The sequence below is a fragment of the Rhinolophus hipposideros genome (genome assembly GCF_964194185.1).
Source record: "Rhinolophus hipposideros genome assembly, chromosome: 8".
In the NCBI taxonomy this organism is placed as follows: domain Eukaryota; kingdom Metazoa; phylum Chordata; class Mammalia; order Chiroptera; family Rhinolophidae; genus Rhinolophus; species Rhinolophus hipposideros.
The window spans coordinates 76,927,926-77,212,930 of record NC_138054.1 but is presented as its reverse complement, the minus strand read 5'-3'; the positions used below and the strand labels follow the sequence as shown (position 1 = coordinate 77,212,930).

Sequence of the window (285,005 nt, the reverse complement as noted above, 5' to 3'; positions counted from 1 at the left end):
TGAGAACTCAGCGGCCTGGTTCCTGGCTCTGCCTTCAGCTAGCTGTGTCTCCTAGGCACATACTCATCCTCTGAGTCTCAGTTTCTTCATCTGAAAAGCGGGCTCATAATCATTTCTATCTCAAAAGGCTGTTCTGAGGATCTGATAAGATTATGTACTTAAAGCAAAGGGCTGGCAAAGCGCTCAACTACAGGCACAGATCTATCTCTGTATCGCTGGTCCCCAGGCCCAAACAGGGCCTGCTGGCACCAGAGCACAGTTGCCAGGAAAGCAGCCAGAGTCAGGAGACTGGGCCACACTCTGAGGCAGCCCTCCGAAGCAGAGCTGGGCACCCTGCCCCTGCTATCGTTGGTTCTAGGCTCAGCCCTCACTGGCAGGAGTCTCTCGAGGTGCTGAGGGAGGCTGAAGGAGGCTAAGGGGAGGCTGAGAGGTAGCAGAAGCCTCTGGAGCCCCACGGAACCTGCTTCTTCTCCCCTATAAAATCTGTACAACTCCCTTTCAGGGTACCTGAGTACAGGTCACAACAGCTGTGGATGTGGCTGGCCACGAGGAAGCAGGTTCCCTGAAACCTGAGCAGCAGGTCTCTCAGACCGCCTGGCAGGGTATGCAAGGCCAGAGCTTTCCCCTAAGCAGGTACCCGAGGCATCCATCCCCAGGGGATGCCCTGAAAGTCTCCCTCACACGTCTCCTGGAAACAGTCCAGCTGGCTGAGCATCACGAAGAAAGGGGACACAGGGCATACTGGAGGGCCTCTCTCTGCCTCCCTTCTCTACCCATTGGAGACGGTCTGTCACCTCAGGTTTCTAGGAGCCAGGAGATCTACTAAGTGGATGGGAGAGCTGAGCATGCTCAGAGGAGGCTGCCCTTTAGAGGACACTGCAGAAAAAAGATGAGGACACGGCCAGTTGCAGGCTTTGGTACCAGTGCCAGGAGGGCCCAGGGCTCCAGGAACAGCAGAGGGTGATCAGGCCTATGTTGGCAGAGGAGAATGACACCAAGAAGCCACAGGAGGTTAGAGGAGGCAGGGCCTTCTGAGACCATTCCAATTCCACCCCTCCATTTCACAGATACAAAGAATGAAGGCCAGAGAGGGGCAGAAACTTGGCCGAGGTCATACAGCGAGGTGGTAGCAGAGCCGGGATTTACACCCAAGATTCACATTCTAAAGCAGGGGTGTCCAAAATGCGGCCCGCGGGCCATTGGTAATTGGGCCCATGATCCATTGGTAATTGGCCCACAGCAAATTCCAAAAATGTATTTAGTTTACTTAAATAAATCAGGTGAGGCAATATGTATTTCACCTCGAGTGAGTGGCCCGGCTGTTTGTGTATTTTACCGCACATGGCCCTTGGTGAAAAACGCTGATAAAAGTTGGGACACCCCTGCTCTAAAGTCAGTCCTCGTCTAAAACACAGTGCCACCCCTCACCTATTCCCACCTTCGTTTAGACGACCTTTCATCAAGCACATCGTGATGCTTTGAACTGCATGATTCTCCTAGTTCTCTGATGTAGATATCACCATCATCATTCTGCAGCTGACCAAACTAAGGCAGCGAGAGGTGAAGGGACTTACCCAAGGACCTACAGCTGGTGTGACTCCAGAACCATAACCCAACCAAGCTTCCTCCAGCTTTAAGCCATGGCTTTATGACTTTCTGTCCTGCTGTGCTGGGAGCAGGAGCCCCGGTTCACTTCAGGCTGTCACACACGTGCTCTGTGACCTTGGGGGTGAGCCACTCACTCACTCTAAACCTTTGGTTTTCTCAAAGACCCCTAGCAGAGCCAATATGCCCTGGTTCTGTGTGTGCTCTCCAGCAGGAGAACCAGGAACAATCTGGTACCCTAGTGAGGAGGAATGGAACTCTTCCAGGAATACCTCCCAGGCCTGGGTCTGGCCCGCAGGGCCCTTGCTTACTGCTATGTGCACTGCCTTGAGGGACACAGTGCAGCCCTCCAGCTATACACCAGCATGGGAAGGGAGAATTATCACCAAGCCCTATGTTTCTCATTTAGCTTCAGCAATGCCATGAGGTAGGCATTATTTCCATTTTCCAGAGAAGAAACTGAGGCGCAGAGCTTAAAGAATTTGCCCAGGGCCAGGCCGGTGGCTCAGGTGGTTGGAGAACTGTGCTCCTAAAGCCGAGGTCGCTGGTTCGATTCCCACATGGGCCAGTGAGTTGTGCCCTCTACAGCTAAGATTGTGAACAATGGCTCTCCCTGGAGCTGGGCTGCCATGAGCAGCCGGAGGTCGGTGTGAGCTGCCGTTGGTTGCCGCGGGCTGCTGTGCTGCTGTGGGCTACCGTGTGCTGCCATGAGCAGCTGGTGGCCAGCATGAGTGGCCGGCAGCCAGCGTGAGCGGCCGGCAGCCAGTGAGAGCTGCTGTGAGTGGCTGACCGATGACTGACGACCGACGGCCTCAGCCGGGGGGAGCGCAAGGCTCATAATACCAGCATGGGCCAGGGAGCTGTGTCCTACACAACTAGACTGAGAAACAACAGCTTGAACTGGAGTGTGGGGGGGAGGCGGGAGAAGAGGGGGGGGCAAGAAACTTTCCCAAATGGCACACAGCCAGCATGCAACAAAACTGGTACTTGATCCCAGGCCTGCCTGATCCCAGAGGATAAGCTCTGCCCTCACGCCAGGCTGCTCGATAGGAAACAGCCTGTAACTGCTTCCTGATACCGCTCTCGCTCTCAGAGCACAGGTTCCGGAATCTGGCTCCGATGTGCTGTGTGTAACAGCCTGGCGGGAGGCTCGGAGACCACCAGTGACGAGCTGAGTGAGCGTGCCTTGCCTGCTGCTGACCCACGCATAGAAGTCCCTGCCCCATGCCCAGTAAGAAGTAAAGAATGTCTCCAGCGGCACCTGCTTCCCCTTGGGCAGGGCCCTGCGCAGATGCCTGTGGCTGGAGAAACTGCGGAAGTGGCCACGCACGGCAGGACAAGAATGGCCTGGGACTCAGGCCGGAGCCCTGGTTCTCATCAGCTCCGTCAGCCAGCTCCCTCACGAAAGGGGGATGTTGATGACGACAGCACTCACTGAGGGCTCCTTAGTCCTCACAGCTACCTAGTGAGGGAGGCGCTACCACACCCACATCACAGATGAGGAACCTCGGGCTCAGAGAGGGAGGTCACTTGCCCAAGGCCATCTAGCTGGCAGTGGCCAGGCCAAGCAGGGTTCAGCCCAGGAAGCTGACAGAGAGGTGACAGGTTCTCATCCTCTAGGGCATTTCTCAACCACCTGAACCACAAAGGAAATGAAATGGATAGCTATTTTCTCAATTCTCCAGAGGATGGACCGAACTACAATGGTCTCAGAATGTTCACAGGAGCAAGCTGGGGACCTCAGTATGGTAACACCTACGGTTGCTACCAATGGAATGGGATAAACACTGTCCCTGAGTGCCAGTCCCCACACTAGCTCTCACTCTGGCTTCCTAGGATTCAAGGTCGTTCAGTTCACACACACTCTCTGGTGTATGTGGCACTGGGTTAGCAAGTTAACATCCCCAGATCCTTGGGGTCTTCATTATAAAATGAGGATACCTCCATCCACATCACAGGGTCAGGTGAGGCCCACCGAGGTGACGCAGGCAGAGGACCCACAACAGTGTCGTGCCAGCCAGTGCTGCAGCGGTTCCTCCCACTCTGTGCAGGACTTCCGTGACACCACGCTCACGGACACTTGAACGTGGATCACTCCACAACCTCGCCTGAAAGCAGATACCAGGGCTCGGAGCCTCTCCCCAAACCCCACCCTGGACCAACAGGGCACTCCCAGGCGGGCCCTGCCCGGCTCCCTGGTATCACTGCCACGGGCGCTTTCATAATGAGCTGCGGCTCCAAGAGAGGCAGGAACCAGAGCAGGAGGAGCCACTTCCGCCACTGTGTGCCTGGTACTACCTGCAGTAGCTAAACACTGCGGAGAGTGGGGCCCACCTGCGCCAGTGCTGTGCACACCTTATCACACCAAATTCTTCCTGGGGAGGAGCTGGGTGAGTGAGGCACAAGCCCGAGCCCGCACCAGTCAGGGTGTGGTTTCCAGACTGTTGACTTGAGCCTAGGCCATGCTATACTCACAGGCCTGGAGGACCCCTCTCTGGACCCTCTTACAGAAGCGGTGAGAACAACGGCTCAGGACGTCTGAACACTGAGCTAGAAGAAGTCTAAGAGAATGCTCAGATCCAGGCTGTCATTTGCCAGAGAGGACAGGGAGCAGGGGTGCTGGTCTGCCTTCTTAGGGAGAGGGAGTGAGCCTGCGTGGCGCGGGGGGATCGATAGAGGCCGAGGTGTGGTGTCTAGTTAAGACAGGGAAGGCAGACTGAGGAAGCACGTCCCTCCCCATCCAAAACCTGCCCCTCTGCCCCACCTTCCTGCTTCCCCCCCTTTTTGGGCCAGAGGATGGTGGGCACAGATCACTGCCTGGAAGTTCTACATAGCCACCCCTGTGGCCTCGGCCAGGGACTGGGGCTGGGACATTTTCTGGAGTGTCCTTCCTCCCTAGCAGGGAGTCCCTGAAGATAAAAAGTGGGCAAGTGAGAGCCAAGCTCTGGCCCAGAGAGACTGGGAACGGGGGTGCGGGTGGGGCTGGAATGCCCTCCTTGGTTTGGTTCTGGCTCCCCCACTTGCTGGCTCTGTAGCCTTCCCTGGGGCCACGGTTTCTTGATGTGTAAGAGAACGAGTTGGGTTAGCTTCTCAGAGGCCTCCTCTAGCTCTGATGTCCCATGACTTGACATAATAACCAGCATATATGCATCAATTTCCATTTTGCTCTGAGAGACTTTCTCTCATGTAAACCTCATGGCATCCCTCTGAGGTGGATATGGGTTCTCCTATAATAAATAGGAGAAAACCAAAGCTCAGGGCCTTTAAGCCCAAGAACACACCCAGACAGAGTGCAACAGAGCCAGGTCTTGCACCCAGGGCTCCAGAAGCCACACCCTGGTTCCACAGAGAAGGAAGCCTGAGAGCAGCCCTGCCAGGCCAGGGAGGAGGGCCCCGAGGGACAGGTTCAGGAGCTCATTCCAGCCTGTCTCTCTCCAAGCTGCTCCTTCCATGCAGATAATGGGATTCTGAAAAGATCAGACTTACTGAAGAAAGTAAGTTGCAAAAGAGAATGGATAGCATGGTTTTATGATAATACTATTTTTATGAAAAAGAACTTCACACAACTGCAGGGAAACGTCCACGCAGATACACTGAATTGTGAAGAGTGATCAGCTTGAGGAGCAGGGGAGTGAAAGGAACATGGCCTGTGTTTTTCTCTTTGTAGACTTACCATGTTTCCCTGAAGATAAAACCTAGCAGGACCATCAGCTCTAATGCATCTTTTGGAGCAAAAATTCACATAAGACCCAGTCTTGTTTTACTATAAGACCTGGTCTTATACAATATGATATAAGACCAGGTTTTATATGAATTTTTGCTCTAAAAGACGCATTAGAGCTGATGGTCCGGCCAGGTCTTTTTTTCGGGGAAACAGGGCATGTAGTGTTTGGATTTTTTTTTCCTTTTTACAAACAAACAAGAAATCTAAGGGGAAAATTTTCTGAGCACCTGCTCTAAGTAAAAACTCAGCATTAAACACTTTCTTGGAATAGATTATCTCATTTAATTTTCACAAAAACCCTATGCAGTATAAGAATGTTCACAGTAGCTTTATTCATAATTGCCCAAAAAGGGAACCAGCCCAAATGCCCATCAGGAGAATGACCCAACTGCGGCACATTCACATAAGGCAATGCCACACAGCAGTAGAAAGACCATACCTCGGGCACACGCGCCCACAACGAGGAACCTCACGGAGACGTTTAGCAAAAGAAGCCAGACCTATTGTCTGATTCCAGTTATGTGAAGTTCAAGAAGAGATACAACCAACTGATAATGACGAAAGTCAGAATAGTGGTTTCCTCAGGGGAGTATGGGGGTACAGACTGGAAAGGGCAGGAAGGACTTTATGGGGGTACACGGATGTCCTCTATCTGGATCTGGGGGTTGTTAACATGGGTGCCAATGTTCATAAACAATCAATGAGCTGCACAGCTTAAGGTTAGTGCACTCCACTGTATGTACACGTATGTATGTATGTATGCTATTTCTCAATCAGAAATAGAGGGGGCAAAAGGTTTTAAACAAAACATGCAGGGGAGAATTGTCTCCAGAAAAACAACACTCACGGGTCAGGTACTCAGCCTAAGGTCATACAGCTGGCTGGTAATGAAACTGTGATTCAAAGCCAGGTCTGTTGGACTCTGATGACCTTAAGCCACCAGGTTATACTGACCCGACTGTGCCAAAGGATGCCTTGAATCTCCACCCTCTGGGTGCCTGCACCCATTCAAATGTGGAGACCTTCTTGCTCCTCACTGCTAATCACTGGTCACTGTGGTTAGTCGTGTGGGGCCTGGCTCCCCGGAAGCCTCAGCACACTGACAGCTGCCGTTTAACCGGCAAAGCCAAATGGGAACAGAGGCCACGCCCACAACTAAAGCTGTGGGCCCAATGGGAGCTAAGATGGAGGAGTGCTCTGTTCCAGGAGAGGGTGCCCCTGGTACACCGACTTGCCATAACAGGCCCTGGCCCACAATTAATGGAATTTCAGAAGTAGCAGGACAGATGAGCAGCAGAACTGGGCCTGGGTGTGGCTGTGACACCTGGCCCAGTACTCAGGCCGCTGGGTCACACTGCCTCACACTTTCCCATTGGAACCCTAACCCGTTGACTCAGGAAAGTCTGACTGTGGCAGTCAATCTTACCCCTCGTACCCACCAAGGACTAGGAGTAGAGGAGCGTTGAGGAACTTGGCTCTCCTAGAGCTACCCACACTCTGCTTTAAATTCCCAGCCTGCCCAAGCTCCCCTCCCTCCCCCTCCAAAGGGAGCCACCTCCCCCTACTTGGCATGTGTCCCCCTCTAATGCTACACCCTCCCCCCTCTCCTTCCAACTCCTACACAATCCCTGTCCCAAACCGTTTCCTGCAGTTTCCCATCTGATCAGTTTCTTAAGAGGGATAATTACCCACAGAGAGAGGAGGCGGAAAATGCCCAGAGCCAAGAACACCGGGAGAAACTTCATCTAGTCCAGTCTCCACCTGCCAGGACAGGCTTCGTCCTCAACACAGGCCAGTGATGGTTACGCCTCCCCCAAACCTCTGTAGTTCCCATGACTACAGGAGAGTCCATGCTCACGTGCATTGAATCAGAGGCCTTCCTGATCTGTCCCTAAGTGGGTTGGGGCCTGTCGCCACCACAGTTTAAGTGGCAGTGCCAGACCGAGAGCCGTCTGCTGCCAGGACCCACACTGCATTGAGCTGCCTGCCTCCCTGTGTCACTTCAGCCTGCCTTGTATTTCAGCTGTTTACCCGTCTATCTCCCACATAAAACTGACAGCGCCGCAAGGGTGGGAACCTTCTCCCACACAGCTGTGCCAACACATAGTAGGTGCTCACAGGCAAGCTGAAGAGAAAATGGGACAACCAGGAGCAGCCACCTCACCTGTGCAGAAGGAACAGAGGGAAATGGCGGGGAAAGAAAGACCCACTTACACCATCATAGAAGAGCTCTGAACTAAGGGTTGGGAGACCTCAGCAAAACCCCAGCTCTGCCACCACCCACCATGGCCTATGGGCAAGTCATTTCCGCTCTGGCATTCTGCTTCCTCCTCTGTGACATGAGGGCGTTGGGCCAGGCTCCGTCATTGTTCACCAAACCTTTACGAGCCCTTCCTGTGAGGTGCTCTCCACAGCGCTGTGCTGAACCTCCACAACTCTGCACAGCAGGTGCAAGAGCCAGGATTCAAGGCCAGGCCTCTGATCCCCAAGCCCGTCATTTCCATTATGATTCCTGGACTCCTAGCTCTGTCTCTAGGATCCCTCCCAACAATAACGTCTGATTCTCTGCTGCTAAGCCTGCCCTTTCCAGGCCTGCCAACTCCCGAGGCTACATAGGACCATAGGTTTCAGCCGGAACAGGCATCTCAGAGCCCTAGTGCTCAGCGGTGCCACACCTCCCACATGACAGGTCTGGTGACTGCCTGCCTGCGGGCTTTGGGGCTGGGCAGAGGGGACAGGAGTCCAGAAGAGGCTGGCACCCACTCAGCCCCTCCCTCCGCCACGTGCCCTCATCCACTCCTGCTCCCTGTTCACCCCTCCCTGGGAACAGCTCCCAGGCCAGAGCTTCCGTCCCACTTGGGCCTCGCCAGAGATGCAGGTTTGGAAGCTTCGCTCTTCATGCTCTCACAGACTCAGGCGAGTAGTTGTGAGCCAGGGACCTGCTTTGCTGTGGCCAGCCCAAAGCCAGACTCTGACTCCCAAGCTGCTCTGCACACCCCTCCCAGGTCAGACCACGTCATCCTGCTTCAAGTCTGCGACGGCACCACACAGCACCTAGAATCCAATCCAACGTCAACTCAAGGTCCACAGGCCCAGCACGATCTGGCCTTGGCCTTCCTTTCCGTCTCCTATCATGCCTTCCTCTCTACTCTAGTCCAGGTTCCCTCCTCAGGTCCCCTGGTCTTTGAAAGGCAGCTCCTTGGCATTTACTCAGCTCAAAAGCCATCTCCTTAGAGAGGCCTTCGCTGACCACCCCAAGTAGCGTGTCTCTCACAGTAATTTTCTTCAGGGCCCTCAATGCTGCCCGACGTCGTGTTCATTCTTCAACACCCCACACTGGCGTGTGTGCCCCTGACACGAGTCTCCTCGTCTTGCTCCTGGCTGTGTCCTGGGCACCCAGATAGTGTCTGACATGGCGGGGGTGAGGGGTTGGGGATGGGTGTGCTCCACATTAGACTGGGTGGCCAGGGAGGCCTCTCTGGAGATCCAGGGCCTGAATGAGGGAGCCGGTGGCATACGGGCAGTCTTCTTGGCGAGGCTAGGGAAGCAAGTGTGGTGACCTCACGGAAGCACAGGCCTCGCAAGGCTCAGTGCGTTGGAGGAACCCAGGGGGGCTGGTGTGAGTGGAGTAAGAGAAAGCAGCACGGAGTGGAGTCGAGAGAAGTGTAGGCCACGGCTCCCCTGGATTTCTACCCAAGTTCATCAGGAAGCAATGGAAATGTTTTTAGCAGGGGAGCACCGAGCCCTGGCTTGCTTGTCTAAATGATCCCTCTGGCTGCTCTGTAGCGCTGATCACTGGCAGAGCGGAGTGGAGCCGGGCGACCACTCAGGAGGCCACTGGAGTCACCCCGGTGAGGCTACGACAGGGAGAGCAGGAGTGGAAATGAAATGAAGGGGCGAGCATTCAATCTGGGGAGCCACCCGCCGACCTGAGAAGCCCTGGCTAATCTGCATTCCTCTGCTGGAGTTCTAGATGCTCAGGAATCCAGCCCGGCCCACCTACCCAGTCTTCTTTCTCACTGAGCCCCAGCCCAGACCCACACCCCAGCTGGCTGGGCCCCCTCTCAGGCGCCCACTCCCCCCCACTGCTCAGAGCATCAGCTGCTGCTGTGACCCTCACGTGATCTGCCACCCCCTCCTCTTCTGAGGGCCTGGCGACCACACCTACACAAAGGCTCTGCTCCCTGCTCGTTCCAACCACAGTTTCTCCCCTCCCTGAAGTCCTTCTGGACTTTGAGACAGTGGCACAGCAATCATCACGCACTTAAATTATTCCGTTTTCCCTTCCGGAGGTAGCGGTAAGCTGGATAAAGGCAGATACCACGACTCACACCCTTCGGGGTTGTCATGACACTCAGACAATGTGCTATGTGGAGCACTCAGCACGAGGCCAGGCTCTCAGTGGGTCTCAATCCAGGATTGCTCCCTCCTTGCCACCTACGTCCGGCAACACCCACCTGGGGCTCACTGCCCCACAGACGCTCAGCTTCTAGGCCCAGCCAAGCAGGTGGGTGAAGTATGCCCGGGGGTGAGGTGCAGGGGGTGAAGAATGCCCCAATGGGTGTCCAGAGCAAAGGGCAGTGGCTGTCTCTGCATTATCTATGGCCTTGCATTATTCATGTTACCGCACCTTTCTCCAGGCAAGCCCAGCAAACTCCTGCTTCACCTTCAGGCTCAGCTTAAAGCTCTGGGAAGCCTTCCCTGATCTGCCCCACACCCAATGCCTCCCATGCACCCACAACTCTGTGGGCCCCTGCGGTGGCACTTCACAGCACATCTCAAGTGCCCGTTGACGTGTCAGCCTTTCCCATGAGGCTGGGATTATATTTATTCATCATTCCACCTTTAGCACAGCATTTCTCAGTGTTTGCTGAGTGTGTGTCTCCCCTTCTCCCAACTAGCAACCACCTCATACACTTTAGCTCAAGGTCTCAGCAGCCCTGATGACATTCAACCCTACCCCACTGTCCTCCAGCCCACACACCTCAAATCATCTTCCACTGCTAGACTCCACTTTCATCTTCTCTTCCTTTTAACGCTACTGGGACAGTGGCAACTCCCATTTTTGAGCGCTTCCAATGTGCGTGGGGCTTCAAAGACATTACCCCATTTGACTGGGGAAACTGAGGCTGACAGGGTGACGCGGTTATGAAGTGGCAGGACCTCCTGCCCTTAACATTGGCGCAGTTCACTTCGCACCTCATCCTAGCTGGGTCTATTTTAAAAACCATCATTTATTCTGCAAAATTTCGTGCTTTTACAGCTGCACATCAGGTTGTCATACAAAATCATGCTTTGCTCATTAAGTGCTCGAAGTGATAAGTCTTGTTACTCCAGCGAGGTGCTGAAATGACTGTTAAGTGGGAGAAATGGCACAGGACTTGGGATGGGAAGCCCTGGATCTAGCTTTAGCTGTGCCACTGTCAGCCCATTATGACCCTACACCAGTCACCTGACCTCTCTGGGCCTCAGTTTCCTCATTTGTAAAAAGAGAATAACAGCACCTCCCCACAAGGTTTCCCGATGGATGCTGGAAAGTGCTCTGCCCACCTTAGGGGTGCACTCATTAAAAAGAGAAATAGCTATCCCCCGCCACCTCAGCCCTGCACTTGGCACAGCACAGGACACGCACCAGGCCGTCAGTCGGTCTTGCTGAGTGATTATTCACAATTGCTGGAAGATTTGGGAGTCAGAGAAAACAAGCCAGTGTTTCTCTTCCTCCTGAATCCTAGAGGAACTCCTAAATGCCACCATTTATTGTGTTCAGAATGTGCCAAACTCTGTGCTACTCATCTTACAAGGGCACTCTCCCTGCCACGTTGCAGATGATCAAATTGAGACTCAGAGGAGAAGTGATTTGCCCAAAGTTATGGTGCTACAAAGTGGCAGAGCTGAGATTTGAACCCAGGTCTGTCGAGCTGCAAAGCCTATGTTCCTAACCACCCTGTTTCCCAAGGGAACTAACTACTCTGGGACACTCCTCTGTAATCCAAAGGTCCTGCCCCAAGGAGAAGCTCCTGGCTGTACCCAGGGAGACCTGTTTCACTCAAGCCTCTCATCTAGTCCAACCTATCCTTCAAGGCCTCGTTCAATGGTCACCTCCACAAGGCCTCACCCCTTCCTGATCCTCCCAGGTGAGGTCTTTCTGCCTCCTCTAAACCCTTACAGCATTCCATCTGCACGTCAAATCACACCCACTTTCTACTGCCGGACTGTTCTGCCTCTTTATCGCATTTCTCAGACCAGTCCCTGAGCTCCTTAAGAGAGCAGTTCTCACACAGGTCTGCTAGTTCCCACCAGCCAGACAGGCCCGGAAGGATGGGGAAGGGTGCTTGCTCCCCTCCCCCACGGAGCTGTAACTTGAGTCTGGGGCTGCGCTCAGCTAGGTGAGCTGGCTCCGCCTCATGCTGGCAGCCTGCCTACCTGGTACAGCATCCAGATTCCTGTGGGCCTTGGCCAAGGACCCGGGAGAAGATCTCATTCCCTGTTTTTATGGCAGAGATGCTATAAAAAGCACAGCACCCAGGCTCAACATTGGCTGTGATGGAGTACAAAGGCCTGAGGAACTTAGTGGGTGAGCGCAGAAGCCTCTAGGTTAGCTCAGAGGTCCCGAGCCTTGAACCTGGTTCTCCTGTAAGGACCCGTGTGGCCAACACCAGATGGCTTCCATTCCAGGAACAGCTCTCTGATAGACACTCCAGCAGGAAGCTGCCCTTCCTTAGGCTTAAAGGGCCCTCTAGAGAGTTACCAATGCTTAAATACCAACGTCTACGCCAAAGAGCACAGCCTCTCCTCTTGGTCTAGCTCTTATTGCCTAGAGACCCCTGGGTTAGTTAACAGAACAGAGAAAGCTGTCTCTCTGCCATTGATTCATGTGTGGCTATGAGCACATCCTTGCTGGGCCTCCACAGGAGAAGGAGAGGACTGGATCAAAGTATCTCTGGGGCCACAGGCTATGATAAGGTTCTTTCTACATCTAATATTCTAGAGGTAAACTAATATTCTCTACTTTCACTCCCAGAAGCAAAGTGGGAGCAGGAGATGTGAGCCCTCAGTCCAGGAAACAGCACTGGTCCATCAGGGCTGTCTGGCAATGTGCCCTCAAAGCCTGTCCCCTTCAGAGGCAATCCCTTACTCCTGTTGTCTCAAAGGCAGCTACTCTCCTACAGGACCTCAGAGGTGTGTTTGGGCCCTAGCCACTTTAGGAAAAAGGACAGGGGCCTGAGTTATCCCTGAGGGTATAAGCTGGGCTTACCATGGAAACCCAGCAGAGCCAGGGGGCAGAAGGAACCCAGTACTTTCCCAGCCTGCACAGGGCAGGAGGAGCCTGCTGCAGCTGCTTTGATCCCCAATCCAGAAAAGCATTGCTCTACTTTACAGAGTCCTTTTCCCTTCTCTTCTCCCAGGACACAGCTTACGTATTCTAACTGTGTCCACTCCCCTTGCCTAGGAGTTCTGTAGTTGCTCAGGCAAACCCCACTCATCCCGTAAAGTACCTTTTCCCCTCAGCATCCCAGCTCGAGCCATACAATTTCCTACCTGTGCTGTCTCCCTTGCTTGTTGTCTTAGTTCCCCAGGGAGACAGCGGGCTCTCTGAGGACCCATTCGTTTCACCCCCTAACCCTGGTCTGGAGGTGGAACTGACCATGATTCTGTACTTGAGGATTCTGTGCTTTGAAGCCAGGGCTCATGACAGCAGTGGCCCATCCCCTAAAGGCTGTGGCAAACCCCTCTGAGGGCCTCATAGTCCTCAGTCTGCCCAGGTCTCAGCAGAAAAGCTCCCGTGCCCCCCCGCCTTTCCTGCTGGAAAGGCCTGGAGTGGCAAAATGACCTACCATACATTAGCAGTACGTAAGGAGGCAGAGCTAGGACTGGGACCCAGGTCCCTGATTCCCAGCTTAGAGCAATTTCCCTTCACACAAACGGCTTCATGAAAACTAAATCTCCCCTCACACTCCCACACTCATATATGCGTAAAGAATGTCTGAAAAGATCCACAGGAAAGTTAAAGTGGTAACCTCTGGAGAGTGTGGCAGTGAGGGTGGTCAGAGAGGTGAGACAGTATTCTTTTACTTTGTACCTTCATACCCCTCTGTATTGCTGGGTTTTATTTGTGTTTGCTTTTTTTTTTTCTTTTTACCAGGAACATGTTTTATTTATTCATATTATAAAAATAAATCTGCCACAAAAAGGAGATTCTGGCCCCAGCCCACTCCCAACACACACATAAAAACAAAAAGAAGCCATAACTCAGCCTGTCCAGGTACAACTATAAATTAAGGAGATTGCTTTCTTGTGTGGTTTATGGCTACTAGTCTCATTAATTCACAGTCACAGTGTGGTTGATGGCTTGAGGAATCTTCCCGGGAAAAGCTTAATTCAATTAGGGCTCTCAGCAGCTCCCTGAGGCAGCTCTGGTATCTTGCTTTTACTTACACAAATCAAGGGCAGGCCAAACAGACCCAGACTGTCCCGGGGAGACCCCACCCCACCAAGAGAGGATGTCCTGGCAAGACCCTCCATTAGAGCCAAGCTGAGGGAGGCCGAGGGAAGGGAGGCAGGCGCTAGGACGGCACCACTTACGCGTGAGCTGATGCCTAGAGCCTCACTGTGTCACTTTCTGAGCTCAGTCAAACTCCCTGGCCTGGCATTCAGTCTGGCAACTAACCTCTCCAACCCTTGCTCTCCCTCCTCTCTGAGCAGTCAAACTGGTTTCTGTGTGCCCAAAGGCTTCACGTGGACCCTATCTCTACCTGGAAGTCAGTCAAGCACTCATTCATTCCCCCAAATATTGAGGAGCCCTTCCTCTGTGCCAGGCACAGAGAAGAAAACAAAGGCTCTGTCCTCAAGGGGCTTACATTCTTGTGGGAATCTGTACTAAGAATATCTCTCTCTGCCCTGCCTGCTTATCTAATTCCTCTCCATCCTTCAAGATTGGTTCAAGTTCCACCCCCTCTGAGAAGCCGTCCCTAACCCCAGGGACTGATTATTCCCTCAGAACTTTGCTTCTGCCAGGAATCCAGCGCTCCACACGGATCAACCATTTTTCTCCAGGGCCAGGGTTTCACTCTTCTTGGTTCCTGCATGGACCACAAGTTAAATGCTGATGGCTGATTTCAGCTGACCTGCCTCTTCGACCCCAGCTCGAACAGACGAATTAATTAGCTGCTCTCAGTCCTGGCTGGCCAGCTCAAAGATACAGCTTTTGTGAATTTTGCCTGGCACGAGGCGAGTGCTATGTAAGTGTTAGCTATTATTATTTTGGTGAACTTGTGGGCTCTGCCTGACACACAGCTGTGATGTCACTTCTCCACCTTTAGTGGCCTGGTCTCAAACAGGCTGAGCACTGTGGAAGGGCAATCTGGGCTTAGAGGTCAGTGTCCCCCAAGGGACCAGGAAGGGGGCCTGGAAAGGCACAGCATTTCTCATTCTGAGCCTCATTCAGAGCTGCTTAAGGACACATCTTTTCAGGAAAGAGCTTGCTAGGGTAATTTGGGAAACTCCAGATTTTCAGCAAGTCAGAATCAGAAATCAGGGGTCAGGTCTGGCCTCACAGACCCCTAAACTGGCCCTGCATGTTGGATGAGCTTTAGGGGGAAGAAAATGAAGTCAGCATGATCCCAGGGAAGGGGGGCACCCCTCTGATCCAGGCCCGATCCAATACTTAGTTCAGTTAAAATTAGATTAGCCCATAAGATTAAAAATACCCACATATAATCACAGGCTGCCTTAAAGTATCAGTTGATGTTTATCAGCATCTAAAGAGACGGTTTGGCCCAGTGCGGTATGTGCAGACAACCTTGGGGAGACATGTCTGACTCAGACATTTGCAGGGGGAGTGAGTGCTGCAAAACGAGGCCCACACAGGCGATAGATGACTCAGGAATAACCCAGGTCCCGGGTTTGCTGAGTGAGCCTTCTTTCCCACCAACCAAGGGAAGGAGGCAGGTGGGGGGGGGGAAGGAGGGAAGGAGGGAGGCAGGCACCAGCTGTATACAGGCTGGCATTCCCAAAGGGAGCCTGTGGCCCCTCAGCTATAGTTCCCAGCCCCTCCTGTATTTCTAAATACCAGGCACTTCTGAGAAGGGCTATTTGCTTCACAGTGGGACTTGGAGGGGGATCAGTTTTCCCCCTACACCCAAGAAATGATCCAGAGAGAGCAGCCAAGACTTGAAATACTAAAACCTTCCAACCTTCCCTGTTCAAAATGACTATGGAAAAAATAAAACTTCCAAACTGAAAGGAAGTCAGGGCATGATGATAAAAAGAACATGGGCTCCTAAGCCGGACAGATCTGGGCTTCAACCCCAATGTTTTATAGCTGTGTAAGTACCTGACACAGTCTCAGAAACAGGAGCTCAGTAAGTGGCAGCTAACATAACGAACAAATATTTAACACAAATATTATCAATTAGGAAACGGGCTCAGAGAGATTGTGCTTTGCCTAAGGTCACACAACTAGGCAGCAAAGAACTAAAACCAGATCTCGGGTCTCTTGACCTGCCCCCTCCCACCCATCCAGCATGCTTTCTGTTATAACTCACTTCTCTGCCTCCCCTTTCTCTTCCCAGAGGACCTACAACACTTGGAAGTTTTGCTGCTTCACAGAGGCTCTGAGAATGAGAGGTCCCAATGCTGAGTTCATCCCTCACGCTCCTCCTTCATGCAACTACACGTGTTGTTGGAGGGGTTGGTAAGAACTCCAATCTGAATTGACCTGGACTCTAGCTCACCCTGCTCCGTCAGCCCCTCCCTCCGGCAGGAAGAACCGGGGTTCCTCCTCCTGACAACCATTCAGGTTACCAACGTGGAAGTGTCTGGTCATTTACTCTACTCAGGGCCCCTTTGGTTCTCTGGTTCCCCTTGATCTTCGCAGTGACCCAGAATGCCAGCCAGGCAAGAAAGAGGATGGGGCCTTGGGTGAGAAGTCCAGGGATGTGTCCTTTGCCACTTACTTGCTAAGTGACCTCAGGCAGGTCACACGCTGAGACTCAGTTTCCTTAGATGTAAAATGACTATATCAATACCACCTGCTACTCTAACCCACAGGACCACTGAGACCATCAGAATTAAATACTGTATATGCAAGTGCTTTGGAAACAAATTACAGTACCAATGAGAATGATTACTGAACTTTGCCTGCCTTTTAGAGCTAAAGAAAGTTGGGCCACCTGCTCCCAACACACAGGCTGTCTCTCAGGGGACCCTGTTAGGCCCCTGAGGGTAACCAAAAGGAGCCCAGCACCCTTCATGCCCAGAAGCAGGGGATCACAATCAGGTTAGCTACCCCCTGAAGGTTAAAAGAAACCACCCTTTACCTGTCACCCCTCCTGCCCAAGCAGGGAAAAGCAAGCTCTGCTCAGACCACCGAGAGGGTGCCAGCAAAGGGAGGGCAGGCAGGGTCACTATCAGAAGCAAGGGATAGGCCCAGCCGACTGTGGGATTCAGGTGCACCCACATGGACTCACAGGGACAGAGGAGGGGCCCAGAGCTGGCACAGAACCCCTCTGGCTTTCTCAGGGCAGGGAGAGTGCTCCACCAGCCCCTAGAGGGAGTCCTACAATTCCCCAGCACAGGTGCAGTGAGTGAGGTGCCTGCTCAGTGCAGGGCCGTGCGCATCTGCTGAGGGGAATGCGAGGGACCGAAGATGTCGCTACACCCCTCGAGGAGGCTATGCCACGATTCAAACAGAAAATAAATAGCAATTCAGCATCACAGCAGATAATCTCTTTGAGCTGTTTCCTCATCTGCCCAACAGAGGTAGCCTTTTTCTCATGCTTTTAGGAGGGATTAAATGAGATCACTTTTATAAAGTGCCTGACACTACTCTGTAGATACTCAATAAATGGTAATTCTTATTAAAACACACACCCAACAGAAGAGATGTCACAGGACAGGCTAGGCCTCATGCCAAAGTTGTGGATAAACAGTAAGGGAGACGGATTCAGGGGGAGAAGTGAAAGCAACTGTTGTGGGCTGGGAAGACCGCCCAAAGAGGGTGGAATCTGAACAGGCCCTGAAAGCTGCACAGTAAGCTGGGTACTATGCTGGGCATTCCCGTGTTCAATCTGTACATTGGTCCTGGAAGGCGGAGCCAGCACTCACCTTACCGATGAGGCATGTCAGGTTCAGAGGAACGAGATCCCCGGCCCATGCTCACACAGGGGTGGAGGGGCAGACCCCAGGCTTTCTGACCAGGCCTTTCCTTCGTACCAGAGCTGGAGGGGCAGGGCAGGGCCGAGAGGGAGGGTGTGCCTCGTGGGTGCTCAGCTAAATGAAGTCTAGGCAAAAAGACCAACCGAGGCCCTCTACGTGTCCTGGCACTTCTGGAGACACACGTCCTACCTGAAGGCTTTCTCCCAGTCCCCAGCTGACCTCTCTGTCTATTGTCCGGTAGTCAGTCAGCTGTTTTCCCAAAGAGAAAAAAGTCACTTCTGTCTTTTTAGAGAGTCCCATCTGGGCTTCTCGAGACAGTTTCAAGGTGACCTTTAAGTTAGTTGTTCCTCTCTCCTTCTGAGAAGTGGGAAAGGCGGGTTCTAGTCTTATTTTCACAGGAAACCAGTTGCTGGGTCTCATATCCATGCAAGCGAAGTGAGCAGTAATGACCCCCATTCTTCCCTACTCAGACTTCTTCTAGGAGGAAATGGCAGGATACACCTTGCAAAGACGAAAACAAGCTGTAAGATGCAAAGGGACAAAGGAAGGCTTTTTTTTTTTTTTGTCTCTGGTCAGGAAACAAGATGAATACCTGCTTTATGGGCTCCCAGGCCTCTGCCAGGAGTTCCAGGTCAGGGATATGGGCAAACAAACACAGTGGGTGCCAGTGGTGAGCTGGGTTACAGCGAGGCTCTCCCCGGGAACGAGCCCTGGAATGGCAGCCAGGTGAACTGGGGACAAAGTAGAATTTAGGCAGGGTCCAAATCACAGTGTGTGTGTGTGGGGGGGGCGGGGACAGACCTAACCTAAGGCTTAGTTGGGGTCATTCTCCGTTCTGCTAGTGGTTTAACTCCCCCTCACACCACAAGCTCCTCCCCACCAAGGAAAAAGCAGGAATGCCTGACTGTCAGAGAGAGAAAAAAAGGCCCAGAGAAGGGAAGTGACTTGCCTAATGTCACCCACTGAATCAGTCAGAAGAGAAGCATCTACTCTAAAACCTCAGCTCCAGCTCCACCCCTCCCACACCCACCTCTGACACTGAGGCTCAGCTCAGTGATTAGGGTGGGAATGAGAGCTGCACACAGCACTTTCTAGTCTGGAAGGACGAGTATCTTGCAAGGGAAGCAGCTGCCACAGGTGACAGAATGAGGGCTCCACCATAGCTCCCACCCACGTACGGCACTGAGAGAATCGACTAGACCCCCAAATCAACGCCTGGGTTCTTGAACAGAGGAAGCACGGCCTCAGCCCCCCACCCCGTCCCCTAAGTCAACTGGTGCCATCTCTCCTCCCACCAGGACCAGCTCCAGGGCAGCTTAAGTGAAAGGAAGAACACAGTCAGTAGGACAATCCCAAAACCCTGAAACCTTAAGGAAAGACACCTGGTGGCAGCGTACGGTTGAGAGATGACTTGTAATCCTCCAGCCTCAGAGGAAGAAGTTGGAGGCTAAGCGATGTGCCTTAGGTGGTTACAATGCCAACAGAGGCAGTTGCCACTCATTGAGTGCTTCCTGTGGGTACGAAGGCAGCTTTATGTGCATTAATTTATGTCATCGTCACGTCAGTAGCACTATGGCGAGATACTCTTATTTCCCCCATTTTATACATAAGGAAACTGAGGCTCACAGAGGATAAGTGGCAGAGTGGTGAACCCTCATCTAACTTCAATTCTACACCACAAAGGTAAAGAAAAAAATGGGCTTTCACTTTTGCCACCTTAACAGGGACCCTTGAGATCTTTCTGTCACCTTTCTCTCGACTTTCTTCCCTGAGATCGCCAGACGCTAGGACTCCTCTGTTTTCAGAGGCAGAAAAATGTCCTTCTGAGGCAGAGACATGGACTTTTGGAACTGGAAAGGCCTTCAGAGATCATATCCAGCCTCCTTTTACAACGGGGAAACTGAGGCCCAAAGCTGAGTAATTTGCCAGGGTTACCCAAGTCAATGAAATGGCAGAAATGGCAGACATGGAAGGGACACAAAGACCAACAGACAGGTGGAAATGAGTAACTAGCCCAAGGTCACAGATAGAGGTGGATGGGAAGCCAAGTTTCCTCACTTCTGGACTGATACCCTCGCCATGGCACCATCTCTGTTCTCCAGCTGCCCAGGGTCCCTGTTACAGGTTCTGGTAGGGACAAAGCCTGATCCCATTAGAACTGGAGATATCAGGCCTGCAGGGACAAACTCCTGATTGTCAAAGTAGGATTTTTGTGGTCATGCTATTGCCCCCCAGGAATCACTGAGACCTGCAGTGCGTGTACTGGCCCCCAGCGCTCTAACACAATGCCAGGTGTGGTTGGGAGGAGGGTGATTTAGAGACAATGCGTGTGAGGTCTCTTCCTGGTCTCACACAAGCAAATGACACATCATGGTCACTTCAATTTCTTACCACAAATTAAGACACAGGTTTAATGACTCAAGTGATATGGTCAAATTTAGACATTCTTGCCAGTTTCACAGGTGGGCGAGACCTGCAGAAAAAGGCCCCAGCTTGTTCAAGGTCATGTATTTATCAGAATCGGTACAAATGGTTCCCCTTGCCCAGTCCTTGATGCCCCGAAGCTGGCTGCCATCAGGGTACAGTGGCCCAGGTCCATCTATAGGCCCTGCTACTGTCACAGCACCCAAGCACCACACCAAGAAGCCAGATCCTGGCTCTGTCAAAACAGGGTGCCCTCCTGCAGCATGTCCCAGAGCCTGCCTCCTACCAGCCGGGCATCATCAATCAGCTCCTTCATGTCCTTGGGTAAGCTGCAAGGCTTCCTGCCAAGAGTCACAAACTCCCCAAACCCAAACCAGCAGAGTCTCATGCCTTCTACAGATTAGCTGGGGCTAAAAAAGCAAAGGCAGCTTTCAAAGCCCCCCCCCACACACACACACACTTCCAGGGACTTGTGGGTTATGCAGGTCCCCGTGAGCTCCATCAATCACCCAGCAGAACACAGTGCTCAGGCCGAGCAGGGAGACAACTTTTCAGAAGGGAACAACTTTTCTATCTCCTTCTCCCAAAAAGATCATTTCAAAGTCTCTTCAGACCAGAGCACCCCAAGCCCCTCCACCTGTCCCTCTTCCACTTGGTCGAGCAGCAGGCCAACATGACTGGCCAACCCAGGCAGTACCTTGAGACACAGATGGGTAGCTGCTAACCTGGAGGTGAGCTGGGGCCAGACCAAGCTTAAACCCCCTCCACCCCCAAAACAGACTTCAGAAATTTCCAGGGCCCTCTGTCCCATAAACTGCCTAAGGAATGGCATTGCTGGGCCGGAAACTGACTCAGGGGCTCCTGACCAGCCTGGGCAGGCAAAGCTGACAGATAATATTCCAGGGATAAAGGAAGGTAAAAAGGTAGGGATCCCGTGTGTTCCACCACACTGCTAGGTCTCCAGCACGCAGGTAACTCTGCGAACTAAAACTCCTTAAACAGGCCAAGTAGAAATATACTCCATCCTGGAACACCCTCCCATGAAGCGTGTAATTGCACTGGTTGCTGTCGACAGAGCAGAATGTGCCACTTGCTGGAAGACACTCCTCTCTGCCTTCCACACAGCTGGGTGCCTGGCTCCCCTAGAGGTCTGGCCCAACCAGAGGAGACCTGCCGGGCCCGGAAGCCTTGCTGAAAGTAGCCAGGATCAGAAGCATCCCATGCTCTAATCCCCCTCTTTTCCATGCATGATGCTGGCTTCAATCTTGGGAGGCCTCAAACCACAGAGCTCAAGTCTGAGAAGGACCAAGATGGCAGGATGGAGGCTGCCGACATTATAGGAGTCCAGACCCTTACTCCTGGGCAGTCTCAAGTGGTAAGGATGGGGCAAGAAGCTCACCAGGCTGGTGGCGACAGAAGCAGTGAAGCAAACTGGACTTACCTATCTTCATGAGGCAGGCAAGCAGGATCCAGAGGGAGATCTCGAAGGGTCTGCGCACATGTAAGTAGTCGATGTCCAGGACTGGAAAGGCCTTTCGCTGTGTGCTGTGTTCAGTCCCCGAATGGTTAACAGGGTGGCTCTGGGGGGTGGTCTCCGGTGGGGCGGTGGTGACATCCCCAATTGAGCGTTCCCGTGGTGGCTCTGAGCCTCGGATGGTGCTGGCAGTAGGACTGAGCTGGAGGCCATGGCTCCTGAGAACAGGTAGCAGCCCCACCAAGGCTACCATCACCAGCAACGAAGGGAAGATTCGAGGTGGAGAGAGGCCACTGATGCCAGACCACAGAAGCATCCTGCCGCTCCCTTGGCCGAGGAGGCCTGGACTCTTAGCAAAGTGAGAGTCAGACCTGGGACATAGGCAGCAAGGGGTCAGCAGGCGGGAAGAGAGCCTGGAGTGGTCAGTCTCTAGGAAAAGTTCATGTTTTAGAGAGATCGTTTTGTGGAAGCAGTCCTCTGGGGGTGGACAGAATCTGGGTCCTTAATCTAGAACTCCAAACTGGGGAAGAGGGAGAAGGACCCAGGAAGGACCACAGGAGACCTGAAGGTCTGGAACTCCAGGCCAGGGAAAGGAGAGAGAGGAAGGGACTGCACCTTAGGACAGAGGAAGGGACGGGACAAGTTGGACCCCAGGCAAGGAAAAGGAAGAGGGGAGGCTGGGACCCTCGGCTGAGCAAAGTGACTGAGGAGAGAGAGAGGAATCGACTAAGGGCAGGGGCAGGAAGCCGGAGCTCAAGGAAGGGGACAGAAGGCGGTGGGACCCAGTCCAGGCAAAGAGGAGAGGGGTCTGGGAGCCCAAGCTGCGAGGAAGGAGTGCAGCCGGAAAGCGGTGGGGAGCTTCCCCACCCAGAGAAGCGTCGGGGTGCAGGCGCACCTGGCTGAGATTCCGGGGAAATGGAGGGAGGAGGAAGGCGGAGGCAGGCGGCCTAGCGGGAGAACGCTTCGGCGAGGGCTGGGAGCGGCTCGCGGTGGGCCAGCAGCTGCACGCCCCTCCTTGCGGCCCCGGCCCAGCTTCGGCTTCTCCGCGTCTACTCCCAGTCCTACTTCCAGCGCCGGGCTCAGCGCCGGCGGCGGGGGACTGATGCCTGGCTGAGCCGGTCGCTGCCATTTATAGGTACCAACGAGCAGCCAGCGCAGCGGGCTAGAAGGAACGTCAGCGCCCACGCGGCGCAGCGACCCCTTGCCGCCGAGGGAAGGAAGTAGCCCGTAGCAAGAGAAAGGACAGAGATGGGGGCGGACAAAAAGTCCTGAATCCACAGAGATTCTAACACGGGTAAAACGCTTTACTACTTACAAAGCGCTATCACATCCACACCCACAGTCTCATGAAGGCTTCCCAATAGTCTTGTGAAGGATGTATTAGTATCTTATGTATTTAGTTACCCTGTGACCTTGAGCAAGTTACTCCCTGTTCCATAGCTTTCTCATCTATAACATGGAAATGGTAGTGGTACCTGTATCAGAGAGATACTGGAATGTCTCAATGAGATACTCTGTGTTAAGTGTTTAGAACGGAGCCCCGCACGTAGAACTATTATTATAGTTCCAGTTTTGCAGATGAGGAAATGATTGGAGAGAGTAGCTTAGCTAATATGTAAACTAGTTTGCCAGGGCTGCTGTAACAAAGTACCACAAACTGGGTGGCTTAAAAAACCAGAAATTTATTGTCTCATGTTCTGGAGGCTAGAAGTCTCAAATCAAGGTTCTGGCAGAGTTGTTTCCTTCTGCGGGCTGTGAGGGAACATCTGCTCCATGCTTCTCTCCTAGCTTCTGGTGGTTTGTTGACAATCTTGGGTGTTTCTTAACTGTTGGCAGTACAACTCCAATCTTCACATGGTGATCTCCCTGTGCCTCTGTCTCTGGGTCCAAAACTCCCCTGGATTAAGGGTCCACCCTAATGACCTCATCTTAAATTGATCATCTTCAATAACACTATTTCCATTTCCAAATAAGGCCACATTCATAGGTACTGGGGGTCAGAACTTTAATATTCTTTTTTTATATATTTTTTTTATTGGGGAATATTGGGGAACAGTGTGTTTCTCCAGGGCCCATCAGCTCCAAGTCATTGTCCTTCAATCTAGTTGTGGAGGGCACAGCTCAGCTCCAAGCCCAGTCACTGTTTTCAATCTTAGAGGGGGGGGGTGCAGCCCACCATCCCATGGGGGTATTGAACCGGCAACCTTGTTGTTGAGAGCTCACGCTCTAACCACCTGAGCCATCCGGCCACCCAGAACTTCAATATCTTTTAGGAAGACACAATTCAACCCACAGCAGTAGTGGAATTGAGATTGGTAAGATTCGAGAGGTCATGGCTATACACTGGAATCATTGGAAAGCTTTTAACATTTTTTAAATTAGTTTCAGGTGCACAAAACAATGTAATAGACATTTATCATTTATATCCCCCTTCCCCCATCCACTAGCCCTCTGACATCTCACAGAGCCATTACATTTCCACTGTCTCTATTCCTAATGCTGTACTCCGCTTCTTGTAACTATATATATGGAAAGCTTTTAAAAACTACGTTGCCTGGGACCTATCTTCAGAGATTCGGATTCAGCACCTCCAGGGAAGTGCCCAAACACGATGGGTATTTTTTTTTCAGAAGCTCGCCCAGGTGATTCTAATGTACACTCAGGGTTGACAACTACGGAAAATACTGAAATGCCATCCCTATTTTGCAAAAGAGCAAATCAAGGCCAAGAAAGTCAAAGTGACTAGCTTGGGATCACAAAATGATTTTAAAGGGGTTCATTTCGGTTTAGCAAATATTTACTGGACCTCTTGACAAGGCTTTGGCTGGACTCTGGCATCACAGAGATAAGATGTGGGCAGGAGGGAAGTGGAAGTGATTTTGGGAGGGGTCACGAAGTGGGCACAACTAAGGCTTCTCGGTTACTGATAATATTCTATTTCTTTACTGGGTGGTATTAACAAAGGTTACACAGATGTACTTGTTTTGTACACTCATGATTTGTGTACTTTTCTTAAGATATGCTATCCTTTCATTAAAAGTTATTTTAAAATAATAAAGTGATGTGATGGTGACTGAAGGCGCTGACATTAAACTGAATTCTCTGTGCCTCACATTCTCCTGGCACAGGCCCGGCCACTTGGGAGATGACAGAAATGCCTAGAAGAGCCTTCAGAGAAGGCCAAGAGCCTTGTGTCACCTGGGAGCAGGTGAAAAAGATAACATCAGCTCTACTGGAAATAACCAAAGAGAGGGGGCAGCATTTAGGGCAAGGATCAGAATAATGACAATACTTTACAATGGTTCAGTCCTTTATAGTTCACAACCAAATGCTCCAGGTATATCAGTGATCCAAATCCCGGTGCATAGTGAGGGCTCAATAGATAGTAGCTATTATTCATTTTCATTTTATGATGGAAAAACTAGGACTCAGAGACACGAAGCCATTTGGCCAGGGTCACACAGCTATCAGGTAGCAGATCCAGAACTTAAGTCAACTTTCGAAGGTCTGAATCCAGAGTTCTTTCAAAACACCACAGGTTCAGTTTAGAAAAAAGAAGAGAGAGAAGGGGTGGAGCTAGTGGAGGGACTTTCCACAGATGACATTGGGGCCAGAACCCTGAGATCTATAGTGTTTTCCAGTCTCAAGGGCGGCATTCACTGCTGTGCTCCCATCCTCCCTACTCTCCAGCTCTCCCTCACTCATCCTCAGTGAGTGCTTGGGAGGGAGCAGATCCTACAAGAGCCAGCCCTGAGATCCTCCACAGCCGGGAGAAGGTTACAGCATCATGACAGAACTGGGAAAGAGCCCTTGAGAAAAGCTATCTGGGACAGTCCACGGCCAAGGCCCAGCCCCGGCCAGGCAGTATAATATAAGAATTAAGTACGTGCACTGTCTAATGTGGATAGCTAGATTTTCTAGGTTCAAATCCCACAATCACCACTCACTAGTTGTAAGACCTTAGTTAAGTCCATCAATCTCCCTGTTCCACAGTTTCTCCCTCCATAATGTGGGGACAATAATAGTGGCAATCTCATGGGGCTGTTATGAATATATTCACCAATGCACTTAGAGCAGCACTTAGTAAGTACCACGTATATTTACCTGATTATTTACATGCACTGAGGGCCTCCAAAGTAGATTTTTGGTGGTAGGACCACCTGAAGTTACACATTCAGTCACAGAGACACGTTGATAGGATAGAAAGAAGGTCCTCACATCTGTGAAATTGGTCCTATCATCAGACCACATCACCTGTAGCATGCTATGGATTTAATAATTTTAGATAAATTATATCATAGTGTATTGTGCATGCTAAAAGCATGATTTTGTTATAGATAATCAGTTAAAATGTACCGCAATGTTTGTGCCTTTATTTGAGCAAGTTCTCATTTTGTAACCATTCCAGGCCCACAGTGCTTTTGACTCAGGGAGGCCATGTCTCTGCAGGTCCTTCCCCCTACAGATCTAAAAGAGTCTCAGGATCCTGGGCCCCGATTGGCATCTGCTCCTGCATAGGCCATATCTGTTTCCCTATCCCCTCACTGAATTCTTTCACTAAAAGTGATGGGAATTTTATGAACTTGCTGTAGCGGTGACATCAACAGATACGTGGCAAATAACTTATGTGTGGTACTAGGAAAGGATTCACTGGGCCACTTACTAGTTGTACATGATGGGCAAATCACATTTGGTTTCTGTCATTCAGTTTTTCATGTGTATACAAGGTGGGGGGGGTCATAATACCTGACTTGTAAGGTTATTCCGAGGATTAAAGGGCTGATGCTTGTCAAGCTCAGTTTACAGCCCTGCAAGTCTCTCTTCTTTCAGTCTCCCCTTCACTCATTCCACTCCAACCACCCTGCTTCCTTGCTATTTCTCCAACACTGCCAGCCACATCTCTGCCTCAGGGCCTTAGCACTTGCTGTTCCTTTTGCCTGGAACATTCTTCCCCAGATCCACTTGGCTCACTCCCTCATATCACTCAAGCCTTTCCACAAATCTCCCTTCTCGATGTGGCTTACTTGCTACATGATAACTCTAATCAATAGTGAAGCTTCCCCTGCTCAACCGGCACCACTACCACCCAGTCCCCAGCCGTTATATGGCTTCCTTTTTCTTTTTTCCATAACTCTTTTCACCTTCTCACATATGACATAATATTAACCTATTTCTATATTTTATTGTTTACGGCCATTTCCCCTCACAGGATGTGAACTCCAAGAGGACAGGAGAGCCCTCATGAATGAATGAATGAATGAATGAATGAATGAATGAATGAATGAATGAATGAATGAATGACAGGATATATATTTGCACATAAGAAAACCAAGGCTCCAAAAGGAGAGTCGCTTATGGCCACAGAGCTTGTGGCCACAGAGCTGGGGCGCCAGGTGTGGATTCAAGCCTGTCTGACTCTGAAGTCCAAGCTTTTCCCACTTCTTTAGGCTAATAGCCACCATGAAAAAACATGTACACCTGGGCAACTAGAAGAAAGTTGGGAGGATGGTAAGGAGTTAGAATTTGTGATTCAGCAAGTGGCTTTTAATTAAGTTGAGTTCATGATTCACTCAATAAACATTTAGTACCTGCTATGTACAAGTCCCCATGCTTCCTGCATAGGAGACTCAATGATAACTCTGATACACACCTATCAGGGAACTTGATATTCGTATGTCCACTCACCAGCTGAACATCCCATGGACACCTCCATCTCCATAGGTACAAAGCACAGCCCCCAGCTTCCCCTGAACTTGCTGCCACGCCATGCTGTCTCGTACAGATTGCCTGGCCTTGCTGGAGAGGTTAGGATTTAGTAGACTGGAGGGGAAGTTCCCAGGATTTGAATTTTTGTTAAGTGCCCTTGAGAGATTTTGATGCAGATGTTCCTGTTCATACTTTGGAATACTCTGGCCTGGACTATTAAACTTTTTTTGAGAGGAGGCCACGGGGAAAAAAAATAAACTTTTTATTGCTCTCAACTCCAGTCTGCCTTATACACAGCTTTGAGGGAAAACTTTCTAAGCCATGATCATCTCGTTTAGACAGCTGCATTCCCCCTTCCCACCGTGGTTCTCAATGTCCTTCATACATTCAGACCCACAAACTTTCCCCCCCTAATTCTTTATAAGAAAATTTTACAGTATAAAGATAACATAACAAACACCAAATTTTCCACCTGTCTGAATTACCTGCTGTCACAGTTTGTTACATTTGATTTCAATACTTTTTGCTTTTGCTTTTTTTTTTTTTGCAGGTATCTATATACTGTTTTATCAAATTTTAAAGTCTCTTTGAACCTTCAGTGACATCAGCCTCTATCATGAATATAATGTACGTCAACCTGCATTAATGACAGGCAACCTCTATCACGAGTGTAATGTATGATTTTGAGACTTGCACACGTATGTCGTCACCCCACACACCCTTCCAGTTACTGCCCCAAACTTGAGATTGTCTGTAATGTCTGCCTCATTTCTCATCGCCCAGTCTCTCACATTGGGTCCAGTTAGATTTTCACCCCCATAGGGTGAACCTAAATTGCTCTTGTGAATGTCGTTAATGATGTTTATGGGGAGGAAATGTCTCTTCCTCCACTCATCTTAGGTTCTCCAGCTGGGAGCCCTATAAATTAGACTGGCCAAGGACAGATCAACAATAGAAAATCAAACAGAAGTTCATAAACATGCACATGGTATACCCACAGATGAGTGACTCAAAGGTTCAGTAAGAACTCAGGCTTATATACCATCTAAGCAAAGGAACAATACGTGTTGTTTTTGTTTTTGTTTTTTATTTTTTTAAAGATTTTATTGGGGAAGGGGAACAGGACTTTATTGGGGAACAATGTGTATTTCCAGGCCTTTTTACTGGGGAACAGTAATGTGTTTTTCCCAGGACTCATCAGCTCCATCCAAGTTGTTGTCCTTTCAGTCTTAGCTGTGGAGGGCGCAGCTCAGCTCCAGGTCCAGTTGCCATTGCTAGTTGCAGGGGGCGCAGCCCACCATTCCTTGCGGGAGTGGAACCAGCAACCTTGTGGTTGAGAGGATGTGCTCCAACCTACTGAGCGATCTGGCCACCTAGGAATTGAGCGGCAGCTCATTGACTTCATTCTAGTTGCGAAGGGTGCAGCTCGCCGGCCCATGTGGGAATTGAACTGGCAGCCCTGTTGCCCAGAGCTCACGCTCTAACCAACTGAGCTACCCGACCGCCCCAACAATACGTTTTTAGAGAAGTAACAAGACAAAGGAAAAGGACATGTCTCCAGAGGTGGTAAATTATGGGAAAGCAAATATGTGGGAAACTATTGGTAGATAAAAACTAGTTAGTAGTTTATTCTGTAGATTCCTCTGGTGCTGTCCTCTAGGTTGATAAGGGTCTAAAGTTGTCTCTGGTGATTAAGTTGTGTTTTAGCTAGTGGAGAGGAGAGGAGGACACTTGTAAATTTGTATTCTGTGTTTATGCAAATGGGGAGGCAGAGAGCTTTTCTTTTATCTGCTTCTTAATTGTCTTCAGTTCAAAATAATCCTTATGCCAAAGTGACATGTTTTGGGGTGGCATACTCTGCCACCCTCCACCTCCATGCTGCTCAATCAAATGGTCCTTTCTCAGTCTTCATCTTTCTTTACCTATCAGCAGCCTTCAATACATTTGATCACTTTCTCCTTCTTGAAACACTTTCCTCAGCTGATGAGACCCACTCTCACCAGGTTTTACTCCTGCTTTTCCTCCTGCCTCACTGGCTGTTCCTTTTCAGTTTCCTGTTGCTGAATCCTCCCTTCTCCTCTTTCTCCTCAGCCACACCCTCTGAATATTGGGGACCAGAGTTCAGTTCTCATGTTTTCACTGCTCTATATCTATATTCATTTCTCTGATGAGCTCATGCTTTCTTGTGGTTTCAAATAACATCTATATGCAGACCATGCACAGATTTTTATCTTCTCTGCTCTAAACTCCAGACTACCATATCCAGCTGATCACTAGACATATCTACCCGGTTGTCCAACAGAAATCTCACATTCGGGATGTCCAAAACAAAATTCCAGGCCTTCCCATCCCCTCCCCAAACCTGTTTCTCTCACTGTCTTCCCCATCCAGTAAACAGTCACTCTATCTTCTCACTTAGGCTAAAAACCTGAGTCATCCTTCTCCCCTTTCTTTTTCTTTCTTTCCTTCTTTCCTTCCTTCCTTCCTTCTGTTTTCCTTTCCTCCCTCCCTCCCTACCTCCCTCCTTTATTTTTTTATATAAGTTTCAGATGTATGACATTATAATTCGACATCTGTATACACTACAAAGTGATAACTCCCAAAAGTCTAGTTACTATCCATCACCATACAATAACCCCCTTCACCCCTTTCGCACACCCCCAACCCCCTTCTCCTCTGGTAACCCCCATCTGTCCTCTGTATCTATGCATTTGTGTTTTGTTTGTTTGTTTGCTTGTTTATTTGTTTCAGATTCCACATATGAATGAAATCATATGGTATTTGTTTTTCTCTTTCTGACTTATTTCACTTAACATTATACCCTTAATTTCCATTCATGTTGTCACACATGGCAAGATTTTGTTCACTTTTATGGCTGCGTGGTAGTCCATTGTATTTATGTACCACAGCTTTATCCATTAGTTTCTCGATGGACACTTAGGTTGCTTCCATATCTTGGCTATTGTAAAGAATGCTGATATGAACATCAGGGTGCATGTATTTTTTCAAATTAGTGTTTCGTATTCTTCGGATAAATATGCAGAAGAGGATCATACGGTAATTCTATTCTTTGTTGAGGAACCTCCATATTGCTTTCCATAGTAGCTACACAAATTTACAATCCCACCAACAGTGTACGAGTGTTCATTTTTCTCCACATCCTCTCCAACACTTGTTGTTTCTTGTTTTTTTGATAATAGCCATTCGAATAGGGGTGAGATGCTGTCTCCTCATTTTGATTTGCATTTTCCTAATAATTAGTAATGTTAAACACATCTTTTCTGGTGCCTGTTGGCCATGTGTATGTCTTCTTCGGAAAAAATGGCTATTGAGGTCTTTTGCCCATTTTTTAATCAGATTGTTTTTTTGTTGTTGAGTTATATGAGTTCTTCATATATTTTGAATATTAATCCCTTATTGGATGTATGATTTACAAACATCTTCTCCCATTCATTAGGTTGCCTTTTTTTTTAATGATGGTTTCCTTCACTGTGCAGAAGCTTTTCAGTTTGATGTAGCCTCACTTGTTTATTTTTGCTTTTGTTTCCCTTGCCTTTGCATGACCTCCCTTTCTTTCTTTCTTTCTTTCTTTCTTTCTTTCTTTCTTTCTTTCTTTCTTTCTTTCTCTCTCTCTCTCTCTCTCTCTCTCTCTCTCTCTCTCTCTCTCTCTCTCTCCCCCTCCCTCCCTTCCTCCCTCCCTTCTTTCTTTCTTTCTTCATTTCTCTCTCTCTCCCTCCCTCTCCCTCTCCCTCTCCCTCTCCCTCTCCCTCCCACTCCCACTCCCTCTCCCTCTCCCTCTCCCTCTCCCTTTCCGTCTCCCTCTCCCTCTCCCTCACCCTCTCCCTCTCTCGTCAATCCTCAGCAAATGCTGTCAATTTGTCAATTTGATCATTGAAATATATCCGGACTGCAATCACTCACTCCTTACGACCCCCACCGCTACCACTCCGGTCCAAGCCACACTTCTTGACCAGATTTTTACAGGAGACTCCGAGCAGTTTCGTCTCAACAAAGCAGCCAGAGGGATTCCTTTAAAGCCTAAGTCAGATGTTGTCACCCCCTGCAAAGTCCCCTCCGAGGTCCTTATTATAACTTATAAGGCCCCACCAAATTAGCCCCCACATCTCTCTGGCCTTATCTCTGACTCTTTCCCCCTTATTCCCTCTGCTTTAGCCACCCTGGCTTCCATTCTATTTATTTTTCAAACACTCCAGGTTTACTGCTTCTGCAGAGCCTTTGACCTTGCTGTTCCCTCTGCCTGGAATGCAGTTACCCCCAGATATCTGCATGGTTTCCTTCTTGGAAACTTCCTTGGAGGGTTTGCTCAGATGTTGTCTCTCAGTGAGGCCTTCCCTGATCCCCACATCCCCCTTTCAAATGTAATGCCCCCACCCCACACTTCCTTTTTTCTGTTCCTTCTTTTTCTCACAGCTCTTTCACTGACATAATACATATTTTTATGGCCTGACTTGCCCTCACTAGAATATAAGCTCTACCCTGCAGGGATTGGAGACAGAGAGCATAACAGTTGGTAGGACAGAGTTGGAGCCAGGCTGCAGTAGATTTGAATGCTGTCTCCATCACTATCTAGCAATGTGACCCTAGGCAAGTTACTTAACTTCACTGTACCTCAGTGTCTTCACCTATAAAATGGAGGTAATAATAGAACATATGTCATAAGGTTGCCATAAGGATCACATGAGTTAATGCATGGAAAGTGCTTAGAATTACACCTGCTATAGAGTAAATGTGTTTCCTGCTGTTATTATTATTATTATTATTATTATTATTATTATTTCAGAATGCTTGGCTCATAGTAAGTCCTATACAATTGTTAGCTTTTATTGTTCACTGCTGTGTCCACAGAACTGAGAATAGCACTTGGCACATAAGAATGAGCTGTTAAATGAATGAATTAAGATACATATATACATAAACAATACAGAGTATTTTGAATGTCTTTTAAATTTACATCAATGGCATCATATCAGATATATCCTTCTTCATTTTTACTTTTTCACTCAATATTTTATTTTTATATCTAGCCATATTGATACATACAGATCTCGTTCTTTCCTTTTAACTGCTGTATAGTAAATATTCCATCATATTAATGTTTCTCAATTTTTAAATCTGTTCCTCTATTGATAAGCATTTGAGTTGTTCCAATTTTATGTTATTGTGAATAATACTGCATCCAACACCTGTATACATGTGTCTTGGTGTACGTGTGTAAAAATTTCTCTCCCTCTATCCTTGAAAATGGAATTTCTGGATTGTAGGGTTTATACGTTCTCTGTTTTCCTAAAGTACCTTTTTCCCCTTACCTGCAAGCATGAGAGAACCATTTTCCCTAGATCCTCTATACTTGTTTGAATCAGACTTTATTCTTTGTTGCTTTGATGGGTAGAACATAGTATCCTATTTTTGAAAACAAACGTTTTACTATGGAATCTCTTCAGATCTACAGAAAAATTACAATAGTCAGGAGAGTTCTCATATACCCCTCACTCAATTTTCCCTAATGTCAAAATTTTATGTTACCGTGGTAGATTTGTCAAAATGAAGAAGACAACATTGGCTTATTACTATTAATTAAACCCTAGACTTGATTCAGATTTCACTAATTTCCTTTTTCCAGGATCCCATCCAGGATAATACATTGCATTTAGGCCTCATAACTCCTTAGTCACCTTTGGTCTGTGACAGCTCCTTAGTATGTCCTCGTTCCTATGACCTTGATAGTCTTGAGGAGCACTGGTCTGGTCTTTTGCAGGATGCCCCTCAATTTGAACTTATCTGATGTCTTCCTCATGACTAGACTGGAGTTATGGGTTTAGGGAAAGAACGGCACAGAAAGTACCCTTCTCATCACATCCTATCAGGGGGTACATGCTACCCACGTGACTTACTACTGCGGATGTTATCACCCCCAATCACTTGGTTATTGTGTGGTTTCCAGGTTTCTTCATGTAAAGTTACTATTTTTCCCCTTTCCATACTCTATTCTTTGCAAGTGCTATCTAAATATTTTAATTTGCATGTCCCTGTTGTTGGGAGTTCCTCTTATGAAAATTGCCTGTTTGCGTCCTCTGCCTATGTTTCAACTTGTTTGCTTGTCTTCAGTTCTTACGGATTTCTAGGTTTTATTTGTATATAAATTACAACGATCTTTTCACAGCAAGCCAGTATTGTAATTTTGTTTTTAAAATTTAATTGGGGAACAGTGTGTTTCTCCAGGGCCCATCAGCTCCAAGTCACCGGCCTTCATTCAATCTAGTTGTGGAGGGCACAGCTCACCGGCCCGTGCGGGAATTGAACCAGCAACCTTGTTCAGAGCTCACGCTCTAACCAACTGAGCCATCCTGCCGCTCTTTAACTTTTTTTTATGATGCTTTTTGCCTTGTATAAGTTTTTTCCATACTTACATATTATTTCCTTTATTCTTTGTGCGTTTTGAACCACCTTTGAACACCCAGCCATGATTCAGCAATCCCCTAATATCCATTGGCTCTAGTGACTATTCACATTACCCCTTTGCCTGGAATGCCTTTCCTCCCTTTCACTTCCAGGCAAGCTCCTACCTACCTTTAATGTCCTAAACCACATGAAACCTCCTCTGCAAAGCCCTCTTCCATTCACTAGGTAGAATTAGGTTGTTGCTCTCTCCACAGTGCTCCCACACAGATTGTCCCTATCTTTGGTACATCACATATTGCATTCTGTTATATGAGTATTGCCCTTTGCTTCATTGTTGGTGTGTCTTCTGTCCCACTAGATTGTTATTACTCAAGGAGAGGGACACCATGCACTTCATCTTTGTAACCAAATATTGGACATGATGCTGTCAATACTTATTAGATAAATGCGTGAGGCCATAGTCTGGTTCAGTCTTCAGGCTTTGCTCTTGTGGCCCTTCTAAGATTTTTTTTTTGAAACTCTGCACCTACCCTGTATTTGTGAGGATTCCTGCAGAGACAAATGGCACACTCAAATTAAGACAATTCAAGAAGTTTATGTACACATATATATATATGTATAATATGTACATAAACTTCTTGAATTGTCTTAATTTGAGTGTGTATATATATATTATATATATTATATATATATATATATAATTTGAGTGTATATATATATACACACACATACATACACAAAGGGACTAATTTAGAAGGTGTGCTCAAGGTGTAGGCAAATTAAAGGGACCAAGGTGTAGGAAAATTAAAGGGACCAGGAAAATTAAAGTTCCCAAGCTGGGACAGGCTGTAGCCACCGATTTCTCTGCCTTAAGAGGAGCACTATCTTTCTGTCCAGGGACGGAGCCAGATTGACTAGACCTCCAGAGTTGGGAACCAAGGGAATCGAAACTCTGACCTCACTCTCTCCTCCTTCCCACCACGTCCTGCCAAGACTCCCTCCCCATTGGCTAAGCCCAAGCCAAGGGCAGAAGACACAGAGCCATTGATGTCCTCCATCCAAGTCAGCCAACCAAGAGAGAAAAGGAAGGCGGCGACTGGAGCTGCAGGTCCACATGCAGGATATCTGGCATATTTTTAAATTGATAACTGAAATGTACATCATTGCAAAGGATATACTTCCTAGCATATTGTGATTACTAATATTTTAAATAAAACTGTTCCATCATCAACTAAATGTAAGTACCATCATGATTTCATACTCACTATCATTCATTTCAAGAAAATACCAGAACAAGCTCTACTGTGACAGAAATGCTACATTATTATTTTCTTGTTGAATATATAGTTAGATTTTGCTTCCTCTCACAAAATGTTATCCTAGGGTGACATATTTTATGCCTGAAAGTCTGTTACTGATTACCTGATTCATACTTCAACAGAATTTTATACATAGAATTGCAATTTGAAAAAATTTGAAATTTAAATAATTTTAGATTTCAATGGACTCTATGACTTTAAAATTTCTTCTGGATCAGTATTATTATATTAGTACACAATTGATCAAAGCACCATAACATATCTTTTAAAATTAATTTTATTAGGGTAACATTGGTTAATAGTATTATATAAGTTTCAGGTGTACAGCTTTGTAATACAACATTTGTACACTCCACTGTGTGCTTACCACCCAAAGTCTCGTCTCCTTCTGTCACCATACATGTGACCTCCTTTACTCTCTTCATCCTCTCCCCACCCCGTTTTCCCTCTGGTAAGCACTGTTCTGTTATCTGTATCTATAAGTCTGTTTGTTTGTTTGTTTGTTTGTTTTGCTTGTTCATTTGTTGCTTTTTGTTTTATGTCCCACATTGTAGTGAAATCATATGGCTCTTGTCCTTTTCTATCGGACTTATTTCACTTAGTATGATATTCTCAAACATATATCTTTTGATAAATAATTATTAAACAAAGAGTAAAATGATATTGGAAATGCATTTCTTACTGAAATAGGTATTTTGCTATTAGCTCATATACTTACAGGTAAATATTACTTATTGTTGGAATGAGGCTGGATTTAGCATCAATTTTATGTCTATATGTTTATAAATAGAATCACTGAGAAACCATGTTCACATAAATAATTCGATGAGAATGGAGGAAGTTTTGTTACAATAAAATCATATAGTGACCTATCATTAAAAGTTATTTTTAATAACAACAAAATTAGAAACTTCTTTGACATTACTGAAAGCAAAGAACTAGCAATTGCCAACTTGCAAAATGACTTATTGTCCAGTCATTAGGGTCCTTCCCCTTTGATTGGTGCCCTGGAGGTTTTTACTTCCCGGGTAATGCTGTGAATAAAAACCTGAATTAGAGAAGCTTTTGTAAAGTGTGAGCAGGGGAAGTGGGAAAGGAGAAAATGGACCTGGACATCAGCATATGTTTCTCAGGAAAGAGCACACATAAAGACTCAAGATCTGGACGTCAGTTCTTGGAAGTATCTGTGCCATGTACCCCTGCCTGCAAGGTGCTTCTAAATCTGGCAGGGGAGTGAAGGAAGCAAATTGCCAAAGTACAAATTGTACTGAGGGGTTGGTGAATAGCGCTGGAGGCATTCAGAGAGTTTACTTCCAGCTGTGGGGTTCCAGGAAAGGCTTCAAGGATAAAGTGGCATGTGTACTGCTTTTCAGGTTCTGTAGGATTTTAACCAGAGATAGCAGAGAGCACTCCAGGTAGATGAAGTGGGTGAATAGAGGCTCAGAGACAAGAAACCAAAGGGCACGTTTGGGGAATAACATTTTGGTAGAACCAAAGTGGAAGTGTAGGCAAAAAGTGGGAGAAAGGGCTGGAGACATAGAATCATAAACTCTCAAAGCTAAAATCGACCTTACAGATCACCTAATCCAGCCTCTACTGCTACCATCACCACTCCCTCAAAATCTACTCAGTGCTGAAATACATCTGGTCATGGGAATCTCACTCTTTATAGAATACCCCTGTACAATAAAAATATAATGTGAGCCACATGTATAATTTAAAATTTTCTCATAACTACAAAAAAAGTATAAAGGAACAGGTGAAAATAATTTTAAGAATGTTTAAGTCAACATATCCAAAATACTATTCTTTTGACATGTAATCAATATAAAAAAAACTGTTGAGGTAGTATTACATTCTTTTTTTTGTACTAAATCATCCATGTCATACCAGCCACATTTCATGTGTGCTCCAATGGCCCATGTGGCTAGTGAATGAAGCACAGATCTAGAGGGAACCCATTACATCCTCAGACCACTCTGGTAGTTTGAAAGTTTTCCCTTGGATGGTAAAATAATGCTGGCTTGATTTCTCATTTAAATACCTGTATCTTTCAACTTACCGCCCATTGGCATATATTAATATAGAATCGGGATAGGAATAAGTGCTAGGTAATATGGGTACTCATATGAGGGGCACCCAATCCTGGCCTTGTAGGTTTCAGGAAGGTTTCAGGAGGAAGATACAAAGGAATGAACATGATCAATGCTAAAAACAAATTTGATTATGTTTAGTTTATAATTATTCTTTAGACTGTATTTATATGCTTGATGTATTCTTCTATACATATGCTATATTTCACAATTTTAAAACATAGGTCTACTCTCCAGGAACAATAAGCAGTAATCGAACATCCAGATTTTGGCTTCTAAAAGCCAATATCCAACAAAAAGAACCAGAGATCTTTGGAGAAGCAGCTGATCCTTCAGCTGGGGCAGAGAAAAGACAGGATGAGCCCAGAGTGTCTTGTAGGGCCAAAAAGTAAGGAAGTGCTCAAAAAACAAAAGGGTGGAGGCATGGCAAAGGAACACAGGAGTCAACCTGAAAGACCTCCCAATGGCCAAAGCTTGGAAAATTTGAGCAAAAAAATAAATAATATAGTATTGAATTATAACCCAAAGTATAAAATAAATGTGTGTTGAGTCCATATTGATATACATAAATGATTGAATAAATAAATAAATGGAGGTGAAGAGACAAATCTTTGAAAAATTCCAAATAATTTATGTCGATGCTATCCCTTCCAGAGGGTGGAGCTTAATCCCCTCCCTACCCTGTGAGTGTGGGCTAGATGAGACTTAGTGACTTGATTAAGAATAGAGTCTGGAAAGGGCAGAGGAAGTAGGGAGGGGGAGTGGGTGGAAATGACTTTACAGTGGAGAAAGCTGGCAAATATCACCAAGCGACGGAGGTTAACGTTACCAGTAATAAGTCATGTGGGCAGCATGTGACCCCTGATAGGATGTGATGAGAAGGGTACTTTCTGTGACGCTCTTCCCCTAAACCTGTAACCCAGTCTAGTCACGAGGAAAACATCAGATAAATCCAAATTAGGAACATTCTGCAAAATACCGGACCAGTGCCCCTTAAGACTATCAAGGTCATAGGAACAAGGAAAGAAACTCACACACCAGAGGCGACCAAGGGGACATGAGGACTAAATGCAATGTAGTGTCCTAGATGGAATGCTGGAACAGAAAAAGGACATTAGTGAGAAACAGTGAAATCTGAAATTTAGCTAACGATAATGTATCAACGTGGATTTCTTAGTTTTGACAAATGCACCTTGGTAATATAAGATGTTAAAATCAGGGGAAACTGGGTGAGGGCTACACAGGAACTCTCTTGATTATCTGTGCAACTTTTCTGTAAATCTAAAATTATTCCAAAGGAAAAGTTAATTTTTTATATATTTTATATATATATATATATATATATATATATATATATATATATATATATATATATATGATGTGTGTGTGTGTGTGTGTGTGTGTGTGTGAGAGAGAGAGAGAGAGAGACAGACAGACAGACAGACAGACAGACAGACACCTAGGAGAGAAAGGGATCAAAAAAGAAAGGAGGTCTTGCTTATTCCAAGCCCAGGCCTCTGAGGAGACTCCATTGCAGGGAGCTTTGGGAAGGGGTAGGGTAGCGTAGCTGGCCCAACAGAAATTATAAGTTGAGTCCAGGTTAAGCCTCTGGGACTTTATCCTGTGGCGGTGGGGAACCTTTGAAGGCTATTGAGTAAAGGTGTGGCTGATTTACACAGTGACTCAGCCAAGGTCACACAGTTCAGCTTCTCAAGACTCCCTACAACCCTCCCCTCCCCAGTGCCCCTTCCTTCCCGGTAATTTTCCTTCTTTGCCTGCAGAGGCCGAGCTCTGGCAAGAAGCTAAGTCACTAGCACAGAGATGATCACCTCCGCTGCCCACCCTGCCCGCCCCCCTCCCCATCCCGCGCCCTATCCTGGTCAGCGGTCTTCAGAGGCTCATCATTTAGAATCTCAAATTGCCACACCTCGTAAGGCCTGGATCTGCCCACCCAGCACAGATACAAGGAGGGCAAGGAGTTGCAGGGTGGAGCTTATATAAAAATGGACAGGCTCTTGGTTGAGTCATTTCTTCCACCACACCTCCTCTGCTCATTCTTTCCTTCCACAGTAAAATGAAACCAGTCCATTGGCGGGGGAAGGGGGCTTGGGAGCAGAAGAGGAGGCTTCATGACTGAACCTAGGATATTGTGCCACCAGGAAAACTGTCCATTATCAATCTCTCTTTAATGGGCCTACTTGGAAACAACTATGTCCAGGTCAGAACTGGGGGCGGGGGGCAGGAAAAGAGGGGAGTGAAAAAGGAAGTATGGATAAAAAAGGGGGTTCTACGGAAAGTAACCTCATAGGGTGATCTGACCATAAATTCCTAACTGGGCAGGTCATGGTGGGTAGTTATGCCCAGGCCTGTAACTTCTTTAGCGGAAGGTTTTTAAGCCAGCCCTGTCCGTTTTCTCGTGTATCTAGGTTAGCACACCTTTGAAATGCCAGAAGTAATACCCCTCGAAGGGCGTATTAACCCTGAAGATTACTATTTTGTAATCCAATCTCTGCCTTGCTTTCTCCAATCTTCCTTCGTGCCCTCGTTATAAGCAGCAAACTATTATTTTCCAGAGTATTTGAGATCTTGCTCCCTGTCATATGTTGTCAGTTTGGCTCAAATAAACACTTATAAAAATTCTCTACAGGTCTGGATGTTCTCAGAGGTGAAGGAATGTATCAGTGTATGCTTTTCCTGTCAGCAGTAGTAACAATGAGAGATCAATGCTAGAATGTATCAGATTCTCACACTTCAATTCAACAAGTTGTATCCATCCTACATCTTTTATCCCTCCATAGGAGAAAAATAGAAAGGCTAACACTATTGGGTAATCTGTTCTGTGCCAGGCACTATGCATAATTTCGTTTGGTCCTCAAAAGCAAGTCTGTATTAATATACCCATTTTATAAATGAGAAAGCTGAGGCTCAGGGAAAGTAAGTGACATGCCAGAGCTTATGCAGCTGGTAAGTGGCAGAGCTAGGAGAGAACAAAGCTAGTGTAAGTCTTTAGAAGCATGGGTTTGAAAATGATCTCAGGGAATTTCACCTTTCTGGGGAGGAGGAAATGTTTTTATGGTAAAATCCAAAATTTTTACTGGGTATCTAGCTCCCATTTCCCACCTCATCCCCTTCCATGGCTAGAGTGTCCACAGCATGCAGAGAACTTCTCCCCTCAAAGCCTAGAAGGGTATCTCCAGAAAGGTATCCCCCCATATCACTCCCTCACTTCATTTGGGTCTTTGACTAAAAATCAGAGAAGCCTTCCCTGATCAACCCATCTAAACAACAGCCTATTTCACACATATCCCTTTACTCTGTCTCATTTGTCTTCGTAGCACCTACTACAACTTAACATATTTATATACAGTTGACCTTTGAACAATTCAGGGGTTTGGGTGGCCATCCACCACACAGATGAAAATCTGCATATAAGTTAAACTGACCCTCTGCAAAATCAGATTCCCAAGAACCAATGGAAACTCCAGTTGACCCTTGAACAACACTGACTTGAACTGCACAGGTGCACTTACACGTGGATTTAAACTGTACTTATTTCTCTTATTGTCTGTCTCCACCCACTAGAATATAAACTCCAGGAGGGCAAGGACCTGGTCAATTTGGTTCACTGCTGTAAGCCTAGTGTCTGATACATAGTAGGCCCCTAACGTGTTGAATGAATACAAAGGGAAATTCCATTTTCTTTCACTAAGAGCACTTCACCCCCTAGTCCCCATCAACTGCTAAATCCCCTCTTACCCTTTGCTCTCCCTTCAGAGACTGCTTCCTCCTCATCTTCTGCAGCCCAGGGATTGACATAGCCACCCATGCAGCTGCTCTAGCCAGAAACCAGAAGTCATCCTCAACTCTTTCTGCCTGCCCCTCCAGCCCCAGTTTCCAATCAATCACCAGCTCCAGTCCGTTCTGCTTCTCACAATGTCTCCCAATCTTCCATGTTTTCCAAGCTGTGCTATGCCCCCTCCACCAGGCAGCGCTCCTTTTTTGCTTGGGTTGCTGCATCAGGTTCCTCACCAGTCTCTGCCTCCAGTTTGGCCCCCACCATTCAGTCTCCACATTACAATCAGAGTGATTGGTCTAAAGGTCAAATCACCTGGGTAAACACCCCATTGAGTCCTCAGTGGCCTGATATAAAGTCCAAGATCTTAATGTGACTTACAAGGCCCTGCCCTATCTGGCCACGGCCTCACTTTTAACCACACTTCTGCTCCTGCCTGGTTGAACTGTGCTCATTTCTCCAAATGTGCTCGTGACATTTCTTTCTCCTGGGAGCTCTGGCCAATCCTTGCTCATCATTCGGGTCTTGGCCTGGATGCCACTTTCTCCAGGAAGCCCTCCGGCCTTTATCTGCCCCACCAGGCTGGGTTAGGAACCTTTGGTGTATAGAATCAGGACATCCTACCCACTCAGAGGGATCCCAGTGGTCACCTGGTCCAATTTCCCACCCTTTCGCATTGCATCCCTGATAGACGTCACTGCTTAACCACCCTCCATTGCTTCTCCAATGCCTCTCACCCTTCAAGACCCACCTTAAGTCCAGACTTCTCTAGAAAACCTTCTGGAGAGTAAAAAGAAGGCCGCCACTGATTCAGGGCCCTTCTAGCTCAAGTCCCACCTTTGTCCTTTCCTAGTGCAACGTTGAGCGTGTCACTTTGCCTGTGAGCGTCTCAGTTCCCTCTGTAAAATGGAGATGACAACATTAATATTCACCTCACGGTTGTTATAAGTAAAATTATAGATGTTAAAGGACAGTGCAAACACTGAAGTACTATGAGAATGGTCATTATCTCTCCTGGCACTGTGCTCCTGCAGTACTCACAGGCCACGACCCACCATTTTGCACTTAATTATATCCTACCTTCAATTACCTGCTGTTGTCCTGTGTGGTAGCCTGCTGTTTACAACCAGTACAGAAGCCAGTCTTCTACAGCTCATTTACATCCCCTAGAGTTCAGAGATTGCTGACGAGCAAATAGTCGTGGTATGTTGTTACTGCGATTGTAACCAACTACCATTTATTGATTACCTATTATGCACCAAGTATTTTACTTATTATTTCTAGTTCTCAAAACTACCCACGAGATAGGTATTTTTATCTCCACTATGGAAACTGAGGCTCAGAAAAATTAAATAACTTGTCCAAGGTCACAGAACTGTTATGACCTTGGGGTCAGGGACCTTGACAATCTTTCTGGTACTGTCTCCAATCAATGTTAAGGAGCTCGTGGCTTTCTCCCTACTGGCTCTTCTCTCAGTCATCAACTGAGCTGTGTCTAGACAAAAAATAAAAATTCAAACTGGGGGCTTGGCAGAGGAAGTAGCTGCCATGCCGTGGACCAGACACAGGGACAGGAGACATGTAACATGTAAATTAGATGGTTCCACCAAGAGCACAGTCCCAAAGCCTTGGTCCTGTGGATGCAGAGGGTGAGAGATGGTCAGGAAAAGCCCTGACATCTAGCAGTGTCAGCACTGAACTGCTGCCCAAGACTCTGTGTGAGGAAAGCATATGGCAGTGGGATCTGATGGCCGGAGTTTCCATCCTCCTCTGCCAAAAATTTGATCCAGGAGGAGGAGATGCAGGGTTTATAGGGCACCACTAGGTGGCGATATGCAAGGAGGACACACAAATTACCCGCGTAGAACCATTCAACAAGAATGATTAGAAGGGATTTCAGAGCAAGCAACTGTAAAGTAAATGTCTCCTTTTACAGAAAAGATGTGAGGCCCACAGAAGTTATCCAAGTTTCCAAGTTTTATGATTGAGCCAGTAGCAGAGACCCAGGTCTATTTTTTTTTCAATTAAAGTTTATTGGGGTGACAATTGTTAGTAAAGTTACATAGCTTTTAGGTGTACAATTCTGTATTACATCATCTATAAATCCCATTGTGTCTTCACCACCCAGAGTCAGTTCTCCTTCCATCACCGTATATTTAATCCCCTTTACCCTCATCTACCACCCCTCGTCCCCCTTACCCTCTGGTAACCACTGAACTATTGTCTGTGTCTATGAGTTTTTGTTTCTCATTTGTTTGTCTTGTTCTTTTGTTGTTTTTGGTTTATATACCACATATCAGTGAAATCACATGGTTCTCTGCTTTTTCTGTCTGACTTATTTCGCTTAGCATTATATTCTCAAGATCCATCTGTATTGTCACAAATGGTCCTATTTCATCTTTTCTTACCACCGAATAGTATTCCATTGTGTACATATACCACAACTTCTTTATCCATTCATCTATCGAAGGACATTTTGGTTGTTTCCATGTCTTGGTCACCGTAAACAAAGCTGCAATGAACATTGGAGTACCCGTGTCTTTACGGATAAATGTTTTCAGATTTTTTTGGGTAGATACCCAGGAGAGGGATTGCTGGATCATACGGTAATTCTACTTTTAGTTTTTTGAGGAAACTTCACACTGCCTTCCATAGCGGCTGCACCAGTCTGCATTCCCACCAACAGTGGATGAGGGTTCCTTTTTCTCCACAACCTCTCCAACACTTGTTACTATTTGTCTTGTTGATGAAAGCCATTCTGACTGTGGTGAGGTGATATCTCATTGTGGTTTTCATTTGCATTTCTCTGATGATTAGTGATGTTGAGCATTTTTTCATATGTTTATTTGCCATTTGTATGTCCTCTTTGGAGAAATGTCTCTTCAGGTCCTCTGCCCATTTTTCAATTGGGTTGTTTTTTTTGTTATTGAGTTGCATGAGTTCCTTGTATATTTTGGATATTAGACCCTTATCGGAGGAACTGTTTGCAAAAATCTTCTCCCATTCAGTCGGTTGCCTCTTTATTTTGTTGATGGTTTCTTTTGCTGTGCAGAAGCTTTTAAGTTTCATATAGTCCCATTCATTTATTTTAGCTTTTACTTCCATTGCCTTTGGAGTCAAATTCATAAAATGCTCTTTGAACCCGAGGTCCATAAGTTTAGTACCTATGTTTTCTTCTATGCAGTTTATTGTGTCAGGTCTTATGCTTAAGTCTTTGATCCATTTTGAATTAATTTTGGTACATGATGACAGATAGCAGTCCAGTTTCATTCTTTTGCACATGGCTTTCCAATTCTCTCAGCACCATTTATTGAAGAGGCTGTCTTTTCTCCATTGTATGTTTTTTGCTTCTTTGTCAAAAATTATCTGTCCATATTTGTGTGGTTTTATTTCTGAGTTCTCAATTCTATTCCATTGGTCTACGTGTCTCTTTTTCTGCCAATACCATGCTGTTTTGATTATTGTAGCCCTGTAGTACAAGCTAAAGTCAGGGAGTGTGATACCTCCAGTATTATTCTTTTTTCTTAAGATTGCTTTGGTTATTCGGGGTCTTTTGTGGTTCCAAACAAATCTGATGATTTTTTGTTCTATTTCTTTACAAAATGCCAATGGAATTTTGATGGGGATTGCATTAAATCTGTATATTGCTTTGGGTAATATGGCCATTTTAACTATGTTGATTCTTCCAATCCATGAGCACGGAATGTCTTTCCATTTCTTTGTGTCTTCTTCAATTTCTTTTAAAATGTCTCGTAGTTTTCAGCATATAGGTCTTTCACATCCTTGGTTAACTAAGTTCAGCACGTTTCACCTCTAATGCTCATCAGACCACACCTAGATGTCCATCTACTCATGGTGTGATCTTAGTCAAGTCGGTGACATTTTTCTGAGCCTCAATCTTCCTGTTCATAAAGGATTAGTCTAGATCTGTCATGTCAATATGGTAACCACTAGCCCCACATGGCTATTTAAATTTAAATTAGTTAAACCTAACTAAAATTTAAGATTCAGTTCTCAGTCACATTAGCTACATTTCCTGTGCTCAGCAGAGAGTTGTGGATAGTGGTTATCGTATTGGACAGCACAGATATAGAACATTTCCTTAACTGCCGGTGGTTCTAAGAGTGTTGACTGCTATTTAAGGTCCTTCCAGCTTTAGTATCCTAAAGATCCTCTGTGAGAGCATTGGAGGGTATAGGATTAAATGCGTAAGGTTTCCCAGCTCTCAGCCTGAGTTTTTAACTACATACAAGCACGGGGGCATACAGAAGAAAATAAGATGGGGAAAAAAGCCCTCCTTTCATGGAGCTGACATTCTAATGGGCCTAAGGTACTGAATGCAAAAAGCACAGTTTCTTCAATCAATATACCGTAGAACAGTGCGTCTTAAACTTTAACGGGTATACATCTCTAGTTGAAACACAATTTCTCATTCAGTAGATCTGGGGTGAAGTCTATGAACCTGCATTTCTGACAAGCTCCTTGATGATGCCAGTGTTATTGGTCCAAGAACACATTTTAAACAGCAAGGATTTGGAGAATTTTGTGAAAAGACAAAATTGGTATGTGTGAGTCAACTAAAATAATGTGTTTATATTGTGGATCTTCCTGGGAGGCCTGCATTCAAATCTCATTCCTGGGTAGCCCTTTCTTCATGATCCTCAAAACTAACTAGGTTACGAAGGCTCTTGTGAGCAGCAATCATTCCTCACACTTCCCCTAGCCTGGGGCTATTCATGTTACATTGCCTTTCCTTTTCAAATCTTTGTCTCAGTCTCCCCCATGGAGCTATAACCTGTGTCAGTCTCCTGTTATACTCCCAGCACTTAGCCCAATAGCAATACCAGTTTAAGTTGTGAGAGTTATATAGGTATCTTCTTTATATATTCTCAATTTAAGTCCTTTATCAGATATGTGATTAGCAAGTATTTTTTCCATCTGTGATTTGTTTGTTCATTTCACAGTAACTTTGTAAGAACAGAAGTTCTTAATTTTGACGAAGTCCAATTTATCAACGGTTTTCATGCTTTTGTTGTCATATCTAAGAAACCTTTGCTTAACTCAGTTATAAAACTTTTCTCTTCCATTTTCTCCTAGAAGTTTATAGTTGAGATGTTACATTTAATAGTGAGATCATACAATCCACTTTGAGTTATTTCTTATATATGATACAAGGTATGGATCAGGAATTATATTTTTGGATGTGGACATTTAATAGTTCCAGTGCCATTCGTTGAAAAAAAGCTATCTTTTTTCCATTCAATTGCCTTTGCAACACTGTTGAAAATCAATTGGCCATATGTATATGGGTCTCTATTCTGTTATGTTGATTTTAATATCTATCCCTTCACCTATATCACACCAGGTAATGTGACTCCTCCATCTTCGTTCTTTTTCAATAGTGTTTTGGCTATTCTGGCAAAGGATTGCCTTTCAATATAAATTTTAGAATCAGCTTATCAAATTCTATTTTAAAAATCCTGCTGAGATTTTGGTTGAAATTGCTTTGAATGTATTGATGGTAGAATGGATCTTTGGTGGAAAGAATGTAGTTGGGTTTTGCTTTCTTAATCCAATCTGATAATTTCTGCCTTTCAGTTATTTAAATAATTTTTAATGTAATTTTTGATATGGTTCAATTTAAACTGTCTTGCCACTTGTTTTCTATTTGTCCCATCTGTTCTTTGTTCCTATCTTCCTCTTTTCCTGCCTTCTTTTGTATCAACTGAGTATTTTCTAATGCTTCCATTTTATCTCTATTATTGATTTATTAGTTATTAGGTATACTACTTAACATTTTAGTGGTGACCCTAGGATTTATAATATTTTATATTTATTTATTTATTTGCCTCATCACAGTCTACTTTCAAAGAATATTTTACCATTTCTCATGTACTGTAAAAACCTTACAATAGTATATTTCGAGTTCCTTCCTACATCTTTTGTACCATTATTGTCATGCACTTTATGTTTAAATATGTTATAAACACCACACAAGACATTGTTGACTATTTTCGCTTCAGTCAGTCAATTATTTTTTTAAAGAGACTGAAAATAAGAAAAATGCCTTTTATATTTACTTGTTTTTACCCTTTTCAATAACTCTTCATTTCTTTGTGTAGCTCCAAGTTCCCTCTGGTATCATACTCCTGCCTAAAGAATGTCCATTCCCTTTTCTCATTGTAGGTCTGCCGCCAGTGGATTGTTCCCAGCTTTTATTTGTTGCCCTCTCAGCTTTCAGCAATCCTGCATACCTGCACCACAGAGGAGGCCCTTGTCTACACTCTTGCCCCTCTCCTGTGGTAGCCTGCTGTTGCTCGTCACCTGGTACTGTGCTGGTCATGGTGGCAAGGAGTAGGGTGGGTTTCTCTGTTATCCTGATCCAGCCTCGGTCTTAGGCAGGCTCTCTGCATCTGGCCCTCAGGCTGGAGCCTTCTCAGCATCCCTGCCCCTCTTCCTTGTGGCAACCAAATTCCGCCCATGTTTGTGGATCTTCCGCAGTATTCACTGACCTCAGCTTGGTACTGCCATGGGATCCTGGACACAAGAAGGTTTCCTGCCCCTCCTGGGAGGGTAGCAGGTTTTTGCTTTTGCCCTTCCTCCAGCTGCAGTGGGGCCTCATTTTTGTCTTGAGATGAGTTTTCTATACACCCACCACCCCAGGCAGAGTTTGCTCCTGCTCCTGCCCCAGAAGAAACAGATCTTTGCTGAGAAAGACCTGGGATGAGAGGGTCTGCTTCCTTCTTATCACCTTTGCTTTGTTGAAAAAAAAAGGCAGGATCTGGAGAAGCCTGAGGAACTTTATGCTCATCCCTCAGCAGCAGCCAGTTATCCCCTGCACGCCTATACCACTGAGGGCGCTCTCTCTGGTCTCCCGCTACGTCTCCAATCTTTCTTGTGAGCATCCACTAGAGGCCCGTGGAAAAGAACCTGGAGGAAGCGAAAACTCCCCTTGCCTGGACCCCCAATCTACACTAAACTGACATGCTAGCTCACGCTTGGTCTTTAAAAAATTGTTAAAATTTCAGCTACTTCCTTCTTACCTGCTTGTCTGACAGCCATCTCTTTCTCCTGTGCTTTGACAAAGGGTCCCATCTCACCTTTGAGAGGTTTCTCCCTCTTTGATATTCATTCTACTGACTGGGTTGCTTTGCAACTCAGCTCTCCGATGCGCTCAGGAATAATTAACTTTGTAGATGATCTGCCCTTTTCTCGTTGTTAGGGTGGGAGTGATTTTCTTTGCCACTTCCTTCATCTGACATGGAAGTGAAAGCCTATAAACTTTCTTGAAACTTGCTTTTTTGTTACTGATCAATGTGTGTTGGACATCTTCTTATGATAACAATAAAGGATTTACATGGTAAGTCAAGACCACTCTGGCCACAATACACAGGAATGTTGCCAAAAATAATTCCTGGGTCCAACTTTGCTTCACTTGTGCTAGATACTGTGGGGCAAAATACCCATTCATTCACTCAATAAGTATTTACTGAGAGCATCTTGTGGGCAGGTATCCACTAGGCTAGCTGCTGTAGATTCTGCAGGCAGACATGGTCCTGGTTTTCATAGGGCTCACAGTGTAGCAAAAGTGGATAGTGAAAAACATCATCACAGGTGTGGTGTCACAAAAGAGGATGTAGAGGATGCTATGGGAGATTATGACCCGGGATCTAACCTAATCTTGGTCAGGGAGCCATTTCAGACGAGAGCTGAAGGGTAAGCAGGAGTCAGCCAAACAAAGAGAAGAGGAATCCTAGTTACTATGGGTGCATATCAAATTCCCCCAAACCTTATTGGCATAAAACAACCATTTATAATGATCACAAGTTCTCTGGGTCAAGAATTTAGGATGGCCTGTCTCTGCACCAATGTTTGGAGCCTCAGCTGGAAGACCTGAAGGCTAAAGCCTGGAATCATCTACAGGCTCATTCACTCACTTATCTATTGATTGATGCAGGCTGTTGGCTCCGGGCTCAGCCCTACTCCACCTGGGCCAATTTGGGCTTCCTCAGGTTCCAAAAGCAAACATACCAAGAGCCAGGCAAGTTAGTATTTAGCCTCCCTGTGCCTCAGTTTTCTCATTTAAAAAATGAAAATAACACACAATGGGATTTATAGATGATGTAATACATAATTGTACACCTGAAATCTATGTAATTTTACTAACAATTGTCACCTCAATAAATTTTTAAAAAATGAAAATATTATATTACCTCCCTTCATAAGGTTGTCAGGAAGAGTAAATTAGTTAATATTTGTAAAGTGTTTAGAATAGTGCCTGGCACTGCTGTATAAATGTTTGTTAAATAACTAAATTGACTTAAGCATAAAAGGGAATGAATTAGCTCTTATAACTGAAAATTCCTGGGTATCTGTCTTCAGGCTGGATCCTGGGGCTCAAAGTGTATCATTAGTGTTCTCTCTCTCTCTCTCTGTCTCTGTCTCTCTGTCTCTCTCTGTCTCTCTCTGTCTCTCTCTGTCTCTCTCTCTCTCTCTCTCTCTCCCCCTCCACCCCCCTGCCCCCACCTCAGCTCTACTCTGCTCTGTGTTCATCTATCCTCAGGCAACTGCTCACCTACTGTTGGCAATGTGGCCACTGCAGCTCTAGGGTTGGAGGAACTAGAAATAGCTACCAGTCCAGAGGACAGAAATACCTCCTTGCGACTGTAAGAAAAGCCCTTCTATTAGCTCTGATTGGTCCTATTTGAGTCACATGACCATACCTCAACCAATCACTGTGGCCTTTAGGAAGGAGTATGCTGCTTGGCCAACCTACTTACATATGCAGACCTGAATTCAAGATGTGGAGATAGTCACCCCAAACCACATGACTAAATGTGGGGGAGGGGTGGTTCCCGAAGGAAATTCCAGGTTTTCCTCAAAAAATAAAGGGATTAGATACTAGATAGGCAAACAAGCAAACAAAAAAGTCTTCTATACTAAACAAACTTGTAAATATCTAAGCTCTCCAAGCCTCAGTTTCCATGTAGACAAAAAAATGTATACTCATTCCATGAGTACAGTGCCCACAGAATCAAGTCATGGAAATGATTAAATGAGATAAACATGGAATAAAGCTTAGCACCATACCAGCCATACAGTACACCCTCAATAAATATTAATTATTATTGATAATATCCATGATGTTAGTAGTAATGGCGGAGCTTGGGTTTAAAATTCAGTTTTCTGATTTTCAGGCTAGTGATCTTTATATGTTTCAATCAGCTTTTTATAAACCCTCTTATCTCTATAGCATTTTATAGTATACAAAGAGACTTCACCTACATTTTTCTTACTTAATCCTTACAGTAACCATTACTCTATTCAAATGTTACATATTTGGAGAATTGGAAGCTCTGTTCACTTTCTCAACAAAGACTGAGTATACATCACCTGCTATGGAGAGTGGCTTCTCCTAATGCTTCAGCTTCCTTCTCTATTCCCAATTATCTAGACTCTAAAGCAGTGTTTTTCAAGTTGCAAGTCATTATCCATTAGTGGGGTCATGAAATCAATTTAGTAAACTTTTACCAGCATTTGAATTTTTAACACGAAAGAAAAAACGCTGAGTGCATCCCAAATAGGGAGCCTGCATACTAGTTTGTGAAACTCTCCTTCAATTACACATCTGTGTATATATGTGGATATTTGGTCAGAGGGTAAAATAGAATTGGCTCCCTCTGTGAGGCCTTGTTAGAAAAGCTGAAAGTCATTGACTAGTAGAGGATCTCAAACTTTTATGTCCCAGGACTCCTTTATAATTTTAAAAATTATTAAGAACCTCAAAAATTTTGTTTCTGTGGGCTATAGCTATTGATATTTACCATATTAGAAATTATAACAGAAAAATTTTACTCCCAGGAGTACACAAGCATACATGCCATTAGCCATCAGATTGTCATTGTCATATGTCAGGTAGCCTCTGGAGAACACTGTACACTCATGAGAAAATGACAGTGGAAAAGGCAAGTGATTTTTTAGCACTATTATGGATATTGTTTTGAACTTGCAGACCCCCTGAAAGGGACTTGGAGAATGGTCTACAGGATATTTCTGGTTAAATGTTTCTGCCACATTTCTAACTCACCCTTCCCAAAATAAATTCATCATTTTCTACCCCAAATCAATAGACTTTCCCAGGGTGCCCTTTTTGGTCATTGGCACTACTCTTCTTCAGTAGCCAAGACTCAAACTAAGGATTCTGTTTGAGCCGTTTCCTTCATCCATCAGAGTCAGTGCCACCAAATCTCATCTACTTCTCTTCTGTCTTCCAAGTGGACAAGGCCTGGAATTATTATTTGGGAGGCAGCCTTGTGTAACGGTTAAGAGCATAGGTTGCAGCTACACAGAACTTGCTGTAGAACTTTGGGCAAGTAACTAACATGTGGGCAAAATTCAAAAGTACTAAAATATATAGTATAAAAAGTAAACCTTCCCACCTTTGTCCCAGGGCCACTTTGTTCCTCACCTAAGATGTAGCCATTTCTTGAATATACGCTTTCAAAGTCTCTCTTAACTTTCTGCATGTCAAACTCCAGGCACACCTGGAGCCCCTCCCTGGCTCTCCCCCAACAAAATACAATTTGTTGCTCCTTCCTGTTGGGAAACTCTACAGAAACCTTACAAAACTTACCAAATTGATTGCTTTGAACATAGGTGCCTTTATCTTTCTCTGTATTATGAGTGAATAGAACAGTGCCTTTTGCCTTTGTAAGCCCGATGTCTACCCATTCTGTGATTAATGCAGTGTGTGTGTTTAGTAAATCTCTGACGACTGAATGTAATTCCCCTGATCAAGAATTTTCAGAGGGGTGGTCGGATGGCTCAGTTGGTTAGAACGCGAGCTCTCAACAATAAGGTTGCTGGTCAATTCCCACATGGGATGGTGGGCTGCGCCCCCTGCAACTAAAGATTGAAAATGGCGTCTGGACTTGGAGCTGAGCTGCTCCCTCCACAACTAGATTGAAGGACAACTACTTGGAGCTGATAGGCCCTGGAGAAATACACAGTTCCCCAATAGTCCTCAATAAAAATTATTTTTAAAAAAAGAGAATTTTCAAAGACTCTCCAGTACCTGCGGGGATATAGTCTACGTTCCTTATATGAGCTTTCCAAGGCTCTCCATTAAACATTAACTCCCCTATCCCAACTGATCCCCTGGGAAAGTTGGCTCCCCTGGGAAAGTTGGCTGTAGCCAAGATGGTGTCCTAATTAGAGCATGTCCACCACACTCTGTCCTCCTGCCAGGTGTTTGCCTGTGCTGTTGACCATCGGTTGAAATTCTGAAATCAAATATTACGTGATGTCATGTGCTGTTTCCTAAGAACAAGAAATGTATCTATTTATTTATCCAATATGTGAATTTGAAATATTTCCTGCAAGAAATTGTCTGGTTTGGAAACTTGAATGAACTCAATCCCATTGGGGCATTGTTTAGAGCAGCAAAATGGAAGTACCCTAAATGTTTACCAATATAGGAATGGTTAAACAACATTATAGTATCTTTACTCAGTCGTATACTATACAACTGTTAAATGAGACGGACCTAGATATGTTGATCTGAATATACTTTAGATGGAATCATGCTGCGTACCTGGCTTCTTTCTAGCGCTATGTTTGTGAGGTTGTCTGCTCCTTCTCAATGCTACACAGTATCAAACTGTATGAATATGTCCATTTATTTATCCATTCTACTACTGATGACTATTTGGGTTGTTTCCAGTTTTTGGTTGTTATGATTTTGTTGGTTGTTATGAATATTTTTATGCCTAACTTGGTGTATATATATATATATATATATGAACATAACTTACGTTCAAAGTCCATCTAGAGTGCAGAATATGCATGTGTGTTCAGCTTTACGTAATACCGTCAAATGGATTTCCAAAGTGGTTGTACCATTTTACATTCCTACCAACAGTGAATAAAAGTTCCAGTTGCCTCATATCTTCACCAAAACTTGGTAGTATCAATCTTTTTAATGTTAAATAGTTTTTGTGGGTGAGTAGTGAGAGCTCATGTCATTTTATTTTGTATTTCCCTGATGACAGGTTGAGCAACTTTTCATATGTTTAATGGACCATATGAATTTCCTCTTTCAGTATGTCCCTCCCTTGTTCAAGCATCTTATACATTTTTACCTTGCCCTTTATTTTAAAGGTCATCTGTCCTTTTCTTATTGATTTATAGTAATTATACATTGTGAACACAAGCACTTTTCATTTACATGTGTTGCAAATATCTTCTTCCCTTTGTCGTTTGTCTTTTTATTGGAGCAGTAAATGAGGTTGCCCATTCTTCCCCATCTTTGTCAGCAGTGAAATGCAATTTGATTAAAAACAAAAAAACAAGGGCCAGCCCGCTGTCTCAGGTGGTTAGAACTCCATGCTCCTAACTCCAAAGGCTGCCGGTTCGATTCCCACATGGGCCAGTGGGCTCTCAACCACAAGGTTGCCAATTCAACTCCTCGACTCCCCCAAGGGATGACGGGCTCTGCCCCCTGCAGCTAAGATTGAACAGGGCACCTTGAGCTGAGCTGCTGCTGAGCTCCTGGATGGCTCAGTTGGTTGGAGCATGTCCTCTCAACCACAAGGTTGCCAGTTCGACTCCCACCAAGGGATGGTGGGCTGCGCCCCCTGCAACTAGAAAACGGCAACTGGAGCTGGAGCTGAGCTGCGCCCTCCACAACTAAGATTGAAAGGACAACAACTTGACTTGGAAAAAAAGTCCTGGAAGTACACACTATCCCCCAATAAAGTCCTGTTCCCCTTCCCCAATAAAATCTTTAAAAAAAAAAAAGAAAAGAAACTTCTGCCCAAAAGTATTTCATTGTCATTTTTAAAATTAATACACTTTATTTTTTAGAGTAGTCTTAGGTTTATGGAAAATTGAGCAGACAGTACAGAGATGCCCATACACCCATCTCCTAAGTTCCCCTATGACTAACATCTTGAAGCATTGTAGCACATTTGTTATAACTGAAGCAACATTGATACATTAACTAAAGTCCCTAGTTTACATAAGGCTTCACTCTTTGTGTTGTACAGCAATAGGGGTTTTAATAAATACATAATGTGGGCAGCCGATTGGCTCAGTGGTTAGAGCGCAGTGCTCATAACACAAGGTCACCGATTCGATTCCTACATGGGCCTAGTGAGCTCCACAACTAGATTGAAGACAACGACTTGACATGGAGCTGCTGGGTCCTGGAAAAACACACTGTTCCTCAATAATCCCCAATTAAAAAATAAACAAATAAACAACAAAACAAAATAAATATAGAATGTCATATATTCACCATTACAGTATCATATAGCACAGTTTCACTGCCCTAAAATTCCTCTTTTCATTCCTCCCTTCTTCCTTCCTCCCCAAACTCCTGTTTTATCCACTGATCTTTTTATTGTCTCTATAGTTCTGCTTTTTCCAGCATATCATTTAGTTGAAATCAGCTAATATGTAGTCTTTTCAGATTGGCTTGTTTCACTAAGTAATATGCATTTGAGTTTCCTGCGTATCTTTTTGTGGCTTGATAGATCTTTTTTATCACTAATTAATATTCCATTATATGGATGTACCATGGCTTGTTTATCCAACTCACTGTTCAAAAGACATTTGGGTTGCTTCCAGTTTGGGGCAGTTATGAATAAAACGGCTATAAATATCTGTGTGCAGGTTTTTGTGTGAACATAAGTTTTCAACTCACTTTGGTGACTACTTAGTATTGCAATCGCAGGATCAAGTGGGAAAACTATGTGTAGCTTCATAAGAAACCACCAGACTATCTTTCAAAGTGGCTGTGCCATATTACATTCCCACCAGCAATGGAGGAGACTTACCATTGCTCCATATCCTTGTCAGCATTTGGTGTTGTCAGTTTTCTGGATTTTAGCCATTCTAGTAATACGTGTGTGGTGGTCTCACTGTTTTAAGTTGTGATTCTCTAATGACATCTGATGTTGAGCAACTTTTCATATGACTATTTGATACCTGTATGTCTTCTGTGGTGAGTTGTCCACATCTTTTGTATATGTTTTAATTGGGGTTGTTTGTTTTCGTATTATTGATTTTTAAGGACTCTTTGTATATTTTAAATACAAGTCTAATACGTCGTATGTGTTTTGCAAATATTTTTTTACCAGTTTGTGGCTTGTCTTTTTATCCTCTTAACAGTATCCTTTTGTAAAGCAGAAATTTTTAATTTTAATGAAGTCCAGATTATCAATTTTCTTTCATGGCTTTAAAAACTCATCACACGACTGAGGGTCACCTAAATTTTCTCTTTTGTTATCTTCTAGAAGTTTTATAGCTTTATATTTTAGATGTAGGTCTATGATCCATTATGAGTTAATTTGTGTGAAAGATGTAAAGGCAGTGTCTAGATTCTTTTTTTTGTATGTGGATGTCCAGTTATTCCAGCACCATTTGTTGAAAAGACTTCCCTTTCTCTATTGAATAGTCTTTGCTTCTTTGTCAACTGACTATTTGTGTGGGTCAATTTCTGGGTTCTCTATTCATCATCTATTTGTCTATTCTTTTAGCAGTACCATAGTGTATCGATTATTGTAGCTTTACAGTGAGACTCAAAGTTTGGTAGTGTTAGTCCTCTGATTCACTGGTGTTTTAAAATTTGAATTTCATAATTTCAATGTGTGCTACACGCATACTGCTAATTTTTTGCCAAGTAGATGTTGGTATATGGTATACTCTATTTACAGAGGCATAAGGAGGCTAAATAACCTGCTTATCCAACTCGTCACAGAATATTGGCTTTTCAATGTTATTTCAAGAATAACTGGCTCTCTGGGGAAGGAACACTGCTCTATTGCCTGCAACTAGTCCCCATTACACATGAAAACACTGGGACTCTATTTGATCTGTCTTTTGTGAGTTTGATTAGCATAAGTCTTCTCCCTGGTTTTGATTGATACTGGGAACTCTAGCACCACTTAGAATCTAACCATATGGAACTAGGCGTGGTCCCCAGACTCTGAGTTTTGCCCAAAACTCTCACCTTAAAAAGTTCTATGGCAGATTACTCCTGATTGGGTAACCCAATATCCATTCATTGATCTTTCCTTTGTCTCCTCTTGCAATACAGAGGTTGGATGTGCTAAAAAATCGCTTTTCAGACTTTCTCAGATCTACCTTATAGATGGTTACAAAATGTAGTTCTGGTCAGTGAGATATGACCAGAAATCTGTCGGGGGCTCCTAAAAAGGTTTTGCTTTCTTTGTAAAGTCAGCTAGAATGTCTCCTTATTCTTCTTCCCTTGAACATACTAGATATAATGTTTGGCGCTGCAGCAGCCATTGTTACTACAGTGAAAAACTAAAATTAAGGAAGCTGGAGCAGAAAAAATAGAAATGAATTATGTTGAACAGCTGAACTAATTACATCACCTACTTCAGGACTTCTTGTTATGTGAGAAAACTCAAACTCATGTGTTAAAGCCACCAGTGGTCAGGTTAAGTATTACTTGTGACTGAAAACAGTCTCAACCAATCTGCCAACTGTTCTAGTGGGGCCATCATTGCATAGACATTTTTGGAATGCTTCTTTTGGGAATGCCATGGAATTCCTCAACATAGTCTCTGGAATATTCCCATTAGTGGCAATCTTTGCCCCGTTTTTGGCTGGATTGGAAGGAAATGGAGACATTTCATTTAGGAAAGCGAAGACACAGTAGGGATAGGAGAGCTGTATTCATTATCTGAAGCTTTAAGAGCAAAAGGGATCATTATGACAACCACGACTGCTAACTCTCACCAAATTGGCTCCGGGCCTTTACAGTTTACAGAAATATCACCTCATTTAATACACAAATCTACGTTGCTACATAGAGCAGAGCTGAGACAAATAAGTGGAAGTAAGAACTTTGGTATTAATAAGAACTGCCTAATGATCAGAGGAGTGCCAACAAGGAAATGTGTTGCCCTCTGAGACAGAGAACTTGCTTTTCTGGTAAGGGCTGAGCAGAGGAATGAAAGTGCTGAATAAGGAACAGATTAGGGCCCACCTGACTCTAAGATTCAGACCCATGTTTGACGAGGTTAGTTAATTCTTTCTTAGTCTAGCTAAGTCGAGTTTTAGAGAAGGAACAGAATATCAGTAAGATAATTGGGAGTAGGAGAGTGATTCCGAGGGGAAGGGAACAGCTTGCACACAAGTGCAGTGTGCTCAGATGAGTTTGGATATTCTCGATGGACCAGTTCGACTGGAGTGGACAGTGTGGGCCCCTGGTGACTTGTGACCTTAGACAAGTCACCAAACTGTTCTAGGTCAGTTTTCTCCTTGGTAACATGAAGGGACCAGCTGAAATCAGTGGATCTCAACCTTTTCTCACAGTGATCTAGCCGGTACTCCCAAAGGCTTTACAACCACAAATCCTAAAGGAGGTGAAAGGAAGTAGTACCTGTTTTTTGTTTATTTGTTTGTTTTAACAATGAGATTCTTTTTGTTTTTATTAGTTTCAGGTGTACAAAGCAACATAATAGTTAGACATTTACACCCCTCACAAAGTAACCCCCTTCCCCTAAACAATGAGATTCTTGTAGGATAATAATTACCACAGTACAGGTATAAACCTTTGACTTTTAGACAGGCCTGTGAAAAGATGGATTTTTTCCCCCCTCATTTAATCTTTAATTTTTTTAAGACTTTATTGGGGAAGGGGAACAGGACTTTATTGGGGAACAGTGTGTACTTCCAGGACTTTTCCAAGTCAAGTTTTGTCCTTTCGATCTTAGTTGGGCACAGCTCAGCTCCAGGTCCAGTTGCTGTTGTTAGTTGCCGGGGGCACAGCCCACCATCCCTTGAGGGAGTAACCGACAACCTTGTGGTTGAGAGTCCGCACTCCAACCAACTGAGCCATCTGGACACCCGGGAGCTGAGCGGCAACTCATTGCCTTTATTCTAGTTGGGGAGAGCGCAGCTTGCTGGCCCATGTGAGAATCAAATCAACAGCCCCGTTGCCCAGAGCTCGCGTTCTAACCAACCGAGCCACCCGTCTGACCATGAGCATCTTCAATTTTAGATTAAATATGCCCTCTTTTGCCCTGAAGTCCACTCAGGAGATGAAAACGGTGGTATCAGGGACTACCTCTGCAGAGCTGATCAGTTGGGGTAACATCTGATGCTCTTAGGAGAGAAAAAGGAGCTGCGTTCACTGCCACAAGCCTTATTTGAATAATCTTTGTCTGCTTCCAAAAGCCAAATCAAAGAATATTAGAACTGGTAACTGAATTAAATATCTACACAATATAATAATTGCTTCTAGAGTGTCCTAGACAGATGATTACACATCTTATACCTGAATACTATCGAAGACAGAGAGCTGAAAACATCCCAAAGTAGCCCAGCTCTATTGGTTAGAAAGTTCTCCTTAGATTAATCTGAAAACACCTATGGCTGGGAGGGGTGTCTGATTCTAAACTTAACCCTCCTGTGAGTCTCTGTTTCTTCTACGGAAAAGGGGAGTGAGAATAATACCTGACTCATAAGGTGGTTGTGAGGATCAAATGAGTTAGTGTGTGTGTGAATGTATATATGTGTGTGTATATAAATACATATATACATATATACACATATATCATATATGCATACATACTCTTATTACCGTGTTTCCCTGACAATAAGACCGGGTCTTATATTAATTTTTGCTCCAAAAGAAGCATTAGGGCATATTTTCAGGGGATGTCTTATTTTTTCATGTATAACAATCAACGTTTATTCAAATACAGTCATGTCATCTTCTTCTGCAACATCGTCATAACGTACTAAATGCATCCGTCTGGCTGACGACCTTAACTGGGGCTTATTTTGGGGGTAGGTCTTATTTTCAGGGAAACACGTGTAGCAGAAAAGAGAAAGAGTGCATGAGAGAACAAGTGAGCTCCTGGTAGAAAATAATCAATAAATAATAACTGCAGCTATTATTAATATTCTTCTTCCTGTCATCCACTCCCAACAAAAAAGTTCATTCTGACAACAAATATTTACTGAGTGTCTGCTCTATGCCAAAGACTGGGCTAGGAGTCACAGAAACCTCACCCACACTTCTCTGTTGGTAGTTCCAAGATCCTCTGTGACAATGCCAGCATAGAACAAGGGTTTAAAATGGGGGTTGTGGATTCAAATAATCCAAGATTTTATCCCAACTATACCACTTCCTAGCTTTGTGATTTGTGAGAGTATTGCTTCTTTAACTGATAAACATTAACTCCCATAGTAAGTATTCAATAAATTTTAGCTAATTCAGTTTAATTGACCCAGTAACCCTAACCAGGGTTTCAGCCTGAACCGAAGGAGCTATGGATAGATAATCTCAAAGTTTCTTCTCATCCCCAAGTTTATGATTTTGTATATTCAGTGGAACATATGAGGGGAGAAATCAGGAAGCACGACCCACAACATTTTTAGGAGAAAGGCATTTCACAAAGCTAACTTCACAAGGGTAGGTTCTAAGTCCTCCATATGGGGAGAAATCACCCTTCGGGAGCTCACAGCCTAACCCATACTCTTGATGTGAGCAAGCAGGAATAAACAAGCAACCCATGGAGTGATAAACATGAGACAAACACTATAAATTCTAAGTATGTACAGTCATTAGCCACGTAACGATGTTTTGGTCAACAATGGACCCCATACATGACAGTGCTCCCTTAAGATTATAATGGAGCTGAAAAATTCCTACGGCTTAGTGAGGTCATCAGTAACGTTGCAGTGCAAAGTATTACTCACGAGTTTGCGGTGCTGCTGGTGTAAACAAACCTGCTGCACTGCCAGTCATATAAAAGTATAGCACACAATAACTGATCACGATAATAAACAACTATGTTGCAGGTTTATATATTTACTATATTATATTCTTTATTATTATTCAAGACTGTACTCTTTCTATTTATAAAAAAAAGTTTGCTATAAAACAGTATGTCGTGTTGGCACTGGTAGACTTGTGTTTAACAAGCCTCTTGATTGGCTTGCACTGTTTTCTCTTGTGCTTGATTTAATCTTGTGTTGTTTTGTACAGTAACACGCAGTATAGGCTTGTAGCCCAGGTGTGTAGTAGGCTATGCCATCTAGATTTGTGTAAGTACATTCTATGATGTTCGCACAACAAAATCACCTAAGGCTGCATTTCTCAATGCTGCATATCCCTATTATTAAGTAGCACATTACTGTATTTTCAATCTTTCTTGAGGGTTGGTGCTTTCTTGATTCTCACTGGAGGGAAAGATAGTGTTCAAAAACTCAGACTCTGGAGTCAGGAAAATCTGGGTTTGAATCTGGACTTGGATGTTATCAGCTATGTGACCCTGGGCAAGTTGCTTGTAACCTCTTTAGGCATCAGCTTCCTCTGCTGCAAAACACAGATACCAACAGTACCTATCTAAGGAACTGGACGCATTACAGTGCTGACATAGTAAATGCTCAATAAAAGCAAGTTATTATTACCCAACAAATTTCACCCTATAGGTGAGTACCAATTTTCCAATCTCAGAAGATGGCACTCACTGTCTTCCTTTTCTGACTTGACACTCCTCATGGGTGGGGCCTGGTCTCTGCCTTCAGAAGTTAAGCATGATGCTTCCCTTGTCATCTCAGGAACTTCCTTAGAAAGGAGGTTAAAAGGTTGGAACAGCCTCTTCCTCAGCAGTGCCTCTACCAGTTTCAGATGTATCTTGTCTCTCCCATCAGCCTGAGGGTTCCCAGAGCTGTGTGGCTGGCTCCCCTCCAGGCTACTCCGTGTACAACTGATTCCCTTTTATTCTCTTCCTTCAAGCCTAGGAGACAAGAGTTTGGAAAGTGCAGCCTCCCAGAGCAGGAAGGAGTAAGCTGAGCCTAGCTGTGGGAAGCCCTGGGGCCCCAGCCTGAGGGTCCCACAATTCTGGGGCTCTCAGGAAGTCATGAGGAGGCTCTTAGGAGACTATGTCGGGCTCTGGGGGACAATGGGTGAGTGTGAGGCTTCTCCCAGAAGAGACGTGAGGGAGCATCTTACGTGGATGTAGGGTGGGAGATGCGTCTTTGTAACTAATGGCAACTGGGTGGGGTGGGCCCACTCTGCCGCAGCTCTTCGACGGAGAAAAACTACGACTCCCAGGATGCCCCAGGGCTTAGCCCGGCTCTCCCGCCTGCCCACTGGCTGCGGGTTCGGCGAGAGGCGAAGCGGATTGGTCGCGGTGGTGCGGGTCTCCCCCACTAGCAGGTTAGTAGGCGACGCCGGTAGCAGACGTTGACCGGGCGCGAGGGAGAGCGGGGCGGGGGGGCCGGCTCGCCATTCTGGAAACGGCCAGGCGCTCTCTCCGTAGCGTTCCCGCGGGCTGTGAAGCGCGGGGCGGGGGCGGAGACTGCGTGGCGCAGGCGCGGAGCTGGGCTTCTCCTGGGTCCCCAGACAGCTGGAGGAGATAAACAGTGCTGGAGGAGGGAGGGGAGTGCGTGTATGAGAGCGCGCGAGGGAGTGTGAGTGTGTGTGAGCGCGGGTGTAAGGCGGTACGCAGGGGCGGGCGGAGGCGCTGTCCGGCCCCGGCCAGGCGCCGGGCGGAGAGCATGGGAAGAGGCTAGAGCTGCCCGGGCCCCCCAGCCCCCTCCCCGGGATCCGTGCCCCCCCTCCCGGGAGAGGGGCCGGGCCCCCAGACGGACATGGGCTCCTGAAGTTGCGCCGCCGCGGGTCCTGGGAAGAGGCCTGACAGGTACGAGTAGCCGCCACCCCCTGCCTTCCGCGGGCGCGGAGGCGAGGACTGGCTCCCGCAGCTCCGGCACACGGCCCGCTTGCTCTGGGCCGGCCCCAGCCCTGCCGGTCCGGGGGCCTGAGCTTGCCCGCCTCGGGGCTTCGGGGTGTCCCGAAAGGGGTTCAGGCCTTACTGGGGCGGGGGGCAGAGTGGGCCTGGGTGGAGGGCTGACCGGGACGTGGGGAGAAAGCTCTGGGAGTCCGGGGAGGCTCTGCCGTGGGAGAGATGGAAATCGTCCCATCCCGGGACTTCGCGGAGTTTTTGTTTGACATCTGATGTGGCGCGGGTCTCAGGAAGAAGGGGGCACGCAGGTGGAAGTGCCGGGAGGGCAACGTTTGACCTGATCTGTTCTGTTCTCTTAGTCTCTCTCTCTCTCTCTCTCTCTCTCTCTCTCTCTCTCTCTCTCTCTCTCTCTTTCTCTCTCTGTGTGTGTTCGTGTTCAGGCTTCTGGCAGCCGCAGATGCCTTCAGTGACCCATCCTGGCACCAAACTGAACTCTGCCAAGGTGTTTCCACCAGGCGACTGTAGCGCCCGTACAAAGGGCCTTTACTTGGGACCGGGCTATTCAGCACCCACTTCAAAGGGTAAATAGGAAGTGTGGAGTAGAAGAGAGACTGCGAACCGGCAGGATCCAATTCTTTTTACTGAAAGCTGTAGTGGGACGCCCCCTTGCCAGCCAAGTTGAATTTGCTTAGTGCCCTCTGGCTCTCTTCCGCAGGTGTACTACCAGGGTCTCCAGAAAGGAGGTATCGGTACTTATGACTAATGTCTAATAGCTTCATTTGACTGTTTCCCCCAAAGTCTTTTTCTTTTGTGACTTTCTGTAACTTATCTCTTGAGGTAGTGGAGGAGTTTTCCTAAAGTTTGTGAGTTTAGAAGCCGGGTAGGATGGCTGTAGCTTCCCCATTCTTCCCAAGGATAAAGTGACAGTGCTTAAGTGTTCCCTTTTAACAAAGCCTGAAACAGTTTTGAGAAGAAAACTCTTCTGAGGGCACATCTTGACTCAGAGACATTATGAAATCCCCACCTAGGGCACAGGTATGCCCAGTGGCCTGTCCTAAGCTTTTCTGTACCTTACCGTCCTTCTTGAGTGGCTAGTCTCGGTTCACTAAGGTGAGGAACTACTTAAGGCTATTTCTGGTTTTAGTTCTTATTCTTCTTTGTAATTTCTTATATTTTTAAAGGGATTGAATTGAATCTTGGCTGTTGCTAGATCAACTGTGACAGACCAAGGAATAACTAGCAGGGCTGCTTTGAGCTGAGTCTGAAACTAACAATGGATTTCTTTATCGTAGATTGTTGTATTTCATTGGCAGGTGGGAAACATCCTTTTTTGCCACAACTTGTGAACATGCTGCTTTAATTCTGGGGTCCTGCGAGTCCTTCCTCCTTTTGACCTATTTTGGGGGCACTTATTTTCAAGTCACATTTCAATTTCTAGAAGCAGTGCTTTGGGTCAACTCTGCAGAATAATTGAACAACAGTCTGTATTTCTGCCTGGGACCCCTTCTTTTGGAGTTGCTGAAGGAAAGAGAATATGTGTAATGATTATGGTGATGGTGTTAACATTTACAATTTGCCAGTTTTGAGTTTGAGTTGTCACACAGCTGACAATTTTTCTAGCTGGAAGGAACTCAGTATTGACTTATGGAACATCCTATATAGGGTATTTTCACACACCTGGACTTAAGGATCTGGAAAGATGCAACTGAAGATCTTGAAGCCCACCCCCCCCCCCCACTAAACATTTGTGGATCTTGAGGGACCAACTGCTGGGAAGACCCAGAACTGTGACTTTAATTATTTTTATTTTCTTCTCTTCTTTTTGAATTAGGAAAATGTGGCCCACATGTGGAGTCCTGGGTCTTAGAGAGGGCACCATAGACAACATGTAATATGGTGATACTTAGATTTTCTTTTGGGTCACTGGTTTAATGATATGTCCTGTTTTCTTTCTTCTTTCATCCTTACCTTTCCAGATTCTCCACTGCATCTTTGGGCTGCCATTGCAGATGGCCCACATAATTCCTTTTTAGACAACTAAGAAGAAAGCTCTTCAAAACCCCACGCCCTAGAAGTTGCCGTCAGAAACCAACCCCTTGGTATTGTGTTTAATTCTGACTAATATACTTTGAGATATGTACTAATTGGCTTACATCCTATAAAGTGACTGATGTTCATTGGAAGCCTGGTATATGCTGGGCTATGTCCTATGTAGTGTTCTTACTATATCTGATTTAACCCTCATGACTGCCCTGTGAGGTTAAAATCATTTTTCCTGTTATACATATGAAGATACAGGTTCAGAGATGTTAAGTAACTTACTTAAGGTCATACAGCTAGTAAGGGAAAGGATCAAAATTCAAACCCATGTCTGTCTCCTCTGGGACTGTGGCACATGAGGAAGAGCTTAAAGGACTAAAGTTCACAGCCTGGGGGAACATGATACCTGCTTTCACATACTTGAAGAACTATCCTGCAGAAAGGGAACTGGACTTTTTCTGTGAGGTTCTGGAAAGCAGCATTAGCATCAAAGGATGGAAATTCCAAGAGGGTAGACAGCTTGATAGGAGAGTATTTGGCTTCCTAAAAACGAAATGGGCTGTCTTGTAAGGGAGTGAGTTACCCATTATGGGAGGTATTCAAGCAGAGGCTTTGCCACTTTTTATCAAGGATGTGATAGAGGAGTTCATACTTAAGTAGGTAATTGGACTAAGTGATCTGTTAGTATTTTAAATTCTGTTATTATGTGGAAATTATATCAAACTACTATCATTTTGATCTGTGAAAAACTAAAATGTATGTAATATTAGTTTGTGTCAGACTTCCTAGACACTTTTCCTATAATATCTCATTTAATCCTCTGAAATCCCCTATGAGGTAGGTACTATTATTTTCCCCACTTTACAAATGAGGGAACAGAGGTTCCAGAAAGCTTTAAAATATGCTGGACGTTACACAGCTAGTAGTAGTAGGGCTGGTATCTGAACCTATGGTCTGTACTTCCTTAGCTGTGTGACCTAGGGTAAATCATATATCCTCTCTGACTACAGTTTCCTCTGTGAAATGAGACTTAGGACAGCACCTACCTTACAATGGGTTTATGAGGACGCAATGAGGTAGTATACACTTTCCACTAGACCTCACTGATTGTTCAGGTTTAGAGGTAAAAGGGGACCACTTTGGTTTCTTCAGGGTGAATTCAGACCTGACTGAAACCCTAAGAGTTCTAGGGTTCATTCTTTGTGCTATTAAAAATAGCTGCTGACTCCTCAAAGGGCTTTGTGACATTAGTGACTAATACTTTAAAAGCTTGAGGACTGAATAAGAGGAAGATTCAGCCAACAGGTTGGAGTATAGGAGGCAGTGCCAGAGGCTTTGTGGAAAGAAAATTCTCACCCTACTGTAGAGTTAGATTCAGAGATCACTGTTTGCATTTTTGTATTTAATGTCTTACTTTAGGGTGAACAAGCTCACAACTGCTAGAGTTTTGACAGAGCTGGATGCCAAGAATAATAACCTTTAATCCTCCCTGTAACCATCTGGGGAGGTATTAACCCCATTTTCTTGGGGGGTAGGGCAGAAGGTATACAGGAGCTCTCTAGAGGCAGTGTTAGGATCAGGACCTTGGTAAAATTTTGTCCTTGTTCATAACCCCCAGGTTCTATTTTCAGAAAGCCTGAAACTATGCTTATCTCTGAACGTTTTAGGGAGGATTTCTCAGAATGGGAGTCAGGCATTTCTGGTCAGGTAACTTCATCAGTTGATGTCTGAGTGTTTGGGTGCCGTTGGCTTACCTGTTCCCTCTTGAGTCAGACATCTGTATGTAACACAGCTGCAACTAAATTAGAAGGAAGCATTTCCAAATTGATTGGCTTAGTTTTCCTTGACCTTTCTGCTAGGAGTAAAGTTAGAGGGTGAAATTTCAAAGGCTTCCTAATGAGGCGTACTTTGAATTGTGGCAGGATTCAGAAAGATAGAAGTTAAAGACAAAATCCAAGACTGGATGCTCCTTTCTTTTTTTTTTTAAATTTATTGGGGTGACAATTGTTAGTGAAATTACATAGATTTCAGGTGTACAATTCTGTATTACATCATCTATAAATCCCATTGTGTGTTCACCACCCAGAGTCAGTTCTCCTTCCATCACCATATATTTGATCCCCTTTACCCTCATCTCCCACTCCCTTAGATGCTCTTAAATAACGGTGAGAGAGGCCAGTATTATCAAAATATGCTCCTTTTTCTCTTTCTGTTCTCTTCCACTACCATAAGGTAGTTATGGTCCTAAGAGAAGGAATGGAAATTAGCTATGATCACTGAAAAGCAAAGTTCTGAAAACATCAAGGAAATTTTCGCAAAACTCAAATAGCAAAACAGAACTCATTCAGACAGAGAAGACATCAAGGTGAATTTTCATCCAGAGCCTCTCACAAAGTGCAGGATTTCTTAGGATGGACTTCCACAGAGATAGCTCCAGTCAGCCCCATATAAGCCTCAAAGATGGCAAAGAACGTTTCCTACCTCTCCTACCAACCCCAACCCCAACTTTTGCAGATATTGTCCTTGTACCAACTTAGTCTACGTCCCTAAATGTGCTCTTTAAGTTTGTGTTTGAGGCCAGCAGAGTCAAGGTGATTGTGATTCCTTAGCTTAACTTGTAAGGAATGGTCAGAGACAAAATTTCTTTTAGATAAGACTACTTGGACATCATCTAATTAAATATAGTAATAGTAACTATTTTTAATGGCCCACAGCCTGGGTCCTGGAATTAAACTATCTAGTTTGACTTTCCATTTAATAACTCTAACTTTGGGCAAATGAACTTCTCTATGCCTCAGATCCTTCATCTGTAAAATGAGGATAATAATAGTACTTGTCTCAGGTTTGTTATGAGGAGTCTTGTCAGAGAACACTTGTAAAATGCTTAGATGTTCAATAAATATTATTTACCAGGCTCCATGTCAGGCATTTGACATGAGTGGCTCTTCCATTCCTCATCGCTCTGCAAAGGTAGGCATTATTATTCTCATTTTACAGATTAGGAAACCCAGGTAGACATGCTGTTACACAGAAAGTAAGTGGCAGAACTGGGATTTGAACCTTAGATCTGTCGGACTCCACAGCCCAATGCTTTTTATTTTATTTTATTATGCTAGTTCCAATGACCTTTATGCATTGGAAATGCAATTCTTTTTCTTTTCTATAGGATTGCTCCAATAGAAAAATCACCACAAATAGAGTGAAAGGAAACTTGCATACATATTTTGCATAGTTCAGAATGTTGAGAAGGGGTCAGCTGTCACTCCTGCCGGCGGGTGCTCGCTGCAGTGGAAAGCAGCATGTCCAGAGGAAAGAGAATACAGATGACTTGGGATCCATCTCCTGCCACCTAGCAGTGTGTCCTTAGAATCATAGCATAGTGGCATTAGAAGGGGGTTTGTAGCTCATCTCAGAGTCTGCCTCTCATTTTATAGATGGGGAAATAGGCTGAGAGAGGGCATGCCTCACTCAGGACCACACAGCCAGTTGGAGACAGAGCCTGGCCTGAAGCACAAGACCCTAGACCCCCGTCCAGTACTTTGTCCTCAGTACCACAGAGCATCATGCTTCAGCTCTCCCTTGTTACATGGGGATGCTAATAGCTTTCAAGCTTCCTCACAAAACGGTGTGAAGTTCAAATTAAAAGCATGTACGAAAGCACTCTAATAGGTATAAAACACTGTATGTGTGTAAAATAGTCATTCAGCAAGTATTTACTGGCACCTATTAAGCCCATGTCACCCCTTGGAGACCTAGGAGGATCCATACATGAATCAGATGAAGAGCTGGCTCTCAGGATGCTTTCCGTCTTTTAAGAAAGAGAAGCCACATAAATAACTACAGTTCAAGGTAGAGGACAGACAAAGAAAAGGGTGACAAATTTTCAGAAGTGATTTTGAGGAAGAGAAAAGGAAAAAGTTTGGGGACTTCTTTTTTTGTTGAGAGCCCACTGGCCCATATGGGAATCGAACCGGCAGCCTTTGGAGTTAGGTGCATGGAGCTCTAACCGCCTGAGCCACCGGGCCGGCCCTGGGGACTTCTTTATATTGAGATATAATTCACAAAAATCTAGCCTTTTAACATATACAATTCTGCAGTCTTTAATATATTCACTAAGTGGTGCAACCATCACCATTTTCTAACTCCAGAACATTTCATCACCACGCCCCCAAAAGAAACCCATATCCTTTAGCTGTCACCACCCATCCCAATCACTCCTATCTTGTCCCTCAATCCTAGGCAACCACTGGTCTACTTTCTGTCTCTACAGCTTTTCCTGTTCTTGACACTTCATATAAATTGATTCTTACAGTGTCCTTTTGTGACTGGCTTCTTTCACTTAACATAATGTTTTCAAGTGTGATCCATGTTGTAGCATGAAGCAGTACTTCATTCCTTTTTATGGCTGAATAATACTTCATTATATGGATATACCACAGTTTATTTATCCATTGATGGACAATTTGGGTTGTTTCTACTTTAGAACTATTACGAGCAATGCTGTTATGAACATTCATGTACAAGTTTTCGTGTGGACAACTGTTTTCACTTCTCTTGGATATATACCTACGAGTGGAATTTCTGGATCATATGGTAACTCTATGCTTAACTTTTTGAGAGGAGGCTTTTCTTAAACAATTTCTTTCTTATTGGAAATAATACTGTCACTCACACTTAGTAAGTATTTACAGCGTGCCAGTTGTCCCATGTAAATCTCACAGTAGCCCTAAGGTAGGTGCTGTTATCTCTATATAACAGATGAAGAAATAGCCAGTGTTTCTTGAGCACTTACCACATGCCAGGTATTGTGCTAAGTGTTTTACAATGCATTATCTCATAAATAGGGTTCCCAGTAACCCCATGAGATATATGTAGGTATATTATATATACCTACATAGCAGGTTAAAAAAAAAAAAGAAAGAAATCCAGTACCTTAAAGGTAAATAGTTTTGCCCAAGATCACAAAACCTAGTATGTAATAGAGCCAGATTCAAACTCAAATTTCCTTCAGTCCAAAGCTAATTCCTAACAGCTATTTCTATATTATTATAAAAGAATTAAATGCTTACAATAGAATACTTAGAAAGTACAGAGGAACAGAAAGAAGAAAAATCACCCATTGTCCTAACAAAGAGATGACCACTGGTTAATGATTTTGGCGCATATCCTTTTTACAGCATTACAGATATGTACACTTTTTGGTTTGTCCTTTTTTCCCCCCAAGGCTGAGATGGTCATATGTATGTCTTGAACCTGATTTTTAAACTATATATGATTAATGGTTTTCCATTTCATTAATCAGTCTTCCATGTTTTGAATGACTATAATAAGAAAGATTTTCAAAAGGACTTTATTAGAGAGAATGGCAAATATACACAAAGTAAACAGAATAGAGCAGAATAATGAACCCCCATGCACCCATCATCCTATTTCAATAACTGTTAACATTCTGCCATTCTTGTTTTATCTATACTCCCCTGCTTTCCACCCACCCCATTCCATTTGTTTGGTAAAATTTATAAACATTAAAATGCACTAATCTCGATTGTACAATTTTGACGTGGATATACCCATGTAACCCATACCTTCAGTACCCATGTAACCATACTCCCATCAATATATAGAACCTTCCTATTACTCTAGAAAGTTTTCAGGTGTCCTTTCCTTGTCAATCTCCATGCCTCAGGCCACACTTTTTTTTTTTTAATTAAATTTATTGGGGTGACAATTGTTAGTAAATTTACATAGATTTCAGGTGTACAATTCTGTATTACATCGTCTATAAATCCCATTGTGTGTTCACCACCCAGAGTCAGTTCTCCTTCCATCACCATATATTTAATCCCCTCACACTTTTTTAAACTATAGTTTTGCCTGGTCTAGAACTTCATATAAATGGACTCATACAGTATATACTTTGTTATGTCTGACAGCTGTTGCTAGAGTCATCCATATTTTTGCCTGTATTAGTAGTTCCTTTGTATTTTTTCATATAATAACTTTATTGGGATATAATTCATTTATCATACAATTCACCCATTGAAAGTGTACAAGTCAATGGTTTTTAGTATACGCAGATATGCACAGATATGTGCAACAGTCAGCACAGTCAGTTTTAGAATGTAGTCATTACCTCTAAAAGCAACCCCGAACCACAGTGAAATACCGCTTCATACTCGCTAGGATGGCTATGATTTTTTTTAAAAAAAGCAAGTGTGGGTGAGGATGTGGAGAAATTGGAACCCTTGTACAGTGCTGGTGAGATTGTAAAATGGTGCAGCTGCTGTGGAAACCAGTTTGGCCATTCCTCAGAAAGTTAAACGTAGAATTGTCACGTGACCCAGCAATTCCACTCATAGGTCTAGACCCAAAAGAATTGAAAACAGGTACACAAACAGATACTTGACCATGAATGTTCATAGCAGCGTTGTTCACAACAGCCGTGGATGAATGATGGATAAACACAATGTGGCAGAGCAGTACTAACTCAACCATAAAACGGAATGGAGTGCTGACACCTGCTCTAATGTGGATGGACCTCAAAGCATGCTAAGTGAAAGACGTCAGACACAAAAAGGTCACAGATTGTAGAATTCCATTATGTGAAAAATTGAGAATAGATCCAGAAAATCCATAGATGCAGAAAATAAATTGGTGGTTGCTAGGTGCTGGGGGGGAGGAGGGAATAGAAACTGACTACTTAATGGGTATGGGGTTTTCTTTTAGGGTGATGGAAATCTTTTGGAATTAGCTAGAGGTGGTAGTTGCACAACATTGTGAATGTACTAAATACCGCTGAATTGTACACTTTAAAGTGATTAATTTTGTGTTCTGTGGATTTCACTTCAAGTTTTTTAAAAAAGGAAACACATATCCTTTAGCTATGACCCCTCTATCCCCCATCCCTTCCAGCTCCAAGAAACCAGAAATCTACTTTCTATTTCTATAGATTTTCCTATTCTGGACATTTCATATAAATGGAGTTATATAATAATGTGGGCTTCTTTCACTTAGCATGTCTTCCAGGTTCATCCGTGTTGTAGCATTTATCTGTACTTCCTTCCTTTTCATGGCCAAATACCATTCCATTGTATGGATAGACCACATTTTATCTGTTCATTAGTTGATGGACATTTAGGTTATTTTCACCTTGTAGCTATTATGAATAATTCTGCTATAAATATTATTTACATATTTTTGTGTGGAGTTCCTTTGTTCTCAACAAAGTCACTTTTTTCCCCTTCTGATTTTGCATTTCACAGCTAACAGAGATGATAAAGACATCCAACTCTCTGTGCCCCACCGTCCGACAGTGGAATCCCAGAGTCAGCTTTGTCTCTCTGGTAGGGTAGGAAGTAAGGAAGAAATGTTGTAACCATGCCGCTGAGCATAGGTATCAGGGGTTGTCCGGTCTTAGCAGAATTCAGATTTCTTTGAGCACCTACTATGATCTAGGTACTATTTTGTACTTTCATATACATTTCATCTTTTTTTTTTTTTTTTTATCAAAACAACCCATTGAAATAGGTTAGCACCCCTCATTTTACAAATGAGGAAATTGAAACTCAGAAAGGTTAAGTAACTTGTCTGAGTACCAGGTACTAACTGGCACAATCAGCTGGCTGGAATTCAGGCCCAAGTATTTTAAGTCTGTGTCTCTTTCTGCCACATTATCTGGAGCCCAAACAAGGCCTGTGGCACACCTGACATGAGTGGTTCCTGATATTTGTTTGGATATTAGCAGTCAATCCTTAGTTCCAAATGAGTGATCTTCCCTGGGTATACTTTGTTCTAAGGCTGGTTGACCTCAGGCTATCATGTTACTGGTACCCTTTGCATTATGAAGTAGATTAATTCCTCCAAATTGAGCTGTTAATTGAATTTTATTTTCTTATTAGCTTCCTTTATAACAGCAGAGTCCATTGAAGAAAGTATCCCAGTAGCCTAAGTTCAAAGTTTGTGGAAGAGATGGGGTTAAGTGATGACATGCTAGGCCTTTTAGAGCTCCAGGAATAGAGTACCTTTTGGGAGGTGTAATATCTGCATAGCAGCTCATATTTTCTTTATAACATTGTATCATATGTTTTCCTCAATGCCTTAGGCATTTTTATATTTTTCATATTCCCACCTCCCTGAAACTGGCTTTCTTCTTTTCACTGAGTATCAACTAGAGCTGGCCTGCGATATTCTAAATTACAGTAGATGCCATTCTTAAACCTTTGTACGCTAACTAGCGAAAGTTTTTATGGAGCCCTCATGTTCTGCAAACAAATTAGCCCTCAATGTTATCAGCGCTTTAAGTGTGAGAATAAGGGTATGTTCAGTTAACTGAGCTGTCTTAGAATGAAGACTATACATTAAAAGTTGCTTGTGGTTTGTTAAAGTCCTCATTTTTCATTAGTGATTTCCAAGTTGTTTTTCTTGATCTACTGTCATAAGGTTAGTTTGTTTTCCCCACTGTTGTTTTTATGCTTTCTTCTAAGATGTAGGAATAAATGAGTATAAACAGTATTTAATTTATTATTCTATGTTGTTCTTTCTAAATTTATTGTCCTAGCTATTAATGTTGGTCATTCAGTTAAATTAGCCATTTTCAGTCCCTCTGTGGAGCTCTGATTACAGTAACCTTGGGGCCATTGATAGCCGATCATTGACAACTCTATTGTGTGCTCTTGAAGAGAAGGGTCTGTGATTGGCTTGTTCTTTGCCGTATTTTCAAACTCTAGCTCAGTACCTGTCATAATAGGCTTTGAAAATTTTATCTTATAGATTCTTGAAGTCACTTACTTTAAGTCTTTGCCTTTCGGCAGGACTGAACATTACTGTGTACTTCGCTGCACCAGAGATTGAAATCTCCTGGATGTGGTCTTTTTTAGTGTTTAATCATATAGTAACTTCCTTTTGTCGATTCCAAATCGTTCATTCATATCATTCCATATCTATGAGTTCTTTACTCTGTAGAACTATTTTAGAGCCCTCCCTAAAATAATGCTTTTAAAATTTGACCATGGTTAAATCTTCTCATATTCAAATAACCATGTATTGACCTGATTATTTATATTTGAGAGACTTTTGGACTGAAGTATGAAAATTACGAGTAGTTATACCTCTTCATAGATTTGAGGGTATTTCTCTCCTAGTGTTAACGTTTTAAATAATCTCTAGTTAGAAATATTTCCAATTATGCTTGTCTCCCTATAGAAGTTTGTGGAAAGCCACTGATTACTGTTTCCTTGAGAGGGGAGAAGGTGGGCCATGCTCCAGAATGAGCTATCTGCCAGTATGCTGTCACTTCTCAGGATGGCAACAGAAATGTTCACCAAAATACTCACTGAGATATATTAAATTTGTTGTTTGGTTTTTTTAAACCTCTGTTTACTAGTCTGATATTGTTTTAAATCCCAGTTTCCATTTTACCATTTACCTACATTATAATGGTTTTACTGCTTGTTTGATTTCTCCGCTTTTTCCTTCTCTTGTTTCTTTTAGTGTTTCCAACCCCCACACCAATCTTAGCTGAAGTGTCTTACTTTCGAGTCTGTGTTCTCTTAGTGTGGCTACCATGTCTTTCATCTCAGTATTCCCCCCTGGTAAATTCTCTGTTAATGTTTTGAGAAAATTAATGAATGTGCAGTGACAACTTAGTTGGCTCTTGTGGATTCTCATAGTGATCATTACTCTAGGAAATTACATACCATAGTGGTTAAGAGTGTGCATACTGCTCTGGGTTTGAGTTCTTGCTCTGGCTCCAGCTAATAAGCTATGTGACATTGTGATACTTGTTTCATGTCTATAACTATTTCCTTGTCTGTAAAATGATAATTGCGGCTGCCATACAAGCTTTTTGAGCCAGTCTTCCTCTGTGGCCTTAGCATAAGTTGTTCTCTCTCCTCAGAAGGGCCCTCCTCTGGTTCTTTGAGACTTCTTGTCATTCATGTTTCAGCTTAAGTGTCACCTTCTCAGAGAGCTCCTCTATATTGGGCAAGATTTGTAGTTGTAAGCAACGAAAACCAACGCCAACTGATTCTTCAAAGGATATTAGGGAAATTCACAAAGTATGGAAGGCCACAAAGCCAGGCTTGAGGAGTGGGCTGAGACAAGGGAAGCTGGGTAGCAGCCAGGAGCCCCAGCCAAAGTCACTTACAGAACCTGTCCATGAGGTCTGTGCTGTCACTTACACAGCTTACACCACTACCACCAGCGACTGGACCTTCAGGGCCACTATAGCTTCCCCTTGCCACCAGCATAGGCTTTGTTCCCTCGGATTCTTTAATACCAGATCCCAGTTAAGGTCTGGGCCTGATGTGTCAGGTTGGCTTAGCCAACCCTTTAGCATCAAGGGAGGCTCAGAAAGAGAATCTTGGTCTCCACCATTCTTACTTCATAGTGAGAGGGCACTCTGCCTCCCTCCAGACTCATTAGATGGGGAATTCCCAAAATATAGGAAGGGGTTCAGATGCTGAGCAGCCAGAAAATTCCACAAATGTGCACTACATCTTCTTTAACCTCAGGTCTAAAAGTAGCCCATCAGTCACTCTCATATCAACTTCTTTTGTTTTCATCATCGCACTTTTCATTACTGGATATATTCTTATTTGTATTATTGTTTATTATCTATTCCCTCCTGCTAGAATGTAAGTACTGTGAGAGTCAGGAACTTGCCTGTTTTGTTCACTTCTGTATTCCCTGGGCCTGGAATAGTTCCTGGCATGTAACAGAAGCTTCATGTGCTCATTTCTGGAATGGATAAATGAATGAATAAATGTAAAGCCCTTAGCACAATTCCTGGTATGTAGTAAGTGCATAATAATATTTGCCAACTTACTATTTCCTAACAAATAAATTATTAATATTTATATTCCTTTTTAAAAAATTAAAGATTTTGTACTTAATATTATTTCATTTGACCTTCCCAGCTGTCTTCCAAGGAAAAGGGTGTTGGGGGTAATGAATGAGGCTTTTTCTGGTGAAGTGTGCATGGCCCCTTCGGTGTTTGTTCTAATGCGTCCTGTGCCTGTGAGTCACAGGAATGAGTGCTTACCTGGAGAGGTTGAGAGCCTTGGTCGGGGCCACATTAAGTCGTCTTACTTAATACCAGATGTACTTGCTGAGTTTGGTGTTCTTTCCATTATAATTAGCCTCCCCTCATATTCTTGGTAATTGTGGGGGAAATCGCTGGGGGTTTTTTTGGCTCTGATCATTATATCACAAGCTAGAGCCATAAACACAGTTGCAGGCCGGTGTTTAGTTTATATCAATTTGTTCAAATTCACATTTTTAATTTGCTGGCCAGAGGCCTCTGGAAAAGGCATCGTGAAATTGTCATTGTTTTCAGTTGGCCTCCCTAGATATTCTTCGTGCTCGCAGGTTTGGTGATCTTAACCAGTGCCAGTGACTTCCATATCCTTAGTAATGCTCACTAAGGGGCAATGCTGGATGGCTTCCACATCTTCAGGAAAGGTTCTCGACCATTCAAGAGCTTTTGATTCCAAAATAGATTATGGGGGCATAAGCCCCAAAGAACTCCACATGGGAACATCTAATCAGACAGCAAGTTTTTTCATTGCCCTACTGTGTGCCTTGCATTAAGAAAAAAAATACCTGTAGTAACATAGTATTTATATAGTTTCCTTTTGTGGTTAGATGCCAAAGGAAAGAAAAAAGTCTGCCCACAGATCAGTTGGAGAAGGTGTGATTTCAGGAAGAGTGTGCAAGGAATCTTCAGAAGGCCAGCTGATGGAAAGCCAGGGCCAAGAGATTCCAGACATGGCCTCAGGAGGTCCTGCTGGCTTGGAAGGGTTGGCAGCGAGGACTGGTGAGCCCTGAGAGCCATCGTCACAGCACAAAGGCCATCAAGGGGGGGAAGAAAGACTAGACTTCCTGTGTAGCTCCAGAGGTGGAACCAGGACCAAAAGTAGAAATAACAGGAGTCAGAACTTGCTTTTAAAATCTAGTGATTTCGTGTTTTTCTCTAGTGTTTTATTTTTATTTTTTAATTTTTTTCCCCTTTTTCCGCCTCCCCCCCACCCCTTCTCCAGTTCAAGCCATTGCTTCTCAGTCTAGTTGTGTAGGACACAGCTCCCTGGCCGATGCTGGTATTATGAGCCTTTCGCTCCTCCCCCAGCTGAGGCAGTTGGTCACTGGTCCTCGGTCGGCTGCTCACAGGAGCTCATGGCAGCTCTTGCCGGCCGCCAGCAACTCATGCTGGTCACTGGCCACTCACACTGGCCACCGGCCGCTCATGGCAGCACACAGTAGCCCACAGCAGCCCAAGCCAACCTCCGGCTGGCTGCTCACAGCAGCCCAGCTCCAGGGAGAGCCGTTGTTCACAATCTTACCTGTAGAGGGCTCAGCTCACTGGCCCATGTGGGAATCGAACCAGCAACCTCGGCGTTAGGAGCATGGCACTGCAACCACCTGAACCACTAGGCTGGCCCATCTATTGTTTTATTTTTAATTGCAAAAATTAATGTACTTTTATAGAAAAAATGTGAAAACCTCAGAAAGTAGATGGAAAAATCAGTCATACTATTATACAAAAGTGGCTATTATTATTTTTAATATTTCCATTTTAAACATAACTGTGATAACATTGTTTATTGAAAGGACATCATATTATTAAATAAACATTTGATGTGATACAAGCATTTTTCCTTCAAAAGTAACATTTCTAATTCTGCATAATGTCATATGGCTATACATTATTTAACCCTCCCTGTATCACTAGAAATTAGGTGGTTTTAATTTTTTTGCTTTTACAAAATCTGCAATGAATATGCTTGGGTATGAAGTTTTTTATTTCTTATATTTTGTGTTTTCTTAGGGTAAATTATCAGAAATTAGATTACCAGGATTTCTAGCTGTCAGAGTTGTAGAACAGGAATAGGTTGTGTCAAGAGGTCGTGAAATTGAAAGCCTAACTATCGGGATATGGAAGAGGGATTTCTTACTGGATTGGATCTTGGTCATGGTCACCATTACATCTCCTGTCCACTCTTTGATTCTGTGATTCTGTTAGAGGGTTGCATGTTCTGTCTGTGATGTTGATGTGGTTTTGGGGAGAGCCAAGCTGACGGTCAAGGACTTGAAGCAAAATTAAAAGTTTGCCGCAGATGCATACTGAGCAAGTGAAATGACATCTTTCTTGCTGTGTGCCTTGTTCTTATTTTCAGGATATGCTTCCATCTTCGTACTCATAGCCAACCTCCCCATTTTCTGGTGAAGCATAAAGGACTCCTTCAGTGTTTATCCCAATACTTCCTGTGGCGGTGACTCATTGTCTCCTCCCGCCCCCCCCCCTTCACCATCCAGAGGTTCTTCAACACTGTGGAGCAGGGCCAGCCCACCATGTCATAAATCACAGGCAATAGCCAGCTCACTGGGGAGCCCAGTGGGCTGTTTTAGGGGTAGAATCGGGTCTCCGAAGCCACCTTATTCCATCCCACAAGATTTGATGATGTTTTCCCTCCCAGGTAATTAAATGTGTGTCGTGTGGACCTGGGCTTGGCTGGAATGCTCAAGGGTCCTGACGATCCTTCTATAGCTTCCTGCTGTTGAATCCATTAAGAGAAGATGGCAAAAGTCAACATAACTAGAGACCTCATCTGTAGGCAGATCAAGGTAAGCAACCCAGACCTCTGAACCAGGGCATGAAATCCTTTCTTCCCCACAGGTTCATTTTACACTGAAGAAACTGAGGTCTAGAGTCAGTGACTTGCCTAAAGTCACATAGCTAATTCGTGGCAGACTCCAGACTAGAATCAAGGTCTCTTGATTCCTGTATTCCTTTACCCAAGAACATGGAATTCATGGCGATTCCTCTGTCCAAGTGATTGTACCTGGGCTGCGGAGATTACTGGCGGCGGGTGAAAGAGGGAGTCATCAATGTGTTGTGTGTGTGCGTGCACATTTGTGTGTGTGGGGCGGGGGTGCAGCAGGAGTAGCTGTAGCTTCTTAGCGTTGCTCCAGCTGCTAAGTTGAACATATAACAGAACCTGGGAGAGTCGTAGTCCCAGTTCAGTTTAGATTCTCTTCTCTTCTTTGAGGGTCTCCTACCAAAGCCTGCACTTGACCTCTGCAGGATATACATAGAAGACACTCCAATACTGTGAGATGTGTGGATGATTGGTCAGTCAAGTTCATTTAACGAGGTAGCCCAGGCTTTGTCAGGGAAACCCTCAATAAAGGAGCATAGGGGTTTAATGGAAGAGCTTCAACCAAGACAATATACGCTTGTCTAGTGAGAACCCTGAGCTGGGGTCAGTAGCTTTATCTCACCACTGTCCTAATTAACTACCTATAAGACTTTAGTCATTTTACCTTCCTGTGTCTCCATGTTCTGTTAAATGATAACAATGTCTGTCAGCCTGCAGGCTGATCTTGAGAATGAAATCCTAAAGAACACGAGAAAATTCTCTGAAAAGGTTAAGTGCTAAAAAAAACTTTAATTAAAAATCTTTTAAAAATTAAGTGGCGTATGCAGCCTCAGCTGTGGTCTCCACCAGAACAATTGAGTGTATGCCTCTATAATCTGTGTTCCGTATGTTTTTCTCTGCATCCCTGAATCTTTTTGAAACTTTGTCCATTTGTGGGGTTTTTTGTGATTTCATTAGACAGGACCATTTCCCAGAGGCACAGAATCATAGAGTTGGAGGGACTGTGCAAGTTAATTTTTTCCTTCTTATATCCCGTACAGTATGGGTCCTAAATATCACACCCACCCTCTCCAACCTAAAGGTGGAAACATTGCCTATTTGTTGTTTACAATTCTTTCCTTTTTTTCAGTTTGCTTTTTTTTTTTTTGGTAACCCGACAGACACAACTTAGTGTTTAAGTATATACTCTCCTATTCTCTAATCCCTGACCAAATATAGCATGCTCCTGCAGGCCAGTCTCTTATTATCTTTTTTGGCTCCTGTGGTGCCTGGCACAGTGCTGGATATATACCGTAATAGGCACATAGTAAATCATGTTGAATTAAATCAATGAAACTATGCATTTGTTTCTGTCCCCCAGGAGCGGGGTGCCCTGAGTTTTGAACGGCGCTACCATGTTACTGACCCCTTTATCAGACGGCTGGGCCTAGAAGCAGAGTTGCAGGTAAGAAATCCAGTTTGCTGCCCTAGATACAGGTGGCCAGCTCTCCATCCTCTGCCTACACAGACTCCGCTTGGCATTTTTCAAGTCATAAACAAGTCTTTCTCTGGAGGTCATACCTAAAGGTTATGTCTCCTTTCCGACAGTTTTGTTGAGCAGGTAAACCTGAATCAAGATTAGTCATTGATATGGTCACACCGAAATTCTTTCTGGGTTATATTACTTGCTCTGTGCTTGGAAAAAGTCTATTGAATTGCATACAACCATTTTTCCTATTGGCTTGGGCAATAATGTCTTTCCTTTGTATAGGAATTTAGAGTTTACAACGCGTTTTCACACACACACACACACACACACACACACACTCTTTCTCATTTTAGCTTCAAAGAAATGCTGTGGGAAGGTAGATAGGGAATAGGTATGACAAAAACCAAAACAAAACAAAAACAAAAAACAGGTTTAGAAAGACCAAGCACCTTGTCCAGTATTGTCCTGTCCAGTCCGTAGAGAGCTAGGCCTTCAGTCTGGAAGTCTGCTTTTTCACTATATCTGACACATAGGCACTCTGTAATGTTAGTTCCATTCCCTTTTCTTCCTCAATATCATGTTTTGAGTCCAACTTTTAGCTGTCTTTTCCGCTTAGCGTTATCTGCAGGTTGAGTAAGAATTCTCTTTGGTTCCTTCAGGTTAGTGTTTGTAAGTAATCGTGTAGGTCTCAGAAAAACACTAGAAAGAAATTTATTGAATGTTAACCATGTTATCTCAATGTAGTGAGATTATAGATGATTGTTATTGCTTTCTTTTAATTATAAACCTTTATCCATTATAAAATATAACTACATTAATAATAATATGGAAAAGATAAGTAAAAATTACTTCTTAGTGCCACCTTCTAATACAATTACTATTATCATTTTGTATGTTTCCTTTTATCTTCTGTGTATTTTTACATAATTGTAATCATACTTTACATTGAATTTTGTATCTTTTTTAAGTTAACATATAATAATCCTTTTCTCCATGTTACCAAGTAGCCTTCCCAATTTTTATTTAAAATTTTTTCTGATTATAGAAGTAATAAATATAGTAGAAAATATGGAATAGACACAAAAATATAGAGAAGAAAACAAAATCACTTTTGATTCAACCATCTAGAGATAAACACTGTTAATACTTGATATACTACGTTTGTGTATTATGAAGCAGAATACTGGTTAAGAGATGGGCGTTGGAACTTGGTAAATTTAGTTTCAAGACCTATCTTCTCCACAGATATATAGCCTTGTGCAAGTTACCCCTGGTTTCCTGATCAGTAAAAGAGAGCAATAACAGAATTGTTGCGATGATTAAGTGAGAAGATTTGTGAGAAGCACTTAATGCAGTGCCTGGCTCATAGCAAGCTAATTCAATAAAATAGCAATCATGATTCTTAAATCTTCCAGGTTTTTTTCATGCTTATGTAAATTTTTCCCTACCAAATGGGGCTCATACCATTTACATAGTTTGGTAAACCCTTTTATGCTTTTATATCATGATTATTTTCCTGTATCTCTAAAAAGTCTGAAAACATATTTTTTTGATACATTTTATTATTTATCCTTTGCATTTTTGAATTTCCATGTTTTCTTCAGAACATAAATCAGAGTATATCCCTGTAGTACAGTTGAGTGGTGGAGCATGGAAGATTTTACCTCCAAGGGGACATTTGGCAATGTCCAGAAACAGTTTGGTTGTCAAAGCTAGAAGGGTGCTATTGGCACATAGTGGGTAGAGACTAGGGAAGCTGCTAACCGTCCTACAATGCCCAGGACCACAAAGAATGTGCCACAAAGAAGTTTGCAGCCCCAAATGCCAATAGTGCCGAGGCTGAGAAACCCTGCTCTAGAGATGCTGATTAGATGGTGACCCCTGGCTGGCTAGCTTCTCCTTTTAGCTGCGCCTCCACCTAACCCATATTATCTTTGCCATCTCTTCTTGGTTTGATAACTTTGTCCAGAATAGACTTGGAAACTTTCATGACTACAAACTGCATCCCATGTATTGTTTCCCAAAGTCTGGAACTCAGAACCAATTACATTAAGGTGAACCGTTTCGATTTGCACTTGCCTAAGGCCCACTTGCCCAGGACCTGTGGGAGCAGTGCACTGTATGAAGGAATGTACACAGGTTTAGGTGTTGGAAAAAAAAAAAAGACCTAGTTTAAATCCCAGCTTTGTCTCCTATGAGACTTAGAGAAGTGAGAGCAGATGGAAAGAAGAGAGAGATGAAAAATAGGTTTGGGAGACAAATATGTTAAGGTTGGAAGCCTGTTGGATAGCTTTGTGGAGGTGTTGGGTAGGATGGTGCTAATAAGGAGAGAGCTCTGAACTATAGGGAGAAACTGGAGACCTCAGATGTCCATGGAGCCTTAGAAAATAGGGTCCAAGACATACTTCTGAGGCACTCCAGCTTTCAGAAGTTGATTACAAGCTAAGGAGATTTTTTAAAAAGGTAATCAAGAAAGAGTAGTCAGTGAAGTAGAAAGGAAACAAAACCAGGAGATTGTAAAGGCCAAGCAATGATAGTATTTCAAGAAAGAATGGAATGGTCAGTTGTACGCAATGCTTCTGGGTAAGATGAGGACAAAACAATGACTGTGGTCTTGACTAGAGCAGTTTTATTGGAGTGGTGGGAATAGATGCTAGGTTGGAGGGTTGAGGAGTGGATTGGAGGTAAAGAAACAGCAACTACAAGTATAGACAACTCTCTTTTCTCTTTTTTTTTTCTTAGGAAGGTGATGGAAATTAATTAATTAATTTATTTATTACAAACTTTTTCCCCAGATGAAAGGAAAGATTAGATGTAAGCGGTTAAAAAGAGTAAACTGTAAAAGTTCTCTTGCCCCTCCTCATCTGCTCTTTACCTTTCTTTCTTCAGCTAACTACCAGGGCACCTGACTTGCACAGATATATCAACGTTTTCTCTTGTCCTTTGTCTTCTGATTGGCATTAACCAATGGCGAGTCATTTCAGGAGATTAGAGGAAGAATGGCATCTTTTTTTATTCCCCTGGTTTCCTCCTTATAAAATCTTTTTTTCGTTTTTTCCCCAGCTTTATTGAGTTACATAGACAACTCTTGAACAATTTTGTTTACAAAAGGAAGCATAGAAATGAGACAGTAGCTGGAGTTATCTGTGGGATCAAAGGAGGGATTTGTAAGAATGGGAAGAAATGCTACAGCATGTTTGTATGTTAATGAGAGAGAAAGGGATTGCTGATATAGGAGAAGGACAGAATAACTGAAGGAGCACACAGTCCTGGGGAAAGCTGGCTGAGATAAGATCCAGAGTCCAAGCAGCGGGCTTGGCCTTTGATGAAAGCAAAGACAGCTGTCATTGTTACAGGGTTCAGGAGGTCTGAGATTAGGAGAGAGGCATAGACTGGGATAAAACCTGGAGAGTCATTGATATAGAGATAGTCTATAATAGCAGTTCTCAAAGTGTGGTCTGCAGATTCCCGGGGATTCCCATGACTTTTTCAAAGAAATCCGTGGGGTCAAACTACTTTCATAGTAATACTGAGGTATTATTTGGAGAAAAAAAAAAAAACCACAAAAATTAATTCATTAAAAAACTTGCCTCAAAAAAGTGTTGATTAAAACTACTGTCACCTTAACATGAATCAAGGCAAGTAGCATCAAACTGTCATTGAATTATTCACCCCAATCACATGAAATGACTTCCCCAAAACTAGTTGTACTTAAAATGACCTTGATGTAAAGCAGTAAAATTATTAGTTTTATTAAACTTCAACCCTTAAGTACACATCTCTTTAGTATTCTGTATTATGGGGTGGGAAGTACCCATAAAGTGCTGCTGCTGCATGTTGAACTATGATGGTTGTCTTGAGGAAAAGTACTTGTGCAATTATTTGAGTTGCAAGCTCAACTAGCCACTTTTTTCACGAACACTGTCTGAAAGAATGACTAGCAATGAAAACTATGGTTATTCAAGTGTGGGTATTTGGCAGACAGTTTCATAAAAATAAATAAAATGAGTTACCCCTTCAAGAAAAACAATTGACAGTATTTGTTGCTAAGGACAAAATTTGAGCTTTTAAGTTAAAAAAAAGAATATAGGAAAATGTGTATCTGCTACCATAAACTTGATAGGTTCTCAATACTTAACAGACTTTCTTTGGTGTTATTAACAAATGTCAACAATTTTGTATAATGAACATTAATATTTGAAGATCTTCAAATTCAGAGTCGCTGTTTTGAAAAATGACCAATGTACAATGTAACAAAATCATACATGTAAAAGACCCATATGTAATATAAAATAGACCAATGCGTTTTAATGTAGCAAGGTAACAATAGTTCATTTATGTGGTTTCAGATTCTACATTGTAACTTTAAGAAACCATTATTTCTCCAAGGTTTAGTGTAGTATCAAAGAAAGATATCTACAATTACCTGAAAAGACTATTGAAATACTCTTTCCTATTTCAACTACTTATCTCTGTGAAGCTGGATTTTTTTTATATGCTTCAATCAAAATAATGCATTGCAACAGACTGAATACAAAAGTAGATATGAGAACCCAATAGTCTTCCATTAAGCTAGACATTAAAGAAGTTTGCAAAAATGTTAAGCAATGCCACTCTTCTCATTAAATCCTTTTGTCTTGGAAAATGTGTTAACTTATCATTCTATTGATATTTTAAATGAAATTAATAATATGAAATATTTCAGTTTTAATTTCTAATATATCGATAGATATAGCCCATGTAAATAAAAGTTCTTTGGGGATCCTCAATAATTTTTACTAGTGTAAAGGGATGTTGAGACTAAAAAGTTTGAGAGCCAGTGGTCTATAGAGCCATGTGAAATTAGATGACTGGATAATATTACTTAGAGAGAAAGTAGGAGGAGAGAGAAGCGGGCCCAAGACCAAGAGCCAAGGTGTCTGAGCATTTAGAGATTACCTATTTCTTCTCTGCTTCTACCCACAGGAAACAGAAAGAATAGGCATAGAGGTGGGAGAACCTGAGGAGAACATGGTATCATGGAAGCCAAGGAGGAGGGAAAGCTCAACTGTACTGATTTTTATAATCTTAACCCCCAAAAGGCTATCTTATTTTCCTCTTTTCTAGTTTGAGGGTGGAGGGGAGACTTCTTTGTGACCCCACACACACACAATGTAGTAATGAAAATGTTGTTAGAAGCCATATGACCTTGGATAAGTCCTTTAACTTCTAGCTCTCATTTCCTCATCTGTAAAATTATATATACACATACATATATATGTATATGTATGTGTATGTATAATTTTATATATATATATATATATATCTTTTTTGGCTCTTAGGTTTTATGAAGAGGAATAAAAAAGTTAATTTATGTAAATCACTTGGCATAGTGCCCAGCATATTGTAAAATTCATGGTATATAGCACTCAAATATTAGCTATTATTATTGTTATTTATTGAAAGCTTTTAAAGTTTCCTAAGATGCCGGTTCTCCGATGCTTATTTGACGGCAACTAACTTTTAAAAACACTTTAGGGTCATTTCTTTCCCTTGTTTTATTTCCTACCCATTGTCACATAACCCCATATTGGTTAACAACGGTTGATTTTTGGCATTAAGAAGAGGTAACTAATGAGGGTTGGAGGTATCATAAAAAAAGTAAAGTCAACAGTAAAAGCTCCTACCTGTTTGTGGTTATTGAGTATAATGTTTTCTTCTTTATTATCTGGGGGAAACGTTTTTCCTGGATTTCCTAATTTACTACTTTGTGTGATTTTTAAAAATGCAAAAGGAAGCAGAGAACTTAAAGAATGGAGTACTAAACATTTAGTAGATGCTCACTAAAAACCTGTTGGCTTGATTGGCTTTTTTTATTTTCTGTATTAGAGTTAGCTTTCTTAACCTTATTCAACCATACTATTTCTCTACCTTCCATCTTAATAATTTGGCCTGATTTTTACTTTTTGACTCCTAGTTTCCATTGTGAGTTACTTTAAAATTCAGAGCTTAGCCAGTCTGGTATCATGTTACCTTTTCTGCATATTGGTAGAATTTGTACTCACACAGATGCCTATTTAAAAAGCATCCAAATTAATTGGGATAACTTTATTTTTTATCTATTCTTTCCATTGTTTTCATCCTACAGTTCCCCAAGCTTCTGAAAAATCTACTTTTCTGAGCTAATGTTCTTTAATTTTCATATTTCTTTCCTGATAGTTGCTGTCTTCCTGTTTTCTATGACCAGTTTGCATACACCTTTAGGTCTTTAATTATTTTGTCCCTAGTTCTTTCTTTGTAAGGAAGATCTGAATCAAGAAACATATCAATCCCATTGCATTCTTCCCTTTTTATATTAAGAAATTGTCCTTGGCACTCTCAAATCTTGGCACTTTAGGTTTTTAAACTAAATCATGATCTAAAACCACTCAATAAAAAAAGACTCCACTCGCATCTCTTCTTTGACTGGAGGTTTGGATGAGTGACATGAATGATACCTCTTAAACATTTTTTCTTTAACCTAGCATATGACTGTTAGGCCCTTTCCTTTTTTATTATTTTTGATTAGGTAAACATTGATGTGGTTCTAATTTTGAAAGCTTAAAAGATCGTCGTCTCCCTCCCACTCTTTTCCCCAGCCACCTACACATAACTTTTCTCCCTGGAATCAACTAATCAACTTTAATATCCTTCCAGAGAAATGTTCTGCATAAAATTCTCACCTTTTCTCACAAATGTTAGCTTAACATGTTTACTCTTTTGTATCTTACTTTTTGGATTTAGAAATACGCTTTTTTGATTTTACCATATCAGTGCATAAATATATTTCTAATTTCTAATTTTTTCATGGCTTCAGAGTATTCTGTTGTGTGAATGTACCATAATTTATTTAAACTGCCTCCGTGATGGACACGAAGATTACTTACAATCTTTTCAATGTACGACATTATCCTTTGCAACATCATTTGGCACATGTGGGTGTGTATCTATAGGATAAATACCTATGAGTGGAATTAGTAGGTCACAGGGTATATGTATCTGAAATTTTGATAATTAGTACCAAAATGCCTTTCATAGAGTTTGTACCAATTTATACCCCATCACACTCCTTCACTCTTATTTCAAACATAATGCTCAGCAACTTTTGTTCTTTCCCTAATCCCAGTCTCTTCTCCCTCATGTATCCATCATGATTCTGAGCAATTTCACAAGTGAATGAAACATCATGGGCTGGAGAGATCTTTGTTCGGCTTCCTAAGAGAAATGTAGTCTAGGTTGATACTTGAACGATGGATGGAAGGAACTAGCTAGATATGTTGGGGGCGGGGGCGGTATACAGAGAGAAGTTGTAGGCTGAGGGGACAGCATATGAATGATGCGAGAGAATATAGAGGGCACTCAGTTCAAGAGAACACAGAACACAAGTGGAAGAAAGATGACAGATGAGGTTGATGAGGTGAGTGTGGGTAGGATGTTCATAATCAAGGACATTGTGAGCTACGAGTCTGTTGAAGACTGTGGACTTTATTATCCTTAAGGGCAGTGGAGAGCCATTGAATGGTTTTTACTAGGGAGAAATATAATCACAGTTAAGCTTTTTAAAAAAATTAGTCTCAGGGAGCGGCGGGTTAGCTCTGTTGGTTAGAGTGCAGTGCTCTTAACAATAAGGTTGCCGATTTGATCCCCACGTGGGCCACTGTGAGCTGTGCCCTCCACAACTAGATTGAAACAACTACTTGACTTGGAGCTGATGGGTCCTGGAAAAACATATTTAAATACATTTTTTAAAAAGTTAAAAAAAGAAAATTAGGCCTGGCCCCGTGGCTCAGGTGGTTGGAGCACTGTGCACCTAACGCCGAGGTCGCTGGTTTGATTCCCACGTGAGCCAGTGAGCTGCACCCTCTACAGCTAAGATTGTGAACAACAGCTCTCCCTGGAGCTGGGCTGCCGTGAGCAGCTGGAGGTCAGCGTGAGCTGCCATGGGCTGATGTGCTGCTGTGCTGCCATGGGCTACCGTGTGCTGCCAGGAGCTGCCGGTGGCCAGCATGAGCGGCTGACGGCCGGTGAGAGCTGCCGTGAGCTGCTGTGAGCAGCCGACCAACAACCGGCAACCGACTGCCTCAGCCGAGGGGAGCGCAAGGCTCATAATACCAGCGTGGGCCAGGGAGCTGTGTCCTACACAACTAGACTGAGAAACAATGGCTTGAACCGGAGTGGGGAGGGGGGAGGCGGAAGAAAGGGGGGGGAAATTTAATCTTGGCTTCAAAATGAAGACTGCTGAGGTTTCAACTGGGACAACCAGACCAGTTAAGAGGCTATGACAGTGATTTCAGCAGAAGTGATGGGTTGCCTGAACTAAAAAACAAACAAAAAAAGTAATTTGGATGGAGAGAAGTCAGTATTTTGAAAGACATTGAAAAGGTAGAATTAACAGCATTCTTAGTGACTGGAAAGTTAGGAAAAGAGGAAGTAGTCAAGTATGAAGGTCAAATTTCTGGGCTCGAGTGGCAGGGTAAATGGTAGTATTGTTCACTGAATTAGGGAGCATTGCAGACAGACTAGGGTTAAGGGGGAACATGATGAGCTTGATTATGGCTGTTCTGGAGCTGTAGGCGTTGTGTTGTCTGGCACTTTCTGGATAGATAGTTTGAATATTTGGGTCTGAGCTTAGGATAGAGGTACACATTGGAGACGTCGATTTGGGAGCAGTGAGTGGCGTATAGATTGGAACAATGAAAGTGCATTGTGATTACCTTTGGGAAATATGTAGAGTGAGTGGGAGAAAGCCTAGGATAGAGAAATAAAGAAGACCAATGTAAGGGCTGGATGGACAAAGAAGTATATGCAAAGGGTGTCATGAAAGCAACTAGAGGAATATGAAGGAAAACAGCAGGTAATGTTACAGAACCCAGATGAAGAAAGTTTCATTGAGGAGGAAGTGCTCAGCACTAACAAATACTGTTGGAGCAAAGTAAGATAAGGACTAAGAAGTATCCATTGATTTATGGCAAGGGAGTGACAACAGTAACCTTGGCAAGAGGTTACTTTTGTGCTGTGGGTTGAGGAATTACAGTCATAGGCCACATAATGATGTTTCAGTCAACGACGGACCGCATATATGACAGTGGTATACCATATAGCCTAGGCTGTACCATCTAGGTTTGTGTAAGCACACTCTATGACGTTGCACGACAAAAATCACCTAATGACATATTTCTCAGGATGTGTCCCCATCATTAAGCAGTGCATGACTGTATTGGGAAGTGAGGAACGGAAAATATCAAGTACAGGCTTCTCTTTTAGTCTGGCTACAAAGGGGAAGAGAAATGGAAGACTATAGCTAGATGTGGACTTGGCATTCAAGGAAGGACTTTCTTAGATTAGAGAAACTTGAGTATGTTTAATCCCAAGAGGAAAAAAATCAGTAGAGAAAAAGGAAAGCTGAAGATACAGGAAAGCTGGAAGACTATCTGGGGTTGGGGTTTTGTCAGATGAATGTTGCAAGAGAATGGTTGTAGTAATGAATTGTGGATCGTTAGGGGGGGACAGGGAAGGAAGTAAAGACATGAGGTAGCATGTAAGGAGAGAATAGACAGATTGAATGGACTTGAAGAATCATTGAGGCATGATGAATATATATATTCATATATATATTCTCTTTTTTCACTTACCAATATATCTTGGAAATCACTCATATCAGTTCATAGAGTTATTTTTCACTGTGTAGTACTTTATTATTTAGATGAATCAAGATGTGTTCAGTGAATTTCCCATGTATGGGCTCTCAGTTTTTTCTAATAGTTCGTACTTACAACCGTACCATAATGAATAACCTTGTGCATATGTATTTTAGTAGTGCTAGAGATGTATCTTCTAGGATAAAAACCTGGAAGCGGGAGTGCTGGCCAAAGGGTGAAATGAATGTGTGGTTTTGTTAGATATTGCCAAATTTCCCTTCATGGGAGTTGTACCATTTTACCTTCACAGTAGCAATGTATGAGCGTGAGAGTGCCAGTTTCTCCACAACTCTACAACAGACTGTGTGGTTAAGCTTTTGAATTTTTTACCATTCTGACTGATGAAAAATGGTATCTGAACATTGTTTTTAATTGGGGAATATTGGGGAACAGTGTGTTTTTCCAGGGCCCAGCAGCTCCAAGTCGTTGACCTTCAATCTAGTTGTGGAGGGTGCAGCTCAGCTCCAAGTCCAGTCGCCATTTTCAGTCTTTAGTTGCAGGGGGCACAGCCCACCATCCCATGAGAGAATTGAACCAGCAACCCTGTTGTTAAGGGCTCGCGCTCTAAATGAGCCATGCAGCCGCTTCTCTCAACATAGTTTTAAGTTACATTTCTCTTATGAGTGAAATTGAATATCTTTTCCTTATGTTTAAGAGCTATTTTAATATAATTTTGCCAATTTTGGTGTAACAAAGAAAGGAATAAATTTATATATGTACCTGCATATTTTTGCAAACACAGACACAGAATGGATAAACCGAAACTAATGAGGTTGGTCACCTCCAGGGGGCTGGAAGGTAGAGGAAGGGGAGTAACTCTTCTCTGGACCTTTTTGTAGAGTTTTTGCTTTTAGAGCCATGTTGAGGTTTTGTATATTCAAAAAGTAAAATGAAATCAACAAAGATAGAGGGGATGCCAACTAACCCAAGTAATTTTTAACATAATACTTTGACTATATGTATTTTCTTCAACCATATATATTTTAAAGATAAAATAAACTTTAAGAAAATCTTGATTGAACTGTAGTTAGTAGGTTTGACATTTGTGGTGGTATTGCTCTAGCAATTTCATAACTATTTGGTGTGTATTATAAAATTGAGCAAAAGAGTAATTGTCTCAGTGTTGTTGGGATCAATAATATCAATATTAATATACAACAAATATAATACTTATAATATTGATATAATAGATATATCAATGTTGTTCCCTGCTCACTATGGAAGAATAGAAATTCAAATATGGAATAGGGAAAGGCAAAGAAGAACTCTGAGGTATTGGATTGGAATTAGCACTATCAGTATGAATTTATGGTTTAAAAAATATATAAATATTAATGTTTATATGTTATTTCCAGCTCTGTTTTCTGAAAAGTTTCAGAGCAATGATACCTCCACAGCTATGATTTACTGGTTTCTAAATACCACTCCCCACTAAAAAGAACCAGGGGTGCGTGGAGAAGTAACTGGTTCCAGGTCTGGGACAAGGAGTGTCCAAGATGAGCCTACAACATCCTGTGGTAGAAGATAAACAAAAAGTAAAGAAATAATACGGAAGATGATAGGAATATATCATAAGGACACAGGAGCCAGCTCGAAGGGCATACTACTGGCCAAATCCACGATAATTTGAGCATTAGGATGAATAATGACAGTAATGAATTAAAACCTACTAAATAAAAAATATCTGAGATTGCACTAATAGGAGATAAGGGGAGGGAGAAAAGAACGTGGGGGGGGGGGCGTGGAGAGGAAAAAAATACTTCATTTTAGTAGATTGCCAGTCACTAAAAATGAAAAAATGATAGAGCTAGAAAATCAACATTTTGTAACCATTATACCACACTATACCAATAATTGATGAAGGCAAGAATAATCAGTGAGTGATTAAAACCACTGGGTGGAAGTTTGATAAAGGATAGGATATTTGCACGGTGGGGAAGTATTTTCCTCACAGATAACTAAGGGAGAAATAGTAACATTATAGTGGAGAAACCTGGTGATACCACCTTAACCAAGACAAATAAACATCATATGCCACCTGATAATGTGCACCGAGGAGGACACATGATCACTTAGGTAGGTAGTATTTCTGTCACAATGCCTCACCTAACACTAATCGCGAGGAAATAATCAGACAAATCCAAACCAAGAGACATTTCTCCAGAACAGCTGATATATTCTTAAAAAATGTCAATGTCATAAAAAACACAGGGTTAAGGAACTGTTCCAGATGAAAGGAGACTAAAAAGAAACTGACAACTAAATGCACTGTGTGGTCCTGGATTGGATACAAGATCAGGAAAATCAAAGGGATATTGTTGGGACAGTTGATGAAATTTGAATATGGACTATATATTAAAATAGTATTGTGTCAGTGTCAGAGTTTCTGATTTTAATAAATGTATTCTGGTTAAACAAAAGAATGACCTTGTTCTTAGAAATATATGAAGTAGTTAAGTATGTGCAGGGTCCTAAAGTCTGCAACTTACTCTCAAATGGTTCAGGAAAAACATTGTGTGTGTGTGTGTGTGTGTGTGTGTGTGTGTGTGTGTAGAAAGAGAAGGAGAGGGAGGAAGAGAAAGAAAGCAAATGTGGCAATGTTAACAATTAATGAATTAGGGGAAAGATATACTGGGGGTGCCCAAAAAATTTATACACATGACTTGTATTCATCTTTTGTTATCGGTATATATTGAGTATTACAGTTTTAATACAATTTTTTCCTTTCTTAAAATGTGTATACTTTTCTTGGCACCCTCTGTATATGGGTGTTTTTGTATCATTTTATATGTATGAAATTGGTTCAACATAGAAAGTTACAAATGTCCATTAAGAAAATACAGAGAACTGTGGAAGTGACAGCAACTGCCAAGAGACAGAGGGAGGTCAAGATTAGAGGATTTAGATTTAATACTTATTAGGATTAATTCTAAGATGTTCTGGTATATAGACCAAACCACTTCTCTATATTCCTTGGACATTGTTGCTGTGTGTTCCATATCCCCCTTTAGTTATATGCGCCAGCTCGGCTTGTCTCAGTGAATTTTATTGTCATAACTGAACAAGAGCCAAATATCCTGGGATTCCAGTTTGTGGCTTACAGCTAACCTTGGGGGTGGGGGGCACTTGCTTTCATTTTGGGTTGCATCGCCAGGATTTTCCAAGTCTGCCTTAAAGAGCTGATCACAGTTTGATTCTACTTCTTTCACTTGTGGGATTTCTTGGCACAGTATTAGACACATGGGAGAGAGGGAGAGAGGAAAAGAACCTGACTTTACAAATGAGAAGAGTAAAACCGAGCATTCCTAAGGTCATATAGTGGTAAAAATAAGATTAATAAGATTTATATTAGGCCTGTCTGGCTCCATAGTTCATATTCTTTCCTCCTCAACCATGTGTCTACTGTTTTTAAGGACTTAGCAAGTATTCTTGTCTTGGTGGATTTATTCTCTTGCCTTATTGGTTTTCTTAATATTTTCCTTAAACAAGTAGCAAGCATTATATATCTCACCTTCACAATCTGGCTTGATGCGTTTTGTTTCTTGTTTAAGTTGAACATAAATTCACTGGAAACAAGTCAGGTCAAACTAGATTGGTTTTCTTTTTTAATGTAGTTTGTAGACCAGGGCAGTCTCGTAGTGTAACCTGATTCTAACAGGTATAGCATAACCTAATTCTAACAAAGACTTGTCAAGAGTTTTTTTGCAATATCAGTTTAGAGAAGTAAATTAGATACCAAGTCACCCTCAAAGAAAAAGATGGAGGGGCGATCTGACTTTGTGAGAGATTTCAAGGACTATCCTTTAGATTAGCAAATTATGGCTGTTTGTTGGTTTGGTTTTCTAGTTTATTTTTTATTTTAAGTGTACAATTCAGTAGTATATTTTAGTATATTCACAAAGTTGTACAGCCATCATCACAATCTAATTCCAGACATTTTCATGACCACAAAAAGAAATCCTTTATCCATCTTAGCAGTTACTCCCTCCCTATCCCTTAGCAACCACTAATCTTTTTGTCTCTGTGGATGTTGCTCTTCTGGACATCTCATATAAATGGAATCATACAATATATGGCTTTTTTGTTCTGGCTTCATTTACTTGGCATGATGGTTTCAAGATTCATTTGTGATGTAGCATGAATCAGTACTGTGTTCCTTTTTATGGCCAAGTACCATTACATTATATGGATAGACCACATTTTATTTATCCGCTCATCAGTTGGTAGACATTTTGGTTATTACCACTTTTTGGCTATTGTGAATAATGCTGCTATCAGCATTTGTGTACAGGTATTTATTTATTTATTTTCTCTCTGGAAATATTTATGCTTTATATTTTATTATAATTTGCATTTTTCTAAGATTGCTAAAATCATAACATCTATTTGTATCTAACATATAAAGAATACCAGATTTTCATGCACTCCACACATTTTCTCATTGAGGTCTACCAACTCCAATGGCTTAGAGGATTAGAGAGGTTAAGTAACTAGCACATAATTACACAGCTGTTTGAAATTGTAATCCAATCCATATTTTCACAGTTCTCAGAAAAAAAATATATGTCAGGATTCCTTTGGAAATGACAACTTGAATATGAGGACTAAAGTCCTGTAGAGTTGCCCCTTTTTCAGTGGGAACAAGGTTCAACCTCAAAGTTTTATGTGGTTTGTTATATCATTTATCATTCAGGGTTCACCTAGAGAAGGCAAATCAATAGGATGTGTATATGTGTGAGTATATATGTATATACATATATATATGTATATATATACACACACACATGCATATATGTATATATACCGACATACGTTTTATATACATATCATATATATATACATAATATATATGTTTATGTATATATGTATACCTATATACATATATATACATACATATAGAGAGAGAGATCTTTTTTTTAGTTCCAGGTGTACAAAACAATGTAATAGACATTTATCATTTATATCCCTTGTCTACAGGTTTTTATATGAACATGTATTTTCAGTTCTCTTAGTGTATACCTAAGAATGGAATTGCTGGGTCATATGGTAACTCTCTGTTTAATTTTTTGAGGAACCGCCAAACTGTTTTTCAATTTTGCATTCCCACTAGAAATGCATGAGCTACCCAATTTCTCCATATCCTCACCAATAATTATTATGTCTTTTTTATTATAGCCGCCCTAGTGGGTATGATGTGGTATTTTATTGTGGTTTTGATTGCATTTCCCTAATGACTAATGATGTTGAATATCTTTTTGTGTGCTTATTGGTCATTTGTATATCATCTTTGGAGAAATATCTATTTGGATCCTTTGCCCATTTTTTAGTTGAGTTATTTATCTTTTTATTGTTGAGTTATAAGTGTTCTGTATGTATCCTGGATACTAGACCCTTATCAGATATGTTTTGAAATTTTTTTCTCCCATTCTTGTGGGTTGTTTTTTCACTTTATTAATAGTGCCTTTGATATACAAAAGTTTTTAATTTCAGTGAAGTCCAAATTATCTCTTTTTTTCTTTTGTCACTTATGCTTTTGGTGTCATATTTAAGAAACCATTGCCTATCCAAGATCACGGAGATTTACACCTATGTTTTCTTCTAAAAGTCTTATAGTTTTACATCTTATATATAGGTTTTTGATCCATTTTGAGTTAATTTTTATATATGATGTGAGGTAAGGGTCCAACTTCATTCTTTTGCATGTGGATATCCAATTGTCCCAGCACCTTTTGTTGAAAAGACTATTCTTTCCCCCATTGAATTGTCTTGGCAATCTTGTTGGAAAGCAGTTGACCTTAATGTAACGATTTATTTATGAACTCTCAACTCTATTCCATTTATCAAAGTGTCTGCCTTTATGTCAGTACCATGCTGTTTTGATTACTGTGGCTTTGTAGTAAGTTTTAAAATTGGGAAGTGTGAGTCTTCCAACTTTGTTTTTCTTTTTCAAGATTGTTTTGGCTATTCTTGCCCCTTGCATTTACATATGAGTTTTGGGGTCACTTTGTGAATTTCTGCAGAGAAGTGAGGTGGGATTTTGACAGGGAATATGTTGAATCTATTACCACCTATTTCTATAAATAAAATTTTATTGGAACACAGCCACACTCATTCATTTATTGTCTATGGCTGTCTTAGTGATTAAACAACAGAATTGAGTAGTTGTACCAGTCTGTATAGCCTGCTCAGCCTAAAATATTGGCACTTTTTCTGTAAAGAGCCAACCTCTGCTTTAGATGATGAAGTAAATTCATGTTCCAAAGCACCAAAGGGAAGATCTAGGAGTCATTTATTAATTCAGTCATATGTTCAAGCAAATAGTGCCTACAATATGCCAGGAATGTTCTAGCCTCTGGGAGATGAATACAGCAGTGAATGAGACCAACACAGTTCCTGGCCTCATGAAGCTTCTTGCTATGGCCTATAAGACACCCTGAGAATCTGGCCTCCACTCACCTCCCTGAGCTCATCATGCCTTACTCTACTCCCTTCATCACTGTGCTCTAGCCACATAGGCCTTCATTCTGTTTCTTCAGCTCACCAAGCCTATTGCTACCTTTGTACTTGTTCTTCCCTATGCCTGGCAAGCTTTTTCTCCTGATCTTTGTTACTTGCTCCTTCTCAAACATCACTTCGTCAAAGAGGCTTTCCTTGACCACTATAGCTTAAGGAGTATGCCATTACCATGTTTTATTTTCTTTCTGAACTCATCTTACTAATTTATGTGTTTATTTTTTCTTTCCTACCACCACTAGAGTTCTCTGTCTTATTTACCACAGTAGCCTTTGCATGTATGAGTACGTAGCATATCGTAGGTGCTCAAATAAAAAGACTGAATGAAAAAAGATTGAATGAATAAAGAGAATTTTCAGGATATATAGCAGATACAGGCTCACTATAAGAGAAAACTTTCTAATATGAATTATGGTTGTTGACTTGCCCCACTATACTTATACTTAGATTTTTAGGCAAAACATATAGAAGTTTAAATATGTATTAAGTTGCTCCTTTTCATGACTTCTAGGAGGATTTTTCCTCCCCCAGTAATCATAGTTCGCATCAGGCTATACTGTAAGTCTGGAATTATCACAGTGCAATGGAAAGAACATATTTGGATTTGATTTCCAATTCCTCCACTCAACAGTCAAAGTGGCCAAAGTGTTTTACAAATACTGACTTGTTTCCCACAATATCCCTATGAGGTTATGTATAATTATTATCTCCTTTTTCACAGATGTAGAACCTGAGACACAGAAAAGTTAAAGAACTTGCTCAAGGAAACACAGCTTGTACACATGAAACCATAGTTACTGTACTTTATGGACAATTTAACATATTTTCAAGGGTAATTATGTGAAGCATTTAGGACAGGGCTGACACATAATACTCTAAGTTTTAGTTATTCTTATTACTATTGCTATTCCGTATAGTAATTCTTAGGCACACTAAAATTTGAGAAACTATTGAACTAAATTAAAGAAGCAACAAAAGGAAAGATTTTATGGAGATTTCTGGATGTTCAGATCATTCTGCCTTGAAGATAACTATCAAATCATTAAGTGAATGGAGGGTGAGTAAAGAGTTTTGTTTGCCTTCAGGACTCGCTCCATTCTGTTATATTACATTTATGTGAGTTTAATACATGCTAATGAACACGTGTTCTAAAGTTTGAGTGAATTGATACATGTGAAAGCTTAGCACTTACCCTGACGTTTAGTAGGTGCTCAATTAATGTTTGCTGGATTTTAATCTAAATCTTGCTTTTCAGACTCATATTTACACTGTTAAGGAGTTATAGAGAAGCACTGGCCATCTGCTTCCCATCTTTCCTAGTTGGTATTTCTTGCGCAGGCTCCACTGAACATCTCTAACTTCCATGCTTTTTGGCATCGACCTTTTAAGTGGAACTTCTCTACACAAGGGTTTAAGTCTGGAGTCAGTGGGTAAGGTAAATGTGTACAAGATGGGGTTGCAGTTAAGAGCGGGTCCTTATCTGCAGTTGTGCAAACTGGGCCACAGGTTTGGTCGGCAAGCCAGGCAACTTCCTACAACATCCTTTAAGCTTGTTCCTAAAGCCTGATGTTCCTATCTTCTTCTAGGCTACCTCTCTCCTTCCCCTGTGATGGTAGAACTTTGTCTCTTGTTGCCATAGCCATGTCCTTGTCCTATGATTCATTCCCTTTTCTCCCAGGACCTTGTACATAACGGGTGTTGAATAAGTGAATTGTCTGTTTGGGCAGAACTTCGGGTAGCGATTTAATAGCTGCAGAAATAACTCTTTTTAAAAAGTAAATAAATAGGAAAGAATCCAGTTGTTCAAGATGTGTACCCTTTTGTGAGTATCCTGGCCATGTGGAAGGGTCTTTGAGAGCAGGGTCTGGAAAGAACACATACAGGTTGGCAGAAGAAGATAGTTCCAGAAAGCCAGCGTTTACCAAAGTGTGGTAGGCACCCTGCATGTATTACATCATTTTATCTTCACAGGGATCTTGTCAGGATGACATTATCATCATCCCCATTCCCAAATGAAAAAATCTGAGGCTTTGGGAATCTTAAGAGACTGCCCACACACCCCGGAAGAGGCCAAGACAGAATTGAACCCAGACAGCTCTTTCACTTTACAAGTCTGCCTCTCGCTGACCAGCCTTGTATCCTCAGCTTAGTCTTGTAAAAAGTAAATTTAGAAAAGAGGATCTCTACTCTTTTTGGTTATACCAGGATACACATTGATTTGCAGACTTCCTAGCTGTTTGCTTCTCTTTTTGTATTCCCTTGATGCAGTGGGTTCCGCCTTTTTCCCCTAGCAAGAATGACTTTTATTATTTTACCCCTGCGATTTCCACATTTTTGGTAGATTGTTAGCTAGTAAATTGTATTTATTAATAATGTTTCCCATTTTAATACACTTTTCCACGCCATGACTGCTTATCTGAACTCCAGATTTTATATATTTCCAGTCAAAGGCAAAAAACCATGACATGGCGCCTAGTCTGGGCTGCCCAGTCACCTACCTGTAAAGGTTTCCCACACCCACACTGGAGTTTTACATCAACTCACCAAAATTGGAATGAACCTAAATGTACAACACTAAGGTAGAGATGAATATGGTTTAACCTTTGGAGGAATATTCTATAGCCATTTCAAGTGATGTTTATGAGGAGATCATAATAACATGGGGAAGGGCTAATGTTACAGGTTTGGAGAAGAGAAAATAAAACCCCATCAGCTCTGTGAGCACGGGAGATATGTCTGTCTGCCTCACTCTCCAAACCCAGTACAGTACTGGCAGGCACACAGCAGGAACTGAAGTTTTAAGAGAGATAACCCAGAATTTAAAGGGCAGTGTGGCATCATAGTTAAGAGCCAAGTTCTAGAGTCTGTCAGACCTGGGCTCAAGTTCTGGCCGTACTGTTTACACAATATGGGATGTTAACCTTTTCCTCACCTGAAAAATGAGAATGGTAATGGTGCTTCCATCACAAGGTAGTTGCAAAGGTGACCTAAAAGCATAGGTGAAGGGCACCATTTTGTCGCTAGTACATGGTGAAAAAGTCCTTAATATATATTAATACTACTATTGCTGCTATTATTACCTTTTTTTCCTCTTTATTGAGGCATGATTTACATACAAATAAAGTGCGTAGGTCTCAGGTATTGAGTTCGTCCAGTTGACACTTGTGTAACTATAGAAACTATAGAATCTTGTGTCACGAGACAGAAAATCCTTCCATCACACTACAAAGTTCCCGTGGTGCCCTTTATGGCCAACCCTGCGACCTCAAGCAACAAACCACTTTTTGGCTTCTGTCTCAATGGATTAGTTGTGCTTGTTCTTATACTTTATGTAAACAGAATTACATACTGTATATTTTTGTGTGTTTGGCTTCTTTCGCTTAGCATGTTTTTTGAGTTTCATCCATGTTGTCGCACATATCTATAGTTCTTTTCCTTTTTATTGCTGTGTAGTGGTACACGTAGATGGATGGACTACATTTTGTTTATCCATTCCCCTCTTGATGACCATTTGGGTTATTTCCAGTTGGGGGCTTTTAAAAATACAGCATCTATGGATATTCTTATACCACTTTTTATGTGACAAATGTTTTCATTTCCCTCAAATGGAATTACTGTGTCATAAGGTAGATTAAAGCTCAACTTTATATGAAACTGCCAAACAGTTCTCTAAGGTGATGGTAGCAATGAAATCTCTTCTTAATCCAGGTGGAAATAGGGGGGCATTTGAGGTAATCCCGCACAGCCAAAGACTTTGGAGTCATATTAACCTGGGTTCCCAGCTGGGCTCTGGTGTTTGCCATTTGTGTGACCCTGGGTAAGTTATTTAATATCTGGGACTTGGTCTTACCTGTAAAAAGGAGTGGTAATCAGATCGTGTATATGAATATCTAGTATCCTACCCAGCAGTGGAACACTAAGGTGGGGACCGTAGTGCAGGCTCTAAAGGGGTCCACAGTCTGTAAAGAATTTTTTTTATTAGTCTCAGGTGTACAAAACAATGTGCACCCCTCACAAAATGATAACCCCCTGTAAAGAATTGAAAAGCAGTAACAACGACTAAAAGTCTATTTGCTTTTTATCACAAGCACCTATGATTCTACACAGTATCAGTGATAAAAAGCTTCTATTTGCCTCTTTCTCCATGCTGCCTAGAATACATAGTAATTATGAATCTTTAATAAAGTTAAGCAGGAACTAAGAATTAGGTTGTAATTTGGAACTTAAGTGAGATTTGGAGCTTTTATTTCAGAGTCTTTCCCTGTATACTTTGTTTTCTCCAGGTTCCTCGTATACAAAGCTCACTCTAGAAACATTTCCAGGATTCCAGGGAGACACCAGAGAGTTATTCCTCTTTAGGAACCCTCCTTTCAGTTCCTGAAAAGTTTGAGGTTTAGGGGTGGCCGGTAAGCTCAGTGGGTTAGAGCATGGTGCTAATAACACCAAAGTTGCTGTTCTATCCCCACACGGGCCACTGAGCTGTGCCCTCCTTAAAAAAATAAAAAAAATAAAATTAAAAAAAAAAAAGTTTGAGGTTTTTCTCCCCTTCTTTTTATCCACTTTTTAATTCTGATATGTCATATGCATGTTTTCTTCCATTATATTTTTCAACATAATTATAAATCGTGCACCTATATCTAAACCAGCCTAACCTATCAAGGCCAAAATAACTCGTCTTAAGCACTCTGTTCCTTATAGAGTAGCTTCCCAAACACGTATTCTAACTTATAAAGCCTTTTATTAATATTTTTTGACAATACAGTTGATCCTTGAACAACACAGAGGGTTAAGGGCGTCAGCCTCCACACAGTTGAATATCTGTGTATAACTTTTGACTCCCTAAAAACTTAACTACCCTCAGTATCTGTGGGGTATGGGTTCTAGGACCCCCAACAGATACCAAAATCCGCAGATACTCAAGTCCCCTGTATAAAATGGCGTAGATCGGTGCATACAGTCAGCCCTCCCCATCCATAGACTCCCAACCACTATTTACTGATTTTACCTACTCGATTACCAGTCTATTTTAAAAAGATATAATTCAGGAACAGCCACACAGGAGAGGTGCATAGGGCAAGGTATGTAGGCAGGGGCACAGAGAGCCTCCATACCCTCTCTGAGCATGCCTCTGTCCCCAAATCTCCATGTTATTACCAACCCAGAAGCTCTTTGAACCCTGTCCTTTTGGGGTTTTATGGAGGCTTCATTACATAGGTACAATTGATTAAATCATTAGCCGTTGGTGATCTGTTCAACTTCCCCAGAGGTCAGGGGTTTGGAACTAAAAGTTTCAACCCTCCAATTATGTGGTTGGTCCCCCTGGCAACCAGCCTCCATCCTTAGGAGCTTTACAAAAATCACTTCATTAATAAACTCAGGTATGGTTGAAAGGGGTTTGTTATAAATATCAAGTCATCTTTATCACCCCTATCACTTAGGAAATTCCAAGGATTTTAGGAGGTCTGTGCCAGAAACGGGAATGAGGACCAAATATGTATTTCTTACTATAAATCACAGTATCGCAGCAGGTTACCTAACCTCTCTGGGCACTGTTTCTCTTATCTTTGAAATGAGTAATGATACCTGTTTCTTAAACAAGATAATGGATGTAGAGTGCTGTATTAGTTCCTGTTGCTGCCATAACAAATTACCACAAACTTAGTGGTTTAAAATAACACAAATGTATTATCCTACAGTTCTGTAGATCAAAAATCTAACAGGTGTCTCACCAGGCGGAAAGCAAGGTCTTGACAGGGCTATGTTGCCGTTCCTCACTTCTCGAAGCTGCTGCATTTCTTGGCTCCTGCCCCCCTTCTTCCATCGTCAAAGCTAGCAGATCAAGTCCCTTTTACACCTACTCTCTCTGTTCTCTGCCACTAAGAAAGCTCTGACTTTAAGGACTTGTGTGATTATCTTGGGCCCACTGAATAATCTGGGATAATCTTCACATCTCAAGGACCTTAACCTTAGTCACATCTACAAAGTCCCTTTGGCCACCTAACAACATATTCATAGGTTCTGGAGGATGAGGACATGTATGTCTACAGGGGCCACTTTTCTGCCTCCCACAAGCGCTTAGCACTGTGCCTAGGTCTGTAAGCCCTCAGTGGGCGGCAGTCATTCAAGACCCTGGTACTCTGGGAAATTGCCAACTGCAGATGTGCCCCCAGGCACAAGTAACTTACAGCCTGGTGAGAAAATGAGAGGGTTGAGGACAGAAATGATTCTAACCCAGGAAGTGACCAAAGCAGCCGGTGAGGTGTCAGCCAGCAGCCATAGGAAAGCGAGAGTCCTCAGGTCAGCAAGTGATCTGACAAGTTTGAACAGTAAATGTGTCAGGAACGTATATAAGTGCAGAACCTGGAAGGAAATGCGTTTCAACCAAGATGAGAATGGTTATAAAGCAAAGGGTAAGAGGGAAGAAGGCAGAGGAAAGGCCTTTTCTGACTAGACAGTCGGGGAATTAGATTTGTCTATATCTCTCGCTGCTTCCTGTTAGTTCCACTGAACTCATTTGTTCATTTGTGCAACAGATACATGTGCCAGGGACTGTACCTGGCCTTAGGAATGCCATGAACACAATACACAAAAGCCTGCTTTCTCAGGGCCCAGTCTGGTGAAGCAAATAACCATGTCGCCTCAGAGCCATAATACAGTGTGACAGTCCTTCCTTGCCCACAGGAAGGGTATGCTTTCCTCCCAAATTGACATGACAGGGAAGGCATCTTGAAGGCAGTGCCTATAAGCTGAGACCTGAAGAATGAGTTGGAGTTTATCAGTGAGGAGGTTTTGGGCCACAAGTAACAGCCCAACACAAATAATGAACTGATTGGCTCACTAAAGTGGAAGTCCAGGAGTAGAGGAGGCATCTGGGTTGGTTACTGGTCACTCTGGCTTCATTTTTCTCTGATTCCCTTCGCTGGGCTTCCCCCCCATGACACTCTCAGGTTGGCTTCCCTCATGGTGACACTTCCAGGTGTCACATCAGTACACCCAGCATCCAGAGGAAGAAAGACATCTCTTTTATAGACTCCCTCCTGAGAATGAGAAAACTCCTTTTCCAGAAGCTCCCAGCAATTGTCCCCCTTGCATCTGACTGGGGTCACTGGCTCATTTTTGAGCCAATCCCTATGCCCAAGTGAATGCTGTGTCCACTTTAGCTTAGGCTAAGTTTTTCAGCGTATCACTGTTGAAAAAACAATGGATTTACATTTTCTGAAACACATGGTCTGACTTGGGGCAGGGGGATAATTAAATGAAAATCAAGGTACCATTAGGAATGAGGGACCGGGAGAGAACAGAAAGAAGAGTATGCAGGGAATGCCTTCTGACCTGTTTTCTCCTTCTCCCATGTAAGACTTGTTTCTTCAGACCTTCTGCTTTTCGTGGATTCTATTTCCTCATAACTCTAGCTTTGCCATGATTTCTCTCTGTGCTGGCTTTCAACTTCAGTATCTGTTAACTGCCTTTCTCCATGTTTCTCAAGTCAAATCTCCAAGCTCAAGACTCTGGCCCAATCTGCCTTACTATACCAGACTCCACATACTGGAAGTAAATTCCAGAAGGTCAGGGACTTTGCTTTGTGCACTGCTGTACCCCCAGCATCTGAACAGTACCTAGCACACAGTGAGTGCTCGATAAATTAAATATATGCCTAATGAATGAAAGATCAGCCTTCTAGTTAATTGGCTGCCCTTGGTTCAGATGCTCCTCTAGGCAAATTTTCTGTGACTGAGGTGATGACCCTTGAAGGGACTGTTGACATGTCCCTTCTAGTGGTAGGAACAGATTTGTTGGATTTCACTTCTATTACTTACTATTATCTGAACTTCAGTTTACTTTTCTGTAAAATAGGATCAATGACACCTGCCCTTTATGACTCGGGTGTTCAATATCAAGTGAGATCATGAATATGAAAGTACTTTATAAGATACTAGGCAGTTTAATTCAGTTCCGGTCACTCACATGCACCTGGAAAACATTGATGATGGAAAGGTTAGTTTACCTGTTCATTTCCACTTCTTAGTGTTGAGTTCCCCAGGAGAACCTCTAACTGGCTCTTTTCTTGTCCCTTTCTGTTTTTTTCCCCAGGGTCACTCAGGATGTGTCAACTGTCTGGAGTGGAATGAGAAAGGAGAGTAAGTATTAGCTAGAGCACCTAGGGGGTGCTGGAGAAGGGAGCGGGGAGGCTGAGAGAAGGGGGCTTTCCTTCCTCTTTCTAGATCTAAGGAAAAGAGTGGACCTAAGTGAAAAGAGACTGCTGCTCTCTGCTACCGTGTTTCCCTGAAAATAAGACCGGGTCTTATTTTTGCTCCAAAAGACGCATTAGGGCTTATGTTTAGGGGATGTCATCCTGAAAAATCATGGCAGGGCTTATTGTCTGGTTAGGTCTTATTTTCAGGGAAACACGGTAGTACTTAAACAGTGAAGCTCAGATAGATGGAAGGTTGAATGACCATCCAAACCCTGTTTTTTGTTTGTTTGTTTGTTTGTTTATCAGCTAATGCAAAGTTTAGGAATAATGGAAAACTCTCCAGATAAAATAGAAGAGAATCAACTAATGTTTACAAGATAACCTTAAATTCTGTGACATCTGCTGTTTTTCAAGTTCTGTGTGGCCTAACTCCTTATCATCTGGGAATGTGGGGTGGGGGAAAGGGACCCACACACTTGAGGAGAGGTCAGAACCCCTCACTCTGCTTGCAGCTTGCTGGCCTCTGGTTCCGATGACCAGCACACGATTGTGTGGGACCCACTGCACCACAAGAAGCTGCTCTCCATGCACACAGGACACACTGCAAATATCTTCTCTGTCAAGGTGAGCAGGATAAGCCACAGAGCAAGTGAACAGGGTGACAGGGCTGTGCACGTGGTTGTATTTGCATGTTTGTGTATCATGTACTCCCTGGGGTCACAGACACCTTTGTAATCTGATTTCTCTGATGGTGATTCCTGAAACCCCATCTCTTGTCCATGTTCGACTTCCTCTCTTAGAGCCAACAGGCCAGCTCTCGATGAATTTATATTTATGTGAGTGGTGATGGTGGGAGGTATGGTTCTGAGCATGAATTTAGATAGCAGGCAGACCTGTGGTTCCCTCACCTGCCTCTTGAAAGCTGTGTGAACTAGGCAAATCAACTGATCTCTCTGAGCCTTTTGCTCATCTGTAAAAAGGAAGTAACTAAGGAAAATCCCCTGGATTCATGAATAAATAAGCAAATAAATCATTTAATTTTTAAAAAGGAAGTAGCAGTCCACAGGGTTGATGTTACAGTTCAATGAGATGATTGATTTAAAAAAGCGTCTGGCGCAGTTGCTTTTAGCTGTAGTACCTTTCGTAGGAAACGGGTCTGATTTGTTGGTGGAGGGGAGTTGAGCTAAGGAGAGTTGGGAAGGGACTTACAAGTGTCTCAGACCTCTGAAGACTTATTATGTGGGAATGACATGAAACGTATCCCCTTTGGTCCCAAAGAACAGACGTAGGTCCACAGAAGCAACTGTGGGCCTGATGAAGGAAAGTATTGTCTGACGCTTAGAGCAATTTGCAAAAGGTAGAACGGACCCTCTGAGGATGTAGCACATGCCCTAGCTCTGAGGTATTCTGCCTGCTGGGAACTCAATTTGCCAGGTTTAAGATTAAGGTTGGAGGAAATGACCACTAAGGACATTTCTAGCTCTGAAATGCTATAATAGATACATGAACATAAGAGTGAGGCTGTCCTTTGGAAAGCCTCACTAACTTAAGAAATATCTCCCTAATCAATATCAAGAGGAATTACAAGATACCTGAAGAAGAAGGCAGATTCAAGAGCTCAAAACCTACTTATTTCCCTAAACCCAAGCTCTGATTCTCGTCTCCTGTCCCAGGGACCAATCATAGGTGAACTTCTGTGATTTTAGAAACAGAACAATGCTGATTCGCCTCTTTCGTGGCAAACAGAGACTGCTTTCTGCCCCTAAGAAGTGATAGGTCCAGTTTGAGTATGTGGGGTCACATCTGGGGAAGGGACCTAAGCCATCAGTTTGGCATCGTAGAGCACAAACCGTTGAGTTCAGAGACCAGAATTTGATGATAGCTTTGATACTCCCTAATAGTAAGACCTTAAGCAAGGCGCTTATATTCACAGACCCTCAACCTCCTCTTCTGTTAAAAAAAAAAAAAAAAAAAAGCGTGGAAAGGATTCCTAGTCTCCTGGTAGTAAAACACTATACTTCCTTAACCCACGAGCTCCCCCTGGTGGCAGCTACAGTGTGTGGTGAGTGTGGCGCAGCCACAGGTTCTTCCCAAGGGCTCACCTGTTTTATTTCTTTTGTGCATGGAATACATGCTGTCTCCAGACAGGATTAAAGACTACTAATTGCCTCTAAAATGTATTAAATTCCATCAACTCCATCTAGCCCTTGTCCCAGTGAGCCATTAGTGTGGGAAGAGTGAATTGTTGCTCTTCCATGAACATTTAAGTCAAGTGGGACTATAGTTGTTTAAATGCAGAAATATAGCCCCCCGCACCCCATTCAACCTTGCTGTGGGTTGGGAGAAACTTTTCAATTCAGAAAGAAAGATAATTCAATCTTTTGAACTGAGAAAGAAGAGAACTCAACACCACACCCAAATAAATATTTTTCTTCCCTCAAAACAAGGTGATAGAACAGCATACTTTTTAAAAAATATTATTAAAAGCTGTTTATGGCTGTTTTGTTCTTACCATGTATCATCTGGAGTATTTCGCTCTCGACCTCATCAGAAGGTGGGGTTCTTGTTCTTTTTAATAGCCACATAGGGATGTATCTTTTAGACACTCAGCCCTTCCCCAAGGTCTAGCATTTGAGCCAGTTCCAACATTTGTCATTATAACGAGTGCTGCTCTGAGCACTTATGCACAGGTCCCTTTTTTCTTTCAGAATTATTTCTCAGAAATGGAAGTTTTGGGTCAAAAGACAGAAATAGTTTTTACCTTTGCTACTTATTGCCAGATCGTTCTCCAGAAATACTTAAATCAGTTTAAAACACCCACTCCCTTAAAATACTGAAAGTCCTTTTCATTTTAAGACTAATTTGTTTCCTAACCCCCAGGTTATTAAAAGTGGTCATGAGGCAGTAGGGCGCATGGGGGTCACACAGAGTTTGAACACCATTCTGCTGAATGTTAGTGCTGAACCTCAATTTTTAATGAGGTTAGAAATTATTTTAAGTACCAATAAGATAATGCACCTACCCTGGTAAATGCTTAATAAATGGTAACAGCTATGATTATTAGCCACTCAGCTCTTACCTGGGGAAGAATCAGAGGGAAAGTTTTCCTTAGGTAGTCCAACTTGACATAAGTCAGGCCCAAAGTAAAGGTACGTGTCCCAATTTTGACCTTTAGGCCTGGAGACTGATGCTCAAGATCCAAAGTTTTCTTGGCGGGTTGTCTTGGGTGGGCTTATTTTCTTACCTGATGTGGAGAAGGAAAGAGGGTGCTAATGTCCAGGCCAGTCTCCTTTGGGGCCCAGCCCTACCCCCACTGCCTGCCAACCTCGTCTTCAATCTCTCTGGAGCAGTTCCTGCCTCATGCTGGGGACCGGATCTTGATCACGGGGGCAGCCGACTCCAAGGTGCATGTCCACGACCTGACGGTAAAAGAGACGATCCACATGTTTGGCGACCACACAAACCGGGTGAAACGCATCGCCACGGCGCCCATGTGGCCCAACACGTTCTGGAGTGCTGCTGAGGATGGGCTTATCCGGTAAGGGCTGACGCATGATATTGCGTGCTGACTGCCCATGCCCACCTGCCCACAGGCCCCGCACCTTCCCTCCAGCAGAGGTCCGGCCTTGTTAGACTGCCCAGGGCAGCGGTCTGTGGACAAGCACAGCTGGGAACGTTTGCTTACCCTCCGCTCACCTTCCCCACTCTACCCTCTCCTGCACTACGTCCCGGCCCACCAACCTTCTCTCCCACCTCAGATGCAGTCTGCCTCCTCTGGGCTTTCGCACTGCTGTTCTCTCTACCTGCTTTTCTCTGTCCCCAATTCTTTCTGTGGCTGACTCTTTCTCACCCGAAGGAGATCTGCTTAAGAGTCACCTCCTCAGAAGCACCTTCTCTGACCCCCCTGTCTAAAGTAGACATTATTCTTTGTCTCAGCACCCTGTTGGGTCCTCTGTAGCTTTAATCTTCATCCAGTTATTTTATTTTAGTTACTTGTTGGTTTACTTTCGTGTCTGTGCTCCCTCACTGAATAGTAAACTCTCTCGGAGCAGCTCCATGTCTGTCTTGTCCTGGGGTTGGGTGCCTAGAGCCCAGCACAGTGCCTGGCACGTGGAGGCACTTGATATATTTCTCTTGAACGACTGGTCAGTGAGCGTATGCCTGTGAGGGGGAGAGCCAGCCAGAAATGGGCAAGTGGACCGTCCCCTTTCCAACGGCCCGTTTTGTCACACCTTTGCCTCTACTTCCCCTCATTCTAAAATGGTCTCATGCCCTTCTTTAATGCCTCTGTTCAGATGTGACCTTAGAAATTTTTCTTTGTCTTCCCAACCTGCTTTAACTGCGTCCCTTAAGGTCCTACAGGATGTTGTGCCCGCTTCCCTGTTACACAGGAGGGGAGGTATCTAAGTCAGGTATGAACTGGAACACAGCTGCTTCTAAAGCAGGGCACTGAGGCCAGGCAGACCTGAGGTCAAGTCCTACCTCTGTCACTCAGTGTTTGACTGGGGCAAGTCACTTCACGCCTGCACCTCAGTTTCCTTGCCTATAAAATGGGAACTATCATAGTATCTCCCTTGTTGGTCTAAGCTTTGAAATTGAGATAGTGCCTGTAAAACCTTAGCACAGTACAATACATCCTCCCGTAACGTCATCATCCTCACATAACGTTCCGCGACTTGAAGCGAAACGACGTATCATGAAAACAGTTTTACCGTAGGCTGTTATAAACAAAAGTTGAGTTCCTACAGCATCTTATCAACATAATAAGGAAACAACGTTGAATGGAGGAAAAGACACCATTTAAGCACCTGTACTTAGAAGAGTAGAAGATGGAAAGCGCTTGGTCAGGGACGAGTCCAACTGTGTTGTACTTGTTGGCCTAACTGACCAGGCTGTGTCAGGGCAGCATCTTGGGCACTGGGTCGGAGCCTAAGCACTGAGGTGCGGTCACAGTCAGAGAAGGTGTCTTGGTAGAAGGTGAACATAAAGTGGCCTTCCAGAATGGACAGGATTTGGATGGGCCAGGAAAAGCAGAGTGGACTCCAGCTTGAGCAGAACTTGTGAAAGCAGGGGTAGACGTGGCACATTCAGAATAAAGACTTCTGTGTTTTTATTGACCCACGTTTAGAAAACTGAAGAACAAAATTGGAGAGGGATATGAAATCAGGTCTTGAAATCCAGACTGAGTTTGGTTTTAAAAATACACTCATTAAAATTGCACTCATGCTAAAAATATTGAAGAATCCCTGCAGCTTTGAGCTGCAGAGTTAGCTTAGAAAGATAAGGTGAACAGTGAAGAGGTCGTTGCAGATGTCTGGGTGCAGTAGGTAGGTGAGCACACTGAATTCCCTCCCACTCTCTGCATGTGCTGGTGTGATCGGCCCCGGAAAAGCTCCCCCCGCTACAGCAGTGGGCGTCTACTGCTGCCAGGTGGACGTTTGGCATGACCTTTGCCACCCGCATGGGAATCTTGGGCTCCTCTTGGCTCTTGGTGTTTCTAGGTAGCTTTCAGATGATCTCCAGATCCTCTTTTCTGTCACCTTCATACTTCTTTTGTTTCCTGCAAGGAACTAGATTTACAATGAAGAATTAGAATTAAGGAGCAGAGCAGCCTTAGGAAGCCATCCCAGCTCTGCATTTACTAGCAGTGTCGTCCCAGGCAGGTTATTTAACTTCTTTGAACCTCAGTGTTCTCATGGTACCTAGGGATGGTGTGAGGATTTAATTAGATGATACGTGTGCAACACTTAGGGACAGTACTGGATACAAAGCAATTTCTCACCAAGCGTTAGTAATCAGTAGTAATAGTACTCAGTAGCAGTGATACTGACATCTGGTTTTGTGTGTGTGTGTGTTTTCTTAAAAGGATACAGTAGTGTCTATCTTAAGGAGTAATGTTAGAATAAAACAGTGTGTGAGAAACCTCCTAGAGGAGCCTGGCACCGAGTGGGCACTCAAGAAATAGGTGTGGTTTTTGACATTCTTATTATTTACAGACAGGTCCAAAGCCCCTCCCAGTGCCCCCCTCCCCTCCACGCATAATGAGGCCGTGGCTTCTCTTCTGCGTTCCACCCTGGGCCCCCAGCCCCCTAACTCTGTCCTCTCTCACAGCCAGTATGACCTTCGGGAGAACAGCAAACACTCGGAGGTGCTGATTGACCTGACGGAGTACTGTGGCCAGCTGGTGGAGGCCAAGTGCCTGACCGTCAACCCCCAGGACAACAACTGCCTGGCCGTAGGAGCCAGTGGGCCCTTCGTGAGGCTCTACGACATTCGCATGATCCATAACCACAGGTAGGAACAGCTCAGCCTCCTGCCGACAAGTCCCTGGGAACCTGCGGCCTCTTTCCCTCATTGCCATGCCCTCTTCCTTTTGAGGTGGGTTTTTTAAAAACAACTTTATTTCATGCTTATTTTGGAAATATGAAACTTGTAATTTAAAAGTTACCCATAATCCACCACCTGAAAGAATCACTGTGTATAATATTTTCTGCTTGTTCTTTTACTATGAGTATTTGTACAGAGTTATAACCTTGTATGTGTAATTTCTTTTTTGCACATGTAATTTTATTTATTTATTTATTTATTTTTTCATCAAAAGTAGAATACACTTAGAACCTCCACAGAATTCCCAGCCCTGAGCGGCTCTGCCAGCCGGGGTTTCAAATGGAGTCCTGGGACAGGTCTAAGAATGTCTGGCCTGCTTTACTATCATTCATGGGTTTGGGTGACCCCTGTTGCTCTTCACACACGACACGAGTTAGATTAGGCCTTGAGCCTTATCTTCCTCATTTGTAAAATGAGGGTAATAGTATGGTAGTGAGGCCCAAGACAGCTGGTAGGACCTCCGTGTAAAGCACTATAATGTATGTGTCTAGCTGTCTTGGTGGTGGACATTTGGGGTTGCTAAGGTAAAGAAGAAACGTACCTCCTGTATCTCTCAAGAATACAGACTTGGGTGTTCCCCTAGGGAGTGTGGTCTGGTCTAGCCGTTGTAACCTATGTGGTTTGCCTTCCCACCAGAAAGAGCATGAAGCAGAGCCCTCCAGCAGGTGTGCACACCTTCTGTGACCGGCAGAAGCCCCTTCCGGATGGTGCAGCCCAGTATTACGTAGCAGGTAGGGCTCAGCCTAACTTTGGCCCCAAACTCTTGGCGGGGTGCTGGCTCTCTCTGGGGCAGTGCAGGGAAGCAGTGCGGCACAGTGGTCAGGAGCAAGGGTTTTAGAGTCGGACAGACCTAGGCTTTAACCCTGCCTGACTGCCATTAACCAGCCATCACGTGACCTTTGGCAGATTATTTATCTTTGCTGAGTCTTAATTTATTTTCTATAAAATGGGGTTGTAATGACTAAATGAGATAAAGCATAGAAAGCAGTTGGTCCTGCACATACAGTAAGAGCTCAGCACGTGTCGCTGTTTCTATGAGGAAGGTGATTGCTGTCATTGATACAGCTGACCTCACACGACTCCCTTTGGGGGTACTGGTAGCCTCACTCCAGGGTGACTGGGCCATTCCCTGCAGGTCACCTGCCTGTGAAACTGCCTGACTACAACAACCGCCTAAGAGTGCTGGTTGCCACCTATGTGACCTTCAGTCCCAATGGCACAGAGCTGCTGGTCAACATGGGAGGCGAGCAGGTACGTATGGCTGCCCAAGCTGGCTCTGCCCCAGCACCACCTCATACCCAGCAGCCAGGTACGTCGTGTCCACTGCTATGAAGCAGACAAGACGCCTTACTGTAATACATGACATTAGAGTGAATTGTGGGAGTGACATGGCATCATTGCAATTCCCAGAGAGGTGCCCTGGCCTGATGGTTTTCTTGAGCATAAGTTTTAGAACCGAAAGACCTGTCTTCAAAGACTGACCTTCTGTTTACTAGCTCTGTGACGTTGAACAGGTCTCTTCATTTTTCTAAGCTTTGGTTTCCTCATCCTCTATATTCCTAGGAGGAGATCCTGGGGTTCAGAGCATGCGACCAGGTTGTGGTTTAAGGGCCAGCTTTGGGAAGTGTTCTTTGATAATGGCAGGTTGCTAAACCTTCTGTTTGCATATTCTCAGTCAGGAGATTTATTAAGCCTTGCATAAATTAATTTATCCTACAAACACTCACTGAGCACGTATTCTGGGACTAGCATTATCATAAGCATGAAGACAAATGTAAAATATAACCCATCCCAGACTAACAGGGAAGACACGGTAAGTGAAACAGTTGAGGACATTACAAGGTAAGGTGTGGTTTTGTACAAAAGAAGTGGGATGGGGAATAGGTGAGCTCCTCTGTTCAAAGCAGAGCTCTGGCTTCAGATTGCTAAGCCATCCCGTGGCCTAAAGGTAGCATAGGGATGAGTGGAGAAGCCGTTGAGCAGAGTGGTTTGGAGCCAGACAGACTCAGTTTGGGGTCCTGGCTGTGCCACATGCTGCTTTTATGGCCCTGGGTAAATTAGACTCTGAGCGTACATCTCTTCATCTGCAAAGAGGGTGATGATAATAGTACCTCTTCATGGGGTGGTTTCTAAGATGAAATGAGATAAGTCATATAAAACCTAAGGAGAGTTCCTGGAGCAAAGTAAGAATTCAGTAAATGTTATGTAATAATAGATACTATTTACCAAGGGAAGTAACTAGAAGTGTTATTTTAGGCAAATTGTTTCTCTTCTTTGAGGCTTCAGTTTTCCCATCTGGAAAATGAGACTACTCGCTTTGTGACCTCTGAGGACCTTTTCAACTTAAACATGTGATTCTAATTAATGACTATTTCAGGCAGCCCACCCTAGGGGCCAGGAACCGGGAAGATTTTCCTGCCTGAGGTGTGCTCCATAGAAAGCTCTCCTGGCCTCGCTCGATGGTTCCCTGTGTTCCTGAGAGCCTCCCCAGTCTTGCTCAGTCACGTTCCTATCTCACAGCCTCCATCTATTTTCTTGACCCCTCCACTCTAGGTCTATTTGTTTGACCTGACTTACAAGCAGCGGCCGTACACCTTCCTCTTGCCTAGAAAATGCCACTCCTCAGGGGGTAAGTTCGCCCTTAGAGTCTCCATTAGGGTATCTCTTCTGGGAACCTTGAGTGTGTGCCACCTCTCCTGAGAAACCTGCCCCTTACCTTGGGCTGTGGCTGCGAGCCTCCAAAAGGAGTAGATTCTCTGAAATACACTGTACAGTAAGAAGGAGAATAACAATAGGTCACAGAGATCTGTCAGGGGTTTGCATCATAACCCTTTTCTCTTCCCTCTGAAAAAGCAGGTTCTTTCCATGGCTTGGCTCTTGAGGACCTGAAGTAGTTGCCCTTCCCTTATCATCCTGGATCAGTCTCCTCACTGACTTCCTCCTGGGGCCTAAAGTTGATTTAGGCACCTCCTCACCCCCCACTCCCATCCCCAACCCCAACCCCAGCTAAGAGTAAAGCCAAGTTGAAGCTGTGTCCCTCTTCGGCCAGCAGAGGGCGCACAGACTTTTCTTTATGCCCTTGCGTGCTTGTCTGCCAGAACTTGCTTTCTGGGAATGGATCTTACCCTGGGAGGATGGCCCCACAATGCAAACGCCCCACAATGCAAACGTCAGACCCTGTGAAGGAAGCTAGAGGGCTGCCGAGTAGAAATGAGGACCTCTTCCTGAGATATTGCTGTTCCTTTCTCCCCATTCCCTGCCAGAAGTTCAGAATGGCAAGATGTCCACCAATGGTGTGTCCAACGGTGTGTCCAATGGCCTGCACCTTCACAGCAACGGCTTCCGGCTGCCGGAGAGTAGGGGACATGTCAGGTGAGGCCAGCCTCACTTGTCCAGCCCTCCCAAAACCAATTACATCTTAAGGATTGGAGAGAGGGGCATGTCTTACAAACCTTCCTCCTGACTCCAACCCAGGCACACACCCCGGAGTCAGGGAGCTGGGGCAGAGTGGTTTCTGGAGTGGCAAGTAGTCCCAGTGCCACTCCTACCCGGTAGTTCTCTAGTCATGCTCAGACTGAAGTTCTGGTTCCTTGGACCGGGAATCCTGGTCAGGACCCAGAAGCTAACTGCCTCTCGTCACCAAGCTCCCTCCTAAAGCGGTTCCACACAGATGGGTCCCTCCCATTATATTTTTCTCCATCCTGTGGCATCTTTGGGCCTCTATTCTCTGCCAGGCCCTGTGCTGGCCTTTGAACACAAAGCTGCTCAAATCCTGTAGCCCTTGAGAAAAACAGCATTCTCTCTGGAGGGCTCCATGGGAGGGACTTGGGCGGTCACAGGTTCAGCTCAGCATGAAGGCAGATGGTATCAGCTAGTATGATGCCCAGAAGCTTGGGTAAGGACTGCCCTAAATCTGTCCAGGACAACTTCCTTTCTGCCTCTGGTTTTTCACTGGCTCGGAGTATCAGTAATTGTATCCATGACCTCCCACAGCAACCCAGGCCAAGGATGGGAGTGGTCCCCTCTTCTAGGCGACAGTGCAGATACCAAGGGCCAAGAAAACCTGGATGACCCTCAGGCAGTGCTGCACACTTCCTGAGGGGCTGCTCTCATCTTCTTTGGCTGGCCTGACTTGGCTCTGCTTGTCACTTAGCCCCCAGGTAGAGCTGCCCCCCTACCTGGAGCGTGTGAAACAGCAAGCCAATGAGGCTTTTGCCTGCCAGCAGTGGACCCAGGCCATTCAGCTGTACAGCAAGGCCGTGCAGAGGGCCCCTCACAACGCCATGCTCTATGGGAATCGAGCTGCTGCCTACATGAAACGCAAGTGGTGAGTGGGCCTGGGTCAGGGTGAGGGATGAAGGCAGTGGGCCTGGTGGAGCCAAGTTGCTGAGGCGTCCAGGGAAGGTGGCAGTGACATCCTTAGGGCTTCTTAGGCTCAAGCCTCTCCTGCCCACCCCCAGGCTGGTGGTGAGCAGGCACCTGACCCACTCGTCAGGAAGTCTCAAGCACCAAGGAAGCTTACAGTGAAGTGGAACATGTTCACAAGTAGCTACCACAGAGTGCTTTGTTATAAAGTGCTGTGGCCAGTGGCGAAGTAGGGAATTGAGAGAATGGTTAATCCCATGTTGGAGAATCATGCCTTGAATTAGACTTTGAAGGAGCAGCAGAATCTTGCTAGATGGAAATGAGGCATTTGGCGAATACAGTTTGTATTTGTCTGAAATGATTCTGTGGCTCCTTGACCTTGGGGAGTGCTTTCCTTTCATCTTAGACCCTTTGGACCAAGCACAAACAAGACCCTAGAGATCTGAAGCTGGCTGTGTGTCATGTGGGGTTGTAGTGGCTAGTGGTAAAGGAGTGGGTCCATATCCTGAAGAACCCTTTATCTTTGGGCCCCCAGCCCTTCTGCCTGCAGCAGCAGCAGGCAAGCAGACAGGCAGACCCCATCCCCCAGCCCGGGCCAGGACTAGAGATGGATAGAGCTGGGCCCACAGCCATTCCTGCTCCGTCTGGCATCCGTCGGCTCTGCCCAGACAGACAGGCCAGCTGGTGTGCCATCGTCTGGCTGCAACTAGGCAGGCCAGAGAGAGAATCTTAAGAAACCCACCCAAGTCAGCAGGATGGTAGATGGGGGTTTGGGAAGATGCTTCCCCCACAGGCCTTAGCTCAGGCACCAGGAGTTTGCCAAGGGCTCAGATGGCAGCCAAACTCAGGAGATGACGGTTTGGTTTTCTGAGGTGTTTTGCCTCTCTGTCCCAGCAGTTGGGTGGGTCCTCATCCAGACTGAGAGCTGTATCACTCCTGCATTCTTGCTAAGAGAGGCTGATGAATTCCCAATCTGTGGGTGGCCTCGACATGTTCTCTGAGCTCCTACTATGTGCTAGGTACTAGGGACACAAAGTTCTGTCGCTGTGAGTTCCTGTGCTCCGGAGCGCCCAGCCTCTGGACGGGATAAAAACATGGGCGTGGGTCATCACTGAAGAGGCAGGAAGCAGTAGGTCTTGGAATGGTCAGGTGAAGTGCTGACGATTCAGAGAAAAGTTGGGTCGCTTTAGCTCAAGATCAGTCGGGGAAGCTTCAGAAAGGTGTGGTGCTAGATGGGCTCGAAGTGTGGGCAGGCTTAGACAAGGAGATGAAAAGAGGAGGAGACTGTGGGGGAAGGACATTCCCAGGGAGATGAAATGGTATGAACAAAGGCGTGGGGGTGGGGGACTGACTGAAGAGCTTGTTTGCAGAACAACAAATCCATTTGGCTGGAGCAGAGGGTTCTGGAAAGGACTGGCAGGAGATGAGTCTGTGAGGTAGCCTGGGGCTGGCCTGGGAAGAACTTGGAATGCAGAGCGGTGGCGGCGTTTTTGGCCTCGATTTAGTGGATGATGGGCAGCTACTGAAGAGTTTTGAGCAGGAGAGGGATATGCTGAGGGCTGTCCTTTCAGGGAGATTGATCTGGCAGTGAATCTGGATGGGTGAGCCCTGGGGCCAGCCTGCTCTCTCCTCATCCCCACATGCCTGCCAGTGACCCCTAGAATGTCACATTCTGTCCCAGGCGAGTCTCCCCAGGGCTGCCATCTGCTCCTGCAGGCAGTGGGAGGTGTCACCCTCTGGCTCCTGGCTGGTCTCTGGTCTGGCTCTCCCCAGGAGCTCTGAGGGGCACCTTGCAGGCGGTAATTGTGTGTCCAAACAGCGCCTGCTCCCTCGTCACAGCCACTCATCTGACACAGGCCACGCCGTGGAAGCACTCAGTCTCCTGCCTGCCCCCACACTGGCTGAGCTGCTTGTTCCTGGTCTGAGCATGGCTGCTCCAAGGGCTGGATGCTCCCTCTGAGTGCTGTAGGAGAGGAGGGTTGGTAGGATAGTTCCCATGTCGGCCCTGCTTTACCCTGTGCAGGAGGGTTTGGAGCTGTGCCCTGGTGGAGGGGCCACGAGCTCTGGGGAGTGCTGCTTGGCACAGTTGGGTCGTAGCCCAGCAGGAAAAAAAAAAACAGCTCCCAAAGGAGAAGTGGCTCCTGTGACCTGTCTGGCTCTCCAGCTGAAAGGTGGGAAGCAGTCCCTGGGTGCTGGGAGAGTGTGTGTGCTATATATTCTAGCACAGGTGGGAGAAGGAGGGTCTCTTCCTTTTCCCTCTCCCCACTTACTCCCCCACAAAAAACCATTCCCACTTCCCTTCATGCATGCTTCAGGAGGTTGGAGAAGTGAGTGGGGGACGATTTGGAGCTCCTGGCGTGCACACCCCCCTCGCCCGCCCTCCCCCGCCGGCCATCAGCTTCCAGAGAGCTGACTCTGCCAGTCTGTCAGGCCCCATCCTCCAGCCCCGGGAGGTAGAGGCCACAGCTGCTGTGGATCAGTCAGCCAGGACAGAGGGGGGTCTGGCTGAGAGCTTGCTGCCTGCTGGTCAGACCCTGAATCCCCAGCCTGGCACTTCTGGCTTCCCCAGACCACAGAACTGTCCTTGAGGGCCCCCTGCCTCGGACATGGCTTTGAAGGCCAGTCAGGGGGATTTGAGGAGGTGGATGGAGGAAGAGAGAAGGAGGGCTTGGGGAGCCTGAGGCGGGCAAGATGCCAGGCCTTCTGCTGCAGAGCTGCGGGTACCTGGGGTGAGTGGGTATGCAGTTGCATGCTCTATCCAGCAGAGGGCAGCCAGACACTGGTTTTTGCCACACACCCACCTCCCACCCCACCCCCAAGACCTCAGGGTTCCTAGTTTGCCTCCTTAACATACTCTTTCTCCAGGGGAGCAAGGCCTGGGCTGAACCAGGATTCTCTTCATCCCCAAGGATCCTGTCTTTGAGATCTGTCAGAGGTGGGCTGGGGTGGCCACAGGAAGCAGAGACTGAGTGGGGACTCCTTGCTTGCTATGTAGCCACACTGTCCTATCTTCCCAGGGATGGTGACCACTACGACGCCCTGAGGGACTGCCTCAAGGCCATCTCCCTAAACCCGTGCCATCTGAAGGCACACTTCCGCTTGGCCCGCTGCCTCTTTGAGCTCAAGTACGTGGCTGAGGCCCTGGAGTGCCTAGATGACTTCAAAGGGAAATTCCCGGAGCAGGCCCACAGCAGTGCGTGTGACGCATTGGGCCGTGACATCACAGCCGCCCTCTTCTCCAAAAACGATGGTGGTGAGTGGGCACTAATGAGGGGCTGCTGTCACTCTTTCTGTTTGAGGGGCTGCATGACATTCTGGAGAGGATATGGTTCTGGGATTGGAGAGGCCTGGGTTCGGATGCTGATTCAGAAACCATGTGACCCTGAGGTAGTCACTTGGTCTCTTTGAGACTCTTCTTGATCTGAAAAGGAGTGATAGCACCTTCCATTCAGAGTTTCTATTGAGGATTAGCAGTAGCCTGTTTAAAACACCTGGTGTAGTGCCCAGGACTCAGGATACGAGTAAGTCAAACCCAGTCAGGCCATGTGGCTCGCAGGGTATGACCCCCAGTCGGGCGCTCAATGAGGAGCAGCAGCAAGGGTTGTACATGTTCCCGTTGGCACATTTGCAGCACAGGGCCGTAGAAATGCTCAGGTTCGGGGTGTGGGGCCTCAGGTTCCAATCTCAGCTCGGCCATCTGGTGACCACGTGACTTTGAGCAAAGCACTGCATCTCTGAACCCGCTGCCTTACTTACCTGCTCAGAGAGCATTCAAAGCCCTGCTCAGCTCACCTCCGTAGCTTTGGAGAGCAAGCTGGGTGCTTGTAGTGTGGTCTGTGGACGAGCGGTGAACTCACTGGAGGCAGGCATGGACCCCTACCTCTCTCCTTTGCAGTTTACCAACCATGCTATTGAGTCATTTGTTGGAAGTTATGAAGCACCTACCATGTGCCAGGCACTGTGCTGTGTCCTGGGAATACAGCCGTGAACAAGTCAGACGGGATTTCTGTATTCATGGAGTGTATAACCTAGTTAAGGGACCAAGTGATGGAGGAGAAACAAAGGGTGTGATGTGACAGGTGGCATGAGGACCTGATAAGGTGTAGGTGTATGGGAAAGGGCTTGACGGCAGTCTGGGGTTCTTGAGCAAGAGACATTTAAGCTGAGATCTCAAGGATGAGGAGGAAGAGGTAACTAGATACAGAGAGTAGCTGTGGGAGCTGAAGAGTTCCTGGCACAGGGACCAGCACATGCAAAGGCCCTGAAGCAGGCAGGGAAAAGGGCACTTCTAAGGCACTGAGAAAACGGGTGTGATTTTACCCAAGGCCAGTAGACCATCAGTGCCTCAGTTGGGATCCATGATAACTTGTCTTCCAGAGAGGAAGGGCTTGGACCTTACTGCCTTCAGAGCTGTGGATCTATTTAGAAAAGTCACCCCCTCAAGTCTCTCCTGGTTGTGCTTTCCACTCCCCTCCCTTTTTCTCCCCTCCACAGAAACAGACCTTAGATCTGTGCATCCTTGGGGCTTCCAGTCATTGTTCAGAGACCTGGCATCAGAGGTCTCCTCTTTAATATCCTGATGGGCTAGTTCCAGAGGTGCTTCTCCCCCACAGTCATTCCCAGTTTTTCAGAGTAGGGGTAGAGGCAGGTATCCCTACATTGCTAGTACTTGGGCTGAAAACAGGGCCGACGGTGGATGACAGATGGGGGAGGAGAGAGACCGGACTCACCTTTCCTTGCTCTCTGCCCCCAGAGGAGAAGAAGGGAGTTGGTGGTGGCGGCGGCGCAGTCCGCCTCCGCAGCACGAGCCGCAAGGACTCCATCTCAGAGGATGAGATGGTGCTGCGGGAACGAAGCTACGACTATCAGTTCCGCTACTGTGGCCACTGCAACACCACTACGGACATCAAGGAGGCCAATTTCTTTGGCAGGTCTGAGGCCCTGAAAAGGAGGAGGGCACAGCCTGGTTGGCAGCAGGAGGTTGGGGGGCGTGGGGGCAAAATGCTTTTAGAAAGGTCTCAAATCCCAGCTCTGCCTCTGTACCCTTGGGCAAATGGCTTCACCTCTGTGGGCCTCAGTTTCTTCATCTATAAAATGAAAGCAGCCACCCCCACTCATGGAGCCATAACGAGGACCAATGCCGTAATCCATTAAAACATCCACCGCAGTCCCTGGACTGTTCGTTCAGCTCCCCACCTCCTCTGACCCTCTGTCTCCATATTCTGGAGCTTGATTTCTTTATCTGGGTGCTTGGAGCCTCCCTCTGCTGGGGGTATGAGGCAAAGGCCCTCAGAGGCCGGCAATCTTGGCACATCGATTGTTTGCCCAGAACTGTGCCCCAGGTACTGACGGAAAAAGCTGTGTCTCAGACACCATCACCCTCAACCCTCCTTTGCAAATGTTGCATTTTCTTTGGGTGGGTAAGACGCATGAACGTGGATCGAGAATCTATCCACCAAGATCCCCCTAATTGTCAGCGGTGTGTAGGGCAGGTGCTCTGTAGGAGTTAGGGATCTGGAGGCAGGAAGGCTAGGACTCCTGAGGGATGGCTTAGACACCAGTGTTCCCAGAGATGTAAGAGACACAAGACTCCATCCTGGCACCCAAGGAGCTTAGGATGTACTTTGGCAGAAAGTATCTTGGAAAGATCCAGGCAGTCCCTGACCTTGACTTTAAGAGACCGGTAGAACAGTGACCAGGGCTCTGCAGTATGGAGAGCAATACCATGTGCTGAGTCATTTGAAGACCCTGGAGTTTGGGGAGCTGGCGGCTCCAGAATTCCCTGCTCCCCTTTGCCCTAAGCCACACTGCCTCTACCTGAGGCTGTAGGGCAGTACCCCACCTGACCTCCCTGCCCTTTGCCCCCCCGCCAGCAACGCTCAATACATCGTCAGTGGCTCTGACGATGGCTCCTTCTTCATCTGGGAAAAGGAGACCACCAACCTGGTCCGCGTGCTCCAGGGGGATGAGTCAATCGTCAACTGCCTGCAGCCGCACCCCAGCTACTGCTTCCTAGCCACCAGCGGCATCGACCCCGTTGTACGGCTCTGGAATCCCCGGCCAGAGGTAAAGGCGCAGACAAGGTGGCCAGAGCCAGACGGGGAGGAGGTAGGCATGGGCCCTACACAAGGCCTCCTCTGGCTGAGCCTGGGAGGGCCGGGAAGGGAAACGAGTCACAAGGAGGGTAGAAGCAGCTAGGGGAAGTGAGCTCTCACTCGAGGGCCCAAGGCTGTGTCAAGATGGGGACCATCGAGTTCTGAAAGTTCCAAATGCAGTGAGCAGTTCTGGGGACAAGAGTTGGCTTCTGCCTCCAAGGGGCATGTCTTTGAGCAGACGGGTCACATACAGGACACAGTGACCAAGGACGGGTGCAGGAAGGGAACCAGACCGCTCCAGCACGTGGTGAGAACGGGACCTCAGGTCCCCTAGGCACCCTGCCCCTCCTGCACCACCGTGGTGTGACCCAGAGGCCGGCCCCTCAGGCACATGGCAGGCATTCAGACTTTGGAGTCTGGTGGGCCCGTTTCAATCCTGGTCCCTTCAGTCACTGCCTGAGGTGTGTAGCGTCTCTGCACTGGATGATAAAAGGTTGCTTTGAGGATTAAAGAAGTGATGCCTGTGCAGTGTCCGGCCACAGGGACACTTAGGACAGTGTGGTCCCTCTCACTCCCAGGGTGGGTAGCCAGGTGGGCCAGCCTGACACCTCCTGTGCCCTCTGCCCCACCTCCTCCCTCTTCCCAGCTGGCAAAACAGAAGGCAAGTGGTGTATCTAATTCCAAAGGCAATTGGCTGCGAATTTTAAAGAGAGATCCTACTCAGCCCTCCCTGAGGGGGAAGGAAAGAAGGATAAGGGAAGGGGTGTTGGGAATGGCAACAGCAAAGAGTGGGGTGGGGGAGTTGTGTCTGCAGCCCCCCACCCACCCCAGTTATCCAGTACGTGTGCCCAACATATGCTGGTGTGTGTCCTCCCTCACATAGGCCATGTCTGGGTCCCCGTGTATGGGTCCTGGTGTGGTGTGCCCCCAGCATTTCCCGGTGCGGCTCCCCACCCCACGTGTAACCCAGTGTGCGTGTTCCCCCCAGTATCTATCCCAGCATATGTATCCCTGACATATGTCCCCGTGTGTTGTGTCCCCTCCCAGTGTGCATTACTCTGGGCCCCTGTGTGGTATGTGGTCTCCCCGACATATGTCCTGGGGTGGAGGGGGTGTCCCGTGCGTATCCCAGTATGTGTTTTCCCTCTACCCGTGTACACATATGGATAAACCGATGTAAACCCACCTACAGCTGGTGTTCACGGCCCCCTCCATGTGTGCAGTTCCGTCTGTGTGTCCCCGCACGTGTATCCCACCGGTCTGTGCCTCCCCGCAGAGTGAAGACCTCACAGGCCGCGTGGTGGAGGACATGGAGGGCGCTTCCCAGGCCAACCAGCGGCGCATGAACGCGGACCCGCTGGAGGTGATGCTGCTGAACATGGGCTACCGGATCACGGGCCTGAGCAGCGGGGGCGCGGGGGCCTCCGACGACGAGGACAGCTCTGAGGGCCAGGTGCAGTGCCGGCCCAGCTAGGCCCTCCCAGCCCTCGTCCCCAGCCCCTGCTACTGGCTGGACCCTCCACTCTGGGCAGGAGGTCAGGGGGCTCTGTTTTGGTTTGTCTCCCCCCCACCCCATTTTTTTCATTTCCCCTGTTTTGTTTGTTAGTTTGGCATTGGGGTGGGGGTTGCTAAAACTTGCTGGCTTTCAGACTTTTAGGCAGATTGCCCCTTGACTGAGCCCAGCCCTGAGCAGAAGAACAGGAGGGGAAAGCCCTCCTGCTGCCGCGCACCTCCTGCCTCCCTGCCTCCCGTCCCTGGAGGGCTGTGGCCTGCCTCAGGTGGGGAGGCAAGGGCTGAAGCTATCCTCAAGGACTGCCCTACCTTTCAGTGGGCAGCAGGAAGGGGAGGGGAATTCCCAGGCTGTAAGGGCTAGCCTTGATCTATTGCCACTCTTGCTCCCGGACTGGCAAGGCTAACTGCCTTGTGGTCTTCAGGGAAGGTTCTGAAAAAGGATGGGGTCCCACCCTCCCTCCAGAGCCACTGTGTCAGGGTGGAGGAGAAGGAAGGATGGGAGCCCCGGAGTGGGCAAGTCCAGGCCACTGCCTGGTTGCAGTGGGGCACGCTCCCCCTGAGCCGCCTCTGGGGGCTCAGCTTTTCCTGGGCCTTGGCAGAGGGTGGGGCCCCACACCATACCCCACTGCACCCCTCCCCTGCCAGCCAGCCCCTACAGCCACTCTCCTTTCTCAGGCGCTCCTGGCCTCACTGTGACCTTTCTGCCAGAACGCCCAGCCAGGCCTACTCTTGCTGAGGTGGCGCTCCCTGCTGAGGGCCCTTCTCGTCCTTTCTGCCCTCCCTCCCACCCCACAAGCAGAGCCGCCACAAAGACCAAAGAAGTGATGGCTTTTCTCTGTCCCCTGCTGCTCTGGGGGGAGGAGGGTGAGTCTCCTGAGCCACGTAGATGGGAAAGTCCCCAACTCAGCCCCCTCCCTCCTCAGCTTTACACTGGATGCAGCCCCACCACTCACCAGGCCTCCCTCTCTGCCCCCTTGGCTCTCAGCTCAGGAGCTGCTCCTGGTAGATGGTTCCTCCTTCCTCCCCTCTCCCTCCCCTCAGTGCTTACTTGGCTCCAGCCCTCCAGCTGCAGCCTCTGGGGAGAAGCAGCCTCCCTTCTTCTTTTTCTCCCTCCCTCCTCCCTCCCTCCTTCCTTCCGCCCTGTCTCTGCCAGGTGCCTCCTCTCAGTCAGGCTTCAGAGCAGCCCTGGAGACAGGAGGGCCATGTTAAAAGCTTTTTCACAGTTTTGAGAAGACAGAGGGGTGAGGATAGTGGTGGGGGGTCTGGCACCATCTCCTCATTGCTTTAATCCCAGCAACACAGGTGGCAGCTTCTCCCCTTTTCCCCCCACCCCAGTCCCTCTTCCTACCCCTCTTTTCTCGCTTGGTAATGAAGTATATTTATTGGTGAAGGAAACAGCTGCTGCTGCTTCTCCTGCTGCTGGGACTTGCTCCCCTGTCTCTTCTCCATGACCTTTCTCTAGCCAGGGAGGGGAGAGCTGGAGTATTGGGGCTGGGCCCTGGGGCCCAAGGACCAGCAGGGGCCCCTTTGCTTTCCTGTGTTCGAGCTGCCCGCCATTTCCTCTCTCCCTGCCTCCCATCTCCCTCCCCTCCTCCCGCCCCCTGCCTGTCCAGCCCGAGCCCTGCAGTGTGGAGAGACACATAAGCCTTACTGTTCTCTGGGGGCAGGAGCCGAGCCTTTTTGTTGCTCCGCTCCCAGGAGAGTGAGGGTGACGCAATTGATTAAAACCGTTTTGTTCTAGGTGTGGCTGGTGGCATTTGTGGGGTACAAATGGGTCTTGGGACCGAAGTGAGGGTACCTGATACCTCACCTGTGTGGTTCTGTGACTTTGAGTAACCATATCTCTACCAGGCAGAACGAGGCCTGCCTTAGAAGCGTCCCTGTGAGCGGTGGCCCCCCAGCCTAGTAGGTCTGAGTCCAGATCTGGCACTGGTGGCTGTGACTTATAATAATCAGCTTTCACTCTCCAGGCTCTTTTCTCATCTATATAATAAGGAGGTTGGGGTCGTAGTGGCTTTTTCAAACTTTTACATCAGAACCCGAATAAGAAATGTACGCTTTACATTGTGACCCAAGATACCTATACTTATTTGTATGTATATAATGAACATAAGTTTTCTACAATAATACTCTTGCTACATGCAATGTGTTCTAGTTACCATTCTATTAAGGAGAAAAAATGCTGGTCATGACCCACTAAACTGATTTCACAACCTGTAGTTTTCTTATATGTCCTGGATTAGAGGATTTCTTAAACCAAAGGTTCCCAGATTTTCTCAGCTCACAGTGCTCACCCCACTCTTAGTGTCATCAGTAATTTTTTCATGGTGCCCCTAAGCCAAAAGAAATACCTCACAGTTCAATTTAGTAAGTAGTTAAACCCAAATCTTTTAATAAGAATGTACGTCCTGTTAAGTCAGTCATCACTTAAATTAGAAGAAACAATATTTTTATTTCTTAAATAACTACAGTAACGAATGGGATCTGTGTGTTTGTGGGGCATTGAAACACTTGTCAAACTTTCTAATCAGATTGGAAACCAACACCCTCATTTCCTGTTCCACGCTGACTCCTTTGCTTTTTGTCATAGAAACCACTAAAAACCCAGCTTCTTTGAGATGATGTAATCGAATGAATGTAGTGCATCCTAATGATGAAACTGTGAAGTACCTTGAGCTAGTAGTTCTCTCAGTAGCCAACAGATGCTGAATCTCTCTCAAATTTAAAATATCCTACTGTGCCCCCTGTGCATTTGCTGTGGCACCCTAAGGTGCCTTGATGCACCGTTTGGGAATTGTGTTTCAGTATTGTGGGAACAATAGCTTCACTACTGAAACTTTGTGATTCTTCTGTTTGTACATTTGGAAAGAACCAGACTGGGGCCAGCAGGATATGCTCGGTTTAGTGCAGGGGACAGACAGGAAAGAGGTCCTGCCAGAAGCACAATAGGTGGTGGTATGATGCAGGTGCTGTGGGCTGGTGTCATTCCTCTGTTCCTAAATTGAAGTCTGCAGAAGGTTTTTCAAAACATTTGCAGATTAGGCAAGGGAGGGACAATGTTCCAGGCCGAGAGTAGTGTAAAGTCCCAGATCCCTCACGGAGCCTTCAGTTCATCTGCTTTGCAGAGGGTGGGGTGGCCCATGGATTGAGGGGGCCCCCAAGCTGTGGAGGACTCCATGTGCTTGGTCAGAGACTGTAGGATTGATCCTGTAAGCAAGGAGGAGCCATCGGAAGACTTCATCAAGGGCTCCTTTTCATTTGGAGTCAGTACCCCCTTTTTTTGCTTTTTAAGTAATAGACTTTTTTAAAAAAAAAAAAGTTTTAAGCTTACAGAAAATTGAGCAGATAGAACTGAGAGTCCCAGATACCTCCTCTCTCCCTGGTTCATTTCCCCCTATGATTAATGTTTGCATTCGTAGGGTACATGTTACAATTAATGAACTAATATTGATGCATTAATATTAACTAAAGTTCATAGTCTACATTAGGGTTCACTCTTTGTATTGTACAGTTCTGTGGGTTTTGACAGATGCATAATGTCATGTATCCACCACTACAGTATCATACAGAAGAGTTCACTGCCCTAAAAGTCCCGTGCGCCACCTATTCAGCCTTCATAAGCACCACCGCTCCCAAAAATGTATTTAGGATTAAATCTGACAAAATATGTACAAGATCTATATGAGGAAAACTACAAAACTCTAATGAAAGAAATCAAAATCAAAACAAATGAAGAGATAGTCTATGTTCATGGATAGGAAGACACAGTATTATTAAGAAGTCATTTCTTCCCAACTTGATCTATAGCTTCAGTGAAATCCCAAAATCCCAGCAAGTTATTTTGTGAATATCGACAAATGGATGTTTAAGTTTATACAGAGAAGCAAAAGACCCAGAATAACCAACACAAATAACAGAGTCAAAGAAGAACAAAGTTGAAGGATTAATGTTATCCAACCTCAAGACTTACCATAAAGCTACAGTAATCAAGGCTGTGTGGTCTTGACAAAGGAATAGACAAATAAATCAATGGAATGAATAGAGAACCTGGAAGTAGATCCACACAAATATAGTCAACTGATGTTTGACAAAGGAGCAAAGTCAATTCAATGTAGAAAGGATAATCTTTTCAACAAGTAGTGCTGGAACAACTGGACATCTACATGCAAAAAAAAAATGGATCTAAACACACTTTACACCAGTCACAAAAATTAACTCAAAATGGATCATAGACCTAAATGTAAAACACAAAGGGATAAAACTTCTAGAAGATAAACAGGAGAAAACCTAGGTGACCCTGGGTTTGGCAATGAGTTTTTAGATACAATGTAAACAGTACAATCTATGGGGGAAAAGATTGTTAAGGTGGACTTCATTAAAAACTTCGGCTCTATGATCTAAAAATTAAAAAGCACATCATCTAGAAAATAAAAATCTTCTAGAAAATCACTGTTAAGAGAATGAAAAAGACAAGGACTGAGAAGATATTTGCAAAATATACCAAATAAAAAACTTGTATCCAAAATAATACAAAGAACTTAACAATATGAAAACAGCCCAATTTAAAAGACAAAAGATCTGAATGGGCACCTCACAAAGAGGATATACAGGTAACTAATAAACATGAAAAGATGCTCAGCCATTATGTCATTAGGGAATTGCAAATTAAATCAAAATGGTATACTACTACACACCTAGTAGGATGGCTGGAATCCAGAAAACTGACACCACCAAATGCTGGTGAGGATATGGAGCAACCGGAACTCTCATTGCTGGTGGGATGAAAAATGGTACAGCCACTTTGGAAGACAGTTTGGCCGTTTCTTACAAAGTGAAATATAGTCTTACCATAGGATCCAGTCATCGCTCTCCTTAGTATTTACCTAAATGAGTTGAAAATTTGAAGTCCACTTAAAAACCTATGTGAATGTTTACAGCAGCTTTATTCATAATTGCCAAAATCTGGAAGTAACCAAGAAGTCCTTCAAAAGGTACAGCCGTACAATGGAATATTATTTAATGATAAAAAAGAAATGAGCTCTCAAGCCACAGAGACATGGAGAAACCTTAAATGCATAGTACTTAGTGAAAGAAGTTAGTCTGAAAGCCACACTATATGATTCCCACAACATGACATTCTGGAAAAGGCAAAACTGTAGGGACTGAAAAGATCCGTGGTACTCCATTTTTAATGTGCTTCCGCATGTGTGACTCATCCAAAGCTCTCATCAGCCAGGCTGATAGGGAGCCTGGGGCTCTGATAAACCTACACAGTGAGTGTAGAGCAAAATAGACATTAGAATTGGGACCCCTGTGTTTGTGATGGGCAGGTGTGACCCCAGAGGCCTGCGGCTGGCAGTCTTTATGCTTAGGAATGTGTGTGCAGAACTTAAAAGGCATTTAGAAATCACCTAGCTCAGAGGTTCTTAGCCCTGGCTGTACATCAGAATCTCCCAGAATACTTTAAAAACTACCCATGTGCCACCCCAGAGAGTCTGTTTCAATTGTTCTTAGGTGGGGCCCAGGCATCCATCCCTTGTTTTAAGCATCTCATTCTAATTACCACCACAGCCTGAGAACCACTCATCTAGTCCTATCCTGTATTGTACAAATAGGGGCAGGAAAAAGGGATGGGCTGCCTAAGGACCCCAGTGAACGAGAAGCAAAACCAGGACTGGATCCCTAATCTGAGTCCTGGTCCAATTCCTTAAAAATCACTTTATTTAATGTCATGATACTTTTTGAGCTCCTCCTACATGTCTGGCTCTGGCTTAATGAAACTGCACATAACAGACCTACCCTCCTGGACCATGCACCATATCTGGAAGATGGGGAATAGAAAATATGGGGGTTGTGCATGGTCCCTGCACATTGGATTTCACGGGGAACTGTGAGTCCTCCCCTGTACATTCTGCCATCTAGTGCCCTGCTGTGTGCCAGGCTCTGTCTCGCAGGGGAGGCAAGTGGGAGGAAGGCATTCTGATGGACACAATGGCAGGCATGAGACTTTCTATTGTTTGGCCTCGTTCTTCTGCCTCCTGCTCCCAAGCCATTCCTGTTTTTATATACAAAATAGGTCCTGGTCCTAATGAGGCCATAGTTTGCACCTATTTTATGGTGATTTACAGAATCTCAGGCTGACCTCCTCACTCTTTAATGGCCCTAAAAGAGGTCACCAGCGGAGGAAACCGGGGTGAAGTTTCAGAACTCCAGGTCTGCCTAATCCGTGCTTAGACCTCGGAAAAGTTTCTGAACCTCTCCGGACTCATTTTCCTCATCGGTAAAATAGGTGTTACAATACCTGCTCTAGTTACTTTACCACATTGTAAGGAGGCTCCAAATCACAGTGAGATTATGCACATCAAAGTGCTTTTTGAGTCCTACAATGGAGATGTGTGGTTTTAACTGCTATAATAGCTAACACCGACTCTTTATTTTGGGCCAGGAACTGTTATTCACAAGACGTGAATTACCATTTCCCATTTTAGAGATGAAGAAACTGATGCCCCGACAGGTTCAATTACTTTCCTAATGCATGACAACCACTGACAGAGGTTCAAACCCTGGGCTTGCTGGCTCACTCATGAGTTCACCTATTTAACCTTGGTCCTTTACTGCCCATCTGGGAGTAAGACACTTAGATTCTGGGCTTCACTGTGTTTTCGATAATCTTGGGTAAGTTTACCCATCTATAAAATGGAATGGAAAAGGAAGTCATTTTGTAAACTCTGATGTCTAAGGGGTCAGAGGGTCTGTTCTCAAATGGTCCCCTCCTCATCACAGAAAGTTTGGAGCCATGCTGGAAGACAGTTTAGGGTTTCATGGGGTGACCTCCAGTCTCCAGGAGCCAGAGAAGGCAATGAATGGAACAGAAGCAGGAAGGCTGCAAGAGAGAGGACACTGTCCTCCCACACACCACACACACAACATCACGCCCAGCAGTTCCGCCAATCTGCAGCGGTGATTGCCCTGACTCAGCCCTGCTTCCCGGGTTATTGATTGAGGTGATTCTTCCCCAGAGCCTTGAAGGAGACAATCTATGGCCAACAAATAGCTCCAGTGACATTCCCTAAGCACTTCCTATCTTCCGAGTGCTGTGCTGAATACAGGGACCTATAGGTCCAGTCCCCTTCTCAAGGAGTTCACAGTCTCCTGGGGGAAACAGACATGTAAACAGCTAATGCTAATGCAAGTACACATGAATATTCAATAGGTAGAAACACAGGCTCCGTGCTCTGGGAGCAAAGAGGGAGCATTTGCCAGAAACCTTGAAAGTGGTGTAGGAGAGTAGGGGAAGGGCATTCTGCTGAAGGAACAGTGTGAGCAAAGACATGAAGTATGTAGCGTGGGGCTCCATTCTCTCAAGGGCAGACATCACAGTGAGGTGAAGTCCTGAGAAAGACAGTGAGAGATGAGGCTGGAAAAGAAGGTTGGGATTTTGGGCCAGACCATGGGGGCCTTGAATGCCAGGATGAGGAGTAAGATGGCCTGAAGAAGGTGATATATGAGCCCTGGGGATTCATATATGGGGCCAATGGAGGGGGTGCCCTGAGTTCACCCTTCAGACAAGCAACATCTTACCCTCGAAGCTTTCCCAGTTTGACAGTTCCAGCTCTGCCCTCCTTCCCTCCCCCAGCCAGCCCTGTGAGTGGATCCAGATGGTCATTCCTATTTTAGGTCTCAGTGGTGTATGTGTGTGTTGGGGGGAGGGGTAGCTATGAGCCCTATCAATCCTATCCTGAGCTCTCTGTTAGAGGAACTTCTTCCAGGACCCCGCTGTGATCCTGAGCCTGGAAGGAAGTGTTAATCTTTGATGGAGATTTCCCATCTGTCTGTGGGTGATAGGGGTGGCGGCAGCGGAGGAGGCAAGGGCACAGGCCAGGAAGGTTTTTACGTTGGGTGAGAGAACCAAGGTGATGTGTATGTGGTGGGGAACAAGCCTGGGGGAGGGGCCCCAGAGGAGCAAGAGGAGGAACTGGCTTCTCCCTCTAGGTACCTGGCCCTCCTCATGTGCCTGCATCTGCACCCGCCTAGGCCAAGGGTAGGATGGTGCAGCTCATCGGGAAGAAAGCTAGGGTTCTCTGGTCAGACCCGACTCCTGAGCACTGTGCCCAGCAACCTCCATGGGCCCTTTAAAAAAGCTGAGGCACTGAGAGACAGATGACAAAGCTAGGTTCCTGCCCTTAGAATTTCTGTAGCCAGCAAGTGACACCGAGGTAGTAAGTATTTGCCATTCATTCAGTTTAGCAAATATTTATTAAGTAAATGCTATGTGCTAGAGACTACTAGGCACTGGGTTTACAGAAGTGAACAAGGAGTTTCCAGCCTAGTGGGGGAGTCTAACAATACACAGCTACAAATGTGCTGTGAAGGAAAAGAACAGGGTGTTCCAAGGGAGATTAACAGGGACTTTCTAGTTTAGATTGGCAGCCAGGGAGGGGCGCTCTGAGAAGGCAACATTTAATATGAGACTTGAAGGATAAATGGAAGCTAGCCAGTTAGGTGTTGGGGGCAGAAGGGAGGGGGGATTTCAATCAGAGGAGAACAGTGTGTGCCAAGTTCCTGGGGTATGAAAGAGCATGGCACACAGGAAGAACTGAAAAAAGGCCAGGATGGCTGTAACATAGTGAACAAATAAGAAAAGGGCATGGTCCAGAAGCAGGGACTTGTAAAACAATGTAAGATATTTGTGTATTTTATTTGAAGTGCAATGGGAAGCCACTGAAGGTTGTCAGATTAAATGCGATACTTGTGTTAGTACTACCAAACTTGTGGGAGGCCCTAAGAAAGACTTCGGTTGTTTCTTCATCCATACACACAGTAAGTGTTTAAAGGGCACCCAATAGCCTGTTAGAACTATGGTTTGATGGTGATGGCAGAGGAATGTCTAAGGCATAGACCTTCCCAGAGTCTGTGATTCAGGAGATTGGACAGCTATAATGATTGAATAGGTAAATAATATAATTTATTCATTCGACAAACATATACTGCACACCTAATGTATTCCAAACACTGTGTTAGGTGCTGGTTGCTGCCCTGCAAGGATCATACATTACGCATGGGTCACAGAAGAGGCACAAACATACTCAAAGAATTTTGAATGGGTTAGAATCATTTTCAGCTGTGATATCTATGAGGTCTTTATAAAACATCCGTTCAGTCCTTCAATAAATCAATAAACATCTAGTGGGCATCTGCTCTGTACTAGGAACTATGCTAGCTACTGAAATCAAGTTCTATAACAGAGACAGACATGCCCCCCCCCCAATGCATTAAAGTATTAGGTGCTAAAAACAGGACAGCAGCCTTTCTGTAGATTGGCATTGAGAGAGGGTATTTCAGTGGAAGAAAGACCTTCCCAACAAGGCATAGCTCTCACCTTCCTGAATGGATTTGTCCATAACTCCCCCTGGCCTGATTTTTAGCTGCTGCCTTCCTATTTGTGCCCCCATTTTCACTTTCTACCCCAGCAGATTCTATTTTCTTTGTCTATCTTAGCATCCTTTAAAGAGCCCAAAGAATCCAAGATTTGAGACTGGCTTCTTTATATGGTTGTGTGTGATCTCAGACAATTACTTAACTCCCCTGAGCCTCAGTTTCCCCATTTGTATAACGAAGGGACCGAATCACCGGTAAGACCTCGTGATTTACTCCAGCCACGGTGATATTCACACACTGCGCTGGGCAAGGCCTTTCTTTGCAAGGCTGCACGCAGCCCTCCACTCCCACCACCTTGCCACCTGGCAAACGTTAAGACAGCTCAGATACCTTAGGGCAATTCTCCCCTACTTCTATACACACACCACACACGACATTTTAGTCTGTCCTTACTGTATGCTACCACTATCTCGTGAGAGATCACAAAATGAAAGGACAAGGAAGACAGACTTGGGTTTGTGTCGTGGCCACTCACGTCACCCGGAGCCTTAATCGCTTACTTATAACCTGGGGGAAATCCCTAAATTTGCATGTCTAGCCAATTTATGGGCATTAAAAACACCGAAGAAGTGCTCAATAAAGAGACTGTACCACACCTTTTAGGACCCCTCAGCGTACTGAATTACAGAGTTCTTGGTGGGTCTCCGCGCTAGATTGTGCGCTGCCTGAGGGCATCCCTTCAGCAGCCACGCAGTGTAGGCGCAAACCCGCGCGGTGCTGGCAGGCGGCGACAGGGCGGCGGGGGAAGCCTGGCGGGGGGGCGCAGAACGACAAGCAGGCCGGGCCCAGAGGCCCACGGCTCCAATTCCCGGGGGGAAGGCCAAGCCAGGCGGACTCCTCCTCCGGGAAGTGACGCCACGGATCCAGTGGCGCCGGAGTAGGTGCCCCCGGAGCGGGACGCGCGCGGGATGGCGGAAGCGGAAGGGAATTCGCCGCTCCTGTTGCCGCCGCCGCCACCCCCGCCCGGAATGGCGGAAGTGGAGGCACCAACGGCGGCCGAGACGGACAAGAAGCAGTTTAACTGCTCCGGCGTCGGCACCATGGACGTGGAACGGAGCCGCTTCCCCTACTGCGTGGTGTGGACGCCTATCCCGGTGCTCACGTGAGTCTCCTCCGGCGTCTGCCCGGGAATTGGGAGAGCCCGGGCCCGCGCGGCGTCCCCGGACCGCCTCGGGCCAGCCTCCGGCCCCGACGCGCCACAAGCCCTTCCCTCATTCCGACTCGTAGGCCTCGCCCAGTCACTATCACCCCGCCACCCGCGCGGTGCCAGTTTCTCCTGACGATGGGACACGCTCCCCGCTCTCATTGCACCGGGCTAGTCAGGGAGAAAGACAGTTGTAGACTTGCGGAAAAGGCTCTGCGGCGGGGAAGTTCCTACCGAAGAGGGGCCCTTATCCCGGTCCGAGGAGACATCTTCATTCATTCACTGGTTTCATTCATTCATTGAGCAAATGCTTGCTGATCACTTTCTAAACGCAAGTGAACGCAAGTAAGGAATAAGACGTCCTGCCGGGTCTGGAGGAGTTTAGTTGGGACCACACCGGCTCCTGGGATGTCAACATTGACAGGGCCCCCAGAGATCTGCGCGTCCACCCCCTTTGTCTCACAGATGAGACTGGAGACTACACACATCTCAGTTGCAAAGCATGTTTAGGTCCTAGGATGTTTGCCTCCCAGACCAAGGTTCTTTCTGTGTGTCACAAGCGACTGCTAGGCTCAGTCCGTGCTGCAAGTCAGGGGGACTAACCCCCAAGAGACTCCCAGACCCTCAGGATCTACTTGGCACTGACTGAGGCCTCCGCGGTAGCTGTGGCACGAGCGAAGAACAGAGCACACAAGATCTTAAATGCCTTTCAGTATGTTCTTTACTCAAACGTTAATCATCAACACACCAAACAGTAAAAGCACACAGAGGAATACAATAATTGGGTCAAATAGAGTAACGAACCAGTCCCAAAGTCAATCAGAGTCCTGGTGGAGCGAGGAAGAGTGGCTGGTCCTGGAGGTCAGTCCAGCAGAGGTTCTGTACAAGCAGAGCAGAGCAGAGTGGAGGGTTCTCGGAGCAGAGTGACAGCGTGGTCACCTCTCAGTCCAGACCAGCTCTCGGAGCTGCAAACCGCCTCAGTTCTAAATGCAGTTCTGAGTGCCTTTCTGACATCGCCTTATCAGGGCAGCCAGCCTGAGACCCTGACTGTCCTCTTATCTTCAGAGCAGACCTTTTGAGTGTAGCTGGTTACATCCAGTTACCAGGGCAACCAAGCAGCTCCCTGGGCATTGTCTGCTAAGTTCTCTGCACATGTCCAAAATGGAGTTACTCTTGCTCATTCAATACGGAGTCAGTCTTGCTCACACAAAACTCATTCTAACAGCTTCCAGGGGTGCTCTACACACAGTGCATTAGCCTTTGTCAGGAGACAAAGCAGATGCTCAGGTAGTGCTGCTGCCTTTTAGCGAGGAGCTTCTGGGCAGGGGAGCTGGGGTGCCCTCCTGCTTCAGCCTTGACAGCTGATAATAACCGCTCATAGTGCTGGACAGTTGGCCAATCTCTTTCACACCCATTTTCGCTGAATTTCACAGCCACTTTCTAAGGTAGGAATTATCTTAGATGAAGAAGCTGAGCTGCTTCTATCATTAACTGTTTTGATCAGGTTCACACACCAATAAGCAAAGGCATGGCAAGCTCAGTCTTCTGACTCCATAACTTGCACTCTTTTGACTCCATCCTGTCCCCTCTCACCTGATGGAATAGATTTGTTTTCTCTACGAAAAGCAGCCAATTGGTATGGGATGGGATTATTTTTGGCCTTATATGCTGCCAGTCCTAAAATGGCCTTAATTTTAGTCTTATATAAAAATACTTCAGTTGTTTTGCGTTTTCAAATGCTTATGCATTTGTTTAAGAACATCCAAGTCTGACTCCTTTAAAAATAATTTTTTTAAGAAAGTGTGTTCATTAATTCATTCAATGTTCTCTTAACGAATTAGCTAAATTACTTCTATGTGTCCAGAGTAGTTCTCGGTGATAAGAATATACAGTGGTGAATAAAGAAGATATGATTCCTGCTGTCATAGAGTTTAAATCATGGTGGAAAGAGATAGTAAACAAGCAAACTAATAAGAGAACTTCTGATAGTGGTTTGTGCTGTGAAGAAAATAAAATGTTAATGGAAGAATGAATAACGGAGGGATAGAGAATGTATTGGTTTTGCTAACACCTGTCTTTTTAGCCTAAGATCTCTTTGGTTTTTTTCTATTCTCAAAAAAACATTTGTGGAGCCCTCTGCTCTTTAGAGAGCTGGTAGCATCCCCATTCATCTGGGTTTGAAGCAGTTCACACCCCATTTCTATTCAGATCTATGTACAGATATTCATAGTAGTACCCCGTCAAAGGGCTCATGTTCCTGTCAAAAGACTTGCCCTCCAGCAGGAGGGAGAGAGACAAGTAAACTAACCATCATCGCATTGTGATGATTGCTGACCTAGAGTGCAATACGAAGGAAAGATGTGGTACAAGCAACTGCCTTCTGTCTTTGGAGGGGGAATCAGAGAAGAGAGCCGAATCCAAAGACCTGTCCACCCCCTCAGAGATACCAATAATTCTGCATGAAAAGCCAGATAATAGCTGCTGTTGCTAATCAAAACAGCTAAGATTGGATACTTATTCTGTTCTGGGCCAAACATGTTATATGCACTATCACATTCAGTCCTTACATCAACCTAATGAAAATAGATACTGTCACCCCCACTTTATAGATGAGGAAATAAAGACTTAGAAGCCAGCATGGGGCTTTTTCTATTGAGATACTCTACCTTTCCAGATAGAAGTTCCAGGATCGGTAATTCCATTCATTCGTTCAGTCAGTAGTTTTTGAGGACCTGTTATGTCCTAGGTGTGCATAGACAGTGGTCCACAAAGCAGCTTGCCTTCATGAAGCTTCCGGACTGATGCATACTTTGAGAGTTTCTTCTCTGGGGCTTCCCCGGGCACAGGAGGCTTCCCCTGCTATTGTCTCCAGTCTTTACTCTTACTTTCCATCAGCAGCTGCCAACACAGCTGTGAGATGTGGAAGACTGGTCAAACCCAGACCTCCCCAACTAGATGAAAGGCATTGGGGTGGGGGAGGGGTCCTGAGGTCAGGGTCAGAGAAGCTTCTTTTCGGTAATTCTGAGAGCCCATCCTGTGGCCACTGTGGGTCTTCATCAACTTACTTTCTGCCAGTTCAGCCAATCAGATAACAAGTATTTGTTGAACATCTCATAACAACATTGAACAACTACCAAGTACAAGGAAGTGTGCAAAGCACTTTGCAAGCATATCCTATTTAATCCTCACAGTAGCCCCCCATTGAGGTAATTAATTATTATCCACCTCTTACTGACAGATGGGAATGGGTAACTCATTTAAAACAAAGTCAGGACTCAGGTCTGACTTCAGAGCCTTACTCTACTCTTAAATGCAGGGCATTCATTCGTTCATTCATCCATTCATAATCTAGTCAGTGAATACTTAGCTCCAGCTGTGGGCCAGGCACTGCCCTGGGACATACTCTAATAAGAGAAAAATCCTGCTCTCTTGGAGCTTACATACCAGCGGGGAAAGAAAGACAGTAACCATGTAAGTAAACAAGATCATTGTAGGAAGTAGTAGATACTCTGAAGAAATTAAAGCAGAGGCTTGTTTGTGGCTACTCTAGAAGGCACGGTCAGGAAAGACCTCCGAAGTTACAGTAGAGCTGAGGTCTGAACAATGAGACAGCCAGCACTGGGAAGCTCTGGGGGAGGAGTGTTCTGGGCTGAGGCAAATGCAAAATAAGCATTGAAATGGGATGAGCATTTGGTGTGTCTGGGGAACCAGAAGCAGGCAGTGTAGCTAAAGAGAGGCATGAGGTGATTTCAAGGTCAAACTGTTAGGAGTATAATAGGACGCCATTAATGGATGTTAAGCAAAGGAATGAAGGAATCTGAATTATGTTCTCAAAAGACCACTCTGGCCCCACCATCCTGTCAAGGGCTTAAGCTGCCGACCCGGAAGACCTGTCCTATAGAGAGTCATACAACTGCCCAGTCTTTCTTTTAAAGACCTTTTGAATCATGTGCTTCTCACCACCCCATCACCAATACTCTAGTCAGGACCACCATCATCTTTTACCAGTATTCCAGAATAGCCTCTGAACTGGCTGCCCTCCTTCCCGCCATTCCTGTCCCCCCTCCCATGCTCCAAACACGTGCAGCACTTGGCTGCTTCGGAGTTTTGCTTTCTGCCTGTTGACATCCTGTTTTTTCACAGGTGGAGGTTAAAAGTCAGCTCCTCTGTGAAGTCTTGGCTGACTGCCCTAGCCCCCCGTAATAGCTTTCTTGAGCTGCATCTCTCTGGGTTTTGCCTCCACCTCCCTAGCAGGGTGTAGGCTGGAGACCAGACCAGCACTTGGCCACTGGCCCTGTCAATCCTTCAGTGGATCCGCCTCTCCAGCACCGAGGCCTTTCGAGCCATGGTTCTCAGACGACAGACAGATCTGGGGTTCCTGGGTGTTTCGTATATTGGCATCCATCTGAGATTTGGGTTTTAAAAAATCCCCATGCCTTTTAAGGATTTGAACTTTTAGTTCCTGGAATGCACCATGTTTTTGTCCTGATCTCTACCCTTGCACGTGTTGTATCTTCATCGTTTCCGCAGGGAAACCTCTGAACTCGCCCCTAACCACCAACCTCCTACGCAGAGATTGGTTTAAATGCCTTCCGCACCTTAAAAAAAAATTTTTTTACTGATACATAACACATACCATAAAGCATATAAATCTTAAGTATAGGGCGCAATGGATTTTTGCATATGTGTGCACTTACGTCACACAGCTCAAGATAGAGAACATTTCTGTTACCCAAAGGGCTCCCTTGTGCCAGTCAATTCTACCACACAGGTCACCCCTCTTGCATTCCAGCACCATAGATTACTTTTGCCTTTCCTTGAACTTCATGTAAATAGAATAATATGTATGTACCTTTGTGTAAGGTTTCTTTCACTGCCTTATATCTGTGAGAATCTGTGTTGTGTGTAGCAGACGTTTGTTCTTTTTCATTATTACTTGATACTTCATTATATGGCTGTACCCCCAATTTACTTACTCGTTTTACTATTGTTGGACATTTGGATTATTTCCAGCTATTTTTTAAATCAACTTTACTGAGATACAACTTACATATAATAAAGTGCACGTATTTGAAGTGTGCAGTTCAATGAGTTTTGACAAACATTTCCAGCTATTTTAGACAAAGGTGCTATGAACACGCTCGTGCTGGCCTTTGGTGAGCATTCGTTTCTGTTGGGTGTGTACTCTGAGGTGGATTGCTGAGGCGTAGAGTACATGGCTGGTTTTCAAAAGTGGCAGAAACAATTTACTCTCCCACCAGCAGTGAATGAGAGGTCCAGCTGCTCCTCGGTGTTTCTGTCCTTTCAGTTACAGCATTCTCGTGGGGGGTGGGAGGGACTGAAGGGGGCATCGCACTGCGCTATTCATTTGCTTCCCCAGCCCCTCCGGCCACCCTAATGGCATTCGTCACACGATGTTACAGTCACGGCCCTCACACTGGACGGAGTATCCCAGTGTTATCTAACTGACTGAAAGACCCCCGTAAGCTCTGGTCCTTCCCTGTCCTTTTTTCCTCACAGGTGGTTTTTCCCCATCATCGGCCACATGGGCATCTGCACATCCACGGGAGTCATTCGGGACTTCGCTGGCCCCTACTATGTCTCGGTGAGTCCCCATTCCACACCCTCTGGAGGGTTCCAAGTCTTACGTGGAAGGTTGGCCTTATCTCCCCCAAAGCCAAGAGAATGCAGATAGCACGCAGCCCTGGCCCTGGCCCTCTGCTCCTCACCAGTGTTTGACCCCTTTACCCCTTCTCTTGCCTCTAGGACAGGCCAGGAGGGCAGTGTGGCCAGAAGGATTCTTAAGTAACTGACCCAGCCCTTTGCCCACCCCTTGGGTACCGAGACATGGGTAGGGATTAGAGGCAAGAGTGGAGAGTCAGACCATCCACGAACCACATCTCTGGACCTTCAGAAGGTGGGAGTCACAAGGTGGGGGCACAGGGGAGGCTAACATGCTTCCCTGGGGGATGGGTGGGCCTTCTAGACTGGATCAGCTGTGTCCTCAGGTCTGTTCCTGGGGTTGTGCCCAAGATGGGATCAGTGGGCTTGCTCCAGATGCGCAGGCAGTATCATCAAAGGCTGGAATGAAGGTGTGGTGGCACCAGCCTGTCATATTCACAGTCGTCATGATCCTCTTAGCATGACAAATGTCTTTTCATATCCATTGCTTTCACTGGCATACACATTTATGATAATTTGTCTTTGACCAACTCTGTCAGCATACCCCACATCCTGTGTGGCAGGTCTAGGACTCAGGAGGCATCTCGAGCCCCCCTCCCTTTCCTGTCCTGCTCTAAATGCAGTCGGACTGCCACAGGCAGAGAAGGGCTCTCCGTGTGGACAGCACTGTCGGGTCAGGAGGTCAGAGGCTGTCCTCATTGATACCACAGAGGAAATTGCCTCCCTGGGGTCAAAGATGAGCGATTGACCAGAGAACATGAAGAAAATAAGGCCCAGAGAGAGTGAGAGAATTACCTGGGAGCCACACCAAGGGGCACTCCTCGCTGGCATCTGGAGTCTTTGGTCTCAGGGTTTGTTGCTCTGTGCATTCCTGCCACACTGCCTCTGCCCACAGAAAAGCTGCTGCTGGCACTTCGGCTACCAAGCCAACCCCAGAGCAGGGCCCGGGGCCATTTCTGCCCATGCGACATACCTCCTCCTAAGTCAGTGCACTTCCACCACCAACCCAGCTCTGTCTTCTGGGCGACATGCAGGTTCCCCACTGACCTCTGCTCTTGTCCCTCAACAGGAAGACAACATGGCCTTTGGGAAGCCTGCCAAGTAAGTGATGAACACCCATGTGACCGGCCTGACGGCCAGGTTCCTCCTGGCGGGGTCCTTTATCCACAGGCCATCTAGGCCTTGCCTTAGCTCTGCAAGGTCGTGTTTTCAGCTCCATTGGCAGGGTGAGGCAAGGGAGGAGACTTGGTCAAGATCACATAGGAAATGGCAGAGCTAGGACTCACACCCACGTCTGTCTCCCTCCAAAACCTAGACTCTTTCTCCTGCCCCCCCCCCAGGAATAAACAGTGCCATTTAAGGTGTAAGGCAGGCATTGTTTGGAACTCTGCTGCAAAGTTCAAGCCCTCTGGGAGCTATGGCTGGTGTGCTTGGGATTTGTAGACTTTATTTTTTCTGTCTTGGGGGACCCACCTCAGCTGTGGTTCTGGTGACAGTGCCAGAACAACAGCAGGTGCTCTGTTATCAGAGACTACGCCCAGGAGGATGGGACCCAAGGAGTTGGTGTCCCACACAGCAGAGGCAGCCTGCTGGCTTCTTTGGACAAGTGGAAATGTGGGCAAAGGGCCTCTGGGCTGGGTGTCCGCTGCTAGGCTGCTTTTTGAGGCCAGTTTTAAGGGTACCTGTTTCCAGGCAGGAACCCCTGAGCAGCTTCAGCTCAGGCCACTTTGGTTTCTCACAGGTCCCCCGTCTCTAGGCTCCACTACCAAGTCATTCGTCTCACAGCAGCCAGAGGGCGCTCTGACCTCCCAGCTCTCCCTGGCCTGAGAACCTTTGGGGTCTCTCCCAGCTTGAGGTTTCTGAGCGTTAGCTCCGCGGGCTGCTCTCCCACTCAGCCTAGTCTCCCATGTGGAGAATGCTTTCTGATGGATAAACTCCTCAGGGTGACATTCCAGTCCGCTACGATATGGCCCCACCTGCATCTCCAGCTTCACCTTCCCGCATCCCATCACCGTGTTCCTCCCTCCAGCAGTTCGCGGTTACATGCGCTGCAGTTTTGTGCCTCTTCCTCTGTTCAAGCTATTCCCTCTGCCTAGAATGCCTACTCCCTGCCCTGTTCCTGCTAACCCCTCTTCCTTCAGACTAGACTCAGGTGTCACCCCCAAGAAGCATCTCACCCCCCAGCTGAGTTAGTTCCTGTCCTTCCCAGGATCCACACGGCATTGGACATGTCACACTGTGTTGTCTGCTCTGTGGCTCTTTCCCTGCACCTGGCTCACCCCTGCATGCCCAGCACCCAGCTCAGGGCCCAGCACAGAGCAGGCATCAGGGAACATTCGTGGGGCTGAGCCAGTGCCCAGAACCACCCTTTCCCTTCAGGTACTGGAAGTTGGACCCTGCTCACGTATACGCTAGCGGGCCCAATGCGTGGGACACAGCTGTGCACGACGCCTCTGAGGAGTACAAGCACCGCATGGTGGGTGAGCCGCTCCTGAGGGGCACCAGGGCGGAAACCAGCGTGGGAGCCCAGCCTGACCCCGCCCTTCCTGCATTTCCAGCATAATCTCTGCTGTGACAACTGCCACTCGCACGTGGCGTTGGCTCTGAACCTGATGCGCTACAACAACAGCACCAACTGGAACATGGTGACGCTCTGCTTCTTCTGCCTGCTCTACGGGAAGTACGTCAGGTGAGCCTCCCGCCCACCACCCTCCCCTGGGGCTGCTCTCCCAAGGATCCGAGCAGGGCCGTTTCTGGAGTCCTTCAGCCAGCAGGGACAAAACAGATGCTGGTTGGAGCTGTGAAGGTTCTAGAACAATTAGCTGAATTCCTGGTGGAGAGGGAGGTAGCTGTGCCGAAGTCCAACTCCACCTGGGTCCCCCCCAGCCCTCTCACTGGCTCACCCTGAGATCTAAGGTAACTGCCTTGGCCTCTCTAAGCTGAAGCTGTTCTTGGTTATGTCCTTACTAATGATTCTGGCTCCTCGGGGAGACTGAATGCAGAGCCCTGTGCTCGGGTCAGAGGAACAAGTAGACTGCCCCACAGGGTCCCTTCCCATCATACCTTGTGTGAGGTGGGGTTCCGGTCAGGTGGGCCCCACTTGTGACCTGGGAGGACCTTTGAAGCCACAGCCTCACAACCTGTGAGATCAAAGGCATTAGTCCCAATTCATAGGTAAAGGCAGCTCAGCGGTGGAGTGACCCGCCCGCTTGGGAGCCAGCACACCTGGGCAGCCCAGCCATCTCACCAAGTGTTCCTCTAGCTGCGCTCATCATTAGAGCTTCTGACAAGAATACTCTCAGGGGTCTTTGCTTAGTCCAGGGCTATTAAAGTTCCCCTGAGGAGACTGTAATGTGGCCACACAGCCTGAGGAGAAGCAGGATTGAACCCAGAGCCCTGACTCCAGCCATAACACTGTGCTGACTCTCGCTTACTCCTCCCGTCCCCGTGGGCCCACAGGAGGGCTGTGGGCAGACGGTGCTCCTGGCTTCCATGCCCAGACAAATTCCCGGTCCTCTCACTGGAGACCGCTCCCCAGAGAGAGGGGTGATTGTGGATGGAGCCAATAAAGCCTAGAGAAGGTGGGCATGTCTTCCGTACCCACCCAGGAGGGGTGTCATATCTCCACTAGGAGCCTGGACTAGCCCCTGCCCAGGATCATGGTGGGCGCCAGGCCTGGCCCAGTCCATTGGTTGACCAAGTTTGGGGGTGAGGGAGTGGTTCCAGGCGCTTCCTCAGGGGCAGGAGCCCCTTCCAGGTTTGGACGGCTGGGGCTCTGGGTGGCATGCCCACCGACGGGGCCTTCCCGCCATTCTCCGCTGACAGTGTCGGGGCCTTCGTGAAGACCTGGCTGCCCTTCATGCTCCTCCTGGGCGTCATCTTAACTGTCAGCCTGGTCTTTAACCTGCGGTGACGGCGGCCATGGCCCTGGACCCACCAGCCTCCTGAGGAGGCACCTGCCGCCTGTCTTGGTTCCAGATCCTTTCTCCCTACCCCGAAAGGCAGGGCTGCACCTGCTGGTTTTGACGCAGGGTGTGGGCTAGGTGGGCCGGAGTAGGACTGAGGACGAGCGTGGGGCGGGGGCGTTGGTGTGGGGTGTCTCCCTGGTCACTCAGAAGTTCCCTGTCCCTCCGTCCCAGGCTTGTGACCCCAGCCCTGAGGGCACGCTCCTTGTTCATCTGGTGGAAAGGCCTTAGCTTCCCTTTGTACAGCTGCTCCTGCCACTGTGCTGGGCTCCCTCTGCCTCAGCCCAGTGCCTTGTGCGGGGCGGGAGGACATTTGGACCCACCAGCCAAGGCAACACAGGGGCCAGAGCTGGATTTGGAGCCTGTCCTGCCAGGGCTCTGGTCCTGGGGTGGGTGGGGTACACTAAGGAGTCCCCATAAGCTGAGCTGCCCTGGGGCTTTTACCACTGGCCTCTAGAATGGTTCACAGGGCTGGAAGGGCCCCCCATTTCTGATGTTTGCCAGAAGCTGCACTACGGGTAGTTTGTGCCCCACCTCCTGGGGTCCTCCAGCCCACGCAGCCCCCTCTGTCCACCCGGCCAGGCTCTCCGAGTACTTGGGCCCATTTCTCCCCATAGTGGGGGCCTAGGCTTCCCCAGCCCGGCTGGAGAGATGAGTGACACTCATGTGTCCAGAGTAAACCCCTGTAGATCAGAGCTATGTAAACAAAGCTGGGTCCCAGCCCCCGGTGTGGGCCTTACACTGGTGATGGCACCCCATGGGTCCAAGATGTTGGGCGCCGTCAGAGCAGCCAGCGCCACCAGGGAGTTGAAGGGGAGCTGTTTCCTCCCACCCACCACGTCTCCCTTCTCTTCAAGTTGTGGGAAGGGCCTGTGCTGCCCCCTCACCCTGCTCCATGGATCCCTTTGTGCGGGGCTTCCTGGGCAGGACAATAAAGTTTTAACTCCAGTCAGTGCCTTGTCTTTGTTTTCTTCCTTCAGTGGTCCCCTCACTTCTTCAGTTTGTATCTCCTTGGGTACCTCTGCCTCTGGCAAGGGATCTGGTTGAGTCCTCGTTCAGTACCTGGCGCTTACAGGGATGTCAGCATCCTTCAGATATATCCTGCCCTGGGCCCAGGCTCCAGGAGTTCCCCACCATTCCTCGTCCACTGTCCCAAAGCTTTCTCCTCTCCTTGAGGCAAGTGAGTATTGAAACCCCTTCCGTAGTCCCTGTTGGGAGGAACTTGGCGGTAGGATTGGGAGTTGGGGCTGGGCAGACCAGAGCCCCGGACCTCCCCTCAAGCAGGAGTGCACAGTGTGGGATAAGTCAAGAGACTTGCCCCAGCCCCTGGCCCCCACCATATCTGTCAGTCATATCGCCAAGTTCTTTTTGCTGAGCCCCAGTGATCGGGTCACTGTCCTGGGTCCACGGCACCTCCACTTCTCTGGCTTTCTCCTCTCGTTACACCCAGCTCTCCAATGAGACGCTGTAGCACCTCCCACTTCTGGTCCTTTGCTTTCCACCTGTTAACATCGTGGCCTTTCTTCCCAAGGCCCAGCTTAAAAGTCACTGCCTTGGTCAAGTCTTTCCTCACCCTGCCCTATGCCAGGTGTCACAGTTGAACTAGCAAAGGATTTGGTCTGTGAACCCAGAGGGCCCTTTGTGTTTCTCCTGAGTATGCCATGAGGACAGCTCCAGCTGCTAGCCCTCAGAGCCCTGGGCAGGTGTCTGTCAGCCCATCACAGTACAGACACTGCAGTACTGTGGTTCCCAGGCCTGGGGGTTCTCTAGACAGAAGTGTGCCCTCCCCACGTCAGCAATTCCATTTTTAAAAATCTGTTTTGCATATTGGGGTCTGTCTGAGAGTTGGTTGGGGGAAAGAAAATGTTCCACTACAGAGGACAACCACAGCAAAATGGATAGAAAAGTTTTAAGGACTGCTTCTACCTAGCAGAAACTTTGTCAGTTAGCCTTGCAGAGACAGGGCATAAATAAGTGCCATGAAAATCACCCAACAATTAGAGTGCTTACTATGTCCCAGGCCTTGTCATAATGTATCGATCATTTATCCTCACCACAGCCCTGTGAGGTAGGTGTACCATCCCCATTTTACCAAGGAAGAAATAAACACAGGGAGGTAACCTGATTTGCTCAAGGTCACAGAGGTAGAAAGAGTGGAACCGTGTTCAAACCCAGCAGCTTGGCTCTGGAGCCCACACTCGGAACCACCCTGTGAAATGGCCTCACTGGAGCACAAGGAGGGAAAGGGGAAGGGCTGTTTCTCCAAAGGACTGGGACCCTGGGACCAACAAAAAGAGAAGGGATGCTGGAGGCCAGGAAAAGGAAACACACCTGACAACAGCCCTGTGAGATGGCCGCTATTGTCCCTGCTCTATAAAGGGAGAGAGTGAGGCTTCAAGAGATTGTCATTGATCCAAGGCCACAGGGGGCCATGTTGCAGAGCCCCAGTTTTAACCCAGATCTGGGGCCTCTTGACTGTGGAGTTGCCTAGAGACTGGCCACAGTGCAGAGGCACTGCGGCCCCCCGCAGCGGGTGGCAACATGTGGGGAAAGCATTCTGCAGTGGTGGAGTAGAGAGCACAGATGGCTTGGGGTGTTGAAGGGACAGGCAGCAGTATGGTAAAGCTCCAAGGATGTAGGCAACATAAGTGTTCTGAGCCAGGTGGGGTCCTGAGAGTCAGGCTGAGGGGTGGGTCAGCCCAAAAGGAGGATAGATTGTCTTGGGAAACGATGAGACTTCTGTCAGTGGAAGTATCTAATGAAGGCTGGACTGGTTTGGAGCAGATTTGTACCCTGCTTGCCTGCTGACACCTTCTGGAGCTGAGGAATGACAAAGTGGGGTGCTAACAGGGTCTTCTGACAGCTGTGCAATAAAGGGATGGAGGGGCTGAATGTGGCGTCCAGGAGACAGGGAGGAGGCGGCTTCCAGGGACTGAGACCCAGGCAGGGGAAGGGCAAGGGAGTTGGGGGACGATGGGAAAGTGCCCCCCCCAGGGAAGTGGGGGAAGTCTGCTGACTGGCAGGAAGTAGCAGGAGGCCTAGGGACCGGGACATGGGGGCTGTTCACAGAAGTGGAAACTTGAAAATAAGGTTTCAGATGTGGAAGGGCCAGTTGTGAGGTTGAGTTGACAGCAGGAGAGTTGGACAGAAATATCAGAGTCAAGGAGAGTCAGAGCTATAAAGATAGAAGATCAGAGAGAGGAAGGGAAATTCAGACACTGGAAGAAAGGAAGAAAATTTCATGCCTTCCAGGTGTGAGGGCTGCTGAGAGGTGCAGGGCTGGGGGTTAGAGATACATCCTTGGGAGGAGCCGGGACCGGGATGGGAAGGGGTGCGGATGATGTTGGCCATCCTTCCATTCTGGGAGACGATGGAGGAGGCAGGCATCACAGGATCCCCTCCTGCATGGGCAAGCCACTGATACTGTGTATGCAAATGCATATGTATGTTAATGAAGGGCCTGCGGGGATCTCATGGAATTGTAGTGAAAACCATCTGAGGAGGGATTATTACCCCCATTTAACAGATGAGGAAAATGAGGCTCAGAAAATAAGATTGACTTACAAAAAAACTAAATGGGGAAAGCTGGACCTTGGGTCCGGGAAAGAGGAGGGACCCTCGGGTGCTCAGAGTGGTGGAAACATTCAGGAGCCAGTTCCAATGTGGGGGGAGGGGAAGAGAGGGGCTTCATTTAGAGGCCACTACTTGACCCACCTCCTCTGGGAGCGACTCTGATCTTTAATCCATGGCTGGAAGAGTGACCAGCAGGACAGGCAGAGTGGAATGAAGCAGACTTGGGGGAATCAGATTTGGTATGGCTTCAATTCATGTTCCAAAGCAAATATAATCTAAAGCCCAAACCCATTCTTAGGATGGGGCAGGATCTGGGAGCAGAATGGGGTGCTCAGAGGGGCTCCCTAGGGTATGGGAGCCTCACTTTGGCCCTGGAAGTGTCCAGGCCTCCTCAAACAGACGGGGCCCCGGGTTGCACAGAGAGCAGCTCTGCTGTGACCAGCACTTCCCAGGAGGCGAATATGGACATGGAGGGGCAGTGGTTGTCAAAAAGGACCATGTTGGAGAGGCAACACCTGGTACCCACTCTATTCCAGCTTGTGCAGGGCACTTTCATTTCCCTTATAATAGGCTCTTCCTGCTCTGCTGCCTACAGTTTGTATAGGAGGAAATTGCCGCTCAGGATGGCAAAGACACCTGCTCAAGGTCACACAGCAGCAAAGCAGGAACTCACTCTGGGTTGTCTGCCTGCAGTCTGCAATCCTTCCATTACCCTGGTTCTTAGAAAGGTTCCTGACTTTGCTTTCAAAGCAAGTTCCTATCAGCTCCTCAGCAGGCAGGGTGGGGCTGCTCCCCATTCTAGAAATGGGGCAGCCATGGCCTTGAGGGGTGACAGGAGCTACAGAGTAAGTCTGCAGTGGAGCTGGGGCCAGGCCTCAGGCATCTCCCACCTAGCAAATCAGCTCTAGATTTTCTGAAAGCAGAGACTGAGGTGCACCCCTGGGCAATGAAAATCCAGGCCTGGTTTTGCATCAGGCCCTGCTGAGTAGGTGTTTCCTCCTCCTGGTGGGGCAGCTACTCTGCCCCGCTGCCCTGGGGGTTGAGTCAGCCTTAGTCCCTCACTGCTCTTCTGGTCCCTGAAACTCAACTGCCTGGGGAGCCAGGACCAGCCTACGAAGGTGTTCCCTCCATATTGGACCCCTACAGGTAACACACCGTGGGATGGGGTCCCCTGCCAGTGTCCCGAGGGGCAGGCACTGCCACCTGGTATCCTGAACACCCTCTGGGACCTTTGGGTGGGGGAGGCGGGAGTGTCTAGGACTGGAACAGCCAGACAGATGGACAGACCCTTATGTTGACCAATGAGTCTATCCCACAGTGTTGAATCGGGTCAGGACGAACCAGACACTTGATTCTGCTTCTGGAAGAGAGGTGACTTCAGGAAGGTGGGTGCTGCTGGGGACTCTGGGCTCAGATGCCCACAGCCCAGCCCCAGGCAGACCTGCAGGACAAGAGCAGGGTCAGTTTTGCAGAATGTCCCCCCACATCCACACTCACACACACACCTAGAGGCCCTTGGGCACCAGAGGACACACCACAACACACAGTGCAGTCACACATCAGCACAGGAGGAAATACACACAGAGCACATAGCACACAATGCTGTCGCCCAGAAAGTCACTGAACACACCACACATCACATTGTGACATGACACACACAGACACATGCAGTGCTATGATAGTCACACCCCTAAAATATACAGACTCAGATCCACAACACAAAGGCATGCCTGCAAGACCGGCTCTGAAAACAGCACAACTCCAGGGATATCACCCTGGGCTGACACAGCAGCCACAGAAGAGCCCCAAACCTTGCATTTGCAACACTCAGCAGGTGTGCAGGAACTAATGTTAGTGTTAAGCATGCAGGCATTCGCACAGCACTATACACGATGGAAACCTGCAGGAACCCCAGGCTCCCCGGTGAGTGTGGGGCAGCAGGGGAGAGGGTTCGCTTGGGCTTGGACACTGCCTCAGCTGGGAGGGCACAGAGCGCAGGCAGCAGGCACAAGCCAGGACCTGCCTTCCTATCGCAGCCCTGCCTGGTGCCCTGGCATGGGAGGGGACAGGAGGGGTAGGGAGGAGAGGAGACACCTCTCAGTGGGCTAAGGCCACAGTTCTGTCCATGGCTCAGTCATGGGCCCTTTGCCACGTCCACACACCCACACGCCCCTCAGGGCTGGGCAAATGTTTTGCTTCCGGAGTCACCTTGGTACCTTAGCAGCCGGAGCTGTTTTGCCAGCACTGGGTGGACCGGGACTCCAGCCAGGTCCTGGGTCGGGGGTGGGGGACCCATGTGGCCAGAGCAAAGGGCCCAGGGGTTCGGATAAGAGGGCATCCCTAGGCTTGAGGCCCGTGGGAGTGGGTGTAGCGGTTACCTCGGGGAGGGGGAGAGGAAGTTGGGGGTATGGGCTGGGGAGGAGGTTGCCTCAGACAGGAAGGCCAAATGGGCCAGGGCAGGGTGGAGGTGAAGGGTGGAGGGAGGGGGACCCAGCTTGGGAGGTTCCAGGGCAAGGGTGGTGAGCAGCTATGTGTGTGTGCTTGTGAGTCTGGGTGAACGTTTGCGTGTGTGCATTCCCCAGGTGTGTGCAGATGTATTTCTGTCTTTAATCAAACTTTACCAACCATTTGTTGTGTGCAATGTACTGGCTTTGGGGGTGAGGACCCGTCCCTGCTTTCAGGGAGCTCACAGTCCGGTTGGCAAGGGGCAGTGTGCATGTGCAAAGTCTGTGATTTGTGGATATCTAGGGACAGGTCTTTGTTCCAGGATTTACCTTGTACAGGTGAACCCACCTGCTGTGTCCTGCCTTCATTTGTGTGTACAGGCCTGTGTGCAGGTTTAAGAATACGTTAGGTCCTTCTCTTGGTTTGGGCCGGGACCTGGGCCTATGACTGCATGGGGCCCTTCATGGAGGAGCAGGTGTGTGTGTACCTGTGTTTATACAGGTATCAGTATGTATATGTGACCAAGTGTACTTCTCACTGTGGGGAGATGTGTCTGTGTGTACATGCATGGCTCTGTACACGTCTTCGAGTGTGACCCTGAGTGTGTTTCTGGACTAGGATATGCATGTGTCCACGGGTGCGTCTTATGCCAACTTGACCTCAGCCTTCCAGGGGATATACCTGGCTCATCACCGGGTATTTATTTGGGCTGAAAGGGCAGTTGGCTCCAGGATGTGCCCTGCTTTGGGGCAGGGCTTGACTTGACCCCTGGTTTGCCCCCAGGGATCCATGTGTGCCCAGTGGGGGCACTGCCCCAACTGATGCCCCAGCGGGGCTACCCATCTCAAGAGGGGGTCTGGGCCCCACCTCGCCTCCGAATGGCACATGAGCCAGAGCCTGACAGGTTGTTGGACCTCAGCTTCCTAACAGAGGAGGAGCAGGAAGCCATTGCTGAAGTCCTGAAGCGAGATGCCCACCTGCGCCAGCTGGAAGAGGGGCGGGTCAGGTGAGGCAGGGCAGGGAGCCCAGGAGGAGGGGGTCTCAGGCACTGGGGGGGCTGAGGTGGCCCTCACCCTGCTCCCACAACATGTGGCCTGTCAGATATCTGGGTAGTTCATGTGTTGCCCTTTGGTACCCTCCACCCCTGGCCAACTCCGCTCATCACCTCTCCCAGGGAGGCTGCATCAGCTCCCTGCCAGCCTCCTCCCCTCTCCAGTCCACCCGCCATGCCGCAGCTGGAGCTCCTCAGATCTGTCCTTACTATCCCTTGCTGGCTCCCCCAACCATGGCTCCCCAGCACCTCGTGTTAGGGGCGAGCTCTTAAGTGAGGTCCACACGGCCTCTCTGACTGGTCCCTGTCAGCCTCCCCCATCTCATCTTCCCACAGTAACCCCCACTCCTGACACACGTACACAGTGTCCAGCACAGCCACCTGGCTCTGTCCCTGAACACACCCACCCTTCACTTCTAGGTCATTTCTTCTCCCTGGAAGAGCACAGTGACAGAGGAGTATGGGACTTACAAGTAGTGCTGGGAGACAGACAGACACCTCCTAGCTATGTAACCTTGGGCAATGCACTGAACTCCCCAGCACCACTCTCCTCATCTATAAAATGGAGCCCTACCTTATAGAACTAGGAGGGATTGTGCACAGCAGTCACTTTAATGAATGACTTTTCTCCTCTACCTGGAGAACTCCAATTTGTCCTTTAAGAAGCAATTTAAATGCTGCATCTTCTGGGAAGCCCTCCTGGATTCCCACAGCCAAAGCTGGCCCTTCTCACATTTATCATGGCACCTACCGCACTATAGTGTACTTGTCTATTCTGGACTCAGTCTCCTCACCAGCCTGAGCTCCTCCAGAGCAGGGTTCAAGTCTGATTTGCTGTTGTGTCCCTGGCCCCAGGTACAGGGCCTGGCATAAAGTGGGTGGCAGGAATGTTGGTTGGGTGAGTGGTGACAGCCACGGCCTCCCCTATCCTCCAGCAAGCTCCGGGCCTCACTGGCAGACCCTGGGCAGCTGAAAATCTTGACGGGGGACTGGTTCCAGGAAGCACTCGCCCAACGGCACCGCCATGCCCACCTTGGCTCTGACCTTGTTCGAGCTTCTATCCGTAGGAAGAAGAGTTCCAGAGGTGAGAGGAAATCCTCAGAATGGGGCAGGCCTCACATCCCTGGGGTACTGACCGGGTGTATGTGGATAGAGAAAGAGCCCATGGGTTCCAGTCCTGGCTGCCCCTGGTACTGTGTGCCTTTGGGTGGGACCACACCTTTGTGGGTTACAAGAGGTGAGTAGCATCTCCCAGGGTCACACTTCCTGTGAAGGGGCTTCACAGAGCTTCTCACCTGCATGCAGGAGACCAGGCTCTAGATAGCGATAAGGAGCCTGAGACTGCTGGAAAAGAGACCGAAGAGAAGCTGGAGCCCAGGTGAGGAGGTGTGGCTGGGAGGGGTGCGTACCTACCAGTCACCTGGGTCCCATCCCTGACAACTACCTCTCCCTACTCCTAGGCTCCCCATAGACGAGGCCCCGCAGGAGACGCTCAGCAAGGCTCAGGTGAGTAATGAGTGACTGAATGAACTAATGAACATACAGTGCCCCTGGAGTAGAGGTGGGATGTGCTGGGGAAAGAGCCTCAGCCTGAGAACCAAGAATCAGGAGACCCTGGTCTGGGCCTCTGTCATCTTCTTCTGTCACATGGGAATATGGGTCTCTAAGGGAATCTCTGCATCCAGCTATTACTCATGGAGTGGAGACTGAGCTGGGTGAGGACAGGACTCACATACTACTGTCCCCAACCTGGGAGTCAGGCAAGGCAGGCGCTGAAGTGTGAAAGGGTGTGAAGTACAAGCCCAACTGGTCCTGCAGCTGGTTGTCAGCCCTGCCCTGAGAGCTGTACTAAATCTGAAGCTGGAGCAGCCAGCTGGAACCGATGACCTCTGACCCCATCATTACTTTTGACCCCTTCATCTCTAGTCCCCACTGTGACCTCTACCCCATGCTTCTTTCAGGGACCTGATTTCCCCTCACCATATGTCCCCCCAAAGTCTTCAGATTATGAGGAGTTCCAGGCCCAGGAAGGTAAGTGGGAGGACGTGTGTTGGGGAGTACAGACAGGTTGTGAGGATCAGAGGCAACTTTAAGTGACCCAATCACCTGTGGTGACCTTCCTCCTTCCCTGCGTTGGGGGTCAGCAGAGGTATGTGGATGACCCCAGGGCAGCACTGGGGCCCCAATCTGCAGGCCATAGGGGTTGTAAACCAGTCCCTCCAAATTTGCTCAGGGCAGGAGAGAAGGGGCTGGCTCAACCAATTTTGACCCACCCCAGCCCCTGGCCCAAGGGGTGAACAGGTCTACGAGGAGGCGGACCCGGAGCCCGAGCCACGGTCTGGGGAAGAGGTGGAGCCGCAGCCCCCCCCAGCCCAGGTAGGCGGTAGCGGCCTGCGGCTGCTCTCAAGACCCGGAGCGGATTCTGGGCAGGGATGGAGCCGTCCGGGATCGAGCGCCGTCGGGGAACGGGCTGGGAAAAGGGGGTGCCCCTGTCACTTCCCCTCCCCCCAGATCCAGGCGGCGTCCGAGATCCTGGAGAACGGGGAGGACGCCCTGGGGCCTGGCCCCTCGCTCGACCGCATGCTTAGCAGCAGCTCCTCCGTGTCCAGCCTCAACTCTTCCACGGTGAGGGGGAGAGGGACAGCGTGGGGGACAGGGCGTCACCTCCCCGTATCCCGACACGTAGACCCTGCCTGACCCCTTCCCCGCCCCGGGACCTGACACTCCAGCTCCCAGGCAAGCTACTTCGCAGTGCCTTTAACCTCGTCACCTCGCTTTGCGCCGCATACCCCGCGACGTGAGCCTGCACCCAGCCCTGACCTCCCTGCCCTCCCGCCACGCCCGCAGCTGAGCGGCAGCCAGATGAGCCTGTCCGGGGAGGCGGAGGCGGGCGCGCTGCAGGTGCGCGGCTCCGTGCACTTCGCTCTACGCTACGAGCCGGACGCAGCGGAGCTGTGCGTGCACGTGATCCAGTGTCAGGGCCTGGCTGCCACGCGGCGCCGCCGCTCAGACCCGTGAGTGCCCCACCCGGGCGGGCGCGGGCTCCGGGGAGCCGTTCTCACCGGCCTGCCCCACCACTTGTCTTGGCCTCAGTTTCCCCATCTTCAAAATGGGAGTCACAGCGGGCTTGGGAGGCGTGGGGTTGAGTAAGATGACTCCTGTAAAGCGTTGTACGAGGCCCAGCACGGGAAGCTATGACCGGGCAGTGTTGGGGAAGCCCCTGGGCAAGAGAGGAGGCTCCAGAAGAGGCTCCTCCTGTATCTTCGGTCCTTACCTCTCCTGCCCCAGCTACGTCAAAAGCTACCTCCTCCCGGATAAGCAGACCAAGCGCAAGACGGCAGTGAAGAAACGGAATCTGAACCCGGTCTTCAACGAGATTCTCCGGGTGAGGCTGCGACGACGGGCCGGACTTCCACTCATGAACCGGACGTCCCTTCCTGCGGGGGCCCGGGGGGCAGGGGCAGTCACAGTCTGTCTTTACTCGTCGCTCCGCTCCTCCATTCTGCCCAAGGAACGACAGGGAGTCTAGTCGGCACGGCGCTAGTGCAGACCCCCATTAATGCCCTTCGGGGCTTCCCAGGATTCCTTCCTGCAAGGAGCGTAGTAGGACAAGCCCCCGTCAACACTGCGCAGCACCGAAACCGGGGCCATCAGCGGTGCTCCATTAAAGCGCACTTCCTGTCCCCAGTACTCCGTCCCGCAGGCCGAGCTCCGGGGTCGCGTGCTGAGCCTGTCCGTGTGGCACCGCGAAAGCCTGGGTCGCAACATCTTTCTGGGCGAAGTCGAAGTGCCCCTGGATACCTGGGACTGGGACTCCGAGGCCATCTGGCTCCCCCTGCAGCCCCGGGTGAGGCAGCTGGCCCGCGTGGAAGAACACGCGGCACAGATCTCCCTCCTTTACCCCATCGGGCTTTCCCCCCACGCCCCTCGCACTTTGCCTTCGGCAGAGTCTCCCCTCGGCCTCACAACCTTACCACCCGGTGAAAAGCCTTGGCTGGCCTGGGACAGCGGGTTTCGTGGGAGCATTCAGATCCCCCAGGCCGTTCTCTCGAGGCCCCGCCCACAGACGCCGTTCTCTGGCCCACCTGTGTCTGTAGACTCCACTCCCTCGTGGCTCTTTTCCCTTGGGCTCTGCCTCCGCCCCCTGACAAGACCGCCTCTCACAGGTCCCGCCCTCACCCGACGATCTTCCCAGCCGTGGTCGGCTCTCTCTGTCCCTCAAGTACATCCCAGCTGGCTCCGAGGGTGAGTGACCGCCCACGAGAGGCCAACCTGGACAGGCCCTGGGACGCGGGGGACTCTTGTCCCACAAGGATGGGGGGACTCTGTCTGGGGCAGGGCCTGGAGCCGAGCTTTTTCCGCAGGCACCGGACTGCCCCAGAGCGGGGAGCTGCACTTCTGGGTGAAGGACGCTCAGAACCTTGTTCCTCTTCGTTCAGGATCCCTGGATACTTACGTACAATGGTGAGGGGCACTGGGACCTCCCCGCTTCCCTTCCTTACGCCTGTAGTGGAGCTTCCCACCTCTGACAAACCCTTTCTAGTCCCTCACCCTTGATCCCCCAGTCTGGGCTTTGACCACAGAGCAGGGGTGAGGCAGATGGCTTGAGCAAAGGCCTGGAGTCTGGAGAGTTGAGGACACTTTTGAGGAGCTGCATTTCAGAGTGACTGGCACCTATAGGACTTGTTGCAGAGCTGAGACTGAGACATGGGAGGTCACAGGGGCCCTTCCATGGAAGACCTGGAAGGCCAGGCTGTGGGGGATGCAGTTCTGTGGTTTTCAAAGTAAGAGCCAGGGGACCTCTCATGGTGCCTCACCCTGAGATCAGATTCTGAGTTCCCAGCCCTGATTCAACCAGACATTGTTTTTCTCTTAGATTTTGTACTTCTGAGCAGTATTTATCTTGCAGAAAGGGCTGCAAGGCTTTAAAAATTTTGGAAACTACTTCTGGGGGACAACAGGGTGCCCATGAAGATCACGGAGCTGGGGAGTAGCAGAATTGCATTTCAGAGACATTCCTCTGGGGTCCTGTGAATAGGAGTTGTAACTTTTAAAGGCAGGAGATCTGAGAGAAGGCTGATGTAAAGGTCCCAGGGTAGTGAGGGTGTGAGGCCAGATCTCAGGCAGCAGCCAGAGGACACGGACATTGTGAGGGAGTATAGGTAGGACCCAATGACTGGATGGTTCTGGGGAATGTGAAGCTGTGGCCACTTGATGCCAGCCCACTCCCCCCACAGCTCGGTGCTGCCTGATGACAGCCGTGCCAGCCGCCAACGGACAAGGGTGGTACGAAAGAGCCTCAGCCCTGTATTCAACCACACCATGGTTTATGATGGCTTTGGGCCTGCTGACCTGCGCCAGGCCTGTGCTGAGATCTCCCTTTGGGAACATGGAGCCTTGGCCAACCGCCAGCTGGGGGGTACACGCCTCAGCCTAGGAACTGGTGAGTAGGGCAGGGCCCTGGGGTGAGCCAATGCCGGGAGGCAGGGGTTCAATGTGTGGCCTTGGGCATTTCTCTGCCCTTTTGTGAGCTTTGGTGTCCACTGAGAACTGGGGGTGTCAGTGCATAATCTGGGACTAGTCAGGTGTTCCTTGGGACCTGGGGTATCCAACGTGACCACACCCTTCACCCCTCCCCAGGCAGCAGCTATGGGCTCCAGGTGCCCTGGATGGATTCCACACCTGAGGAGAAGCAGCTGTGGCAGACACTCCTGGAGCGACCGTGTGAATGGGTAGATGGCTTTCTGCCCCTCAGAACCAACCTGGCGCCCAGGGCATAGCTGCCTGACAAGCCTTACCAAACCCTTCTCTGGAACCCCATCTCAGGGCCTGCCCTTGGCAAAAGTCAGTAAAGTCTATTCTAAGGGCAATAATGGGCTGATGTCTGCTTAGGGTGGGGGGGTGAGGTGATGGAAAGAAAGAACCAGGGACGTTAAAGAAACCAGGTGAAGGCACTTTAGACTCAGACATAAAAACTTTAAAGAGCTGGTCCCAGGACCACCCTCTCCTAATACCTCAGAAGTTGCCAAGACCCAAGGGTACAATAGTGTTCAGTTTAATAGTCTTTGATGGTGCTCAATGAGCCTGAGGCATCTCTGTTATTGGTTCGCCCCACTGGGGCTAGGTCTGGGCCCTAGCCCCCAACCACCAGGCCTTCTCTAGTAACCTCTGGGTTCTGGGGCAGGTATAACATAAGTTGCTTGTGTCTTCTCCATTCATCCATCTTTGGGTGTGGCCTCCTGCCTCTGATGCTCTCATTCAGCCTCTTGGAGGCCAGGGATAATGGCCGTGGATCCTGCTCGCTGTGCCAAGATGGCTCTCCAGATTCGGCATATCATCCCTCCCCTGGGGGTAGCAAGGCTCAAAGTGGCTCAGCCAGAAGAAGGCCTTGGGCTCTCTCTGGTATCCACTGTCTGCCTGATGCCCCCTCTGTCCCCAAGGGACCCTGGTGTCCCTATAGTTTCCAAAGAGAAACCTAGGCAGGCTTGTAGCTAGGGGTCAGGATCTGGCATGAGGCCATATGAATGGGTCATCCCAGAAGGGCCCAGGACATACCTGATGTGGGTGTAGATGAGGTCATCTTTAGTGGCACAGGTCAGTAGGACATGGAGGGTGAAGCTGTGGTTCAGCAGCTAGTTGTGGACAAAGACCCATACAGAGAAACAGGGAGAAATAAAATCAGAAAAGATGTGTCCAGAGACCCAGGAGCTAGTACTGTTCTACTACCAACATGCTAGGGCAGATCACACTCCTTTCTGGGCCTCCGTTTTTCTCATCTGTACAATGGGAGGCATATACTAAACTCCTATGTTAAGATTCTCTGCATCAGAGGGAAAAAGAAGAGCTGAAAGATGGGCAGAGGTGGCCTTTGGTTGGTGGGGGGCAGGGATAAGCCAGCACTCTCCTCCTCACCGTCTGGATGGTGCCTGAATCCACATTCAGTTCCTGTAGCCACTGCACCAGGCCCTGGTCCACTGCACCAGCTATCAAGGATAAACCAGGTAAATCCAGGGGTGCCTTCTGCCCAAAGCTGTCTCACACCACCATTAGTGTTCCCCAGCCAGGTGACAGTCCTGCTCACCTGGGGGTTCTGAGGCCAGGGCACAAGTCCTGGCCCCTTCATTCACCAGCTGTAGAGTTTGTTGCACCAGGACCTGGCACTCCCGTTCCTTTTCAGCCAGGACATCTCGCAGCCTGTTGAAGGGCAGAAAGCAAGTAGAATGAAAAGTGGGGTTTGGGGATGAAGCTCACCAGAGGCTATGGGTGGGTTCCAGGGGGCTTACCTATCAGTCTCTGCTCGCAAGAGGCCCAGCTGCACCATCAGAGGTGGGGAGCCCTGCTCAGATTCCCTGGGGAGCAGGTTCTCCTGGACCTGGGTCTCCTGCTTTGGTTGGGACTCCTCTTTCCTCACCTCCTCCGGCGTTGGTAGAACAATATCCTTCTCCACCTCTACCAAACAAGTAGGGTGAGCTTAGACAGGACGACAATACCCATTTGGGACCCCCAGACACCGGCAGAGGGCACAGAGCTCTGTGCACTGGCTAGGCAGTGTCAGCCTGGAAGACGTTCATTTAGTCACGCCCCCACCCTCTCCTTCCAGCCCTCATCAAGCCTGGTGACCACGCCCCTTGCTGGTTTCATTTGTGTTCGCCACGCCCCCAAGGGCCACACCCTGGCCCATAGGCACACTCCACTCCCCAGCCTACCTGGGCCCAGCACTGCCAGGGCTGCCCGTACAGCACGGCTGAGTAACGAGTCCAGCACGAACATCCAGTGTGGGCGGATCTGGCGCCTGCGGAGGACCTGCTTCACCTGGAGAAGAACAACGGGAGATTGCTAAGCCTCAAACAGATGTGGGGCTTGAAAAGAAAGGCCTAAAAAGTCTTCTGTCTGAAGCAAGTTGGGCCGGCTTGGGGTCAAAGGAGGGGCTCGGAAGCTGGGACTAAGCAGATGTCCCTTCCCTGATGGCTCTATGTTCATGGAGAAGACATGGAATCTTTCAGTATCAAGTCTTTGCACATTCCCAAGCACAGGGAGCTCATTACCTCTTCTTGGGCAGCCCTGTGAGAAAGCTCTCTTACCGCATCAGGGAAGGAGAAGAGTGGTCCGTGCAGAAGCAGAGGCCCAAGGCCCTGGGCCTGCAGCTGCCCTTGCAGGGCCCGCAGCTCCTGGGCCAACTGCCTGCGGTTGGGAGTGTGGATGTACTCCCCGAGGCAGCGCAGTAGCTGTTCCACATGATTTCTGCCCAGACGAGGACCCTGAGAAGGAAGAGGGGTCGTTAGCTTGTATTCCCACCTGAGCCAAAAGATACTGGTTGGGATTGCAGGGGAGGCCAGGAGGAGTCCTGTCCATACTCGACCACCAGGGGGCGCTGGGGCGGGTCGCCCACCTGTTCTTGTTCCAGGCGCAGATTCTCCACCAGTGTGGGCAGCTCCTGCTTGAGCACTTCGGCCAGCATGGCCCGGCGCTTGCTCTCTTGATGAAGCAGGCTCAACCCTGAACTCTCCTCAGGGGACGCGGGCTCCTCGGCCCCGGGCTCCTCAGGCACCCTGGGTGTAGTGGGGAACAGCCAATAAAGGGCGGGCAACAACGCTGTCCAGCCCCAAGGTTTGAATCCTGGCTCTTTGACTTTTATGCCTACCTCATAGAGATAAAAGAAATAAAGCCGACACGGGGTGGGAGACACCCTAAATACAAGTGACAGTATTTAGGAGGTAGGCACCAAATGTCATCCTTGCAAGTGGTCAAGATGCCCAGGTCTCTAAGGAGAGCTTTTTCAGAAGGGAGTACAAGGGCAAAACAGATGAAGCGAACCTACCCCACTACCCTGGGCTCTCACCGGAGCTGGCTGGGGTCCCCGTAACTGAGGCAGCGCTTCGGGGGACTGGGCAGGTACTGAGAAGGTGCCTGAGGGTGCGAGAATGTCTGGGACTGGGTGGTTGAGTCAGCTGAAGGAGTAGGGCTGGCTGACGGGGCGTCTGAGGGAGAGACAAGGCTGTCAGTCAGGTGGCCTCTTCAGGCCTCTCATCTCCACAGCTCCTCTGCCCTCACCTCCGTGTGCTCATTCCCTCTACCCACACAGTACCTGAGTGCCGTGGAGCATGTCGGGGGGAGCCAGGGCTTCGGCTTCTCTTTCCAGGCTGTAGGAAGGGATCCCCCAGCAGTGCTTGAGCACTGGCTCGGAGGCGGGGGTCTGGCTCAAAAGTTCGTAGGAGGAAGGCTTGGGCCTCAGCTGACAGAGAACTGGGCATTGGTGGATGCACCTTGTACATGCCCACCTGGGAAGGGGGGCAGGACAATAAGGGTCAAGTATAGAGGTTTATCCAGGGCCCAGTCTGTCCCCAGCTCACCTCAGGAGCCAGGCCCTGAGGGGGTCTCACCTGAAACATGGCAGCCTGTGGGCTCCCTAGCTCATGGAAGGGTGGGCAACCTGTGGCCATCTCAATGACAGTGCAGCCCAAGGACCAGATATCAGCCGCCTTCCCATACCCTCGTGGGCCTTGGTCAATGATTTCTGGAGCCATATACTGCAGGGTTCCTAGGACAGGAGCAATAGCAATAATGTTCATTTAGGCTTTATCAATGTGGGGGTAGCAGGGGCTTTATCACCCTTTGGCTGTACCCACCCTGAACTCTGTTATCCAAAACACTTCCCATCACCTACCCTGCTCATCAAACATCCATCTGAGTTTCCTCACTTACCTTAGGTTCTATCACATTCATGGACTCCCTCACCCACAGTGGGTTCCATCACGTATCCTGGATTACATCATCCACTCTGAACTCTATCACCCACTTTGGTCGGCATCAACACTTCTGTGCTCCATTTCAGGTACTAAACTCAAGGTGTCATCAGCTCTCCAAGCTCCAATTCTAGATTCCATCCCCTCACCCCTGGCTCAATCACCTGCCCTGGGTTTTATCCCCTATTAGGACTTTAACTCCATGCCCAGGAGAAGCACCATTCCCCTGGAAGGCCCCAAAAGTTCTTCTGTCCCAAGTCCGCATCCCCACTCACCACCCCACCCCGTTACCTGTGAAGGTCTCAGTGCAAGGTGTGATGCCCGCCAGCCGCTTGGAGGTGCCAAAGTCAGAAATCTTGAGCAGCCCGCTGAAGGTGTTGATCAGCACGTTGTCCCCCTGAGTAGAGAAGACTTCAGGTTGGGCTCCTGATGCCAGAACTGTGCCCTATCCTGGGATCCCATCTCCTGGGAATCCCAGCCTGACCCTGCCTCCCCCTGCCATCCCACTATGCCCCTCTGGGAGCTGGCACATGGTTTGGCTTCAGATCTGAACTTCTTTCCTCTAGGGAACCTTCTTGATGAATCCCCCACCATTTGCAAAGGGTCTGCCCACTAAGTCTAAACTGCCAGCCTTTGTCTGGGGCCATAGCTCTTTCTTTCCCCCTACCAGCAAGCCAGAGTGGGCCAGCTACAGGGCTTACCTTGATGTCGCGATGCACAATTCGGTTATCATGCAGGTAGCTGAGTCCCTGCAGGATCTGGCGGGTATAGAAACTGATGGTGCTCTCATTGTCCTGCAGGGGTCCCCACACTGACCGCAGCAAGGAGGACAGGCTGCCTGGGCAGGTGCAGTCCAAAGTTATCGTTGCTGCCCACAGCTCTCTCCCCAAGCACACCCATGCCATGGCGCAGACTCCATCACCCAACTGCACTGTCAGTTAATTCTGGGCTACACCACCCACACACGCTAGGGTTCATTTTCCCCAAGGGTTCTCCACGCCTGCCTGGCTCCATCCCTACATCCCACACCTCTAGTTCCATTCCCAGCTGGGCAAGTACCTCCAGGCACTTCCTCCATGAAGATCTTGAGGTAGCCGCCCTGGCTAGCTGAGCCCAGATAGCGCACGATGTTCTTGTGGCGCAGGCGCTTGTGCAGAGCAATCTCTTCATGCAGGGGCTGAGAGAACCTATGACCAGGAATAGGCCAATTTGGGCAGAGATGCTTACTCAACTTTGGCACAAGCCAGGCTAAGCCCCAGGATCTGCCCCGCCCACAAGCTTCTCTCCGACCTTCCTCATCTTATTACCCAACCCACAGGCCCCTCCAGACCGTAATCCGCCGGTCTGGTCCCTGACGTTCTGCCCATAGGCCTGGGCCCACTGAGCTGGGACTCTCGCGTCCATGAGCCCGCCCACTTGGGCCCAACCACTAGGGCATCAGCCTTTCCGACTATCGCCCCGCCCACACAACGCTCCCAACTCGTGGTCCCGCCCACCTGGACCCTCGCCAGCCCTCCGCCTGGCTCCCGCGCACTGCACCTGCTGTCCCGTTCCGGGATCTCCTTGATGGCGATGCGTACCCGCGTGTGCCGCTCGCGGCCCGCGTACACGACCCCGTAGGTGCCCTTGCCCAGCACCAGCCGCTCGCCTGTCTCCGTGTACTCGTAATCAAACTGCGGGGGTGGGTGAGATGGGGGTTTAGCAGGGCCCGCAGCCCTTCTTCCTCCCCGAGCTCCCAGCCCCCATTCCTCACCTCTGGCACCTCCCCCACGCCCTCCGCCTCTTCCGCAGGCGCCGTGGAATCCGGATTGGTCACCAAGGCCTGGATCAAGCCACAGAACCTGCGGGTGAGGGAGGTCAGGCCAGCGGGAGGGGTACCTTGGTCGCAAAATGTCCCTTCCTGTGCCGAGAGCACCTAAGGTACAAGTCCCTTCCTTTCCTCACTCCCCTGGGCACCTGGCCCTCAGAGTACCCCCACCCCGAGAGGCTGCGCGTACCACTGGCAGTGCCCTACGCTGGGGAAGCACAGCTGGAAGTCCTGAGCCGGGGGAAGCACGTAGAGGAAGCAGCAGCGCTCGTCCCTCTTGGAGGCGCTGGGAAGGTGAGAACCTAAGTGAGCGCCAGGTCGGCAAGCAGCAGAGCCGCCCCTCCCGGAACCACCTTAGGCCTCGCCCCTCACCTAACACCACAGATGGAGGCGACTGAGAAGGTCCAGCTGGAAGGAACGTCCTGTGAGAAGAAAGAGAGTTAGGGGGGATGCCAGGGAGCAGAAGAGGGGTTTGGGGATGGAAGAAAGGCCTGAGAGAAGGGGTGCCTAGCAGTGAGTGGGCGGACTCAGCGGTGACTTCACCTGGGTCTCCGCAGGCTCCAGCAGGCTCAGGGTCACTGAGCTCACGGGATTCGTGCCCTGAACTGCGAGCCTTGCCGGCAGCAGCACTTGGTTCATCTCTAGGACCAGGACCTGCAGATGAAAAGGAGGTGTGGGGACGTACAGAGGTCAGAAGGGGCCTGCCCCTCTCCCAGATCCCGTACCCCACTGCCACCCCCTGTCCTCACGGAGCACTGGTTCTCTTGGGGACTGGCAGTCCCGAGCAGCTGGCAGGACTGTAGCAAGAAGTGAAGCCAGAAGTGGGCACGGCGTGGGGGTCCTCCAAGGGGCTCTGGCGTGGGTCTGAAGTGCTGGTATAGCAGGAAGGTTTCCATCATGGACACCAGGTACCTGTAGGCACAGCCTTGTCCTCAACTCAGCCCAGGCGCCAGCTAGCACAGCAGGGAGAGTAGACTGAACATGGGCAGTGGGTGTCATAGGCACAGGCACTGGTTTGGAAGGGGCCAGGTCATTGGCTCAGGCCTCAGTCTAACGTGCCAGAATAGGTATAGAAGCTGACTCCCAAACCAGGCCAAGACTGCAGAGGGGGCCACCTACCATATGGGGGCGTTGAGCTTGTACAGCTGCTCTGAAGCCAGTGCTACCTGGGTGGGGTCATTAGCAAGGATCTGAGCTCCCAGGTAGAAGCCCACATCCCAGTAATACTGCATCTTCTCCACACAGCCTTTTCGGGCCAGCAGGCAGCCCAGCTTCATGCCTGGGAGAGAGGGGCATGGGCCCTAATGAGTGTGGTTGCAGGTGTGGACAGAGCCCAGGTGTGGGCCACACTATACGTGTGGGCAGGAACACAGATATAGGTGACAATGTAGGTATGGCATTATCTTATGTGGGAGTAGGAGCTCAGGCACACGTGAGGATTTGGAAACAAATGTATGTGGAAGGAACACAAGTGTGGGCTTAGCAATAGTTGTGGGTTTAAGGGCTCCTGAGGGCCCAGGACAGGTATGAGGACCACATGTGGGTTCAGGCAGAATAAGTCCAAAGGGGATAAGCTCAGTCCCAGCTCTAGTCCAGTGTTCTCTCTCCCTGCCTTGAGCCCCTGTTGGGGGAGTCCGGGGTGCGGGACTGGGGCTCACCAATGAGCCGGAGCTCATCAGAGTCCTCAAAGTGCTGTCCAGCAGCAATGAGCAGCACAGCGGCATTGATGCCTGCGTGGAGGCTGGGCTCAATGTCAAAAGCCTTCCGATACCTGTAGAGCAGGGGGAGGGATGCAGGGCTAGACTGATGCCCACAGCCCACCCCTCAGCCCACTTTCCTCTTGCTTGTGCCCCTTACCAGTGATAGGCCTGCTCCCGGTGAACAGCATCCTGGAAGCCAGAGCTGAAGAACATGTCCTTGTAGACACGGCCACACATGCAGTATAGGTCAGGTGCCACAGAGCCCCCACACTGTACCAGTGGCAGCAGCACAGCCAGTGCCTTCTCCCGGTCCCCAGGCCTGTTCCTCCTAGGGGAAAGGAGATGGGCTGGGAACCTGCCTGATGGCCCTGCCCCACTCTGTCTAGGGACCCCCAGATGCTGAACAGCAGGGACCTTTCTAGGGGCCTGACAGTAATGAACCCAGAATAGCAGTGACGCTGGTCAGCACTGACCTTTCTAGAGGTACTGATCTCACATGGAAGTGATTCCTAACTGCAGTGACTCTGAGGAGAGGTGACCTGAGACAGCTGTGACCTCTCCAAGGGCAGTACCATCATCCCACCCCACCCCACCACCCCACCCTGGGCAGCAGTAATAGAACAACGGGACCATCTGACATCAGCGTGACCCTAGTCAGCAAATTCTCTGAACAGCACGATCCCACACAGCAGTGATCTCGCACAGCAGGGACCCACGTTCCCATGTGGCTATGACCCATGCCCTGCTCTGCCACTCACTGGTTGAGGGCAAATGTATAGTGGAAGCAGACATTGTGCTGCTCGGCCACATCACAGGTGGGCAAGGCCTGCAGCGTCTCCACCAGCTCAATGATGGCCGAGTAGTCCTGCAGGAGAGAACAGCACACATCTACATGATGGCCTTCGGTGGGTCCCATGGGCCCTTAGATCCTGTGGAAAACCTTGAGCTAGGGTCCTCTCCCACCCCTGACACCCCACCTTCTTCCCCACCATCCTCTGTGCACCTCCCTCAGGCCCGGCAGGTAGTGCAGACAACACACCTTACACGGAGAACCCACTGTGTGCCCCAATCTCACAACTGCCCTGGGAGACAGTGACATGATCACCCCCACTACCAACTGAGACTCACAGACAATTTGAGCAGCACTGCCAGGAGCCGACCTTGGGTTTGTCTGACACCAAATGCTATGGCCTGACTACCTATCTGAGCACACCTGCACATCTCGGTAGGAGAGCAGCAGGTTCATGATAATGTCGGGGCTCAGTAGCTCTACGCTGTCCAGTCTCCGCTGCAGGCGAGCCAGCTCCTGCCGCAGCTGCTGCCCGCTGAACCGCTCCTTGGCCTGCCGGATGTCCTGCCGAATGGTCTCCCGGAAATAGCCACTGATACCCGCAACAGGGGAGGTAGGGAGAAGGACTGGTGGGGCCTGTCCCTCAGCCCAGCCCACTGCACCCTCTCCAGCCTCCTCCTGGTGCACCATCTCTGTGGGTCCCTTACCAAGAGTCTGTGGGTGTGGCCTCCAGTAGGCGGGCAAGCCGGCCCACTAGGGGTGTGAGCAGGGCCTCAGTGCTCACTCCAGCCTGCACTAGCCCATCAGCCAGGCCCCTCAGGAGGCCTGCATCACCACACAGCACCCGACCAGTGGCTGTCACCACATAGGGGATCAGCGTGTAGCTGCCAACACAATCCTGGTGGGAGGGAGGCAGGAATCAGTAGAGGCCAGAGGTCAGCACCAGGTTACAGCGGGGCAGTGAGGGGGTCAGAGGTCAGCACCAGTGGAGACTGAAATAGCAGGTCAGGGGCACCCTTCAGGAAGGGAGGCAACAGAGAGCAGAGGGTCATACAGATGTCATGGTGTATTAGGGAGATCAGAGGTGACTGAGGAGGCCAGAAAAGGTAGAGAGGGGTCAGAGGTCATAGTGGAGGTCAAAGGGCACATTGGAGTGAGGGGTGGATTCTGCTCACTGAGTTCTTCTGGAAAACATCCTCCTGCGGAGAACAGACAGATACTGTTGTTCTGAGTAGGTGCCACCCACATCCTGTACCTGCCCCCACCAGCCACCTAGCCACTTACCCGTAGAGCCTGCAGGTCAGGGAGGTCAGCCTGGGAGCAGAGAAGCACGTTGTTGGTCATGCTGAAGCTCTCACGCACACCAAGGTGGTAGAACAGGGAAGGCTGTGCCAAGGAGCTGCTCACTTCCAGCACCACCACGTCTGCGGGCACACATGTGGAGGCCCTAAGCTCTGAAGCCCAGTTTGGTGGGGGAGGAGGCTGAGGTTCCATCTTGATTCTACCTGTCTTCCTGTGTGACTCCAGCAGCATCCAATTTTGCTCCTGGCTTCAATTTCCCCCTTTTAGGGTCCCTCTGGCTCTTACACAGAACTGGTATTTGTGGTTTTGCAGGAGAGGAGTTGGGCTCAATGGGTTGGGACCCTCATCCCACTGTTCAGAGCCTGTGAGCCCTGGGCACGAAGGAGAGGAGGCTGTGCCCCAGCTCAGAGCCTGTTCCAGGCCATTTGAGAGGCAAGAGTTGGGCAAACACGGTAAGTCTCCCTCCCTAGGTCCTCAACCCAGTCCTTCAAAGGGGCCAGCACCAGCAGTGTGTGTAGATAACGCTGTGAGCGCTCTGTGTGTGTGTGTGTGTGTGTGTGTGTGTGTGTGTAGCTTACTGTGACTGGATCTCTGTGACAGCGTCTGTGAGGGCCTGTGTATTGACATATATGTGATTTGTGAGTCTGTCTATGACTCTGTATGTGTCTTTGTGTCCTCGAGGGCGAGTCAGCCTTCATTTTTAGGCTGCGATTTTATGGACTTCCGGCAAGCACTGTGCCGGGACTCTTGGATAAACAAATAAGTATCGGAGGCGGGACGTCAAATTGGCGGAAGGGAGGGGTGACCTGCGCGGGAATAGCCGCCTTCTGGCCCCGCCCCCGAGCGACCCTGCCCAGCCACTAGCCCCGCCCACTGTCTCGGTTACTCATCCCCTAAGCTCCGTCGCCCAGAATCCAGTCCGTCGGGTCCCATCGCTTCCCTTTCTGCTTCTCTAGCCTCGGAAATATGCTAGGACCCCTGAACTCCAGCTCCCCATATATGGCTCCTTTCCTGGTCCAAGCTCTACCTCCCAGGATCCGCCCTCATAAACTCCGCGCAAAATCATCCCGAGGCGAAGTTCTGCAACCTCACTCCCGAGATACCGCACACAGCCCAGCTCCCAGCGCTGGCCCAGTCCTAGCCACGTTCCCTAGGCACCGTGCCGACTCCAGAGTGCTTAAGTCCCAACCCTGAACCCCGGAGCTGGGCCTAAATCTGCTAAGTCCCGGCCTGAGCCCGGCCGCGCTCCAGATCCCCTAAATTCCACTTTTGTCAGGGCTCCAACTCGAGTTCCTCAGCTTTAGCTCAGTTTATACCCTCGTAGACCTCGCAACCATCTGAGTCCCCCGGAGTCGCGGAGCCACGCCCCCTTCGGCCCCGCCCAAGGCCCTAATACTCACTCTGGCTCCCGACCCCGCCCCCAGTGCGCACTCACCCGCGTTGTAGAAGGAATCCAGCGCCGCGGTGTCTCCCAGCGCCAGCTTCCCAAAGGGCAGGGTTCGCAGCTGCGGCCGCGGCCGTGGTCCCGGGAGCTGTGCGCAGGCCTCGCGCAGGCAGCGGAGGGGCCGCGGCTCCGCCTCGGCTCCGGTCTCCGACTGTACCCCGGGCTGTGGCTCCAGAGTCAACACGTAGACAACGCTGAGCGGCCGGCTTCGCGTGCAACCCCGGTCCGGGGGCGGCGCGATCGACCTGCCCCTGCTCAGCGCCTCAGCCAGCGGGTCCTGCCAGCAGCTGCCGGCGCGCTCTAGAACCCCCGGCCGCGAGCACGGCCCCGCCATGCGGGGGCGCTCGGGCGTCGGGCACCCGGCTCTGAGGACCCAGGGAGGGGCAGGAGCCAGGGGCGGCGGATCCAGAGATCTCGAGATCAGGAATCCGGTCGAGACCTGGAATCTCCTAAGGGATCTGGAGATCCGAAGTCCGGCTGGAGGTCCCGTTCCCGGAATCGGGAGTCCAGGGAGAAATCCGAACTCTGACTTGAAAGGTCCTGAGAATCGGGAATTGCGTCCCAGGAATCAGGGACATCCAGTGATCCGCGACTCAAAGTCACTTGGGAGAACCCGGGAATCGGACCGACCTTGTCTGCCACCCAGAACTCCGCGGAAGAGCGTCCTCCGTCTCTCTCTCCTGTCCACACATGTAGGCCAGCCCAGCCCTTTCCCGGCGGACTGGAAAAGCTCCACCCTAGGCCCTGGGGCTGCACCGCTCCCTAGCGGCTCGGGACTCTGTTTCTCCCCTCCCTCTTCTCCCGCTAGAATCTCTGAGTCCAGCCGCTTCCGGAACAGCCTGTACCCCCGTGCAGGCCAACCGCTGTGGACTGCTCACAGCAGGAGCTCATAAAGTTGTACCCAGGCTAGGGAAGAGCATGAATTGCAGGCCCTGCCCTGCAGGATCTGTTGAATGAATGGGTCTCCAGAGACAGGGTGTGCAGAGCCGGGTGAAGAGTGGGTTCTCCAGGGAGGGAATGGAATGGGGGAAGTCTGCCCCTCTACCTGCCAGGAGGCCATCATCCCTAGTATGCGACTTGACATCTGAGCTCCCACCTTTGCCCTCTTACCAGGGGCATGCTTTCCCCAGAATCTAATCTACTGACCTTTGACCTCCACCCAGAACGTGACCATAGGATCTGAGAAGAGTCCCCACACAAACATTTCTCTACCCACCTGAAGGAGAACTCCAGCCCTTGAGCTACTGTAGCTGCCCAGCTCCAAATTCCCAAGAATCCCTGACCTTTTAGTGTGAATTGATGAGGCAGCAATCTGGTGTAAACCTCGGTGGACTCTGAAATCAGGAACTGGGGACTTAGAGATGTTGAGTAACTCATCCAAGATCACTCAGCCACATGACAGAGCGGGATGCAATCCCAGGACTCCCTATCAGACTCTGAACTACTTACTGTTCTGCCACTTTCTAGAATGTGGCTCTGGCAAATTAACTGCTCAATAAATGCTGGCTCAGTAACTGCTGTTTTACTATCCTGTGGCCCCATGGAAAAAAATTGTACCTTCCTTCATCTGACCCTGTGTTCAAACCAGCCTCTAATAGAACAGGCAAGAAGTAGCAGAGAATGAGAACTTGGTTTACAACAGAGGCTAGGGTGGAAAACAGACAACCTAGAAGGGACAGGCATGGGCAACAGAAAGGGTGAGAAAGCTGTACAATTCCCACTACAAAACCATCCACTTGCAATTCCTGGAGGGCCCAAGGGCATTGTCAGCGGATGCTTGAATCCCTTCCAAGTCCTTCACAAATGTTTCTGTGACCTTCGCTTGCACAGCTCCAGAGATGGAAGCCTCACTACCTTATGAGACTGGAAGGAAAGTGGTCCTTGAATGGAGCTAAAAGCCATGTCCTTGCTCTGCCCTCTTGAGTTTTTCCCAGGAACTGGAAGAATCCTGCAAGCCAGGAAAGGGTTAAAGTGGTTTTATTTTTAAATGTGGACAGGAGAGCAGAGGCAGTTAGCAATGGGAAGGGGTAGCCAAAGGTCCGGAAACTGTACAGGAGAGATAAGGATGCTGGCTGCCAGGGTGGCCTAGCAAAGCATCATGCGAACCCTGTGGTAAGTTAGGCCCACACCGCGGCCTGAGACGCAGCCAATGCCGTGCGTGAGGCAGTGGTCAGCTACATCGCATGGCGCCCATGGGGATTGGTTTGATAGCAGGATCCGCACCACCAGGCACCACGGACAGTCACCGCACAGTCGCTCCCACTTTTATCATGGTCATCGTACGTGGTAAAGGACTTCCCATTGTGGTAACTCAGGAGTCCACTGGCAGGGAGGGCATGGGAGACACATTGATGCCAGCGCCATGCCTGGCACCTGTGAAGAGATGATCTTACAGGAGCCTCAGAACAACTGAGACGTGGGTGTTATCAAGCCCCATGATAAAACAGCAGTGCCAAGAGGCCAGGCTGTTTGCCCACGGTTACTCAACTAGTCACAGGAGCACAGGGACTTGAACTCAGGACTGTGGCTCCAAAGCCACCAGCTCCTCCCCTTGTCTTGTCCTCTCCCAGAATCCCCAGCTTGCCTCTAGCTCCTTTGTCTCTCCCCAGCTCCCATCAGCAAGCAGCCTGAGCAACTCTGTCAGGGAGAGCTGGGAGGGACTTCTGAGATGCCTGGGCAGGAAAAGGGGCTCCCCTGAGGTAACTCCTCATAACCACTTCCCTCTTTCAAGTCTTTCCTCAACAGTTGCTGTTTCTCTGAAAGAAAAAAGTCTTCCCTGGTTCCTCTTCTGAAGCAGATAATGCTAACACTCCATAGAGCCTCAGCTAGCTCCCATGGCCTCCTTCCCTGCCTCCTTGACCATTTTACAGGGCAGGAAACAGGCTCTGACACGGAAGGGACTGGTCCAGGATCACATAGTAAACAACGGCGCTGGGTTCAAACTCAGGTCTGTTTGCCTCCAGCGCCCAAATTCTTCACTCCTGTCCCACCTTGGCTCACGGTTGCTATTTCTCAGATGAGGACACGGACGCCTACAGAGGGGAAGGAATTGCCCTGGGTCATTATGGAGGCAATGGCAGTGCTGGGAAAGAATCAGTCTCCTTCACCTTCTTCCCCTGCTCCAGAGCCACCTTAGGGTCACTCACCTGCATTGCCCTCTGAGAACTTATCCAGCACCAGCTGGTAGTGAGTGACCTGCCTCCCCAACGAGGTGGAAGGACTTATAATGGGCAAAGGTACAGTTGCCATTAAAGTCATGCAGCTCCCAGATACCTGAGCAGGGGGCAAGGAGGAGGAATCCTCAGACCCCAGAATGCCATAGGAATACCCCTCAATCTCCCTTGACCCTGCTGGGACCCACCCTGGAGAGTCAGCTTGTGCAAATTCTCATTCCCCGGCCAGAATTTGGGCTCTTGGCTACCAAAACCTGCTTTGTAGGAGGACCAGGAGCGGAAGAAATCCATGGAACCATCCTGCCAGCTCTGGAACACCGAGGGAGGCAGAGGTCCGCACACCAGCCATTACTCCAAGCTGGGCATGGGATGAGGAGAAGTAGGGTCAGTGGCGAGAGTGGGTGCACTGTGAGGCACGGAGGGAAACTCCCCCTCTCTTTGATTGTTGATAAACTGTGAGTCCAAGTGAGCTTTGCCTGTCAATATACTGATGAACCCTAGATTTTCTTATTAACTTTTACTGACACTCAACTTCACACCAAAGCCTTGCAAGCCCTGGGGGAGACTGAAATGATGGAAACATTGTTCCTGCCTTCCAGAGATGGTCAGTCTTGCTGAGAGTCAGATTCAGAATAGCCTTCTTTAATTTACTATAAGAACCAAGATTTTAGAGTAGAGAGGTCACCTCCAGAGGCCCAAGAGAGACTCCTGGCTTTCCCCTGACAACTCTTCCCCCCCATTTCCTCCGTTAGGCCAAGCAGTCCCCAGACCCTGTAGAGTTTCCCTCCTAAATATCTCTCCACTCAAGGGCCTCTATTCCCGTTGCTGCCACCGCCCTCTGTCTGCTCCTGCGCAGACCTCTGCGTCCTCCTAAGCCGCATCCCTGCCTCCGCTCTTGTCCCCCACTGCAATGCACTTCCACGTTATCATCTTCCTCAAATATAAGTCTGACCTGGTTACTCTCTGCTTAAAACTCTTCCATGGCTCCCCATTGCCCTCCATGCTCCACAGTCAGCCATTCTGTGCCCTCCATGAACTGGCCTTTGCAGAGGTCTTAAATCCATGCTTGACTCACACCAGTAGACCTCAGCCAACCACTTATATCTGCTCTCAGCTCACTCACATGGTCCCCTCAAACCCTCTTGTGCTGTCCTGCCTTCCTGCATTTGTCTTTCCCTGCCCTTCTGAACCTCATCTGTCTAGAGAACTTCTACACAGCCTTCAAAACCCTTTCAAATGACACCTTATCTATGAAGCCTTCTCAGACTTCTTCAGCCAGACTCCCTGGGAGCTCCGTAAACATTTGTCAAGTGAATTACTCTAAGGAATGCCTTGGCTCCAGTGGGCTCTGGCTCCCCCTAGGGGCCAAGGAGCAGAAGTGTCCACTGGGCCTGGCTTATAAGTCCCTTTTCCCTGACACTCACCAGCCAACCACCCCCTGGGGTGTCCATGTCACAAAAGACTGGAAGGGCTCTGCCTTCAGGTAGGCACAGATGGTACCAGCTGCTCAAGATGGTGCCCCAGCTCAGCAGCTCCTGGCAGCTCTTGGGGTTTGAGAAAGGGGAGATGAACTGAGGGGGCCCCCAAGTTATGCCCCACCCCCCACCCCATCGGCAATGGGAGAGGCTAAGTGTGGGACCCCAGGAACCCTTTTGGCTCCTTCAGACACCTGAAAGGGGTTCTAGGGAGGACCAGGCCATGCCTGGTGGTCCACCAACACCCTAACATTGCCTGGTTCCAAGTTCCTGGCTCCTGCGAAGGCTGCCTCACCCACCTGGCACCGGAGCAGATTCACAGGGTATCCTACCCCATGGAAAGACTGAGTGTTAGCTCTGAGGTCTGGGTACCCACAAGGGGATGCCCACAAACCACCAGAGGGGAGGGTGCTCAGGACCTTCCAATCCTCCCCACTTCTCCCAGCCTTCCTTCCCACTTTTGGAGGGCAGTCACAGCCAATGGCTGAACAGCAGCTGAGCAGAGCCCTCCCCCTCTCTAGCCCAAGGACAGAGCAAAATGAGAAGAGGCCCTGGTCCCACCTGTTCACCAGGCTCACCTTTGGGGCCCATCTTGCCCAGTGATCCAGGTTGCCCTGAAATCCCAGAGGCAGTGACACCATAAGTCCCACCCGATACACAGGACCAAAAAAACAACAGGATTCAGAGCCAGAAGTCAAATCCCAGCTGCACCCTTAATTGGCTGTGATTGTGGACAAATGACTTATCCTCTCGGAGCCTCACTTTGTCCCTCAGTGAAATGGGGGATGGGGCTGGCCTCGTGGCTCAGGTGGTTGGAGCTCCGTGCTCCTAACGCTGAAGGCTGCCGGTTCGATTCCCACATGGGCCAGTGGGCTCTCAATCACAAGGTTGCCGGTTCAACTCCTCGAGTCCCGCTAGGGATGGTGGGCTGCGCCCCCTGCAACTAAGATTGTACACGGCACCTTGAGCTGAGCTGCCTCCCGGATGGCTCAGTTGGTTGGAGTGCATCCTCTCATCCACAACGTTGCCAGTTAGGTTCCTCGACTCGCGCAAGGGATGGTGGGCTGTGCCCCCTGCAACTAGAAAATGGCAACTGGACCTGGAGCTGAGCTGCGCCCTCCACAACTAAGACTGGAAGGACAACAACTTGACTTGGAAAAAAGGCCTGGAAGTACACACTGTTCCCCAATAAAGTCCTGTTCCCCTTCCCCAATAAAATCTTTTAAAAAAAAATGGGGGAAAGCTCTCCTCCTACTTCACAGAGTCAATGTAGGATGCTGGGTACCCAGCCTGAAGCCCAGCACACGGTTGGTTCCTTGCCCCTTTGTCGTCGCCCCTCAGCACAGACAGGTTTTTTTGTTTTGTGGGGGTTTTTAAAAAAGATTTTATTGGAGAAGGGGAACAGGACTTCATTGGGGAACAGTGTGTACTGCCAGGACTTTTTCCAAGTCAAGTTGTTGTCCTTTCAATTTTAGTTGTGGAGGGCACAGCTCAGCTCCAGGTCCAGTTGCCATTGTTAGTTGCAGGGGGTACAGCCCACCATCCCTTGCTGGAGTTGAACTGGCAACCTTGTGGTTGAGAGCCCACTGGCCCATGTGGGAATCGAACCGGCAGGCTTCGGAGTTAGAAGCACAGAGCTCCAACCGCTTGAGCCACCGGGCTGCCCAGCACAGACAATTAATGCTGCACCCCCAACTTCCCAGTTTACCCCATGTCCCTGCCTACCCCTATCTCTTCCCTTGAAGACCTGCATCTCCCTTCTCCCCAGGACACGTTGGGGCTCCAGGACAACTGGGCAGGAGGACAATTTTGCTGGCTTCCAGTTCCCTGGGTTCTGCAGGGAAATGCAGGGCTGGGTGGGCAGAGCGGTTTATAGGGGGAGTGAGCATGTCTCCCCTAAACCCCTCTGCAGCTCTCTTTCTATCTCCTAGATTGTAGCTGTCAGGACCTTTGCCTCCAGAGCTTTCAAGGCTTTGTACTGTTTGCATCTATTTGCATCTATTTAAGTGCAGAGCCCAGATTATCAAACTCCCACCCTGCTCCTTGAGGCTAGTGAGCCTGGGTGGGAGAAGGACACCCAGGGAGGAGATGAGGGTGGGTCGGCGGGAAGGGCAGCTGGAGTGGTCCTGGGTCCTCAGGCAGGCAGGCTCCCTGAGCAAGAGGAGTAAAACGGAAATGGGATCTACAGGAAGCCCAGCTTGCTGGTGCCCCTGAGAGAAGATGCCAATTTATAAGGGGGCCAGGCTGGTGGAAGGACATGAAACAAGACTTTTGTCCATTGTCCCTCCTCAGGGACACCCCATGCAAGGTAGAGCCAGCAGGAGGTGGGGGCACTTCCTCTTTCAGCCCCAGAGAGAATGGGCATTATTCCTGTCTTTTCCAGGATGCAGTCCAACTTCTGATCTTGGCCTCCAGGGCTCCGGAGCCATCACTCCAGGCTGCTGCATTCATAAGCGTTTCTCCCCCTCTCAAACTTAGCTCGTTCTGTGCCTTTTCTCTGAAATGTCCTCCTCTTCATCTCTACTGAGAAGCTCCACCTGTCTGTGAATGTTCAGCCCTAACGCCCTCTCCACTAGGAATCCTTCCCCGTCCCGGCAACAGTATTAATGACCACTGCTACCACATGTTGGGCAGTTACTGCACTCCACAAGTCATGCTGGGTTCAGTTAGTATGTCGCCTCTGACCCTTACACAGCCCTGCTCATGGTCGTTATTATTGTCCCTGGGTTATAGGCCTGGTACAAAGCAGGTGTTAAATAAATATTGGTCAAATGAAGGAATAAACAAGAAATTGAGGCCCAGAGACAGGACATGACTTGTGCGCTCTCTGGCACTTATATATGCCCAGAGCCGCAGAGATGTTGCCCCAGCCCCATGCCCACCACCAGGGAGACGCACCTTTAGCAAAGTGACTTCATGCCCACCCTCAACTCCCTTGGGGAGCCCCTGTTTCCCTGCCAGGGCCTGGGAAACAGCTGCTAATATAGGCCGATGGCATGGGCAGCCGGGGCAGGCAGGCCTGGAGGCTGGGAGGCCAATAAGGAGGCAGCAACCATGAACACGTGAGGGGTGAGATCTGAGCTGGAGAGGGACATCACGTGATAGGGGAGGAGAGGGAAGCCTCATTCGTTCATTCATTTGTTCATTAATTCATTCATCAAACCCTCCCTGAGGGCCTCCTCTATGCCAGGCTCAAAACGTATGGGGGTGGGGAGGGCTGCGGTGCAAGCGGACATCAAGAAAGGTGGAGGCCGAGTTTGCCAAACAAGATGGATCCATGGGATGGACGCTCTAAGGCCATGCAATTCCAGTTCTGGGAATCTGTCCTCTGCAAACTCTCCCACAGGTGTGCCAAGATCTGTGGACAAGCCTGTTTATCATGATGCTGTGTATAATAATCAACGTGGAAACAACTGGACGTTGATGGGATACAGGCAAATAAGTTATCACCATGTGGACAAGTCATAGGGCAAACCTGATCGACAATGAAAAGGACAAAGGATATACAATCCCGCTTTGTATTTTTAAACAGGTAAATGTTGTAAATTCACAGAAAATGGTCTGAAACATACTATGAACCATAGTTCTTTCTGGGGAGTGGGACCAGGGGGGAAGTGGTTCTCACTATATAAACTTCTATATAGTCCTTTTGTTCTTTACACACATTTACTACTTTTGAAAAAGAAAACATCCACTAAAGAAATTTCCTTAACTGAATGGAAAGCCAGCAGAAAGCAGGGGCATTTCCTCCCTCAGCCCCGAAGAGAATGGGCGTTATCCCTGCCAGCACTTAAGTGCTGGTTGGAGACGCCAAGGGAGGGTGATCCAGAAGGAGAAACTGCATGTAAAAAGGCTTGGAGCAGAGACAGCAAGGCAGGCTGGGTAACAAGAGGTAGAGCCAAGTAGTTAGAGAGGTGGCTTGAGGGGAGGCTTTGATGGAAATGTGAGAGGGAGGGGCGAGGAGGTAGACTATTTGGTATTGTCGATGTGGAGTGATGTGTAAACAGGTGAACCCTCCGTGAGGCCAAGGAGTCGCTGGAACTACCTGTGGACCCCAAGGTTCTTCAGAGCCCTTCCAGCTGCAGCTGGAGACCCTGCAGGGTGGTTAGTATGCACCTAGGCCTCGGGGAGGAAGAGGTGCAGAGGCTTGGCTGCAAGCTGCACCGCTGGGAGGGTAGATGGGTACCTGACATGAAGCAGATGGAGCACATGCACCTGTTCTGAACCTTCCCCACATCCCACTTTACAGATGAGGAAACCGAGGCCCAGAGCTGTTAAATCACTCGTTCGAGTTCATGCAGAGCAATTGGGCTCCACAGGCTGAACTTGCAACTGTTATTCTCTATGGCTTCTCAGTTTCCTAGGGCAGTCCTGGGATTAAATGTCAGACTAAGCAACATAGATGGTTTCTAGCAAGTGCCCCCTCGGTGGGAGATGTTATTAGTCAGGGAAGACTTCTGGGCCCAGGGATCGGAGGCAAAGGGTGAAAGGTAGACATGGGTGGGGCTTTCCAGGAGGGCCTGAGTGAGAAAGGCCAGAAGCGCAGAAATGGCTGTGAGAGCCCCAAGGGATGTCTCCACCTTGGCACTGGGGCAGAGACATAACTTTAGGAGCCAAGAGAGCCTGGAGATACCTCTGCAGGGGAGTTCTGAAGTTCTGCTCACTCTAGAGCCAGAAAAACCTGAATTCAAACCCCAGCCCTGACCCAGCGCTGCGATGTTGAGCAAGTGTACTTAGCTTTCTGAGTCTCCGTACACTCATCTGTTAAATATGTTAACAGATGAAAGTATTATAAAAGGTGACAGAGACAGTCTAAGGCTGAATTCCCATTAAGGAAGGGACAGTGACCGTACCTCCACCCCATCTAAACCACATGGGACACAAAGCACAGTGTTGGAAAGAGTTCCTTTATTTAGGGGTAGTGCCCAGGCAGGCACAGACCCAGTGCCAAGCAGGATGACGGATGAGGCAGGAGGTGGTCGAAGGATGCTGCCAGCTGCAGGTACCAGGCCCAGGGCAGGAGAGGAAGTCAGCATTGGGCACTGGGACTGCTCGGTGCTTGCAGGGGACAAAAATTGATGCCTAAAGTTTTTCCCACCCCCAGTGCCCACAAGGGGGGCAAGAAAGCAGCCTCTTCATCCTTCTTCCCCTCAGTGTGGAATCCAGGCCTGAAGGGGGTCAGATTCTGCAGAGGCCAGACAGAGAGGGCAGTCAGGGCAGTGGCCCTGCCTCAGCCAGGCTAAGGACCCCTACCCCCAGAGAGCAGGCAGCAGCTGGAAGAGCAAACACTTTAATTGAGGCTGCAGTGACCCACCCCACAGCACACACGGCACACAGGGGCCTCTGAGCAGCTCCCCTTCTCAGAGGAAAACCAAACCGCACACATGGCCAAGGTCCTGCCTGCGGCCACACAGCTGCAGGCCAAAGACTCGCCTGGCTGTCACCTACTGGTTCTCCTCCCTGCTGGCAGCATGAGGGGACAAAGACAGTTGGGCTCAGCTGAGCTCTCAGACAACAAGCACAGGCTGAGTCCTGGCCCCAGCTAATACCCAGCAGAGAACCCGACAGCTGGAGGAGGGAGAAGGGGTGTGTGGCTCACATGGGGAACATTGGGAAGGAGTCATTGCCCTTGGGGCTATTCCACTAAGACAGTACATCGGCACTTAAGGGGACCCAAGGGGCAAAAGTGGGGTGGGGGAAGTGAGCCGGGATTCTGCTGGTTGGCCAGGTACTCACAGTGTCTGGTAGGTGCTGTCCTTGGCCTTGAGGAAGCGCAAGATGAAGAAGCCTACTGCCTGTAGGCTCAGCACCAGCACGATGCCTCCAATGAAGCTGGCCCCATCAAAGCCAGGGCTGTGGGCTTCAGGGACAGAGGGGACCCCTGCAGGGTGGAGATCATAGCAAGCCCCCGAGGACCAGGATCCCAGGCCTACCCCAGTAACCGGCATAGGTCACCTGGAGGCCCCAGTCCTCACTCTGGGAGCCTGGAACAGTAGGCTCAAAAGTTCAGGTGGATCTTGTGGGCAGTTGGGAGGTGCCTGGTGGGAAGGACAGTGCCCAGCTGGGGAGGGCAGGGCCTTGGCTCCAGCCCTGGCTCTGCTCCTGAATTGCTTCATGGCTTGATACTTCTCACATCCTCTCTGTGCCTCCTGATCACATGGACCAAGTGGCAACTGAGCTCCCTTCCAGGTCCCTCTCCCACACTTCCCCAATAGGATGAGGATGGACCCAGAACTTGGGCATCAGAGCCCTTCAACTCCCTTTCAACCTTGGGTCTTGGGGTTCAAAGCCCAGATACAGATGATGTGGTCCCCTTTCAGGACTCCTAAGCGCTGAGACCCTGGGGTCACTGCGTGTCACAGTGTCCCCTGACTCCTTCCCCACCGTAGGGCCCCAGGTTGCCTGGGTGGCTCCCAGCTGTGCCACGTTTGCCATCAACTCTCACTAGGGATTCGATTTCAGGCTCTGGGCCCAGAGCCCAGGGCAGGGCTGGTGGTGGTGGTGGGAGATCATTTGGGGCAGTGGACAGGGGCCCAGCTGGGAGCTGGATCTACCTCCCAGAGGGTGTAGCTTGCATAAGGGGGTCTGAGACTATGAAGGGCAAAGGGTGGTCCCAGCTGCAGCTCAGGGAGCCCCAGAGAAGCACACTGGGGGAAGAGGAGCAGAAGAGGGAAGAAATGAGCTACACAAGACAGATCTGGGGCTCGAGCTGGAGGGAGCTGAGCCATCAATAATTCAGCCTCTGAGATCACGTTTCTGGCTTTAATTAACCAAGAGCCTCTTCAGCCATCCCTGCCAAGCCTCTGACCTCCAGGCCCTGAGGGGCAGTGGAGACCAAGGGGTGAGGCTTTTGCCTCTGTCCTGCCGGGAACCCCTGTGTGAGCTTCTCTGAACCTGGAGGTTGCAGTAGGTGGCCACTGATCTCATCAACTTGAGCCGTACACCCTCAGACCAAGAGCAGTTCCTGAGGGGCCAGGTCACCCTGAGTTCTCAGAAGTGTTGGGGAGAAGGAATGGAAACCATCATTTCTTGATCACTTTCCTTGCATCAGACACTGACCTAGGTGCTATACACCCTCTCATATAATCCTCAGAGCAACTCTGTGAGGTGGTATCCAGCCCATTTTACAGATGTGAAAACAGGCTCAGAGGGAGAAGTCACAGGGCTGAGGTCACAGAACAGATCAGTGCCTGAGCTCCGTTTTGTTTTTTCCTGCACCTCTAGTCCTCTCACCACCTCAGCGCCCCCCTCACCCCAGATAGTACCTACCTGTTGTGATTGTCTTCGGTTCATAGGTGGGGTGGTGGTGGGCTGCTAAAAAGACAGGGAATCAATAATAAACCATTCCTCCCATGCCCTGACTCCCATCAAGACCCAAGGCCAACAGCTGGACTTCTGACTCAGCTCAGGTCCTCTGTCTCAGGTTCAGATCCACCCTGTACACGTCCAAGCCTCAGTTCACAATTCCTTCCACCAGACATGCCCTGTCTCCATCTCTATCTTTAAGGGTCATCTCTGATGCCACCTCCTCTAGCAAGCTCCCCCACCCCCCATTCCCTTCTGAACTCCCAAAGTCCTCACTATGCTTTAAATTAGAAGAGCTAACCCCCCAGTCACTCCACATACCTGTCCTGCATGTTCCAGCTGTACTAATTTACAGATGAGGAAACAGGCCAGAGAGGGGAAGGGAGTTTTCAGTGAGCTAAAGGCAGAACTAAAACTGGACCCAATGTTCATGGGCATGGTCTGATCGCTGACAGACACAGATTCCTTCCCGGAGGGCAGGCGCTGGCTGGGGACACCTCAGCCCCCATCCCCAACTTGGTTCAGGCCAGTGGGAGTCCCCTTACCTGGACATGACTCTGAGTTGTTGTAGACAGAACAACCTTCCTTGACCACCTCAGCTTGGGCCACACAGTGTCCTGGGGGGAGAAGGTGCAGGGGAGAGGTTTGGGGAAAGGGGCAAGGCTCTGGGGCTGAGACCTGGGGCACTTGACTTGGGGAAGGCTGAGCTCCATACCTGGCTCCTCCGGCTGACATTGTTCCCACACACAGCCAGAGAGGTTGTGTGCTCTGTCCCCCTCCACACAATGCTCACAGAACTTCAGTTGTTTGCAGGCCCCTTGGATAGCTGGCCAGATGTTCATGCGGAGCAGGGCTCCCCGCCCAAAGCCTCGAGCTCCTTTACCTGCGAGTGGGGTAGGAGCAACTCCTTGAACCCAAGCTGCTGCCCTGCTTCTGCACTACTGTGGCTCACATCCCTTTGCACACGCACACATTCACTGGACCCCCTAATCCCCACTACACTCCTGGAGTTTCCACAAACACATGATTACCCACACCTAGAACCTCTCTGACATTCACCCCGAGTCCCTTCCCTTTGCATACAGCTGGGGCTCCCAGATATATTCGAGGCTGCTTCCCACACCAGAAGCTCCCTAATCCCCCACACCTGGAGCCTACATGCATACACCGGCTCCTTCACCCACCTCTGGAACCCTGCACAGGTCTGGAAAGTCCCCATCCCGCCCCGCCCCCAAGCCCTGACTGCTCCTGGGTAAGCCGCTGGGTGAAGGGCACGCGCCACCTGCCTCTGCCCGGGCCCCTAACTAGACCCTGGCCCGCGTTACCAGCTACAGCGAGCTGGGCACACAGGAGGAGGCAGCAGCAGCTGCCACAGAGCGCAGCCCGTAAGGCACGGGGTCCCGGCGAGGCCATGGGGGCGGGGACTCGGGGTCTGCGGAGAGCTGGTGTGGCGCGTCCCTTCAGGACTCGGCTCCGCTGGGGTGTGGGGAACCAGACCAGGGCATCAGGGGCGTGGTCGGTGGGCGTGGCCAGATAGGGGTGGGGCCAGTGGCTCGGCCAGGAGGGCGGGGCAGGGCCAGGTGAAGGCGGAGCCGGATGAGGGCGGGGCTAGTGGGGCTGGATTCCGTGGTCTGGGGTGGGGCTCGGACAAAAGGGGGCGGGGTCCAGGACTAGTAGCCGAACTAGTCTCTCGATGCCCCCGGTGGCAGCTTCACCGAAACTCTGCTGAGTAGCGAGTTACTATCCCTGCTTCACAGGTGAAGAAACTGAAGCTCAGAAAAGGTGAGTGGCTAGTTGGAAGTCAGAGTTAATGGAAAAATCTGGATGGGAAGCGAGGTCATTTTTCTGCCTTCTGGGCTCGGCGCAGGCGGGGCATTGTCAAGAGGACCCTCCAACCAGGCCCCCGACAGTTGGCTCCCAGGCTCTGGCTGCCCACCTCACTTCACTCCTTGCACCCTCCTCTCTTCTGCCCCTCTGCCCACCACGTCTGCCTTCGACCCACCACACCATCTGGCCAAGTCACCGGTCTCATTATTCACCGGGCCGTTAGCAGCCTTCCCCTCCGCCTGGACTCTTCGCTCTGGCTCCGACCTCTTCTGGTTCTTATCCCACCACAGCCACTTCTCAGCTTCCTCAGAGGGCGCCTCCTCTTCCTCTTTCTCCTTTCTCCTTTCCTCTTCCCCACCCTTTCTTTCCCATCTGCTTCTCCTTTTCCTCCTTCTCGGTCTTCATCGCTGGTAGCCCAGTTCAGTCCTGAGCCCTATTCCACCTCTCCTGGCGGTAAGCTTCCTCTGCCATCAGTTCCCATTTGAAAGCCAAGTATCTCTCCATCTCCACCCCAGTGCGCCCCCACCAGCTGCCACACCTGTAACTAATAATACATAGTTAACAATTATTGACCCCTTACTATTAGCAGAATGTACATTCTACTACCCTGTTTCCTCAAAAATAAGCCCTAGCATGATTTTTCAGGATGACATCCCCCGAACATAAGACCTAATGCGTCTTTTGGAGCAAAAATTAATATAAAACCCGGTCTTATTTTCGGGAAACACGGTAAGAGCTTTTACTTGCAACTTCTCATCTAATGTCCACGCTGCCCTCTAGGTAAGGGGTTTGTTATCCCCAATTTGCAGGCTTTCGAAGGAAAACCACCTGCCTAGGGGCACACAGTTACAACAAGGTGGGGACAGGATGTAGTCCAGGATCCAGTGACTCCAGAGGCTGCTCTCCCCTCTGCTGTGTCTCGGTGTGTCCATCTGCTATTTGAGTATGCCTCAGGCTACTGAAACTGCCTGGTCCCTCTTCCCCACTCAGAGAGGACCCTTCATCCCCACCCTACCCCAGTCACCCAGCTGGAAACCATGGCCTCATTCTAACCCCTTCCCTGCCTCAGCCCCCAAATTAAAATCCTGCAGATTCTGCCTCTATGTATGTCCGGGGTCCTATTCCCTCATCGTCCCTTTGCTGGCCTCACTGCCTCTCAGCCTCCGGGCCCTTCCCCAAATCGGCCCTCACAGTGCAGAGGTCCACTGAAACCATGGGTTTGACCACATCTCTTCCATTGAACAATGGTTTGGCTTCCACAACCCTTTGATTCCTGGCTCTAGAAGTCTCTCCAGCATGTCTTGGACTCACTCAAGAAGATAGAAGAGCCCCTCCACCAACATACACCTTCTTTTATAGCTCCGTACCTTTATCCTATAGTTGTTCTGTCTCCCACAGAGTCCTCTTCCTCCAGAGAGTCCTCTTCCTCCCCTGAGTCCATCTGTCTGGCAAATTAATCCTTCATGACATCACTAAAGGGCCACCTCCTGCAGGAAGCCCTCTGTCATTGTCCTAGAGCAAGGCTGAGCTTACTGCAGCAGTCATCCCAGCTGGCAGAGTCAAATCCATCTGTTTTCCCCACACCAGAGCCCTCACCCCCTTCACCATCTCTTGCCAGGGTGCCTGCAGTGACCTCCTGGTAGGACTCCTGCTTCTGCTCCCCCTGTCCAGCTTGTTCTCCACTCAACAGTCCGAGCTCTCCTTTGAAAATGTAAGTCAAATCATATCACTCTCCTACTTCCGCCCACAAATGGCTCACTGCTTTCCGTGACTTACATAACTGTCCCCCTGCCTACCTCTCTGAGCTCAATTCCTACCCCTTGTCTCATTTGGTTCCAGACACGCTAGCCTCCTCTCTGTTCCTCAGACACATCCCTCCTAAGAGACTTTGCACTTGCTCTCTCCTTGAAACTCTTCTATTTTCTCCTCAAATGACTCTCTTCATGACCTCCCTGCTTAAAAGAGGTCTCCTGGTCATTCTACATCATGAAACCTCCTTTTTCCTTCAAACGTGTATCAAATTACTCATTCGTTTCCTAGGCTGTAATTTCCATGAAGGCAGAAACCATGTTTATCTTCTTCCATACTCAACTCCCTGTACACATAAGGGCTAAGTAGGTGTTTATTAAATAATCGTACTGTACCATGTTGTGACTGTGTAGATGTTTGTCCGTCCCACTGGTCTGTGACCCTCAAGAGCTCCCTACTCTATCATATTAAGTATCTATTTGTCAATTGTTCTTCTCTCCCCCATCAGAATGGCAGGGATTTTTGAAGAAGGCAGGGATTTTTGTTCATTGCTGTATCCTCTGTGCCTAGAACGATGCCTGTCAAATGTAGATGTAGATGTTCAGTAAGTATTTATTGAATGTTGACAATGCAAGGATGTGGCCAGATCATGTCTCTGTCCATAGCACCCACTTCAACCCAAGCCCAGGGAAACTGTCAGTGAATATTGGCTGAATGAATGAATGGGGCTTTGCTAAGAAAGTGTGCGCTGACGATGCCCAGATTCTCGGGGCTTGGACAAGGAGCTTGTGTGGGTCTTATCTGTGTCCCTCACACACAAACCTCCCTTGAGAGCCTAGGCCCACGGGATTCCCTAGAAGAGAGAGAGAGAAAAGAAGTCATACCTGGAAGTGAATGCTCACAGCCATCTGGTGGACACCTGGGGAACTGCAGGTATTGTCAGCCTTAGTCAAATGTCACTCCGAGCCCCTTCTGGGGAGATGGTGAAATCTAGGCTAGAATGGAAGGCACACTGGACTTGGTTACAGATACCTGGCTTCAGGTCCCAGCTCTGTCATGTACTGTGTGATTTGGGGCAATTCATTCGGCTTCTCTGGGCTTCACCTATGAAATGGGGATGCAGGGTTGTTGTAAGCACTGAGGTTTGGCACCCGGTAGGAGGGAAGGATAGGAGAAGGTGTCAATGGTGGGAACAAACAAGAAGGTAGGGCAGAGGGCATGAGGAGGAGAGAAGAAGAGAAAGGGCTGCCCCTTCCTCTAGACAGCAGATCTTTAGGGAAGAGAGACCTGGTTGGCAGTGACAACTTCCAGTGTCCTGTTGGCATGGGCAGTTTTGGAGCACAAGAGAGAGTGTGCACATGAAAATCTATAGCTCTCTTGAGTCTATTGGATCTAAAGGTTTCTCAGGGTTGGAATGTCACTGTACTCTTCCTCCCTGGTTGCCTGAAGATCGACCTCCATCATCAATCACCCAGGAACTATCTGGATCAGGAGTTCTGGCCAACCAACTATTTCCATGGAAACATGGTCATCAATGTCCTTCTCTCTGGGAAGGCAACAGTACCTAAGACAGAAATTTGGTGAAAAATAGCCAAAATGTACAAAACCACACCAGATATCATCTTCATATTTGGAGTTAGAACCCATTTTGGTGGTGGTAAAATGACTGACTTTGACATAAATTATGATTCCTTGGATTATGCAAAGAAAAATGAACCCAAACACAAGCTTGCAAACACAAGCTTGGCCTACATGAGATGAAAAAGATCTCAAAAAAAAACAGCAAATGGAATGTGAGAACAGAATGAAGGTCAGGATGATGGCAAAGGCCAATGTTGGTGCAGAAAGAAGTGAAGATTCTGCAATGACTTCAACTGTGGTAATTGTGCCGATTTTTCATGAGAGGATTCATAACCTGAAAAATTTTAAAAAAGAACTATCATTGCCACTCAGACTAGCAGAGGACAGTTTCTTATACACCCCTTTCATGCCCACCTCCCAGCAGCCTTCACTCATCTCTGAGACCAACTGCACAGTTTTGGGGACCCAGCTCTGATGGGAGAGAAAGTGGAGACCTGAACACCCCTCTGTTCTCTCTCTTTGATGACCCCACCTACTTGACACCTAACGTACTACTACTTGTTTTCCTTCTCTTTCTCTAGATGCTGCTTGTTAGTTTTATTTTTTCATCCAGTCAACAAATACTTGTTGAACACCTGCTATATACCATGTGCTGTAAGAGAGTGCTAATCTAGAATAGAGGTCAGGGAAGCCTGCTTCAGAACAAGTGACTTGGGTGTAAAGACCTTAATGACAGGGCTCTAAGCAGAGGCGACAGCCAGTGCAAAGGCCCAGGAATAGGAGCACTCTCATCGACAGTCTGTCTCCTTAACTGGGGGGGGGGGGTTCCCTGAGGCTCCTCCTCACTCCCTGAGGCTCCTGTTCCCTCCCCTGGGTGATGTCATTTACCCTAGAACCCCAGTTACTGCCTGCATACCTATGCCTCCTGGCTGTCCTTCTCCTGTCAGATATACTGTTGGTAGCCTATACCACCAGTGCTGACAATGTGCCAGGCCCCTCCCGACAATCCTATAAGGTAGATACTAACGTTACCCCTATCTTATTGGTGAGAAAATAGGCACAAAGAACCTAATACACTCACCCAAAGTCACACAGCAAGGAAAATGGAGGAACTGGGGATCAAATCCAGTCTATACTCCTGACCACCACCACTGGCTAAGCACCCCAAACTCCATCCAACCTGATGTGCATCATCTTCTCTACCTTGGCCCTCTTTTCTTCCCAAGTACCCTGCCACCAGCCTGTCACCTCTTTCCCCCTGCCCCACACTAACTGTGGGAACTGCAGTGGTGCTGTGTTGGGGGAGAAGTGAGTGGGGCCTAGGATCTGGGCCCCTCTGGTTTCCTCAAGTCCTAACCTGATCCCTGGCCCCCACCCCCATTCCTTGGGCCTGGATGATTCCAACAAGGATCAAAGATAGAGACAGACGGAGGAGGAGCAGCCAGCTCCCCTTCCCCAGGCCTGGCCATGTCTGTCACATCTGGAGATGCAGGGGGTTCTCTGGGACTAAGGACAGATAGAGTTGGGGGAAGAAGGAGCTCTTTCTCCATGCCCTACCTGCCAGGATGCCCGAGATGGGAAGTTGAGAGGGGCCTGCCCTGGAACTGAGCTGCCAGGCTTTCTGCTTCCAAGTTCTTCCCGGCTTCGCTTCTCCAGCTGCTTCGGGGAAGTACCCCCTCCACCCTGCTGGCTTTCCAGATCCTTGAATAAATAATTCATGTTTTGACATTTTGCCAGGCCCAACCCCTCCCATGCTGTGAGGGTGCTATTGGGCTGACATGAGTGATGTCACCCAGCTTCTCATCCCAGCCCCAGCATCACGAGGACCTATTCTGGCAGCAACTTACCTGCCTGATCACTGTCAGTCCAAACTGCTCTGTCTCACTCATCCAGTGCCCACTCACCACAGTCACCTGGTAACTTCATTCCAGAACCCTACAGCTCTCATCACTTAAGTAACTTGTCACCTCAGTACGTCAGCACTTGTGACACGGTCATGGTGACACAAAGTCCCATCACCTGCACACTCCATCTTCCCTTGCCATCCTCTTTGCCACCCTGTGATCTCTGAACCCCATCATGCCACAGAGTCAGCCTGACACTGCTATAGTTGCTCTAGGGGCTTCCCTCTGTATGACAGCGTCTTTCAGCCACCATCCCCCAAGATCCAGTCAGCATGCTCATACCGTCACTGCCACCCTCCTCCATGCTCCCTCGTGCTCCTGTCACCGTCACCTCAGGGCCCCATCATCTTGACAACCTCAGTCATCCTCTCCGGGGATGCCCATTCAACCCCATCATACGGTCTCAGTCTCCTGAATTTCGTCAGCCTGTCTCTGCCTCCAAGGGTCCCATCACCCCACTGCCTATCCGGGTCCCCTTTCTGCTACCTCGCTACACCTTCTGCATCCTCTCTGAGACTTTTCCAAGGCTCTCCCACCTGCGCCCCCGAACCCCCTGGCCCGCAGAGGGCGCCGCGTCAAGGACAGGGCGGGCCGAGTCGGGAGGGGCGGAGCCGCGGCTACGGTCGCTTTTTATGAATGGGGGAGCGGGCGGTGCGAGGCCTTATTACTAAGCCTCTCGACGTCCGCTGCGTCCCAGCGCGACGCGCCCATTAGTTAACCGAGCCTCTGACGTCACCGAACCGGTGGCCGGGGGCGGGGCGGGGTGACTCACGCCGCTTCTCCCGCGGCCGCGGGGGCTTCTCCGGGTCCGCTCACACCCTGAGCTGCCCGGACCCGAGTGGAACCTTCCCGCGCGGCCCGGGCGCGCCCGGTCCCAAGAGGTGAGTAGCGGTCCCCGCCTCGGGCACTAGGGGTCCGGAAGGGCACGTAGAATGCTGGGGCGCTGGGCCAGCGGTCAGGCTCCCAGCGGCGGGCCAGGGTCGGAGGTCAATAGCTGGAACCCAGATTCGGGGCTAGCAGGCGGGGACCCAGGTCTGGGTGCTGAGCGCATCAGTGGGGTGACCCAGCGGAGGTTGCAGTCCTTCAGAGACCCAGGGCTCTGGAGGGGCTGGCGGTCATCCGAGGTTGGGCTGGCAGGAGACGGCTGGAACGGACCCAGGCGTCCGAGCTGGAGGAGGTGTCTGACTTAGGGATACAGACATCCCGGCAGGAGGCGGAGTCAGGCCCAAGATTCAGGTGTCCGGGCCGAAGGAGGGGTCTGACTTAGGGATCCAGGCTTCTAGCAGGAGGTGTCTGTTCCAAAGACCCAGAGGTTCAGACAGAAAGAGGATCTGGCCGGGGACAGAAGTCTGGACGGGTGTGTGTTGGGGCGGGGGCTGAGTTCCCAGGTGTTATTACCCCAGGAGTGCAGGGCGGGGGCTGGCGGGAGCTTCACGCGCACTCCCTGGGGGCGGAGCCTGAGGCTGGCATTACTGACAATCGTGAGGGGTCTGGCGAGCCTCAGAACCTGAGCATCCTGCTCCCGGGTGGGTATGGAGCAGAGCTGCCCTCAGTACTGAGATGCATTTCCCTCCCTCAGTCCTGGCCTTTCCCAGCATCTCCTGGATCTTACAGGCCTCCATCCACTTGTGTTAGTCCTTCATCGTGTTCTCTTGTCACACACGTGAGAGAAAGAGGCCTACAGGACCCAGAGAGTTGGAAGGGAGATGAAGAGTCCCGCTGAGGACAGGAATCCCCAGGAAAAGAGACCTGAGCTGTTCTGTGGGCATGAGAGAGGACAAAGGTATCCTGGAAGGAGCCCTGGAGCATGCGTGCAGGATAAGGCATCAGGACCCAGCCAAGTATCTTGAGGAGAGACTCCCACCAAGTATCCAGAGAGGGACCTCAGCCCCTACAGATCCCTCAGCCCTGCCAGCTTCTCATAGGGTCTTTCTCCTACAGATACCATGATGTGGGGTGCAGGCAGCCCCCTGGCTTGGCTCTCTGCTGGCCCAGGGAACGTGAATATGAGCAGCGTGGGTTCAGCAGAGGGACCCACAGGACCAGCTGCACCTCTTCCTTCACCCAGGGCCTGGGATGTGGTGCTGTGCATCTCAGGCACCCTGGTGTCCTGCGAGAACGCACTGGTGGTGGCCATCATTGTGGGCACTCCTGCCTTCCGTGCCCCCATGTTCCTGCTGGTGGGCAGCCTGGCTGTGGCAGACCTGCTGGCAGGCCTGGGCCTCGTCCTGCACTTTGCTACTGTCTTCTGCATTGGCTCCGCAGAGATGAGCCTGGTGCTGGTTGGCGTCCTGGCGATGGCCTTTACTGCCAGCATTGGCAGCCTACTGGCCATCACTGTAGATCGGTACCTTTCTCTGTACAATGCCCTCACCTACTACTCAGAGACAACGGTGACGCGGACCTATGTGATGCTGGCCCTCGTGTGGGGGGCTGCGCTGGGTCTGGGGCTGCTGCCTGTGCTGGCTTGGAACTGCCTGGACTCCCAGGCCACATGCGGCGTGGTATATCCACTCTCCAAGAACCATCTGGTGATCCTGGCCGTTGCCTTCTTCATGGTGTTTGGCATCATGCTGCAGCTCTATGCCCAGATCTGCCGCATCGTCTGCCGCCATGCCCAGCAGATTGCCCTCCAGCGGCACCTGCTGCCTGCCTCCCACTACGTGGCCACCCGCAAGGGCATTGCCACACTGGCTGTGGTGCTTGGCGCCTTTGCTGCCTGCTGGCTGCCCTTCACCGTCTACTGCCTGCTGGGCGATGCCTACTCCCCACCCCTCTACACCTATCTCACTCTGCTCCCTGCCACCTACAATTCCATGATCAACCCCATCATCTATGCCTTCCGCAACCAGGATGTGCAGAAGGTGCTATGGGCCATCTGCTGTTCCTGCTCCTCTTCCAAGATCCCCTTCCGATCCCGTTCCCCCAGTGATGTCTAGTCACATCATACCCTGATGACCCTTCACACCTCATCACTACAGAATTCCAGGATGTTAGGCCCTCCAGGGTTTTGTTCTAAGCCCCCAGCTCCACACCCGAAGACCCAGCTGGTTCTGGAGTTCTAGGACATTGGGTGTTTCACGGGATTCTCTTCAGATCCCTGCAGGGCCCAGATGGCTCTATGGTTCTAGAATGTTCAAGTGGTCAGGGTTCCACTCAGAAATGTCCCACAGCCCAGCTGGTTTGGAGTTCCAGAATGCTGCTGGCTGTTTTACAGTGCCATTCCAAGTCCCTGGTCTTCCCCCTCCCTTGAACTTGACCATGTCACCTTACTTTTGAGTTTCTGAGCTAGAGTCAGAGAGGTTAGCCACTCAGTTGCCTAGACAGGGGAAAGAGAAAAAGATTTATCTATATCTATGTATGTATATATGTGCACTTACAAAGAGAGTATCTATTTATGATTTATCTATTTATTTATTTATGGGTATGAGGGGAAAAAAAGAGACCCACACCTTGAAATCCAGGCCATACCAGGGTATCCCCAGTCCCCACACCCACATTTCTGACCTCAGTTCCTAGAGGGGGGAAAGGGAGAAAGAGAAATCATGTATTTTGCTATTATTTTTGCTTATTTTTTATTGAAGAGATCATAGAAACCAGAGCCTTCTCCCCAGGCCTGCCCCCCTAGGGTTTCAGTGGGGGAACACACCAGCCTCTGGTTTTTTATTTTTTTAAGAAGCCATCACCTGAGCAACCGAGAATTCCTCTGCGCTGGGGGCTGGCTGCCCTCTGGTGGCGGTTTGGGGGAAACTGCAGCCTGGCCAGGCAGCCAGGACCAAGACGTGGCAACCCCAACTCCACTCCAGCCTGGCATCCAGCGCCACAGCCATGGCCTGGGGGCAGACCTCACCTTCCAGTGCCCTAGGAGGCAGGGTGTGAGCCGACACTTGACCCCTCTGCCAATCAGGGTACGGCCCCCAGTGCATTCCCGATTCCTGTCCCCGACCCAACTCTCAATAAAAAATGATTTTGTAATAAATATATTTCTGTGTGTGTGTGTGTGTGGAGGGGGTGGAGTGGGGCCTGATGAGGAAGAACATGGCATGGAAGGATTAGGCCAGGCCTGGGGGCCTGTTGGGGGACATGGGAAGCTGGAGATCCAGGCTGGAGTGTGGCTGGCAGGTGACACCCCCACCCCAGGATACCAATCTGAGCCCCCCTGCTCAGACCTGGGTACCTCCAGACAAGGGCCCCACCTGCTCCTGGGGGACAGGAACCAGGGTGCTGGACCATTCTTGGACTGAGGATGCCCATATCCTACCCACATTAGCTTTAGGTTGACATAAAGTATATATACTCAAAGCCTGTCAATTTCCTTAATAAGAACAGCCCCTTATAATCGTGCTGTGTACTGTGTGCTGGGCACTGTGCTAAGTGTACTACATGTGTTACCTCATTTATGCCTAATAAGCACCCCAGGACACAGGCAATATCTTCTTCATTTTACAGATGAGGAAACAGGCTGAGGGAGGATTGGTGACCGGTCCACAGGAACATGTTTCCAGAACCTGTGCTCTGTCTACTGGCCAGTGGCCTCTCATCTCCTACCCTCCTAAGCCTGGGTCCTACCTAGGACATTCTTCACCCTGATTTGTGTTGGAGTTCATTCTCTGAACCAGCGGCCACATTTGAGAGATGGTTGGGTGAAGTCTGATCATTCTGGAGCTGGAATAGCTCCTTTTCTGTGCAAAGGTGAGTGATGATAAGTGTGTACATGTGCCCTTGTGTGCATCTGAAGACAGATGTGTAGGAACCTGAGTTTAGAGGTTTGGGAACCAGGAAGGATGTGTTCACCAGGCAACGGTAGAAGCAAGTTTGGGGTATGCTTGAAGAGAAGCTCTGATTAGCCACAGTTCACAGCATCTGAAGCCTCACAGGTGGCCACCGCCTGGAGGTGGGGGGCATTCTGGCGCAGCCCTCCATTGTACAGCTGGGGAGACGGAGGCTTGAAGAGGAGCAGCCATTTGCTTGAACTCACACAGCTGTGCCAGGCTAGGACTCAGGTCTATCTCCATTTCCCTGGCCAGAGCTATTTTGAGTGGTATTCAAGACCCCTCCCCAACAGTGGCCAGAGGAATCCAATGGCATGGATATGCCAGCAGGGCCTGGGTCAGAGCTGGTAGAGGGCAGGACTGGCCGAGCTACACACAGCTCCTATCCAAGTGGGGAGGCCCCACCAGGTCGGGTTGAGCCTTATCTTTTCTCCCCACCTTCCTGGAAGCTCCTTGGGAAAAGACCCCCACTCAGCGAGACCCCCCCATCCATGACAAACTTTAGGCCAAACATTTCACACATCACCAGGGCTGTCATGCGGGGCGGCCTGCGGGGTCTCAGCTCCCGCTCCCCACATAAGGACGCAGGATGTGGTGAGGCCAAAAAGGAACACCCACGGAGCCATAGGTAGGGGAATCATCTCACTACAGTCTCGTTGGCGGCTGGGTTGGAGACAGAGGAAGCAGGAGCCACAGAATCCGCAATCCACACTCCACCACTCAGCGCTTGCTAGCTGCAATCCACCGTGCTAACTGCAATCCGTGCTTGCTAGCTCAGCCACCATCTTCTTGCTGGTCCCCATTGTTTGTTAGTGTAGCCACAGCAGTTATATTAGTGGCCAATGGCTCACTGGTTACAGCTGACGGCCAACTAGCCACAGCTGATGGCCATTCAATCACAGTTGATGGCCATTTACTACCTGAGCCAGCACCTTTCCACGTGAGGCTGAGAGCCTAGAAACTGCACTCCTGGCTCTGTCCCCGTACTCCACCCCTACACGGTCTCGCCTCACAATTTATGCGACAAGCGTCTTCTGCGAGGCGTCCTGTGCGAGGAGCCTGGAGGTGAATGCAATATCCTGGACACAGCCAGGCTCTCTGGGCACAGCCAGGGTTTCTCAGGGCACCACCAGTCCTTCTGGGCACAGCCGGACTTCCTGGGCTTCTTAGGGTACCACTAGTCTCCCCGGGACCAGCCAGGGCCTCTCAAGGCACTGCCACTCTCTCTGGGCGCAGTCAGACTTCCTGGACTCAGCCAGAGCCTCTCAGGGCACTGCCACTCTCTCTGGGCGCAGTCAGACTTCCTGGACTCAGCCAGAGCCTCTCAGGACACTGCCACTCTCTCTGGGCGCAGTCAGACTTCCTGGACTCAGCCAGAGCCTCTCAGGGCACTGCCACTCTCTCTGGACGCAGTCAGACTTCCTGGACTCAGCCAGAGCCTCTCAGGGCACTGCCACTCTCTCTGGGCGCAGTCAGACTTCCTGGACTCAGCCAGAGCCTCTCAGGGCACTGCCACTCTCTCTGGACACAGTCAGACTTCCTGGACTCAGCCAGAGCCTCTCAGGGCACTGCCACTCTCTCTGGGCACAGCCAGACTTCCTGGACTCAGTCAGGGCTACCAGGGCATTGTCACTCTCTCTGGGCCTCTCAGGGTACTGTGCTGGAACAACAGCTGCTCACAGTCAAGGTGCTTACATATTCTCCATGGCGGCTGGTTGAGACACAAAAGCAAACATCCGCCAGTTCCACTACCTGGTGGTATGTTCCCAAACAGTCAAGCGTCCATTAAATTAGGGATGGAAGGCAATTCCCCATAGTCCTAAGTCATTTGCTAGGGCTGTCCTGGGGGTGAGGGATGACCTTGACCTCACCCTCATTTCCCATGGAGGACTCAGCAAGCATTTCCTCCTGGACTACAAGTCCCACATCTGAGCTGCCTCAGCAAGCACTTCCCAGCCCACAGGGCCGCAACGACCTTCGCTTTCTCTGGCCTCTGCTGGTTGGGGAACACTCCACGTCTTCCCACCCCTCCACGGGGGTCCAGCTCTCCGGCAGCTGCTCCTCCTGGTCTTCCTCAGACTGAATGTTCATACGCACAAACTGCTCCACCGCCCTTTGGAGAGCTTTGGCCAGCACTGTACCCTGCTCGCTGTGCCATGTGTCATGCAGGGTGTCATACCGGGTCTCTGCTCCCGCTCCCCACATAAGAACGCAGGACATGATGAGGCCAAAAAGGAACACCCACGGAGCCATAGAAAGGGGAGTCATACCACTATAGTCTCACTGGAGGCTGGGTTTACACGACGTGCGACCTGCTGTCCGCTTTGCTGTCAACTGACCGATTCTCCTCCATTCTCTTCCACTCTCCTCGGCTTCCCTCCGTAGCCACGGCAGTTATATCAGTGGCCAATGGCTCACTGGTTACAGCTGACAGCCATCTACTGCCCAAGCCAGCACCCCTCCACGTGAGGCCGAGAGCCTGGAAACTGCTCTCTGGGGCTCTGTCCCCACAAGGGCCCACTGGATTGGACTATTACTCTCTCCATTTTACAGAAGAGGAAGTGGAGGCTCTGAGAGTAATAGGCCGTCACTCATGCACTGCTGTCCTTGTGGACAGCTTAGATTCTAGCCTGGAAGATGGTGATGAAGAGCTAAGTTAAAAATATGGTAACGTTAGAGAGTGCTAAGTCCTCCAAGAACAATTAAGTAGGGAAGGGACACAGGGAGTGCGTGGAATCTTTAAATGAGGGTGCCCAAGAAAGGCCTTGCTGCAGGTGACATTTGATTTGCCTAAAGTCACAGTTAGTAAGGAGTTGGGCTGGGATTTGAACCCAGGTCCATTTGACTCCAAATCTGTTTCTTTCCTGGGTGAGGGAGTGGGTTTCAGGTGCAGCTCAGAAACAGCATGCAAGGAAACCGGGGCAGGGAACCCTGTCCCAGGGCTGGGGAAGAGTTGGGGGATCTCCAGGCTACCCCCAGACCTTCGGGAGACGTGGTGTAGGGAAAGGCTTCCCTGCGGCCTCCCCATGCTCCCCAGGAGTCCACACCAAGGCTCAGAAGGAGAAGGACCAGTGCCCATCCTATCCCCAGCAATCTCAGCCCTTAACTCCTCATCCCAGCTTCTGGCTCCAGGGTCCAGGGGGGCCTAAACGCTAGCCAAGCTCCTGTCTGGGAGGGCCTGTAGAGAGTGCCCATGCTGGGGATCCTCTGTTGTCTGCCCAGCAGTGGTGGTGTGGTAGATACGAGGTATTGCTGGGGGCCTAAATCTGGGGTCTCTGCCATGGGTCCTGGGCCCATCCTGAGGGCTGACTGAATCTGTGTGCCCTTGTGGTGGGGCTGGCTGGCTTCTCCTTCCTCCCAGATTCTGCAGCTACAGCTCAGATCCTCCCTGTACCTCCACCTCCAGGAAGCCTCCTTGGCTATGGCCTACTGTGGCTGTGACGATGTGGTTTATACACCACACCTTCCTACACTTCAGAGTAAACATGTATACAGAAGTCTTGCCTTCCTTGTGAGAATATGGGCCCCTGAAGGCAGGGCTCTGTGTCCCCCCTCTAAGGATCCCTGAGACAAGGGACATGTCTGGCCCCTCAGATTGAAGCTTTCTATGTCTCTTTTAGCCTCAGACTCATCTAGTGCTCAGCCTGGGGCCGTGCATGCCTGTGTTGCTAAGTGTGTGTGTGTATGTGTTGTGTGTGTGTGTGGGAGGCGGGTAGCGAAGCCTTCCAGCCTCTCTGCCTCTGCCAGTTTTCCAGCCCCATGCCTGATCCCGCCCAACTACAGAGGCCCAGGAGGGTGAGCTGGGCAGTGTAGGCTCCCTGGACTGGGGGGAGGCAAGGGTTGGGGCCCAGAACCCTGCCTTCCAGATGGAGTAGGCCCTGAGGTGGGGCCCATCTTGCCTCCCCTTCTTCCCAGGTCCTGTGTGGGGAAGGGGGAGCAGCCCCCAGTGCTGAGCCCCTGCCGCAGGGCCATGACCGCCTCTCCCTGCAATAAGTGAGGAGACAGCAGCTATTAATATAAGATGAGTTCACGGGCTCACAGCTTCTGGAGGCTGGAAAACAGGCTCCTGGGGCCGGGGGCTGCAGCAAGTCTCGTCTGTCATATTCTCTGCTGGAGCCCGGAGCCCGCCAACTCTGCTTCTCACAGCTCCTTACACGGGCACGTGCACACGGGCACACTCTGGCTGTTAGAGAACACACACATGCACACTCACCCACACATGTGTATATCCAGATGTATCTGCAGACTGGCACACACACTTGTACACATAGATATGTCGTTGCACACATGTACACAGACCATGTTAACTTCATGTGCACATGGTTGCATGCAGAAACATACTTAAATGTATATACATGTCCCTGCACAGATGTATACACACAAACACAGACTTACCCTTGTATACACGTGCACACGGGTCCAGACATGCTTGCACACCCAGATGCATTTTCACAGCATTGCACACCCACATATGTGCAGACATGAAAACCGCACTTGTGTATACAGATGCTATCCATAGGCATGAACACACATTTGCATACAGGACCACATTCAAGGACTTGAGGCATGTCCATGCCCTTTCGCACAGTGTACACAGTCACACAGGCTCCCCACTGCTGTTAATGCTCAGCAATCGTGAACTCACAGGCAGACCATTGGTTTCTAGCACCATCGGGCTGGCTCAGCCTCCCCTCCCTGCCTCTGCCCTCCCCCAGCCTCATGGTAAGCAGCTCTTGCTCCTGCCAACCCCAATGCCTGCCTTCGGCTTCCCACCCCCCAAGGGCCCCCAGATCCCTGATTAACCCCCTCGCTAATTGGCCACCAGCCCCTTGACTTTGCTGCAGGCCTTCTCGGGAGCTGGGAGCAAGAGGCTGCAAATTGGCCAAGCAGTATGGGTCTGGGGAATAGAGTGGGGAGGGGGGCATGGGGTGTGCTGTGAGCCCAGTGCCTGGCTGGAGCCAGGCAGGGCACCCCCGATACCAGGGCTGAGGGGAACACTAGCGTCATATTCTCTTGAGAGGGCATTCCTCCAATTCATGTGTATATAGTCCCATGAAACCATCCTTTAGGCACCTTTACACACACTCACCAGTTGTGTGCATGGTTATGCTCCACTCCACTTCTTCATACAAATGCATGGGAGCATTTGCATGTACTCTCAAGTACACTCATGAACAAACCCAGTAGGCATGCACACAAAATCTTACATGTACATAAATTCACCTGCTAGATATGCCAAGACCATTTATATATGTACACCCAAACACACCTCACCTATACGCACAAATGCAGTCACGTGTACAGGCTTGCAAATATATACTTCCATGTTACACATGCCTATGAGTGTACTCCTAAGTATACCTGCAGGCACGCAAGAACATACACCCACATATTGAGTGCACACTGGTGGAGTCGAGGCACACATGCACAACCCACTCACGTGTGTACATACTTGGATGAACAAGCTACTAGGTGGCCATGGCACAGGGAGAAACCCCTTTAGCTCCCTCTGGCTTTGCAGGGAAAAAGGAAGCTTAAGGTTAGCGCAGTCTACTGGGCGGGTGGGGAGTGGTGGAACCCACTCACTTCCAAGTTGCTTTTTCCCGCCTCCATGTTAATGCCTAAGCCTGGGACCTCCTCTGAGTTACCCTCAGCCTCCAGGGCTCCTGGACAGAAAGGCAGAGCTTCTGGCTTTAGCCTCTGTAGCTCCTGTCTCCAGGCCTAAGCCCATAGGGTATTTTACTCTTCTGTAGGCAGCCTGGGGCATTGGTAAGAAGGGGGTTTATATTTCCATGCCTGGTGCCTACTTGCTGTGTGACTTTGGGCAAGCTGCTGTGCCTCTCTGTGCCTTGTTTCCTCCTCAATTGTAAAATAGGAATAAAAAGCTGTGTTGTAATCCTCCCAGGACTGGTCTGAGGAATCCATAGGGTCATGCTTGTGGATGTGCTTTACTCATGGAAGGGTTGCCTGTATCATGGTCACCTCCTCACTGAATAGGTGAGGAAGCTGAGGCTCAGAGGAGCAGCAAGGCGGGAGCCTGAAGACCTGACCTCTGACCTCAGCCAGGAAGTCTGCTCCTCTTTAAATACCTATGCCAGTGTGAGCAGGCGCAAGCACAGTTCCCGAGGTAAGGGCGGAGGTGGCTACCTGCTGAGGTGGGAGTGTGCGCATACAGGACCCCTGCCACCACAGTACTGAAAATTGTACCTCGAGATTCCTTTGGGTGCTGGAAGCAAAGCTTTTTGTGTGTTTTTTTTTTGATTTCCAGCTTCCTCTAGACACCCTCATTTCCTGGGGCTGATGGGCAGCCCACGGTGAACTAGGAAGAAACCAGCTGACAACCACCCCCAGCAGAATTGACAGGAAATAGTGCCAGGTTGCCCTGGCCACTGGGCGGCCAGGAGGGGGCAGTGAGGAACTGGCAGAGGCAGTGCGGAGGGAGGGGTGACTCCCGAGGGCTGTGTGGTTTGCCTGCGATTATGTGTGTTCCTGTAACTGTGTGCTGATCTGTGCCTTGTTTGCACAAGGGCGGGGCTGTGTGCCATGTGTGCAAGGTCCCCAGGCCTGTGATCTCTGGTGTGCCCACTCACATGCGCAGGTGTGTATTTCCACGTGGACATGTAGTGTGCATCTGAACAAGTGTGTGTGCACATACTGAGCAGGGTGTGTCTGTGGGAAGCCCCAGTCCACACCCAGGGAAAGCTGATGGTACAACTCTGGTCTACGGTAGGTGGGTCCTCAGTCCAGCTCACTTGATTTCAAAGCCAAGAGCAAAATTAACCATCACCTGTAAAACCAGGCACCAGGAAGTGGGGTAGACAAGAACGGAAAACCTGTGACATGCCCCCTACGGCACCAAAGACGCTTTTAGATGGACAGAGGCTGAAAGCTGTTTAAGTTGCACAAGCTCTGGCTGCGGACCCACATTCTGGAGAACCGTGGCTTTGCCGCTGGCCAGTTGTGTGATCTTAGGCAACTCACTTAACCCCTCTGAACCTGTTTTTCTCGTGTGTAAAATGGAGGTGAGGGGGAGGCTTGCCTCCTAAGGTTGAAACAAAGTGTATGCTGTCTTGGGCAGGTAGCAGGCACTCAGCAAATGTTCAATCTCAGGATTAGCCCAAGAGGTGAGGCGACTTGCACAGGGTCACAGCTCTAAGTGGAGGAGCTGGAATTTAAGCTCAGGCCTCCTGCTTCCCAGAACCACATTCCTTCCCTCCAATTCCGCGGCAAGGGCGGCTCCCGACACCACCATTTTGTCTTCTCCAGGGGCGGGCGTCTGGCTGCCTGTCAGTCACCGGCCTTGGGAAGCCAAGTGCTGACTAAACACAGGCCTGAGCAGGAGGGTGGAGCGAGGGGATCTGCAGGGGTGAGCTGGCTCCCGAGCCCCCTCCCCTGCACCCCACCCCCGGCGATGAGCTCAGAGCGCTGGCGCAGCAGTTGCTGACAATTCAAAACTTCTGCCCCCTCTCCTGGGACACCAGTGGGTGACTCTCTCTTTGAACAGCAGGCGTGACCAGCAGTCACCAACCCTGTTCCCGCCCCTCTCCCAGGCCACCCTACTGCTTTGCTGGGCCTGGACCTGGGGTGTCTGTTCATAAATTACCCCCAGGGACAGTTACCCGCAGCAGCTGTGTTCAGAACAACCAACAACCGTTGCTTCCTGGGTAGGTCATTTTTTTGGGTCAGAATATAAACCCAGCCCCCTCGCCTGGGAGAGGGGGCGTGAAGCAACCTAAACCTTTTATCAGATTCCACTGTAAATCGTTCTATTTAAGGTAAGCTGCTTGGGTCTGAGAGGCAGACAAGATGCCGGCCAGATGTTGGGAGGCAGCATCAGCATTCAGCCTGTGCTCCTCTCCTGCCCGGCGCAGGGAGTTGCCAGCAGCTCGCTGGCAGCTCATCTCCCCTGGTCCCAGCACACTCCCCTCAGCTGAGGGGGGCCTAGGGATCTGGGCCTCTAGGTCCTCCAATTTGGGTTTCCTCCTAAATCAAAATGGTGCCGGGCCTTCATTCCCACCTCCCGCACAAGGGTGCCCCACCCACACCCCCAGGCCTCCTGCCGTTGGAGCCCACCCACACAGCACCTCCCTCTGGAGCTCTGGCCACCACCACCTGTGGCTCTCCATGCTGCCCCTTCTAACCACTTCTCCCATTAAAAACACACACACACCAAAGGTGGCTGAACGGCTACAAAGACTTTATCAAATTATTTAAAATGTTGGCATTTATGTATTCCCAACTATACATAGATACATGGAATCTTCAGGTCACTGGGGAGCTAATGTGGTACACACATAAGCCTGGCAGGAAAGCAAATGAGACTAGGCTTGGAGCCACAGGATTTTAAAAAACTGGACATCGTTCTAAGGGAAAGGGTCGCTTTAGGGGGTTGACTTAACCCCACTCACTGCTCAGATCTCCAACTGAAGCTCCTTTCCCATCCTCGGGAAAAAGGGATCCATTTTCAGACTGCATCCCCACTACATATGTGCTCACGCCCTAAAATCTTGATGTGGCAAACACACTCTAGAATCCACTGGAATAGGTCCTTATAAATGTTTATATCAGAGAAAAGGCACTTTGGGAGCTTTACGGCTCACTCTCCTACATGTACATCATTCTAGACAGAAAGTAAAAATTGGTTAGTTTCTCAAGTGAGTCAACTGAGTAGAGTTAATACAATAACAACATTGTTCCCTGGTCCTCACTGAGGCACAGAATGAGGTGCATCTCTGGGCAACACCTGGTCCCCAAGTCAGCTGGACCCAGCAGAGCTCAAAGCCTGATGCCTCTAGGAGGCCTGACTTGTCTCCAGAGCAGAAGTCCCTGGCCTTGGGGCACTGCCCCATCCCCAGGCCCTAAGGTCCAGGATGGCGCTGCAGTGGGAGGCAGGCTGAGAGCAGAGCTGGGACACGATGGGAATGCTTAATTTAAGCAGGGTCACCAAAGCCACAGAGACCTCAATCTGTCCGAGCTGGCGCTGCAGAGCCAGAGGTTCGGCGCCACGAGAAGAGATTTCCCATTAGCCCTGACAACACTGCCTCAGCTCTGCAGTGACATTGGCCAGGGTCGTTTCTGAGGGCGCTCCAGCTTCCGGAGGCAAGGCGAGCTGGAGCGTGGGCCGGCTGCTCTGAGCCTCCAAGGGATCAGGAGCCTGCCCCCTCCACGAAGCCACTCCTTTGGAATGTACTCATCTCACCACCTAGGCAAAGCCACCAGTCTCTTCTGACACTGTCTACTGGAAGCTGGGCCCCTGGGCCACAGGAATGGGGACAGGTCCCCTGGGCTGAGCAGACCCGGGAGGGAGGTGGCTCCTTGGTTTCAGTGCTTAAGAGTCCTTATGGGCCATTGTTCTGTACTCTTAGCAGCCTCAGCGCAGTGTAAATAATCACTAAACTTTGCATTCTACAATTACAGGATTCCAAAGACACATGATGACCTGCATAGGGTCCTTTATCATCTTAAAGGGCTCTGGGTTTAAAGAAGCATTTTTTGGGGGGTGCACATATGCATAAGTAGAGCCCAGGGGGCCTCTCGGCTGACTGGGTCCCAGCCCCCCCAGCTGAGGCGGCTTCGCAAGGCCGGCTGCTACAAAGCGCCAGGCTTGGCTGCATAGATTTTAATGAGAGCGTCAGGCAGAGCTGTGCTGTTGCTCTCCGGGACTTGCAGATCATTACCAAACCAGCTGTAGGATGAGAACACAGCACATCGAAACCCTAGGAGGTCACTGAGCTAATGATCTAATCCTACCTTCCGCAGGCAGTGCCCCTCCCCACCTGCTCCTGCCCCCAGCCTTTTCCATGGTGGACTCTGTCCATTCCAGAAGCCAGGCCAACATCGCCCCCTTCAAGGTCAGAACAGAACGATAGCAAGTGGCACTGGTTACCCCTTTTTCCGGAAAGGAAGGGGGTGGGGGTAATTTAGTCAAAACCATTAGGCCCAAACCCTGGCCTGGCGAGGCCCCAGGACTCCTATTTGGGAGAACCACTGCCCTCCACCTGCCTCTCCAGCCACTGCTGGGCTGCAGCGGGGGCACTTTCCATGGCCATTTTAGGGTTCTGAAGAATGAAACTTCAGCTTCCAAAGTGCAAGGTGGGAAGCAAGGAGGGGCGCACACAGCCCTGTATGCTCAGCACTAGAGCCAGGTGCCGGCCCCGAGACAGACACAGGAGCGCTGGGGAGAGGGTGGAGGGCGCTCAGCAGCAGCCCCAGCAGGAGGGTATGCTGACCCCTGCAGACTCGGTCTGCAGGGGGTTCAAGGAAAGAGAGTGGGGGGGAGGGGCATCCAGCCAGGGCACAGCAGCAGTACCCATGATTACACACTCTCCTCAAGCCGGAGGGGTTTACGAGGGCTTTGGCAATTACTACAACCATTTGCTGTGCTGAGTAGAGACAGATCCTGTTTCTCTTTGTTTCAGGGCTCTGAAAGCAGGAGAAGCCAGGAGAAGCCGGTTTCAGCATAAGAGGCTACACAATAGTTAGGGCAGAAGAGAAGAAACCTCACTGCTGGCCAAAGTTGACCAGTTTTTTTCCTGAATAATAGCACCTGTGTATTAGCTCTGGGAAAAGGAGGGAGCGAGGGAGGGGACATTGCTGTGTGTAGTGAGGAGGGGAGCTGAAAAAAGACCCAGAGGCCCTCTGCTTTTCAGCCCTCCTCACGGCTTCCAGGCCCCCCAGGCAGCTAGCTACCTGTGGTGGCTGCCAGCCTGAGGGACTGAAGTTTCTACAGTTGGCAGAATCTATGCTTAATTGGTGAAATAAAAGGGGGAGGAGTTCAAGAGGAATTGAAAACAGCACCTGTCAAAGCTGCCCACTCCTTTCCTTCTCTCACTACTTCTGGTCCCCCAGAAGGGCAGCTCCCAAGGCCATGTAGTTGGCTGGTGATGGCAAAGGGGAAGCAAAGCATGACAAGAGAGGCCATAAGGGTCGAGCAGCACTGACAGGCCTGGCACAGGCCCTGAGCCCTCCTGCTGGGACCCCTACCTATGGTGAGGTATGGAGTAGCACAGAGCCAAGCCGCTCTGCTCAGGCTCCAGCAGGTGCCCACTATTTGGTCCCAGAAAACACAGGGGACTTGGAATCAAGAACTTGGGCTCTAGCTCTGTCACCATCCAACTGTGTGACCTTGAGCAAGTCACTTCCCTTCTCTAAGACTTCAGCATCATCAAGAGAGTAGGACTCAAGGAGTTTCATGGTTCTTCCAGTCCTGCACTTCCAAGTCTCTAAGCTTGGCTCCTGACAGCCAGCAGAGGCCCAGATCCCTGTATGTCAGGGCTAGTTTGGTCATGTGTATTAGAGGTTAGAACTGGGCTGTGGTGCCTAGAGGCACCTGGTGGCAAGGGAGGGGCATTTAAGGGACACTCGAAATCATACTCAGGAGAGGGAGCTTGGGAGGGAGGCAACCACCTCAGCCTTTAGGAAGGCATCATTTCTGGGCAGAAGGATTAAGACCTTCTTTAGAGGCTTGATGGCTCCTGGAATAAAGGGCACAGAGACACAGACACAACTTAGTGAAAGGCAGCCTTGCCCTGCTCATCAGGGCAGAAGGGTGCGGCAGTCTGGCTGCCGAGGCATGTGGCTTGCGCTGCCCTCTCCATGCATGGGAAAGGGGTCAGCTGTGACCATGCAAGGTTTAGGAACGCAAGGTGGCTGGCATTATTCGAAGTAGTTGAGGGCAAGGATTTGGGGAGAAGACCACAGTTAAAAATGACTCCTAGGAGAAGGCACCAACTTCAATTTAAACCCAATCAAAGGGATCAGCTTTGGGGTTTTTCCTTCTCTTCAATATGCAACAGTCTCTTAAAGGGAAGAAGGAACATCTCATCTCAGCTACTGACCCTCAGGGGCCCCATGGGGCCTGACTAAGGGAGCTGGGAAACACATGCTGATTTGGAGGAAGCACTTGGATTTATCTTTGGTTGCTTCAGGGAAGGTTTTGGCCCCTTGAAGTTCTTTTTTTCCTCTCTTTTTCCCCCCATGGGACTGTTGGGGTAGGCATCAAAGAAGGCAGACAGGAAGGAAAGAAAAGAGGTGGGCAGCAGGCAGCAAGAGTTAATCTGACCAGTCGTCCTCATCAAACTCAGAGGAGTCATCTTCTGAGTCGCTGTACTCAACAGCGATGCGACGTGACAAGATAGTGGCCACGTCATTGCCCACGACATCTCGCTTCTCTTGTTCCTGCTGTTCTTCAACCCTGCGCAGCTGGAAGCCTGGTGGGGGGGAGAGAAGAGACCAAGAGGTGAATCAGTCTCAGAACCATCCAGGACGGAGGAAAGGGGGTGGCCACTGGTGCGTGTAACGTGGGAAAGGACAGCGAAAAAGAAGGATCCTCTGGGAAAACAAAGAGGGAAAAGGGAGGGAAGAAAAAAATAAAGACGAAAGTTTATGAAGTGGTAGCCCTGGTACTACAAGTATCTGAAAGGAAGCCTGCCATTCTTCCCAGTGTCCAGCTCTCAGGCTGGTGAAAACGGTCCTTCTCATGGTCTCTCAGCAGGGACTGGCCACCACGCCCCATCCAGAAGGCACGCAGCCTGCCCAATCCACCGATTAGCACAGAGCGCAGCTGCCCGAGGTGGACTCTTCTAGACAAGCCCCCAGTTCCTTTGAGAATCACAAACAGAAGAAACCGCTCTAGCCCCTTGGGAGCAGACCTGGCCTCTGACAGAACGAATAAAAGATCCGTGAGAGTGAGACGATGATGAGGGAGGGAAGGAAGGTGAGGAAAAAGGAGACAAAGGAAGGATGGGGGTAGAAGAAAAGAGGGAGAAGGAAGTGGTAAGAAAGGGAGAAAAAGAGCAGGAAGGACCTGAAAGGCAAAGAAGTGAAGGACAAGGAGTGACTGAGTTCAACTGAACAAGTACCTTCTGGGACAGTGATTCTTACTTCCTCTGGGTCCCAAAATGGACGCAAACACACAAAAAACATAAATTTTCAAGGAGTTCAAAGACCCCAGGTTAAGAATTCTTTACTCTAAACCAGGGTGGAAAGAAATCTAAATCTCTGTGTTTTTAGGGTAATGTCTTTCTTCAGGCTGATGCAAGGCCCGAGGTCCCCATCTCTCCCCATCCAATGAAAGCTATTCCTTAGGAAGGGCACAGAACCCCTTCCCCACCCTCCAGTCAGTCACCCCAGCTGCAGAAAGACAGGGCTGCATGGTCCCGGACCCACCACTAGGACTCACCTTGACGGATGGCGGAAAGCAAGTCGCTGCGGGCATCGCTCACAGGAGGCAAGGAGGACTTGGACTTGGGCGTATCAGAAAGTGGTGGTGGGGGGGCAGGTTGGCCATCGGCCCCACTGCAAGGGGGCGGAGGGGGTCCGGGGGGAGGGGGCGGAGGGGGCGGAGGCGGTGCTCCTCCTGCTGGTTGGGACAAGGGTGGGGGTGGCAGAGTTGGGTAGTCAGCTGCTGGCGGTGGGGGAGGAGGGGGAGGGGCAGCAAAATCGGGGTGAGGTGGGAAAGAGGGGGGTGAAGGTGGTGGTGGGGTCCCTGGGGATCCAAATCCTCCAGGTGGGGGTGGAGGCGGGATGCCCATGGTCGGAGGTGGAGGTGGAGGGGCAGGTGGAGGAGCAAAGCCGGGTTTGGGGCCCGGCGGAGAGCCCAGAGGAGGAGCTGGCGGTGGGTGGCTTGGGCTGACCACACTGGATCTTTTGAGTCCAGCTAAGCCAGACCCCCTTTGGTTGTTGTCTGCTGGGTAGCTAAAAGGACAAAGCAAAAAGACCCACCATCACTTTCAAGATGCAAACGTCCACCTATAGTTAAGCTAACCTATAAGCCTGGGTTTGTTTTGGTTGACTGTATCATTTCATTTTGGCTCAAACAGAAAAAAGAACCTGGGAACAATGAAAAGGGCAGCCTCGTAAAGTAACGAGTTTCCCATCAACAGAGAAGTAAGCAGAAATTGAGAAAAACTACCCGAAAGAGGTGGACTTGGGATTTCTCTATCAGGTGAGGGCTGGCCAAGACCACCACTCAGGCCCCCCTCAAACCTTTCAGCTCTCCAAGGGAAGGCACCCTCCTGAACCTTCTTCTAAAAGGAACGGTCAATTTAGTCCTGGAGCCAGGACTAAGAAAACATGCAAGAAAGAACTGGAATAAAAATTCAAACACCACCCACCCACCAGGCTCTCTCCCTCAGGCTATTAACATTCACCAGATCTTGTGAGGGCAGGAAACCCAAGCCAAGCTAACCAAACCTGAGTGGGGTACAGATTTAGGTGAAGGCACCTTCAGTGTTCATGTGGAAAAACTTAAGAGAGATTGGAGGGTCTGAGGGGCAAGAGAGACAGGAAATGAACCTGCCATCAGACGACCCAGGCTGAGAGAGGATCAGGGCGCACCTCTCCTGGGTCAGGTGTGCTGGGCTGCAGCTGCAAGGTCTCAGGCCATGTATGAAGCTAAAGGGCTTCTTTTTCCACCTTTGTATCTGCCCTGCACTAATAGATACTCCTTAGAAAAGCATCCATTTTGGAATTTTCCACAAACTACAAGCCTTAGATGCATCTGACAGGATAACCGGCAGGAAGTGACTTGGGAGACAGAAGGAGATTTGGGATTAGTAGGTTTCAAGAGCCCAGAAGAATAGGGCTGGGGGTGGGGGGAGAGGGAGCTTAGAGCACTGCTTTAGGTCTCCATCTGAGGGGTCCTCAACATATCCAATCTCTGACTGAATAGTGTTCAAGGCGAAAAGCATACAAGGCATCAGAAAGGGAAAAGTAACTGTGAGGAAACACTGAAATCCAGTCCTCAGAGCCCTTGTCAGCCATTACTTGCTAACTCTTCCCCTGTATACCTCTGCCTGGCGTATCAAAATGGACAGATTCTGAGTTTCATCTCTCTTTTCCCTTTGTTTCATTCTTTCTGGATTCTATCCAACAGTGAAATGAACCAGAAGCAGCAGGAGAGAAAGGTGACCATCTCCTAGGTTCCTACATTACTGAACAGGTATCTGATAAATGCTTTATGGCCTGGTTATACCACTTCAATTCATGCCAAGTTAAAGCTAAGTAAAACACAAGAGATAAGTTGGTAATTTCTATCTTTCCGGTATCACTAGTAGTAAAGAATACAGGCTCTAGAGTCAAACTGACCCGCTTTCCAATCAGGTTGGAATCTGCCTCTTACTAGCTCTGTGACCTTAGGTAAGTTCATTGACGTCTCTGTGCCTCACCATTTACTCATCTGTAAAATGGGTACTTTGTGAAAGAGGACTCTTGTGGGGAATTAAGTAACACATATACTGTTTGGTATAATGCCCGGCACCTTACAAACACTTGATAAATGTTAATTGTATCTATTACCTAGACAGATTTGCCTGAAGTTATTTTAGTGGTCCTATCCTGTATTTGGAACTCATTTTGTTCTTGAGTTTCAGATCAACCTGAGTAGATGAAAGAGGTACCACCACCATTTACCTGAATTCTGCTGGTGGGGGAGGCAAGCTGTCCTCAGAGAAGGAAGACGGGGAAGCAGTGGAGTCTGACTGTGGCGGCGGTGGGTAGTGGCCTGCATCCATGTTTTCAACAGAGCCGATGCTGCCATTTTGGTACACCAATGTGGGAGGATACCTGACAATGAACCCAATGCAAAAACTGTCATTTACGAAGTCTGAGTAGCACTCTGTTTTCTTAAAAAGACCCCACAAAAATGCATTTGATAGAAAAGCTATTAGGAAGAAATAAAATCAGTATACTCCCCATATAGTTTTTGCTATACTGAAATTTTATTTTAGGACTAAATATTCTGTTGTCACTATCTCCCAGGTGTTTCTGCTGGATTGTTTGTAGGAATGGGACTCAACCCAGATGATCAAAACCATGCTATTCCTTTCGTAGTGTTGGCCTTGTCAAACCCAGCAGTTCTTTTAAATTCTCTCCCAAATGTTAGGAGCAGTATATACCCAAATCCCAAAGTCTGTCTTGTGGCAAAGGGCAAAGCCAAGCCCCAAGGCTAGTGAGCTGCAAACACGTGCCTGGCACACAGCCTGGTTTTGAGGTCGGCAAGCCTCTGGAGTGCTCATAAGGCCAAGGAGGCATTTGATTGCAAACCCAAGCTGAGGACAAATGCAAGGTGTTGTGTGGTAGTTAGACGTGGTCTCTCTGCCAGGTCTCTTATCAAACAAAATGAGCTGCTGATTAAAGCAGGGTGCTAGGGCTTGCCTCATAAAAACCTGCCCCCTCAGAGCACGGGGTCTTGGGTGAATTTACTCTGGATGAACAACAAACCTCCAAATAAGCACAAATACACCAAGCAGCAGCTAGCAGAATGTGGTTTGTTCTGCTTTACCTGTCCCCTTTTCTTTCCACCGTTGTTGGGTTCTAAAGAACACATCTAAAATAGACCCCAGGCAGAACAGAGTTGGGGGCAACTAACTGAATCAAATGATGCTCTGATGTGGAAAACCCCCCAAAGCCTGGAGTCCTATAGGACTTTATAGGTTCACCAACAAGTGTGCCCAGGAGACCAACCATGCAGCCCAATCCCAAACCTCCTGGGCAACAGGAAAATGGGAGGCAAAGTCCTTATTTTTACCACCCTCATTCCACAAAAAAAAAACAAAAAACAAAAAACAAAAAAACACACCCACCACCTCAAAAAACAAACACAAAATAGTCGGTATATCCTAAACTTGCAAACTTCTGGCCTCAAAGTCACTGAACCTATGAATGACAAGGGCCTGTCTGAACAGGATGAGACCAGAGAATAAAATGGCCCTTTGCGGGGAGGAGGGGGGCGGTAAGGGAGATACCCTCGGGGTTGATTTCCCTGTAGAAAGAAAGGTTCGTTTTTCCTCTCACCATCTTCATCACTCTTTAAAACAAATCTCTTAATCCAGGAAGAACAGTGTCAGAAGTGTCAAGATTTTTAAAAGTCAAGATTTTCATGGTAGAGTTATTTCTAAAAGCAAGAACAACTCAACTCTTTCCTTTTATCATTCCTAGACACCCGGCATGGGCTGGCATAGTTCTGACAGCCAGGATGCAATGTATTTAGGAGGAAAACCAGGGCGACATTCATGCCAGGCAGTCGTGGTGACTTGGCTTTGAATGTCATACAGGTCGGACACTAGGATAAGCATCAAACCAAGCTTTAAAACCATTTTTCCCCCCTTTTAAACCTCTAGTGTGATTTGGTATTGGGAAATGGGGTCACACTGACATCTACTATTTCTCCATGGAGATATATAGCCTCAATACTGGCCGAGTGACCTTTCCCACACTGTCTCTGAGGTCTGCTTTCAGTCCCTTGGCCAGCCTCTCTCCCGAGACTGACAAAGGCTGACTGAAAAGTTGCTTTGGTGATGTGCACAAATTCTCTGCCTCGCCCTCCCCACTCCTGTGAAACGCCCAGCTCTCTTAGGCACGACCTTCAAATCAATGCTCTGGAGGCAAAGGGCTCCCAAGACCACTTTTCTACCTTTCCCAATCTTTCCTTCGAGGCCCTTAGGATACCAGTGTCTGGCAGAGTAAGGGCACTAGAAGCCATGGCTTTCTTTTCCAGACCACTTTGGTCACCTCATTTAAATTGCTGAGTCTTGATTTATTTAGCACATTTTAATCACCAGATGGATGCACTTTCAAGTAGCTGATTAACAATGGTATCGATCTAAGCCGCACAGCCAGACATCAGCGGGTATGAAAGGTGTCACACCAGCGCTGTCAGACCATTGCCCCCAGGTCCCCGGCCCCTTCAAAGAATGATGCTACCAATAGTACACACGCATCACCTACCCCGAAGGCCCCAGCTTTTCTTTGGATTCCACAAATTCTTGTCCCATCTTCATTTTCTCCCACTCTTCTTTACGTGTCTTGATTTTACGTGGGTTTACATTCCCTCGATTTGGATTATCCTTCTTTTCTTTCTGTAATAAAAAGAAACAGAAAATCCTTTGTAAAACATTTTCCAAAGTTCTTCATGGAAATTCCATCCACCTTCATGGACGTACGTACACACAAGGTGAACTGCCTAGACAACATACAGTAACTGCAAAATTTATAGAATTACTGGGTTTGAAGTGACCTGGAGGTCACCTAATCCAAACCACCTTCTGGGCTCAAACACATTCACTCAATCCCACATTCAAACACCTCTAGCGATGGGAAACCCACTACCTCTTTGGGTAACTTATTCATGTTTTTGAGCAGCTCCAACTGTTAGGAAGTTAGTAAATAGCTATTCGTTATTCTCTCTGCCACAAAGGTCAGTCAAGAGAGATGAGAAGTACTGACAGTTGTAGATATCTGGGGCAGATATAAGGAAATCATTAAAAAAACAAAACAACCAATGAAGAGTTCTTCAGCCTGTGCAGCTGCACTAGCCCCTGGCACTCTCTGAGGCCTCCTGGCAGCCATGCTAATGGGATTGTGAGGTTGCAACTGGTAGGTCATATGCTTACATACATCACTGGGAATCTAAGGGGAGAGGAGCATCTCCTGAAACTAGGCCTGTGCCCCTATCCCTGCCCCGCCCCACCAGTAGTGAAGGTGTTAAACTGCTCCTCTTGCAAATCAAACACTGTAGCGCCTTGTGCTGATCTCTGAGAAATGAGCTGCAAAACTGGCAGGGAAGGGACTAGCCTAGCTTGAGTGTCCAGCAGAGTCAGGTGCAAATTGCAAGAGAAATAAATGGTGAATAGAAAAGTCAATTTCTAAAACTCAGCCTGAATATACTCAATTGTTAATAGCGCTGTGGGGAACACACACATTTTTGGTGTGATTTATACTTTCATCTTGGTTGTGCTTGGAGTGGACACATTTTTTTAAGAGTTTCACCTGGTATCCAAGCAAGCAGCCACTCGGAATGATTACTTCACATAAGACTGGCTTCCTTTTTATCCCCCCCCACAACTGTGCCCACTGATGTGCAGAACAGAGCCCCCTTCCCTCACCCTGTGCTTTCTCTTCTCTTTCATGATATCCTTGGTGTCCTGCAGCATCTTCTCCTTCCAAAGATCAAAGAAGTACGAAGGGTCTGTGTAGAATTTGAGTGCCTCTTTCCCATCGTCCCTGGGATAGAAATGAAGACAAGTAGCTATTAGTAGACAGATGAGCTCCTAACCAAATCCAATACTCCAAATACCTACCATTTAGCAGTTTTTACACTCAGGAATCAAAAAGTCATTCAAATTGATTGCATATTTCCTCTCTTGTACCAGCATTCCAATGCCCCTTGAATGCCACCTCTTTATTTATCTGGCTTAAGAACTTTAGCTTATTTTCAGTTCCTGCTGGAGGAATTTGCATGGTCAGGACAAAGAATGGGCTACAGCAGCAGGGATCCTGATTATTTCTAATGATCTGCAGGGACAGACATGTCCCTGAGGATATCCTGTTATCCTGGCACATCAGAGGGGATTTCTGCCACGGTTCCCTTTCCCCGTACCAATTCCTCTGGACTCTCTAGGAAGCATTAGTGGCTTCCCAGCCACCTGAAACCTGTGCACACACGTATAGCTTCACATGTGTACATATGTATACATGTACACATAAATGTGTATATGTGTGCAGTTGTTAATTCTCTGTAAAACCACGTAACCACAGCACACCACCTTCTTCATCCCTTCTAGAGTAGCTCAGCATCTGCCCACACTCCCCTACCACAAGGGGGCCCCATTGAGAACAGATAGCCAGATGTTTTATGACCACAAGACTTAGTTACCATCTCTCAGTGGCTGTGACAGAGTGCAGAGTGAGTTACTGAGTGTCAATGTAAGGGTTAGCTGCCAGACTTGATCCCGGCTGGAATCCTGCACTTGGAATCCTGCACTTTGGTATAAGTCTCTCTCTCTCTCCAGAAAGCATGTGCTTAGCAATGGACATTTAATTTTAACACTATTCTGAACTGAAAAGAATTGGAAAGGCAGTTCTACTCCCTGGCTTCCAATCCTATCACAACACACAGAAAGCATTTCCAAATCATACACTAATGATTTTTACACTGAATCTTGTTCTGAGTTAGCTACACCTCCGCTCATTTCTGTTAGGCCAAATTCAGATAACTGAGAGGAGAATGTTAGAAAGGAAAATGCCTTTACCTAAAAAATAAACTGGTCTTAATGGCATGTTTATCCTACCCTACCACACAAACCCTATACCATACTCCTTTCAATATTATCAGGTGTGTACTCCCTTCTGCCCCACAACGCCTCTGCCCAAATCCAACTAAATGACGGAGGCTGCAGAGTCAAATCTCTGTCCTGCTCTGCTCGCTAGCCCCTTTGAAAGCCAAGGGACAAACATAATTTCACACAGCAATACTACAGGATAGATGCCACGTATTTTCTCGGTATCTGTGTGAGAAGCTTCCATGCTCCTATTCCAGGCTCCCTGGACCAGGCAGGTGTCCTTGAATTTCACACACACACATTCTACTTTGCAGTATACCCATGTCTCACAGAAGATATCTGCCTCTAGCTATCTGTAATTACTTTTTACCTGTGGATGCAAGTGAGATAAATATTCGCTTTCTGCCCCGCTCAGTGGTTATGTGCAGGATGATAACACTGCCAGACCACTGGAGAAGGGCTTGAAGTGGTCTATAGGCTACCTACCTTCTTTTTCAAGTCCAGCCACAGCAGTGTAGGTCCTTTCAGAGGGGAATGTTGAAAGGATGTTTAAAACAAAGTGAACGATACTCATTTGGAAGAATGCCAGTTACTCCTTAAGCTGTAGAAGGACCCTCAGGGCCCAGAGCAGCCAGTCCACACGGCTGGCCCCACTAACACGCCCAAACATCTGGTAATCTAGTGGTTTCTGAGTAAGTGGGAGCCTTGCTAGAATGTTGCCCCGGGGATGCATGCTATGGGACTGCCTTGGTTCTAGAATAACTAAATTCCTTGGATGGAATCCAAAATGGACCTGGCTTATACCAAATTAACTCTGCAGCATGCAATGCTATAGCGAACTTTCAATATATATTACTTTTACTATGAATTTCAGAAACCAAACAATAATAGGTGACAACTGTTTTATGTGGCAAATGTTCGCTTCTGCTGCCACAAGCAACTCTGGGTAAGCAGTAAGCTTTGATACAATTCTCTGAGGTAAACAATGTCTTTAAATAAAAAGACAATCTAATACTGTTAGCCACGAGCCCAAAGAAAAGAAGGAGCTAGCCAGGTTACCTGTAGGGGGTGAGATTGTTGAGAGGTGGAGGAGTATCACAGGTGTCGTATGTTTCTAAGACAGGTACGGGGAGAGAGCTTCTGTCAAAAAGCTTCTGGTCTTGAACGGTAGAGCTTCTGAAGGCCTTTCGGGTGTTGATTCCTTGTAGTGACACTGAGAAGATGGAAGGCATTAGAAAATGGACGACAGGCTATTTGAGCAAACACTGAGTCACACCAGTCGGAGAGGCCTCAGCTGCTACGTTTCTTGGCTGCGGCTGTCTGCAGCCAGGTTTTTTTTTTTTCTTCTCCCCCTCTGGGGAAGCCCCACAAGGCTGTCAGCAGCCCAGCCATTTCATGACTGAACAAAATGAGGCAACACAAAGGTTTACTATGTGGCCAGATCTAGCAGGCCTCTCCTTAGGAGGAATGAATCTTCCAAGTACTTTTATGGTAGCAAAACAAGATTGGGGGAGGGGGAATCTGAGAGAGGGAATTGGGGGAATGGGAGAGAGGGAGTGTTTCTCTACACCACCCCGGCTTGGGTCATTTCAAAGCAGAACTCCATAGGTCTCTGTGATTTCTCCCCTCACTTTTTTTTTTATAAATCAGGGGAAAAGAATTCTACGAAAGTGCTCAGCGGAGCCTGCAAATGCTGAGCTCGGCTTCCTCACCTTCTTCTTCCTTGGGGTCCAGCTGAGTGACTTTCACTTGTAGGCGCTCGACCCTCTCAGCCAGGGAGCTTACCCGACAGGCAAAGGTGTTTGCCTGAATAAAAAGCTCTCCAAAAATGTCCTCTGCATATTTACCTGAAAGAGCAAAGAAACCAAGTCACTAGTGCATAAAAGTGACATAAATGGTCAGAAACTGGCTACTAAGGATCACACTCCCCACCTGGCGATCACCCCTCCTCCCCGCAAGGCTGTGGGTTATATGTAGGTGCCTACTCTTGGAGACAGAGGCAGACGCCCTCCGTAGCTTGGGCACTCTGCATATGTTCTACCAGAGTCTTCTTGGCAAACTCTGAACAATCATGAAACTCAAAGCAGGCTGAGTAAAATCGAAAAATAAAAATACAAAAATGAGTCCTAGAAGGGTAGACAAGATGTCTACCCATTTGCCGACAGCCCTTAGCCCCTTGCCCCTCTGCAAAAGCACTTTGTAAAATGGTTCTGGAAAACAGGCTGGGAGTTAGAAGGTCCTTCTAGGTGTCTACAATTAACATGGAAAATAAGAAATTACATCCTCAGTGGAGCCTCGGAAATACATTGAACCACCATGATGAGCTGTGGTATCTTCCAGGAGCCCTGAACTTAGCAACTCACAGCAGAGACTTACAACCTCTTCTCAGGGGTGAAAAGGTTATTTTATGTTTTATAACCTAGAACTTTGAAAGTCTTTGCTCTAGGTTATAATCCTTCAAATCTACATCTCAGGGAACAAGTAAAACGCTGAAACTTTCAAACCCTCCCTGAAAAACAACATACCAGTGGTCTCTTTCCACAATGTCCTGTTTTTTAGAAAAAGGGTTCCGTATTTCCGTACTTTCAACCCTGGAATGTAAGGAGAATTTGCAGCCAAAGAAACATAACAGCAATTTGACGCTCCTTCCATATTGTCATTCCAAGCCACAAAGCACATTCTTGCTAGGAATGAAAAGTGGTGCATACAAACAAATACACCATCTGAGTTTCTCACTTGCAAGGTGAAGGCAATAAGTGACTGTGCTCAACCAAAAGATAATTTCTTTGAGAACTATTTAAAGTAGGCTCTGATTTTTAGCTTCCAAACTTCATTTATGCTTACTCTACACTTGAGGGGGAAAAAATGAGTGCAAAAGGCCAAAACTGCACCTTCAGGGTGACCTGCAGCTCACCTTCCCAGTGTAACCTGGAGAGTAAGGATAAGACCAATCAACTGCACATTTTGAACTGCTGGTAAATTTAGTCGATGAGGAGTTTCTAATCAAGGAAAGGAGCAAGTCTGCATACTGAATGGTTTTGTGATCTAAACAGCCCTGGGAAGCTCCTGGGCTCAAAGGACTCACACTGGCTAACGAGCTGCACTGCTGAATTTCTCCCTGCTGAGGATCCTATCTGATCCCTGTCCACAACATGGCTAAGTTCCTATTTGAAAACATATTGTATCATGCTTATGCAGGTAATGGAAAATTATGAGTGGAAGGCTAAATGCAACATTACGTGTGGAAAATAAACCAGGCTCAAAAATATCTGTTAACCACCCAGCTGTTCTGGAGGAAAAGAAAACCCCAAATTAACTTACCTTTAGGTCACTAAGAGAGTACCTAGGATTTCCTGCTCCTCACTGAAGGTAGCAGTGATAGTGGGTGTAGAGGCTTAGTGCGGCACAGTGGTTTTCAAGATAAAATCTTACAAAGAACGCCAACATACAAAAAATGGTAACACAGAGAAGGCTATTTGAAGAGCCAGTGAGGTGGTGTGAAGGCTTCCCCACCGTCACATCACGTCAGGCCCAAGGCACACTTAAGAACTGTAAGATGATACATGGAAGGAGGAGGGCACTTCAAACCAGAAACTATAGATTTAAGTCTCAATTCTTTCTGTTTATACCTGTGTACGCTTCAGCAAGTCACAAGCCTCAGTTTCCTCACCTGTAAAACAGGGATAACTAAATCTAACTCACCAACATGTCATGGGATTAAATGAGAGGAAAATGTAAGTAGTTACAATGACATTCTTCCTCATATCGCTCAACCACATCAGATGACTTTTAAGAGTGTGAATATCGGCCGGCCCGGTGGCTCAGGCAGTTGGAGCTCCGTGTTCCTAATGCCGAAGGCTGCCGGTTTGATTCCCACGTGGGCCAGTGGGCTCTCAACCACAAGGTTGCCAGGTTTGATTCCGGTTCGACTCCCGCAAGGGATGGTGGGCTCCGCCCCCTGCAACTAACAACGGCAACTGAACCTGGAACTGAGCTGCGCCCTCCACAACTAAGACTGAAAGGACAACAACTTGACTTAGAAAAAGTCCTGGAAGTACACACTGTTCCCCAATAAAGTCCTGTTCCCCTTCCCCAATAAAATCTTTAAAAAAGGGGGGGGCAGTGTGACTATCTAAATATTCTAAGTTTTACGCTTAGAGGAAATTTTAAATATAATTCCAGTCTGTAATTTTGATAGTCCCTATTCTTCAAGTACTAAAAATTATTCCAACCCCTGAAAACAGAAGAGTGCTACTTATATAGGAGGAAAACAAAGTGCCTTGTTCAGAGTTAAATCTCGCTCATTCGGATTACTAAAATAGACCTGCTGTCACATCAGGACATTCCCAATAGATATCACATTTTGCAAAAGATTCCAGAAGCAGTCTTCAATTTTTTTTTTCCCTTAGCAGAACTCTTCACATGAAATCTTATATGGAACTGGAACAGGAAAAACTGATTTTTCACAATGTGAAGCTCCTCTTTTTGAAGTCTGAGTGAGAGTCTTGGAAGCCCCCAATGGTATAGCCCCACCACACTCGGTTAGAAACCCCAATATCATAGCACGATTTCTTAATAAGCCCACAAGTGGGGTTCCACTCTTCTGGGGGGTCAAAAGTTCTGGCTGGCTGGATGTGCCTTTATTTCCTAAGACATGGCAACCTGATACGTGAAATACCAATCTCACTGCACTAAGGGAAAATAAGAATTCTGGATATGCTATCACGGAGCAACCCATGGCTGTGGAATTTTTAGTTTTGTGCTTTATCCATTCCATAATCAGACTTTCCCTACTAGACTGAGCACTTTTGGCTACTGTGTTTCCTCAAAAATAAGACCTAGCCAGACAATCAGCTCTAATGAGTCTTTTGGAGCAAAAATTAATATAAAACCGGTCTTATTTTACTATAAGACCCGGTATAATGTAATATAATATAAAATAATAATAATATAATATCACACCGAGTATAATATAATATGACATAATATAATATAATACTGGTCTTATATGAATTTTTGCTCCAAAAGATGCAGTAAAGCTGATTGTCCGGCGAGGTCTTATTTTCGGGGAAACAGGGACAATACAACATATGAGGCCCCTCTGCTAGACGGAATTCTAGCATCTTTCAAGGCCTGGTTCAAATGTAACCTCTTCCCTGAAGCCTTCCTTGACCCTCCCTATCCCCACCTGTGCCCCTCTCCCCACAGCAAGTATTCCTTCCTTCCCTGTATTCACTGTGCACCAACAGCATGAAAAGGTGGAGAGAACACAGACATGAATTATTCAACAAACATGCCAGGTACTATACAAGATAGACACTGGGGTTCAAGGACAAACAACTTGTGATTACTGCCTTCAAAGAATTTTTAATTTAATATAAGAGGTATAATTTTCAATATAACATGGTAGGTAATAATTCCGGCATATAACAGAAGCTCAGAGGAGCACTTAGTACAACCTGGAGGAGGAGATCCCGGAATTGGGCCTTAAAGATCAGCCACAAGGATGGCAAGGGGTCTCCAGACAGGGGTAACAGCAAGGGTACCACATGGAGGTCTGAATGTGCTCTGTCTCGGGGGAACTACACGCAGTTGATAATTCACTCTTTCTTGCTTCCTTTCCCCCCTCTTTTTTCTCTTTCATTTTAAAGGAATCTTTTAAGAAGATTGTAAAATGGGAGAAGATGGATTGCAGAAGAGGAGGCTGGAAAGGAAGACAGGTCTTGAGTCCTGAATGCCAGGCCAAGGCACTTCGATAATTCCATAGTGAGGAACAGGGGAGATGCAGTTAACATTTGTACTGTCAGTTTAAAAACACTTTCTAAGTTACAAAAGTTAACACAGACTTAACTTTTAAAAAATTCAAACAACTCAGACTTATGAAAGTAAAATGTGAGATTTTGTATTTTGGGCAGGCTACTCTGGCAGGGGTATAGGTTTAAGATTTATAAGATTTGTGGGTTTATAGGTTTAAGGGGGTTGATCAGAGAAAGAGAGGCCAGACGGAGGCGAGGGCAATAGTTTAGGTGAGAGTGAGTAAAGGTCTGAACCAGGGCTGTGTTGACAGAGACAGAGAGATGCCAGAAGTCCTTAGGAAGTCTGACTTGCCTCTTACTGGCTGTTGTCTCTCTAGGCAAGTTACCTTACTTATCTGAGCCTCCATTTCTTCATCTGAAAAATGGGAACACCACCACCTACTCTCACAGGATTACTGAGAGGATTAAATGAGCTGATGTATGTAAAGGTCCTACAAAAACCTGGCATAAAATAGGCAATCAACAAATGGGAGTTCCCTTTCTCCATTCTCTTTAAGAATTATTTATTTCTGTCTCCTCTGGTAGATCATGAGCTCCTGGAAGGCAGAGATCATTTATCACTGTATCCCCTCAGCATCTGGCACATAAAATATCATATAAAAATACATGTTTATATGATAAAGAAAGGGTTAGTTAGCTCCGAAGTCTAAGGAAATCTGGTTTCTGTAGGCACAAGCTGAGCCGGCCCTCAGGTCCACTTCTTCAGACAAGCAGGTCTGATCACAAGTGGGAGAGTGAGCAATGGCATCCATCAACAGTACCCTGGAAAAACACCTGAGAGGGAGCATAACTCCTGCTGAGTGAGAATAAGAAGCATCATTAGCTAGATGTCCTTTGTCCTATAGAGAAGGAACCAGTGTGTGATTGACTTCCACCCATTTGGCCTTCTCAGAGTGACAGAAGCAGAAATGATGCTTTTAAGAAGCAGTGGGGCTCTCTGCAGCCTTCATGTGCTTCCTTGTCAGCCGCACTGCTGTTGCACCGCTGTCAGTGCTCCTTTGTGTAAGACAGGCACCGGCAGGGTTTCGTTTCTTCGTGACGCCCATCCAGGTTTCCCTAAGCCCTGGATCAACCGACATGGCCTCTGAGCTAGGTGAAGGCTTAGGAATCTCAGACCCCATACATCATCTGGTCACAGAGCTCTGTCTCCTCAGGCCCCTATTGGAAAGGCAGGGTCTATTACTATCTGGGGGACTGCAGACTTTGATATTCCACTGCCTTCACGAAGGGCAGTGATGCGGTAGGAGGGGTGTCTGAAATAATTCACACCCAGATGCCTTTGCTAAGGAAGATCAGTAAAATGGCATTTTGACAGAGGTTCTTATGGGAGCTGGAGTGGCACTAGACAAACGCACAGCCTATCCAAGCATCTGCCCTTCCCATACCTCGGCTTCAAGCAAACAAAGTCAGCTTGATTCAGAATGAAATCCAAACCACATGCATGTACCCCACCCAAGGCAGTCTCATTCATTCTTGCCAATTAAAAAAAAAAATTACAGTTGAGCTGGCTTTCTCTCAGCTCCAAAACAGACTGGGCTACCCCCCATCTTCCTCCTAAAGAAGAATGGCTCCAGCTACAATTTGTGTCACTGTTGTGTTCACGCAGCTTGCAAAACTCCCAATACCCCAGAGACCGCAGAAGTAATTTGTACCCTGAACTTGGACCTGGGGGCTTGCTGCACAATTAAATGTGTACTAGGGTAGACAAGTCAGCCAGAATCTCTCTGAGTGCATGTTTGCTTTACTCCTCTTTGGGAAGAAAAGGGGGGTTGTCGGGTAGATAAAGACTATTGGCACATTTGAGGCTTCAACAAAGTCAGGCTACATCGAACAGCTCGTGCAATTACAGGCACATTCCCCAACCCAAGATACTGCTCTGTGAACCTCCCACTTTACACACAGAGAATTCTGCTCTGTCATTCCATCTGCAGTTTCTGCTGCAGCCCTTCCTGCCACCCTTCCCACAGATTTCTTTTGAAGCAGGTGGAGGGGGAGGGGGAGGGACCCTAGAGGGTGGTGGTAGATGAAGAAAGGGTTGAAGGGAAGCATCTGTACCAAAAAGGAGCCTCTCTTTGGGGAGGGGGAGGCAGGATGCATTTTCGCATTACCTAGGGAAGGCAGATGGGGGAGAAATAGGAACACAGGAGGAGAAGGAAACTAAATAAAGAGTACCAACGACCCCTGAGGGCAAAGCACAGGCTCTCTGCGGCACTCACTCAGGCTGCCCAGCTGTCGGATGACATTTGCCAGGGTGATGTTGGTCATGCATTCCAGCTCGCTTCTAACGCTCGGCAGCGTCTGACGGCACAGGTGCCTTGGCTCGATGTTCCTCGTTACTAACGGCATGGTGGACCTGCTTCAGGCAATGTTCTGAATGATGAAAAACAACCTAAAAAAGAAATAACAGGAAAGTATTACTCAACCACAAATTCCAGGCACACTAGGGCTGTGCGAGTCTTTTTCTTTTGTCTTGCTCTGATCTAAAACAGCTTTAAAATCATCTTCTCTCTCCCTATCTTTTTTTCTTTTTTAGACCCCCTCACTCCCCAACCCCCCATTTTTTTAAAGGTTTGCTCACAGAAGGCTTGACGGATAAGTTTAGTAATTCTGACCTGGTGACTGCTGACTGAGGTACACAGGCAGCATAAAAACCTAAAAACCTTAAAATAACAACTATGCTCCAACCAACAAGAGTCTCCAGAGGCAAGGAGGCATGGTCAGAAAACTGCCCATTCAGCAGATCCTACGTAACGGTGCAGAGATCCATCCTATCCGTGAGGTGTCCACCACCAGGACAGATCAGATTGCAGATGATCAATTATAAGGATCAAAGAAGGGCTTCTGTCATCTGATAATCTCCACACTGAAATTAAGCTGCCAACCGTGAGGCCACTGATGTACCTCAGGACGTATACCTTCTCCAGTCCTTCCCTGATGGAGGACTGCTAATGTACAACTGAATGCTAGCTGTCAGTATCTATTAACACTACTAAAATTTCATCTGTAAACTGACCAAATGAAAGACTATATCAATGAAAATTTTACATGTTCAATATGTCAAACATGATGCCGAGTACACTGTGCTATTAAGATTCCCTAGCCTTTTCTCTTCTACCCAACAAGCTCCCTTTCTCTCTCCCATCCGGTTTAACACACCTGGGCCAAAGGGCTCTTAAGACAGCAGGAAGTGTCTGGAGCAGATCCGGAAACCTTCCAGTTACTGTTTCTTATCCGGTCGGCTGAGCCCCTTTCCCTAGGAAATCCCCCAGCACTTCAGGTTCATGCTGAGCTATTGTTTTAGAGTTAGATTACCAAATTCCTAGCTTTACAAGGATAGGAGCAGGTTTTAGTCTCAACAAAATGGATATGACTATAGCCAAAGCACACTGGCCTGTCGTCCTGTTTCCCTATCTTGTGAAACTAATGACATCTAAAAACAGTCTAATGATTTTTGTGCTAGGGAAAATGGCAAATTCACTTCAAATAAAAAGGTAACATATCCAAGTCCCCATTATTGCAAATTCCTCTTAAACAAAAAAGCAAAACAGGTTTACTTACATCAAATCTTAAAACACCAGTTCATCACCAAAACAGTTGATTATGAATTAAAAAATGCTTGAACCAAGCTAAATATCATAGATCTTAAAAGTGAACCAACATACTGTAGAACCAAAAGCAAAAAAAATAAATAAATAAAAGCCCTTCAGGCTCAAAGAGGGAGTAGCAGAACCCTTTTGGAACAGACTGCTCCTTCTTATGGACATTCTGATCTGCTAAGAGTAAAAATAAAACAGGAAGCCAGCAGCTTGGGGAACAAGATTTCCTGTCACCAACAGCAACAGCCCAAGAACCAAGAGAATCAGCTGTTTGCTCATAACTTTGAACCTCCCTTTAATAGTCACTGTGTGGCAGCTGTGCCTATCTTTGGGGTGCAGAGGTGTTTCCTGAATATTTGTCTACTGTCTAAGGAAATAAATTTCATTCTGTTCCTCTAAGTTCCCCTTTGACTCATCAGGTTTTTTAACTCAAACTCTGGACTTTTCCTTTTCAGTCTAACTCTTCTCCTCTTTCACTTAATGTAAAGGGTATCAGATACTAAAGATGCAATCTTTAGTAACTCATGGTAAAAAGAGAGAGTTTAGAGCAGGAAAGCAGGAAGGGGTTAACAAATAAAAGAACCTCTCAGGGCTCTGTATGCCACCATCCAGATGCCCTCAGACTCCCATATTTCAAGCTTTCTGGAAGAACCTGAAACTCAAAAATGCAGTCAGAGATGATTGAAAACCACCACGTGGTTCCCTCCATTAGCAATAATTTCAGCTTCTCAGAAGACCCAAAGGAGCCAATTCCTCTTGAAATTCTGTGTTGAACGTGGCCAGTGACAGGGCATTCCAGAAGTTGTCTCTGGACACCTAATGGAAACTGGATTCCAGATGGGGAGGCAGGGGGCAACCTGTAACACCTTGGTTCTTTAGTATTAATGCTTTCCCAAGTGGTTTGGGAAAGCAGACACTAATGGAGCCAACTCTATGTCATATGGGTAGGGTTTACCTGAAATCAAATTTTCAATTGCAAGATTGCTTTCTCTTGCCAAATAAACCAGCTCCCATAACCAGCTAAAGAGTACTCCAGAAAAGACAATGTCCATAACCATCAAGACAAAACAATTAGAAAAGTATATCTGCTACTAAAAAAAGTCATTTAATATGTTTCAGAGCCACCAAAGAGAGAAAAGAGTCCCTGTTATATGGAATTACCTGCATCGCTGCTTATTTTTGTTTTGAATACAAAAGGTTAGTTATATTTTGCATAAGAAATATTCAATTATCATGATCTGAACCACAACAATAACTCGACCAAGAAAAAAAAAATCCTACGTTCAGGTGAACACAAACCTAGAAATGGACAAAGACTTCTAGGCTCTTGACTCTCTCAGCTTCAAGTTGTGGAGTTGAGACACGTTGGGTTAATCCTGAGTAGCTGTGTGATCTCAGGCAAATTTCCTAGAGACATTAAATAATGTAACATATATAAAATGTCCACTACCAGGCTAAAAAAAGGTAGTTACTTGTAGTTCTATGGACCCTCACCAAATCTTTCAGAAAAATCAATTTTATTCATTGATAAATCTATTTTAAAAGTTTTGTGTGCTTTTTTAAAGTGTGTTTTTCCAGGACCCATCAGCTCCAAGTCAAGTAGTTGTTTCAATCTACCATGTTTTCCCAAAAATACCTAGCCAGACAGTCAGCTCTAATGCGTCTTTTGGAACAAAAATTAATGTAAGACCCGGTCTTATATTATAGTAAAATAAGACTGGGCCTTACACTAATTTTTGCTCCAAAAGACGCATTAGAGCTGACTGTCCGGCTGGGGGGAACACAGTAGTTGTGGAGAGTGGGGCTCACAGTGGCCCATGTGGGGACTGAACCAGCAACATTGTTAAGAGCACTGCCCTCTAACCAACTGAGCTAACTGGCCACCCGTTAAAACAGTTTTAACCCTGAACTTATTATACAGAACACAACAGTCACATATATTTAAAGATGAAACATTAGACTTCAATGAAATTTGGTGAGTTTTTTTCTGGAGATTGCTCCCAGTCATGCTTCTGGACCTACTAAAGAACATATATTCTTTCTCTCTCTTCCACTTTCATACTGGGTTCCTCATCTGAACCACAGAACAAACAAAATGATTAGAGTGACTATTTTCTCAGTTCTCCTCAAGACTGTACATAACTAGCACCATTCCAGAGGCACTGGAGAAAAGTTAATATATTACATACAATGGATGCCTAATGGCACCAGGGTTTAATTCTCTCATAGAAATCCAGTTGAGAAAGGCTCATCTATCACCAGTAGTCATTTAGTGGTATGTTTGAGGAGAACTGGGTGCTGAGGAACTGCTGAATTAAGGAAGCATCACGGTCAAATCTGCATTTTAGACAAATCATTCTAACAGAAGCAAAGAAGTTATATTTGGGCAGGAGAAGGCGGAAGGTAAAGACCGGCTGGGAAAGTCTTCACAGGCCAAAGAAGGAGACAATAGAATTGGAGAGGCCCACCACAGCTAGCAAATACGAACTGAAAAACCACAGACAGGTTACAGGGGTGAGTCCTGATATATAGCAAAACTCCTGACAGTTTTGTGCATTTATACTCACAAGTGATAAAATGTATGTTTCTTTATTAAGTATCATGGAAAGAGCTAATGCTAGTGTCAGTTGACAGAAATGAAGAGAAAGTGAAGAAAACCAAGAAAGTAGTGGTTCTTAGCTGAGAAAAGAAGGTTTGAACACATGGACAGTGAAATGCTCTGTCTTCATAGAATCAATAAAGTTCTTTTTTCAGTTATACTTTTACTTTAAGGAAACTATATGCCACAGAAGTGTTTGCTAATTTGGGGATTGGAGATGGTCTTACTTAGGGGGATGTTACATAGGGAAGGAATTAAATTAGAACCGCTGAGAAGATAAAAGTTACAAGGAAGTAGATTTCAGTTTAGTTAGTTCCCTTCCATTAGAGCTGTCCTATATTCGAATGGGTTCTCTGTAGAAGTCATGAGTTCCCCAGTACCATCCTCTGGATGACCAGCTCTCAGGAATGTTGGGGGGGACATTCCTAGACTATGAAGATGTTGAGAGGTCAGACTGGATGACTTCTACAATGGCTTCTAAATCAAAGATGACAGGATTCTCACTCTGGGCTTCAGTTTCCTTATCGGAAAAATAAAGGGACTAAGCTGGATGATCTTTATCTGAAACTCCTGGATTTGCTTCTACCTAAGCTGCCAGACCTCCTCGCTTGGCCAACATCCACTTGCATTCCGAACACAAAGCCAGAGCAGGTCTAGGGACTACAGATAGGGGTGAATCGTGGCCATGAATCAAGCGATTCTCCAGGTCTAGAGTCTTCTAGTCACCAGGACCCAGCATCCAGAATGGTCCAAAGGATGCCCCACACTGAGCCCTGAGGTTAAGTTATTTAGAGCCTGGGAGGCTCCCAGACTGATCTGGGAGTTGACCACCCAAAAAATTAGCTTTGGCCCACTTCCAGACATCCAGCCAGGCTCAGCAGCAACCCCCATCTTTACCCCTGGCTATTTCCAGCCTAAGGGACTTGAGAATGAGTCTAAGAACAAATAAAAGACTTCAGGCATCCCTTCCAAGCCACGGCCGGGCAGTACATCGACTAGTCTAGACTGTCAGTACCATGCAGGGATTCATGCTTTGAATTGACAACTGGATGAGGTGTTCTTTCAGGTCCCTTCAAACAGTAAGATTCTGTTACTCTCTATATTTGAAGTTATCATGGAATATTTATATATCATATTTGGTCAGTGTAAAGTCAAAAGAAGACTTTGACACCCAGCCTACACTCTGAACTCTCACAACTCGGATCCCAATAGGCTGCAGCAGGAGTGGGGTGAGAGGAGAGGTGGGAACTGAGAGGATAGAAGAAGGTAATAAAGGAAGGCTGCATGTGAGAGGGAGGATGCACTCATTAGTACCCCACTCTCTGAATTCCTGTTATTACCAGGACAGAAGACAGATGACTGCTTGATCTGGCAATGATCTTTATTAGTAGCTGTTTATTATAAATAAACAACACTTCACTTAGAGTCAAGGTCACTGATAACACCTGCAGATTTCTATGGTCACATCCAAAGGCAAGTATATCCGAGCTATAGCAATAACCATAACAACAGAAATGCTTCTCAAGGCAGTTCCTCTTTGAAACATACCCCCAAAATGCTGATCAGCAGTAGCTGGGGATGACAACACGTGGGGATGTTGTATGTGTGGCAATTAGAACTTCTGCTTTTTCACTTCAGCATTTCCCACTGTTCTATAGTTAACAGCATTTGCATGGGGGCATATGAGAAGAGCTTTAGTTTGTAGACCAGTTTCCCCTTTAAGAGCTAAATTTCTTTATGTTAAAGATTATGCATTCCAAAAGGGTTCAAAAATTTCAATTGAAAAGTCAAATAATCATTTGACTTCAAAATGATCAACACCACACAGGCTTACTGTAATCTAAGTTTATCTAGTAAAATGTTGAAAGGCGCTTCACGCCGGTGCAGGTAGCCATGCCCATTACCTTGGAACCACCACCAGGATGAATGCCTCATTGTAGACTGAGCGCACCCACCCACTTCCTGTTGAAATACAGGGTGGGGCTGAACCTACAAATACGACCAGACTCTCTCAACACAAGGTATTACTGACAAATCAGGTTAGCTCACTAATGTCCGAAAGAGCTGGTAAGACAAAAATGGAAGTCCTGGGACAGAGAAAGTATCTGACAGGGAGAACCAAGAAGAAGAGCTTACTTGTGATGTAAAACCAGGAGAAATTTCCAATTTCATAAAGGAATGATACCAACTATGGACCTACACTCAAGAAACGTAAGGCTCCTTCTTGTCCTGATTTAGTTTGGGGAAAGTAGCCCAGGAAACAGGACTTCTCAACTCCACGACCTTACTCCTTGAGCACACTGTACGTCTATCACAGACCATTCACACCTGGCAATTCCATAGCTTTCCATTATCTTGGGGGGACAATACCACTTTTTGTTCTTACCTTTATTACTCCTCAGGCTTTAATCACAGCTTGCTCTTAAAGCTAAAATTGGGGGATCACTTTCCTCTTTAAAATTGGTTTCTTCTAGTATCAACTATTCCATGGAAAACTGCCTCTTAAATGACCAAAATTGGGTTTTCTTTTTAGTAGGATCCATCTGGTTGTCCAAAAGAAAATGCATTTAAACTGTATCAGAAACGTGAATTCTAGTCCTTACTTAGTCTAATGATGACTGGCAATTGGAGAAAAAAATGTCAATTCATCCTTCTAGTTCAGCTGTGAACTGCACTAAAAAAATAAGCTTAAGAGATGCTGTATGCAAGTGAGGTTTTGTTTGCAAAGTACTCTGAACTCCAAAAAAAAATTTATTCACATAAAATATTTCTTGTATCTCTATCTTGGCCCAAGTTCCTTGTTATGGATCCACTTAAATTACATAGGGTCTACAATGTTATCATTGACGATTTTCTGTCAGACACAAAGTTCATTTTACTTTCCCAGTTTAATGCCAATTTCTAGCAATACCCAATTCATCAAAATGGAATGGTTTGAAATATTCCAAACTATCCATCTAAATGGGCTTACTTTTATACTGTGATTGGATAAATATAAATTATGACTGATTTAACTCAGACATGGAGAAATCTTACCCCTAATATTTGTAGGTACTCAAGTACCAGATTTCTTTCAGCTATAATCAATTGAACATTATATTCAGAGGAGTTTAACGTAAAAAACAACTAAGCTGCTCTGAAAAATATATACCAACACACAAAAGTATCAAACCTCAGCAAATCAGTTCACAAGATTACTAGAAATATGTCAATAACTCACAATATTGTAATAATAAACCCCAACAGAAGTCGCCTTCATGTTTGAGAGCTTCCTTTCTTATTTACAGCCAATGACAGAAGAGGGATCTCTAGTTGGTGCCGCTCAAAACTTTGAGCTAAGAGGACAGATACAAAATGCATTCGTCTCCAAGTACCTGATTTGAGTACCTGGGAGGAAGCCAGAATCTGGGCATGTGTTGCCATAAAGGAAACACACAGTTGGCTTTTACGGAAGAGTGTCTAATCCTACTTTACTACCTTGCTCAGAGATGGAAAGGATGGAGATAGGCTGTACCCTTTCTTTCCTGGTTCCTGCAAGGAGCAGTGAGTACTGCACTAGGTTAAGCTCCCTACAGACAAGGCACTGGAGCACCCACTGCTGAATTAGATACAAGGGCAGGTTTGAAAATGAGGGAAGAAGGAGATAATCAGAGCCGAATCGCACATCAGGCACCAAGTAAGTCTCATTTCATCCTGCCAGCTGTCTAACCATTCATTTTAATCTCTATGATGCCTCACTTCATACTTCAAGCTTCTGTGCAGTAACTGCTCCCTCTCTGGGATGGAAAGGCCAAAAAAGAAACCGACTTTACACAACTGAGAAAGGCCAGGGGAAAAAAGGTTGCAGAGCAACAACAAAAAAGGAAATTCAGCAAAATGTTTTGCTGACAGCTCAGGGCAATATACAAACATACCGCGTGGTCATGGAGCAGGCAGAAGCAGTAGTCCTGGGTGTGACTGTTAATATACCAACTTAAGTGAAGAGAGAGACCTAGCAACCACAACTACATCTGAACACCAGGGAGTGGAATTATGGAGCAAACTGACATTCAATTCCATATCAACTATTCTACTCTGCCAGCTGTAACAAGAATTCATTCCTGAAAAAGTGTCACACACTCATCTGTCACTAATGGCCAAGCCGCCAGCAACTAAGAGGGGAGCTGTACATCTACTTCCTCTCACAAGGTCTGTTCACCACTCAATACATGGGATTTATAAGGAAAAGTCCTTGAGCAGAGGGGAAAGTAAGTACCCATTCTTTTCTTCTACCCTCAGTTTACCAGGCGGTTCCCAAGGCCCTCAGGACCGACCTAATAAGCAGTGGTGCAGAGCAGCAAGAATGGGGACACTAAGAGAGAGGTGTGGGTTTCAACTCACGACCACCAAATTTTAGCTCTGGGACCTTGGTAAACAGTTAAATCTCTTAGTCTGTTTCCTAATCTGTTAAATTCGTATAATGATTCCTAGTTCATAAAGTTGTAAAGAAAAATGAAATAATGCATGTAGACAATGCTTAACATAGTACCTGGCACAGAACAGATTATTGCGGTGGTCGTGGTGGTGGTGGTGGTGGAGGAAGTACTAGCTCTACATCTATCTAGCATTTAACTATGGGCCAGGCACTGTTCTAAATGTTTTTACGTGGCTCTCTTAACCATTAAACAACACTACTACTAACCAAGCTTTAGGTTGTATTAATGGTTAAGTACTAATTATAGTACTCTCACTAATCAATGAATATTTATCAAGTAGACACTAGAAGACACAAAGTATAAACTCCCCCCCTTGACTCCAAGAGCTTGCAATTTAATTGAACCAGATAAAACCAAAGTAACAATATGGCAAAGTTCAGTTATCAAATGAATAATGCAGTCAATGATGACAATAGAAAGGATGGAAAGATCACTGAATTGAAGGGACTGAGCCGATTTCCTGGAACAAAGGTCTGAACTGGGCAGGATTTGTATTTAAAACATAAAGAAGGGATGGTTTTTCAGGTGGAGATAATACAAGCAGAAGTGTTGAACTCTACCACTAAAAATATAGAGAAAAATCACAATTCTAATGGGCTTTTACCGTATTTCATCAAGTCTAAGATGCAACTGATTGTTAAGATGCATCATGATTCAAGAGATGTTAAAATGTAGGGGAAATGTACATCTCAGAATCAATGAAATATATTTCTTTTTATAATGAGAGGGTGGACAAGATGATCTTTAAAAGTTCTCTCCAACCCTAAAATGCTGATTCTATAACTCAGACTTACAAGAGAATATTCAAATTTTACCAAACAACACCATGGGAGGAACAAAATTAATAAATATAAGAGACTGGAACCATACTCTATTATTTCTTTGCAAGGCTAAAAGATCTACCGTCTCACTAGTATGTTCATGTTTCCCTTTACAGTTCTAACAGCTGTTTTAATGTCCTTGCCTGCTAATTCTATCATCTTTGTCATTTCTACTGACTGATTTTTCTCCTAGTTATGGGCCACATTTTCCTGGCAAGTCTGGTAACTTTTAATTGGATGTGGGACACTGATTTTACAGTGTTGAATATCTAGCATTGCCGTCTTCATTTCAAGAGTGTTAAGCTTTGTTACTTCAGTTACTTTAGTTCAGTGTGATACCTCTGGGGGCTTGTTTTTAAGCTTTTTAGGGTGGGTGTAGAGTAGCCTTTACTCTATGACTATTTCAACTCCAGTACAAAGATGTGGCCCTTCTACAATCTCTACTAAACACTCAGTGAGCAACGTGGGCTCTCCACTAGGGCAGGTAGGAACACTAACACCTCCCCACTCTGGGAACCAGACAGCTCATAGCTTCCTGGTCACTCTTTCCCCAACCTCCTGGAGTTTGACCCCAGGCATGTGTGTGGTCAGCAAAGACTCAAGGGGACCTTGAGAAGATTCCTAGAGCAGATTTTTGGCATAGCTCTCCCCTTTCCAGGACTCTATCCCACAGCTTCCAGAGGCCTCCACCTCCCCTGAACTACAATATTTGTCTCTTCAGTTCAGCAAGACCAATGTGCTCGCCTAAGGATCTCCCACCTGCTCCATGGTTAGAACACATATTTAGGCAGAAGCCAGAGTGATCACGTGGCTCTCCTCTATTTCCCTTCTAGAAGGGATATGCTTATGGTGATGATAGCCCTGTGCTTCCTATTTAGTCAGGATTGATTTCCACTCTAGTTTCGCAAGGCGCCCAATCATAAAAAGGTATTGTAAAATTTTTCAAGTCACACTAATTTCAACTTATCTTCAGTAAGTGTATATCATGGGTACTTTCAGAAAAAATAACAGCAAAAAGTGGGTGTCTTGAAATTAAATAAGAAAGCACAGCAAGTAGAAAGGATAGCATCACCATAAGCAAATAACATACCTGAATAACATATCTAATTAGTTTTTTGAATGATCACAGTTGAGAACAATGAACGAAAATTTCTTTTTTTCAAATTAATACACATATATAGGTGCTTACCACATTTAAAAAATCAATATAACTTGGTGAACCCAGAGGCATGTTCGGTCAAGGGAATCAAGGATTCCCTGAGCCACTAGTTCTCGGACTGCAGGCTGGTTAATCTCTCTGAGCCGCATCTGTAAAATGGGGGAAATAAAACCTACCTCATAGGATGGCTCTAAGGATAAAATGAGATAACATATGTAAGCCTTCTAGGGGAATGCCTAACACCCAGTAGGTACTCAGTAACGGACAGCTCTCATCATTACTAATTCAAAGGAATGCTGAGCCAGTTTGGACTCACCGCCTAGTGGTAATGAAATAATCTAAGGAGAGCAGGTCAAATTAAGCACACTGAGCACCACACAAAGGGCTCTCCTAATTGGTCCTCTTTTCTTTGGTCTCAGTGGAGACTTAGTAGTAGGTGGGCCTCTTACCTTCTAAGACAGATTCTCCAGGAGTGTGGAGACAAATGCTGAGAAAGGAATGGATGGCCTCTGCTTACATTATGCCAATTTTCAGGATTAAGACAAAGGGTATCAGACTTCCATATCATAGTCAAGAGTCAGTTCAGTATTTTCACTTTAGGCACTTTGAAAGCAAAATAGTCTCAAAGGGACTGTTATCTGGATTGTGGCATTTCTTTAAAAAACAAAACAAGGCCGGCCCGGTGGCTCAGGCGATTAGAGCTCCGTGCTCCAAACTCGGAAGGCTGCTGGTTCGATTCCCACATGGACCAGTGGGCTCTCAACCACAAGGTTGCCAGTTCAACTCCTCGAGTCCCCCAAGGAATGGTGGGCTCCACCCCCTGCAACTAAGATTGAACACAGCACCTTGAGCTGAGCTGCTGCTGAGCTCCCGGATGGCTCAGTTGGTTGAAGCATGTCCTCTCAACCACAAGGTAGCCAGTTCGACTCCCGCAAGGGATGGTGGGCTGCGCCCCCTGCAACTAACAACAGCAACTGGACCTGGAGCTGAGCTGCGCCCTCCACAACTAAGACTGAAAGGACAACAACTTGACTTGGAAAAAAGTCCTGGAAGTACACACTGTTCCCCAATAAAGTCCTGTTCCCCTTCCCCAATAAAATCTTTAAAACAAAACAAAACCCTTTCATCTTAAAGGCGCAAGGCAAATGTCACCACTTCTAAGAAGGCTTCTTTGACTCCTCTCTGGGGTCTGAAGTCATTTCTCCCTCTCCAAAAGTTCCAAAGAGGTACACTGAACCTTTTTTTAATGACAGTCACTACATTCTATTTTGTAACACAGGTTTTTGGAGTGTACAACTCTCTGAATACAGGAACTGAAAAACAAAATATCTTTAAACCTAACAGAAGTAGTAGTCCCAACAGCAGCTATCTGGAGACAAGGTGGGGGGTTCTTACATCTGCTCAATAAACATTTGTTGAATGCCTAAGAAGTGCCACTCATTTACTCACATTTTGTTGACAATCTCTAATCCTCAAACAATGCTGCAAGGTAAGCAGTAGCATTCTGATTTGACAGTTGAGAAAACTAAAACTGAGTAAGAGCGATTCTGTAACTTTATCAAAGTCAGTCAGCTTTTAAACCCATGTCCATCTGTATCCAAAGTTCATGCTCTTTCCATGACACCATAAGCTGATGCTTCATGAAACACCCAAACCAAGAAGTTAGACAAATATGTCCGTATTTCTCGTGTTCATGTACAAGTGCCACCAAACCCGACTAGTTTCTTCCCCCTTGAAAAAAAGACTGCAGGCTAACACAAGAAAGTCTTCCTGACATATTTACCCTAGAACTGAAATGGTGTTAATGAGGATAACACACTGCTTTCTCCCTCTCTACACCCAATTTTAGCCAGCTGCTCAGGAGCTCACATCTTTCACTTTAAACAACATAAACACTGTCTCATTTAAAGTGCCAGCCTCAGACAACGTGTTCAGATGCTATTGCTTTTCAAACAAACTCCTGTTTTCAAACAGCTAGGCATTTGGGGTTCCGTCACTTTTGACGGGTTACTTTTATCTATAGGGTCCCTGAGAGTGACTTTAAGTTTTATTCTCTGTGCACTGTTCAGCTCATCAAATCTTGTCATTGGGGACTTTTTTTTAAAAGCAGCTAATCTTTCATCTTCTTTTACAATGAACCAAAACACATTCCTATGGGTAATTCCTAAACTGTATATGTATATTTTAAAAAATAATATTCATCTGACCATTCTTCAAAAAGCACAGTTGTTTTTCCTTTTTAGCCCAAGTAAAGATAATTATATTAAAAGTGAGTTTCCCCCATCTCTTTCTGCATATGGGGAATACTGAAACGATAAGTCTTTTTTTAATTATTAAATGTAAATAGCTTATTAAATATAATCCAATTACTTTAATTGTAAAAAGGAAGTAATTACAATATGTACATGTATTCTTGCCTAGTAGATTTAATATCTTAAATTAATCTTTTCAGCGTTAATATTCTAAATTAACCTTTGACATTAGAAAAATGCAAGAAACTGATGTCTCTTTTAAAATATATATATATATATATATATATATATATATATATATATGTATTTTATGGATCTTTGGTGTGATTTCACCCAGAAACAATTTTAGTGGGAACAGCCCCACTCCCACGGAGAGGGGTTATTAAATACCACCTGCCCCAACTGAACTGTTATTTCTTGTCTGCCGTAAATCATGTTAAAGGGTCTGTTTTAAATTCTAATGCCTTCCTGAGACAAAAAGCCAAGAGATGACTTCTGTGGCATTCAAATCATCACAAAAGCTTTACTTAGAAGACAATTCCACACCAAAATCTGTTAGAACCATGTCTGGTATAGTGGCCTACATTTTCCATTATCTAATTTCCATTCTGTTACTGCCAATCATAGCTCACAGAGACCACCCCCAATCATTCTTCTTGCTCTCTGGCCTCTAGGCCCTCAAGTTTGTCATGAAAACTTTTTTCCTCAACAGCCCTCTGGTTCTTTGGTTTTTACTCTTTCTTGGTGACCAACGGTAGTAAATAAATTGCATAGCTAAGTCTCCATGAATTGTTTTGAAAATGGAGTCTGCCGTGGTCTGTGCACTGAAGAACTTCTATTAAAATGCAGGGGAAAGGCTTACATAGAAGAGGAATTAAGAAGATTGAACTTTGTCTCCCGCCTAAGAAAAATCTAACAATGAGTGTTAAGATAGGAATATGTATTTAGAAAAATTTAAATTTTATTTAAATTAACACAGAACTTCTTCCCAACTTTAGAAATAGCAAGAACTGTATGAATATATATGTTGTACAGGTAACAACTGGGGCCATGTTTATACAACACTTTCCCTCCAACGTAAAGAAGTTCTATTTAAAGCACTAAACAGCATCATGTGTTTTCAGCAACTCTCCAGGATTTCACCAAAATAGATTTTCCTGTTCAGACCCTGTATTAAAGAGTCAAAGGTGCAGCTCTGCCTCATTGTACCATTTCCCAAAACGAATGAATGAAACGGAGGAGGCTGCCTGTGACTAACCCCCTTTGGTCATTCAGACAGCAGCCATGCTTCAGCCGCTCCTGACTGCAGAAGGCTGGCTTCTGCTGTCATCCAGGCGAACTATGGAAAGCTATTTTATGATCAGAAAGGATAGTGACATGGGTCACTGTGGGTTCCCTCATCCCAAACCCTGTAATGGATTCTGAACAGTTGCCAAAGGGTCGCAGAAGAAATGACGCCCAATGCCTGGTAATGATCAGTCCTCCAGAAGGAAAGTGCCATTAAAAGACAAGAAGTAATCTCAGGTAAAAAGTGCACCAGCAGCAAAAACTAAGCCCCTTTCGAGATTTAAATGATTCGAGTCTCATCTTGATAAACAAGTATTTTTGTACAAAATATATCTTATTAGGCTAGCCCTTGAAAGTTAAAAAGATGCCTTTAAATGGCTGCTGACCTAAAATTGCCATGTCCCATGCGTTCAAGGGGTTGATTTTCCAGAAAAGGACAGGAAGATGCCAAATTCTGTACAACAGAGATCAGAATTCTATTTGGTGAACCTATTCTGCACCTGTGGAAGCAAAAAAATGACTGGCTCACACCCCCAAGAGGGAGGACGGTATTTATGTGGGCTCTCCCTATGACCTCTTTGGCAGCCTTTTTTTGTAAGAAGTCCTTTTTTTGAGGCTGAGGGGTGGGCCCAGGACTTTCAACTACCCATTCAAGCAGGGTTACCATTCCCCTCCTCCATAATTAAGTTCCTTTTCCCACTGTCCATGCATGCATGAATTGCGGTGACACTGACATGGAGGCCTGACGTTAGTCTTTGAAGGTCATTTGAATCCCCTTTCTTCCAAGCTGCCGGAAAAGCGATGCATCACCTACTTCACAATGCTCGAATGTAGGGTTTGACTCGATGGTACTCAAAGTGGAGTCGCTTAAAGCATAAAAAGAGAAAGGACTCCAAATTCAAGTTATCATAAAAAGAACAAATCAAAGAAATAAAACATGATCAATCTCAGTTGCTCAAGAGACAACAGTAATAGAAACACTAACCAGCTAACACTGGGTGAGTGAGAACACTTCCACTTGATAATTCCTTTTATTTAGGGAAGTAGAAGAGGTCATTCATAATATGGCTCTCATACGGCTCCAATCTCACCTCCTATCACATCTTCATGCATACATACCCTTCCCTGAAGTCCTACAGACCTTTCCATAGCTCCCCATTGCATCATGTTCTTCTTGCCATCACACTATCGCTCAAGTCTGACCACCCACCACACCCCCACCAACTTCTACCATCTTCCAAGATTGAACCCAAGTGAAATATCTCCCTCGACATGCTTTGCAGCAAAGGAGGTTGGTTCCCTTTCTTCCATACACTCTTTAAACTTCCGGAACACCCTGTGCATGCCTAGCCCAGCACACTAAATTAAAACGACTGATTTTCTTACTTGCTCTCTCACTAGACTGAATCTGTGAGGATGGTCATCAGTCATCGCTAATCCCAGTGTCTACTACCATGCTAGGCCCTGAGAGAATGCTCAGTAAGTATCTATCAAATGAATAAAGTCACAGTTAGTGGCTCTTGTGTTTTGGTCCTTATGCAGGTGAGGATGGGGAGGGTGTCTGGACTTCATCTTACAGCACTGCTGCCTGATGGAAAATAACCCAATCTGAATAGCCCAAGTTCAACCTCTGTTTTAGACTTAAAATTCCTAATAGCTCATCAGATCACAAGACAGGATCTACATACACTCTCCAAGTCCTAGGAAATGATCAGGGGTCCAATCTGATACAGAGAAGAGGGACACGTCAAAAATTAAAAACAAAGGGTGGCCAATTGGCTAAGTTGGTTGGAGGGCAGTGCTGATGGCAGCGGGGTTTGCCAGTTTAGTCCCCACATGGGCCACTGTGAGCTGCACCCTCCTTAAAACAAACAAACAAACAAACAAATAAATATTAAAAACTAAGGCCACTCTGACCAACGCAAGCTATCCGCCACCTCCCTTTTATTCATGCACCTCAAAGCTCTTACTCCCTAATGTAAAGAGAAAAAATGATAGTTATCAGCCAAAGATAAATTTCCAAAAAGGCTAATAAGGAAAGTCGGAATAGGGTAAGTCATCAAAATCAGCACGTGTCTAAAGCTTGAAAGAAATCCAGGCTGTCATTAAAATCACCAGGCACTTGGCCTAAAATGTTAATAAGCCTCTGAACCTTTCCTTTCCCTCCCAAATCAGCTTCCTGCTTCCCTCCCCTCAGTACTTTTTCCCCACCTACCAGCCTGCCTGCCTTTCTCTTTCCCTTACTTTTCCTTTCTTCCTTCCTTTATAAATACAGATAGAGAATCTGGCAAACAAATGACAGCTTCAAGCTACATGTGGGATTTGTATAAAGTGATTATTCGTTCATTGGTTTGTTCGTTCATTCATTCAATGAACCTTATGTACTTGGCACTGTGCCACATACTAGGAATATACTCGTAATTCAACACTGCCCCTGCCCTCACGAAGACTGAAAACTACTGAAGGAGACAAAGCAGAAAATACTACTCTGTGGTAAGTGTGACTACAAATGTTAAGCTCAAGGTGTAATGGAAGCATCCAGCTCAGGCTAGGGGCGGGGGGGGGGGGGGTCAGTTAAGAAAGGGTGTCTTAAAGGACAAAAAGGTTAGTTAACAGAAGTTTCAGGTGGAGGGAGCAGTGTGTGCAGAGGCAAACAGTGTTCCAGGAACAGCAAATAGCTTGGTGCGGCTGAAGTGCAGGAAGTCATGAGTGATGAAGCTAATAAGGCAGACAGAAGCTGAGGCACAGAGAGCCTTGTATGCCACACGATAGCACTTGGAGTGTGCTGAAGGCTACTGGGAACTATTTAAGATTGAGGCCAGAGAGTGACATGATGGATTTGCATTTAGAAAGCTCTCTCTGGCAGCAGCTGGAGAAGGTACTACATGAAGGGGTGAAAGACTGAGGCAGTAATCCAAGTGGAAGCACTTCTAATTGATCCATAGAATCTACATAATGGGGGAGTTGCAACATAAGATGATAAAGTGTTCTATACTGAGTTTGAGACCAGGTTGTCACTGATAAGCTTTGTCTCTTAAGAGATTAAATTACATAATCTCGGGGCTTAGTTTTTACATTCTGAAAAATGTTCTTATGTATGAAAGCAGAACTAGGGGAAACACTAGATCAAGTATCACCAACCTTAATGTTTTAAAATGTACAGGTATAAAAATTTCTTAAAGCATATGTAAGGCATAAAGAATAGTGATACAGCAAATATCAGTGTACCTACCACCTAATTTAAGAATAATTACCATTAGCTTTAAAGTCCCCTGCATGTCTCTCCCCAAACCCATCTCCTTCCCTTTTCCCCCTGAGATAACACTATCCGGAAATGTGTTACCATTTCCTTGTTTTTCTTTATGGTTTTATCACATTTGTATCTCTAAACATTATATTGTTTAGTTTCACGTTATATGAATTGAATCATAATGTAAATTCTTTTGCAACTTTTCATTCTACAATTTGTTGAGATTCTCTCATGTTGCTATAGCTGCAATTCAAACATTTCCCCTGTTATATAATATTCTACTGTATGGCCATGCCATTATTTATCCAATCTAAAGCTGATGGATATTGGGGTTTATCCCCCCAGTTTGGATGTTTTGTTTTTGCTATCGCCAACAGTGTTGCTATGGATATTTTTGTGTATGACTCCTGGAGCACATGTGCAAGAGCTCTTAAGGTAGATACCTAGGAGTGGGACTCCTGGGTCATGGGGTATGTGCATCTTAAATCAGGAGATAATGTCAATTGTTTGGCAAAATGGTTGTACACATTTACACTTCTGCTTGCTGGGTTATGGTTGCTTTGTATTCTTGCAACACTTTGTCAGACTTTAAATTTTGCCACTTTGATGTACATAAAACAGTGTATGACTGCAGTTTTAATCAGTATTTCCCTAATTGCTATGAGTCCAAGCATCCTTAACCCTTTTTGTAGGAAGGAGCTACTTTTTATTTTTCTAAAACACTGACATCAAGTCCCTTCTCTGAAAGCCTGGAATGGCTGGAGGTCATTCAGAATGCTGCCTGCCAACAATTAACCAGATGAAGATTGGTCTCTGTCAGCACTAAAGTAAAACTGTATGATCAAATCTCGGGCATATTGACGCCTGACACAGAGGCAAACCTGAAATTTTTCATCTTAGAATTGAAGTGAGAAGGATTTTTAGGACTGAGACTGAGAAAAACGGAATGATCAGGGCATAACGTGTGGTACTGAAGGCCTTTCACAATCTGACACTAGCACACTTCTTTAGCCTCCGTTCTGCCAGTTCCTTCCCCATGCTCTCCACCTGAGCCGCTGCTCACCACAGCGGCCCTCCTGCACTCTCATGCCTCTGTGATTTCATTCGACATTTTCTGCTTCCTGGAATACCCACCTTTTTTCTATTTGGGGTTTTCCCCACCCCCAGCTTCTTGAAATTTATTAATCCTTCCCTGCCCAGTTCAAATGTAATTGCTTCCAGGAAGTCATCCTGACCCTGTTCCTCAGAAAGAATTAATCAAGCCCTCCTCCGCTTCAATAGCACTCTATTATTCCTCTATTATAGCATCCACCCCATATTACAGTTGTAACAGGGACAGGATAGACTGTGAGCTCTTTGAGGGAAGGGGCTGTCTTTTAAATCCTGAGGTGCTGAGCAGCACTTCTGTCATCCATCAATCCTTCATAAATTATTGGATAAGTGGAAAGAGGAACAGAATATGCTAAGAAAAAATTCTCTAAACAATCTGATTTGCTGACTATGAAAAACAATCAGAGACTCTTCCTCTCGGTCCCATATTGAACTCGAGTTGGAAGAGGCGAGTCCGGTCTCAAAATGGAGGTAAAACCGTCGCCGCCGCCGCCGGGGGGAGGAGGGCCATGATCCAAAGGAACCAGAGCAGTTGAGAAAACTGTTTATTGGTGGTCTGAGCTTTGAAACTACAGATGATAGTTTAAGAGAACATTTTGAGAAATGGGGCACACTCACGGATTGTGTGGTGATGAGAGATCCCCAAACAAAACGTTCCAGGGGCTTTGGTTTTGTTACTTACTCTTGTGTTGAAGAGGTGGATGCAGCGATGTGTGCTCGACCACACAAGGTTGATGGGCGTGTAGTGGAACCAAAGAGAGCTGTTTCTAGAGAGGATTCTGTAAAGCCTGGTGCCCATCTAACAGTGAAGAAAATTTTTGTTGGTGGTATTAAAGAAGATACAGAAGAATATAATTTGAGAGACTACTTTGAAAAGTATGGCAAGATTGAAACCATAGAAGTTATGGAAGACAGGCAGAGTGGGAAAAAAAGAGGATTTGCTTTTGTAACTTTTGATGATCATGATACAGTTGATAAAATTGTTGTTCAGAAATACCACACTATTAATGGGCATAATTGTGAAGTGAAAAAGGCTCTTTCTAAACAAGAAATGCAGTCTGCTGTATCACAAAGAGGTCGTGGAGGTGGATCTGGCAACTTTATGGGTCGCGGAGGAAACTTTGGAGGTGGTGGGGGTAACTTTGGTCGCGGTGGAAACTTTGGTGGAAGAGGAGGCTATGGTGGTGGCGGTGGCAGCAGAGGTAGTTACGGAGGAGGTGATGGTGGATATAATGGATTTGGAGGTGATGGTGGCAACTATGGCGGTGGTCCTGGCTATAGCAGTAGAGGAGGCTATGGTGGAGGAGGAGGGCCAGGCTATGGAAACCAAGGAGGCGGTGGATATGGCGGCGGCGGCGGTGGAGGAGGATATGACGGTTACAATGAAGGGAATTTTGGCGGTAACTATGGTGGTGGTGGGAACTACAATGATTTTGGAAATTATAGTGGACAACAACAATCAAATTATGGACCCATGAAGGGGGGCAGTTTTGGTGGAAGAAGCTCGGGCAGTCCCTATGGTGGTGGTTATGGATCTGGTGGTGGAAGTGGTGGATATGGTAGCAGAAGGTTCTAAAAACTCAGCAGAAAAGGGCTACAGTTCTTAGCAGGAGAGAGAGCGAGGAGTTGTCAGGAAAGCTGCAGGTTACTTTGAGACAGTCGTCCCAAATGCATTAGAGGAACTGTAAAAATCTGCCACAGAAGGAACGATGATCCATAGTCAGAAAAGTTACTGCAGCTTAAACAGGAAACCCTTCTTGTTCAGCACTGTCATAGCCACAGTTTGCAAAAAGTGCAGCTATTGATTAATGCAATGTAGTGTCAATTAGATGTACATTCCTGAGGTCTTTTATCTGTTGTAGCTTTGTCTTTTTCTTTTTCTTTTCATTACATCAGGTATATTGCCCTGTAAATTGTGGTAGTGGTACCAGGAATAAAAAATTAAGGAATTTTTAACTTTTCAAAAAAAAAAAAAAAAAAAAAAACAATCAGAGAAAAAGCAAGGAAGGAGAAAGGGAGTGAGCTAATGAAGAATAAAATGTGACAATTAGATCCTCTTAATAGAGATCCATGTCAGGAAGGGCAGGAAGTGAAGATGGAAACCTATAGTCACCTTCCTAATTAGGGTCAGTAGCATGGAAAAGTGGAATTTATAACTGATTCTAAAACCTTAGGTTGTATCTGAAAATTCACCTGGAAATTATTTGGGCATGGTGTTTTCTGTAGAAGTTGCTTAACTACAATTTCAATGTATTTAACAGTTAAAGGTTTTCAATTTTTTTCTTGAGTCATCTTGGTAAGTTATCTTTTGCTAGTATGTCCACATTATCTAAACTTTAAAATAAATTGATACAGTATTCATAGTATTCCTTAAATTGATTAGCAAACCTTATTGCTATTAGGACAAAATGGCTAGAAGGATGGAATAATGGCTGAGATAAGGATCCAGGACATAATAAAGATTTTAGATTTGAGATTCCACAATAGAGACATTTTCATGTGTCTTTGTGTTCCTAGGATATAGGCTTCTTTTGGACAGGGGATCATATCTATCATAGTTATTTGTACATAATGCGTTCTCAAAAGTATTTGTTGATTTCCTATATCAAAAATAAATGCGGGCCAGCCCGGTGGCTCAGGCGGTTAGAGTTCCATGCTCCTAACGCCGAAGGCTGCCGGTTCGATTCTCACATGGGCCAGTGGGCTCTCAACCACAAGGTTGCCAGTTCGATTTCTCGAGTCCCACAAGGGATGGTGGTGTGCCCCCTGCAACTAGCAACGGCAACTGGACCTGGAGCTGTGCTATGCCCTCCACAACTAAGACTGAAAGAACAACAACTTGACTTGGAAAAAAGGCCTGGAAGCACACACTGTTCCCCAGTAAAGTCCTGTTTCCCCTTCCCCAATAAAATCTTTTAAAAAAAATGCAAAACTGATCATTCAATAGGTATTTTATTATTTTAATAGTTGATTTTGATTAATATATAGTTGACTTGAGTGACATTTGCAGGTGCTTTAAAATATTTTTTAAAATTAAGTAAAAATTCATTTCAGAAGCCACTTTCCATTCACTAAATTAGATGTAAAAAAAAATTTATCCATTTAAATATAGCAATTCACTGAATTTAAAGAAAAATCAGCCAATATAAGAAATTTAACAGCTTTGAACTATAAAGTACACATTTTTAAAAACATTAGAAGATTATTGCTACTATAACGGCATACTTCATGATTTAAGGAAAAAATCATTTTGGTGGTTTAAAGAAAAATAAATTATGTTAGTCATTTGTTTTATCCACTCCTTCTCCAAATCCTAATACCATAGTAGCTAACTTGAAGGAAAACTCTGATTTAAATTTCAGCACCCTTGTCCTGTACCACCTTCTCCTGCCCTAGCAGATGTGTGCTTGGTTAAATACATTCTGTCTGAGGAAAGAGAAGCAGAGGTACCTACCGTATTTGGCCATGTATAATGTGTACATTTTTGCCCAAATTTGTGAGGGAAAAATAAGGATGAGCATTATACATGGTAGTACTAATTCTGTATCTATGTAAATTTTTAATTCTTTTATTTATGCTTATGAGTTAAAAGTGTAACTCTAGAAATCAATACGCAAAATACCCTGCAATATGATAATCAATAATCGGTTTTGTTGAACTTACAACGAACTTGAAACTACAAAGAGTTCTTGCCCTTCTATGATGCATAAATATCGTAATTTGTTACCTGTACATAAAATTTCTTGTACCTTGTATCTGTTCTTGTGTTTTGTAATTATTTGTTACATAAAATTTCTTGTATGTTAAAAAAATAAATGCTAATTGGGGTGGCCGGTGAGCTCAGTTGGTTAGAGCCTGGTGCGCTTAGCAAGGTTGCCAGTTCGATCCCCACATGGGCCACTGGGAGCTGCGCCCTCCACAACTAGATTGAAACAACTGCTTGACTTGGAGCTGATGGATCCTGGAAAAACACTTAAAAAAAAACAAAAAGTTTAAAAATAATAATAAATGCTAAAATTCCTTTATAATACAAAAAAACAAGTACCTAAATGTAAACAAATAAAATTTGAATTAAAAAAATTAAAACAAAAGATTTTTCCCCCTGAAAGTTTAGGCCCAAAACGTGGGTGCGCATTATACACAAGAGTACATTATACTCGGCAAAATACAGTAGTTTGATCTTTAAAAATCCAGAGCAGATTGTATTAGGTTGGTGCAAAAGTAATTGCTGTTTAAAATAATTGTAAAAATCGCAATTACTTTTGCACCAACCTAATACTAGAATAATTTTGAAAGCTTTTTTAAGAGATTGACCAAAAAATACTGTTCCTCTATCAGTGTCGGTCAACATCTTTAACTGGACACACAGCTCCAGAAGAGTATTATTGCAAATAAGTACAATTAGAAGAATGCCAGTGGACACTGCCTGGGCAACAGATCAATGAGACAGCACATACACCTTTGATTCTACACTGCCATCCTTTTTAACAAACATTAATAGCCTCCAGTTACCATACAATAAGGTTTCCCCAAATGTCTATGGGAAGTTGACAGTAGTAATACTTCTCTGCCAATCTAGTAATACAGATGCATTTTACCAGCTCCTCTCCTTGTAGAAATCATGTTAATAAAGATGTTTGGGGATTTATGGTTTTAAATGCCAATATTTTTAAAAACTGGACAAGTGTTACAGAAATTCCTGTTGGTATTTTTCAGACTTGGAGGAAATGGAGTTTGACAAAGAGTATTTCCCAAGTGGTCTGGAAGGAAGCAAAAGAATTAACAAAATCGAGAGGAGAAAATGTGAAACCGCATCAGAAGATTTATTGTTGGCACAAGAAAAAAGTGGCTTATATATTGTGTATATAAGACTCCATGATAAATAAAATTCAATTATAATGAAGCAATTATCATGTCTCATCATATTTGTTCAAACTGGACTCTGCCAAGAAGTATCCCTTTAGGATGTCCATTCATCTTGGTTTACATCAATTGAGTAATTATTAATAGAATTCCCTCTTACTCTTACTCATACAATAAATTACATGATCACTCTATCCTTGAAGAACCAGAAGGCAGAGCTGTTAAAACAGCTCAATGTGCAGGACGCAGTCACAGCCCCAATTAGTTAACATTCAGCACAGATGACCTCATTTATCCAGCACCATGAACAGAACTGGAGAACAGCACCGTGATTAAGAACATAGCTTCATCTCAGCCCTGTGATCTCCGCTCCACTGTGTGACCTAAGGACATTTTTTGTTTTACTTTTTATTTTGCAACAATTTCAAACTTGGACAAAAGTTGCAAGAATAGTACAAAGAACTCCCCTATGCCCTCCCTTTACCTAGGTTCACCAATTATTAACATATTGCCAAATTTACTTTCTACACACACACACACACACACACACACACACACACACTTTTATTACTAATTTTTTAACCATTTGATAATAAGATTGCAGACATGGTGCCCCTATCTCTAAATACTTCAGGAATCAAAGTCTACTCTTAAGAACAAACTACAATACGATTATCACATTACGAAATGTAACAATGATACAATATTATCATTTAACATAAAGTCCATATCTAAATTCTACTAGCGCCCCAATAACTATAGGAATTTTTTCCCTCAACCTAGGATCCCAATCCACAATCATGAGCAACCTTCTTAATCTCTTAGTCCCTCAGTTTTCCAATCTGTAAAATGGACATTAATAACAGTATCTACCTCAGGGGATTACTAGAAGAAATAGAGGAGTAAATATATGTAAAGAACTTAGAACGGCTGCTAGCATTTAGTGCAGGTGTTAACTGCTTTCAGGAAATGACAGACTCCACACAAGGCAGAATTGCCAGATAATGAAAATAACACTTTAGACACTATACTCTGGAAGCCATTTTATGAAAATCTCTGTAAAATATATTGTGCATATCCATTATTTCCTAAACAAAATATACTAATCATAATGTACCCTTTTCCTGGCAACTCCGGGTCTTCACATCAGCAGGGGTTCTACGTTACAGAACCTGATACTGTCAGAGGCGCCTGAAGTGTGAGGGTATATGCCTCTGCATGGAAATGGCTGTGAAGTTCTGGACACACATCTTCAACCTCCTCCTCCTGCTGTCACGCTTCTGATCATTAGTATGTATTAGTGCACCTAATCTATATTATACTAATAATGCTTAGGGTCATACAAAGCTTCTAGTTAAAAAAGCACTTTTGTATCATCTCTTGTTAACTCAACAAATATCTACTATACCATTTGATTAATTCGCTGACTTGAATCTCACAAGAAGTCTATGAGGTAAAAAGAACATGCATTACTACTCCCAATTTTAATTACCTTATTACAGATGAATAAATGAAGTCTCAGAGAGGTCAAGTGATTTACTTTGGGCCACAGAGCCAACACAGTCAACCCTCACACTCCTGGAACCTCTGTTCCTCAATATACACAATTCTCTCAGTGAGGCCCTTGAGCGATGACACTACAGACGAGGTAACGTGAACATGCTTTCTGCACGCTCCTTGCCACTCAAAAGCACTGGCAGCTTACTTTTAAATGCCAACAGTTGCATTCTGGTTGGCTGAAACTGCCAGATTCTGACTCTCAGGTGTTCTTCCTCTGCACTTTCCCAAATATTCTTTCTTTCCGGCAACATTTTATTAATAGACTCTGAACATTTGAAACTTGAGATAAATTCAGTCCTGGCACCAGTTTACCTCTGCACTCTAATAAAGAAAAGACTGGCTAAGAAAACAGTATAAATAAGATCGCAGGGAGAAATGTTTAATGAGTTGTTTTTAAGCATTTCAGGAGTCTAATTTACATACAATTAAAGTTAAATTGCACATCATTCTCAGTTATTCATTAAACCAGGTACAAAGGACCTCAACCTAACAAAATAACCTGCTAACACTATTAGCTTAGTTTCAGCTACTGTATGACTCAAAATAACAGCTGCACCTAAAGAAAAAAACAACATACAACACTCTCACTAGGATTTACCCCAATTAGCGCAAATTAATGAGGTTTGGTTGTACCTCCAATGATGACCCACAAAACCTATCTTCCCCGACAGCCTAGAGTCGAAGCACAAATGCAGCTAAACCACCTGTCCTAGAAAGTAGGTAGTGGAAGCAACACAATGGCAACGACATGGAGCTAAGACCCAGAAGGGTAGGGTTCTAGGCCAGATTATGCTGCTAAATTTGTGTGACCTTGGTTAAACCACTCTACTTCTTTAACCTCCAGTTTCCTCATTTACCAAATGAAGGAGTCAATAACCATATGGTCTCGAAATACAATGTCTCACTAAAAGGATCCAGAACTTTTTGGATAAAGGGCAGGAAACGTGCAAGACAAGTCTGGAATCTCGTATCACACTAGAAAGTAAGGAACACTATCAGACTAGGTAGTTACGTCAAAAGGAATCAGGAACCAACTTGAAGAGGCTCTCACTGGTCCAAGATGGAACAAACTGAACATCAATAAGAACAACTCCAGTAGATCAAAAACATACCAACTATGTTAAAACCCATAAATTCATGATACTTAAAAAAACAAACAACAACAAAAACCACTCACCGATTCCCTTTGGAGTATGTTAGGGAATCAATTTGTTTTTAAAATTTGTAAATAAAAGAATAAAGGGAAATAATCAAGTATTTTATCCTGCCTGTACTACACAAATCAAACTTCAGGGTAACCAGAGTTGATAAGGGCAAGTTTTTCTTTTCTGAAGTATTCCAGCTAATGAAGAAAAAAAAGTGACAGATTTAGAATATCATCATTTGCAAACATCTAATGAAATAAAGGATCTAGGTAATTGTTATCCAGGACCACTTACAACACAAAGAGACATCCGGACATTATCAGCCTCCCTATGAAGAATACAACACCACTTATGAGGCATTACTGCCAAAGCAGGAACTTGGTTCAGGTCGACCCTCTAGAGGCAGCTACTATACACACGTGGTTTTTGAACGCTTGAAATGGGGCTCATCAAAATTGTTATGTGCTGTAAGTGTAAAACACACACCAAATCACAAAGATTTAGTATAAAATAAGAATGTAAAATATCTCAATAATAATTTTTATATTAATTATATGTTGAAATGATAGTAGTTTGCAACTATTGGGTTAATAAAAATGTTATTAAAATGAATTTCACTTGTTTATTCATACTTTTTAATGTGCCTACTAGAAAACTTAAATTTCATTTGAGGCTTGAGTATTTCTATTAGACAATGCTGCTCTATATCTAACAACCAGTTTACAAGAAATACAAGTGATAGGGGAACATAAATGAATCACAGAAACTCAATTAGCAAAATCCAGAATGGAAAAACTAAGAACAACCTGCTTTCTTCAAGAACAACAACAACAACAAAAAAAAAAATACAAGGGAAAAAAAGGCAAGAGGAACCTATAGATTAAGAAGCTTAGGAGACAAATCAATGTATGGGCCTTTTTTGGAACCTGATTAGAATAAACCAAACATTTAGAGATAAAGAAGGGCAGGGATGACAGAGAGAGGAAGAGAAAGCAATTGTGGAAATTTGAACATTAACTGAATATATGTTGATCTACTGTGTTTATTTGTTTTTTAAAGAGTACTTATCTTTTATCTTTTAGAGCTACACACTGAAATTATTTATAGTATAAATGATATGATGTATGGGATTTGTTTCCAAAAAATCCAACTAGGATAAGGGAGTAGGTAGTGATACAGATGAAGAGAAGTTTGTATCTGTTGAAACTGAGTGATAGGCACATAGGGGTTCATCATATCATCTCTCTACATTTGTATATGTTTGAATTTTTCTATAATTTTTAAATCTTTTCCCCCTTCTCTGCCCTCCCCTCTGATTTAAGCCGTTGTTTCTCAGTCTAGTTGTATAGGACACAGCTCCCTGGCCCATGCTGGTGTGAGCCTTGCGTTCCCCTGGCTGAGACTGTCGGTCGGCGGTTCACAGCAGCTCACAGCAGCTCTCAGCCGTTCACACCGGCTGCCCGCCACTCACACCAGCTGCCGGCCACTCACACCGGCTGCCGGCCGTTCACACTGGCTGCCCGCCACTCACGCCGGCTGCTGGCCGCTCAGGGCAGCACACGGCAGCCCACAGCAGCTCATGGCAGCTTACGCTTTGAATCTACAAAAATCTATAAAACTAAACCATGGGGTTGGCTAGTACCTCAAGAGGTCATTCAATCTAGTTTTCTGCCTCCAGGAACATTATCTGCATTATTATCTCACTCAACAAATACTTATTAACTACTAAGTACAAAGGCCCTAGATTTATAGAAGATGAACAGAGATACAAGAAATAATTTCTCTTTAAGGAGTATAGTCATATAGGAGAAATGAGAAAAGTACATACGTATAAAACAAAGTTAAAAAGAGATGGAAGTTATGGTTTACTTCTGGTTAAGTAAATCACAGCAGGCACCACACAGGAGTGTCATATAACTGGGCATTAAACACAGGCAGGGTCTGGACATGCAGAGACAAGAAGTATGACAGCTGAGGTGGACAGACAGTGTGAGCAGAAAATCATGAGACAATTCTGGGGAACGAAGGTGACAGTGTTGCAAAAGCGGTGGGAAGCAAGGCTGGAAAGGCAAGTAGGGCCTGACCACAGAACCTTTAACTATCAGGCTGAGTTTGTACTTTAGTCGTTACGTAAGAGTTACACAAATGGAGTTACAGATTATAGACTACTCAGGAGGATGCTATACATATCACTTACGCACAATAAAAGAGAACGGAGCTGGGAAGGAGGGACAATAGTCAAGGCAAAAGGTAACAAAGCACCTCAACTAGAATACCAGGAGAACAAGACAGGGAAGGAATGGAGAGTATCTCGGCATGAAAAGAGACAGGGAGTTCAGGAAAGTCAACAGTAACTAAGGCCTTACATCTCAATGAACTGGGAAAATAGTGGAGCCAATGTCTGGTAGGTTGGCAGTCCTATCCCAGTTCTGACTGAGTCAGTGAATAAATACAAATATGTGAGTCGGGATAAAGGGTAGTAGCGAGTCAGGGTATTAGAAGAGGGGGGCAGACAGAACATAATTTTAACCTTCACGTTTTTTGGGATTTTTTTGTTTGTGGGTTTTTTTTTTTTTTCATCTCTGGATGGGCTCGAATAACCTTCACATTTTAACCTATGAGAAAGTCAAGGTCCTGAAGGAAAATGACACCCATGAGTGCTAAACCTCTTTCTTAGAAAAAGCAGAAGTTCCATCATTAAAACCTGTATAAAAGGTATAAAAATCCACCTGTAAAACCTGTAAACATGTCTCCCAAGCAAGTAGGAGACAAGCTGTACCAATCTGGTCACTGGTTCCCAAAAACAAACAGTCCATGAAAAGCTGGAGATGCAAAAGGGATATCCAGGTGGAGTGATCCAATACGAATTCTAGGATTATTGTATGTCAACTATAATTGAAAAAATCTTTTTAATTATTAAAAAAAAGAATTCTGGGACGGGTTCAGAGGTGGAAATACAGATTTGGGAGTTACTACATGGAGGTTGTGGTGAAAGACATGAGAGAGTAGACAACGTCCCAATACAAAACATAAACAGAGAGGCAAGGTAAGGGGACAAACCTGGAGATTGACAAAAAAGGTAGCATCAAGGAAGGCAGAAGGAGAACCAGCCAATGCTTTGTCACAAAAGCTAAGAGAAGAGTTTCTAATAGGAAGGCATTCTCAGTCCTTGTGTTTCTCCTTAACCCACATATCTAATCCATCAACAAGTCTTATCAGCTCTACCTTGAAAATATAAACAATTACATCTACTTACCTCCATTTCTTTTTCCACCAACCTAATTGAAGAATCCATCATTACCTGAACTTCTGCAATGCCTTCTGTTACTCACCTCAATCAATTCCTGCCCCCAGATAATCCATTTTCTTTGCAACAATTGGATTAAACTTTTAAAAATGGAAATCATATCATATATCCATCCATACCCCCCACTTAAAACTCTTTAAGTGACTGGACATTTAAAGATATTGAGTGTGACAATGCTAATATAAGTATACTCCAATGGGGAGAATACTTGTATGTTAGAGATATATGCTGAAATATTTACAAGTAAAATGAAGTCTGAGATCTGCTTTAAAAATAAGGGCAACCATGTCTGAACTTATTCTATGAGGCCAGTATTACTCTGGTATCAAAATCATACAAAGACTTTCCCCCCTAAGATCAGAAACAAGAGTACAAAGTCTGCTCTCATCACTTCCGTTTAATACTGTATTGGAGGTTCTAGCCAGGGCAATCAGACAAGAAAAAGAAATAAAAGGCATGAGATTGGAAAGGAAGAAGTAAAACTCTATTTGCAGATGACGTGATCTTGTGTACAGAAAATGCTAAGGAATCCACAAAAACACTGTTAAACCCTTGGTTACAAGATCAATATACAAAAATCAATTGTATTTCTATACACCAGCAATGACCAATCCAAAAATAATTAAGAAAACAATTTCAAAACAAAACAAAAAATAATTTCATTTACAACAGCATCAAAAACAATAAACTACTGGGGCCGGCCCGTCCAAAATTGCTTTGAAGGGCGGACTAGACTCTGGCATCAGTGCATAGCTTCCCGAGGAGGGTACTTCAAAGATAACCGTAGTGATATTCAGCAATTAGCACTTTTTCTAGGATGAGTTCACAAACTTAATTGTCCGACCTCATATGTCAAAACTTACCAAATTTTACATTTTAAATATATGTGGTTTATTGTATGCTAGTATCGCAATAAAACCGTTGTGAAAATAAAATGAAAGCACTATTAATTCAAGTATTTAAACTGCTTGAGTTCTATTATGCCAGATAATAATTTTAAATAAGTTACATTATTCATGGTCACTATGTGAGGCAATGTATGTGTTAATTGGTTTGATTGTGGCAATCATTTCACAATGTATACATATATCAAATTATCATGTTGTACACCTTAAATATATAAGATTGTTGTCAATTATATCTCAATAAAGCTGGAAATAAATAAATAGATGTTACATTAACTGTTGAAAAAAAGTTAACTGGGAGCAGAAAGGGTATTAGAACCAAAAAGACTGGCCATGAGTTAATACTTGTTGAACTTAAGAGATAGATACGTACATAGGGGCTCATTATACCATTTTCCTTACTTGTGTATGTTTGAAATTTTGCATTAAAAAGATTTTTTTAAAAAACTTCAGGGGCGGCTGGATGGCTCAGTTGGTTAGAGCACAAGCTCTCAACAAGGTTGCTGGTTCAATTCCCGCACGGGATAGTGGGCTGTGCCCCCTGCGACTAAAATTGAATATGGCGACTGGACTTGGAGCTGAGCTGCGCCCTCCACAACTAGATTGAAAGACAACGACTTGGAGCTGATGGGCCCTGGAGAAACAAATTGTTGTTCCCCAATATTCCCCAATAAAATTTAAAACAACAACAAAGAAAAACCAAGCACTTCAATTAAAAAAAAAATAAGAACAGCTCTTCAAGGCTTCCCATTTTACTTAAAAATAAAACTCCTGATCAGTCATTTTCATTCGTCATTTTCGGTTTGTCACCTTCTCAAAGAAGCCTTTCCTGATCATCTTTATCCCAGTCCCTCCATTACTCTATTATAGCACACTATTTTATTCTCTTTGTAACATATCACAATCTTCAACATTTTATTCATATGTTTATTTGTTTATTGTCTATCCAAGTCTCCTTAAAGTGCATGAGAGCAGGTACCTTGCCTCCCACAGTCACTGAGTTGTACTTCTTTTTTTAAAAAGATTTTATTGGGGAAGGGGAACAGGACTTTATTGGGGAAAAGTGTGTACTTCCAGGCCTTTTTTCCAAGTCAAGTTGTTGTCCTTTCAGTCTTAGTTGTGGAGGGCGCCGTTCAGCTCCAGGTCCAGTGGACTTTGTTAGTTGCAGGGGGCGCTGCCCACCATCCCTTGCGGGAGTCGAACCGGAATCAAACCTGGAAACCTTGTGGTTGAGAGCCCACTGGCCCATGTGGGAATCGAACCGGCAGCCTTGGGTGTTAGGTACACGGAGCTCCAACGGCCTGAGCCACTGGGCCAGCCCCTTGAGTTGTATTTCTTGTACTTGGCACATAGCAGGTACTCAATTTGTTGAATGTTAAACTAAAAATTCAATATTGGGCATTGTCCTATTGCCAAAAATTTAAAATTCACATTTAAGATGACAAAGCCTTACAGAGAACCTACTGTTTGCAAGGGTTCAGGTAACATATATGCATATCTGAAGTGAGAGGATACATGATATAATGAGAATTAAATAGAAAGAAAAAAAAAAAGAAAAAAGCTTTTCCAAAGCCTGCAGAAAACAGTAAGTGATTTAAGACTAATTTTTTCCCCAGAGAATTCACTTAGAAACAGAAATAAGAAAGTTCTGATATAGTCCCTTCTCTAGATAAAGATGTATAAACAAAGGGGTTCCCCACAGATTGATGCTGAAACCTATCACAAGTAACGTTTTTAGAAATTATCTAGAAAAAAAAACTAGTGAAATCTTCCCAGTTTGCAGATGACTCTACAGCAGTGGCTACAAGTATGATAGTACAAAGCTGTATGTTGAGAAATGTGGAAAACAGCTTCCATGTAGGCAAAAATAATGCAATGCAGGAATGGAAAAATAGTCTAAACTATAATTATCAGATGATGAGCTCTAAAGCTACCTGTTACACTACAAGAAAAGAGTTTCGGAGTCCCTGGACTTATCCTGAATACAACCAGAAAAAAGCAACAAAATGCTGGCTGTTATTATAAAAGCTTTGGGAACACAGAACATATTATCCTGCCCTTGTACAAACCAAAGTATATCTGTACCTAGAATAGAATGTGCAGTTGTGGTCGTCATGGCACAAAAAAGGTAAAAGAAACAGAAAACCTAGAAAGGTATCTAAAATGACCAAAGGACAGAGGAGTTTGCATACAGAAGTCTGGATATATAAAGGACACTTTAATATGAAACAAAGAGAATGTGAAATGGTAACTAGAAACTGCATCAAATCTTAAGACATTATAAAGCAGAAGTCTAAAGAAACAATAAAGTATATCTTTTAAAAAATTTAAGCCCAGGTTTTAGAATCAGGAAGACAAAAGTTTTATGTCAAAAAGAAAAAGGAAAAAAAAGAGAGAGAAAGAAAGGAGGGAGGTTGACTGGATTTGAATTTAGTCCCAGTAGGCTTAGCTGTGTGAACGTGGGCACGCTACTCAATTTCTTTGAGCCTCATTTTTCTCGTAAGTAAAGGATTAGTGTGTGTGAAAGACTGGTGTGATGATGGAGATATGCACACAGTGTGCCTGGCACACAGTGTACACTCACTACCTAGCTGCTACTGCTTTTATTAAGACCAATAAAAAGTAGCAGTTTAGGGGCCGGCCCGGTGGCTCAGGCGGTTAGAGCTCCGTGCTCCTAACTCCGAAGACTGCCGGTTCGATTCCCACATGGGCCAGTGGGCTCTCAACCACAAGGTTGCCAGGTCAATTCCTTGACTCCCGCAAGGGATGGTGGGCTCCGCCCCCTGCAACTAAGATTGAACACAGCACCTTGAGCTGAGCTGCAGCTGAGCTCCCGGATGGCTCAGTTGGTTGGAGCGCATCCTCTCAACCACAAGAGGTTTGACTCCCGCAAGGGATGGTGGCTGCCAACGCCCCCTGCAACTAGAAACAGCAACTGGACCTGGAGCTGAGCTGCGCCCTCCACAACTAAGACTGAAAGAACAACAACTTGACTTGGGAAAAAAGGCCTGGAAGTACACACTGTTCCCCAATAAAGTCCTGTTCCCCTTCCCCAATAAAAAAAAAAATCTTAAAGAAAAAAAAAAAGTAGTAGTTTACTACCCAATCCAGTAAATAAATAAAACTCATTACTCAGAAGGGGGGTACAGAATGTAAGAAAAATAATAATAAAAAAATTTAAAAAAGAATGTAAGAAAAAATAATTCAAAGATAGTCTAGATAAATTCACAAATAAAAGAAACTCCTAAAAGAAATTATGACTTGTGGGCAACATAATGCTAAATTCTGAATTAGACATTTTCATTCATTTCCCCCAAGCAGAATTCTGGGCTAGACAGATAATGTATCAGATCAAATATGCCATTTCTTAATTTATAACGACAATTGTTAACTTTTATTGAGGGCTAGACTAAGGAATGATGTCAATATCCTGAGATATGCTCTATATTTTACAGTAAAATTAGGCAGGTCTCCATTTTACAGATAAGAAAGCTAAGGCTAAGAAAGTCATTGCCCAAGGTTACATACAGAGCTAGTAAGGAGAGAAGCCTACATTTGAACCCAGATGGAACAACTCTAGAATTTATACTCATAACCACAGAACTAGACTGCCTCCTAATCTGCAAGAAATGTTGTGTGTCAGGTATGTAAGAATGAGGTTAATAATGAAGGAGTTACAGTGAGTATTCAAAAATGTTGCCTGACAAGGCCATACCAGCCAAGGTCACTGCCAGCCATCTACTCAGATTTTGGGTGGCTACATGAACATTGAAATATCAAGAACTAATTAATGAAGATGTGACAAACCTTTTATAAGAAGGAAAGCCTAAAAATCACTAAACTATGGTCGCAGCTATGGTAACAAAGGGCAGAGAAAAGGAAAATATATCAAAATGCTAACTGATGGGATTCTTATTCTCTACTTCATATTTTTTTGAATTTGGCAATAATTTTTTTTTTAAAAAAGAGCACTCGTTATTTTCATAATTGAAAAAAAGGCAGGAATAAAAATAAATCTGAGGACACAATCATTTACTTCTGGTTGTGTAATGTGTTGCAATGAGCATGTATTACTTTTGTAATTTCAAAGAGATTTTAAAAACAAATAAATCTATAATATCAGAAAAGTAAATTACATGTAAATAGCAAAGCAAAAAAAATGGACATGATGTAAAAATAATCAAATTAGAGCTGCAGTTTGTTGGACAAACTCTAGATAGGTGTCAAAAGACTTGGGTTCATACTGACATAAACATCAACGTGGACGAATCTCAAAAACTATGTTGAACGGAAGAATTCAGACACATATTGCATGAGTCAATAACAGGAGGCAAAATTAAGATATGAGGATAGAAATCAGAACACTGGTTGCCTAAGGTTGCCAGTTCAGTCCCCGCATGGGCCACTGTGAGCTGCGTCCTCCTTTAAAAAAAAAAAAGCACAAAAGAACAGTGGTTGCCTGTAAGACAGTGGGGGACTGACTGGAAGGAGGTGTAAGGAAACGCTGAAGGATTACAGAATTGTTCTCTCTCTTGACTGGGGTGTTGGCTACACATATGTTTACATTTGTCAAAACTCATCTAATTATATACTTGCATTTCACTGTAGCTAAATTTTACCTTTAAAAAAAATCTCATTTAGAAAAGATGGGGGTGGGGGGAGATGAGGGTAAGGGGGATCAAATATATGGTGATGGAAGGAGAACTGACTCTGGGTGGTGAGCACACAATGGGATTTATAGATGATGTAATACAGAATTGTACACCCGAAATCTATGTAACTTTACTAACAAATGTCACCCCAATAAATTTTTAAAAAAAAAGAAAAAGACAGGGTTCAATCTCAAGTCTGCTATTATCAGAGTGACTTTAAGGAAGTTACTTACCCTCCCCAAGCCTGTTTATCTATAAAACGCAGCTACTAGGAGAATATAATTTATGTCTGGTGCTGGGGACTGACTGTAATAGTATATATCAAAGTGGGAGCTCTGTGCTTTGCAAATTATCACCCAATGAATGCTGAAGGTGCTTTAAAAATAGAGAAGGGGGCGAAGCTGGTCTTATATTTCTCCTAATTTTACAGATGCCTTTGATATCAGAAATACCATTCTTCAAAGACTATCAGTATTCTACAAAGGAAAATTTACTTCCAGTTCTCAATTGTAAATAGAAGGGAACATTGATGGGCATGACATAAGACCTCCCTCTACACAGTTAAACACAATTTTTCAAGACATGATTTGAGAGAAAGCTTTTTAGACTGAGTACTTGCTAGAACAATGGCATTAAGGGGGAAAGGTCTCAATTCTAAATGGTTGAGAGTAAAAGAATTGCTCTTGTTACTTTACTATATCAATTACAAAGTTTAAAGGTCGCTACAAACCACATCACTTATACGTGTGTAAGTATGTACGTGTGCATATACACACAGATATTCACTTAAACTGGAACTAAGTTGAATCACTGCTTCTTCCCAAAAGGTCTATCTTCTATATTCTAAAACTAAGAAACTTAATTCTGTTCAACTGGACAACTAAGAGAGTATGTCTCAGATTTTTTGGATATTTACTAGAAAAGAAAAATACCTTGAAAAGTACTATCACAGGCAAAGTTAATAGCCTCTCCCATCAACCTCAAACTGCTTTTTTTTTTAATTAATTTGCAGAAATCACGATGAAGAACAAGTTTTTCTGAAATACTTCTGTGTCTGAACATTATTTCCTCTGTCAGCATGCAACAATTCTTGTTTCTACTGCTCTTTTCTAATTCAATTCTGTTTGGTTTCTAAGTTAAGAAGAGTTTCATTTGCATAAATGGTAACTATTCTAGGATACCATTCATAACTATACATTTCAATTCTCCAGAGTACCATTCACAACTTCAAATGGAACAGAGGAAAAAAAACACTCATTCAACTTCACGTTAATGGTTACTAAGATATGAATGATTATAATGTTATATTGTGGAGGGCTGGCCAAAGCAGAGTGAAGTCCCCAAATGTTACTACTAACTTATCATCACTTTATGAACGCCCAAAGGGACCAAGGACCACTCACTGCCTTGACCAATCTACCTACCACAAAAAGTACTGAGCTTAGAAAAACATGCCCATTAGTTAAACGTGTTTTTTAGAGTTATAAAGTACAGGGACATCAAACGATGTATCTTAGTCACGAAGCTCAAAAATTAGCCAAGAATCCTGACAAGTCCTGGCAAGTTCTCTATAAAACCAATGCTTGTTATTCTTTAGGTGTTAAACATTTCAGCTATGAGCTTTTCTGAGAAAGTCTTTTATGCAAGGTAGTAATATTCTAGTAGTTTGTTATCTAATCAGTGGTAGGAACTGAATTTACACAGATCTGTCTGCAATAAATAATTCACTTATCTGTACTGCTCTAATATATTTAAATCAAATAAAATAAAATTTGAACAGAATAAAAGTAATGGGGCTATTTCAAGGTTGCCACCTCCTGATTTCTCTCATTCTTCTTTCTGACCCAAAAGTCGGAGACAAGAGACAGCCAGAAGGAAGGAATATAAGGAGTGCACACCTGAGGACATTTATGCTTACTTTCCTCTATCACCTAGGGTGATATGACTCTATCACCCCCCCCCCGCCTTGATTTAGTAGTTCTAAACAGGGGTCAGTGTTGCCCCCAGGAGACATTTAATGATATCTAGAGACATTACTGGTTGTCACAGGTAGTGTGTGTGTGGGCTTGTTAGTGGGGAAAGAGCAGGGATGCTGCTCAACATCCTACAATGCACAAGAAAGCCCTCCACAATTACAGAATTATCCAGCCCAAAATGTCAATAGTGCCAACGCTGAGAAACTCTACCCAAGGTCCAGGAAAGACCTACCTCTCAGAAGACACTCAATAAACATTTGCTGATCTGAAGTGAAAGACCATGAATGAAAAGAAAGAGAAGTCTACAAAGATGAAGTAGAAGACAGAGGCCATAATTTAAGCATTAATAGCATCTACTGCATCTTTATTCCATGTTGAGCACCAGTCATACAAAAACCAATACAGTCTGGCCCCTAAGGAGTTCACAGGTAGGGGAAAGAGTTTTGTAATTTGTCTGATATTGGATTTGACAATCTGATAAATGCTTGAAGGAAAGAGAAAACATACAAGAGAGTCACTCAACTTTTCCTGGGAATGCTTCACGGAATAAATGACTTCTTAGCTCAGTTCTGAAGGATGAGTAGGAGGCAGCTTATATCACAGCTCATACGCCTCTTTCCAAACAAAGAGCCATTCAATTCTTCCATCAACAAAAAATTATGGCACACCAATTATGTTCCATACATTGTGTCATGTGTTGGAGACCCAGTCAAATTACAACTTTCCATTCTTCCCTTGGCATCACGGGTGCCCAGCAATCCACCTCCCTCACCCAAATCCCCAACAATTCTTGCACTGCTACTACCTATTCCCAATTTAAGAATTGTCACCCTAATTAATCTTAGTAAGGCCACCACCCAAGGAGCAAATAAAACTTTGAGTTGCCTGTTGACACAGACTAATCGTGCCCAGGTCACACAATGAGGGTGGTGATGCTGGCAGCAATGAACTGACGATGGGTCCAGATCTGCCAACTGTTAGATGTGTGCTGGTATCTTGGAAAGCTATTTTACTTTATGAAATAAAATCTTCCACCCTACCCAATTCATGCCAAGACCAATAGCAAACTAATCAACATGTATTTAGAGCTCCCAGGCCAGATATGAATATTTTAAAATGGTCACTTCTGATGCAAGACCAGTTTGATGCCCTGGCCTTTGCGCATTACAGTATACAAAAGAAGCATAAGACACGGTTCCTGTCTTGAAGAGCTTATCCATAATCACAACAGAGTAATTCAGAATAGGATGTTAGTCCACCGATTTATATCCTTTTACAATATTATCTGTGTTTATGGAAGAGAAGAAACTGGGGCTGTCTGAATAAGAATTGTTCCTATTCCCTAGTCCTGTCACACACCTGTAACTCCTGATACACTTTTCCACACCCTCCCTCTCCCAGAAAGTGAAAGTACCGTTCTCAGGAATTATGGAGACACCCCAAGTATGAGGATGAACATGAACTGAGGCCCTCAAATCGGGTGGCTATGTGGCATCCCGAAGGCCAGAACCTCTCCAATTCATGCTGTCATGGGGCTTCTTTCATAAAAAAAATTCTTTAACCTCCAACAATACCAGTCACCTCACTCTATAGTTGAAGTGTCCAAGAAAAGTAAAGAGTAGATTTGAGTTTTTGTAAATTCACTCCTAGAGGTCCTTGGCCATTTAAAGAAATTACCCAAATTCATAAGGCTGGTAAACTCAAGTTTCTCATATAGCATATGCTTAAGATAAAAATACTCTTAAGTTAAATACATTAGTAAACTCCTTACCAAGATGTGCAAATTGTGGAAGCTTCGTAAATTAAAAATAAAAATGTTTTACCTAAATCCCACCCAGCAGTGATGACCCCATATTAAAGACCACCCTGAAAGGAACATCAGCTTTAAATTCGGAGAACGTGAATCGACAGATCTTCACCAGGTTAGTCTTTCTCTGAATTATATGGAAAAAGGTGGAATTCTCTTAGTAGCTATACAAATATTGATGAGCACAAGACACTATAAATTACTCTTTTAAAAAGAGGAATAGGGTGAGTCAAACATCTAAAACGGACCACAGAGGGCATTAAAAGGGAAATTTTGGTACTTCAGAAAAAAATGCACATTGTCACATATCAATTAGAATAGGATTGTTATATGAAAGAAAAAAAAGTGTCTTCTATGTAACACAGTTTTTAGGACCCATAACTTTGAAATTAGCTTGGTTTACAATATTTTTCCTTGCAATTTTTCTTGCCATCATACAAGTTTTATCCATAGAGGTCCATAATCCTTAATTTCAATTCCAAAATCCAAAAGGCTGCAAAAAACAAGTTTTTCATTATTCATTTGGCAGCAAAACCTGACGTAAAATGACATGAGGCTATTTATAGTATTTATTTATCCAGTTGGTGTGAACATTCTGACATTTTACTACAGAAATAGTAAATGTGTTTGATTACAAGGTGCTGCCCCAGACCTCTCTGGGATGTTACATAACCACAGTACCATATTCTGTTCCTAAAATCCAAAAAATTCTAAATTCAGAAACATCTCTGGCCCCAAGCGCTTTTTTTTTTTTTTTTGACCACAAAATACTGTGGACTGGTATACTAATTAAGACTAAATCTTATGCAAAAAACATAACCAATACTGAGAATGAAGGTAGATCTTCACATGCAATAAATTCAATGTTTTAACAACTATTCACTATACACCAAAAAAAAAAAAATGCATTAAAAAGACTTTTAACAAATGTCAAAATCTAATACACCATTATGTGTATTTCAAGTGATGGTGACATTTGCATCATCCAATATCTAGATCAATTCCTCTTAGGTTTAAACCGACTAATTTAAATCACAGTCAAAATAGACCCAAAGACTGCAATTGGTAATTATGTTGAGATAAAGAATCATCCACTAATAAATAACGTATCCAGTAAAATGCTCTGGTTTTTAAAAAGTTTTTCCAGGGGGTTTAAAATTTTAAATTATTTCATTCTAGAATACAATTTCTGAACATTTAACAAATTACAATTGACTATTGCTGTGAAAGCAGAGCCTGGGACAGGGACAGCAACAGGGACAACTCTTAAGATATTTAAAGGAAGCAGGGTGTCACTGTTCTTTCCTTCCTTCCTCCTTTAGTTGCTGCTTTCTGGTTTTAGAATTTCAAACAAAGAAATACATATTGGCTACACTGCTAAGAAACGCCCTCTTTCTCAGCAACTTCCTCTTCCAATTTTCTTCCCTACCATTGACACACAAGTATGAGAACAATACACAGGGCCGGTCCTACCATTTTGATTAACCAAAACCTCTGAGGCTTGGAAAAATAAAGAGCTGCAACTTAAAGTACCCCAATATCTCCCACTCCAGGTCCACAATCTTCACTCATCTAGAAGTCAGATAACAAGGAGCACAAACAAAGAAATATTGCACATAATCAGAGGGGAACTTTGAACCTTTCACCCCAGGAATCCAAGGAAATTTGAACTAACAAATGGGAAATTTCTCCCATCCTGAGAAAACTTGGCCTTCATGGGGAGGTGAAAACGTTACTGGGCTAGCGTCACTCTGAACCAAGAGTCAAGTCTGTACACCAAGAGCTGGTGAAACTTCTTCTGTATGCCACCCAGTCAGGATTCCAACTGCGCTCTCTCAAGTTCTGACATACTTCAAAGTGACTTTTACAATGTAGAAATGGTCCTTTTCAACTCACAGAACAAAGGGGATGTACTTATAATTAACCATCCAAAGATCAAGGCCCAGTCTGTTTCCATGGCAGAAGTCAATTCAAGTGTCTGGGACCAGACCTTTCCACCCATTTGTGACAAAACTTCTTTTAAGGGGACAGTGACCTCCCCCTTGCACAGCGAGTCTCAAATCTTACCCCTGGTAAGCTCTGCACCTTACTTCCTTACATTGTGACCTTGGGTAAGTTACTTTACTCCTCTGAAACCTAGTTTCCTTATGTGTAAATTCTCAAAGGTAGCTGTAAAAATTGAATAAGAACATATGCCTAAGCAAGGTCTGGCACATTACAGTAGGAGCACCATCAATGTTCTCCCTCCTCCTGCTCCTCCTGAATTGGGGGGGGGGGGGTCCTAAATTTCAATCACAGCCCAAGAGACTCCAAGGATTCCTTCCTCTGCTGACTCTATGGAGATCTATATAAAACTTCACCATCTCTGGAGGACCAAGACAACCAGACTCCACCCCATCAGAGTCTGGGGTCCATCCAAAGCCTTGGTGGAAGGTCCCCTTTCGCCAACTCTCCTAACTCTGCAGCACCATCCTACACATAGGTACGCACACGTACGTACGTACACACACGTACACACACGTACACACACACAGTCCCACTCTGCAACGTCGCAGGCCAGGGGTCTCAAAGAGCACATCAAGTCCTTTATGGCCCAGAGATGGAAACTCCGCCTGGGGAAGACCTTGCCCAAATTCTCACACCTCTGTAAAGCCTCCGCTTTGCAAGTGGGGAAACTGAGGCCCAGAGAGGAAAGTGACTTGCCCAAGATCACACCGCGAGTTGGTGGCAGATCTACGCGAGGTGAGGGAACTTTCGAAACCTCCCAGACTCGCGGAGCCCTCTAGTCCTCAAGGGGATCTCCAGGATAACTTCTCCCCGGGGAGAGGAGTGGAGAGAGTAAGATGCCACCCCGCGCTGACCGCTCGCCTTGCCTCCGCCGGTCCGCTGCAGGAGGCGCGGCACCCACTCCTGCAGGACCCTGCGCAGCTCGGGAAGGGCAGCTCGGCCGGGCCCGGCGCCTTACGGCGGGGCCCGGCCGCGAGGACTTGTTGCTCACCTGGTCTCGCGCGGTCGCCCTCAACGACAGACGGGTCCGGCCGGCCGCCCTTCTCTGTCCGGGGTCTGTTCCCGCGGGCCGCCTTACGGGCTGCCACCCTGCCGGACCCCCCCTCAGCGCGCTACGCCCCCAGCCGCACTCGCCCGGCCCGCGTCCGCCATTACGCGATTCCCCGCCCTGGGACGCAGCCACACCCCGCCAACGGCCCTGATTGGCTCTCTGCCCCACCCGCCTAGGGCTTCCGGGTATTCCATTGGCCTGAGTGGAATGCCAGTTAAATAGCTACGCAAAAGACGTACTCAAGGGTGCTGTCCCGGGGAGCTCCACCCGAGCTACTTCCGCAATCGGAGTAAACAGCGGAGGGGCAAACCAAGTGAAGTGGGGGTGGAGATTAAAGTAAATCAACTTCTAAAGTCAAGTAGGAACGTTCCACCTAAGAAAGTGTAAAAACTTGTACAAAGTGTATTGAAAGACCAATTTTTCTTGTTAGAGTTCAAAGAACAAGTATTTTTGGTGGAGGGGAGGGGCCAAGCCCATGAACTTGTTGTGGACACCCCTCAAGTTGCGGATAGTTTTGTCTCTTCCCTCCCCGTTTCTGGCCCCGCCGTAAGTAGGGTGGAGACAGTGAGTCACAGGATTCAGCCCGCGCGGCTCAGGGATCCTGTCCGGGGCGACGCCCGGGGTCCAGGGATTGGGAAGTGGTTCTGAAAGACCAAGGTCAGGTGAGCTGGGCCCTGGTTCAGCCCACACCTCACCTGCGACTTCAGACAACAATCTGAACTTATCTCGGTCTCAGTTTGTCCTTCTGCAAAATAGGTGCAATCGTGTCTGGAATGTTTGCTGAAGATTCATCCATACGTGGGTATATGTGCCTCTTGTTGATTATAAAAGGCTGCAGCTGGATAGCAATGAGATTAAATTCGCAAGTTAGCAAAGATACCGTATTTAGTTCTCTAGAGCAACTCTGTAAGGCGGATATCGTCTGCAAAAGAGAAAACTGAAAACTATGACTTACCCTGGGTCACCCAGGGAATTTGAAACAACCATGAGACTCAAACCTGTATCTTTTGGGTTCCATTCCTGTATGTCTCCCTTCCAGGCCTTGTGTCCTCTGAGAAAGACTTCCCTTCCCCAATCTCTTATCATTCCAGGGAAGGTCTGGAGGATGCCAGGCCCGTTTCCCAAGTCTATGGTCATCAGAGACAGGCACAGCCGCCCCGCCCCGCCCCGCGCCCTCGCTATTGTTAATCACTAAGGTTTCAGAGGAAAAATGACCGTAGGGGTGCGCCTGAGCTGTTTCTGGGGTCCTAGGAATCAGGAAGTGAGTAAGGGATGAGAGGTGGGTCAGCAACGCAGACAGAATCCCAAATGAGGACACAGAAGCTCCGAGAGGGGCAGTAATGCCATGTGGGTCCTCAGCGGGGCAGACTCCGCGCCAGGACTTAAATCCAGGTCTCTCTGTGCTCAGAACAGGGCTCTTTTTCACTGCAGGATTGCTATTCCCAGAAGGGGTGCCTTGGCTGTAATTTCTAGCCCTTTTCCCTCTCTGGAAAGAAAGGAAGCCAAGAAGGGAGTGAGAGGGGGAGCAGCCTAAGACTTAGAAGAGCAGAGACCACCAAGTGGGTGGTGCCAGTGGCCCCAGTGCTGGCTGAGTTCGTGACCTCCAGGCTCAAGTTGAGATGTGTGGTCTGATAACCAATTACTATTTAAATCCTAACTGTGGCCATTGGGTGTTGAGAGGCAGTAGATGCTGTGCAGGGGTTAGTGGCTTTTCAGTCAGACTGACCTGAGATTGAATCCAAGCTCCACCACTTCGTAGCTCTCTGAGCCTCACCTGTGTCTTCTCTAAAATGGGGACAACGGGGCAGTTGTGAGGATTCAGTGAGTTAATAGTGGAATTAATGAGTCATGTGTGAAAATGCTTGGTAGCTCTTCATTCATGGATTCATCTACTCAATAAAAAATTATTAAGCACCAACCATATGTAGGGCAGCCTGCCAGTGGTGCAGCTGCTATGGTGAGCAAAACAGACTCAGACCCTCATGGAGATTACAGTTTGGTGAGGAAGTAAAGTCATTAAATGATCAGATGAATCAAAATCTAGTTAGAAACTGTGATAAGGAATGAGAAGGCAAAGTACACTGTTTATGAGAGTGAATGTCAGAGCACGGGGTGGGGTCAGAAGCGACTTCCTGAGGAGGTGATGTCTCCGGTGAGTTGATGAGTGGGGGTTAACTAGGCAGCCAGCAGGTAGTTGGGAGAAGTGTTGCAGGTCAAGGGACAGAGTATGGTAGGCATCTAGGCCAATGGAGACAGTGGCCATGGAGAGGAAAGACAGAGCTCACTAGGGCCTAAACAAATGAGGTGTCACAGGACAGGGAAACTGGCTTTGAAAGTGGGGCTCGTCTCCAAGGGTCTCTACTTTTCTGTTAGTCCCTAAAAGAATGCAAGCTTTGAGGCTAACCCACCTGGATTTGAGTTTTGGCTGTGCCATCTTACCTTGGACTGTGTAACCTTGAGCAGTCACCACACCTCTCTGTGCCTCAGCTACTCTTCTGACAAATGGGGATAATGATAGGGGGTCATAAGGTGAAGGTGAGGATTCAATATGGAAATGTGTATAAAGTATTCTGGCATAGAGAAGGCCCTCCATAAATGGTGGTTGGTCTTCCCAGCAGAGAGGGAGGTGAACCTGAGGCAGCAGATTCAGCAGATGCATTTGGGAGAGAGCTGATACAAGCCTTTATACACTGGGCACTTTGTTATCTGAAGACTTTGGAACCAGGCAAGCCTGGGTTCAAACCACATTATACCACTTCCTAGCCGTGTGACTTTGGGCAAGTGACTTCACCTCACTGAGCCTCAGTTTCCTTGTCCATAAAATGGGCATCATAATTGTTTCTATTTCCCAGCACTGTGAAGATTAAGTGATATAATAACTATGAAACACTTAGCACTGTGATTAGCTCATAATCACAGTTGTTGAATGTTAATTTTATTAATAATTATTATTGATATCAGCAGTAGCTACCTGTACTAGGTAAGATTCAGGGGCTTCGCTTGAAGGTTGTCTGGCAATAGGAGCCTTAATTTCTCCTTTTAGGCAATGGAGACAGACAAGTTGCTTTCAGAGGGGGTGGTGCTATGCATTTTAATAGTAATATTAATAAGTACTAACGTGACCATTTACTATATGCCAGCCATGTGCTAGGTGCTGTATATGCATTAATTCATAAATCCACATAGCAGGCCAGCCCGGTGGTTAAGGCGGTTAGAGCTCCATGTCCCTAACTCCGAAGGCTGCCAGTTGGATTCCTGCATGGGCCAGTGTGCTCTCAACCACAAGGTTGCCGGTTCGATTCCTCAACTCCCGCAAGGGATGGTGGGCAGCGCCCCCTGCAACTAAGATTGAACACAGCACCTTGAGCTGAGCTGCCTCTGAGCTCCGGGATGGCTGGGTTGGAGCTCGGGCTCTCAACCACCAGGTTGCTGGTTTGACTCCTGCAAGAGACGGTGGGCTGCACCCCCCACAACTAGCAACAACAACTTGACCTGGAGCTGAGCTGCGCCCTCCACAACTAAGACTGAAAGGACAACAACTTGAAGCTGAACGGCACCCTCCACAACTAAGATTGAAAGGACAACTTAACTTGGAAAAAAGTCCTGGAAGTACACACTGTTCCCCAATAAAGTCCTGTTCCCCTAATCCAATAAAATCTTTTAAAAAAAAAATCCACATAGCAGTCCTACAACTTAGGTCCTATTGTTATCATCATTTTACAAATGAGATCAAGGAAACAGAGAGGTTAAGTAACTTGCCCAAAGCAGCACAGTCAAGAAGCAGCACAACTGGAATTTAAACCCAACCAAGAACTTGACAGGGTCTGCTGCTCTAGAAGGCAAGCCCTCCCTCTTCTGCCCAAGGAGTTAGTTATCACCTGCCCAAGGATGAAATTATTCACTGCCGGAAGCAAGTCCCCAAGTTCCAAAGGCCAAGCCTCATTCCTTTCCCACCAGTTCTAAAAAGTAACCCTTGCCTGTTCCCTGTCCCCTGAGGCTAAGAGCAGGAAACAGACCCTCTTCCTCTGCAGCGGAAGCAAAAAGACCTTTAGAGTCACCAGAACTGTGCGTCCCAACTATGTCATTTAATGGCTCTGTAATCTTAACCAAGTCACATCCCCTTTCAGCCTCAGTTTCCTTGTCTATGAAATAGGGATGATAACAGCTCTGCCTACAGAACTGTTTTGAGGAGCAGAAAATATAAGGCCTGCATGTGCTGTCAGCATGAGAGTTCCTCTCCTTGTTGCTATGGGGATGGCAAGCATCTGGGAAAGCAGCCTAAACCAGTATAACAGGCAAAATGGCCATCTCTGGAAACAGTCCTGGGTTCAAGTCCCAGATCTGCTTTTTAAGCCCTGTGCGACCGACCTTAGGCACATTATATAACCTGGCTGAGCCTCACTTTTCTCATCTATAAAATGGAGTGAATAATACTGATCTTGTAGAGCAGGAAAGAAAACGAGAATGCATAAAAGCCATGAGCCAATGCCTGATACAGAGCTGGCAAGAGTGCAGCCTGCTAATGGATTCTAGGAGGAGAGACAAATGAGAGGGACCAAAAAGAATCACCCTGACCCCTCCATGCCACCCCTCTCTGAGGGGAAGAGGGTGAAGAGCACTGAGCTTAGAGCCTAGAATGGTCTCCAGCCACTACCCTACCTCTGGCATTCTCAGCTCTTGCTTGATCTACTTCTCTCTCTCTCTCTCTCTTCCCCCCCCCCCTCTCTTTCTCTCTCTCTCCCCTCAAACAAGTTCTTCTCCACTGAGCAATCCCAGGGGGCCCTGAACCTCGGTTCCAGCCAAGCTTACAGCCTTTCCCCGCCTCCACATCCTTAATCCACAGCTTTTGCATTTGCCATTCCTTCCACCTGGAATGCTCTCTCCTCCCGGAGTGCCTTTGATGGGGAAGAGGGGGGTGCTGGAGGGAAAGGATCTGGAATGATGCTCCCCCACCTCCTCACTCCCCTCCCCTACATCCCTCCCACTGCATGCCTGACCTCCCCCCTCCCAGCATGAGGATGAGGCAGCACTCAGAGGGGGAGGAAAAGGGGGAGGACTCAGTGAAGGGCCCTCTGTGGGGTTTTTCACCTGCTCAGAAGAGGCAGACGGAAATGAAAGCTCTAGAAAAACGCCTGCTGTTCGGCTCCCAAGGCCCCAGCTCAGTGAAGCCTCCCTCCCTTCCCACTGTGCCATCTTCTCTTCCTCCCCCTGCTCCTGCAGGCAGGTACCACAGTAAAGGAACATGGGTGGGCGGCAGGCCAGAGAGACCAAGGTTCAAATCCCATTCCTGCCACTTACCCAGTGAGTGGCTTTAGCAAGATCTTTGGCCTGCTTACACCTCATTTCTTTGTAAAGGGGCAAAACAATCCCTGCCTCTCAGGCTGCTGTGAGATGCCCGAAGTGCTTAGCAATAGAAATAGTAACAATGATTGCAAACACACACAGTGCCCAGGTGTGCCTGGCACAGCTTTCAGCACTTTGCATATATTAGCCTATTGAATTCCTCATAAGGTAGATACCATTACTATCCCCATTATACAGATGAGAAAACTGAGGCATAGAGAGATCATATAATTAGCCCAAGGTCGTACGGCCAGTAAGAAGCAGAGCATAATTTCTTCTCATCCACCACACTATGGTGTAGTCAGTGATAGTTGATCATAATTATCGTTAATATTATTTGTCTTTAGCTGTACTAACTCTATGCCCTCAGTAAGTACATGTTATTCTCTTTCCTCCCACCTTCAAAATCCTGCTTGAATTTTCTCTCCTTTTTGACATATTTTAGTCTATTCATTTAAAGAGCGTATATTGCTATCTACTCTGGCCAGGCCAATGCAGGGCACTGGGGACCCAGGGATCAATCCACCCAGTCTCTGCCCTCCAGTGGCTCCAAATCTTGTGAGGGAGAAGACACATACATAAAAATTACAATAAAAGAGGGAGACACTAATTGCAGCAGCGGCTTTGAGCTCACAGAAGCATAGAACCTAACTGGGGAATTGAGGCAGGCTTATAGTGGAGGGATCATTTGAATGGGGTCTTGAAGAGAGAGTAGAAGTTCCTCAGACAGAGTTATAAAGTAGGAACATAGAATATGATGTGTGGTGCTGATCCTACAAAGGGAACTGATTGAATTAAGGCTAGAGAGTAACATGTCTGGGGTTAGTTCTGTGTCGGGCCCTGTACTGGGCACTGCAGGTACAGAGGTGGAAAGATATTAACTGGGCCCTCAGAGAGCTTATAGACTTGGTGTGGGGGAGATGGAAAGCAACAAGTAAAGCAAAACTATCAACATTAAAGAAAATCCCGAGGGGCTTTGGGACTACCAAAAAGACTTATTGAAGGTTCAATGAAGGCTTCCTGGAGGAGTAATTGATGTCTAGGCTGAGACTTAAAGATCAGAGCCAGATTATGTCACCTACTGCCATCCCAGCCTATATATAAATTCAACATAAAAAAACAATACTAACAATAAAGGTAAACTTCAATAAAGTTCTGATTTTTCCCATGAACATTATTTCAATGTTGTTTTATAAATTATCAAACATCAAATTATTTTTTTTAAATAATGTTTGTAGTGCCCCTGCTTTGCTGGTACCCTAATCACATGCTTGCTCTGCTCATCAGGTAATCTAACAGGGTGACAGGCCAGAGGGAGTCAGCCAGGTGTGAGGTGGAGAAGGGTGTGGCAGGCAGAGGGAATTTCACAGGCAAAGACCCAAAGGCAAAAGAAAAGATGAGGGGGGTGAGAGGGAGGAAATCCTTTGATGAGGGCTGGTGAGTGGGAAGAGGTGAGGATGGAGAATTGGACTAGATTCTAAGAGTGCCGGGGAGGCGCAGAAGGGTTTTAACTGGGATTTGCCATAAGCAAATGTCCCTTTTGCGAGGTCACACTGAATATTTCTAGAGACTTATTTATGGTTTGAATCCATTCAAGAGACACCACATACCTACTATGTTTCAAGCACTGACCCAGGCGCTGGGGCTGCAACAGATAATTAAGTGTTCTGCAGACAGAGCAAGACGTGACAGGGACATTGAGTGCCACCCTACAGAGGTGTCTGAATGGATAAAGGCTTGGAGTGTGAAAGTGTAAGATTCACAAAAAGAAAGCCAAGCCCTGTGCTGGACAATGAAGCAGTGACATGGGAGATGGCGTTCAGGGAACTTGCAGTGGAGAGTCCAGTGATTCACAAGACAGAAGAATAAAGGAATGAAAGTAGGAGTAGAGGAAATGGGTTAGGGGTGAAAAACCCTGATCTTGTAACCTCCTTATAAGATGGCCAAATGGGCAGAGGAGCAGAGGCCTCAGCCAAGCCTTCAGCCCCCCATGCTTTCTCAGCATTGCTGAGCCCTGCAGCTTGTCTTCTCCTGGCTCCAGAAGTCAGACCAAACCCTGAAGGAGAACAGAGGCGGGTGAGGAGGGGGCGGGCCGGGAGACAAGCCCAGACCTCTCACCCCAGCAGGGCCTTCTTTCCCAGTGGCTGGAGCCAACCCTGCAGAGGTTAGAGGGAAGGTTCAGGAGTTGGTTGCTTTTTTACCCAAGCTGTGGCTGCATTTCTCTCTCTCTCTCTTTTTAAAGAAAAGTGTTCCTGTACACGCACCCGGAGGCTTTTGCAGGAGGCGGCTGTTGGAGAACCGGGAAAACAAGCCAAGAAACAAGAGAGAGGAAAAAGACCACGCCTTGCCTGGCAGATTCCTAATGGCCCAAGAGACCTGAGGCTTTACAGTGGGAGTCCGGTTGGGGCTGGCTCGGGTGGGAGGGAAGGGCAGGCCGAAGGACAGCCACTTGCTGGCTGGTGACCTTGGGCGGGATGCTGCCTGCTTCCCTCTGGTGAGAATGGGGAGGAGGGGGCCAGGGGCAGGGCTGGCCAGCTGAGGTCACAGGAAGGCCCCTTCCAGCCTGAAATGCGATCTCGGGATGTGGGGCCTGCCAACCTGCAGCGACCCTGGGCCAGCAGAGATGAAAGGCTGCCTGTCCCCAGCTTCCGGACCCCTGAGGCCCCAGTGCCTCAAACTTGAAGGGCAGTAAAGCTGCTAAAGCCAGCTGGAGCCGGTTGCTGGGCTCCCCACCCCACCTGATGTCATCCAACCCTCCCTTCCCTGTTTCGCAGAGGACACTCAGGTCCAGAGAGGGCTGGTGACCTGCCCGAGGTCACACAGCAAATTGCAAGCTGAGCCAGGACTTACCACAACGTCTTTGGCCTCTGAGTCCAGGCCTCATTCCTTTTCCCAGAAACTTGGCTGCCTGGGGGCTTACTCTGGAGACTTGGAGAGCCCCAGAGTTAGGGATGACAGTTAGGAGCTGCGTCTGTTTGAAGTCACGACTTAATGTTGACTGAAGTGCTTTTTTTTTTTAAGGACAAAAAGAACGTTCTCGGTCCCTGCCATGAGCCTGGACTTGCTCTGTTGGCAGGGGAAGGAATGCAGCTTTGGCCGCCACAGCTGCTGGTGGCCAGCTGCAGCCTCAGCTCCTGCTGCTCCCACCCCAGCGGGCATAGGGACAAAGACCTCTTCTCAAGCCTGTCTCCTTCAGCCCCCTAGAACAGTGGGGGCAGAGCATCAACCAGGAGGCTTGGTCACTGACCAGCTAACGAGTTAGCTGTTCCTCTCTGGGCCTCGGTGCCCTTGCTGGAAAATGGGGACAGAGTATCTGCCTGACCTACTTCTCAGTATTGTTTTGCAGCTCTAAAGAGGTGAAGTTACAGAAATGCAGACCTCGCAGCACCTCCTCCGGCCTGAGGATCTGCCCACTCAGAGACCCCCTCTGCCTCACATGCCCCTCTCCCTGCCTCATGCTTCACCTAGCCAGCCCAAATTCACTCAGCTCAGCTCAGCGGGTCCATCCCTAGCTCTGGGGAGCCTTCCCCTCACCTGCAGACTGTGCTGCTCCTTCAGGGTATTTATGACTGTTCTAATTAAATAATTAATTGTGTAATTGGATCTGTCTCCCCACTAAAATGTGAACCCTGGAATAACAATAGCTGACACTGAATGCTTACCCAGTGCCAGAGACTTTACACGTATTAATCCCCGTGGCAGGTACTGTAGGTTCCCCATCTTACAGATGAGGAAACTGAGACAATGAGAGGTCCAATAACTTACCTGAGGTCACAGCAAGTTGGAGACTGAGCCAGGCTTCAGCACAAAGAAGTCGCAGAACCTGGATTCAAATCCAGCCCCCAGGCCGTAACCATTACCCCACTAATAAGTCAGGTTCAGCTTATTCCCTGCCTCTTCCCAGCTCCCAGAACATCTGGCATACAGTAGGCGCTCCACATATGCTGGTTGAAGGAATGCACACAACAGGTGATGCATACACATGAGTAGCTGGAGAAAAATAAAGCACCTTCCAGGAGTGTTTTGCAGGTGCCATATGTGGAGTTGAGCCATGGTGAGGGGAGGGGAGTACCCAATATACAGTAATCCCCCCTTCCTGCCTTTTTGCTTTCCATGGTTTCAGTTACTTGCAGTCAACTGCGATCCGAAAATATTTAATGGAAAATTCCAGAAATCAACAATTCCTCAGTTTTAAATCACACACCATTCTGAGGAGCACGATGAAATCTCGTGTCGTCCTGCTCTGTCCTGCGCGGAATGTGCATCATACCTTTTCCAGGTATACACATTGTGTGCACGCCCTGCCCCGTTTAGTCACTTCGGAGCCACTTCCGTGGTCATCAACTATTGTGGTATCGCAGTGCTTGTGTTCAAGTCTCCCTTATTTTACTTAACGGTGGCCCCCAAAGCCCAAGAGTAGCGATGCTGGCAATTCTGATATGCCCAAGAGAAGCTGTAAAGTGCTTCCTTTAAGTGAAAAGGTGAATACAGGGGCGGCCGCATGACTCAGTTGGCTAGAGCGTGAGCTCTGAACAACAGGGTTCCCGGTTCGATTCCCATATGGGCCATTGAGCTGTGCCCTCCACAACTAGATTGAAGACAACGAGCTTCCGGAGGGGCAGCCGGATGGCTCAGATGGTTAGAGTGCGAGCTCTTAACAACAAGATTGCAGGTTCAATTCCCACTTGGGATGGTGGGTTGCGCCCCCTGCAACTAAAGATTGAAAATGGCAACTGGACTTGGAGCTGAGCTGCGCCCTCCACAACTAGATTGAAGGACAACGACTTGGAGCTGATGGGCCCTGGAGAAACACATTGTTCCCCAATATTCCCCAATAAAATCTTAAAAATAAAAAAGATAAATACAGTACAATAAGAGGTTTTGAGAGAGAAAGAGACCACATTCACATAACTTTTATTACACCATATTGTTAAAATTGTTCTTTTATTATGAATTATTGTTAATCTCTGCCTGTGCCTAATTTATTAATTAAACTTTATCATAGGTATGTATGTGTAGGAAAAAAACATAGTATATATGGGGTTCAGTAATAGCTGCGGTTTCAGGTATCCACTGGAGGTCTTGGAACGTATGCCCCTCGGATAAGGGGGGACTACTGTATTATTAAAGACCAATTACTAGTCTTCCTTCTGGAATACAGAGGCCAACAACCTGGGACATCATTTTTGAGTCCTCCTCCTACTTCACCTGTCAGAGCCAATCAGTCCCCAGGTTCTGCTTGGTTTCTCCCCAGTGCACCCGTTCTTCTCCATCTCTCAACTCCCATCTTTTTCTTGGATTTTTACAGCAACTCCTACGTAGGTTTCTCTGTCTCTCATGTCTTCTCCTTCAGAGTGGGCCTCTAAAAATAGCTAATTGTGGGTGCCTTCCCTCTTTACCTCCTCCCTCACTAATTAACCTTCCATGGCTCCCCATTGCTCTCTGGATAAAGTCCACACTGTTCACCAAGGCTTCTGCCACCCCACCCCTACTTCCACCCCTCTAGCCTCACCTCCTGCCCCTCTCCTCCACATGTCCCTTGCCCAAGCCACTCTATGTAGTAGAAGTTAAGAGCATAGAAGCAGACAGACTTGGGTTCAAGTCTCGGTTCCACCACCTGCCAGCTGTGAGAGTTTGTAAACAAATCAATTCCCTTCTCTAAACCTGTTACCACATCTGGAAAATGGGCATAATTATAATATCTACTTCACAGAGTCACTGTAGGGATGAAATGAATACATAAGGTGCTGTGCAACAGTACCTGATACTCTCAACAGTCGTTGTAATTCATACACTTTCCTCTGCCACAAATAACACTTCTTACTGTCAGTCTTACTTGTTCTTTATGACCCAGCTCAATGGTCACTTCTTGGAGGACATTTTTCTTGATATTCACACTCTGTTCCCCAAGTGAAATCAGCCTCACTTTCTATACTCACACTTTGCACCTCCATAAAGCAAAGTGTGATGTGATGTTGTTGCACTCTCCCCCATTACCCCAAGAGTTTCCCGGAGAGCAAGAACACGAATGTCCTCCTTAACTCTAGCACAGAGCCAGGCATACAGCAGGTACTCAATAAATGTTGGTTGAATTGAATGGAGTCACCATTTTCTTTTTTTTTTTTTTTTAGAGTCACCATTTTCAGTGCCTTTCTCAAGTACCTTGCAGGGGGAAGCCTGAGTGACGAGACAGCTGGACTCTGCTGGGACCTGTTTGCCTGAGTTCCACTCTAGCTCTGGTATGGGGCACACTGGTATGTGTGGGAGTGGGTGGAGGAAACTCCTGACCTCTGAGCTCTTTCTTCCTGGTGGGGAATCTTCCGTCCTCCAAGGGAGAGAGAGGGGAGAGGATTCGAGGAGGTCCAGGTGCTGAGCAGGCATGAGGTAGGCCTATAGCAGGAGCTGGGGGCGTGGGTGGGAGCTGGCAGACTCCAGTTCCTCTAAGACCAGGGCTGGGCCTGGCAGGATAGGGCCTCACAGCCCAAGTCCCCACCTGCAACGCCCCGCCTCATGCCGGCACCTGGATTAAGTGACTTTTCAAGTTGTAAAACTACAGCTTGATTTTCAGGGAACTGGAATCCAAGCCTGACCTTGTCTGGTTGCTGAGCAGAGAGAAAGGGGAGTGTTTCCTTTTATTCTCCTTTCTGTGTAGGCAACACCTTGCAATCCTGGGCACATCAAAGAAGGTAATATTTGATTTTGCAAACCCTGGTTGAAGTCACATTACCTCCAACTCTTGCTTCAATAGCTACTTATGTCCCTCCCCACTACTTAAAACCCTTCTCTGACTGACTAGTACCCTCAGTATAAAGTCCCAACTTCTAACCCAACCCATGATGCCCTGCGAGATCTGGCCCCTGCATACCTCTTGGACTTTCTCTCACTTCACTCTCCCCCTGCCTTCACTTTGCTTCTTCTGGCCTTTTCTCCAACACACCTTTCAACAACAAGTTCTTCCAACACACCTTTCTCCTTCTTTCCTCTGGGCATTCACATACTGTTTTCTTTGTCTTGAATGCTTTCCACCATCCCCTGATAATTTGTTTTATGTTTAGTGCTTTTGATGCCTAAAAAATCTTTGCTTATCCCAAAGTCATGTAGATATTCCCATATATTTTCTTCTAGAGGCAGTATAGTGTTAGCTTTCACATTTAGGTTCGTGATTCATCTTGAATGAAGTTTTGTGTGGTGTGAGGTAGGGATTGAGACTCATTTCCAGTCTTTTAATTCCTACTCATTGTCTGCAGTTCAGCTTCTACCTCGCCCCCTTTGAGAAGCTTTCTTTGACTACCCCCACAATAGACCAGGTGCTCCTATTCTACAGCTCCTAGCACCCTCTACTTTATTGTAGCAGTTGCCACAATTGTAATTAAACAATTATTTGTGTAACTAGTTGTTTAACATCTCATCTCCTCTAATATACTGGAGCTCAGTGAACTCAGTGCTTATGACTGCCTTTTTAAAAAATAAAATGTACTGAAATATACATCCAGAAAAGTATACATATCAAAATATATAGCTTGGTGAATTTTCACAAACTGCAACACACTATGCAATGAGTACCCAGATTAAGACACAGAACATATTTTTTAAAGATTTTATTGGGGAAGGGGAACAGGACTTTATTGGGGAACAGTGTGTGCTTCCAGGCCTTTTTTCCAAGTCAAGTTGTTGTCCTTTCAATCTTAGTTGTGGAGGGCGCCGTTCAGCTTTAAGTTGTTGTCCTTTCAACCTTAGTTGTGGAGGCTGCAGCTCAGCTCCAGGTCCAGTTGCCGTTTCTAGTTACAGGGAGCACAGCCCACCATCCCTTGTGGGAGTCGAATCGGCAACCTTGTGGTTGAGAGGACGCACTCCAACCAACTGAGCCATCCGGGAGCTCAGGGGCAGGTCAGCTCAAGGTGCCGTGTTCAATCTTAGTTACAGGAGGCGCTGCCCACCATCCCTTGCGGGAGTCGAGGAATTGAACTGGCAACCTTGTGGTTGAGAGCCCACTGGCCCATGTGGGAATCCAACCGGCAGCCTTCGGAGTTAGGAGCATGGAGCTCTGACCCCCTGAGCCACCAGGCTGGCCCTAGACACAGAACATTTTGACACCAAACATTTCCTATACCCAGGAGCCCCCTCATGCCCCTTCCAGCTATGACTGTCTTTTTTCTTTCACCTTTATATTCTCAGCACCCAGCATAGGCATTAGGCTCTCAAAAAAGTCTTTGTTGAATGAATGAATGAATGAATGAATGAATGAATGAATGAGTTGGTGATGCTTAATTCTTCTTAAAGAACTCAACAGGGAATCCAATGTCAGATCTAGACCCAGCTCAGAGTGACCTAGAAGAGGTCCCTTCTGCTTTCTGGGTCTCAGTTTGCTTGTTTATGAAATGGGGGTGAGTGGAGGCCGGTTGGATTAACAATCTCTTTGGAGCTTTTCCAGGTATGGCATTTGAGGCAAAATAAACCCCCAATACATTGTCAGGAACTCTTGGTTTCCTGCCTGATAATGAGGACCTGCGAGGACTAGATCCACGTCGTATGTCAGAAGCCTGGGCCTGAGAGTCAAAAAACCTGGGTTTGAATCCTGGCCTGGCCTCTGGGTGACCTTGGGCAATTCTCTTCCCTTCCCTGAGCCCCCTGGGTCTGTTCAACTAAAATGAGGCAGAGGTTGACTCTAAATGCTTGAAGAACCATGACGCTGGCTCCCGGCCTCTAAGCACCAAGGTTCAGTTCCTGGAGCATGGGCAACTCTAGCTCTGGGCTCCTCCCTGCAAGGCACTGTGGGGGGAGAGGGAAGCACACAATGTGATAACTGCCCTGGGGAAGGGAACTCGCAGTCTGGCCAGGGGGACCCAATGTTCAGCCAGGAACCAAATGGAAAATGGGCTGATGGTCCAAGTGATTCTCTGTGTGTGGGGCTGAAGGGAGAGGAACTGGCGTGTTCCAAGTAGGGGTAGGAGACCTGGGGTGAGGGGTGGGGGGAAGGCAGAAATGGCTTCCTGGGGGAGAAGACTTTGGAAATTGGCAGGGCAGCCCAGGGGCGCTTCCCAGAGATGGGAGGAGGCAGGAAGGAGGAAATTGGGTCCAGGTGACCACAGAGCAGCAACTTGGCCAGGGAGTAGGAGAGGCGGGGCTGGGAGCTTGGGCAGCCGCCCCACAGCTGGGCCTTGAAGGGGGGTGGGGCGGCTGCTGCCTCTGCCTGGGTCCTGGGAAAGCGCCATCTTCTCAGGCCACAGTCTGGGAAGGAGGGCACAGTTGTGAGCTCAGGCCAGAGGGGCCTCTCTCTGAGCAGCACCCAGGGCCCTGCCTGGCTATCCTGGGCTGCAGGACAGAGGGTAAGGAGCAGAGTCAAGCCCCAGACTCTCAGCTCCTTCCATATGGCCCTCCCCTCAGCTTGGATCACATTTCTGCCTCTTCCTGGCTTTACAACCAGGGGGCACTCAGAGCCCCTTTACGGTATCCTGTTCCTTGGACAGGTGACCGAGGCAGAATGGTTGCTAGCCAAGTTAAAAAACTGAGTTGTAACTATGATAATAGTAATACACAACAGAGCCTAGAGTAAAGAGCTTGACTGCCAAGGTTCAACTCCCAGGTCTGCCATTATGAGCCATGTGAGCTTAACCAACTCCCTTAACACTTCTGTGCCTCAGTTTCCTCATCTGTAAAATGGGATGATAGTATTACTTATATCATAAGGTTGTTGTGAGAATTAAATGGGATAATAGAAGTAAAGCATGTGGATATAAAGCACTTCCAGAAGTAGTAAAATGAACAGGTTTTGGAATCTCTTCTCTAGTCTGAGCCTCAGTTTCTTCATCTCTAAAATAGTGCTACTGTGTTTCCCCGAAAATAAGATCTAGCCGGACAGTAGCTCTAATGCATCTTTTGGAGCAAAAATTAATATAAGACCCAGTCTTATTTTACTATAATATAAAACTGGGTCTTATATAATATAACATAAGACCGGGTCTTATATTAATTTTTGCTTCAAAAGACGCATTAGAGTTGACTGTCCAGCTAGGTCTTATTTTCGGGGAAACACGGTAATAAGTTCTGCTTTCCAGGGCATTTATGAAGATCAGTAAGGGCAAGCTGGTCCTTAATAAGACTACACCGGAGGCCCTCTCTTCTCCCACCCCTCCGCACCCCACCATCTGCATGTTTCAGCTCTATTCACAAGTCCCCGGAAAACAGCTGCCCCTTGGCCACCTGTGAGGCCTAGGAATCCACCGGGGTGGTGGACTAGGCAAGGGCCCATTCAGGCCCCTGACGCTGGCTCAGGGGACCCTAGGACCTGGAGGTGGTCTAGAAGGATGTGGAGGTGGGCTTCAGGTGGGCGTGGCCTCTTGTTCTCTCTAACTCCTCACTCAGGGGGAAGAGCCCAGTAGAGGAGTTGATAGAGTGGGCCCTCTGAAATGCAGGGGCTCCTGCCTCCCTGGTGACCTGGGTCTAACAGCCAAATCAATTAAGACTAAATGACAAAGCCCTGCATGGCACGTTGTAGACACTTGGGAGATAGTAGGATGCCATCCATTATCTTCACAACAGAAGCAGACAGTATTGAGCCCATTTAGAAGATAAAGAAACTGAGACTCAGAGAGGTAAAGTCACTTGCTTAGGGTCACACAGCTATATCTAAGGGCACAGCTGAAATTAAAAGCTGGATCTGTCTGATTCCTAAGGGGCTGCTAGCCAAGGGATCGGAATCCCGAGGTCACTAGCAGATCCTTGTTGGGGCTGGCCAGGAGCCAGATGCTGGACTAGGCATGTTTTCTGTCCCAGGATGATAAACAGATCTGTTTAATTTACCCTCAGAAATCTGTCTGTGAGCCCATCTCACAATCCTCTAATAGTGTTCTATCTAAAGTTATTTATTCATCCTACATACATTTGCACACCCCTCTACTGTGTGGAGCTATATGCAGAGCTCTTGGGACCATGGACGAATCAAACTTACTACCTTTGGAAACTATGCCAGTCACTCAACCTTTCGGAGCCTCAGTTGCACATGTGTAAAATGGGGATGATGACAAGATACTTTCTTACAAGATATCCTCATGAGGATAAAAGAATATGTACATGAAACACTTCTATAAAGTCTAGCACATTGAAAGAAGCATTCAATGAGTATTAACTATCTGTAATTAAATGTAACGGGGGCATAGAGAAGAAATGTATTTTTTTTAAATTGGGGAACAGTGTGTTTTTCCAGGGCCCGTCAGTTCCAAGTCGTTGTCCTTCAATCTAGTTGTGGAGGGCGCAGCTCAGCTCCAAGTCCAGTCGCCATTTTCAATCTTTAGTTGCAGGGGGCGCACCCCACCATCCCGTGTGGGAATTGAACCGGCAACCTTGTTGTTAAGAGCTCGCGCTCTAACCAACTGAGCCATCCGGCCGCCTCGAGAAATGTATTCTTGTTGGGTAACTGGGGTCATGTCCTTCATGGAGGAGGGAACATCTATGTCAGGCCCTAAAGGATGAAGAATTCACCTGGAAAAATGGGGGAGGGCATTCCGGGAGGAATGTGCTACATGGACAAAGGCCCTGAGACTAGAAGGATGTGACCTGTCTGGGTGTGGTTGAGCAGAGTCAGCTGGGAGGAGTGATAGGAAATGAGGCTGGAAAGGCGGTTTCAAGGGCCTCAAGTGCCTGACTGCCGAGTTTAGACTTTAAAGGACGGGACAGAGCAGGACTTTAAGAGCTGGGCAGGGACATGATTGTGCCTATTTTAGAAAGATGATTCTAAGTGTTATGTGGAGAGTGAACCGGAAAGGGAGAGACTGGATGTTGGGCAGCAGATATGAGCATACTCCCCATGGGTGAAAGTCCCCCAGTGGCTCCCCTGACCTCTCTCATGTCCTGCCTGCCCACAGGCTCTTTCCTCTACGTGGGACATCTTCCCCTTCCCTTTGTCCAGCTAATTCCTTTTTCTCCCTCAGGTCTCAGTTTGCCTACACTTTCTCCTGGAGACTCCTTTAGGCACCCCATGTCTGGATGAGGTCCTCCTTCTCCTCCTCAGTACTTGTGGATTTGCCTGTCCCTTGACTGGACTGTGACCAGGGCAGGGACTGTGTGGTCCTGCTCACTACTGTGTCCACAAGTCCCAGCAGAGTGCCCAGCACACGGGGGGCACTCAATTCATAATGGGATGAATGAATGAACCAGTGATGAATGGATAAACTCATTAGGGAGCAATGAGGAGAGAGAAGACGGTGGGTGAGAGAACTGACAGGACACACGATTGATGAGAGGTGAGCACAGGGGGAAAAGAGAGAGTTGGCGATAACTCAGAGGTTTCTCCCTTGAATAAGTCCTGATGCCTTTAACCAAGATAGGAAAATGGGTGGGGGTGGAAGTGGGGCGAGAGGAGCAGGCCAGTGCTGGAGACTGGGGACTTGATGCAGGCTGTTCCCTGGAAAGCTCTTCGCCCCTCTCCCCACTGGTGAGTCCCCATCAATGTCTGTGACTGTCAAAATGTGGCCTCCGAGAAACCATGCTGACCACCCTAGGTAGGCCCGTCCCTATAAATCATTTTTTACCAACACACCCTCTGCGTTTCCTTCCCAGCCCTCCTGACTGTAATCACGTATCTGTTGATTTGTATTTTACTTACAGTGTGTCCTCTTCACTAGATCAGAACTTCCTGGAAGGCAGGGATCATGCTGGTCTTACTGAGCATGTATACCTGTCAGGCTCCCTGGCACATAGTAGGTGCTCAAAAAAAGATTTGTTGTATGAATGAGTGAATGAATGAATGAATGATTTGAATGCCATGATAAGGAATTTGACTCATCCTCAAAGGAATGGGGAGGCATGGAAAGTTCTTAAGAAAGGCAGTGTCAGGATTCAGCTTGTGTTTTAGAAAGCTCACCCTGGGGGCTGTGTGGAAGATGGATTGGGAGGAAAGGCAGGGGGAATTGAAGAGCCACTGGGGGAGACAAAGACACAGCACCTGGGGCCTGGCTTGGGAGCCCCCCTGCCTGTGGGAGCCCAGAGCCCCCTCCCTGTTCTTCCCCACCCCCGGCCAGTCCTGTTGTCTCTGAGCCCAGCGGCGGGCGGTGGGAAGAGCAGGGCTGGCAAAGCTGACACTCACTAATCACGGCCCTCACCCCGGAGCCGCACTGACTGTCTGGTCTCCATGGAGACACGGCAACCTCCGGCCACTTGTTAATGGCAGCTCAACAAGGCTGCAGCAACAGGGATGAGCCTGACCAGAGTGCCCCAGCCCTGCACCACCTGTCCCAGCCTGGGCCTCTGCAGCAAACCCCAGGGGGTGGGTGCCTGAGTTGGAGGACAGGACTGGAAGCCTGGTGGCTGGGAGGCTCCTTTTACTCCTCTGCAGCCCCGCCTCCCTTGGCACTGCCAAGCAGTGAGAGGGCAGAGACAGCCTCTGCCCTGGCTGACTCCTCCGCAGGGCTGCTGGGAAGCTGAGCTCATGCAGGTCACCCAGGCAGGGCCAAAGGGCTGGAGGGGGATGGTGAGGAGAGTGTGTGGGGGGGACCTGCCTGCAGCCCACACACAAGAGGAATGGAGGGGAGGGCACTTTGCCTGCCCTGACAACCCTCTGCTCTGCTTGCCCGAGGCAGGGACCCGATTGGGAACCATCTGTCCAGAACCTCTTCCCTAGTTTGCTGTCACTACATCTGAAATCTGAAATGCCACCATTAGCAATTCACTCCTTTGGGAGGCAGCATGGCATAGCACAAAAAATACTGGATTTGCAGTCATGCAGGTCTGGGTGTAAGGCCTGGCTCTGGCTCTCTACCTCTGAGCATTGATTGCCCTGTCTATAGAATGGGATAGTAATCGCACCCGCACAGACACACATTCAGACATGCATGCTGCGCCTGCTTTCTCTGACTTACCCTGGAAGCGTGAACTCAATACCTGTGACTCCTCATCCCAGAGGCCTTCACCACCACAGGAGCTGGGTGCCTCTTCCATAGTTCCCAGGACTGATCCCACACCATTCCCCATGCTCCTGTAACTATCTATCCCACATTTGTCCTCCCCACAGACTGCCCTGTATGGTGGGGCAGAGCGAGCCTCTAGTGAGGGTTATCAAATAAACAAAGGATGTGGGTAGGGGGAGAGCCTCCGTCTGCCCTTTGTCCTCCTTCATCCTCAGGGGCGTTAAGCCCCTAAACTACTTTTGGAGGGCCTCTCTTCTCTTCTCTCCTTCATACCTTTGTCCGTCTGTCTGTCCATCCATCCGTCCATCCTGCAAACACCCCCCGAGTGGGATCTCAGAGAGGGTCCAGATGCAATCCCAGCCTACAATAGGTGAGGCAGGGGCCAGATTCCCTGGTTCCAAACACCTGAGACACACCCATGGCTGGCTGTGGACCTTGGTGCAGCTGCCTCTCCCACTGTGTTTCTCCTCGGTCACTCCCTAGGCAACTGTCCAAACTGAAAGGGCCCTTGGAAATGGTTTAGTCCAATCCACTGCAGCCAGATGAAGAAACCAAGGCCCAGAGAGGACTGTGGCTTGCCCAAGATCCCACAGCAGCTCTGTTTTGAGTTGACAATGTACCAATTATGTGGGCCTGCTTGGGAGGTGGCTTTTGGCTCTGTTGGCCCTGCTGACAGCTGTGTTCCCAGTGGCAGCTGGAATGCTGGTGGGAGGCATGTCTGGCCTTTGCACCCTGACTCCCCACGGCAGAACCAGGTGGCTCTGGTGGTGCTGAGGGCTCAGGGGTGGGGGGCCTCTCAGAGGGGCAGCAGAATACCTTGAGGGTGAGGGAGGACTGGAAGACAAGGGAGATAGCATTGATTTTAGAGACTAAATCAGAAGCCCTGAGCTCATGTCCCAGCTCTGCCACTCACTTGCTAGGTAACCTTGGGCACCTCATTGACCTCTCTGAACCTTAGTTTTCTTATCTGCAAAATGGTGCTAACTTTGTAGTGAAAACACTTTGTCAACAGTGACAGCTGTACAGAAGTGAGGCATTTTTACTGTTGGACTGACAGACTGAGTCTCTGAGAGGGGAAGGGACTAGCCTGAGGCCACAGAATGAACCCACATCTCCCTCCTGTGAGTTCTCTGCATTGAATTAGATACAAACCTTTGGAGCTGGATGAAATGTCCAGTTCAGACTGTTCACTTGCTGAAGGAGGAAATAGGACCAGAGAGTGGGAGCAAGTGGCCCAAGGTCACTCAGTGAGTCTGGGGCCAGTGTGGGCCCAGAGCCCAGGCTGAGTACGAGGTCCCCCTGCCCAGCTGCCTTGCTTACTCATCCAGCCCCTTTGATTCTGTCTCCCCCAGTGAGTGGGCGCAGAACGGGCCCAGCTTCCTTCCTGCCGCCCTGCCCGCCGTCTGCCACGTTGGCAGCCGCCCTGCTGCTGCTGCTGCTGCTGCTGCTGCTGTGGCAGCAGCCGAGACCAACCCACCGAGAGAGAGTTTGCCCAGAACAGCCAGGACTGCCGGAGCAGGGGCTGGGCTGGCTGACTCTGCCAGATGGGAGGGAGAGAGCCAGCCGGGGGAGGGAGGGAACAAGGGCTGAGCCAGCCTCCCACCTTCCCAACCCATTCCAACCCTCACCAGCCAAGGGAGGAAGGCAAAGGCTGTGTGTGGGTGGGGGCTGGGGTCTTGAGAGTCTGTGTGAGGTTGATAGCTGGGTCTGTTTTGTGAGCATGACACTTAATTTTGCAAGGAAGAGCATGTTGGGACGGTTTATGAATCTGTGTTTGCCTCAATGTGCACAGGTGACGCTGTGTGTGTGTGAATTTGTGCTGATTTGTGCATACAGAGGACTACTGTATGTTTGTATAAGCACAAGGAAAAGCAGTGTGTGTCCTAAGTGTGAACACATGCCTGTGTGTGCATGGAAGACAACTGTTAGTGAGAAGGAATCCATGTGTGTACAAAAGGGTCAGCACCTATGTGTGAGTCTGTGTACTCAGCTTATGTCTGGTGTGTTGGGGACCCTGTGAATTTATTATTGTGTGCAAGAGAATAAAGACGTAACTGTGAGTTTGGGCTCAACTGTGTGCATCCAAGGGACAGTGATTGCGTGTGCATAGGGAAATACTGCACATAGCTGTGATTTTATGCATGTCTCCATGCCCAAGAAAGCACGGTGTAACCGTGTGGGCTAATGCAAATGTCCAGGGCACGGGTACATGGTGTCTCTGTGCCCAACAGACTTTGTAAAAGTGGTTATCTGCGCCAAAACAGGGGATTATCGTGTGTGGCTGTATATGCTTGGCTGTGTGTACAAGTGAACAGGCAGCACAGGCATTGTGTCCCTGTGTTGCGTTGCACCTGCACAGGGTGGTGGCAGTGGCAGTGGCGGTTGTGCTATGCAGGGAGACAATATGCTGCGGGTTTGCACTCGTTTCTCTGTATGGCATGGCCTGCGTGTGATGGTGTTTGTGCATGTATGAGCACCGTGTGCTGGAAACTGCGTGCTTCTGAGTCTGTGGTAAGCGGAGGGTAGGAAGCAGGGAGTACATGGCTGTGTTTGTACTTGTCTGTGAGCCCATATGCTACCTCCTGTGTGCACAGGTGGCCGCTGTGTCCAATTGTGTCTTTGTGTGTTTCGTTCGGGTCATCTGAATGTGCACGGGAGGAGGACATGGAGGGGGGATCTGAGTGCGTGCCTGTGCAGGCCCCTTTAACGTGGCAAGTCTAAGAAATGTCGGCCTTCTTGGCAGCAAATCTGGGCTTGGTTCCACTGGGGGTGTCTGCAGAGAGGGGCTCTTAGAAGGGACGTGCTTGAGCGAGAGAGACAGGAAGGGAAGGGGGGGGGCCAGCCCCAGCTTGGGGTTTCCAGGAGGGAAAGCCAGACATTGGAACTTGTCAACGCTACCTCCTTCCCTGCCCCCACCTCCTGACTGCTGCCTCCCCTCCTGGCGCCTGAAGGCTGCTGGCAGCTGGACAGACAGACAGTGCACACATAGACTGGCTCACCGGGCCAGAGCCCAAATGTGAGCCCCTAAATACACAAGCCTAGACGCCAAAGGTCCAGAGAGGGCAAAGGACTTGGCTAAGGCTTGGGGGAGCACATGTGTTTATGTGTGTTGGGGGGCAGGGGGTGCTATTGGTCTCTAGTACTTCAACTCAGACAAGAGCGTAGGCCTAGAGGAGAGAGGACGCTGTGGGAAGGGTGTGAGGGACAGAAGAGAGCCTCTGGGGAAGGGGCTCTTATTGCTCTAATCAGACTCCCAAGGCTCCAAGGCCCCCTCCCTGTTTATATAACTGCTGCAGGATCTCATTGCCTCAGAAATCACTGACTGTAACTCCCTCTTTGTACAAAGCAGAAGAGAGAACCAGAGAGGGGCAGCAATTGATCCAGGGAACAGCAAAGCCAGGACTGAAACCTAGGTCTTCTTCTTCCAGCTGTGTCTGCTATGCACGCTGGCATGGGCCAGTCCGTCCTATTCTTCCCTTGGCCCATTTAGCCCTTTCTCCCTCCCAGGTCTTCAGGATATGACAATGACCTCTTGCTTTTTTCTTTTTTGTTTCTTGGTCCCAAGTGACCTGTCTGGTTGCTTGTTAGTGGTCTGTTTGTCACAAAGGCTCCAATACCCTCTAGGGCAGCGGAACCTGGAAGAAAAGAGAAGAGTTTGGTTCTGAGCCAGGGGCTACTGAGGAGGTGGGGGTGGGATGGGGAGATGAAGAAATAGAAGGAAAGGAACTCAAGGAGAGAGAGAGGAGGAGAGGAGTGCGAAGGGAGGGGACTGGGGCAGATCTGGGAAGTATAGACTCTCCTTTGCCGCCATCGCCAGCCTTGGCATCAGGGGCAAACTCTGAGTTCAGAGGGAGTCCTGCCTCTTGGGAGCTGGGATGGAGACCCCAGGGTTTCTCTAAAGCATGGACTCCACCCCCAAACCTTGGGGGCAGGAGGGTTGGAATCTCGTGGGCAGCATTCTGAGCACTTGTGTGGTGTGCAATGATCACACTCACCTCATGGGAAAGGAAGGAGGGGCTGTAGGAGAGTGGGTGTGAACTTGGGTATGAATTGACAGGGTGTGTGGCCTCTTTGGAGCACGGGAGTTGGGTGTGTATGTGAAGTGAGTGTGCTAGGACTCTGTGTGTACACATGTGAACGTGTGACAAATACGCTTGGATGTCACTGGGTGGGGTGGGAGAGAGGATTGCAGGAATGTATGTGTCTGTGCTAGGCAGATCAATTTTACTATGAGGGAGTGGTTGTGTGCATGTGCGTGTGTGTGGAGTGCATGAACCTGAACTTACATGCGCTTGTGGAGGCTGTATACTACGCACGTGGGGAGGTTTACATGCATAGCCGTGTACAGTATGTGTGAGGCTGGATTTATTTACGGGTCATGTGTTTGAACTGCATGAGTATATGTGAATTGTGTAATTGTGTATGTGTGCTGCCGTGTACTCACATCTGTGATTGTTTGGAGGGACATAGTGGAGTTGTCTGTATGAGTCTGGACTGTGGGTTTATGTGTGCGGGTGGTGTATTTGTGGGGCAGTGAATGTTAAGGAACTGTTCAAATGTGTGGTTGTATATTTTGGGGGATTGGGTTCTATGTGTGGTTCTTGAAGCAATATTTTGCTATTTTTTTTTTGTTTATTGTCAAACTTCCCCCATCAGAATGTAAACTCTGTGAGGCCTGGAATTTTTGTGTGTTTTGAACAGTAGCTTTAGTGTTTAGAATAGTGCCAACACATAGTAGGCACTGAATCACATTTCTTGAATGAATGATGAAGGAGTGTGTGCATGCGTGGCTAGGTGTGGGAAGTGTGTTATATGTATGAATGACGTGTGCACGTATCTGGGTGTGTGAATGGATACATTTTGTGTGTCCGGGTATGTGAGGTTTTAGGCATAAGTGGCATGTGAGCCAAGTCTGTACACAGGTGCATGTGTGTGTGTCTAGGTGTGTGACTGAGTACCTGAAGCTGTGCCACTTATGCAAGCATTGCGAGTGTTGGGGGACATGGCTGTGTGCATGCAGTTGTGTGTGCATGTGCACTGTGCACGGGGGCGGGAAGGCGCTGTCGGCTTCTCCCAGCCTTCAGCACTCACTCAGCTTCACCCCAGGTCGCCTGCTGCGAAATGTCAGTGGCAGAGTAGCTAAAAATATCCCCTCTCCTCCTCCTGCTCACTGCTTGGGTTGATGGGGCTGTGGGGCCCCAGCAGGCCCCTTGGGCCCTGGTGGGAGGAGGAACTGCTGGATGAGGGGCAGGGTGTGGGGTAAGAAAAGGAGGCCCTCCTCAGCACACTCCCTCCCCCTTTTCCTCTTGGGCTCCAAAAAGAGGCCCCAGGCTCACCTCTGTCAGGAAGCCCTCAAGAACCCCCAGGAGCTGCCACATGCTAGTGTGTGTGTATGTGTTTCTGTCTGTGGTGTCCAGAGCTGCCTGGGAGATCTGGCCTCCATCAGACTGGGGCTCATCTGGGTGGTGCCTCTTCTGTCAGCCCAGGGACTCCAGAGGACAGAGCTTCAGACAGGGACCACCTGGGGATGGCCTGTATCTTTCCACTTAGTCTGGGGGCTCCCAGTAAAAGAGCTGGTGCTGTTTCCTCCCTAGAACTGAGGGTCAGGGGCACAGCCGTGGGCTGCATGGGCTCATCTGGCACTGGTCCTGGGGCCACTAGGGCCTTCTGACCCCAAGGTACATCTGCTGCTACTCAGGGCTTGTGGGCAGGGAGGGGTTGCAGCTCTGCCCACACCCTAGGCCGGCATGTGTTTGTGTTACGGGTATGTGTGTGGGTGCGGTGGGACATGTCAGGGCACGTGGTCTTTCAGGGACCTCTTCACATGTTAGGCTCCTGGGTGTGTCTTTGCCTATATTGGTGGTGTCAGCGACTGCCTGCCTTGAGCATTATGGGTAATCAATAAAAGTTTGAGGAGTTGTATGTTTCTCTGTGTACATGTGAGTGACTCCGTGTGTGGGTCTAGGTTTCTCCCTTGCATAATGCAGACCTGCAAACTCTAGCTGGAATGAACTGTGTTCATGTGAGAGTTGCTGGCATTAACACATGGATGTTTGTGTGTGTGATTGTGTGTCTCTATCAGATGGTCAGTGACTGTCCTCTGTATCAAGAGGTCTGTGGGTGTGCCTGTGTGTCAGGTTTTCAATCACTTGATTATTGTGTTTCTGTGTGTTTGTCTGCCTGGATGTCATTATGTCAATGGGCATCACTGTGCCTGTGTGTGCCCAAGGCAGTTCGATTTTGTGGATCTGTATGTTCATGTGTCCCTGTGAATGTTGGTGTTCTCTGTGTGGGTTGAAATTTGTGCACAAGCTGGGCACCCTCCTCCCCCAGGCCTCGTTAGTCTCCCATCATTTCTGTGTCGAAGGACCTCTAGTTGTTGTGTATCTGTCTGTGTGCCTGTGTGTACATCAACTTTTCCCAGCCCCAAAGCCTCCAGCTCTGAGATCTACCTTCCCACTCTCTCCTGTTGGACTTTAGGTGGGAGCTGAAGCAGAGAGGGCAGGCAGGCACGGAGCCCACCATAGCCCGGGGCGGGGGCCAGGCTGCCACCAGGGCCCTGCCTCAGCTTTCCTCCAAGCAAGTGCTAAGCCAGAGCCTCGGTTACATGTAAACACCAGCTGTGTCAAGAAGGCGCAGCTTCTTCTAGGTCAACAGACAGCTGTGGGGTTGCTAGGCAACCGCCTGGCTCCCCCCATAAGGCCCCCACTCCCACTGCTTCTACCTGCAAACCCTCTGCTAGCTCCCCCCCATCCCAGGGTACCGCCACGCCCCTCCATGCCAATTAAAACAGCAGGACTGA

The 285,005-nt window shown here is 47.0% G+C and overlaps 10 protein-coding genes across 21 annotated transcripts in view; 5 read left to right on the top strand and 5 right to left on the bottom strand.

Moving 5' to 3' along the window:
- Positions 1-22,502, bottom strand: part of SLC9A1 (solute carrier family 9 member A1) — a 48,986-nt gene extending 26,484 nt beyond the window's left edge. The window contains exons 1-2 of the mRNA XM_081055774.1: positions 22,279-22,502; positions 21,351-21,754 (exon numbers count right to left, since the gene is read on the bottom strand). Coding sequence (XP_080911900.1) covers positions 21,351-21,699 — 349 coding nt within the window. The 5' untranslated portion in view covers positions 21,700-21,754; positions 22,279-22,502. The remainder of the gene's footprint in view (positions 1-21,350; positions 21,755-22,278) is intronic.
- Positions 22,503-61,066: 38,564 nt separating this feature from the next.
- On the top strand, positions 61,067-123,131 carry WDTC1 (WD and tetratricopeptide repeats 1). 9 transcript variants are annotated; one of them, XR_013993740.1, is made up of 18 exons: positions 61,193-61,404; positions 61,887-62,027; positions 63,423-63,545; positions 76,959-77,106; positions 78,502-78,585; positions 102,930-102,976; positions 103,545-103,656; positions 106,383-106,570; positions 109,144-109,326; positions 110,056-110,150; positions 110,555-110,670; positions 111,973-112,048; positions 112,683-112,791; positions 113,573-113,746; positions 116,802-117,037; positions 118,538-118,715; positions 119,716-119,850; positions 121,156-123,131. XR_013993740.1 is itself a non-coding variant. In XM_081055500.1 (18 exons), exons 4-18 carry the CDS (start codon positions 77,059-77,061, stop codon positions 121,351-121,353), a joined length of 2,079 nt encoding a protein of 692 aa, XP_080911626.1. In that variant the 5' UTR covers positions 61,193-61,404; positions 61,887-62,027; positions 63,423-63,545; positions 76,959-77,058; the 3' UTR covers positions 121,354-123,131. The 9 variants fall into 9 exon arrangements, 7 of the variants coding, with proteins under 7 accessions (XP_080911632.1, XP_080911627.1, XP_080911631.1 ...); XR_013993741.1 differs by having other exon boundaries at positions 119,716-119,892; positions 121,156-121,292; XM_081055500.1 differs by having other exon boundaries at positions 119,658-119,892.
- Positions 123,132-130,613: 7,482 nt separating this feature from the next.
- TMEM222 (transmembrane protein 222) lies at positions 130,614-142,568 on the top strand. Its single transcript, XM_081057360.1, has 6 exons — positions 130,614-131,931; positions 137,494-137,578; positions 138,725-138,756; positions 140,035-140,131; positions 140,214-140,344; positions 141,481-142,568. Exons 1-6 carry the CDS (start codon positions 131,738-131,740, stop codon positions 141,566-141,568), a joined length of 627 nt encoding a protein of 208 aa, XP_080913486.1. The 5' UTR covers positions 130,614-131,737; the 3' UTR covers positions 141,569-142,568.
- Positions 142,569-146,219: 3,651 nt separating this feature from the next.
- Positions 146,220-154,705, top strand: SYTL1 (synaptotagmin like 1). The gene is made up of 16 exons (XM_081057642.1): positions 146,220-146,339; positions 146,512-146,578; positions 148,422-148,644; positions 149,625-149,773; positions 149,995-150,067; positions 150,150-150,195; positions 150,651-150,720; positions 150,968-151,065; positions 151,201-151,314; positions 151,537-151,703; positions 151,978-152,074; positions 152,378-152,536; positions 152,856-152,934; positions 153,054-153,153; positions 153,927-154,132; positions 154,330-154,705. Exons 3-16 carry the CDS (start codon positions 148,460-148,462, stop codon positions 154,467-154,469), a joined length of 1,683 nt encoding a protein of 560 aa, XP_080913768.1. The 5' UTR covers positions 146,220-146,339; positions 146,512-146,578; positions 148,422-148,459; the 3' UTR covers positions 154,470-154,705.
- On the bottom strand, positions 154,652-166,257 carry MAP3K6 (mitogen-activated protein kinase kinase kinase 6). Its single transcript, XM_081057641.1, has 30 exons — positions 166,106-166,257; positions 165,467-166,015; positions 164,014-164,153; positions 163,905-163,928; positions 163,437-163,627; positions 163,153-163,321; positions 162,698-162,804; positions 162,097-162,267; positions 161,898-162,010; positions 161,359-161,518; positions 160,989-161,151; positions 160,783-160,893; positions 160,612-160,661; positions 160,430-160,525; positions 160,186-160,273; positions 159,972-160,105; positions 159,492-159,619; positions 159,134-159,270; positions 158,724-158,829; positions 158,070-158,227; positions 157,775-157,967; positions 157,529-157,667; positions 157,079-157,238; positions 156,771-156,947; positions 156,396-156,501; positions 155,973-156,138; positions 155,771-155,883; positions 155,602-155,672; positions 155,245-155,321; positions 154,652-155,034 (listed from the first exon to the last, which is right to left on the bottom strand). Exons 2-30 carry the CDS (start codon positions 165,807-165,809, stop codon positions 154,944-154,946), a joined length of 3,882 nt encoding a protein of 1,293 aa, XP_080913767.1. The 5' UTR covers positions 165,810-166,015; positions 166,106-166,257; the 3' UTR covers positions 154,652-154,943.
- A 1,392-nt stretch (positions 166,258-167,649) lies between these two features.
- FCN3 (ficolin 3) lies at positions 167,650-172,402 on the bottom strand (the record flags this gene model as incomplete). Its single annotated transcript, XM_081058061.1, is given in 12 exon segments — positions 167,650-167,797; positions 167,842-167,848; positions 168,622-168,682; positions 168,684-168,748; positions 168,837-168,957; positions 170,067-170,204; positions 170,423-170,451; positions 170,693-170,737; positions 171,862-171,957; positions 172,159-172,308; positions 172,311-172,359; positions 172,361-172,402. Coding segments are annotated over 12 exon segments (951 nt in total).
- A 3,453-nt stretch (positions 172,403-175,855) lies between these two features.
- Positions 175,856-178,841, bottom strand: CD164L2 (CD164 molecule like 2; the record flags this gene model as incomplete). The annotated part of the gene is made up of 5 exons (XM_081056472.1): positions 175,856-176,004; positions 177,393-177,437; positions 177,974-178,045; positions 178,144-178,311; positions 178,754-178,841. 5 exons carry the CDS (start codon positions 178,839-178,841, stop codon positions 175,856-175,858), a joined length of 522 nt encoding a protein of 173 aa, XP_080912598.1.
- A 7,585-nt stretch (positions 178,842-186,426) lies between these two features.
- GPR3 (G protein-coupled receptor 3) lies at positions 186,427-188,368 on the top strand. The gene has a single exon (XM_081056398.1). It carries the CDS (start codon positions 186,436-186,438, stop codon positions 187,426-187,428), a length of 993 nt encoding a protein of 330 aa, XP_080912524.1. The 5' UTR covers positions 186,427-186,435; the 3' UTR covers positions 187,429-188,368.
- Positions 188,369-197,441: 9,073 nt separating this feature from the next.
- Positions 197,442-259,085, bottom strand: WASF2 (WASP family member 2). 4 transcript variants are annotated; one of them, XM_081057425.1, is made up of 9 exons: positions 258,900-259,085; positions 217,354-217,526; positions 211,034-211,168; positions 210,381-210,534; positions 208,146-208,263; positions 206,989-207,119; positions 204,673-204,825; positions 202,442-202,956; positions 197,442-201,470 (listed from the first exon to the last, which is right to left on the bottom strand). In XM_081057425.1, exons 2-9 carry the CDS (start codon positions 217,481-217,483, stop codon positions 201,313-201,315), a joined length of 1,494 nt encoding a protein of 497 aa, XP_080913551.1. In that variant the 5' UTR covers positions 217,484-217,526; positions 258,900-259,085; the 3' UTR covers positions 197,442-201,312. The 4 variants fall into 4 exon arrangements, with proteins under 4 accessions (XP_080913551.1, XP_080913553.1, XP_080913552.1 ...); XM_081057427.1 differs by lacking the exon at positions 258,900-259,085 and adding an exon at positions 220,033-220,052; XM_081057426.1 differs by lacking the exon at positions 258,900-259,085 and adding an exon at positions 218,696-218,850.
- On the top strand, positions 236,107-239,652 carry LOC308501285 (heterogeneous nuclear ribonucleoprotein A3-like). Its single transcript, XM_081057429.1, has 2 exons — positions 236,107-236,157; positions 236,192-239,652. The coding sequence occupies exons 1-2, from the start codon at positions 236,152-236,154 to the stop codon at positions 237,260-237,262; spliced, it is 1,077 nt and encodes a 358-aa protein (XP_080913555.1). The 5' UTR covers positions 236,107-236,151; the 3' UTR covers positions 237,263-239,652.
- Positions 259,086-285,005: the final 25,920 nt, after the last annotated feature.

Bases quoted from the DNA above. Each gene is read 5' to 3' on its own strand.
- MAP3K6 (XM_081057641.1), bottom strand. From the start codon at position 165,809: ATGGCGGGGCCGTGCTCGCGGCCGGGGGTTCTAGAGCGCGCCGGCAGC. The intron at 158,228-158,723 runs GTAACGGGGTGG...CTCCTGTCCTAG, and splicing joins TTGCACTGAGACCTTCACAG to GAACCCTGCAGTATATGGCT. The intron at 155,322-155,601 runs GTGAGGAGGAGA...GTCCACAACTAG, and splicing joins ATTCAGGCACCATCCAGACG to CTGCTGAACCACAGCTTCAC.
- SYTL1 (XM_081057642.1), top strand. From the start codon at position 148,460: ATGCCCCAGCGGGGCTACCCATCTCAAGAGGGGGTCTGGGCCCCACCT. The intron at 149,774-149,994 runs GTGAGAGGAAAT...ACCTGCATGCAG, and splicing joins TAGGAAGAAGAGTTCCAGAG to GAGACCAGGCTCTAGATAGC. The intron at 151,066-151,200 runs GTAGGCGGTAGC...CCCTCCCCCCAG, and splicing joins CGCAGCCCCCCCCAGCCCAG to ATCCAGGCGGCGTCCGAGAT.
- TMEM222 (XM_081057360.1), top strand. From the start codon at position 131,738: ATGGCGGAAGCGGAAGGGAATTCGCCGCTCCTGTTGCCGCCGCCGCCA. The intron at 137,579-138,724 runs GTGAGTCCCCAT...GTCCCTCAACAG, and splicing joins CTGGCCCCTACTATGTCTCG to GAAGACAACATGGCCTTTGG. The intron at 138,757-140,034 runs GTAAGTGATGAA...CTTTCCCTTCAG, and splicing joins GCCTTTGGGAAGCCTGCCAA to GTACTGGAAGTTGGACCCTG.
- WDTC1 (XM_081055501.1), top strand. From the start codon at position 77,059: ATGGCAAAAGTCAACATAACTAGAGACCTCATCTGTAGGCAGATCAAG. The intron at 102,977-103,544 runs GTAAGTATTAGC...CTCTGCTTGCAG, and splicing joins GAGTGGAATGAGAAAGGAGA to CTTGCTGGCCTCTGGTTCCG. The intron at 106,571-109,143 runs GTAAGGGCTGAC...CCTCTCTCACAG, and splicing joins GCTGAGGATGGGCTTATCCG to CCAGTATGACCTTCGGGAGA.
- GPR3 (XM_081056398.1), top strand. From the start codon at position 186,436: ATGATGTGGGGTGCAGGCAGCCCCCTGGCTTGGCTCTCTGCTGGCCCA.
- WASF2 (XM_081057425.1), bottom strand. From the start codon at position 217,483: ATGCCGTTAGTAACGAGGAACATCGAGCCAAGGCACCTGTGCCGTCAG. The intron at 208,264-210,380 runs GTAACCTGGCTA...TTTCTATCCCAG, and splicing joins AACAATCTCACCCCCTACAG to GGACGATGGGAAAGAGGCAC. The intron at 204,826-206,988 runs GTAGGTGATGCG...GTTCATTGTCAG, and splicing joins GAAAAGCTGGGGCCTTCGGG to GTATCCTCCCACATTGGTGT.